The 288,358-nt window shown below is 40.8% G+C and overlaps 13 protein-coding genes across 16 annotated transcripts; 7 read left to right on the top strand and 6 right to left on the bottom strand.

Moving 5' to 3' along the window:
• Nucleotides 1-47,687: 47,687 nt before the first annotated feature.
• Nucleotides 47,688-58,291, bottom strand: arrdc2 (arrestin domain containing 2). 3 transcript variants are annotated; one of them, XM_069680252.1, is made up of 8 exons: nucleotides 58,225-58,291; nucleotides 57,183-57,437; nucleotides 50,621-50,838; nucleotides 50,425-50,527; nucleotides 50,076-50,332; nucleotides 49,817-49,979; nucleotides 49,195-49,355; nucleotides 47,688-49,070 (listed from the first exon to the last, which is right to left on the bottom strand). In XM_069680252.1, the coding sequence occupies exons 2-8, from the start codon at nucleotides 57,433-57,435 to the stop codon at nucleotides 49,017-49,019; spliced, it is 1,209 nt and encodes a 402-aa protein (XP_069536353.1). In that variant the 5' UTR covers nucleotides 57,436-57,437; nucleotides 58,225-58,291; the 3' UTR covers nucleotides 47,688-49,016. The 3 variants fall into 3 exon arrangements, with proteins under 3 accessions (XP_069536353.1, XP_069536352.1, XP_069536354.1); XM_069680251.1 differs by lacking the exons at nucleotides 57,183-57,437; nucleotides 58,225-58,291 and adding an exon at nucleotides 52,426-52,806; XM_069680253.1 differs by lacking the exons at nucleotides 57,183-57,437; nucleotides 58,225-58,291 and adding an exon at nucleotides 52,426-52,806 and having other exon boundaries at nucleotides 50,621-50,886.
• Nucleotides 58,292-62,502: 4,211 nt separating this feature from the next.
• On the top strand, nucleotides 62,503-64,421 carry uba52 (ubiquitin A-52 residue ribosomal protein fusion product 1). The gene is made up of 5 exons (XM_069679516.1): nucleotides 62,503-62,562; nucleotides 63,016-63,127; nucleotides 63,534-63,620; nucleotides 63,891-63,993; nucleotides 64,269-64,421. Exons 2-5 carry the CDS (start codon nucleotides 63,025-63,027, stop codon nucleotides 64,360-64,362), a joined length of 387 nt encoding a protein of 128 aa, XP_069535617.1. The 5' UTR covers nucleotides 62,503-62,562; nucleotides 63,016-63,024; the 3' UTR covers nucleotides 64,363-64,421.
• A 1,009-nt stretch (nucleotides 64,422-65,430) lies between these two features.
• LOC138607822 (homer protein homolog 3-like) lies at nucleotides 65,431-118,166 on the bottom strand. Its single transcript, XM_069680475.1, has 11 exons — nucleotides 117,834-118,166; nucleotides 114,754-114,799; nucleotides 99,271-99,427; nucleotides 96,859-96,990; nucleotides 96,396-96,503; nucleotides 90,596-90,604; nucleotides 86,965-87,101; nucleotides 81,236-81,392; nucleotides 72,630-72,740; nucleotides 71,489-71,569; nucleotides 65,431-68,862 (listed from the first exon to the last, which is right to left on the bottom strand). Exons 2-11 carry the CDS (start codon nucleotides 114,774-114,776, stop codon nucleotides 68,677-68,679), a joined length of 1,101 nt encoding a protein of 366 aa, XP_069536576.1. The 5' UTR covers nucleotides 114,777-114,799; nucleotides 117,834-118,166; the 3' UTR covers nucleotides 65,431-68,676.
• Nucleotides 118,167-122,886: 4,720 nt separating this feature from the next.
• ddx49 (DEAD (Asp-Glu-Ala-Asp) box polypeptide 49) lies at nucleotides 122,887-129,862 on the top strand. Its single transcript, XM_069679415.1, has 13 exons — nucleotides 122,887-123,115; nucleotides 123,753-123,876; nucleotides 124,029-124,114; nucleotides 124,325-124,446; nucleotides 124,727-124,914; nucleotides 126,327-126,467; nucleotides 126,645-126,720; nucleotides 127,090-127,166; nucleotides 127,320-127,417; nucleotides 127,511-127,585; nucleotides 128,912-129,000; nucleotides 129,171-129,242; nucleotides 129,585-129,862. Exons 1-13 carry the CDS (start codon nucleotides 123,001-123,003, stop codon nucleotides 129,759-129,761), a joined length of 1,440 nt encoding a protein of 479 aa, XP_069535516.1. The 5' UTR covers nucleotides 122,887-123,000; the 3' UTR covers nucleotides 129,762-129,862.
• A 25-nt stretch (nucleotides 129,863-129,887) lies between these two features.
• On the bottom strand, nucleotides 129,888-144,687 carry LOC138606938 (regulator of nonsense transcripts 1-like). Its single transcript, XM_069679416.1, has 24 exons — nucleotides 144,312-144,687; nucleotides 143,770-143,912; nucleotides 143,442-143,531; nucleotides 142,878-143,045; nucleotides 141,849-142,029; nucleotides 141,494-141,655; nucleotides 140,701-140,788; nucleotides 140,304-140,402; nucleotides 139,994-140,102; nucleotides 139,595-139,754; nucleotides 139,164-139,282; nucleotides 138,881-139,045; nucleotides 138,136-138,250; nucleotides 137,648-137,791; nucleotides 137,329-137,542; nucleotides 137,112-137,229; nucleotides 136,142-136,298; nucleotides 135,747-135,889; nucleotides 135,417-135,591; nucleotides 134,819-134,900; nucleotides 134,502-134,666; nucleotides 134,144-134,364; nucleotides 133,704-133,826; nucleotides 129,888-132,715 (listed from the first exon to the last, which is right to left on the bottom strand). The coding sequence occupies exons 1-23, from the start codon at nucleotides 144,480-144,482 to the stop codon at nucleotides 133,707-133,709; spliced, it is 3,309 nt and encodes a 1,102-aa protein (XP_069535517.1). The 5' UTR covers nucleotides 144,483-144,687; the 3' UTR covers nucleotides 129,888-132,715; nucleotides 133,704-133,706.
• An 867-nt stretch (nucleotides 144,688-145,554) lies between these two features.
• Nucleotides 145,555-153,380, bottom strand: LOC138607298 (pyroglutamyl-peptidase 1-like). The gene is made up of 5 exons (XM_069679880.1): nucleotides 153,253-153,380; nucleotides 151,582-151,634; nucleotides 150,432-150,548; nucleotides 150,040-150,272; nucleotides 145,555-148,518 (listed from the first exon to the last, which is right to left on the bottom strand). The coding sequence occupies exons 1-5, from the start codon at nucleotides 153,284-153,286 to the stop codon at nucleotides 148,323-148,325; spliced, it is 633 nt and encodes a 210-aa protein (XP_069535981.1). The 5' UTR covers nucleotides 153,287-153,380; the 3' UTR covers nucleotides 145,555-148,322.
• Nucleotides 153,381-154,018: 638 nt separating this feature from the next.
• lsm4 (LSM4 homolog, U6 small nuclear RNA and mRNA degradation associated) lies at nucleotides 154,019-157,654 on the top strand. The gene is made up of 5 exons (XM_069680388.1): nucleotides 154,019-154,125; nucleotides 154,708-154,749; nucleotides 155,027-155,125; nucleotides 155,714-155,894; nucleotides 156,798-157,654. The coding sequence occupies exons 1-5, from the start codon at nucleotides 154,123-154,125 to the stop codon at nucleotides 156,932-156,934; spliced, it is 462 nt and encodes a 153-aa protein (XP_069536489.1). The 5' UTR covers nucleotides 154,019-154,122; the 3' UTR covers nucleotides 156,935-157,654.
• Nucleotides 157,655-158,654: 1,000 nt separating this feature from the next.
• Nucleotides 158,655-199,737, bottom strand: LOC138607746 (E3 ubiquitin-protein ligase rnf213-alpha-like). The gene is made up of 67 exons (XM_069680389.1): nucleotides 199,719-199,737; nucleotides 199,048-199,154; nucleotides 198,624-198,742; nucleotides 196,342-198,129; nucleotides 195,679-195,875; nucleotides 195,278-195,415; nucleotides 194,889-195,094; nucleotides 193,235-193,503; nucleotides 192,845-193,092; nucleotides 191,701-191,907; nucleotides 191,126-191,315; nucleotides 190,906-190,961; nucleotides 190,623-190,782; nucleotides 190,282-190,416; nucleotides 190,031-190,129; nucleotides 189,825-189,947; nucleotides 189,240-189,429; nucleotides 188,864-189,037; nucleotides 188,083-188,235; nucleotides 185,834-186,447; nucleotides 185,430-185,589; nucleotides 185,120-185,337; nucleotides 184,419-184,556; nucleotides 184,169-184,324; nucleotides 182,768-184,040; nucleotides 181,932-182,116; nucleotides 181,638-181,793; nucleotides 177,886-181,473; nucleotides 177,476-177,606; nucleotides 177,148-177,243; nucleotides 176,924-177,039; nucleotides 176,731-176,844; nucleotides 176,587-176,636; nucleotides 175,288-175,438; nucleotides 175,035-175,170; nucleotides 174,590-174,775; nucleotides 174,263-174,387; nucleotides 173,972-174,132; nucleotides 173,321-173,524; nucleotides 172,669-172,856; nucleotides 172,111-172,231; nucleotides 171,744-171,844; nucleotides 171,451-171,630; nucleotides 171,127-171,272; nucleotides 170,685-170,784; nucleotides 170,348-170,462; nucleotides 169,199-169,406; nucleotides 168,921-169,111; nucleotides 168,567-168,689; nucleotides 168,106-168,216; nucleotides 167,188-167,430; nucleotides 166,752-166,839; nucleotides 166,427-166,461; nucleotides 166,205-166,308; nucleotides 165,543-165,687; nucleotides 165,186-165,360; nucleotides 164,779-164,867; nucleotides 164,287-164,538; nucleotides 163,619-163,748; nucleotides 163,090-163,167; nucleotides 162,486-162,666; nucleotides 162,021-162,225; nucleotides 161,555-161,632; nucleotides 161,154-161,351; nucleotides 159,459-159,548; nucleotides 159,062-159,240; nucleotides 158,655-158,974 (listed from the first exon to the last, which is right to left on the bottom strand). The coding sequence occupies exons 2-67, from the start codon at nucleotides 199,145-199,147 to the stop codon at nucleotides 158,818-158,820; spliced, it is 16,521 nt and encodes a 5,506-aa protein (XP_069536490.1). The 5' UTR covers nucleotides 199,148-199,154; nucleotides 199,719-199,737; the 3' UTR covers nucleotides 158,655-158,817.
• A 12,324-nt stretch (nucleotides 199,738-212,061) lies between these two features.
• Nucleotides 212,062-214,166, top strand: jund (JunD proto-oncogene, AP-1 transcription factor subunit). The gene has a single exon (XM_069679642.1). It carries the CDS (start codon nucleotides 212,257-212,259, stop codon nucleotides 213,076-213,078), a length of 822 nt encoding a protein of 273 aa, XP_069535743.1. The 5' UTR covers nucleotides 212,062-212,256; the 3' UTR covers nucleotides 213,079-214,166.
• A 1,279-nt stretch (nucleotides 214,167-215,445) lies between these two features.
• Nucleotides 215,446-236,581, bottom strand: rab3ab (RAB3A, member RAS oncogene family, b). Its single transcript, XM_069679511.1, has 5 exons — nucleotides 236,522-236,581; nucleotides 225,028-225,252; nucleotides 220,128-220,246; nucleotides 218,847-218,971; nucleotides 215,446-218,649 (listed from the first exon to the last, which is right to left on the bottom strand). The coding sequence occupies exons 2-5, from the start codon at nucleotides 225,250-225,252 to the stop codon at nucleotides 218,459-218,461; spliced, it is 660 nt and encodes a 219-aa protein (XP_069535612.1). The 5' UTR covers nucleotides 236,522-236,581; the 3' UTR covers nucleotides 215,446-218,458.
• Nucleotides 236,582-239,096: 2,515 nt separating this feature from the next.
• LOC138607458 (mpv17-like protein 2) lies at nucleotides 239,097-244,905 on the top strand. 2 transcript variants are annotated; one of them, XM_069680070.1, is made up of 6 exons: nucleotides 239,097-239,189; nucleotides 240,715-240,935; nucleotides 241,691-241,852; nucleotides 242,178-242,254; nucleotides 242,822-242,950; nucleotides 243,541-244,905. In XM_069680070.1, the coding sequence occupies exons 2-6, from the start codon at nucleotides 240,746-240,748 to the stop codon at nucleotides 243,637-243,639; spliced, it is 657 nt and encodes a 218-aa protein (XP_069536171.1). In that variant the 5' UTR covers nucleotides 239,097-239,189; nucleotides 240,715-240,745; the 3' UTR covers nucleotides 243,640-244,905. The 2 variants fall into 2 exon arrangements, with proteins under 2 accessions (XP_069536171.1, XP_069536172.1); XM_069680071.1 differs by lacking the exon at nucleotides 239,097-239,189 and adding an exon at nucleotides 239,196-239,330.
• A 1,287-nt stretch (nucleotides 244,906-246,192) lies between these two features.
• On the top strand, nucleotides 246,193-251,076 carry LOC138607869 (mpv17-like protein 2). The gene is made up of 5 exons (XM_069680524.1): nucleotides 246,193-246,382; nucleotides 246,793-246,954; nucleotides 247,292-247,368; nucleotides 250,679-250,807; nucleotides 250,966-251,076. The coding sequence occupies exons 1-5, from the start codon at nucleotides 246,193-246,195 to the stop codon at nucleotides 251,074-251,076; spliced, it is 669 nt and encodes a 222-aa protein (XP_069536625.1).
• Nucleotides 251,077-253,442: 2,366 nt separating this feature from the next.
• Nucleotides 253,443-260,908, top strand: cist1 (colon, intestine and stomach enriched 1). Its single transcript, XM_069680321.1, has 5 exons — nucleotides 253,443-253,521; nucleotides 256,400-256,669; nucleotides 256,766-256,942; nucleotides 257,625-257,788; nucleotides 260,128-260,908. The coding sequence occupies exons 1-5, from the start codon at nucleotides 253,461-253,463 to the stop codon at nucleotides 260,170-260,172; spliced, it is 717 nt and encodes a 238-aa protein (XP_069536422.1). The 5' UTR covers nucleotides 253,443-253,460; the 3' UTR covers nucleotides 260,173-260,908.
• The last annotated feature ends 27,450 nt before the right edge of the window (nucleotides 260,909-288,358 follow it).

Here is a 288,358-nt window from a genome sequence, read left to right on the forward strand (position 1 = left end):
ATTTTGTCCAATTGCCGCAACTTTTCCACAAATTTGACTGATCACCCAATTTCTCCCACGCAGGTCATCATGTACGTCACCAAACACTTCTTTGTTATTCGAAACATTAACCCCCTTAGATGTCAATATCTTTAGAAAGCTGCATGCTAAAGACTTAATCGTGTGTGTGTGCGTGTGTGTGTGCGTGTGTGCGTGTGTGTGTGTGTGTCAAACAGCTGCCGACGCTAACAGTGAACGTGTAATGTTCAAAACATCGCAACTTACATCACAAACCTTCTTTATCAGCTCCTCATTACACATCTTAAAGACCAGTCAGATAACATGCCTGCATCTGTTATCAGCTAAGGCTGTTTACACACAGTGATCTGCTTATATCTCTTTATTACAGGGGACAGTGTCTTGACTTGTTTGTGTTCTATTTTAACACATCACGGCTGTAACTTGCAGACATTGCTATTCAAGCGTCGCCAGCATCGTCAGAGTAACAGTTCCTCCCAGTCTGCCTGTGGGTGCAGAATTAAAATAGCCAGGTGTGATGACTCTTCTTAAAGCTGTTTTTGTGTTGTGACAGGAAGCGCTTGAGGATGCCACCTGACTGTCTCTGGGTTGGTGTGGCCTTTCGCTCAGACAGACGGCGGCCGGTGAGTCACCTTGAAGCACCTTGTGTGTCATTATAGTCGATACCTGTGTTTGGCCTCATGAGACTTAAATATTCTTTACTCGTGCTTTGGACAGACAAATAGATTTAATTATGCATGGCCGTGCCAAAGAAGAATTTAAGTGTTGGTCTGGTAGACGTGTAACTGCAGAGGGGTGTAGTTCAACAGGTGGAGCAATGCTGCCAGGTTCAGATGTTTTCATGAGGTTTTTGTATTGTTATCTAGATGATGTAACCCACACGTTTGCTATTAATTACTCTTGCTATTATAGACTGTTCAAATCCCTGCTGTGCAGTCCAACATTTAAGACTTCTACAACAGATCTCGACCAACTTAGAAGACTTGAAAAGTTGCCCATAGAAGCAGTTCAAGCAATGGTCTCATCTTCTGTCCAATCAGCTCTTATAAACACATTTTTTTTTACATAGTTTAATACTTAGCACAGTGTATTGCTGCTACTCTGCCCCACAATAAATGTAACGCTGAACTTCCCCACCTCGATGCCTTCTGAATAAGCATTGTTCTATCATTTATTCATTGAGATGGTGTATTACTTCAAGCTCTTAGTTTGTGTCAGAATTACTCAGCTTTGTCTCTAGAGCCTCCTCGGAGCAGAAAAACGCTGCTGTTGTCTTAAGTGGCTAAAAACGTGCTGTGAGCAGTTTTGTTTTAACAGGGGAAGACACTATCACGCTGGGGTTTAAATTAAGGATGCACCGAGACCGCCCATGACTATGTAAGTTAGTTTGCCTTAATGTTTATGTGACACTCTGTTAGCTTCAGTTTGGCCGTGAGTGGACATGTTAGTGTTGTCTGTGAGGACTAAGCCTTTATCTGAAAAGTGCTTCTTCTCCGCCAACATGCTTAACTAACAGGAGGCTAACGTCAAGATGCAGAGTGGTATTCAGCTGCAGTACTCGACGTAGTTTTATGAGTACGAGTACTTAAGCTCCAATACGCCCGATACCCGATACTGGTATCGGTATCGGTGCATCCCTAGTTTAAATACAAAGACATCCACACAAGGAGTAAGAGTTTAAGGTTTTTCTTATTGTTACTTCTGTTGGACGTTTGTCCTTCATTTTGCTGAATGATGTACAGTATGTGCAGAGTTTGACACTAAAGGGTTGTGTTTGGCATTATTTAGCTCTTAAATCTGAGTTCAGAATGAAAGACAAATAATAATTGGAGGTCCTTTTATAAGACATGGAGATTGATGAGATAATCAGATTCTGTTTTGGCTCAGAGAATCTGTCTGCTTTCTCACACAGATTGTAAACAAGCCTTCATTAGTAAGCCAAGCTATAGGATGTCTCCCTGTCACCAGAGCTGCCTGTTTTGTGCTCCGGACTTTGGCAGCTGATCATAAAAATACCAGCCTGAAAAGGACCTTCTGGAGAGGTTGCTGTAGTTCATTTTGTTTGTCTGGACCAGGGCAAGAAAGTCAGTCCTTGTTGCATCTTGGTTCTGCTTCAGTTTGTGTTTACAATGAATGTTTACAGACAAACCACAAGGAGTTACTGATGGAGACAGACTTGGCCATTGTCAGCGTGCATAAGAACAGATCAGGACCTCATGGGAAAACATCCTAAGTGTCCCAAAGGGCTCACTAAAACATGATGTCATTAATAATGACAAACAAGTAGAGACAGGACATCCGGGAGTCTTGTATTGATGCTTTTACACAACACCCGTCTTTGTTGGGTTGCTTGGTCCACACCAGAGTTTGATTGGCAGCTTTTACATCTTGCAAATTGGACTGTTTCTCTTTTTGATGATACAATATGTCTAAATGATGTGTGTTTTTCTCGTCTCCTTTTTTTAATCTCAGCACTCAACCTTCCCTCAATAACTGACCAACAAATAGGAGAAACTTCTGGAATGGCTTTCAGGAAGTGAGCAGATCTTAAATCTTAAAATGCTCTTTAAAACTCACTGTTCTGAAAACAGGATGTACAAAAGTACATTCAACTTTGGTTTCAACAGCCTTTCATCTCAGCTGGCTGCTGTTTGTGCGTCACATCGCTCTGCTGACAGTCTGTAATCGGTCTGGCTGGCAGCCCTGAGGAGGAAACAGTGTTCAGCCTCGCAGTGTTTACATCTGCAGCCTCCTCCGTGTGAACAGACCCTGCAGCTCAGGGTGAAAGAGAAAGAGTGCGGTTTGGCTGAAAAGTCCCATCCATCTCTGTTTGGAACAGCTGACGGTATAAAACAGACACAGCTTCCTTCCTGTTTCACCTCGAAACAAACTTTAAAAAACACCAATAATTTTAAAGCTTTGTTGGAGTAAAGAGCACACGAGGGACTATCTACCTCTTGTGCACATAAACCTCGCATATGATTCTGTCATCTCTCCATCTGCAAAGACATTCTGACCTTTGACCTTAGCAGTTGCTAACTTTGAATACAAATCAAAAGATTCTAAAAATGTGCAAATCCACATTCAAACCATCACAAGATGATCAATTACTTAGTGGAATCATGGCACAGCAAGTTAAGCCAAACATCTGTTTAAAGAAAATATTGATAAAAAGGAAAAGTGTGGAAAAGAAAGCCTAAATCAAAGAAGAAAAACAGGAACGGCGATCAGACGAGCGGAGTAAACTAGAGGAAAGAAGGAGAAGCGAGAGAAGAGAAGGGGACGGAGACAGGAACCGGTCTGAACCAGCGTAGGCTGACTCTCTGGGCTATATACCCCTCCTCACTTCCCGTCCTCCTCCTCCTGCTCCTCATCTTTCCTCTGACTCAGACTGCCTGAACTTTTTCTTTTAGCGCTCCGTCATGCGCTTGTTGTCACCAGGAACAATTTGGATACACATTCCCCAGAAGTGTAAGAGGAGCCGCAGCAGAGAGAGGGCAGCGGTGGTGATGTGGGGATGATCCGGGACTTAAAGTGACGGGCAGGTGTTCCCCCGGACGTTACATAAGGAATGAGGAGGTGTCCTGGAGGAGGCAGATTGGGTGTATTAATTATCAGTGAGACATGCTTGGCATTAGTGAACATCCACACATACTTCTGTTGGGACAGCGTGTTTCCACGCGACCATGGGCGTGATCATGGGGGAACTATTTGTGGCCATAAGTTGTAGATCTATATGTGGGTACTCTGAAGATGAGAGAGAAAGTGTATCTTCTTTCAGTCCTACTGCTTCACATAAGTTATAACTGTCTTTACCTTTTCGTCACATGTAATGATTTGGGGGCCTTGCCTCAAATATTTTACCGTCCCTCCAGGGTTTCTTTCGCCAGCTTCTTTTGAGATTGTCGCAACTTAAAATCCGGCAGCTCAATTAAAAAGTTGGGATGTTTTTAAGCATTTTTTTTCTCAATTAAATTGCTGGAGCATATGAATACTGCTGTTGTTAAAGCCGCTTTCCCACTGGTCAAAAAACCTGCTAACATCCGGCTTTTTTGTTTAGTGGGAAAGGTTACAATCGGCATTCAGACCCGGGTCAAATAACTCTGCAGTAGACCCGGGTAATTATCGCCTCGGCTCCGATCAGCAATGATGGGAACACAATACCCGGGTCGACACGCTAATCTCCGCCCCCTTTCCAGTGCGATGCTATGCTCCGTCGGTGACCTCTGCGACTTCTTGTTATCTCAGCGACAAATCCCGCCCATCTCCGTCCAAGCAGCGCTCCAACATCGTTGACCGAGTTTGATAAACAGACTGAATGAGTAATAGATACAATAAAGACCTAACCACCGTAACATCTAAACTGTTTACTAACCCTGTCTCTTGCACGTTTGTGACGTCAGACGGTAACGCAGCAGAAAAGAGACCGTCAGGAGGATACTTCACTGGCAATAGGAAAAGAGACAATCGGCATTTATTAGCGGGTCTTCCCAGGTCTGAAAAACCCACGTCAACGCTCTAATTTTGGCAGGAAAGGGGTCTATGAGTTACATTTATGGTGTGTGATAAGAGACAGGCGGATTAGTATCTTACTGCACTCTTTGAGATCAGCACTGACACACACATGAGTAAGCCTCTGGTTGGAGGAAAGTTTGGAACACGGCCTCGATTTGTAGAAGAACACAACAAGTTTTTTATTTATCAATATGGATTTCCTGTATAGAGCCTCTGGAATGATTTAAAGATGCTTGGACAGGTGGTGATGATGAGAATAAGGTGAGGTTGATGGAGTTAAAAAGAGGGTAAATATGGTGGTATCAGGAAAAAATTGATGTAAACATGCTGTTTTAGTTATTAAAAAAAAGTGGTGATTCGCCCTTTTTACATTGCGATTCTGCCACCGCGCCGTAACGTAGCTCCACTGTAATGGCGCCTTTGCCATTTTACTTTGGACGAAGCAACGCTGGCGTAAAGCTGCCCCAGTGTGCGTTTTTACAAAAAAAAAGTGTGATATGTAAACAAACACACACTTCACATACACACACACGCCACTGTTCCGCCCTGCCAGCTCCGACGTTTACACTCATAATGTTTCGCCCCACCATTCCGCCTCCGTGCAATGACGAGGCGCAACAGGCGTAATAATCCCGTATAAAACTGGCAGCGTAAAAGTAGGGATGGATCTGGACTGAATCATGTGAGGAACATGGAAAGGACTGGTTGTAACAGCACAGCCGGGAGGGGTTTGTGACGACTGCTCGGGCCTCGTGGTTGTGCTGCCGTTTGGTGTTAGGTTCCAGGTGGGTGCGGTTATAAAACCTGATAAACAAGGGGCAGCGAGGTCAGCAGCAGCGGTGTCTCCGTCTCCGCAACGAACTCTGATATCGGTAACACAGCTCATGAGAACTGGAACTATTCCTGGACTCAGTCAGCTGCCAAGTCCTAAACTTACCGTCCTGGACCTGCTAATGCTGGCTGCTGTCTGCGCTGGAGATCACATCGATTCTATTAATATACAAAATGTTCCCAGTAATGTTTGCTCATCAGAACAAACATGGAGTCAGTGAACAGCACAGCTAATTTACAGCACTTTGCATCACTTTCCATTTTCAGGGTCGTGGTCAGACTGATGCTGTGAAGTTTGATCCATCTATGATATTTGCCTTCTACTAGCCAGTGTCGCCCATTTCAGATATGATTACATCTTTAACATTTTTGTTATTCCTTTCAGGCCTCTTTATGGGGTTGTTATTGGGCAAACATTTCCATAATAACCTTTCAGCATTCATCTGAAGTGGTCTGAGAGCTCGTCTTATTCAGCTCTGTTTCGGGCTTTAGAGAATCTCTTCCACGGAGGGCGACTTTGCCTGATGCCAGTTTGTTTCAGAGACAAGGCGTACCTGTCGGCTGTTTTCTATAAATGCTGATGCACGCATGCTCGTCGCTATTTCTGAGTCCATGATGGAAAATGCTGCAGAAATAGTTTGTTATCCAGCCAACAACCCCCAAAAAGGAAGACATATCAAAGAGAGTTTAACAAACAAACACAATAAAAATGTGTCATAGGCCTCTATGTCTCTGAGTTCAGTTTCAGAGATGGAGAGGTGACTGCATTAGTGCCCGTGCATGTGCCAGTTTGCTCATCTTTGGGGCTGACCAACAGAGAGGGGAAAGCTGCAGAGGGTCATGTCCGGTGAGTCCTTCAATGGGTCTCAAGATAAATGTAGGTGTTGTGAGATGATCGGTGGTGTAGGACAGAAGTAAAGCACGTGTACACACCTCTCTGATCTTTGCTCTTGTGGTGGAATGGATGATTTTCCCTCTTTGGGGCTCACACATGACAAGGGGCCCCCAATAGATCCTGTTTGTGGGTCCCAGCCCGGCAGAATGAACGCCCTTATTGGATGGCTGAGGATGGGGAGGAGGGCAGTGCTGGAGGCCAGATTTCTGACCTTTGACCTCACCCCATAACTCTGCCAGGAGCCTGACTGCATGCAGAGCAATCGTAGATCCACTGCAGAGTGAGATAGTATCTGCTGTGTGCTGACTCACAGGTTTTATAACGCGTGACTAAAGAGAGCTGAATGCAGCTGGAGCGGATCAGAGCTGCTGTACTTTCACAACAACACCACAGAACTTCTCCTTTCTGCTTCTTGCACATTCCAGTGTGTACACTTACAAAACATAAAGGTGCTATTTATAGTATCAATACGTCCAGCAATGAGTTTAATTCTTAGTGGTTCCTTTTTTTAAAATAAACTAAAGAAACAAAAGGTGCTTTTGCTGGTTTGAGGAGGAATTTCCCATAAGCTCTCTGTCCCTCATTCTCCTCCCTGAAGAGGAGGAATATTTCCTGGTTGGTTTTATCACGGACCTTGCCCTTAGCATCCCATGGATATGTAAGGGTGGATACCACGCTCGGCGATGTCTCCCCACTCATTCCAGTTAAATTAGCCAATGTAGAAAAGGTTTGTCAGGCTTCTGCGTTGTTTGGCCCAAAGAGCACTTCAGGACTTTCTGCTGGGAAGCTGCACACTTGAATGACCTGAGCACATTTTACTGATTGTGCTTGGGTTCATTTTATGTAAGCTGATGGACCACATTTTGATTCTATAAAGACTCTTATTTTAGATCATCTGTGATGCTGTGGGAAGTTGTTTACTGCTGGTTCGGTCTGTTAAACCTTCAGGACGGAGGGCGGATGTTCGTATGACAGTCTTGTTTATTCATCAAAATCCATCCATCCATTATCTATACCGCTGATCCTGTTCAGGGTCGAGAGGGGTCTGGAGCCAAACCCAGCTGTCATTGGGGGAGAGGCGGGGAAACAGCCTGGACTGATCTGCAGTCAATCACAGGGCTGACACATGGAGACAGACAACCTTTCATGCACTCATTCAAATATTATAGAACATGCGCTTCAACTGGTAGCGGCAAAGTCTCTGAATTTCTCTGAATTTTTACTTTATTTTTGTTGTATTTGTATCATGTTTTGTCAACTACTGATGTATATTTCTGTGGGGAGAAGAGTTTGTTCAAGAGAAGAGCTTCTTTCATTGAAACGGAGCAAATCTGGAGGATACCACCCTGTTCCAGCTGAGATGGAGAGGTGTGTTGCCGTGGTGGTGCAGAGGTGAAGGCTTGGAAATGGAGATGTAAGCCCTTTCTGTCATCAGTCATCATGGGAGGTGTTAACTCTCTGCCCAACAAAGGTGATGAGCTGGAGATATTGGTGAAGGCTCAGAAAGTATACTGTGAGTGCAGTTTTGTGTGTTTTGCTGAAACCTGGTTGAATCAAAACATCTCAGACTCCAGCGTGGATCGACCTGGCTTCACTCTCATACGGAGATGCTAAAGCTAGTGGCACGAGAGAAGGAGGGGGCTGTCTTTATTTGTGAACCAGAGATGGTGGAAGGAGAAGATGTGTTGTCCAGATATTGAATTATTGGCTGTTGGTATGCGACCATAGTATGTACCAAAAGAATTCAGTCATATCATAACAGTACTGGTGTACATCCCACCCAAGGCAACTGCTGAAGTTCTCCATGAAATAGTTACCAGGATACAGACTGAACATCCTGAGGCACTTTTAATAATATCAGGAGACTTCAATCGTCTGAAGAAGGTTGAGGACATTCTAAACAACACGGATCATCCACTTCATAACACCTTGATGGACCAAAGAAACAACGGTGGTGGACGCCTCCTCTCTCTTCGCTGCAGGACAGAGAGATATAGAAGATCTTTTGTACCCACAGCCATCAGACTTTTTAATTCTCCAGTAAATGGTAGATGAGATGCCAGACAAGTGAATTTTGGGGATCAATAAAGCTATTGATATTGTTACCTACGGGCAGTTAAGAGTCACCAATGAACCTAACGAGCATGTTTTTGGACTGTGGGAGGAGGCCGGAGTACCTGGAGAGAACCAACGCATGCACGGGGAGAACATGCAAACTCCGCACGGAAAGGCCCACTGTGTCCAAACTGGGGTTCGAAAGAGGAAGCTTCTGACTGTGAGGTTAGGTTTCTTAAAAACGTATTTGAAACAGCTCATGACGCTTGCAGTAAAGGTGAAAACTGCTGAGGGATGTGAAACTCTGTTCTGTGAAGCTCAGACAGCAACAGAAGAAACCCTAAATTTGTTTTAATGGCTAAGAAGTGCGCAGAGTTTAGCTGATAAACAGTGGTTAAAAAAAGCCCACAGGCGGAAATCCTGAATGAGTGTCTTGTCTCCAAATCCAAATTATGCCCTCCTACTTTATTGGACGAAACATGAGATGCAATCCAAGTAAAGCAAAAGTTTTCCCTCTGCCACGGCTGAAATCAGTTCCACCTGGACAGAGGCGAGGCCGTACCGCTCAGTATTTCCATTGCATAACTCTGCGATTTATTGATACCTCTGGAGATGTAAAGATCTTGCTTAATGCACAGCTGTTTTCTTTCCAGTGAATGTTCTGATCCATCTCCTGGGAGCACATCTTAATGCACGCTATATTTTATATCTGTTTTCAGCTGCCAGCTTCTAAATAAACCGAGAGGCCTTCAAAATGGTATCAGGTAATGCAGCAGAAAGAAGCTAAAGCACTCTCTAGCTTTCACTTTCAAGATGAGAAACATGTTTTTTACTGATTGAGGACATTGATAAACAGTTTAAGCCGGCAACTTCTTGCCAAAATCTCGCTGAAGGACGTGCCTGTAAACAACCACACAGAAAGCCACATTACAGATGCTCTGTCTGTATTTCAATGGAGTCTTCAGGTGCAACACTTCCTGCACCTGGTTATTGTTGGCCAGGATCATAGTGTATCTCCGAAAGTGCCGCTGCATGTGCATCTTTACTCTACAGTAAAAGTGTCCAAACACAGCCGTCACTCTGCTGCTGCTGCTGCTGCTGTGGGTGTTTGAGTTAAACAGCTGTGCGAGTGACCCTTCTCTCAGTCTGTGCAACTCAGCGCAACACGTGTGCATGCATTTATTTCAGATTATTTACGTTGAGTCTTACAGAAGCGTCTGTGAGTAATACTTATATAAGATGATCTACTTGTCTTATTCTACTGATAATCGACTATATGCATCTGTTGTACCCTCTTACATGTGAAGAGGTCTGGTGATGTGTCCTTAAAGAAGTTCCAAATTTAGAGATCATGGTTGTTCAGTCCCTCCAGGATTTCACGGTATTTTCTGATTGTTGCAGCTTAAAATGCATGATATGGCAAGTGCTTTTTAAAAAAAGTTGCAATGCAAGTTGCAGTGTTATCTCTGTTTAACACATTACACATCCACTGTGAGTGCTCAGTAATAGAGCCTCTGGTTGGTGGAAAGTTAAGAACACCTCTGATTGGTCAATAGTCCCAACAGAAGGCGTCTGGAAGTGGATAACAGCTAACAGTTTTCAACACGTTAACATGGATAAATAATCACAAGAAGACATCGAGTGATGGATTTATTATTATGGATTCACTGTAGTCTACTTATAGACGCTGTAGTTTGAGACTTTAGGTAGCTCATGAAAGTTAGAGGATCACACCGAGGCCCTCAGCTGACTGTTTCACAGCAATGCAGCGTTCCAAACATAATAAAGAAACAGTTACAGATTTCCTCCGATGTTTAAACAAGTGACCGACCTCAGGGAATCAATACTTTGAATATGAAAGAAGTGAGGTTGGTGACGTAAATGACTTCATGCGCACGGTAAAATCGGACGATTGGTCAAATTTGAAGAAATGTTGTGGCAATTGGCCAAAATTGCAAGGTTGAGAAAAAGTTGCGGCAATCTGTTATAATTTGCGTGAATTTGCAGGAATGCAACATCAGAACTTCCCGGAAGGGCCGATTGTTTTCATTTTGCTTATCTATGCAAACTGTGTGTGCAGGTTTAGCAATACTCTGCTGTAACTCTTGACTCATTAGAAGTCACAATCATTTATCTTTCACTTCTTCTTTATTATGTGCATGAAGTCAAAAAGAGGAAGTTCATAAGAAATCACCACATGGTGACAATAAAGACAAGGGCACGTGTTGTTGTGCACACGAGAGCTGTCTCGATGTGCCCCTGTCGCACATGTGTGTGATGCATAAATTCACATGATACGCCTGTGTGTATCTCGGCCTTTATTCCTCGCGCAGTGAGGGTGATGTCTGCTGCATGCATTCTCAACATGCAGATATCTCCCCGGCATGTGAGCAGATGCCCCAGCTCAGGCCCTCAGTGCTGTAAAGGGCAGTCGAGGCGCTAAACGCCCCCCGCCCCCGCCCCCCAACTTGCCTCCCCACCCCAAATCCACCCGCCTCTTCGCTAACCTCGCTGTGGGGCCGGGCCAGCAAGAAGCAGCACAAACCGGCGTGAGCCAGTGCTGAGAGCTACATCACCCCCGCCTCCTCCTTCCTCTGACTTCTTCCTCCCATATGTGCATACACACACACACACACTCACTCACAGAGATATCAGGATCAGTGTACTTATGAGGGCCTGCTGTCTGTGTACACTGTGATATCTGAGCCTCAACCAGTGTTTGAAAGTACCTCTAGTTATTCTGCCCTCTTAATAACTTCAAAGAAATATAACATATTACATTTAATAACTTTTTGATTACTGTTAAACAGATTTTATGGGCAATAAAGCTGAAAAGTCCTTGATTCATAAACAAGCTTTACACTGTACACTAATCGAAAATCAGTAACTTAGCTTATAAAATCTTGTTAAGTTTCCAGCACGTTGAGGCGATTTTGTCCTACGACATGTCCATCTGCCTCGACATAATATGCCAGTCTCATACATACCAGACCCAGATTGCCTAAAACAATGCACATTAATAGCTATAGATAAGCTATTCTACTCTTGATATTTTTGCACTAAACTTTGTCTGACAGCTTCACTGATCCTTGTTGTCTGGAAACATGCCAAAAAAAGCCATTCCTGCATGGAGACAAGATGCAAAGCAACAAAATCAATGGTTTCATACCTTATATAAACTTTTATTGAAAGCATGTATGACAATCTAACCGCTCTGTAAACGAGACATCTTGATTTGTAACTGTCTTCATTAAGAACTGTAACTCATTACGATGACGCAGTTACGTGTAACTAGTTACTGCCAAACATTGCTCTAAACCTAAAATCATTCCCTGTCCAAGGATGGATCGAATCAGATAATTAACATGGTTATACACAGCATTTTAAAGACACACTAGCTCTCACCACTTCATGCATTCATAGCCGGGATCTAAATCCTGATTCTTACCTTTTCAATCATTTTAAAGAAAGTCTTTTTGCTATAATTCCCTTTTATAGAGCTTTAGATTGTCTGTCACAACCTCAGGTCATAAAGATGTTCTCACTCTGGAGGTCTAACACTCAAATTAGTACTCATAAACACAGAAAAACAACCAGTCACACACACACACACACTTGGTAGCTCAAACTATCTTTAGCCGCACACGGATACAGTCAGAGAAAGTAGGATGTGTAGCTGTTTGTGAGCCGGCCTTTGAAACAGGATGAGAACATCTGATCCCACTTGGTTTCTCTGTTTAGACTAAGAAGATGATCCACCAATGCAGAGTTATGTTTCCCTCCTGTAAATGGAACATCTTTAGAGGTGTTTGCTGGTGTTGTGTCAAGGACAGACGTTTAAAAGGTCTTTTTTTGGATCGAGCACAATGGTGTCTCTTAATTGCAGTGTGAGAAAGCGTTTCTCTGAGAGCGGACATAAAGCTCAGCCAGATTCAGTCCGACTTTACGAGGCCTTTTCCTGTCGTTGGGGAGCTGTGAGGTATGTTGCCGAGCCAAGTTCCCTCTCGTTCAAGGACACTTTTACCTTGACTCATTTTCTGGCCTTTTAAAGGGAAAAAGTGAGAAACACCCTCACAATAGCGCGGATTCTGACACACTGTAAAACTACATGCAGACTTTTACGGTATTTGCTTAAGTTAGCATGTTTCAGCATGTGTGCCTTTCCGACTTTCTCTCTCCTCTCAGTTTCTGTCTCTTAACCACACCGGCTGAGGCAGATGGCTGTCCACCTTTGACTCCGGTTCTGCTCGAGGTTTCTGCTGTCACCAAGTGCTTTTACCTGGTGGAACTGTTGGTTCACTGTAAATAAGTAAGGGATAATGCACAGTGAGCGGGTTGTTTTAGCAGAATGGAACTCAGACAGGGTGAGCAGGTCTTGTGTCATTAAGTTAAAAAATCATTTATTTGTGGGGCGCTGGTTTTGCTCAGGGGTTAAATCGCATGTACAGAGGCTACAGTCCTCTATGCAGGGGCCCCAGGTTCGACTCCCACCATCGGCCCCTTGCCGTGTGTCATCCCCACTCTCTCCTACCCTACACACTATCTGACACTATCCGCTGTCCTCTCTATCAAAAAAGGACAAAAATGAAAATGATTTTATTAATTTAAAAATGATTTACTTTCCGTTTTCTGTTTAAAAATAGTCCGTTACACTCACAGTTAGTGCTGTGTCCATAGCAACGGTTAACTAGCTCATTGTAAGAAGGCTAAAATTAACCTAGTTAACTGTTTTTTACTCATTAAAATGAGCTAAACTAGGTTTTCTCACTTACATTAAATGGAAACATTTCCACTGAAGTAGGACTACTGAAATCAGCGCAGCACCTGTCTGTTGACATTTTCTTTTCCATTCACGGTCTTTAAACACCACCGTATCGTCTACTGTGTTCCGTTTATTCTTTTTTTTTTCTCTGTAAACAAGCCGATGAAAAATGTACCGGACTTCTTTTGGCAGATTGATATGATTACAGTTAGTCCTCCAGATTCTGTGATGAGAGCCGCCTCCCTAGCAACGGTCTGTTCTTCATAGCAACAGTCTGCTGTAGAGAAATAGAAGACCTCGGTATGCCGTTATAAGCCAATCAGAAGTATTTAATACAGCACAGAGTTGCTATATAAATAAAAAATGATTGACTGAATTTCTGCCTGAAACAATAAAACAAAAGGAAATCACCTCAAAAAGTTGATCGGCTCATCCCATTAAATGAGAACATAGGCTGCAGGTTTACTTGTGGTCACATGACCCACACATTTTCTATATATTATGAGTATTTGAGCGTGAATTAACTCTCTGGTTTGTCTTGGCACTAATTTCACTTTTGATTTTCACCATTTTCCAAAGGTAAAACTTTTGCATAATAAATTCAAACAAATGCTTTTTGACAAATAACATTTGCATTACACAAGCAGACCAAAGACAAAAAAAACACATAAGTGCAATCACTCTCTTCAAAGTCAACATTAACGTGTCGAGACATAAAGAAAAACGCTGGGCCCGAGGTCAGCATGCTTTCATGAACAGTGCAGGAGTGTGTACATACAGTGTAAAGGCAGCCCGGGTGTGTTCAGTCATATATCAAAGCTGAACTCTCACGTGCTCAGAGCGGAGCAACACAGGAAATACAGGAAACACTCTCCTCGCACCATTGAGGACGTGCATCACAGCAGGTCTGTGCGTGAGGGTGGGGGTGCATTGGCCGCAGGGTGCTCGCGTGTGCGTCTGATTTTATCTCCACCTGCATAAAAACACAGTCAGCAGGTTGTTTTGAGAGAACTTTAGACATAGACTTTTAGTAAAATGACAGTGATGAATGCATGAATGTTTTAATTGTTCTTTAAACTGAGACATCCCGGAACAATAGGCCAGGAAGAAACAGTAATGTACTCATAGAACAGACTTTCACCTTTGCCACCAGTGAAGCGCTCCATCAGCCCTCTTTCCAGAAAGGATATTTATAGCGCTTTGGAACAGAAGCCCTTCAGACAAATAGAGACTGCAGAGTTAGCCCTGCTGACCAGTCACCCTGTGACCTCTCACCCAGAGGCTGGATGTCCCGGAGTTTCCCCTCGGCAAGGCCATAAACAAATCTGCCCCCTCACCTGGATTCACCTCCCACAAACAGAGAGTGAAGGAAATGTGGTTCCACTGGTGTGAGACAGGCTGCCAATCTTTGGAACAATGCTTGTTTGTACTTCATCACAGAACTGCATTATTAACTTTGCACTGTGGCTCAGAGGTAGCAGTGTTACATTTAACTCAAATCTCAGCCCCGCACTTTTCTGCATAAATCTGCACATCGCATGTTTTCTGCATGTTTACCAAAAGACCTGCATGTTCTCGTCAACATAAACTACAAACTGCCTCAAATGTTCTGTGACAAACATCAACATGGCCGCCCACAGCTACTTTACAATAAGGATTGTTTAACTGCAAAGGATGATTTCCAGCTTTGACATTACTATCTAATATAAAGAGTTCACTCAGTTTGTGTGTTTTTGTCTACTGTGACTCCCCACAAAAGCAGGTCTGCACTTATATACTGCTGACGCTTCTCATAAGAAAGGCGGAAAATAAACATTTTGTCCTAAGGCTGTCTTCATCGTGCATTTATTGTGAATTTAAACAAAACCGCCTACTGTTTGGATTGCTCAACCACCACTCACCAAGTACAATAAACACAGGAAATTGTCTTGTGTGAATCTTGAATATATTTACAACTGACAGGGAAATAAACATACTAAGAGCCATGGCACAGAGATAGCATAACTTCATATTAGCAGACCATACAGGGCTTCCTCTGGAAGGGGCTCCTGCTGCATGCCAGAGAGGGGTACAGTGGGTTCGGGACTCCTAGACTGAGTAAACTGTACATCTGAGGAGTTGACTAATTGATCCAGAATGTGTGCTGTTTTTCCCTCCGTCCTATAACCCACTTTTGAATAAAGTGATCAAATTTTATTGCCACTCTCCCGCTGTTGGTTCCTAGAATAATTAATGGCCAATAAACACAAATGAAAAACTGGTTTTAGAATTGTACACATCCTGAAAACAAAATGCATTGTGGTTAAATTTGCCACACTGTGTTATTGTCATAAACCTTTCCAAGAGCCGATAAAGACCTAAGTAGGCCAATTGTCAGTCAAACAGCCAAACGCTCACGCCTGAAACATACTTGTTTTTCTAGGCGTGTTCAGTCTCATCAGGCCATTTAAACTTGGCCTGCGGTCTGCCGTTTAAAGAGACATGTGATGTCACGACTGATACATTTGCTTGACAACAGGATAGCACAGCCAGTCAGAGCGATGGGCGGGGCCTGATGTTCTCCAGCTATCTGTGACCTCAGACATACACACACACACACACACACAGTTTTTAGTTTCACTTCCTCTTTGTTGTTGAGGCTGCAGCGGAAAGTGAATTTGTGCAGTGTTTTTGCAGAGTTTGCAGCTCTGAACATGTCAGTAAGCTAGTTTATTCAAACAAAGAATGTCCACAGCGAGTTTTTAGGAGCATAATAAGACTAATATGTGATACACAAAGACAACAACAACACTAAACAATACAAATAAAAGAGTATTATTAATAAGTTGAGCTGATTTGCACAGTTTGCAAAAACTTTACAGCGTGCACTGACAGCAGCATAAAGAGAAAACATGCACAATATGCACATTTGCATTTTAAGAGTGAAAGTAGAGTGTGATGCATGAAAGCGTGAAAGCAGCGTGCACACGATGTGAAACAGCTGCTTTTTAAAACGATGCAAACAGAAAATGTCTTTGATATTAATTAAATATGTTCCAGTCACTTTGGAATGTGGACAACACTATTACAGGCGGTCTGCAGTACAGGGGTCAAAGGTCAGAGCTGTTGCTAACTGCTGCAGGCAAGTGTCATTTGAAAGCAATTTTGATTTGTTGTTACAGGGTTTTAGAAGAACTCCTGCAGGGAAGGTTTACTAATCTGTGCACATTCAACACACACACACACACCTGCTTCTGGACTTTCTTAATGTATTTATATTTCTTTAATAGTTTTTGTTAACTTTGTATTGCTTTTTATTCCCACTTTCTGCAGCCTGAACAACAATATACCTCCTTAAAGGAGTACAGAAACAGAGCGGTCAAAACAAGCAAAAACATGCAGAAAGGCCGGCCACACACACATACACACAAACACTGGCGCAGAGTGAGGCACGCACATCCTCCATATGTTATTACACTTAAATGTCTGGAGCCTCAACACAGCTGGTGCTGCACAGAGGAAGCCTGTGTGTGTGTGTGTGTGTGTGTGTGTGTGTGTCTGTGTGGTATTCAGCAGAGCAGTTGTTCCTCTGTCTACTGTATATCTAAGTGTGTTCTACTGTGCACGTGTTTTACTTGTTTATTTGTGACCTGTTCATGCACACGTTTGCATTCAAAGTAATGCAATACAATTTGCGTCTGAGCGATTGTTTTATGTTTTACGTCTGTGTGTGAAATCCAGACTGTTAGTCTTAAGTGCACTCATTGCCCTGCGTCTCATCAGCTCCCGTTCAGTGCCAGTCATGTGCCAGAAGTGTGCAACTCGAGTTAATGCTTAGCTTAGCAGAAGTGTAGTCTAAGTGTAGGCCCTCTGGCCAAACAAGTATGTGACTAACGTCAGTGGAAACTAGTGTTAACATCAGCTGAGCATTTGATTCATGAGGGGGCCTTCGTGTGATTTTATTAGCTGAAGTTAGCTTGTTTGCTAACGCAGGCAAATTACCAGCACTCTAAAGTAGAAAAACACAGTCTTGAGTCGTTAACCTTGGCTTATTCATCCACATTCCTATGATGATATGCATAGTTAAACAGTGAGTTAGCTGCCATGGTTAAGTGTCAGCTAACATTACAAAGCAAAAAACATGCAGCATAGCTCGTAGTGTAGCTTGTTACAGCCAGCCGGCTAAGCTTAGCTTGCTAGCCTTGTTCTAATGAAGTTGGAGGAGTACATTTTCTGAAAACTGCACTTGGTACTTACAACTGATCACATTTCAGACATTTTAAGTGGTCATATAAGAATGAAAATACAAAATTTAACTTGTTGCAAGAGGTTGAAATTAAGTTCTAAATAGTGGTTTTAACAGAGAAAAACAAGTGAAAGTTTCAACATATATTAATGCCCATCACATATGCTTAACCTCATAATGTTCCCAGTATAGTTTCCATTGTCATAACAGGAGGTTGCGTAGTGTTAACAAAAAAATGGAAGTCTAATATGTTGAAATAAATCTGTTTTTATTTATAAGAGGAGATCTTAGTCAATACAGAAGTTTAGAGCAAAGGATTCTGGGTCTTTTTTATCTGTTTAATGGTGGTAAATGCATTCCTGATCACCTCAGATGCCTGCTGTGTTTACTCTGGCTTTTTATGTTATTTTTTCCTTACCATGTATTACTTATGTTGTGCTTTGCAGGGCTCACACACAGACAGCTTTGTTTACCTGATGTTCTCTCAGCTAATCCACCTGTCAGATCTCAACTGTCGGGTACGCTGTGTCCTCACTGCAGGTCACCAGTTTGTCTGTTTGTCTTCATTCCCCTATCCAGCCAAGAGTCAGTCTGTTTTTTCTGTTTGGTTGCAGGTTTTCAGTTAGTGATTTCACATCAGATATGGACCACAGTAGTGCTTCTGTGCCAGAGGTATTCCTGTGTCTCACTGGGTTCAGGTACAGTGAGTGCATCACCAGTAGTTCTTTCATCACAAACAGACAGATGCATGAGATAAGATCTTTGTTTTTTAAGTCATCACAATTAAGAGTATTAAGTCTTGCTAGGTAACCATATAACTTTAAACCTTATGTCAAACAATCACTCTTTACCTAGTTCTGTTTAATCCTTCCCTCTGTCTCTCTTTCTAAATCTCCCTTTTCTTCTTCTATCTCTCTGTCATCTGTACATCACCATTCTGCTTTGTGTTAAGGTATTGCGTGACTTGTTACATAATCCCTCGCAGTTGTTTTGCAAAGGCCTGTGCATTGTAAGTGAAGCTGTATGTTTGACCGTGGTTCAGTGTCAGTGTAATGCAGGACAGATGCAAAGCTACACAGCTTAATGAAACTCTGACCCTGCAGATTTAGCATGAATGTTATTTTGAAAATAATTTACTGTCAGCGTTGTGTAACAAACCTTACAGTTACAGAACACATTGTGTTTTCTATTCACATGATGCAAAATAATTTAGTAAATCTAAAGTTGTTTTTGAAGAACAGCGAAAGATCAATGTTTCTGAACACAGAAAAAAGCCTATAGAAACTTAAGTCACAAAACACAATATGCTAACCTATAGTATTAATCTCAAATATATTTATTTAAATAAATGTCTGTTAAGTCTCTATCTATCGCCAAATGAGGTAACACAATGGTGATTGAGCCTATGGCCCGCTGATGAAAGCCTTTGCATTTGCAGTATTACAGACTGGGTGTCTGTGGCGACTTTCGCTCAAAAAATGACAAGCGGCGCCCAGTTAGAGACGCAGTTTCCATCACCGGGCAGTGGTTGGTCTGCCAGAGAGGGTAGGTGGAGCTAATGCAACGTAAAGTGGCTGTTTTTCCGGTCTCTGCAAGCGTTGTGAGTAAACAGTAATCTACTATGGCGGAATGAAAAAAGGCTAAAGATCGATGACTACAGATACAACTTTAAAAATAAGTGAAAATCCAAAGAAACATGTTTTTTTGGGCCTTTATGTCTTTATTAAGTGAGTGGACAGTCGATAGTGTCGGAAACAGTGGAAGAGAGAGTGTGGATGAGATGCGGGAAAGGACTGAGGGCGGGAGTCGCACACATAGAGGACTGTGGCCTCTGTATATGGACCGCACAATATATATGTGGGGCGCTGAGCTTAACCAGCGCTCTACATATAGTTCTTTAAACACTCAGAAAAGTTATGGTCTAAGGTAGAAGCAAAAGAAAATGTGGTACACATAGCAGCCTGTCGCAACACAGCCTAAGAGGTTGGTTCTAACAAAAGTCCCGCCTCTGACCGGGCAGATAGCGAATCATAGTTTTGTATTATGGGGTGGTCAATCAGATTTCAGAGGGGGGCCCATGCCACCCTAGGCCACCACCTTGAGTTGCTCCTGAAATCAATTTAGTAATATCCATCCATCGAGCCCAGCTGTCATTGGACGAGAGGCGGGGTACAGCCTGGACTGATCGCCAGTCAATCACAGGGCTAATTTATAAGTTAATTCTAGGAGACAGCGTTGTAGCTGCTACATACGTATAGCTCAGCTGTAAAAGCGTTGTCAAGTGTACTCACTGGTCCTCAGAGGAAAAAGTACATTGTAATAATTAAAATGTTCCCTGAGGTGGATTAATTTAAAAGCAGAACTGAAGTTAAAAAGAGGTTAAAAGAATTCAATTGAATTTGGGAACTTCACCGTCAGCCGTTGAAATTCTTAAGTCTGTGTTTCCTTTGACAGGATTACCAGTCTTTAAAACGTCAACTTCTATTGGTTGTTTTCACAGTGATCTGTGTTTATGTGACCTGGACGGGGGATTAAATCAGCTGGGGGACCTTATGACTCTCCAGCTGGGCTTTTGACTGCAGGAGCACAGAGGAGGAGGAGGAGGAGGATGAGGTTTCCCATGGGGTTCTGCTGGATGAATGTCAGAGGGGAACATCAGGGGTTGAATCTGTTTTCCCACTTCTGTTTCCCCAAAAGATTCCCCCGCTGAGTTTCTTCTTTCCAGAGGCAGAGACACGATTCAGACTGTGAGGGAGACAAACTGTGACAGCTGTACAAGCCCCTGCTGCAAACACAGCACTGCTGTGAGTTCATCCAAAGCACTCATAATACAGCTTACTCTCATTACAGAGTCACATAAATGCTATTTAAACTATATAAAATGTTGCTTTACCTTCCTTTTATTTAACAGATGATAGCTAGCAGGACAACACACCAAACCACCCTCAGTCCATGTGATGCAACATGACGGTAACATGACTAAATTAAAGGGGAAGTCCAATCAACACATGTTGCTTTAGAGTGATGTAATCCGAACATTGGACGTGAAACCTGTTCCGGAGATGTTGGGAAAACCCTTCCCAAACTGCCTCTGTGATGCTGATCTCACATCGATGGCATGTGGTGATGCTTTAGTCACAGGTTTGTACCTCACAACAAACAAAAGACAAGGTGAGAGAAAATCAGGTTAAATGTGACAAAAAGTCCTGATAATGTTTGTCATGTCGGAAAAGCCTCCCTACAATCTTGATTTAGATATAGAAATAATGTCCCGTTCTGTGGTACAAGAAAAAAAGTTCCATTAAAGACCAGCTCCAGTCATATTTTAAGACATATAAAAAGCTATTAGTAGTAGTAACACGAACGTTAGTAATCAGTAGTTAATTAGCAAAAATGACAATGACGGGCAGTTACAGCTGACTCACGCATCTCCGAAGTGGTTGCCACCTCACCCTTCAAGCACCACCACGATCACATAGAGAAGCGGGCAGCAAACATAGCAGAGATCCACGCCCTTTGGTAGTCGAAGATCTCAGTATTTTTAAGTGAGCGGAAAAAGTTCCCCAGAGGTCCTTAATGTCAGATCAGGCTACACGATGTAATGTGCCGACCCTGAAAGACCTGGGTCATCTGTAGGAAAACAGGAGCACCTTAATTCAGCTTTGTGATATACATAAACATATGACGTTGGTGCGGTGATGTGCAACAGTAAATTAACTCCCTGGAACCTTAAATAACCTTAAACATCACGCCCAGCTCAGAGATGACAGCTTATGATTGATGGGGTCCCCTGTGTGTAGTCCCCAAACAGAGTCATGACCGAGTGAATGCTCTTACCTGATCTGACACAGTGACCAACTCCAAAGACAAAACATTGAGTAGCAACGGCCCATCATGCCCCATTTCCCATCATGCATTGTGCCTGACTAAGAGCCTAGTTTGCTGTTCTTGATCCAAACATGACAATGTAATGTATTTTGGCTTAAGAACATTGTGATTGGTGTTTTTTTAATTATGCTCTGATATTTTTAGATTATTAATTTGTTAGTTACAGCCATAGTTGAATTATATCAAAACGTTGGACACAAAAGAAGAAAAGTTCTTATCTTGCGGCAAATTGTCCACCGTTGTTGGCAGAGGTGGATTAAAGTGGTCAGAGGCCCCTGGGCTACACTTTCACGCATTCTTTCATTTTGAAAGTTTGCAGGGGGAGGGTGGGGTCTACCCAGTTAAAGTAAAATGGGAATACTTAATAAGAGGGGAAATAGTGTTTTTCAGACAAAGGGGGGCCCAGATTTTATGTAATTTAAAGTTTTAATTTGGTGTGGTGAAGAAAATTCGGAGCCCCTGTGTGATGGGGCCCCTGGGCTTCAGCCCAGTCAATCCCGTGCATTCATCCACAGCAGGTTGTAGGACCAAAGTGTTGCAGTATATGTCGTAAGAAACATTCTCTCTTTTGCTAAATGTTGACTCAGAGGACTAATCTTGGGGGGGAAATGTCACTGTCCTTTTTCCAAAAAGTTTACTGTCATGAGAAGAGCGAGAAAAACAAACTGACTTGACTCTGGGTACAAATTAAGTCAGCGCAGAAGAATGTGTTTTTCACTGTTTGACTGGCAGCTGACAGACTGTCAAACCGGTTTGAAAGCTTAAAACATCTAAACATGACGAGACATCCAGACCCAAATGTGTCAGCCTCCCCCCTCCCATCCACTGCACGCCTCCACCGTGACCCAGCGATCCACCTCATGTTTTTCTGAAAGACGACTCCAACACCTGGGCTTTAAAAGCCGACACTTGGCAGAGAGAAGAGGAAAAACAAACCCGACAGGTTTCAGCTTTCTATGAACAACAAACAGGGGGGAGAGGGAGGAGAGAAAAGCATGGAGGAGTAGATGGAGAGACGCAGAGACGTGAGGATGAGGGCTGTTTTGTTGGCCTTCGACACGGGACCAGCAGGACTTCCTCTGAAGTAGCAGTTTGCTGTGAGCCTGTGGGAGGTGTAATGTGGTGGAGGGTCGGAAAAGGGGGAAGAAGGTGGTGCTGCAGGCCCGTAGGGTGGTGGTTATGAGGGCGGAGGGAGTTTGTCCTCTGTTTCACCTCCTCTTTCGTTAGCAAACAGGCTATAATTCCACAAAGTCACATCCACGCTCCAAAAGTCTGAGCATGTGTTAGTCGAGGAATCTGCTCCTCAGCACGTTCCAAAGGAAAAACTCTAAGGGGAAACTCAATGACGCTAAAATGTGGATAAAAAATAACTTTCCACAATTGTGTACAAATATTATAGAGCTACATTTGTTCGTACGCCTCTTTCTGATTTCCTCTGTACAAACTTGTTTTTGTCTGCATATAAAATGCAGCTGGTACTCTCACGCTCTCAAGCCAAACAGACTTTTTAACCAGAGCCAGACAGGATTTCTTTTGAAAGATAAAAACAACCTCATGTACTGTTTCCCAGTGTGAAGTTTCTGCACCGAGTATTCGAAAACAACCCCGCTCGCCTGCACAAAGCTCCGACTCTTATTACCTCTCCAGGGAGATGAGCTGAACAAAAACATCACACTCCTCCAGTCGTGACATCACAGACAGTTGTTGTTACTCTCTCTGCACTGACATTACATGTGGATGAAGAGATAGAGAAGAAAGAATCCACAGCTGTAACCCTAGTAGTACACAGTATATTAATCAGAAGCGCTGTTCCAACAACATTAAGCCTGCATCCATGCTAGCTGCTCTGAGAGGCTGTACAGAGGTGCTTTGAGCTAAATGCTAACATGCTGCAGCCTGTTCTCATTCCCAATGCATCAAATACGGCAGCTTGGTCACTCATCCTGTGCTTAAATCTATGTTGTTTCACATACCCCTCTACTATAACATTTGTTGTCCCTCCAGGGTGATGTTTTAATGCGAAGTTGAACTCAGGTGATGTCATACAAAGAGCAGGAAAACTCTGCATCGGTGGTCAGGGTCGTTGGATGGGTCAAACACAGGACTTCATTTCCCGCGTAAAGCCAGTAGTCATCGTTGATTTTTTAACTTCAGTTAGGTAATGTATGTAAATTAAGTTTGAGTATGTAACTTACACAATGCAATTTATTTTAACCAAAACCATATTTAGCAAGATGAGATGGTGCCGATCATACCTGCCAAACACGAATGTGTTAACATTCTAGGAGTGTACAGGTATGTACGTTAGCTTTTGGCTCAAAGCACCATTGTGCCTATTTAAAGCCTAAAAACAACACAAAAAGGTCATGAGGATACATTGTCTTGAAACAATGTCAGTGAATGCAAAATTTTATGCCAATGCATCTAGTACATGTTATAATATTACAAAGGATGAGTAACAACTTTGACTTGTTGATAGCACCAAAAACAATGTCCGTTGGTTTAATGAAACAAGGAGAATTCACACTTAGGGGGACTGTCAATATCTGTACCAAATTTCGTGAAAGATGATTGTCATGAGATTTACTCAAAAACACAAAAGGCAACCTCATGGTGACACCAGAGGAAAACTCAGAGTCATGATGCTGCATCCTCAGGGGACCATGAATATCTCAAATGTCAGGGTACGCAATAGTTTTTGTCATATTTCATTTTAGAAATTACGATCACTCGTTCCACACTATATCTACATTAGTTGTGTTAAATAGCTACCTTTAAAGAGCAGCTCCAGTCATGCTTTAAGACTTATAAAATGCTCTGCTTGAAATAATAAATTGTGTCTGATATGTTTTTTTGCAAAATTCGTGTAATTACCTCGTAAAAATCCTCCCATAGCATCTCCTCCTTCTTCCTCATCAAAAATTCCTCAATCTGCATAGTCCCCGCCCACTATGTACTATGTTACTCCTTTTTGTAAATGATAGCCAAAAACAAAACAGGTCTTTGCCATCGTTCAATGGCGACTTGTTGAAACGTAGCTAGCTTGAAATGTAGTAATTAGTAGTAGTAACGTTAACGTTAGTAGTCAGTAGTGAGTTTGCAAAAATGACGATGGCAGTTACAGCTGGCTCGTGTATTGCCGAAGTGGTTGCCATAGGTTACACATAACGATATGCATAGCGTCACCCCGTCCATCAACGGGATTGGCTACTTAGGTTTGTGACGTCTCAAACCTGCCAACCTATAAACGTGTTGTTCAGCCTGTCCTTGGTACACTGCAGTTTAAAAGCAGACAGGCCCAGCCATGGAGATGACTGCTGATGTTGTCCCTGATATGTCTTGTAGCGCATGAAGAACACCACATGGAGATGTTTACAAGGTTAAACACTTGATTTTCACTGGAGGGGCCTTTTAAATCATCATTCTGATTAGCAAACACACTCGTACATCAGTGATCATGATCAAAGCTGGGGTTAAAAGGAAGAGGTATTTTACAGCTGATTGTTTAAGGCAGCAAACTTGAAGACATACAGATTTAATATGAGCGAGTCATTACAGTAATTTTCCACTTGACTGATTTACCTCACCTGGTTAATGTATAATGATCTGATCTGTAAGGGGAGGGCAAAGTTTTCTCCAACATCTGATCGTCTGTTCATCTTGATTACTTTGGATAAGTAAAAAGTGTCTTCAAGCACTAATATCTTGTTTTACTGTAAAAATAGAGGTTTATTTTCCTCTGCAGAACATCAGCTAAACACCTAACATGAAAATGAAGTCCACCCGGATACAGAGGTCTAAGTGCTTCAGTGAACTGACACTAAACACGCCGGGTTGTGTTTACACTCACATCAGTCAGGCCAACCTAACAATAGCAAAGCTTATCTCAGTCAGATTTAAAGAGATAACTTGTGTATACATGTGCAGTCCAGTGCAAGATTTAAATTTAGATCAGGGAAACATTTCTTTTATTAGTACTGGGGCTGCGTGATCTTTTCCACACATGGCCTTTTTTCAGCTCATGATGCCTTACATGACACCAATCTCAAAACACACCTTGTATTTATCTTATCTACACAACCAGCATTGAGAGAAGTAAATACTTTTACTTTCACTTTTCAAAAGCATGACGAGTTTCAATGGATGCTATTTCAAATCAATATTTGTAGAATGATTACAATCCCCAGAAAAAGACAACTTAAATATTTGCTTCAATTTTGCTCTCTGTGTTCTCAGCCTGTCTTGAAAGTCGTTGATGTAACACTCTCTTGGGGATGAATGCTAATCTTCAGGGCAGCCATTACTGACAACTGTCCAATCATGAAGGTTAATGAGTATGAAAGGTCCTCTTAATTCAAAACCTTAAACCCTTGATAGAAAAGATAAATCTGTACATGTTCAAGCTTCTCATTGTACTTGTATTCATCTTTAAATGAAGCCTGGTACTCCCAGCTTCCCATATACAGCCTATTTTCCCTCCAACATTACTGCTAAATGTAAGCAGACATAACACGTTACATAATTCCGATCTTAAAGACCCAGAGGACGTCTATGCTATGTGGAGAATCATCTGGGATCCATTTTTGACCACTAAATCTAAGGAGTCTGCACAAGCATCACAAGAGCCGTGTTATTGGATTCATCTGTCTCCATGCCCTGTTGTTTTGATGAATCGAACTTTGAGCAGAGATCCCAAAATATCATATGTAATATTTAAAAAATAAATCTCCACACACACCTGAGGGAAACTGGCTCTTTAGAGGTTAAATGCTCCTTTAAATGTGTTAGCTAGTTGCTATCTTTGGCTACCTGCTGTTTGGTGCGGGACAGCTAGCTTGAATTCGGTTATCAGAGCTGAAAGAAAGATTGATTACTGGTCCGCGCAGCTAGACAGAGAAAATAAGAGTAAAATGTTCTTTCATGTATTACATAGTCATTTTATCCGATGGTAATAATAACAATAGTAAGAATCTACATGCTAACGGCTCTGTGAGGCTGTATGTAGGCATAATGCTTTGAGCTAAAAGCATGTGCAAGGTAAGTATCCGTACAGTGCTAGCATGTTCACATACTCGTGTCTGGCAAGTATGATGGGCAGAATCTTGTTCTAATTGGCAATGAAAAAAGTTCATCTGAGACTGATGGAAGGTCAGTAGCTTTGCATGTATTTCATCATAAGGAAAAAAATTACAATTACATTTGCCTTGCTAGATTAAATGACAGAATTACCTGTTAGTAGTTTGAGGATTCATCATCTAGGAACCTCAAAAGTCTGTACAAAGTTGCATGCCAATCTGTAAACTATTTTTAGTCTGAACTGATCAACCAACGGAGTAATATTGCTTTAAGCTAAATGCTAATGTAAGTTTCTGTACAGTGCTAGCAGTGAATACATTTAATCTGAGGCTGATGGGAAGTCTGTAGTTTTTTAGGTACTTGTTGAAAAAGCATCCTGGAACCACAAATGTGTGTACAAAATGTCCTGTCAATCCATCAAACTTTGAGGATATTTTAGTCTTAACTGACCAGCCAAGTAAATAACCCTGCCAACACTAAACCATGCTGCTAATCTGGCTCAAAACATTGATTAGCAGGACGCTCAGCTAGCCAGCCTGATAGAGCACGGAGCATCAAGACTGAGTTCTTATCACAGTGGACTCGGTTTGACTTCTTCATTTGAGCGGATGTGGTGAGTACCAAAGCGTGTTTGCTTCCTCCCGTCAACAGACGAGGTGGTTAAAGAGCAGAACAAAATGTGCTGCAAGCAAGACTTTAATCCTCCTGAACTCACATGTTGACTGGTGATGAGAGTCAGAGTCAGGTCACAGCATGCACGCTTTTTGTCCACCCAAGGACTAAAAATAGAGTCTGTGGTTGGAAATGAAAAACATGAAGACATGTTTGACTTCAGGACATGCCAGTGATACAGGGGCCTTTTAAATCCCCCACCTTCACTTTCTTTATCTCGTGTTGTGTTCCGTCTACCTCCACAGGCTGTTTAGATTTCACACAGCAGCCGCCTTTATTACTCCGCACAGCTTTGTTCATAACCCGCCTGCCTGCCTGCCACAAGTTGAAAAGCACCTAAAATACTGTACGCACAAAAAAATTCAGAAAGGTCAGGCTTCATGGATTCCTGTTCCTTTACAATAATACAGTTACATCACAGCAACATTAACCCAATAAGGGCAGTAAACGGTGACCATAACAGGTTTTTTATATGCCATATAAACTGCAGTCCAACTTTTAAATGATGCAGCTTTGACCTTTGCATCCATAAAACCTCAGGGGATTTCATGAAGCACCTACAACTGTGCTCTGCAATCAACACTATAGATGGATAATAGATTATTACGACACTAAAGGGTAAGAGCGGTGTGCTAAAAAAGAAACGTTTTATTTATCATGGTCAGAGCCTATACTTCAGTGGCAAACAAGGGCGAACATGCTGCTACAGCCAAAACCACTTTTAAAGGTCAAAAAAATATGCAAATACTCAGAACATTTTCGACAGGAGAGTGAGAGAGAGATCTCAGCCTACTGATTATCAGACAACAAAACGATAGATGCTGCCAGAGCTGAGTGTTACCAAAGGCCAGGCCTTACTGACAACTGTGAAAAAACGGTGGACCCTCCACGAGAGCGCACAAACAGAGCGGAAGCACGCAGGGAGAATGCGTAGGGTTGTCGGCCAGCAGTTCATTAAGAGTGTTTTTTGATTGTTTTGACTAGAAATGTGATTAAAGCTTTTGCTTCTCCCAAAATGTATTTGCTCTAGCTGTAATTTTGGTAATTGCATTCAAATATGTAACATTAGGACAGGAGGAGGTCAGGAAAACTTTAACACCTTTAAGTTAAAATGTCTCATAAAAAATGTCAGGTCAGAGAATCTAACCTAATTGGCCTTTTAAGTTAGTTTAAGTTTAAATTAAAAAAAAAACATATTTCATGAGTTTTTCACACAGAAACTGGCCTGAACAGACTATATCCACAGCTCTAAACACGTCTGTGCAGATTTTCCTGTTCACATAGATGTGAGTCACATAGCAGGACAACACACACAGAAGATGGAGAAGCTTTCAGCAGAGTGCGAAGAAAGCTTCAATAAAACAGCTTGTGTCAGCAGTGTGAACCTGGCGACGTGTCTACACTGAACATACCACAGCTTCCCTGCCAACCTTGAAGGTGACCCACTAAACTTGGCTGAACTGACATGCACGTGGGGGCTCATGTAGGCCAGTGGAAAACTGCACGTGTGGATGGACGTAAATACTTTGTCATGAGTCAGGGATGCAACAACCCCACCGCTCAATACGCCAAACACAGCCTTTTCCCAGGAAGCAAACACACTGCAGAAATAGATAGTTTAACCAGTCAAATACAGCCAAGTAAAGTATCACCTCAACTGATTCATTACAAGGCACATAACTGGAAAGGTAATGGCTTTATCTCAAATTCTATGCAACTTATTGAGTTTGATTTGTTTTAAGAAGCTTGAGTTGTCACAAACTCCCTCTAGCAGATGGTATAAAGGTACAGTGCGGTCAATTTACATGTATAAATCTCGATGTATGGTCAATCTGTGGCCGAATTGTAACATAACCAAATGAAATAGTCCTTCCTGATCTTTCATGGTTTCTTATGACAGAAGAACGTTGTTGGGAAAATCCAAAGGTTATGATGTTTATGTGCTCCGAATGCCTTGCTACCTTACAGCGCCAACCGTGTGCAACACTAGCTAACATTAGCTCAGAAATGCTAATGTCATCTAATTAGGCACACATGACAACAACACAAAAAAGCAACACAAGCAAATGTGAATGTGTCTGATGGAGGAGGAACACCAAGTCAATTTTTGGAGGTGTATTAGATTGTTTTTTTTAGCTAATGTTAGCTTGCACTCAAATGCTAAACTTTAACCATGGACAACAGGGGAAGAAATCTTGGGATTTATTCTTCGTAAAGCAACTTTTTCATGCTAAAAAATCAATTTGCCTCCTAGTGTGAAAGAACAAAGACAACTAACATGAATCTGTTACTTTTAAAAAAAAATTTTACTCAAATGTAAGGAGCAAATAATTACGATGTTTAAAATGTTGGGGGGTAAAGTGTCCACCACATCAAAGGATGGTGAAGCTCTCGTCTCAATTTTACATCATAGGTAGAGCATGACTTTGTGAACTGTAGCATTACTGATAGTAATTCAACATTAATTAAGAGAATTAAGTGTGGTTGTTCGGCACTGGTGGTGAGTTAAAAGATGATGGTTGTGAAAATCGCTCAGGAGGCGGAAATCTATTGGATTAAACCATTGTCGGGGGGAGGGAACGCCTGCCAGGCAAACACAAAATAATGCTCTGAATGAAAGGGAGCAGTTTAACCAATGTTATATACACTGATGACACAATTGCAGCTATGTTAAACCTGCTTAATTTCCCCCCTTTTATGAAAGAATTGAGGCCTGCACACTGTGTCTAACTAGTCACAGGTGACCTGACTAAGCCTGATGACTGCTGGCTGCAGGAAATGCAGGGAATCTGGGCCAGGTGAACTTTTCAGGTTTGTGCCGCAGACATAACGAGCTGGTCTTCATTTCTCTTTGACTTGGCTGTATAGGCCTCCTAATAAATTTGACCTGACAACTTTCCAGTTATGAACGTGCTTCTCTGAAATTTAGGTCACCGCTGCTGTAAATAAGCTTTCTGTGGGAAAGGACACAGTGAGGAGACACAGGGGAAGGACAGGAGCAACATGTGGGATTAAAACTGAGTAGAAAGCAGAGATCATCACACTTGAGGCAAATACATTTTTTTACCCTTATTTTGGCCGAAAGCCGTTAAGCAATGTGTATCTAAAATAACAGTATATTTATCTTTTGATGAACTGGTCGCTTTAAGGCAACTTACTCAGGGCCTTAAATGTGATCTTGACAGCAGCCTGTGGAACTGTAGACAACTGAAAGTTTTTAACCAGACACGAGATCCAAAACCTTCTAAAATTAGCTGTGGCTTAAAAAGCATGTAAAGTACTCTGTGCGTTAGGATCATGTGGAGGAGTCATGACTAGATGAGGTTGACAAAGCAGTTGACACAGCAAGTGTGTGTTAAAAAAAGTAGGTCAAATTAGCCGCGACATTTCCGACAAGTTTAACATTCTCTCAATTTGCATTGTTCTGTACTAACTCTTACTGTTTGTATCCATGCATGTGTCTGTTTGTACCCACAATAATGGCAAAATGAAGTTCACTATGGGTACACGGATGGTGTATCATAACAGTCAAAAGTCGAGGGTTAAAGCTGCATTCGTGTCATCCTCAATGGTCACCATCTTGGCTACGTAACGTAGAAGGATGACACGTTGTAGACACAAGCCCCTTTTATACTGCCAGTTCAAAGTGGGATTATTACGCCTCTTTTACATTTCGTCTTCTTTGTAGAATGCACGGAGGCTGAATGGTGGGTCGTTCCACCTCTGAGGTAGTAAGAGAAGCGAAACAGTGTCAGTGTAAACAGTGGAGCTGGCAGGGCTGCACAGCGTGTGTGTGTGTATGCAAAGCACCTTGTGCACGTTTTGCTTCCACAGTTATCTTAAACAATAAATTGGCTATTAAGAACAAAATAGTTTTTTGTACCAGGTTGTACACATGTTTACTTCCACTGTAAAAATGGCCATTTTCCCATCTGCTGTAATGTTATTTCTTGAGCCTCAAGTGGCCACTCAATGAACTGCAGTTCTTTGCACTTCCAATTTGGCTTCATTTTTCAACACCGGAGGTTGCTGCTTGGGCTTAACGCCGGCGCGGCTTGGTCCAGTGTTAAATGACAAAGGCATCATGACAGCGGAGCTTCGTTACGGCGCTACAGATTACAGCATAATTCCCACAATTTGTGAGTCAGGGCCTCACATAAACACAAATAAAAGTTGCATAACTGTCATTTCTAATAATTTTTAATAAAACTAAATTGAGGGGCAGCACCTCCGAGTGTGAGGCAATGGTTCTCTGCCGGAAAATGATGGATTGCCCCCTCCGGGTGTGAAGTGAGTCTTTGCCTCAAGCGAAGGAGTTCAAGTATCTCAGGGTCTTGGATCATGAGCTTGACAGATGGGTTGGTGCAGCTTCAGCAGTAATTCAGGTGTTGTACTGGACCATTGTGGTGAAGAGGGAGCTTTGGGTAGTGATACAAGCGGCCGAAATGAGTTTCCTCCAAGGGAGAAAAAGATAGGGTAAGGAGCTCAGACATCTGCCTTCTGTCAGCCTTCTGTAGTCCAACTGTAGTATGAGTGCTCATGAGCAAGGCAGTTAACCCGGGTCTTTGGTGCACAAAGTAAACACGTTTCATTCCTCTTGTAGGTTAATGGGTAACATGAACTACAGCTTCAGATTCACATTGGTCATGTCATCATATCATGTCAGATAATTATCATTTGATACATTTAAACATGAACTTAGTGAGCGATTTAAGATTAAGGCACGTGCACTCTTCATGTAGAGTATTTTTAACTCCCGCTTAATCACTGTTTTTATGGGACAAGTAAGAGACACAACACTAAATGTCATTCTCTCGCTCCTCTTTTCTCAAATCTCCAAACTTGACCTTGGCCCATGTTTGTCTCTTCATCTAAATCTCACTGACAGTCACAACAGCTCTGTTTACACGGGGGCTCTTCCCTCCGTTAGTCTTTGTTTTTCTTAGCAAAGAAGCCTGACGTCAGAACCCAGGATAGCACTTCCTCCCGGGGGGACGACCACAAGAGGACGGGCTGTGAGAAGTGAACATCATTAAAAACACACAGGATAGTTTCTGTGTGCTCTCTGTCACATGTGTTATATAACCTATAGAACTGCACTGATCACAAAGTAGAGTTTAGCATAAATTGGCCCTGGTGGGATCCATGCTGAGAAAAATAGTCCCCATATTTAGCAGCATTTAGACAAACTGTAATGTAGCCTATACTTGTAAGCATATATAAGGACATTTTAAGTGTTCCTTATTGTACAGTATCTATCAATTATTAAAATAAATATTATTACAGTGTCATTTATTATCAGTGTATATGCCTGCCTGCACTTTTACTGTAGGTTCACACAGGAGGAGTTATAGATGTCCTTTGCTAATAGCTTGTAAGCATGTTTATCTGATCATTTCAGCCTCTACTGGTTGAACAAGGAAGTAGAGTCTTAAATCAATTGTTCCACAGCGAATAGCATGCAACATGAAGGCGCCAGTGAATACTCAATTAAGTCAGTTTCCCATTGTGGCCACAAAAATAGATGTTTATAGGTCAGCAGCTCAAACTGTGTCCTCTTGTTGTAAACCAAACCATCAAACCTTCTTGTCTTTCCTTAAACTACAGCTGCATGAAAGCTGTTTAATAAAGCATGAATAATCTGAAGTCTATATTCTTAATCTTGTATTCCTCCGAGGAGAAGAAACAGAGCTAATGAGCTAGCTGTTGACCTTTGGAGATGGATTTCTGGCCTCGCGTAGCAGCCACGGGGTCGGATCATGACAAAGGGATTTACGGCGAGAAGATCAGAAGAGCCCGTGTTTACATTGTCCCCCGCAAAGTTTCCAGGTGAGTGGTTACGACTTTCAGTTCAACAAAAGCAGAGGGACACACACAAGCACAGGGCAGGATCAGTAAAGACAAGGATGGAGCACAGACGAAGACATGAGTCAGTCGAGCTCTGAAATAGATCCTGAATCTTCCCTCTTCTTCTGAGACAGGTATTTACGTCATTTGTCTAATGTACATACACCGCCTCATCACTATACATCCTGTGTGTCTTTCACTTGCTTCCAAAACAAACTGAAGCACAATCCAGAGGAATATCTTAACAGTAATAGACGTACCACTTTTAGCCACAGAGGGCGCCAAAATCTACAAAAATGAAACTCTCAAAACAGCTGTAAGGGACGTCTTGATTTGTCCAAACACCAAACACTTTCTTGACATATGATCTTAAAATTGGAGTTGGTCTGCAAAGTTTTATAAAAAAGTCAAACCAGGATGCTGTTTGATGTTTTTGCCATAGTGTTTGATACTGCAAGTGCAGAGTGGCAAACATACATGTGTCAAATCTATAGGGGTGTTATTGACATCAGTTATTGACATCAGGACTAAATCAGGCTGCAAATTAAATGTCTCATTTGCCATGTAATAACGTTTTTCAGAGGAGGTTTTGTAGGCTTATGTAATATACCATGAATGAATGGGCTTTTAACAATAAAACCACAATTACAAACATTTGAGCGAGTAAACACTGAACAAAGGCAAGTCCGTCTTTTCCACTTGCAAAGTGATTAAAATTTAATTCCCTTTCCCTCTCCATCAGCTCTAGTTGACTGCAGGCAGGGCAGCTTTACATCGATCCCTGATGTCTCAACCAACCACAGTCCATCGTCTCTCCCTGTGGTGAGCTACACCTCCCCTCAGCAGATCACATCACTCCAAACAAGGAGCCTCTCACGGCGGGGCAACAACAAGTCCTACACCGGCCGACATGATCAAATTACGCTCACAATACCGTACATACTTACATTTCAGGCATCTCGCTGACACCTTTATTCGGACCGTTTGGCAGTGTGTGCAGGGGTACAGTAAGCTCTGTTTCCTACAGTAAATCAGCCCCGCAGGAAACCAGACGCAGGGAGGTCAAGGGTCAGAGAGAAAGAGTGGCAATCCAAAGGTGATTCTGAGAATAAATGTAAAACGTAAAACCAGGTAGTAAAAGTAAACATTAGCTAACATCTGTCTACTAGAGAGGATGTACAATATCATACGGCATGTCATACTCAGCGTCATTCAAAGTGTTTTACAGAAGACAAAATACAAGAAATGAAAAGAAATAATCGAAATGGTCAAAGGTCAAAAGGTCACATGATATTTACTGCAGCCCTCGATCAATTATTCTTTATGTTTACTTATGTAAAAGCAGTAATAACAAACCTAAAGTAGTTAAAGTAAGTACAAGTAAAAGCCCTTCATTCCTTTTTTTAGTTGAAGTAAAAGTACAGAAATGTTAAGTACAGAGTTATATAATGTTAAGTAGTTTCATCTTTAACAAGGCACCTTATTTTATAAATGTATATGTTCTGTATGTATAATCCTAATATTAAACTACTACTAGCTACTGACTGTAGCTGTTAAAGCATTGGAGTAAAAACCACAGTATTTCTCTTTCAAATGTTTAGTAAGACTAAAAGGTAACATAAAATAAAAGCACAAGTACCCGCAGGTTCTTCATAGGTACTGTATTAGATTAAATGTACTCAATTACCTCTCCTTACTGCACAAGAAGGAAAGAAAACATAGTTATAATTAGTTACCACCCTCTCACAAGAACAGAGCAGGTTTGCCCTTATAAAAAGCAGCAGTATTAACATCTTAACGATGCCTGCCTACGTGAGGCTGTAATTGTTCACACTCCTGCAAATAAACACAGATAGCTGATAACTTTTAACGGGATGTTTCTTCACAAACCGTTAAAAGTTGTTAGGCTCATGAGGCTTTTAGAGGAAGTTCAACCAGGATGACGGTTATCATTCTGTTGTATTCTATTATCGCATGCTCAGTGATTGTTCACAGGCTCTCCTTGCATCCAAAGTCCATTTCAGCTTGAGAAGTTTTAAAGGAAAGGTAGCCAGATGTAAACTGAAACTGTATTTGCCTACTATAATTGTTCCTCCTGTTCATACTGGCCAATAAGAGATAACGTCAAACATATTTTCAATGTGAGTTACGGCTGGAAAAATCCTCAGTTCTCCCTCTGTGATAAAACATGTTTAACTCAGGTTATTTCAAGGCTTCAGTCGTCTGTGGTGAATTTCTTCTTCCTGTCATGAGTGCACAGCAGATCAACGACGACACACTGTTGGTTTGGGGGACACATAAAGAGAATGAGGGACTAAAACATCAGTAGCTTTCTTAAATACTCCTTTAAATGTACTTTTCACAAAACAAGTATCATGGATTTTTACCCCATGATTAATCGTGTGAACCAAACCTTAAACCAGGAGTACCAGGCCGTCTGTTTACTGCTCCTTATCTCTGACTGGCATGCTATTTAAAGGACTCTGTACCTATCTGATCAACAGTGCCAATGCCAAAGTCTACGTCAAATAAAGCTGCTGTTTTTCTCTTTCACTTGTTTGTTATTCTTCATTTTAATTTTACATCAGGAAAAAGTTTGCGAGTAAAATTAGCTCCCCTGTTGTTTCTGTAGTTGCAATTCTAATAAATGCAAAGAGGAAAAGTGAAACAACTAACAGAGGGCGGTTGCAAAATGTTGGGCAACCACATGGGAGATTTTTTACTTCCATTTTTACAGAAGAAATGTTTTACTTTCTGTTGCATGCTAGTTTTCAACCTTATCTTGCATTAATTGTTTGTTTAGTTCCCTAAGCTTTTTCTCCTTATATAACATATCTGCTATAAGATCCTAGTTCAGTTTATGCATACTTCTGGCTCATTGCCTCGAGCTCATGCCAGTCTTTCCACGTTCTCTGCTGATGGCTCTGAGCACAGCTGCTTCATTACTGCAGAGAAGGAGTCTGCACACACATGGTCCCAATTGTTCGTGCACATTTATCTCTAATGCATCAACAGAAATCTTGCACGCTGCACGTGTTTGGGATGTTTTTGGGAGTTAAAATGCACTTAGATTGTGACAGCGATTATGTCTCACAGCTGTGCGTGAAGAGGAGGAGAACTTGAACAAGCTGGTGCAGGTAAACTGCTGAATCATGAAGTCAGAGACTCGGTTTTAAAACAGAATCACAATAAGTCAGCGCAGCAGCTGGCACGGACAGATACAGGCTGGAGTAATCATAATAATTGGGCTAATTTTCAGTTATTAAACTCACTCCACATGACTGTGATGACACATCCAGTCCGTGCCGTGTAAAAACAAACACCTCTCCTCCTAGAGAAGGGAGTTCAGCTTGATACCGACGTGTAAATCTGATTAAGTTATTTGCAGAGTGTTTGGTAACAGAAGCTTTGACACTTGGCTTTTGCAGGATTAGAAATACTTTTTAGTTAAGGAGCGAAGATCCTTCTGCTACTACTAGTTGGAGTTTATCTCAGGAAGTCTCCTCCTTCTATACATTTCTGCAGGATGCAGGATATCTGACACCCAACTGCCAAGCCCCCTTTTTCTGCTTTAAGAGTATTTACATCTGACTTGTTTTGCGTTCAGGGGACATTGTGTTCTTTTGGCCCTGAAAAGTAAGACGATTGGGAAATACGTCCAAGTCAAAACTTACTCGTCTCATCAGCTTAACCCCACCATTGTTTTTGTCCTCTGCAGCTCTGAGAGAGCTACAGTATGTGCTAATCTCGCGCTCCTTCCAAGAAAAATACATTCCTGAACGCAGCTTTCATGTTTGTCACATTATGAAGGAGAGAGTTTCTCCTTGCAGACCTGGCAGACAGCCAGCTCTCCCCGCCGAACAGCCCGGCCACGTGCACGTCGCATGGGAGGGGAAATAGCTTGCATATGGCTTCTACGCATTTAACACAGGAGGAATATATTCACACTGTCTGGCAAATGCGCGGAGTGTTTGAACAGGTAACCACAGTCTGAGCCCACTGGAGCTACAACTGGTTCATTCAGGCCTCTGAAACGGCCGGCTAATAAAGATTGAATTTTTATTAGTTTGATAATGGAGTAAGAAAAAACTTGCACATTATCTGGAGAATGTTTTGTCCCTCAGCTAATAATATTTTACTTTGCTTATCAAGTGTTGATGTTTTGGAGATACATGTCTCACAGGAGTGAAATGTTTTACTGAAGTCAATCAATTCTTTTTAATATAGCGCCAAATCACAACAAAAATGTCCTAATGAAACATATGAAGCAGGTGTGGAGTGTGCTCTCTGTTAGAGACACACAACATTCATCCACAAAGTGGCAAAAAAAAATGTCCTAAAAGGCAGAAACTTCGAGCAGAACAAGATTCATCGGTGGACGACCATCTGCCACGACCAGCTGGGCCGAGAATGTCGTATAGAGAAAGAGACACAAAGAGGGGCACATTCATACTTGTCATAATTTATTCTTGTTTAGTCTTGTATTATATTTATTTCATTGTTCAGGAATCATTCCCTGTTTTGTTGTGATGTTCTTCTTCCTGCCTTTGTGTGTTTTCCCGCCTTTTTGATTATGTGCCCCGTCCTGATTGAGTTCACCTGCTCCTTGATTGTCTCACCTGTTCCTGATTACCCTCACCTCCCCAGTGTATTTAGTCATCAGTTGTGTCTCAATTCAGGGGCTGCAGCCTTCAAAGAACGCGGGCTAAGAAGGATGACTCATTCGTAGTCTGCGTAGACCGCTAAGGCTGAACTGAAATTAGATGGTCTGGTCTACGGAGGACTTCCTGTTTGCGTCACCAGTTGTTCCTGCCTCCTGACGACTAGCAACAGATAGCTAGCGTGCTAACTAGGTAACACAACTAACGTCACGTAACTTAACCTTCTATTTTAAAGATAATTTCAAAGCCCCTTTCGTTTTTCACCGTCACTAGCTATTTGACTGAGTTGAAACCAAAAACGTTGACATTTAAAAGTGTATTCCTTGTCCGCCATCTCGTTTGAATGGGCACGCAATGATTCTTGGGATATGTCCATCGGATGCATCCTTTGTGGCCCGGAAAAAGGAGGACGCATCTGAAGAAGCCTTCGAAGTGGGACAGCCTTTGATGCACCGCTGTGACGCAATCGGCCTTCAAAGCTTTTGTCTTCCCATCTCTGTTCGTCTTTTGTCAAACCAAGTCACCCGTGTTTCCTCCAGTAGACTTAGTTAAGATTGACTAATTATGTCTGGAAATTAAACCTAAAGGGGAAAAGGCCTAATTCATCATCTTTTGAACTTTGACATCTTCACACCAGAACTAAATTACATTTTACTCAATGTGTGCCTTCAGAAATGGAGAAGCGGTTCTGTTTACTGTCAGAGCAGTGTAGACAGAGTTTAAAATAAACAGTCTGGATAAGTTGCAAATGGCTGGTAAACAAAGAAACCATATCTTCTCTAAATGTGTTGTTGATTTAAGGGATTTAGCCTCTGAAATCATCACCGTTGTTTTATGTGTGACAAAATCAAGCTGTGGCTTGCGGTGACGCCACCTCAAGAAACTGAAGATGGATTTATTTGTTAAAATTCATCACATCATGCATTTTGGGCCCAATGTGGAGCCTCCATTGTGCTGAGGAAGATTCACAAACAAAGAGCGCCATTGGGCCTGAGACAAAGAGAGACAGATCATAAGCAACACAAAGACACAAGTAGATTTTGTAGAACCCTAAATTACAAATGTGGGAGGAGCAGACATGAACAAAAGCGGCTCTTTTTGTGTGTTCTTTGGGGATGTTGTTTGTCCCCTCACGGTATTTTTCCCCCTTCCAGAATACTCTGGGGAGCGGCTTGGCGTGCTGCTCTCCGCTGCCTGCTCCGTGACCCCTCTGAAGTTACACTGATTTCCATGAAGTCTTGAGAAGGGAGGGGAGCTGCAAGCCGATCCCCCTCTCCCTTTAGAGTCAACAAGGTGTTGATCTGAACCAGCGCAGACGTCCTGATGTCACGGCGCGTACGTCCAGGCTTGTGGGTGTCATGTTTCAGAAAGACTCACTTCTTTGGTTGGATCATCTGCTTGATGTTGACGTCAAAGGGTTAATCTATGACACACAGTAAGTTCACCACTGAACACAGAGCAGAGAAAGTTTCCAAAGAGTTAGCTTATGGGATGGATATAGGATTCATCCCCTCATCAAAAAACAACTGCATTTCTTTATGAACAATGAACTTTAGAGATGAGTCAGAATCAGTGGAAGAGGAGGCTCTATTTGTTGGCCTTGTTAGTGCCATGTATATGAATATAGTCACATCAGTATTTATGTCTGTCCATGCATTACCATGAATGTAGCACAGACATTCATGTCCCCCCTCAGGATTAATTGTAATCAGCCCCATTGCTTTTGCTGCTAATTACTTGAACATGCTAACATGCTTAGCTAAGGTGGTGAACATGCTAAACACTCTTCCTTTGTTAAAAATAGTTGAACTTAACTTCAGTACAAGTCCTTACGATCCAGTATAACAACATTGGGACATATTACTTTGTCATAACATAATGCTTGAATTTCGACCCTCTTGCACATAAATCTCATTCCATCAGAGCTAGCAAGTTTATGCTACATATCTTGTGCTGTGCAGAGGATTGTGGGTCAGAATAGCCACACAAAAAAAGCATATCCAGTCATATTGAATCTTTTTCGATTATACTAAACAGTATGGAAGTTATTTGAATTATGGTTATACCTGCTTAGCTTTGGTTAGCATTTTTTATTGTTAGCATGTTAGCAGTATGCGTTTAGCACTTAGCTCGAAGCTCTGCTGTGCTTTAGTGCAGCTTTACAAAGTCACCAACATAGCTGTGGACTCAGTCTTGTTGTTTTATGTTTAAGAATGTAACCAGCCATCCTTTGAACATTGAATGTGGCTTACAACTAAAGAGAACAGTTTCCACTCTTCTCCATCACTTGTTGGTTTTCTCTTTCGCTTTAGGTTAGCGTGCCTGCTAAGTTTTTACATTTGAAACCTCCTTTGTTTTCACAGCGTTGTATATTATTATGACCCATGACAGGAAAAACACAAGACACACAAAGACAGAACAGAGACTGAAGTCAACAACTTGTCGGCTCTAAAGACAAAACAAACTGTATTTGGCCATGAATGAATCTGCACACTCATCCCTGTCCCCGCATTCACCTCCAACACATAATTAAGCCTTATGATGTCTTCGAAAACAACCAGCTGATATGTTCTCCCGTTCAGATGCCTCAGCGTTTGCTGGAAAAGTATTTGGTGCTTGTTTTGGTTTGTCTGCCACAGTTCCCTCCTCTCTCGCTGTGATCTGTTTGGTATGTAAGCCGATACTGATTTTAAATGTGGGACGGAGAAATAAATCACAACGACATACCTCCTTCCGGCAACCTTGACAAGTTGTCTCAGTTCACTTGGGCCTGATTGTGGAAATTTATATTCTGGCTCCAAAAGTGAGTCAATCCTACGCCAAATAAACACGTGTACAGCCTTGTACGACATTGGTTTTGGTCTTTAACGCGTATTAACCCATTCATGGAAACCTAGATTCTTTATTTAACTAACTAACTAACTTGTTTCAATTATATCAACACTAAAAGTTATGTATATTTAGGGGGGGTTGCCACTGTGAGTTAGTTTGGTGCCACAAAATAACAGCAAAAATCTGTTTGTTTCACAGGCTTGACAGTGTTACCAAATTATTTTTATAAATTATTTTTTCCAACATATGTAAATCTCATATTTTCTGTCAATCAGACGTATAGGATCACCAAGTGGAAGGTTCATGGCACAATAACACAGAAAATTGACTACATCAGTCAGGTCAAGAACTGATTGTGCTTATTTTGCGCTTATTGGTAAAGACAGTTCAGTCTGACTCATTCCTCACTGATGTCCCCTTTTCACTATAAATGGCGACATCAAGGATTAAACCTGATGACAGACTTTGGGAAGTCAAGGAAAATGCTGACTCCAACATTAAAGGGTGACTTGTATAAGGGAAGCGGGAATTCATTTTCACACCCCAAAAACAGGAACATAGTTTGACGTCTTTGGCATTGACCGCATTAGAGTCCCTGTCATGTAATGCCCGGAAACTTCTTCATTCATGTGAAACAAACACAAGTTGCTCATGTGTATGAGTCACCTGATTGCGTCCATAGAGCCACATCAGCAAATATGTTAGAAAAAATATTATTACTTAAAAGTAAAATCACATAAAGTCATTAAACTTTCATCCTCACCAGGAAGCTGTCGGCCTTATGTCTGAAACTAAATATGCTGTCATTACATCCTGAACATTTAGCATACAATATGTTTGTAGCGTTGTGGCAACAGTCCAAGGAAGATCCTGTTTCCACATGACAATACCACCATGCACACAGCAAATATCTATAAAGAAATGGCTCTATTTGTCTGAGTGGAAGAACTTAACTGGCCTGCACAGAGCGCTGAATTTAACCGTAACACCTTTAAGATTAGCCTCACTGGGGACTTACCTCACCATGTGCAGAGGCTGAATAGGAGCGAACTGTTGTCCAGAGACCAGTTTATTCTGTTAAATCATGGACCCAACATCCCTTATAGTATTATATTTACCCATATTTAATTGTTTAACAGTGATTGTGTTCTGAACACATTGGAGAGATTGTGGGAACATAAAAATCACACCTGAAACATCACATAGTTTTTCTTCAGTACACACGACAGAAGCAGTTACATACACTTGGGACACACTACTTAACATGAAATTACGCCTGGCACTTTTGCCATGAGTCTGTAACCTATCTGCGGGTCAATCAATTTGATACATTTTCCGCTGCAGAGGATTGTGGGTAAAAATAGCCAAAAAGCATGCTGCTAAACATACAGCAAGATATGATCGGATGACATCCTGGTATTTTTGGCACACTGCATTTGACAGACATGTACTGGGACATACTAAACCCTTTCTTGCATAATATAACTATAGTATGAAAATAAGAATGCACCCTTATTTCCATGAATACTATCCCAGAGCATGCTGGGAGTTTCCTAAAAAAAAAAAAAAAACTTATCACACTCTGAATCTGAAAACAGTGTGCAGTGTTTTGCTCCGGTTTCTTGTCGGCACCAGATGTTTTCCTGCAACGGAGTGCAACATGCTTTGAGGTATTTCTCCTCTTGTTTGGTGCGTGTGTCAGAGACTTCACCTAATCAGCAGTGACATTGACATATACCCCGCTGTATTTAAATAGCTACTTAGTGTTCAAGGACACTTTATCATGGCACACTTTTATGAGCTGCATTAAAAGTATTAAAAAAACTTTTTGTTTTCTAGAATCACTGATTGATTCAAGTTATCATATAAACCCAAATGTTCCTGACACACTGGAAACACACGTGCAAACACTCACATTCAGTGGCTTGTTTGTTTTTCGAATCTTTGCCATGCAACCACCTTGTAATCGATCTGCCTACAAAAAACGTAATCAGTACACCGTCACAGGACTAGTTCTAACTTGTCCAAAATGTTGTGCAAAGGAAACACTCTGTCCCTGTTTGGCTCATGTGATTATGTTAACCTAATTTAGCTCCGAACAGAGACTTCAGAGGAAATTGACACTGATAGTCAAAGACAGTTTTTGTCCAGACGAGGTTTGTCTGCATATTCTTGAGGCGGAGATACAAACAGGATGTACAACATTTCTTGGAACAAAAGTGAGACCAAGTTGCCCTCCAAAGTTTCCCAGGTTTAGCCGTTATTGAAGAAGACAGAGTTAAAGCAGTTACATGTTTGGATTTTGAAAACTGTCTCTACTGTTGTCACTCAGTTTTTGGCCTTTAATTGTCGCCTGTGTTGTACGAAAGAAAATGAAAGAGTTATGGGTTTATATTTTTATTTTAAGGTGAAAGGTCCCCGTCTCTGTTCTTCTGTTTAGCTGTAAATTTTATCCTCTTCTTAATCAGGTCAAGAAAACAGATGTGCTACAGGCTCGTTGTATATTTCCACCTTGAATCTGGGCCACAAAACAACCAGAGGCAACACTGGAGGTATGCAGGTTACAATGTGTGACTATCGGGACTGAGGGAGGAGTTTCCTTCCAAAATAAGTTTCTGAAAAGCATGAGTGTTGCTGGAGGATGTACTTAGATTGTTTACTTAAGTGCAAGTAATATTCCACTCTGTGTAAATACCCGATCACAATTAAAAGTCCTGCATTGGAGCCCTTCTTTAACTATCTTATACTGTAATATACAGCAACTTTGATTGAAGTTATTGTGAATTAATCTTCTTCAAGTATTTATTGATTAACTACTTTATTGTTTGCTGTTTAAAACTTTTGATGATATTGAGACTTAAATCAGTTCCCTAAAACCCAAAGTGAGATCTTCACAGAGCTTCTAAAATAACCTTATTGAAATAACTACATAACACAAGCAGCAAAAACTCTCATTTTTTATCATTCTTGCCTTTTTTTAATGAAATAGACTCAAGCTATTAATATAATTGTTAATGAAGTCCATTTATTTCCATCTTCCATCGTCCTTCTGAAATGTAGTGCAGTTAAGGATAAAGTTGCGGGAAAGTACAAGTACCTTTAATTTGTACTTAAGTGCTGAGTGACATGTCACCAAGTCTGAATGTAGAAGATGAGTGAAGCCTCTGACTGACAGATTATAGCTGCATAATTATATTAAAGGAAACGTCCTGATCCTCAAATGACTATGCTGTGATTGCAGCGGCACATTTAAGGATACAAGAGATTAAAGCCTACTTAAAGGGAGTTTGCGGTTTGCTTTTGTGGTTCACGTCAACAGTAACTTAACACTGTAGCATATTATATTAGATGGAGAACTTTGATACAGAAATGAGCAGGTCTTTCTAAGATGTACTTAATTTAGTGACACAGGTTAGACACACCTCCAGGATGACAACACATGATGACACCACCGGGGCATCACAAGGTCTGTGCTAAAACCTCAGATACTCAGATACACAGCTATAGAAATATAAAAGTAAGGATACAACAAGGCAAGATAAATGTATTCATATTAGACATTTCATACCCAAAGGCAACTAAAGGTGCTTTACGGAGTACGCAGGCCCAAGAACCACAAGAGATTTTCAGCAATAAAAGCAGCAAACAGGCAAACATATAGAGTAAACACAATAACAACAAACAAATTGATTTCAAATTAAATTAAACAAGAACAAACAATGGGTGGCCCGGTGGTGTGGTGGTTAGCACTGTCGCCTCACAGCTAAGGAGGTCCGTGGTTCAAATCCCAGTTTCTAGGGGGCCTCTCTGTGAGGTGAGTGTGCGCGTACACTGTCTTCCCGCAGGTGTACTCTGCCTCTGGCCCCAATGACAGCTGGGATAGGCTCCAGCTCCCCTGCGACCCTGATCAGGATTAGCTGTATAGCTGATGGATGGATGGACAGACGGACACGATAACACAGAAGTAAACCCGCTATCTGAGCTATAATTCAACCCACCTGTCTGGACGGGCAGGTTCGACAACAGCCGAAAGCAAAGTTACAAGACACTTAAAAGGTTAAATGAGTCATTCCGGTTAACTCAGATCACCAGTTTAAGCATCATAGAACAAACAATGAGGATTACAGGAACATTGTGGATGTTGCAGCATGGGAAAGTTACAAAACGTCACCTCAGTCCCTTTGTAGGAACTGAAGGTCACTGTGAGGTCACTGTGGTGAATAGCAGAACAACCCCAGGGTGTCAGACGTCCTTAGAGTCTGAGGAAATTTATGCAACTTTGGCTCACATTTATCAACAAAAAGAACGTTAAATCTATTAAAAAACCACTGACAGTTTAATCTAGTGTATGAAAATGAAGGTTAAACACCTTTCTGGAGTAAACAACTGAACTGAATCCTTAAAAAACCTTAATAAAGCTTTCACTGTTCCTTCTTGTCCATGTTTAACTGTTTTCGGGGTTCAACCAGTTCTTTTAGGGTTTGTTTAAGTAGTTTAATGTAAAGAGGAAAGTTAAGGTGAAGTTCAGAACGTTAAAGGAACACCACGTTTAGCTTCGTGTATTACGTGATGTTTTTCTGCTCTGTTGTTTACCACAAAAGTCAACACATTACATCATATTTTTAAGGACAAGGTGAACTTGTTTTCTGCTGTATTAGTTTTAATAACTGTCCATATCCATGTCTGCTGAAGCCATGTACGTTGGTATTAATAGTCTGAAATCTGAACTACCTGTACGTGTCAGGCAATAATGAAAATATAAATAACAGTAAACTAAGACTATAATTTGTGAAAGTGTTGATTTAATTAACATTTAAAAGATGAGATGCCTCCCTCCTTTGTCGCATGTCGTCCCCTCTCTCTCCCTGTTTCCACCATCCACTGTCCTCTCTCTCAATAAAGGCATAAAAAGGCCAAAAAATCTTAAAAACAAACAAACAGATTTTGTCTTTTTATTTCTACACGGTGAGAAGCTTGGACAGCTGGACAGACTGAGTACTTTATAATCGTCACACTGATACATGACCTCTTGAGTATGTGCGGCCATGACTGACCTCCGAGCGTCCTGTGGTGAGATGACAGAAGAAAGCCTGCCATCAATGAGGTTTAATTCTCTCGTTTGTTTTAATAAAGATGAATGCTGCTGGCTCAAATGTTTCATCTTATTACTGACTTTTCTATGGTGCATCTCTTAATTTATTCTTGGGTTCATAAAAGTGCCAGTTTGCCTGAATTGAAATGAGTGCACTGTTAACGTCTTTATGTATGTTTAACGTTTCATCTCAACGTTTTGTTGTGTTTTTGTCCTCTTTCAAACAAAGTATAAGTCTAGAAATCTACACATTAAAGAAACTGGAACCACATTACGTCTGCTGTATCGTGTTGATTCAACTGATTAAATTATCAACTTATCTATGACCTGATTCATCGTTTTAGCATTACTTCAGATAAAATATAACCAAACATTTAAAAGCAAATTGGCCTGCCATCCCGACAGAATCAACACAACACAGATAAGAAGGAAGTTCTTTTCTGTTGTTGTGAAACTCTCGTCCTTCCTCTCACAGCACTGAACAGCTCTGTTTTCAGCTTTGAGACCGTTCAGTGAAAAAAACCCTTCAGCTTGGCCTTCAGCAACTGTTGTTATGTGTTTACATGTGACCAAAAATATCTTGGATCCTCGCTGAATATTCATGTAAACAAAGTGTTCAAGAGGACACCGGTGAGATCCACTCATCAGCTGGACTCAGTGTGACGGATCATTGAGTGGTGAGAAGAGAGTTTTTAACCCTTCAGATCCCCTGACGAACTTTTCTGGGATCTCAGGATGTACAATTCAAAATGTCATCGGACTCCACCCAAATCCTAAACATTTGATTGTACGTCTATGAGACGCTCGCAGTGTTTACATCATTTATAATGGACCACAGTAGAGCCATACCTCCCTATTCAGCAAGTGTGGCCGACTTTAAGGGCAAAGAGGGAGTGTAAGAAACATTTTTATCATTTGTTGGTTTAACATTATATGTGAGATTTTAAGTTGCTTATGAATATAAAATCATAAGGATTCATAGCTTTTATGCGGAAACCCTAAGCGGACATGCATCCATGCATTTTAATTACTCCGTTTTCCTGTGATAACAAGTTATTTCTGGTCATTTTCTCAAGATCTCGACTTAATGATCTTGTTATCTCGATAACAACGCTTCACCACTGTAACGTCAGATGATCATACCTCGTATCCCCAGAGTTGCAAAAGGACAAAACAAACATAGAAACAGGCTTAGCTTAGCTAATTAGCGTGGACAATGGCAGCATGGCATGTCGGGGTCTGTAATGTCACAGTGACCAGCCTGTTGTTTTGTTTTGTGGATCACCAGGAAATGATCCTGTTATCACGAGAAAACCAGCTTTGTTTTCCCGAGAAAACAACCGGAAATTACTCGTTATCACAGGAAACAGGGTTATTAAAATGTCCACTTGGGGCTTCCATAGTTTTGCACAGTTTTCAGGAGAACTACTTTTTGTACAAAATTGAAAATATACAAGAAATGTCTTTAAAATATCACTAAAGTAGTTGAAATGATTCAGTCTTTTAGGAAAATGAAACACCCCTGTCTTTGTTGAAAAAGGTCTTAAAGGTCACTTCAGTCACACAAATACATAAAGAGATACCTGTTGGTGAATGTTACAGGATTCGTCCTTATTTTAACCTTGTTGAGTCTGAGTATATTGAACTTAAAAGTCACTTACAGTTTAATCTAGTGTGTGAAAATGAAGGTTAAAGACCTTTTTGGAGTAAACAACTGAACTGAATCCTTAAAAAACTTCCTTCCTAATCCTTAATAAAGCTTTCACTGTTCCTTCTTGTAAGTTCCTTTGGGGTTTGTTTAAGTAGTTTAATGTAAAGAGGAAAGTTAAGGTGAAGTTCAGAACATTTAAGGAACACCATGTTTAGCTTCGTGCATCACTGGATGTCTTTCTGCTCTGTTGTTTACCACCAAACTCAACATGCTTGACGCTTTAAGAGGATTTATTGTTAATTTACTGTCTTTTTTGATAGCCTAGAATGCATTTGTTATCGCAGAAATACACAATAAAAATATTCTTTATTGTATTTTGACATAATTGGGTTCTGACCTAGACAAGGAGCAATAACAGCACCAAGAACATTTGGATCATGTAGGTGACAATATCAGAAATGTGACTTCAGGTTGTAATTATTGCTTGGATCCACTGACTGTTAAGCCTCGCTCTTGGCAGTGATGTAGCTCTGACTCACACTGTTACACATGATGTGCCAATCCACTGGCACGCAACATGCTAAACACACACTCTCTGCTATTTCCCTAACAAAGTGTGTGTGAGAACTGAATGAAAGGCTGAAGACAAACTTCATTTTGAGCTTTTTTTTATTAGAAAAATCAATTACAAAACTTTGGTAAGATTGTGAATCAACAGTAACATTCGTATAAAAATACATTCTGTTTTTTTCAGTGCGTGACACCGAAGTGGCACAGCTGACCCTGAAGACGTCTTTCACGCTCCTAACAGTTTTTCTTTTTGGAAGTTGAGGAGTAAAACATGATCCTCGAGTCAGTTTTTGGAATGTTCCTCGCACACACACACACATTTCAGTGGCATCTCCAGCTTGAGGCTCGATTTGAACGGCACAGCTCCGAGGCATCTGGCTCCCATCAAAAGCTTCGACCTCTTCTCTTCCTCCTCTCCTCCTCCTCCTCCTCCTTTTGTTTAGCAGCTGGGAGAGCTAATCTATGAGCCTCGTGCAGCTTTATAAACAAACTCATCCTATTTAATCACCGCGTTAAAGTAAACAACCACAGCTATGTGACATTTAAGTGCGTTAAGCTTTCCATTAACAACACTTCTCTTGGAATTCCTCCTCTTACAGCTGAAGTGTTTTTGTTCTTTCTGAATACATTCAGGTCTGTTCGACTGAGAGAAACTTCCTGAAACTCTCCTCCATCTTCGACGGCAGATAATTAAGGCATACGTATTTTTCCCTTTTACATATTTTGACCTACATGCATTGAAATACATCTGCTGACTTGACTTGTCCACCTTCAGATACAGTATGTGCTTAAGTAACAGTAAGAAGTATCACAGGCACACTGCTGCACAGTCACACGATGCATAGCAATGGAAGTTGTTAAAGTCCGCTGTGCTGTCAGGACGAGGAGAGCTGGAAGCTGAAGATAATAATTGCACTTTAAACGCCACTCAAAGCTGACAATGTGCTTCGTAAACACGTGTCAACTCATCAAGAGCGCTTTTTTCAAACATCTGAACACCAGGTGCAACTCCAACTCTCCACCTGACAAATATAAAGTGATCCCTCCCCCGATATGTCCCAAAATCTCAAACATCGCTTCACATGAGGGGATTGTTGATTGGGAGGTATTTGTAGCTCGCTCCACCGGGAGCCGAAGATCACTTGGGGAGGACAGGAACTGATGTGGAGGGGTTGCTTTCCTCGCAACAGAACAGGAAAGCGTCCACTTTCCTTTATTAACTTAAAAACAAAGTGGCAGCTCCTCCACTGAGAATCCAGTTCCTGTGAGCTCCGTCTCCTGACCTCTCCGCGGCGCTCTAGTCCCTCTCCTCGACTCTTGGTGGGACCAGTCACCATTTATCAGAGAGAAGTAATCCAGGAGTGAACAAATCTCTTGATTCGTTTCGTTAATTCATGTCGCTTGACGCTCAGGCGGGGCTCATGGTTCAACACGTCATGCAGCGGGGTCTCATGTTTATGGGCTGAGGGTTGGGGTCAATCTGTGGGCAGGAAAGAGAGATATAAGATTTATGACAAGGAAACAAACTTTTCCATCTTTCAAAATAAAAGACTAAATAAATAGTGGGAGTGGGAGGGTGTCAGGTTCAACATTTGATGACTCACCTCGCAGTACACCGGCGGGGGTCTGAAGCGAAACTCCTGGACGAAAGCCATGAGGGGGCGCTCAAGGATCCCGCTCAGGTCTTCGGCGGGTCGTGGGACCACGGCGTTGTTGCGCTGCACGGCCTCCTCCTCCGTCACCACGGAGCTGTAATCTGGAGGAGCTGCAGGGAAACAGGCAAGATTAGTGCACTGGTCTGACTCAACAGAACAAAACAGGTCCAAACACCGAGCCGCTGAGTCATCAGTTAAAACTCTTAAAACCCCCACGTAACATTTACTGCCTTTTGCACTAACAAACACTGATCTGATCCAACATGAAACTTTTGTTTTGAACATGTTTGCAGCTGAGGGAACAGGCCCACTAACTAACAGAGGTAAAGGACAAAGTAAAAAAACAAACTCTTTGGCCTAAAAGCCTCTGGAGCTGCTTTATAAATGCTCTGCTCAAATAAATCACGCTCACTTCACTCTTTAGTTCAAGATTTCAAAACAACACTGGCTTTGGTTTATAAAAATAATCAGAACAATAATGAGTCTGTGCTGCTTTGCACACTCAGGGTGTCATGTGTTCTCATCTACACAGCCTGAGCACTGAAAGTCGGCAGTATTAAATGACACTTACGCTCAGGCTGCTCGGGGATGGCCATGCGCAGCCACTCCAGGTTGACGCTGTACTGGCTGCTGACGCTGGAGGTCCTGCTGCCAAACGGGTGGAGGGGGATGGTGCCGATGACGAGCGGCAGTTCCAGACACAGCTTGGATGTCCCGGGAACATCGACACAAACCTGGTCAGAGGAAAGAATAGGAATATTTAGTAACATCATTAAAAAAAAAAAAAAACAGCCATCATGAAATAGGGAGCACATCATGACTGAGCTCACCTTGAGCATGTACTCCACTTTGATGATGCGGCACTGCAGGATGGAGGGGCCCACGGGTGGGATCTTGATGGCGCGACCGTGCCACGTCTCCCTGGTTCTGGCTCCCACGATATCACCGCACAGCGTTCCCACCACCGAGCGCTTCTGCTTCATGGTGCCGCGGGCGATGAACGTCTGCGTCTGCGTGATGTAGGCTTTGGGAACGACTGATCTGGAGGTAGAGTTGTCGAACTCGGCAAAGACAGGAATCACCTCACCTGCAGAGAGGGAGAGCATGTTAGAAATCAAACATACTTCGAAATCAGCCTTTGCTTTTTTAAGAGGAGGTGTTTTTAGGGTCGACACTCACCTGGTGTGTAGCCTTTGCGGTCAATCTTTGCAGTTACAGACACCTGTCCAAAGTTGCGGTACCAGGCTCGTGCCATCTTGTCCTTTGTTCCAGCCTGTGGTGCCTGGGAATGATGAAAACAAATAATAAGCACAGTTCCCTAAACATTATGCAGTGCGTAAAGATAATTATGAAATGTGGGGGCTGAGATGCTCACCAGTAAGGCAGGTGTGTTGATGTCGATGGGCTCGATGACAGTAAACTCCTTCTTGATCTTCTTGACGGTGGCCCACGGCCTGTGGAGCTTCACTTTCACCCAGTAACGGATGCTGCCGTGTTTCCCCTCGAAGGAGGTGACCAGCGTCTCCTCTGGGAGCTGGAAGCTGAATGGATACTCATGTCTGCCGGCAGGAAGGACGGTCATTTCACCGTTATCTGAGGAGAGGAGGAAGAAGGAGTTCAGGACAGGGAGTGTAACTTCACCTGAAAGATGACTAGTTTGTGTATCAGGAAGTGACGCATAAAGTAATAAATCAATCAATGCAGCATAATGACACAATAAAAGTTTCTTTATCTTTACTGTGAATGAGTTTCTTCTTTGGTTTAAGGTGATTCATGAACAACAAGAAAAGCCAGCAAATAAACTTTGTCTGAAGAAGGAAAAGAAGTTCTTTTAAACTCTGCTCAACTCATGCAAACTTTAAAAACAATCAAACATCAGCGTTCTTTAGCAATCCTTAGAAATAAAGTTTTTAGTGTGCGAGAAAGAACAGATCTTTTAAGCAAGACTCTTGCTGAAATAGAAATCTCTCTGTCTGAGTGCAGTCACATGGCCGCTGTGCTTGCTCAGAGGGGCGGTTCCTGCTCCATTGTGCTGACTGAGAACATGTTTTCTTCAACAACGTCTCGACTGCTCTGCCTTTTTTTTCTCTCCCTCCCTGGCTGCACAGATCCAGGAACACGTGTTTGTGTTTAACAGCCTCGATGTGTTGTGTTCCCTTTGTTAGCTGGAAGCTCCGACTTGATTTCAATAACAAAACTGTCACTGTCAAATCCTCTTAATGGGTCAAAGCGGGCTGTTTTTTGTGCACGCCAGCAAAAAACTTTCTAACATCAAACATTACTTTAAATTTTATACTTCCTAAAACTTTTTGCAAACTTGTTTTTGTAAAACACCAAATAAAGCAGTGAGACTGAACACTGCAGGAGAACAATAACTTGTCGAAGCTCTGGCTGTGGATTTCCTGTCTGCACTTTAAACCAAAACAACTCAGTGCCCAATGAATGAAGACAGAAATCAGAGGCTCTCCCTCAGAGCTCAGGAGAAAAACAACTCCTCGAAGCAGCCAGTGCTGCTTCTTTCAACAGATGTTTTCACAATGAGAAAGAAGTGCAAGGGCAGTTGTTGCAGCTTGTTTCCCCTCTTACTTTTTACACTTTCATACAGATTATAATAAACAACAAAACTTCTCTACTGTAGAGATAATAAACCGTCCACAAAAACTTCTACTGCCAATGAATGACTGGATCTCTGAGAGCTGCTTTGGTGCATTTACTGCATGTAGCTTTTACTGTTTTCCAAGAAGTGTCCAACAAAAACAAAAAAGAATCACATCAACTTAAATGTGACTTTTGTCTCATTCACAGGAATGATCCTATCAACTTTGCATCTATCTTAAAGTATCAAGAAGATTATAAATCAAGTCATAGGAACATGTCCCAGATGTGAGAAGAAAAGCAAAAACCACCAACAATTTGACATAGGAATTAATAAAACCAGGAAAAGCAAGTTTAATTCGCGTACTAAATGTTGAAAACAACACTATACTCAATCTGTAGACAAACAACTAACCCTGCTCAAATAAACCACTTTCGCTATTGTTTCCTTGCCATGGCATCTACTCAATGACTTGATCTTGTTTTGCTCTTTCGATCCTCAGCTTGCAGACAGTTTGATAAGTTTTCAGACAGCCTGCCTCCTCCATGCTCTCCCCCATCACCGAGCCTGCAGAGCGGACTAACCTGCCTGCAGCAGCACCTCTCTCCGGTTCAGGTATTCCACTTCGTCGCTGTAGTTCTGGGTGTATGCGGTGCTGGAGCCGGCGGACCGGGACTCGGTCCAGTGCACTTTAGCGAACCCTTCGGCGTGGAGCTTCAGGGACTCCACCTTACTCTCCCCGGACAAGTCCAGCACCACCCGACCGGACACCACGTCCCCGCTGCTGAACACTGGAGGACTGTCCACGTCCGGAGAGTCGAAGACGATGTCAAACTTTTTCAACTTGTCGAAAATCATTTCTGCAGGATGCGTAAGTCCTCTTAAAAGTTAGAGACTTCTTTGCTCTTGTTCCGTAGTCCTTTAAGTCGACCGGAGAGCGTCTTCAGATGTCTTTTGTTCCTTGTTTAAAGCTCAGACTGCTGATTACTTTCGACTTGCAGCCCTATTTTGAGGCTGTGGAGGTGGGCGGGCCGTGATATTATTATGTAAGGCTCAGGAGAGGGTTGAAGGCGGATGCTGCCTTCAGGTGCTCCTACTTAGCACCGACTTATCAGTACTAAAGTTGTAAATAAGACATTTGGCTACTTTATTCGGCCAAACTTCTCAGTAAAGTTGCAAAGAGTGAGCAGTACAGTTTTCAGGTCTACTTATAACACTGCAGCAGCTGTTTGTGATGAGAAATACACTTTCACACAGAGAATGGGATGTGAAATCAGATGCAGCATTATTTGTATAATTTTACACAAAGGACACATTTTTCATCCACCAAAAAGTATTTTTTTGCTGTATTTTCTGATCCACTTTCAACTGTCACTTTATCTGTGTATTTAAATGGTATACTCTTCACACCTATACTCTTAAACACCTACAAAAACATGTCTGGGCAAAGCCTTGAACCGAAACCACCTCAAGAGGCCATGATTACCAACACAAAACCGTCATAAAGTGTTCACAAAGGTTTATGACGGCCCACATTTCTAAGAGTCACATCTTGACAACTTGTGTATCATGTAGAATCCCCACTTTTAACTGAAATTTACAACTTATTTGGGTTACTCATGTGCAATCCTCTTACGGTACCCATATTTCCAGGCTGAACTTGAAAGCAGCTTAAAAAACATGCAGACTGGGTGTGGAGGCAGCAGTGAGGAAAACAGGCCCTGGTGATGATTGATGGTTACAGGTTCTTAGAAGAAAACAGGCTTACTGGGCATACCTCCCTCTGATAGAGATCCGCCCAGCGCAGCTCGGAGAAAAATAGTTTCACTCTTGACCAAAGTTGTTTACTCCACTTCTCCCATGTCGCTTTGAACATACTGTTACTGTACACGGCATGCCCACAGCACACATGGAAAACACACAGCTATGCAGCCAAGCATGCAACTTATGAAAAACAAATTTACTACATTCAATATAAAGTGATAACGCACAGAAATCACAGGGAAACTACAATTGTGCAACAATGTTAACCTGCATGAATCAAAGCACTCGTGCAGCCTCTTCTGAACTTACTGAATTCACTTCCAACATATGCAAACAAAGCAGAATCTGAACAGGGTTGATTTTCCTTCTGTCGCAAACTCTTTTGCAATCAATAATCTCAGCAAACACTGCTTCATCTCTCGACTGGCTTATGGTTTTCATTCAATTTAAAGACCTCGGACAAAACTCAAGTCTGTTCTGAGAAAAACAAAGTTGTTTACTCCTTTGTTCCCTGGGATCATTTCTAAGCTCTGCAGTGCCCCCGACTGGCGATGCGCAGGTAGTGTGCATAGCAGCCGGACTGACAGGATGCTTTCACACACACAGCCTGAACATGGCTGGAGAGGTTTGTGAAGCTGGGAAAAAAAGTTGTAAGACACTATTTAGGTAGTGCTCACTGAATAAAAGAGCATTATTAGGCCTCTGCAGGGGCTCGCCAACTCTGAGTATCCCCTCTTCAGCTTGTTCAAAAGCACAAAGTACAATGAGGATTTCCTTTGTGACACTTTGTCACAAATAAGGTCCTAACTAGCAGCAGAACTCAGCCATATTTTGGAGGTCAGTGGTCCACTTTGTCATTTTCTGCTTTAAGTGCGTTCAGGAAGCTCCATCCTGGGTTGAAATAAAGCCTAATACGCCACCTGCTGGTGAGCAGAAGTAGCAGCTTGGCTCTTGTTCTTGAGTCCCCTGCTTGGTTCTGATAAGAGGAAAAAGTCATTCCCTGCACAGAGCCGTGGGCCTGATAACCGCTCCTTGCTGTGCAGATGACTCAGTATGATCAGCCTAATCGTGTCTGCAAACACGTTTACTCTGCCGCGGACTAAAGTAAACCTATTTATCCACGTGAGTTTCTCTTTGTTTACCCAACAGCTGCTGAGTGCACAACACAGTAGAGCAAATATTTACATGAAAGCCCTGTATACTTTGGAGCAAAGAGGAGCTTCAGCGTAAGTAAGTGTACTTCTGCAGTGGTGTTTGCAAGAGAAACACAAAACTGGAGCGACTCCAAAAACACCAACTGAACTCTCCACTAAACAACAAACTGACCCTCAGATACACGCCTGCTTTTAAAGGGAAAACAATCTGTCACAAAAAAAGACATGTTTATGGAAAAGTGGAAGAGAAATTAGCTGGAAATGAGACCATGTTGCAAAATGAATGGAGAGCAGCAGCAGGCTGTGTGGTGGAGGAGAAGGGCAGGGCCAAGAGGGGTCCACGTGGTGTTTTCTTCGTTGTCAGAGCGACAGAGGCTGCATTTTTTAAACAGCCCCCTCCCCTACCTCCCTTCCTCCTTCCTTTCGTTCTCCTCTGTCTTTCATTTTCTCCTTTTTTATTGACTTAAGTGAACAGAACCAAACACAAAATCCTCTTCTTTACTTTTTCTTTCTTTTTCTTTCTTTACTCATAGCATGCACAAGCGTACAAAAGTAGACCACGTCAATTAAAATGAATCTGTTCCTGTGGGAGTTTGGGGTGTTTATATGTGTATATGAGAAGGTTGAAGCTCTGCAAAAACAGTTAGCACTGTTGTTTCCAGGACAGATTCTGCAGATAGCACTGGACCGCACAGGATTTTGATCTTACAGATATTTCAAGGTCAAACAACCCTGAACAGGCAGCAGCTCTGCCAAATTTCTAACTCCTATTCTTTAATACAGAAACATATTTCTAAAATGAGTTTTGATTGTTTTCAAATAGTTTCATTTGACTCGGTTCTTTTATTATCTTATGGTATTTAACCAAAAATATAAAATATGAAACAGCAGTTGGATAAGAAGCATTTGAACGCACCGTGACAAGTTCAGAGTTCAACAGTTTTGTTTGAGTCTTGATTGTGAATCACTTCTGGTGTGTAGCAGTTTTCTAAACACTTACCACATTAACAGCCTATTTAATTATGTCAAAGAGCATGAAGAAACAAGCTGATTATAAGGTTGATAAACTGTTAAGTGCATGTAATTTATATTCACAATGAAAAGCTTTTTGTAGATAATTAATAAAATGTTTACTTTTTCAGTTAGTCTCTGTAGGTCAGTTAAAGCTCTGATAATAGACGGCAAATTACATTTTAAATAATTTGTACTGTATGACACACAAATAACTGATGGACATCTTTTGGTTGCAGCCCATTAGTAGAGCATCTCAGTTAATGGTTGATGTGTTCCTTTTTTGTATTCAGAGTTTAAATGTGGGCGGGATATTAACATACAAAACCGGCCTCTTGCCCCATAGTTAACCTTAAGCGGATACATGATGCAGCAAACGACGAGGGAGTGACAGACTGTTTGATTGAATGATTTTGCACATTTGCAACAAATTCTGCTGTTATTTAAGACTTTACAGATGGACCAGTGCAGAGAGTCAAACCAAATTAACCGTTTACAGAACATCTAATGAAACATTAACCTCTGTCTACAGTTCATTTACTCGGCTACGATGGCCTATATTCTCTGCCTGTCTGGTTTTAAGATGCCTGGTTCCATCCACAGCGGGGGAATTTCACACTTTACAGTGTTACATCCTCTATAACGTAGCAGTAAACCTCTCAGTGTTTATTTGGATTCTGCACTAATGGATTTCTGTATAATGTTAGTATTGCGTTATCTGGCAGATGTATCTAGGAGCCGGTGTCGGCTTCTCTCCTAGGTTTCCATGCAACACATTTGGCCCAGGTGGCTTCATTCTGCAAACTGCAGCAACTACAAGACACAGAGACTACCAGCTGGCATATGGCACATCAGCATTCTTACGCCTCATTATTCAGACTAGTAAGAGACATTTTTCATCCACCAGCACAGTACATGCTGGAATATACAGTTACTATGTATACCACAGCGGAACTACAAATGATGGATGATATCTTACAAGAAAATCACACTGAGAGCACAAAAGAAAATACAAAAACTACAACAAAACAGGCGCAAATTATATATTTTCCAGGAGGCATTGTTCTGTGTATTCTTAGTTAGGTCAGATTTTATTTATAGCCACCTTTGGACAACTGCAACCCCAGTTTGATCCACGCAAATAAACTCTTTGACCAGTCCTGTTTGGCTACAAAAAGGCACCTATTTAGCTTAAGTATAATGTAAGAGGTCAATGTTGAAAAAGCACAGGATTTTATCATCCTGTTTATTTGCAAGTTTCAAACAACAAAATTCTGAAAATGGAAAATGGTATAATTACAATGTTAGAAGCAACCTTTTGCAGCTTTACTTGGATTGGTGATTATACAGTCTGAAACACAATATTCATTTTCACACTGCATAATAACTATCCATGGGATTACCCCACTGACCTCGGATCAGATGCTGCCTCTTCCTGAAGTACGTGATCTTGGAGGTGTAGTCATTGTAGACAGAGTTCATGCCGCGGTTCTCCAGCCAGTGTGCTGTGGCCACCCCTCTGCCCTGCACCTTCATGGAATGCACCCTGGTGTCCCTCCGGAGCTCCAGGACCACCAGGCCAGACACCACCTCCCCTCTGGTGAATGCTGCATCCGCCGCACCATCCATCTCAAGCGTAAAAGACTTGATGGAGCTCAACGTCATCCCTGAGTGCAGATGGAAAAAACTGTAAATAAAAACACACATTTTGACAAGGCTGAAGGAAAATCGCCTCCAAAATACCCAGGATGCACAGTTATTTCAGATGTATGTCTTCAACTGGGTTTTAGGTGCTCCAGCCATCCGCAGGCATATATCATTTCAGTATCTAGGGCTCCTGTGGACATCAGTGCCCCTTAAAACAAGCACATTACCCATGACTTCCTGATTTTACATTTTAAATTATAGTAAGCAATGTTTATGGACTACTTTTAAATGTATACTTTACATTAAACAGAGTTTAACGTTTTCTTCTCATTTTCTTTGAAAGAACAAATCACCAATTATGGATCAATAAAGTACATCTATCCATCCATCAATCCATCTATCTAAGATCAAAATTTTAGGGTGGGGTTGGGTGGTTCCATTCCCACCCACAGCTTTGAAAGTATTTGAAATAACACCATACACACACCCTTTCATTTCATCGATACACATAAGATGTGAACATATTTAGTGTAAAATAAGCTAATAAGCAAATAAATTAAATTCTACTTTCAACAATGTGTAAATAATGTATAATAGCAGTGCTATGATTCGTTGAAATAGCTGCTTTAAAACAATGCTGGCTGATTATTATCTAGTAGCGTATTACGCCAAATTTACCGTTATTCGACTGGTGTCTAAATTATCGTGAGTTTGAAAGCGGTTGTCAGCCAATCAGGATTGAGAACCGAGACTACGTTTAATGTACAGTTGATAACGTTGAGCTGACGTTAAAAGTCTCAAACTCACCGGTAGGACAGGAGCAACGTAGCGTACCTCTGAAAAACAAAGTTTACAGTTGAGGGGCCGAACTCAGTGTTTACTCCGACTAGATGCTCAATGGAAGCCCAGCCTTTTAAACCGTGGCAAGTTTCAACGCCCAGAAACAGGACAGCTCTCTGTTTTACACCAATGATAACTGGCACGTGCGAGTCACGCCCGCCCACTAAAACAGAGTAGGAGGAGGAGGGGGACAGCGCGTCGACTGACTGTTCATCAAGTGACAGAAAATAACGAGGGGACTTTCCGGCTTGGACTTTCGGACCTATATTTTGTGTAGCTTTAGCTTACCGTATTTTAACTTTACGATTCGGTTATCGTTTACATGTAATTCTGTGTGGAAGAAGAAACTCAGGAACCACGCCACTGGGGAAGGAGGTCCGTTATGACGATTAAAATGCCTAAAATTAACAGTTGACTCGAATTTGTTGTTGAATTTAGGCTCTTATTTTGAAGGAATTGTGCCTTTCTCCGTTAAAAACGGGCAGTATGTTACTTCTTACTTATCTTCATTCGTTCATTATTCTTATCTTAAATATGCAGTACAGAAAGTACAGAAAATACAAGTATAATGAGATAATTGCCCACTACACAGACTAATATATGCGTATGCGCTAAGTAATGCAGAATTCATGTGAAAAGAAAAAAAGAATTAGTGAAGTAAGGTTTAAAATTGTAATGTAGGCTGATGTAAAATACATTTTAGAAAGGAATTTTGAGTCACCTCAGTAAAAATGTGGGTTTTTAAGACCTGAGACTGTGCCTTTGTAAGAGTCCCTCACATGATTACCATATCACATGTTGATTGAAACATTTAAAAAATTGCATGATCACATCACTGCGGCCATTGTCTATTTGAAAATTTCAGGAGTTTACAAAAAATCCCATGTGATGAATAAATCTAATCACTGAAAAATTCAATTAGATACTTCGTGTTTGGCCTTTCTTAATTTATTTCACGTTTTTGACCCTGATTTCCCTTCAAGTTTGGAGAGAATGAAATATAATCAAGTTAACAATTTCTTGGTACAAACTGCCGGCAAAAACAAACTAGAGCAGTCCAGTGGATTCTTGGGTTGTATATTGCGTTAAATGTTCTTGCAGCTGTTACCTTTGGACTTGAACCTGGACTTGTGGGGCAGCTAACATTCCAGCTCATACCTGGCCTACTGCCTTTTTGTCAGGTTGATGAACTCCAGATTCTGTATATTTACATCTGCTTTACTGCCAACTTTTTTTTAATCAGCTGAGCCTGCATCTCAGGGTCAAGGCTGTGTTATTGCTACAACATACACTGTTTTTATAGAGTTTTGTGGTCAATCATGCTTGAAGGAGTGGATGACAATCTTTCTGCATAACAGACGCTAACCTCCTTCTTAGCAGTTAGCGTTGAAAGTGTAAACAGGGTGGAAGTAGGACAGTTAAACACAAGGCTGCTTACAGTCTTGGCCTAAATATGACAGATGAGGCTAAGGTTCGTTTTTAAACTGCCTGTCCGACTAAAGTTTGATCTGCACACTGATTCAACATTTCACACTCTGACGACTCCTGTTCTGATCAGAGTTGTTCAGGAGTTCAACAAGTTTACGTATCATTTTCTATCACACACAAAGAAATTCTATGTGTTTGCAATATTTGGACATTTTCATGATGTCACATTGTATTTGAATTTAAAGGAACTGTGAGGTGTTTTACCGACTACTAGCTAGAAGTTTGACTTTCCAGATGTTTGCATTTCAGTTTGCTAGAATGAAAATGTTGCAAAATCCTGAGAGGACAATGACACAGAAAACCCTCACTGAGCTTGTAGTTAGAAAAGGCTGCTCTGGATGTGGTTGACCTTCAGCTTTTAGAGTACTGTCTTAGATTGTGCTTCAAACGCTCTCTCACTTCAGCAGGACGGTATCAAAAACACAGATAAGGCTTTGATTATATCTGTTTGAGGACAAACTCAACACTGAATAAACTGAGCTTCCAAAGCTCGACAAATAATAATTTTGAAGTTTAACATGTAAGACCTCTTTGTAATTATTATTTTTGAGATTTTTGGATCAATCTCATGTCAGTCTTTTCACCTAAGAAAACCTTCTAAAACCCTAGCCCAAAACACACAGTGAAACCAGTTGTCCAACACATCTTGACATCTCTTTGTATTTGTGTTACCTGAATCAAATGGAGGGAGTTACCCCAGCGAAGCAGAACAGCTGCGGGCTGAACGACGCAGAGTAGGTCGTCACTGTTTTTACAATCTTCACAAGATCACCTATCGTCCTTTGAGGAGGAGCAAGGATGAGAAAAGACATCATGACAACAGGCTTGTTCACGGCCTACTGCTGATAACACATACATAAAGGAAAGCTTCATAAAAAGGTCATTACTCCATCACTCTTGTGTTGAACTGACATTTGCCAATGCTGGTGCTACAGGTCGTCATGTTTTAGAATGCACTTAAATGATTATACAGTACTCCAGTCACTCCTAGTTTATTTTTTAGATAGATTGGCAGACCAGTTGTTCCTTAATCCCCCTCCTAATTGACTTTGTCTAGTTAGTGTGTTAGTTCACACTGTTGATACACTTTGATTTTTGCAGATTTAGGTGCAGTTTTTAGGCTTAGAACTGTTGATTTTTTAAATAATTATCTAACCTTGGTGTACTCAGAAAACTGTTAAGATTCAACATTATATCTGAGATGTGAGATTAAATGACTTCCCGCAAAGCAGAGGGGACATTAAGGGTTTTCTTAGAATCTCTATGTTTCTTTGTTCTTTCTTTGTTCTAGCTTTAAAACATTGCCAGTAGGAATCAACATGTAAGTGTTGCCAAAACTTTCGCTTGAGTTTGCAGGTTTTACTTTTAAGCCATGTACTGTTTGGTTTGAATGATAGCTAATGACCAACAAGTCATCTTTTCACAGACTGAGCAGCTCTGTCCCAGACTCACTGCAAGGCGTGAACTCCTCTTTCATATAGGGGAATCCCTCTTTTTCAAGAAAAATGTCAAACTCTATTAAACATTACACCCTGCGTTCTCAAAGATGAACCATCGCACGGATTCCTTCTCTGTTAAGAGGCCTGTGAGGCAGACAGTCTTTGAAATATTTACCCAACTCTCAAGAGTTAATTCCTAGCTGTATTTGATGAATGTTCACATCAATCATACATGGCTAAGCACTATATTCAATGTCTGATATGTATTCATCATTTTAGTCAGACAATGTAGAAGAAGAATCACAGTAAAATAAAGAATACTGTCACTGACCATGGTGTTTTACTGTGGCTTTTATGACAAAGAGAACTATTGTTTAGGGTGGGTGCTTTGAGGAGTTTTTCCACTCTCTGGATCCTCTTGATGGCTGGTGGTTGTCGGATTGGTTTGGGCAGAAATAGCTGGGACTGGGTGGACTGGGAGGAAGATTACCTACCCAGGGACTGTTTGCATGTTCAAGTTGATTTAAAGGGAGTAATCTGTGGAAATGGATAACACACGTAGGACACCATTGTCTCTGTCACATACTCCTTGGTGTGTTTGAAGTCCCACCTGGGCTGGAATAAGATTAATAGCGTTTTCCTTATGTATAGGAACCTTCTAAAGATTTGAACTGGACATGCTTCCCCTCTTTTCAAGATTCTTATTTATTTATTAGTTAATGCATAACATAATATCAAGGTTCACCTTATGGAATGCATGCATAGAAAATGAACGAACATATTGAATGTTACCAAATTTGAATGTGAATTCATTCTTTCGGTGTCCTCAAAATCACTTGCGTTAATACAACAGCAGGTGTCAGTCAAGTTTAATTTTGAAGCAGTCCTGTTCAGCACAGAAACTTATTGTACTGTGTCTTTAACACACCAGTGTTAAAGTGAAATCACACGATGTCGTGTCTGTCGCCCTCCTCGGTCTATTTTAGTGGAATGCAATTTTAACAATTAAAGAAAACGTATAGAAATGTGATTTTTTTTAGCTTCAACCTTAGAGACTGTTTATATCTATGGAACATCACTGAACTGTCTGATCATTATTATTGATTTGTCATAACCTGCCTGGGCACAAGTTTTCTAACTGTAATTTACAGCCGCTCTCCATATTAGAAATGTTTTAACATAAATCGGAGCTGAATAAGCGACAACATGTTTCTAAACAAGTTTAAGTTATATAATGAGTGTCCTTTTCAAAAAGAAAATTTACCTAATAACGTTCATAATGGGATTTTTTCCCCAAGGAAACCCGGTAGACGGAAATGACGTATATGAGCGTCAGCCTCTTCCGCTCTCTTTTCGTTGAGGCTCAGCTAGCGGCCGGGTGGGTACACGTTTTGTCCAGGACATTTCAACGATTTTTATTGTGAAATTATGCAGTTGGGAGCGATTAAAACATAACATCATAATTGTGTTTCGTTAGATGTCGTATATTAAGCATCACTGGATCCGGAACAAAGCAGAAAATAAAGTATAATGAGTTTTAGCAGCACGCTAACGCTACGCATGTGGCGAGGCCCGGCAGTCCACTCTGTTGCTAACATGAACTTAGCTCACATTCTTAACTGCTGATCCGAAAGCCAGCAAAATACTACCCGATAGACTTAATGTTTTTAAGACGGTCAGGTTATACCATTTCGTCTTCGTATTGAAGTTGTATGACAGGTCTGTTCGTCGGTGACGTGTTTTCAAAGATGTCAGTTCTCGTGTGTTGAGCTAGTTAGCAAAAGCTAAATAAAGGTATAAACTTTGAGTTAACACCAGTTTTCTCTCTCAGCCTGCAAACATGCAGATCTTCGTGAAGACGTTGACGGGGAAGACCATCACCCTTGAGGTTGAGCCCAGCGACACTATCGAAAATGTCAAGGCAAAGATCCAGGACAAGGAAGGTAAGCCGTCACATTTATCTCAGTGATGGACGTCCTGACAGTTTGTTGGCCCCAATTTTCGCTGTGACTCCACATTAAACTGTTAGACTATTTACTTTCCGTTTACAGTACTTTTACCAGCTTCAGTTTCTTTTCAAGTTAATTGAAGCTATTTTGTCTAAAAGTAAGTCAGTGTATGTGGACTAATGGGGGCCTGATCCCCCCTCTGTTAAAACCAATTTTATTTCGTGAAATGATCTTGATATGTGATTTTTAAGACGGAAACATTAAGCTGGTAGGCATATTACTAAAAAATGTTTTACCAATCAAACGTCATCGGCATCCTTGCCTCTTGTACGTCATTGACATGTTTTGTTCATGCCTAATAGTCAATGCAGTTTGTTTGAAAGTGTTTTTCTGTTTGCAGGAATTCCTCCTGATCAGCAGCGTCTGATCTTCGCTGGCAAACAGCTGGAGGATGGACGCACACTGTCCGACTACAATATCCAGAAAGGTAAGTTAATTTGAAGAGGGTATACTTGCTGATTGTTTTGGTAGCCACAGTAAACACACATTATAAGTGAAGTGTGTTCAAAAAGCACATTTGATTTTCCATTTTGTTGGTGGGGTGGAACTTTTGTTTGCGTCATAAGAACACAACTTCAAACTTTTACAATGTACCTGGCTATTGGAAAATATTTAAGTAGAAAAGGTTGTCTATTGTGGTGTTTGTGGATGTGACTGAACTTGAGATTGACAAGAAGGTGTTTTAACTTCCCAACAGAATCCACTCTTCATCTGGTTCTGCGTCTGCGTGGTGGCATCATTGAGCCTTCTCTCAGACAGCTGGCCCAGAAATACAACTGCGACAAGATGATCTGCCGCAAGTAAGTTCCAAAAATTAATTGTAGCCAACAGTTTTAATAATTAATTGTATGCAGTACTGTGAAGTGGGAGATTAAACATGAGACTAGAACTAGAACTCTATAACTTTTTTTTCCTTTTAGCCTTGAGCCTCAATGTTATTCTCAATGTTATTTCTTTCCCTCAAATGATAAATTCCTAAAATGTAAACCTCCTGGTATACCTGTACAGTTTCAGAACTTTAATGTCGGTTCAGTTGAGTTTCTTTAAAGCTGACACCTGATCACTTGTTTTGCAGGTGCTATGCCCGTCTGCACCCCCGTGCTGTCAACTGCCGCAAGAAGAAGTGTGGACACACCAACAACCTTCGCCCCAAGAAGAAGCTGAAGTAGACATTTAACGGAATCGGCTCTCTATGCCATTTTGTGTTAAAATAAATGTAAGAAAATGATGCTGCTTGTCTGACTTTTATTATTCAGTGTCGGGTTAAAAATTTTTGGCTTACCATGTATCGTGTGCAATACACGTGAGGCAGGGTGTTTTTTCTAATTGCAAGAGAAACTACAAAGACCGATAGAGTTGGCACAATCAGCCCGAGTTACTGTTTGTCAAAAGATCCAAGATCTTTGTTTGGCAAGTAGAGCAAGTCAAGGGGTCTTTTCTCAGAGTTATCCAGGTAATTCAGTAAACCTGCTGCTTGAAACTGGCACTGACTGAAACGAAACATTGGGCCAATGCCAAAACCTACCAGCACAGTGCCGGTTTGCACAGGTTGGCTGCAGTTTCCACCTTGAATTTGGCACACAAAGCTGTCATTTTTGTCCGCCTGAATTAACAAGATGGTGCTGCAGAAACAAAATGCAGCATGTCTCGAATGTATGGTTTACTATGCAAACTGAAATAAGACATGGCTGCTCGTGCCTGAAGGTAAATGCAAAAACACTACACTGCCTCTGCCAACACTAAAAAGCTATGAGACTGTTTTTCACAGCATTTTTAACACCCATGCTGTTTAACAGCTAATAAATTTCAATACATTTCCTGCCACCTCATGCAAATCAGCTGACATGGGGAATAACATTAAGAAATTGAAAAAAGACCGGGTGGAAGTGTAAGATGCACAATGTAGTGATGAGTTAAACAATCCTGCGTTTCTTGCCCTCCCACAAAAAACACGAGTGACTTTGCATGACGTATTTTTAATGTTAAACCGTTCTGTACAAATATAAGGAATTCATCTCACATGGTCATATCCCATACGAACACCTGCTCTCAAATTCAGTGGTTCTTGTGAAACAACAAAAATCTGGGCCTTGAAATGACAAACGCCAACTTCAATGAAACTAACCTGAACTTACTGAAGTGTTTGAGGTATTTTGACTCACTGGAAGGTCAAATGTTTTCCACACTGAGCAAAGAGCAGTTCAACTTAAGTAAAAATAAAGTTGATGGAGATGAACTTCAGCATCATACAAAAACTGTTTATTCCAGTTGACAATGTTGCATCTTTGGTTCTGCATTCTCTCATGGCCTGCAACAGATGTTTTCAAGAGGCTGCTTTCCAGTGTATTTAGGAGGAATCCACCTACAGATGTTCAAACACATGACCGTTACTGCTGTTTATTGTGGTGTTTGATTTATGGAGTGAACGCCTTTCACACTGCCTACTATTTAAGCTTCCACTTAAGATTTCCTACATATCCCAGGATGCATTCTCATAGACCCTACAATATATTCAAAACACATTCACACATATAATAACGAAATAATAAAGACTGTTTGTCATTGCAGCCGCAAAGATTTATAATGATGCACCAAACAACAAATTAGCAAAAGTGTCGTTTTCATCACCAGCGATTTCCAAATATATAAGATGGATTTCTAATTGAATCTGTAATTGATTCACACTAATACTAAAGCTCTTATTCACATTCTATTATAAAGTAAAACACAACTGATCATAAGGTGTACCTTAAACACATGCACGTGTTGTTACACCTTCTCAAATACAATAATTCAGTACCTAATTGATCCTAAATAGAGAAAAATGGTGGCCAACAAAGAAAAGTCTCTCTGCCCCCATTCCTGTGCTTAGAGGAACTACTCTCAATGTATGTACACAGTATTATTGTGCATTAATGATACTCTTGAATAAGGCTGCTGTGAAGCAAAGTGTTTCTGACATCAACCGTGAGAAGCTCGCGCAGAGCTTTGCGTTTCCTTCATGCTTGATAAAAAAGCTGGTTGCAATCCGTCATAATCTGATGAATCCATGAAAAAAAAAAACATCTGTGGTTTAAGTGGATGAAAGCAGGCTTTACAGAGCTCGTTACCTACAAATTACTTGTATTAAGTATAAACAGGCATCTATGCTATTGTTTTATTGCTAATTGCTAATAGCAGCTGATGCTCCTCGATCGTATAGTTTCTAGTCAAACTGATGAAATGTCAACAATAAACCTCTTAATATGCTCATTAGCAACATGATGCGGTAACAATTAAACTAATACGACTGTTCGAGACTCTTTGAACTGCAGATGTGATATAAGTTCGCACTGAAATCTAACTCAAGCTATAATAAAAGTTTGAGTTTTAAAGACACCTTACAAAGTAATAATGCTAATTGCTAAAGCTAATGTAACAAAGGGATTCTAGTATATTATTTCATTAACAGATTTCATTATGAAATCTTTTAAGTCTCATTTTGACATGTTACCGCATCATCAGCTGCAAAAGACTGCACCTCATTGTTTTCCTATATTGCTGTCATATGAAGAAATCAATAACTCAGGGGGGAGAAGTGATGATCGATAGATTGTGCATCAGAAGTTCACATACAAAGCTGACAGACAAGTCAATTTAGTACCTACTTACTAGAACTACTGCAGTTGTGCTTTTTAACTCAAGCAGTCTCAGGTTTCACACTATCACACACACACACACACAGCTTCACATTTCTTGGCAGGTTCGGGGCTCCTGCAGAGCTCATGCAGTGCTCTCTTTGTGATCTATGCTCTGCAGCTCCACTGAGCCTCTCTTTAAGGTTATTATTACTATTATGGTAAAATGGTAGTGTAAGCAAAGCTGAAAAGAAGCACGGAAAGTGGAACTGCATCATTTTGTGAACACAGACAAATGTAAACAAACTAAAACTTGGCACAAACATTATCGTGTGTAGTCTGAGCATCAGGGAGGGAAAGCATCGTCACTGTCTGCGGGCCTTCACGTGCTGATCTACCTGTCAATGTGGCATTTAGCAGCATTTTGGCCATTAGCCATCGTTGCTTTCCCTCCCTGACTGCGCGTGTGACCCATCGATGAACATGAATAATAGAATAAGTGGTGAGAAAGAGCAGTCCTTGTAAAACATGAAAAAAACAAAACGGTCGTACGCTGGCGATCCTCAGAGGACAGAACGTGAGCAGGTTGTTGCATCTCTGAGTTTGTTGATGTTCAGGCCGCTGTGAGGCCAGTCCAGGCTGCTGATGGTGAACTGGAGCATACTTTTATTCAGGGTCTTTGACTCCATGTGTCCATGTGACCAAACTTCTTCTGGGTGCATCTCCACAGTGTTGAAGGAAGAACACCAACATAAACTCAAGGTTGTTACCGTGTAAAAGCAGACATTTTACCTTTAAATGTTTGGAATATTCCTCAGATGTCTTGCTCGCAGTGGCTTCTGAGATCTATAACATTATGAGGAAACACATTATTATTAATTTTACACCTCAGGCTATTAGTTTATGTGTCCAAGCCAAACTGCATCATTTTTAAAGTGTTAGCTGTCCATTAAACTTTATTTTCCCCTTCCTGCTGCTACAGGTCTGCAGTGTTACTGTCTGAGCCCTGACGCAGTTGAATGATTGAGACCTCCAGCTCTGCAGGAAGCAGAGCACCTCCGGCTTCTATCCAAGTTTTACAGCTACTTTTCCCTTGTAAATCAATAAGAGCCTATGCTAATAAAAGTGTATTGTATTAAGAGAGGAAACAAACCAAGAAACAAGTAGGAAATCTTCTGCTACCTGTTGGAAATGTCTACCTTTGCAGAATAACAAGCTTACAATTTGTTGTGGTGCAAATCCTATATTAAAGGTTCTTTGTGTTTTATTTCAAATTATTAAATACATTTCTGTTTTTTTCAAACATCATAAAATAACCATAAACAAGTGTGACCATCACTGAAAAGACTGACAGCTTGCAGCAGCCCCTTCTCTGCTTTTTGCATCGAAAACCATCAGGTCAGATTTAGACAGAGTAATTGCTATGGCACCAAAAAGAGGAGGAGGGCGCTGTTGTAACAGAGAAATGGGTCTTAATAATGGCTGCTTGTGAAAAGGGTGAAAAACTGGCGAAAAAAATCTTTCACCCTCATTAGGATTAGAAGGTCTCAAGGACGTGCAGCTGCTGGAAACTATGATATGGAAAAACAATAAGCAGAAGCTGAATAAACCATACTGTGCACTGTTTGAGATAATCATACCAAGGTTGCGGTTTTAATGTAACAATGTTTTATTCTGCAGACAGCACCTTTGAGAGGTTACCTGTTATTTACCAGCACTGACCCTTAAAAAGAACAGACCCGTGAAGGTAAACACCTGTATGTTCTCCTCTGTATTGCTTTGATTTGTGATCTGCTCAAACACCAGGACAACACGAGTGCACCCGCGGCTGACTGTGGAGATGCAGCCCAAGTGTAGCTGCTGCGGCTACTTGTCGATGAGTTTTGCCAGGCTCTGTTTCAGGTCCTTCAGGTCGCAGATTTTGACGTCCAGAACCTCGATGATTCGTCTGACCTCTCCCTCCGCCTGCTCCCTCTCGCCCCGGCTGGAGGCCAGCGTCTTCTCAGCGCTCTCAACCTGATCCTCCAACTCGGTGTTTCGTCTCTCCAGATCCTGCAGACATATTCACCAATGTTAACACAATTGTTTCATGTGGATGTATTTCAAGATATTTTCTGCATGTTTGGTTATACACATTGTTTATATATTAGTATTAGCACCCTGTGAAAGTAATGCATCTTGCTTAAAGTGCCCTTCTGCATGTTCAACCAAAAACCAGTTGAGCTTCACTTAAAGGCCTGAAAATCCTTCATTCCTTTGCAGCTGCTGAGTGCAGTAAAATTGAGTAAATATGTCCTTTCAGTCTAATTTGCTTCAAACCAGGTTCCCAATTTAGTTTTGACAAAGTGCCAAATTTTGGCAAAAATACAAGACAAGGGCTAAAACCTACATGGTTGTTCCCAGCTGCACCAATCAAACTTGTTGTATGTTTAAGCCATGAAAACAAGAAGTGATGCAGCTTTTGTGCTCTCTGTTGATTTGCACATAGTAGAAACAAAGTGCTTGTACGATGTTATATTAGCTGTGCTTTTTTTGTAGATTTTGCAGCATAGCTGGCAGTAATACTGACAACATGCATATCAAGCATGTCTGCTAAACACTGGCATAGTCCAGTAAAATAAACAAAAACTCGTCGGCTTTACTGTTTGCTTCTACGCTTTTTAGTGCTAGCTGTGTTGTATATGTTTAATGCAGCTATTGATTACCTGTGACTAACATTAGCTCAGCTGGTGATTAGCCCTGGCTGGTTTGGGACTAGTGCACACTACAAAGGGTGTGTAATTAAAAGGTCAAATCTCAGGCGTAGAAGGTCAAGTGTACACAGTGTGATGAGGTCTAAATATGTTGTATCCTTTATTTCACACATTGTGCGCCTTATGTAATGTTATGACAGGGGTCAGTGTGGGCCAGATAATGGGGTCTTGTGGGCAGGATCTGGCCCGCAGGCCGCCTAATGAGGTTAACTGCTTTAAACGGTTTATACTGCAAATTCAAATGTGGTGCTTTATGAGGTTATTGAGTATGCTGAATGCACCAATGAATAGATTATGGAATAACCACAAGGACAGCAAAGGTCACATATGAATATACATAATTCACGAACCAATATGCAGCAGGTATAACGTCCTGCATTAATGTTGGAAAATCAGTACAATTTGTTTTCTCCTTGAAGTCCTCAGATCACCTGCGCTGGTTCTCTGCTGCAGGCCTGAGCTGTGCTCTGACTTCTATAGTTACAGTACCAGAGCTTTGATGCTCTATTTGTCAAGTGTGTGACTCGGCCTGCTTTGGAGAACATCAGTAAACAGCATATAAACTGGTCAGCACTCTGTTTAAGACCTGTGTTTTTTTACTGTAAGGAAGCTATAATACGATGAGAAAAAGTACAAAAAAAATAAGTGTAATGTGGTTTAGACAACAAAAACAGACGCATCAGTAATATCAGAATCAGTAATATTTGTGTTCTTGAGACCTTTGTTTTCAGCAGTTATGTTAGGTAGGATAATATAAAGGAAAAAAAATTGTATAAAGTATTAATTATAAATAAGTAAGAATCAAATATACATTTTTTGGCCTTTAATGCCTTTATTCAGAGGGATAAGACCCAAACTCACACCGGTGCAGGATCGCTCCCAAGCTAGTTGAATTTGGACAATATTTTTTAGTTATCATCTCAAATATTGTTTTTAAATAAATGTCTGTTAAGTCACTTTCTATTGCTGAATGAGGTAACACAATGGTGGTCCAGTCTTTGGCACTTTGATGAAAGCTCTAGCGTTTGCGGTTATATGAAATTGTTCTCGGTGGTGACATTCCTGGAAAAAAAATTACAAGTCTCCCACAACAGACTCGGTCAGAAACCCACAATTTTGTCAAATTGCATGCTGTTAACATCAATGTAAACTCATTGTTTTGTGAATGTTTGAATTACAGAAGGATCTCTGTGATACAAGAAGACAAATGTTGGTTTTAAAGGACTATTTCAGCGAAGAAAGTCTCAACTCTTTCATCCACCCATTGCACACCGAACAGATGCCGTTCAAAACTCCTTCATGTTGTGCAGCAATCTGTGAGAATAGGCTGCAAGATAGTAGATATCCCTCGTCTTGCTCATTTGTTGTTCAGTTTAGCCCTTTTTACACTGCGGTTCTGCCTCAGCGCCATAACAAAGCTGCACTGTCATGCAGCCTTTGCCATTTTATATTGGACCAAGCAACGCCGGTGTAAAGCCGCCCCAGTGTGTGTTTTGACAGCGTACGCAAGTTGAAACAAACAGCGCGTGCTTCAAATACACACACACCGCTGTTCCACCCTGCCGGCTCTGCTGTTTACACTGACAACGTTTCGCCTCTGTCTCGCCTCTGTTACTACCTCCGATGCCGGCTCAGAGCCGGAACGACTTCGCCTCACCAATCCGCCTCCGAGTATTTTACATAAAGACGAAACGTCAGAGGCGTAATAATCCCGCCTTGAACTGAAAGTGTATAAGGGGCTATTGTCTCCTGCTATTTGTTATTGTCTTGTAAATTGCAAAATCATCTAATGCAAAACCTTTAAACTGTGTGTGCAATTTACAGTCTACGTGTACAGTACATTACTTTACCTTAAATACAGATTGGTTGGGTTTTCCAGTTTCACAGAATAGAGAAACAACATCCTCATCCTGTCGTCAGCTTACCTGGAGTCTCTGCATGGCCTCCTCTCTCTCCTTCTCCAGCTCGCCCACATCTGTTTTCTTGCTCTGTAGATTGTGGATTTCCTGAAAACACAATCATGTTTAACTGTCAGAACGTTGTGTTCACACTGTTTCACCGCACATCCACTGTCCCTGTTCATGAGAATATGGAACATTTATATCTTCATTTGCACCAAAACGCTTTATTCGGCCTTAAAAGAAGCTGAGTCATTCAGCAAGAAGTGGGTTAGTGATGAGATTTGGGACACCTTGTTGTTTCTAAGGAGGACAGGGGATTCAGCCCCGTGGGGGACACATACCAGTGTGACGGATTCTGCTGTCAAGAGCGGACATGGTTATGTTAATTAAGAACACCGGAAAGCCGCATTAAAGGAATATTTGACTTTAATCTCCATTCTGTTTGCCAAGGGTGCATTTGATGGGCATTGAGTTGGCACATAAAAGCATAAAATATTCACAAGGTGATGGTTTGGCGTCATTAAAAATTATGCTAAAACATGCTGGGAAACAGTGATGAAGGTGAGTCAGAAAGCACAGATTTCACTTGACGTGTAGGCGGCAGCTCTGGACGTCTGCAGCATTAATTTCCATGTGTTCTCTACGTCTGACCAAACCGATGAATCAACAGGAAAAATGGCCGTAAAGATAAATTAAGGTGTGAGTAGTAAAGAAACGAGAGGGGCATAAATTCAAGCCACAAGAGACGTTCTCTTCTTTCATGTCCTTTTGAATTTTTTAACAGTTTGTTTGGTAATTATCTTTTGGTGGAGACAAAAAAGATCATTGAAGCAGAAAGATCTCATTAAAAGCTTAAAAATTATTCAGAGAACAAATACTCAAACGGGCACTTGAACTTTTTCAGCTCTCCCAGCTTAATACATTTAATAAATAACACTTTTTAATGTAAAAACAAGTGTTTCCTTTTATCTCAGATTTAAATGAATCAGATGGAGATTGAGACTCTGCTCTCACAAAATGAGAGCAAACATATCCAATTAATTACTGGCAATTTCTCAACTGTGTTGCTGTATTAAAGGCTTGCTCTCCCCGCCGAGTTTCCCTACAGAATGGTTAATGGATTTGGACAGTGTGCAGTGCAGCGTGCAGTGAGCTGGTGTCTTGCCTGGTCTTTGGCGCTCAGCAGGGCTTCCAGCTCCTCCAGAGAGCGACTCAGCTCCTCTCTGCCAGTCTGAACAGCAGCAGGATGCCCCAGCTGGGCCTCCAGCTCAGCCACCTGAAACACACACACACACACACAAACACATACACAGTTAATACGTAATAAAAGCGCTACGTAAATAAAATAGCGCTTTTCTTTCTCTGTTCACAACAAAGTTAAAAATAATTTGGAAGTAGTCTAAGTGTATGTTAACATGTATGCTAGCATGTTCACAATGACAATGCTAAAAACGTTATGTTAGCATGTATTACATTTAGAATTTTACCATCTTTGTCAAGCATGTTAGCATACTAACATATGCTAACAAGCACAACATTTAGCTGAGGCTAATGGGTACCATTAGTTTTACTGGTATTATGTGACGGAGAAAAGCATTGCATACATTAAAAATTTGACCTGATGATTAAGTTAGCTTAAGTGATTGTGACAGTTATTACAATTAGTAATAAAACCCTTAATGTAGCGTTGCTCACATAGTCACAGCAGTGTTTTAAGCTAAGGGCTAAAGTAAGTTATACGTACATGTTCACAAATACTCAAAGACTAAAAATATTTAGATTACAATCTTAGTTTAACATGTTAGCATGCTTACATTCGCTAGTTAGCATTACACACAAAAACAGCTGAGGCTTGAGGGAACATCATAACTTTGCCAGTATTTTGTAATAAATAAAAGTATTGGACACATTCAAATTTCAAAATGAGTAAAGTAATAGATAAAAGGATTGCTAAAGTTACCACAATTTATCTTAAAGGGTTCATGGCATCCATCAAATATTTAATACAGTACAGTGCACTAAAACCACAAGCGTCAGCCTTGAGGTGAGAGTAGAGTAAAAGTCAAAGTATGGGGTGGAATTTCAATCCATTCACACAGCACAAGAAACCACCATTGACATCACTTGAGCAACACTGTTATAATGGTTAATAAACCATCATAAGATAATACAAAACAGCATTTACCCACTGTAAAGGCCCTGTCATCCCTGGTTCAGCATCACTGGACCTGAGTTAGCGAGAGGGCTAGCAACTTATCTGTCTTTGGAGCTGAAGAGGAGGATTACTTTATTCTAAAATCAGTCAGTAAAACTCAGTGGGAACTTGAGGGTTTGGGACTGGTGCTTTGGAGCAAGCAGACCGCAGAGTACACAGGTCATATCAAACATGACACGGCACAAAATACTACAATGAAAATAGATATATTAAAAAAACAGAAATGATAAGAAATCAGTCTGCTTTGTCAAATTATTGATAAAAGTCAACAGCAGATTATAAGTATAGAAACCATGAACTGCAACACACAGTGGCCCTCTCACGTTGAAATTAAAATTGATCCTGGACCTACAAATATCCCTACAGAGGTAGGGACATTTCATTATCTAATCTAGTTAGTCATTTGTCTGGAGCTGATCAGTCCAGGTTTCATGGGAATATGTTATTAGTTTTGTTCAGAATTTGCTGACAGACACACTGAATGAAAAAAGGGGTAAATCCATTATAATGAGATGAATGATGCACTGGGATTTCATTTCAGCTGATATCCAGTGAATGACCTTTGAAAATGTGGTGTAATGTGTGGTGTGATTTTCTACACCCAGAAAACAACACATTCACCCTTCACCTCCCATTAAATCATGGAAATCAGCAAATTGGCATTGAAGGGTTGAGGGCAGCAACTCACACATGCTGTTATATAGTTCACACACAGAGAGGCAAACAAATGCATGTTTGCTGTGGATGGAAATGAGGAAAACCAACAGAGGGTCATCGCCTTCCCGCCAACACACATCCTCCTCCTACTCACACACACACACACACAACAGAGTGATTTCCACAGCTGATAGAGGTCAGTGTATTCAGAACTCAGTATCTTTAGCAGCATTCATCGTGCATCACTCTGCTGTTCCATCTCCAAATGAATCAAGGACATTTTCATACACTCTCTCATCTCTCTTTGACTCCAGACAAACACACACACATCTGAGTAAAAAAGCTTTTCCGTCAGTGGTCACAGTCCTGAACTCTCTCGCCTTGGGGCCTTTTTTCCCTTCAGATTGCTGCAGGGATATAACAATCTGACCCACTTCATTAACGGAAAGGCCAAAGAGAGATTGTGAGTGACAGTTTGACTAAAACGGGCAAACTGTTCAGCCTTTGAAGTCTAAACATGCTGTGATTTAAAGTTTGTGATTCATTGCGCAGTTATCCTTCAGGGCTTTGAAGCTCTCGACAGTCGGAGCAAGGCACTAAAGCTGCACCGGTTAGAGGTTCGATTCCCACTGGGCTTTGTTAACAACAAAGGAAGAGCAATATACTAATTGTTGCATGCTCATCAGATTAAGGCGTTAATCAGATTGTGTCTTGAGGGTCTAAACTTTTTATATCATGTTTGTTTTCTAAATATATCGAAATAATTTGTTTATATGTCCTAAAACATGCACATATTCTTTATAAATCTGTCTGTCAAAAGGAGTTATATGTAACCTTACACTTCTTCCTTTCAGGCACATAGATAAAAAGGTTTGCACGAGGCTCTGAGTATTCTGAGCATTCGACTAATTAGATTAAATGGGTCCAATGTGCTTGTGCGCTCAGTGTGTACTTATACTGTAAGCTGCTGCACATGCAACTCGACTTTAGATGTAATCAAAGCTGACAGGTGATGTTTTTATTTACTTTAGTTTTTCATCATTAACAAATAATAACTAGAATCATCTTTATTGTTTTTAACTGAACTTGTATCGTCTGTTTGATCACAAACGTCGATTTAAAGCTTTAAAATGTGGTTTTTGTTGATAGTGATGATAAACTCACTAGTTTTGAGTTTTTGGCTGTTGCTCAGAGAAAACAAACTATTCAATTGTATTGCCTTCTGAAAATTCTTTAGACATCCATACTGCTATATCTATACCACTTATCCTGTTCAGGGTCACAGGGGCGTCCAGCTGTCATTGGGCGAGAGGCAGGGTTACCCCCTGGACTGATCGCCAGTCAATCACAGGGCTGACACATAGAGACAGACAACCTTTCACACTCTTATGGGCAATTTAGAGTCACTAATGAACCTAACGAGCATGTCTTTGGACTGTGGGAGGAAGCCAGAGTACCGGAGGGAACCCACGCATGCACAAGGAGAACATGCAAACTCCACACAGAAAGGCCCCTTACATCTAAACCGGGATTCGAACCATGAATCTTCTAGCTGCTCCAATCCCAGCCGTCATTGGGCGAGAGGCGGGGTACACCCTGGACTGATCACCAGTCAATCACAGGGCAATTTTTTTTTCTATTTCCTGCAATTTATAGACTAAACCAGTGGGTCTGAACTGGTCTAACCTCATTACCCACCATCTCCTTAATTACGAATCACGACCCAAATTTATTTAATTAAAATCTGTGCAGTTTGGACCTGAGATAGAACAAAACATCACAAAACACAACAGTATAATAGTCAGCCAAAATGACAAGCAGACGGCAGAGCATGAAAAGAACATATTGCCTCTACAATTCATTCAATTAGCCGCCTTTTTTCAACAGACAGAAAATGAAAAAGTGCAACATATATGCAACTACTGTCGGCTCATCAAGTTTCAAGAATGTAAATGAAACTGTAGCTGGGATTACCCAATCAGGGGATACACTTCTACTGCATGCACGTCAAAGGATATCCATGTTCTTGGAAAAAAAAGTTTATGCTGCGCTTTTATTTTGAAGCACACATCCGTGACCCACCGAAAGCAGCTCTGCGACCCACTTTTGGGTCCTGACCCACCAGTAAAGAACCATGAGACTAAACCATTACTTCTTTTGAGAGAATAAGCGTCAGATTAACCTATAGTGATATTGATAGCTGCTGATGTGTCCAAGAAATCTGAGATAGAAAGAAGAGGTTTTCTTTCACAGCAACAAAAGAGAATTCAAACAAAGACGTGTGACCTCCGGGGCAGGAATCAGCACAATGCTTGTTGTTGCTCACATTTCAGTTCACCGTGGATATCAGTGTCTGACATGTAAATGTGTGTGTGTGAGGAGAGAGAGCGTTTCCTGCTCCCATGTCAACGCTTTCCTTTCCCTCCCTTTACTATCTCCTCCGCATTTTCACAGGCGATTCTAAAGCAGCTCTTTATAGATTCACACTCGAGACGTCGCACGACATCCAAGCCAAGCATCAGAAAACAGCCGCAGGTTGAAGTTAGGGGGGGGGAATGGGGTCCACATGATCCCAGAGGACTCAACCCCTCCGTGCCCCCTCTGTGTGTGACAGCTTCTGTCCCCAGAGGCTCCACTTCCATGTCTCTGAGCTCAGCGCAGATATACATGAAGAGAGAAGGGCTGTGGTATCTCCCTATGTAAATGATCTCAGGAATGTTTTGATCCTTGACAGTAGATCGACAAAACTATGGTGCATTAATATTTACATGTAAATGTGTCTATAGGAGCAACGAGCTGGATAGGAAACACATTCATAAATAAAAACTTACTCATTTATGACAGCTAGTCAGCTCTATCTTCAGACTTTCAGGTTTGTGGGACAAGACAAGAGTAATTAGAAAAATTGTTTTTGGGAATTTTTCATTATCTTTTTAATTTCATCAAATAATTAACAAGAAAATGAAGTGCTGATTAAATCATGAAAGTCATCATTATGTGCAGCCCTTACTGTTTAAACCTCTGTCATCCCTCCCTTTAACTGTGTTAGAAAGTAACTTGTTATATACGCAGTGATACGTGATTAATGAATGTAATTGTAATCCGTTACAGTTACTAAGAAAATCTAAATAATAATAACAATAATAATAATAAAGACAGCCACAAAATGTTAGCAAAGCAGAAATGGAATGAACAAGTAAACAAATATAAAAAATAAAAAAACACAAACAGACACAAGAAAGAATAAAAAACAGAAAGAGTAGAGGGTGAAATGAGAGGGTTTCTGTGTGTGAATGCCCATCTAGTAATGTGTGGGTGTATTCATGTTGTGGTGAGGCAGGTGAGTCATAATGGGGTTGGGTGAGGGGTTTAGGAGCTCTACTAGGAGCTACACTGCAGTTACAGTAACTTGTTGCTTTGCGTCTTTTCTTTTTGCATCTTTCCCGACAACATGGGTTAGCAGAGCTGTTGGATACATTTGAGTGCCGCACTATTCAGGGTCGGCTTGCTAACCAGGAGCTGTCTTTATGTCTGAAAAGGCTCCATTCATGGGGCAGTGTGCGCTCAAATTTTAAGTGTTTTTTTACATGCTCTCTCATTTTAATTTGCACTGCCTCTCATCTGCCAATCAAATCAATGCATGTTGCTCCTGGCAACCACAGTCTGCGACCAAGTCAAAGGGGACGACTATGTCTCCAGGATTCAGTGCAGGAAATTTAACAGTATTTTCAACCATGACTGTACAGTCTAAACTTATTTATGTGTTTGGGATTTTTCAGCTTTATCGCACAGCTTAAAACATGTGTTACATAATTTATCAACCAGTAATTAAATATAATACTTAAAATAACTTTTTTGAAGTTATTAAAGTAGCAACATTACTGATAAAAAACTGTAACAGGCTAACTAGTAATCTGCAACATATCACATTACACAAGTAACCATCCCATGACTTCCCCTTTTATATATCTGCTTTCATATCGGTGGTAACCTTAAACATTACAATTGTGCTGCTTTGGTGGAGGTACAGTCTGCACTGTATCTTTAGGCGGTCTGTGACGAGAGTTGTGGAGTCTACAAAATGTTTATCTTTGGAATTGACTTTGTTCAGCGTCGGGAAATTTGATTTACATCCAACAATCACAGCTGCCGAAAAAATCCTCAAAACTCAGAAACACAAACAAAGAGGCAAACATACAGCCACGCTGAAACAACGGCTCTGCAGTCAAATCAAATACCCCTGATGTTTGAGTTCTGAATCTACTGTGGAGGAGAGTTTGGGCGTGTTTGTATGCGCCCTATCTCTATCACTGATTTATTATACTCGTGCAATAGATGATGTGTTTAAGGATACCCGACTGTCTGGGCTAGACAGTCTTTTAAATGATCTCTTAACTACATGTGGATTTATAAATATCATTAAACATTCATGTAGTCTTTGCTGTAGTTATCTCCTTTAATGTGCTGCCTGGAGAAGGCCACTTTACAAATCCCTGCAGGGTTTTTAGGCAGTTTTCCGTCACATTCCCTTGTTATTATATTCAGGATCCTTACTCATGCTCTAGGTTTTTTAGTTTCTGGAAGTCTTTTGCTGTTTCACATTTTAAGACATATATATAATGTTACAATGTTGGATGTCCAGACTAAACGTGGGTGAAGTTTAGATCTGTAGGTCAAAGTATGTTGGAGTAATCCCCAGGCTTCTCAGCTCAGTCTGCAGGCTGCTGTGATTGCCAGGTTTCACACTGTTTTTTCTACACACCTCAGCAGGCTTCGGAGAGCTGGCCAATCAGAAGAAAGTGGGCTTGTAGGTGCGGGGTTTAATAATAGCTTAATAAGCTTAATATTATTTACAATATAATTATAATATTATTATATTGATATCAGCAGTCAGACGGGGCTATAAACTCGAGTACATCCTGCACAAAAAGGTCTGAAACCACAACTCTTGTTTTCTGGAAACCTGGAGAATACATTACTTCTTCTGCTTCTTCATGGCGTATAGCGGCACTGTGCTTGGACTCTTTGCCCTACACTCTGCTCCCTGCCTTTTGGTGAGCGAAGAGCAAATTTCTTATCATGTGACGGCAGCTTTATTCTCGTTAAAACCGAGCAGGGGGTCAGAGCCAACCCAGAAACCCAGTAACTAAACCCCAAACTCTTCTGCTTTGCATGAGCACGAACGTGGCTGAAGCAGAGAGTGTGACGAGGGAGAAAACGCCAGCCAACCTCTCTCCTTCTGCTCCTACCATGATTTATCTTCCTCCTATAACTGGGGCAAAGAGGGGGGGGAGGGGGGGGCAGTATAGGGTGTCCTGTCCCAAAAAGAAAAAAAAAAACACATCCCGACCCCCCTTAACACCCCGTTTCTAAACCCTGGAGGCCTGCTCTACTTCAAGCCACCTGGTTGACTTTGCTGCAGTGCGTGCCTGCGTGCGTTCTGTGTGTGCGTGTGTGTGTAACCTTCACCTGGACTCGTAGAGATAAATGAAACCCCAACGTGGGCTAAAAATAAAAAGGCCAGTCTGCTGTCACTGGTGGTAATAGCTCCATTGCAGGCCTGTTGCGGCAGCACTTAATTCTGTCGCACTGAAGACGCCTTGTTAAGCTTGACCAAGGGCACAATTTTCTCTCTGTAAATTAGAGATGAAATGTCTGCGTTCTGGCCCTGCGATTATCACGGGAGGCTGTCAACAGAAATACCCCGAAGAGGGGGAGGAGGGGAGGGCGAGATGAAAAATGCATCTGCAGTTTGGGAGAAACCAAGTCCGTGTGGGGAATTTAGTGCGATAGTTGTAGATGTATGAATAAAGACATTAAGCAGTTTGTATCAGAGCCGTTACATAGTGAAGAAAATCATATGTTGTATTTCTGCTCTGATTTGAGTTCAGTCCAAGCTCACCTGTCACTTTAAACCATATGCAGACACATACAGGTTTGATTTGGCCTAAATTATAACCCTGATCATTTCTTTATAACTGATGTTGCAAGTTAAAGTTAAAACCTTTTGTAAATGATTCTTTGTGTGTCTTTAGATAAGGTTTAAAATATCTAAACTGCACAGAAAATTAGTACAGTGCAGCTGGTGTCGATGGCCTAAATAAAAGAAAAGGATGTAACAATAGAGCTTATAGAGAAACTTGTTTTTGAGAGATTTAGCTGGAGGACAAATTTCATCCTTTGGGAGTTCAGTAACTGATAAGAAGCAAAACATCACATGAAAACACCCAACTCAACTCAAATCCAGGGTAATTGAAACAGCCTTTCCTGTTCTATTTAAGTTGTGTAATTAAGTCATAATTAGTAACTCCTGTTGTCTGTGTTGGCATGTAAAAAAAAATCAATATTAATGCATGTTTACAAGCGTACTGGAACAAATACAGAAAAGCTGCAAGCTGCACAGACAACTACGGGCACTGCTGCCAGGAAGACACTAAAAAGTGGTGAGAATTGCGCTTATATGGCTTGGAAACGCTTCACATACCACAAAAAATATATTTTTGGAACATTTTTTTAACATTATTTTTTTGCCTTTATTTATAGGACAGCTGAAGATAGACAGGAAATGTGGGGAGGAGAGAGTGGGGGATGACATGCACCAAATGACCGACAGACCGGGAGTCAAACCTGCGATCATGGAGCGCCTGCTCTACCACCTGAGCTAAACCAGCGCCCCATTTAGCACATTTTCAACACAGCTAAAGGGTAGCCTTCTTCACTTCCTGCATATCAAACCATTGCAACAACAACCACGTCCAAGCCATCATTATCAGTACTACGAGCATCATTTCTTTACTTGGTTGTGTTGTCTAACTCCACACCCCAGCCTTTACCAGAACATGCACTGTTATTGGCGGCAGGGAAATTATAAAATGATGTGTTCATTCATCCGCCCTCACCTGGTCTCTGAGGCGATCCGTCTCCTCCTGGTACTCCGCGAGCTGTTTCTTCCACTGCTCCACGCTGCCGTTAGCTTCCTGCAGCGCCGCCACCAGCTTGGCGTTACTGTCCTGCAGGGTGAAGAGTTCAGCCTCCAGGTTTATCTCACACATGGACCTGAGGAGAGGGCACAAAAACACACAGAGGTTTAAAGCACTAATAATGTGTGGTTATTTTGCGGCTGCCTAATGCAACCAAAATCAATGCTAATCAGAGCAGTTACAGTTTACCAAAACACTGAGCTGCAAGACGCTAAAACCCTCTAAAGAACAGACATAATGCTGGTTGACAGTTTCTGTCAGAAGTTTTGCTGGAGAGAACGTGCAGAAGAACGAGGTCATGAAGTAAGCTTTTATATTATGCTGCGACAGATGTTTGGAGAGATTTAGTGTGAATTAATTTGATTTTAAGGAGCCATAAACCCATGTATTTTAAAGTTTTCAGAGATCAAACTAGATGAGTCACTGTAATTTCTTTTAACGTATCCTCTGACGTGAAAATGACCCTACATGTGACATTTTCTTCCTTCCTTTCTTTCTATTATAATTGGGTTGAGTGAAGCAGCTTATCACTGAAGCAGCTTCATTTTTCTACAAATTCAACAGTAACATGTTGCATTAAATTTGAACACTGCTGGTGTTGGTGATGGGCTGCAAGGTTATCTCTGTTTACAGAATCTGTAGGCGCGAGACCAGATTTTTGTACGGGAAGAGTTCTGGTTTCCGTTGGTAGTACGTTTGTAGTCTGAGTTGTATTGGCCGAACACGTATTAGCAGGTTTTGGCTGCATACAGGACAAACAGTCTGTGTGGAGAGCAAAAGCAGGCGGAACGCTATCTGCTGAATGTCATCCCATCAGCGGCCATCTAACAACAATTTAGCTTCTTATTAATCTCTATAAACAGACATCTGCATCAAGTTCAGCTAACAATCTAGATTAAAAGTTTCAACTTGAGCGACAAATTCTCTGATCGCTGCGTATCATCAGTGTTTAGATTTCCCGACTTCCCGAATGCCTCAGAAATGAGTGATCCAACTTCCAGGGGCGAATTTCTCTTTGTGATCTGAACACTCGGTCGCTTCTCACATTTCTAATTGGACTGTAAACAATGCAGCGCACGGAAAAGGAAGTCTTGGCTGGAAGTCGCTAACTGCTGGCTACACCGGAAATACAGAGAAGTTGGCATTCACGCCCAGAGGCTGTATCGTAGTCAGACGACAGCCGATGTGTTCGGAGACTGGCTGCAAGGAAACCATACAAATGTTTGTTTGTCACATGCAGGTATCATTTAACTGGAGCAGTTTAATTGGTATCTAGTAACATTACCCAGGTCTATAAGGTACAAGATGTCCAATACGGCTTCAGCTGCGCCCGTCCAGGCTCGATAATTTCACCTTTGTATGACATGAAAATAGTCCCCTTGTGTATTTTGGAAGAAATTTGTCTCATCCGCAGCTCATGCACAGCCCGACTACAGAGCAGCTTCTTTCCTCAGGCTGCGACTCCTAAACTCATCCTCCGAACTTCATAAATAATTGTCTGTTTGTGTTTTGTACTGTGGTTGTAGCTTCAATGGGACTGCATCTTGTATTTTTGTTGCACAACCCTGTTTTTGCAGAATGAGACATAAATAAAGCTCATAACCTGCAACAGAGACCACGGGGTGCTGTAGAAGAAACAGACCAACACTGGTGCTGTGTTCTCCTTTATTAAAACTTGGGAAAGACGGATCAGGTCCTGTGTGCCGGCAAAGGTCAGGTTTTAGTGGGGATATTTAATAAACCAGAGAGCTTTCACATGAGAACGAGGACTTTAGGAATCAGAGTCGTCCCCATGAGGACCAGTCTAACATCTCGGCAAACATAAACCTGCTCACCATAGCAACCGGAGAAAAAAGCCTTCAAAGGCTTATGACGGTCATAAAATAAAATCATTGGGATAATAGGTTGTAAAGCAGCAGAGCATGAGTGTTTTTCTGCTTCTTGGTCTCAGATGGAAGGTTGAGTGATCAATAATGGGACCATAATGACGATAATTATACGCTGCTAAATTCAGACGCACACTCACTCACACTGAACGACCAAAGAGTTTTCACCTGCGCTGTGTCTCCCAGGCAGACTAACCTTCAAGAGGGGTTCAGTCTTTATACAGTGACTCATTTTTGTTCCTCTAGTTAATCAGAGTCGTTACTCTTTGTGAGACGTGAGAATGGGATCTTTCAAGGATTTAACAGAGGAGAAAAGGACACAATGCTACATGGGTGTGCGTTTCTTTCAGGGATGCTCACTTAACCCTGATAGAGAAACTGTATTTACTGACCATTTCAATTTTTAAAGATAGTTTTTGTCTTTATTAGATGTGACAGCTGAAGATTGAGGAGAGAGTGGGGTAGACATGCACTACAGGGCTGCAACTTGGGGTCAAGCTGTGGTCCGATGCGTCAAGGACTTTGCCTCTGTACATTGGGTACCTGCTCTACTGACTGAGCTAACCAGCACCCCGTATTTACTGACTTTTAGTCCCCAAATACCCTCGATCCCACTCCTGATCCAAAATAACCCTTGTAGTTTATATTTTAATGTCTCTACCCTCACACCTGACATCATCAGAGTTCATTTCTGAGGCTCATTGAAGCTCCTTTGTAGCCACAGACAATATTTAAACATTTACAGACAGAGTAGGACTCAATGGTCTCTATTTATGGCATTACCTCAAGGCCAAAGCACTCATCATGAAAAGTAATATGAGCTTAATGCAAAGTAGTGCTCGTTAATTTGTCTCGTCAGTCTGTATTTGTGGAAGCACAAGACTTTACTGCAGCAGAACCCCATTTTAACCTGCAATAATGGATTTTTTGGAAACTTCTGTGTAGCAGAAACATTGACTGTTAGCAAACAGTTGCTTATTTAGACATCCAGCAGTGACAGAGAAACACTATAACATTTTGCACTTGTGTTTCTGGCCAGCTGATGATTAAAAGTTCAATGTTCACGTTTAAGCTTTTTGTTCCAGTTTTGGTCTCCTCCAAATGCTGCAGGAGATATCTGTCCTTTTAGCTGCTGAATGCTCCACTTTGCTCACAAGCTAGTCTCTCTAACTGTGTGTGTGCTGTTCGGTGCTGAGCAGGTAGTGTACAGTGGGGTTTTTAGAGACTAATGATGGCAGTTAGAGTGAACCAAAAGAGTAAAGTGGCAGCTGGACAGCTAATCAATGAGATTGAACTCACTATAACGCTCCTTAAAGCAGAGGGGAGCCGCAGATTTATGTGATAGTAATTTGTGTGTGTAGTGAGCACAGGGGCGGCTGTGACTCAGCGGTAGAGTCGGCCGTCTCTCAATCGGAAGGTTGGGGGTTCGATCCCTGGTCGAAGAGTCCTTGGGCAAGACACTGAACCCCAGGTTGCTCCCGGTGGCATAGCCATCAGATATGAGTGCATAGATCCTGATTGGAAATTGGCACTTTGGTCATTGCAACCAGTGTGTGAATGGGTGAATGTGACATGTAGTGTAAAAGCAGCTTTGAGTGGTCGGAAGTTTAATCTGCAGAGTTTGAGTTAGGGAGGATGTGATGCTACTCTTGGCTGCCGCCACACTTTACTGCCACACAAATATTTGCAATATACATTTTTTGTCATTTCCTTTTTTAGTTGTTTGGTAGTGTGTTATATAGAAGCTCTTATTTCACCCAGCACATGCAGTGTTGGTACCAGTGAACTCACCGGATATATAACAGAATGCGTTGTTTGTGGAATAAATCCTGAAGGCTGTCGCTACAAAAGCCCTTCACTTCATGCGTGGTGTTTTTTTTATTTTCAGTTAGAAGGATATTTAAAACACCTGTGAACAGCTTTCAGGTAATTTGGGTGAAAAGTAGAGTGATGGGCCAGGAGGGAAAGTGATTGTGGATCCAGCGTTTTCCATTTCATGAGGTTTATGAAATATTTCAAATTAAAACTGTCTGGAAAGGATATCTTTGAGCATTTTTGCTTTTTAACCTGAACTAATGGTAATAAAATCTGTATTCTAATGAAGACCTAAATTATGTAAATATTTTGTTCACTAAAATAACACATTTTTAAAGCTGCTGAGCCTTTCCAGATGCATTCACTTGTTTAAACGCTTTGCGGTGTAATGGTTTTTAAGTGTTGTCTCCTCTCCTCCTCTCCTCCTCCATCATGTAGTCCCACTGGGGGTTAGAGCGCAGATTATAAACTTCCTAGAAAACTTTCTAAACTCATAACTGATACAATTCCCTCCAAGTACTCCCACACACACACACACACACACACACACACACACCTGCTGCTCTTACTGTTGCTGTTTTATTCTCGTGCTGGAAGCCAAATATTCTTTCATAAACATCAGAAGCTGTGAGGATGAATTCACACGGAACAATGTCTCTTTCTCTCTGTTCTCTTGTTGATCTCTCTGCACCGTGTTGTCAAATAAATATGCTAAAGATAAAGTTAAGTAAGCTGTCTGATACATGCACTCATGATATATTTACCATAGCATGTAAAAAAATGTTTTTTTATGTACGAAACACTTCATTAAAAGCACATTTCTATTGAGCCAAAAGAGGATGTAGTAAGGTGTAAATACAAGACTAACAAACCCTGACTGAAAACTAAACTGAAAATGTAAAACTACACTAATGTGTAATAAGTAGTACCTTTTGTATGAATGTAAAATACAAGAATCAGTCAAGTCGAGGTGCTTGGAGGAGTGTGTGCAACGTCTTTGTGGAGTGCCCCTTCAAGCTAAGGATAAAAGCTCCGTGTTATAAACAGTGACACGTGAGGCTTCTCCTGAATAATTAGTTCAACCAGAAATGGGCAGTAGTATTTGCCCATTTTCACTTGCTGCTTGACTCCAGGGAGTAAGGATCTTTATGAAATCATCATTTAGGCAAAGAGGAGGAGCCGATTTTATCATCAAAAAGAGACACCGTTTGAGACAACCACAGAGGTTGTTCATTATCCCTGAGGTCACCCTCACATAAAAAGGTAGTCGTTTCTTTTGGCGCTAGTTTCCATTGTTTGAATGTTTTTCAGTGAGCGGACCCAGTAGCACAAAGCAGACACACGCCCTGGGTACAAATCCCATACTATTTCATTTTACTGTAGTGAGAACTGCAGCTGCTCTTACAAAATACATACTTTGCATGCAGTACGCAGACAAGTGGGATATACTTTTTCCTTCATCATAACATTGCTTCTTGAACTTTGACCCTCTTGCAAACACATTAGAAGTTGATCCGTCTGTGCTGTCTTCCTGGCTCAGTGGATGTGATGTACCTTCGGCTGTGCAGAGGATTGTGGCTCAGAATAGCCAAAATAGCAGAATGCATGAATACTGCAAGGTGCAGCTAGATGTACAAACGTAGTAGGACATCCTGGTATTTTTTTGCAAACTGAATTTAAAATACATGGATTGGGACTTAACTTAACTTCTTGTTATGCTGTCTATATGCTGAACCCCTCTCCTGAAGTGGGCAAAGAATACAGAGTGAAAAATAAGTAGGAATACGCCATAAACCTACATATACCCTGAACTGCACCTCTGATAAAAAAAGGGTTTATCATAGTCTGTCTTAAAGGAGTCAAATCTATGAGCTGTATGTCTTAAGACAACATTATGCATTATATACAGTATAATCTTCCTTCTGAAGTAAATAAAAACATCATTACCCTTCTGACAACATCTTCTTCACCCTCTCCTTCTCCACCGTCAGCTCCACTTCAGCGCTCTTGCTGCGAAACAGCTTTTCCTCGCCCGGCCCGTTGACGGTGAGCAGCGGCGGAGAGTGGCGATCCTCCGACAACTCCTGGACGGACGACACAAACAAGACATGAGCTCTGTTATAGTGTTTAAATGAAAAGCTTTGTTAATATGGCACTAGTCTCATCTGTATCTTGATTTTCCTACTCCTTGAAATCAAATGGGACAATACAAATAAAAAAGAGCAGCATCTGAGTAAGTGTTAAAAACCAGCAATAAATGTGTGTTATTGGAGTTGTTCCAATATGCCAACATACTCATACAGAAAGACTGACGATATCAGATGTTTTACAGCTGATACAACATTAAGTACAACTCATTACATGTATTACTGTTTCAATTTCCAGACCCGTCATCAGAAGAAAACAAGACAAGACACAGCAGCAGGTCGGGACAGAGCTCAACCTGTCAGCGTTTGAGATGTCCCATCTGGGCTCCTGTAAACAGGCTCCATGCAGAGCGAGTGTGTGGAGCCCAGCTGCCTCCTCTTCACACTGCCTCACAAATCAGATTGAACCTTGATTTAACAGGAATTTAATGAAGTACAGTTTAATTTCAAGAGTCTGTCTGGCGTTATAAATGTGCACTTTGTGGTGTCCTGCTTAAATATGATGTCTAACAGACATCAGCATATAGGCTCACTATAGGTGCAGGGCCAATCTGTGCAAGACTACAGGTGGAATTCAATGTTTCTTTTGACACCTGATTTAGTCAAAGGTTCAGTCTGCATCTTTTTATTTAAACTAAGTATAGTTTTAACTAAATATGTGTAATCTATTATATGAGAAGACAATCGTGTAAATATAAAGATCTTTAAAGAAAACCTCATCTTATCTAAAGGTCCATGAAGTAGCTGCTCTGTTTATAAAGTATTCATGGACTAGACGTTCAAATTCCCCTTTTCTCATTGAGCCTTTAGGGATTTCTACACATGCTTTCTTACAGCTGTTGTGTATTATGCTTGTGAATAAAAGATACATTTTAAAAGGTAAACTGGGGGCGCTGGTTTAGCTCAGTGGGGAAAGCAGGCGCCCCATTTACAGTGTCACAGTCTGTGATGTAGCAGCCACAGGCTTGACTCCCGTCCTCAACCCCGTGCTACATTTTAAATCTCTGCCATTTCGACATTTTAAGAAATATAAAACGCTCTGCTTGAAATAATTAATTGTGTCTGATAAAATCTTCCCAAAGCATCTCCTCTTTCTCCCTCATTAAAAATTCTGAATCTGCATAGTCCCCGCCCACTATGCAAATTTCCATCCGCCCCCTCCGCTGCGAAAACAAAACACGTCTCTGCCGTCGTTTAGTGGCAACTTGTTGAAACTTAGCTAACTTGAAATGTAGTTATTAGTAGTAGTAACGTTAACGTTAGTAGTCAGTAGTGAGTTTGCAAAAATTACGATGGCGGTTACAGCTGGCTTGCGCATAACCAAAGTGGTTGCCATAGGTTACATATAATGATATGCATAGCGTCAGCCCGTCCATTAACGGGATTGGCTCCTTAGGTTTGTGACGTCTCAAACCTGCCAATCTGAAAACGTGTAGTTCAGCCTGTCCTTGGTACACTGCAGTTTAAAAGCAGACAGGCCCAGCCATGGAGATGACTGCTGATGCTGTCCCTGATATGTCTTGTAGCACATGAAGAACACCACATGGAGATGTTTACAAGGTTAAACTCTTGATTTTCACTGGAGGGCGTCTTTAAGTCGTACTTTAAATAGATCTTCACCATGTGTTTTATTCAAGTACTCAGTTACAGTAGATTAAATTGAGCTTGTAATGAACAAATTCCTAAAATAAACATTCACAGTAATATACAGAGACATGAATGTAAATATATATATATCTTTTCTGTCTGTGTTTGCCCGGAACAACTGATTCATTAGTGATCAATCTGACTGTTTTTGTTCAGACGTCGGCCTGTTTGGAAGCAGAACTACCTCGAATCTTCATAATGTTATTTCAACAGTGAGAAGTGACAGTTGGTTTGAAGAGCTTCTGTCGTTTTGGAGCAGATTACATAAACAAGACAGTTGGTGTGTCACAGCAGCCTTTATCTTGTTTGCAGTCTGGTTATTAAATTATTTTGGAAGCGATTTGGTTGCTGGGAGATTTGTAGGTCGAGTCTTCATACTTGATCTTACTTTATCACTTTAATGATTTTATTGTTTGTTTTGTATCTCTGTGTTGAAGGTCCTGTCTGTCTGGAACTGCATTGTTGCTGTTGTCTAAGCAGGGCTCTCTTGAGAATGAGACCACATGTCTCCATGAGATTACCTGTCAAAATAAAGGCTAAATAAAAATAAAAATACTCATTCATATTTTTGCATGTAAATTGCTATATCTGCATTTTGCCTGAGGAGCAGTTCACAGAATGAAATGCGGGTGAAACAAACTGAATGATGATATAGTAAAAGAAGAATAATTCATCCTCCTCTCATGTCAGACAAAGACTTGAGTATGACATGACAGCCTGCAGATGGCTTCGCTCCAGCCTGGCACAGTCACGTCTAACCAATCTGCTTTCATATTTTCCTGCTCTGCTGCCCAGAAGAGGGTTGAAGCTTATTATCGCACAGTTTTGTGAGCAGTTTGAGGCAGCGGGCTTAAAGTCTGCTCAGTCTCCCTTTTTAAAACGTGAGGATGAATTAGCTCGAGTACGACTCTGTAGCCCCGGCCGCCTCCCGTCTCCTCCTCCTCCTCCTGAGTGGAAACCTTAAACCTGAACTTGTCAACGGCCAAGTGCGTCTCTGAAGCATCACAGCCCTCTGCTCAGTGTAGAAAAATCTTGTATTATTAATTTGAGGGAGCCTGGTTCTGCTCCCCTGAGGACTGTGGTTTATTATCTATAGCTTAGCACTTCACCGTGTCTTCATGGAGGATATTGAAATATAACACACAGCCGACCCATGTGGACGAGCAGCGTGTCCAGAGAGCAGGAAAAAATCAAAGCTAAGATAACTCCGGTCTGACCCCAAAGCCGACGGATCAGGCTGTGCGTATCCCTGAATAATTCATGCTGTGGATCATGTATAAGTCATAAATGGGATTACAAATTTACAGCAGTTTTTTCAGTATGTTGTTCGCTAACAGGCTGAGTGGAAACAAGGCAGGGACACGAGAGCACGAGCCTGCAAACGACAGACAACTAATCAGCCAGAGTTCAAAGGAATCCTCACTTTAAAGGACGAATCTGTGTTTTGTCTGTGCTATGGTTTTTAACGGCATCAATGTGTAGACAGGATTTATCCAATTTTAAAAGTTAAGCTGCACGCTCCGTGTTCTGCGCATTTAAGATAAAATGTTCATGTTAATTTACATTTTGTGTTGCTGTAGCCGTCGCTAACAAAGCTTTTACTCTGTTGTAGCAGATGCCAGCTGTGCTTTGAAGCTAAAGTTGGTCTGAAGTCAACTTTAATCAGACTGCAGATGAATTATTGAGCACGATAGTCCGTGCAGCACGAAGACGCATGAACACGCCAGTCCTTTACACAAAAGAAGATGGTTGTCTTTGTGGTTGGTGTGTGTTTTTTTACGCACCTGGGAGAGCTGAGGGATGGAGATGTCCCATGATGCATCAGGGAAAGGGAGAAGGACGGAGAAAATAAGGAGAGACAGAAAAAGAATAGTTATTAGATCATTTCAATAAAGCGTTAATCACAATTAGATCTTTTTCCTGCAACATTATTGATTCATTTTATGTTTCTGGTTTGTTTGGAGTAACAGAAGAAGAAGAGTCTAATCAGAAGAAGAGGAGCGAGAGGTCAACGTCCCGCCCACACTGTTTGAGTGACAGGTGATCCCAAGGATGGGTGGTGCAGAAACAACAACAGCCGTGAACCCTTCACAACAATGATAGGAGCAGAATTGGTACAAATTTGAACATATTCCATGTTCAACATTAAATAGAATCAAAATACATCCACGTGTACTCTACCTGCAAAATAAACATGTATGTGTGTTTTGTATTTAAAAAACACTCAAACCCCATCGCGGCAGCTTTTCGGGGTCCAGCGCGGAGGCTGATGGAACCCCAGATAGTTGAAATATTAAACGGCCTTCCTGCGAAAGCTTTCATCACAGCGTCTCTGCACCTCTGTTCGTCTTAAGTACATCCACACTGTTTACTTATTTATCCGCGCATCAGTCCACGAGCTCCCTGAGCCTTTATAAAGCTCCTGTTTCGACACTCATCGTTTCATTGAGACCACACACCTGCTTTATTTATTCATCTGTCCACGCAGCGGAGGTGCACGCTAAGGTTTCCCTTGAAACGCCTGTCCACTTAATAACACACACACACACACACACACACACACACACACACACACACACACACACACACACACACACACACACACACACACACACACACACACACACACACACACACTTCTTTGAGCTGGTTTTAAAGCCAAGTCAGTGGTTTAAAATATTGATGACTGGAGTTTCTGTTTGCCTCTCTGTCTGCCTCTGCATAGATACCACGTACAGTGTGTGAGGAGATCACGGAGGAAAATCAAACAAGAGACAGCTGTTACCCGTCTAAACTGCATACGTGCATTTATTTACCTTCACTGTTCGGCTCAGTGGTCACATACATTGAGTTTAAGTGCCACATGTTTCCTTCCAAGTGTGTTTAATTGAAAGCGGATGCTGTTGAACATTATTAACTGTAACTGTAAAACAAACGCTGACTTGCCTGTATCATGTTAGCGAGTTTATCTATTGGTTCGGACTATTTTTCCTCTTCATTGTTCCACTCTACTGACATAAACACTGCCATGGTTAACGGTTCAATCCCCACTGAGATATCAGTACAAAACCTCTTAAATGAATCCACTAAAACAAGAATATATTGGATAATTATCCCCCATTGCACACAATCGTTAATTGTCTTTCTACTTGTCAGTTCTCCAAAGCTCTCTGTACTTCTCTGTTGATCATTCTTCATTTTTATCTCACTGAGCTCCACCATCTCCTCCTCCATCTTATCTCTGAGCTCTGCAAACAAGCCTGAGAGCTGAGGCTTTACTGCATGCTGATCCCCTGCTGCCTTCAGAGGCAGAACGTGTTCTCTGCGCAGCCCGGGGCTGCACAGAAACAGCTCTGCACTGCTGTACACGGTTACTGACCGGGGCTGGAGCTGACCTGCTGAACGTGATGCAAAACCTACTGGTATGCAGGGAGAGTGAAAGAACCCGAAATACTGCAGTTTGCCTCCAGTATTATATAAACCAACGTTTTCTGTAAGTTTATCATGATGTAATGTTTGCACACTCGTCTGTTTGTGCTGCATGTTTGCTCCTACTATAGAATTCTTGAGTTTTTATAGCCAGAAACACACTGCAGGTATTTTGATAAACACTTAAAGTTCTTTACAGCTGTCATATCGTTTCATCCACAGTATAACCAGGTGTTTAAATCTTTAAACAGACATACATCTTGGTTTAAAAGCCCTAATGGAGCTCTTAACTGATAGTATAGCCACTCTGAGGCTGCCATCAATACTTGGCTATAGATCATAACACAATAACCTCTTCTCCTAACGCTCCATAACACCTTTGATTGGGTATTATATCTATATCACACGGGTTCAGACAGTCAGCAGTACAGTGTGTTGTATAAAGTGCAGCAGCCGGTGAGTCAGACGATGTGATTATAAACACCAGAGCAGCTCAGCGTTCATCGCCCGACACAAAATCAATGATCCTGTATTATCTAGAAATCGGTACGTGCTGCTCGCCTGCGTCCGACCCTGCAGCTCTATCCAGGTGCTTTATCGTGTGTGTGTGTGTGCGTGTGTGTGTGTGTGTGTTTGCTGAATGAATGGATTTCTCTGTATGCATGAGCATGCGTCCCGGGATTGTGTGTGTGCGTGTGTGTGTGTGTTCGAGGAGGGGGGCAGTTTTGTTTTTGATTTTTTAAAGGCCTTAACCAACAGACAAGCAGGTCTCTGGTTGCCTAAGAAACAGCTGCCTTGTCACTGACCGTGACCTCTGACCTCTGCATGAGCTGTTCAACTCTGCACTTCACACTTACACACAAGGGCAAAAAATCTGCAGTTAATGTTATATTTCCTCACCACACCAACATATAGAACATTCAGGTCTTTTATGTCCATTTTCTTTTCTCCACATTATTTTTCTCATGTTATTTTATTGTTAAATTGCATTTATATTTATTTCACTATAAAGCACTTAGTAACAATGTGGACAGAAAATGGGGCTTCCTGCAGACCCATGCCATGTGACGGGGTGGCTGTGGCTCAAAGGTAGAGTGAGTTGCCCTCCAATCAGAAGTTTGGTAGATCCCCTGGTACATGACGATGTAACCTTGGGCAAGATACTGATAGGGGGGCGCCAGTTTAGAACAGCAAAAATTGCGCTTCCCATATACAGAGGCTACAGTCCTCTGGCTGCTGCGTGTCATATTACAAAACGTTTTTTTTTTTTATTTAAGCTCTAGAAGTGCAAAGAATGTTGAGTGAGCAAAGTGGCAGCATTTGACTTGTACACTTCATTTAGTGCGTTATCTACCCCAACTTTAAACTATTGAATGCATAAATTAGTTACAATTAAATTAAAGATGGAAGGTATTGAAAGGAAAATAACTGTTGACCTTTGACCTTCTAGTCTCATGTCTGCTTCTGTGCAGCTCAGTCCTGCATCAGTACTCTGAAAAGTGTCCTGTCCTTGTTGAAAACTATATTTAACACACCCTCTGCTGAAGAGTCTGCTCACTTTTTGCGCTAGACTTTTATAAGAGTTGACCTTCTCGGTATCTTTGCTCTGTCGTGAGTCTGTTTACGCTGCCTCACTTTATACACAGACATCAGCTTTTATCTGAGTGTCTCAGAGCGACGCTGCGGTTTGCAGCGTGACCCTGCAGCCTCTCAGACCGGCTGAAGGGCCCTTTGTTAGGATCTCCACACAATGCATTAACACACAGACACACTTTTCATTTTGAATCACTTCAACACGTAATCCTTATACTTGGCAGAATAACTCATAAACAGCAGAGCAGCTCTAAAGCGTTCCAAAAGTTAGCATGTGACTTTGTTTCCTCCATGTTTGTACTTTTGAATGAGTCACAGCCACCCAAACAGGGCGTGTACTACTTAATGCTGTAAATGTCAGAAGGCCTGCCCCAGAAAACATCGCTCTGTGGGATGTCTCTGCAGGGCGGCTTGTTTGGTTAAGAAGAAAAAGCGAGGGACAAAAAGTTTCCACTGCAGACAAACTTTCACTTCTCCGAATGTACCACAGGGTTATCAAGTCCACCAAGAAATCACCACACTGGCAGGATAAAGGCCGGCCATTGTCATTTCAGCGGCAGCCAGATTCCCTCAATTATAGATGATTCAGCCTCCCTCCCCTCCCCTCTCCATTCTCCTGATCCCTCATTCTTCTTTCTTTCTTTCAGTCCGAGCCATTACTGTCCCTCCAAACACCTTCAGCGCCTGCGTCTCTTTTTTCTGCTTCCCCTCTCCATTTGTCATGCATGAAATCTTTTAATGGAGTTAACCAACGGGAGAATAATGGAGCGGCCAGATGGGGATCCATTTAATCCCTCGTGATTCTGTATATGTTTAAAATAGCAACAAAGGGACAGGGTTCATTGGGATATTACTGCTCTGCTATGTCTCTGGGGTTTCACAGACCCTTTAAGGTCACAAGTCTATTTGTTATATCCTGAACCTGCTGTCCATCCTTATCTAAAGACCAGGTCCAGTCATGAAGTCTATTAGACACATGTTGGGAATGATCAGAAGACACTGGCACTGTCAGCTTTTCTGATGTCAGTTATACAGTAGCCTAATACCAGTGGCTTTACATCATTACCAGAAGAGGTAAATAGTGTCTGCACTCAGAGGAAGTGGTACAGTTGGATGTCTTTCAATCGGCAGGTTGGTGGTTCGATCCCCAGCTCCCTCAGTCTACATGTCGGAGTGTCACTGAACACCTAATTGCTCCTGGTGGCCGAGCCAACGGTGTGTGAATGTGACGACTGATTGACAGTTGGGCACTTTAACACTGCAGCAGCCTCTGCCATCAGGGTGTGAATGTGAGTGTGAATGGGTGAATGTGACATGTTGGCTGTGTCCCAATTCAGGGCCTGCATCCTTTGGAGGAAGTACTTGAAGGCTGACAAATGCGTCCTCCGTTTCCCGGGCCACAGGATCCATCGGATGCCTCCATCAGGGCCCAATGTATCCCAAGACTCATTGCGTACCAATTAAAACGAGATGGAGGCCGAAGAATACACTTTTAAATGTCAAAGTTTTTGGTTTCAACTCAATCAAATAGTTAACGATACAAATAATAGGTTAAATTACGCGACGTTAGTTGTGATAGCTAGATAGCCAGCTAGCTACCTGTTGCTAGGTGACAGGAGCCGTGTTTGGTGACGCAAGGGTAAGGGCAGGAACAGCTGGTGACGCAAACAGGAAACCCTCCGTAGACCAGACCGTCTCATTTCAGTTCGGCCTTAGCGGTCACACAGATTACGAATGACTCATCCTCCGTAGACCGCGTCCTTCAAAGTCTGCAGCCCCCGAATTGAGACACAGCTGTCGACACAGCGCCTTCAGGGGTCGCAAGACTAGTAAAGTGCTATATAAGTACAGTCCATTTAGTATTTACACAAATATTTAAAATACATATTTTTCTTACCCCTCGTTACTCTAAGAAAGTTGGCATTACACTTTGTGCAGTTATTTTTGGTTTAAGATACAGATTGTTGACCTGAATTTCTCAACAAGGAGGTAAAAGGTCTGATCATCTTATCTAATAATAAGTCATCTATGTAGTAATGTATTAATGTATCTAAGTATCCTCCTATCTATCTACCTATCCAGCCGATGTTTGTTATTCTCTACCACCAATGAATTCCCCAATATAAGAGAGGTGAATGAGCCGTATTTGTTGTGCTCAAAGCATCTTAAAAGTCATTACATGAAACTCAACAGCAATGTGTCTTTCCAGACACAATGCCAAGATTACTCAGGAAAATCCACATCTCCTCTGTGCACAGTTTTCAGCAGATCGGCAGATGGAAGAGCGTTCATGAGGTTATTTACTGTTATATTGGAAGTAACTAATATATTAGCATAGCAAAAATGCATGTATTACCATGAATGTGTTATTTTTCACTTGATGATTAGGCCTTGGTATTTACAGAGAATGACTGATTCCTCTTGTTGATCCTTTCGTCACATTGTTACAACTAATGCATTTATTTATTCTGAGTACATTTTAGCACACACAGTTTCCATTTGCTCTAATTAGCCAATATAACTTAAACACTGGAACTTTCCAAAAGAAGAGCAGTGCTTTACCTCCGGAGCTGCGATGTTGAGTGCAGGGTTAGCCAGCTCAAACCTCTCCTGAGATTTCTCTCGGGCCAAACGAGCCGCCTCCTTCACCTCCTTAAACTGCTCCGCAAACTGCAGGAGGAGAGAGAGAAGAAGTTACTCTCTGTCTGATGAGAAGACCTGAAAACTCAGCAAACGTACCTACTGTACATACAGCTTACATAGCGCTGCGTGCAGCTTCTTTCATAGCCTACAATAGAGATGTTTTTTTTCCTGTGTATATATAATCAAATTGCAACATGCACGAACCGAATCTCGTTAAAAGATGTGTTAATATGAGTTAAAAATGAAGCTGTGTCCTTCTCTGCTCACATGTCAGTGTTTCCCTTCATCCTCTCGGTGTCAAATATAAATGAATGAAAGATGCTTTGAAGTGTTTTGTTTAAAAGTTGCCCAGGTTTCTGTGTGTGTGTGTGTGCGTGTTCACCTGCTGCAGCTGCTGCTCTGTGGAGAAGCCCAGGCCATACACCGTGTTGGCCCGGCTGTCCGCCCACTGTCCAAACTTCTGGGAGGTTTTGGTGAACGTCATGTTGGGGGTGATGGTGCTGTTGATGATGGCCTGACACCACAGAGGATAGAAGAAGTACTAAATAACATACACTTAAAAGAAGATAAACTACACAAGTAGGATTTTAACATGCTGTATTTAACGTGTACACTAGAGGGGATTATTACTAGAATAAGTCAGGGAGGGAGGAAACATTTTGTATTTGATAAATTCGTTTTTCTGATTATATTTTTGAATTTTTATTAAAAACAAACCCATTAGTTCACTGGCTCTTTTTATTATTTCTTTTTCAGAAGTATTTATTTGTTACCCAAGTTTCATCATAATTCAAATATTTAAGTAAATCCACAACTACATTGTCTTTGCTCACTGTGATACCTGTGGAGTAGCTTAGTATAATTTACACTTAAAAAAACTCCCTATTTTTCCTACCCTGCTGCTCTGTGCAGAAGAAAAAAAACCCGTCCCTACAAGCCTACTTTATTCTGATTGGCCAGCTCTCTGAAGCCTGCTGAGGCTGCACTTTGTGACTTCACAAAGTGCAGCGTGTAGAACAAACTGTGTGAAACCTGGCGTTCACAGCAGCCTGCAGACTGAGCTGAGAAGCCTGGGGATTACTCCAACATACTTTTACCTACAGATTTGAAACTTCACCCACGTTTAGTCTGGACATCCAACATCGTAACATTATATATATATGTCTTAAAATGTGAAACAGCACAATACACCCTCTTTAAAGATTGAGTCCAATTCCACCATAACCTGACTGGGTTCTGTGATTGCATGTACTTAGAGGCATTCATTCATCAATCTACGCAACATGCCTAAAGCGCCCATTTAAAAAGGTCATTTTCAAGGACAGAGATTTTCATGATATGCAGAACCAACATGAAGAACATTAATAACATCTGTCACCTTTAAATGCCAAATTCATTACAGCTCATTGTTACTTTTCATGTGTAGGCACTTGACCAGCAGATATCCTGATTTTACCCAACACTGGCCAAACATTCACAGAGCAGCAGCTCATTACAGAAGACAGGCGTGTGATTATTAGCTGTAATAAAACGTGGCAGCAGTTAGATTATGGACATGTACTGGAGAACTATGCATCCAAATAAAGATTAAATATCCAACAACTGTTCCACAGAAAGAGCTAAGTGAAAAGCTTGTTGTGCTGTGCGATGATCTGTTCAGTAACTTTCTGTGGCGAACGGTCTGATTAGGTGGATTTGTTGCCAAGTGTGGATTTCTTTGGTCTCTTCCCCAAAAGCTTCGAGTCTCAGGGCGCTACATGGGCTCAATTGGCTCATAACTACAAAGTGCAGCATTCTCGTATTCTCTAGTTTGGTGCTAACAAGATCTGCTGTTAGTGTTTGGACTCCCAGGTGCTTTACGTTGTGTTGGATGCTGCACTGCCGATGTGAGTGTGTTATTAATATCCTGCCGACAATTTATGAAACTACAACTAATGCATCCCCCGCCTAGGATAGTCCCAACCAAACAGAAAGTAGATTTATTTCCCTTTCATGTGAAGAAAAATTAAGAGCCTCTTTACCAGTGTAATACGTTTACACTGTGAGGGAAATATTATATAATGACTGCTGAGTGCAACAAGGGACAGCGTGGTACTATACACACGTTTAATAAAGACTTGATTTGATTTTCCTGCAGCCCCACTGAATCTCATGCTGGTTTTATCTGACAGAAATACAATAATCAAGGATAAAAACATGCTTTCTAAACAGACCGCTTAAGAATCGATCAATGCTGGAAAAACACTTTCTAACGTTTCACCTCTTAAAAAACGTAAACCTGCTCTGATTCTTTCATGTGTTTAGGCCTGACAATGATACCAGATAAGAATGTGTGTATGTTCTGTGGCTGCAACATTCAAACAGCTGAACACTGACTTGTGTTTGACCAATTTAAACGCTTGCATTCTACTTCCTCTAACACCAACTTTCTTCCCCACAGAGCCTCTGGCCTGCACATCAACCATCAAAACTGCTGTTTAGTAATGGAGGTCGCTGCCTGTGTCTGATGCATGCAGAGTTTGTGTGTGATCTGCACATATGAATTTATGCATCCATGTGTAGTAAGAATATGTGTGATGGGGGCGCTGTTTAGCTCAGTTGGCAGAGCAGGCGCCCGATGTACAGAGGCTACAGCCCTCGTCGTGCTGATCGCCGGTTCGACTCCCGGTCTGCCGATCATTTGGTGCATGTCATCCCCCACTCTCTACTCCCAACATTTCCTGTCTATCTTCAGCTGTCCTATCTAATAAAGCCAAAGGCCAAAAAAAAAAGAATATGTGTGATGGGCTCTGACCTTTGTCCCGCCCACGCTGATGATGCGGTAGACGCTGCGGCTGGCATCGTAGAAGAAGGACACGGTGACGGCATGTTTGCTGGCCGGCAGCCAGTTGCGTTTGGTGGCCGGGTCGATCTGGAAGACATGAGCTCTGGCACTGAAGATGGGCTGCTCCCTTTAGATCATACAGACGAAAAAAATAACAAAATAACTTCATGTTAGTAGGGATTAAGAGTTACATTAACTCTAGTGTTTGTATTTAGTGAGTTGGATTAGTGTCATGATGGGACCATGTTTAAATCTCTAGAAGAAGTCACTCATCTGTGTGTGTAGTTCAGTGTCAACTCGTGTTTCTCAGCAATATATATTTTGATATATTAGATTTTCATGAGGGGAGTCAATAAAAAAACTTCATACAAACAAGTATCGAAGAACACAAAACATCAAACCACATGTCAATGCACAAACATGCATAAGAAGGTGATATGAACAACATTTCAATCAAAGGAAAAATGTCGTACATGAACATTTGCAGCTTTCCAGGATGGTAAATTAACAACATTTCCTCATTAAGTATATACTAGAAAATGTAATTGCCTGGTTGGCCTCAAATTTTCCCTCAAACCTTATCTGCTGGTGTAGATTAGTTGTACATAAAAGTAATTTCTAGGAGACAGTAGTGCTTCACTTTATCGGGATGCTGGCAGAAGCTTCATTAATGTGTTGTGGTTCAAATTTGGTGCAATAACTTTAGTGGCTGCAGCCAAAATGCTGTGCGTCACTGCCTGAACTGAAAGATGGACAGAAAATGAGTTTAAAGTACTCGTACAAAACAAACAGATATCATATCAAGACCTGACGAAAAAGAAACTAGCTTGGAATTTTCAAGCATTCAAATGCAGCCTACAAAAACAGTCTGAGCCTCTGCAGACTTGAAGACTGAGTAGCGCAAAATTAAATGTTGTGCTCTCTCAATTCTTGGTTCAGTTTATTTGCAGCACTGTATAAATAAACCACCTATAGGTGTTATTTAGATGGTGTCATTTTTCAAAGAGAAGGAAAAAAAACATTTCAGTGATTAAGCTTCATATTGTGCTTTCTGATGAAAAGTCCACCAGGATAAAAATGCATTTGCAGTCATCTTTATGAGATATGAAATACATCGATCAGCCATAACATTATGACCTCCTGGCTTATATTGTGTAGGTCTCCCTTTTGCCACCAAAACAGCCCTGACCCGTCGAGGCATGGACTCCACTGGACCGCTGAAGGTTTGCTGAGGTATCTGGCACCAAGACGTTAGCAGCAGATCCTCTAAGTCCTGTAAGTTGAGAGGTGGGGCCTCCATGGATCAGACTTGTTGGTCCAGCACATCACACAGATGCTTGATTGGATTGAGATCTGGGTAATTTGGAGGCCAAGTCAACACCTTGAACTCGTCGTGTTCCTCAAACCATTCCTGAACCATGTTTTCAGTGTGGCAGGGAGCATTATCATGCTGAAAGAGGCCACCGCTATTAGAGAATACCGTTTCCATGAAGGAAGAGCAAGTACTCTACTTGCTCTGCAACAATGTTTAGGTAGGTGGTACGTGTCAAAGTAACATCCACATGAATGGCAGGTTTCCCAACAGAACATTGCCCAAAGCATCACACCGCCCCCGCCGACTTGCCTTCTTCCCTTAGTGCATCCTGGTGCCATGTCTTCCGTAGGTAAGAGACACACATGCAAGCGGCCATGATGTAAAAGAAACGTGATTCAGCAGACCAGTCCACCTTCTTCCATTGCTCTGTGGTCCAGTTCTGATGCTCACCTGCCCATTGTAGGCGCTTTTAGTGGCGGTCAGGGATCAGCATGGGCACTCTGACCGGCCCCATACACAACAAACTGCGATGCTCTGTGTGTTCTGACAGCTTTCTGTCAGAACCAGCAACAACTGTTTCAGCATTTTGAGCTACAGTAGCTCTTCTGTTGGATTGGCCCACGCAGGACAGCCTTTGATCCCCACGAGCCCTGGCCACCAATGATCCGGTCACTGGTTCAACGGTTTTCCATCCTTGGACCACATTTAGTAGGTACTGACACCTGCAGACCAGGAACACACCACAAGAGCTGCAGTATTGGAGATGCTCTGACCCAGTTGTCTAGCCATCACAATTTGGCCCTTGTCAAAGTCGCTCACATCCTCACACTAGCACATTTTTACTGCTTCCAACTCATCAACTTTGAGGACAAACTTTTCACATGCTGCCTAACATATCCCACCTACTGACAGGTGCCTTTGTAACGAGACAATCAATGTTATTCACTCGACCTGTCAGTGGTCATAATGTTATGGCTGATCTGTGTATTTGTAAATGAGGGTAAAAATGGAAATCTCACAGCCACATTAGAACACTAATCAAAGCCAAAAGGCGAAAACATATGTACGCCTCATTATAATTAGCGGAACATCATTAGCATTTCATTTTGTTCATCTGTTTGACTGGGAATCATCAGCTCTGTTCAGCACTTTGGGGCCACTCTCCCACTCAGTGTTCTCTGACGGTGGGTAAAGCTATAAATAGGGAGAAAATAGCCCCAATTTCCAAATGTGACTGTGTTTTTCAAGGACCTCGGGGTCATTGATGCTCTCCTGATGTAATGAGGCTATCGGGGCAAATGGAGCTGAAGATCCGCTAACCGCTAGCAGTCCAATTAGCTGTCCTGCTCTCTTTGAAGAACTTCACACTCGCTGTGGGGACTTACAGAGGACGGAGGCTCACAGGACAATGAGGGACTGCACAGGCACTCATGCAACATTACACAGCTAATACACTCTGCACAATGTTAATGTATGCAATGAGCCATTCCCCATCGCGGGTCAATTATACACTGGCATTAATGTGTTCTGGGAGGAGGCTCTGTTCTTTCTCTAAGCAAGAGAAATAACCATTTATATAGGTCAGTGCTCGCTATATGAAGCATTGTTCCCGCTGGATTTGGTTGGAAATTCTGTACATTTGCATACAAACAATAGTCGGTATTGTTTCAAGACAGATTACTGGAGGTACAATTGACAATAGAAACAGCAGCACAGCCAAGGAGGTCGAATTAGTCAAGGATTGCAGCTGGAGACACAATAAATATCACTGATGATACAAAATGGGTCTATTGTATCTGAATAACAGAGTCACTGGACGAAAAATATATGTAGAACAAACTATTACAGCATGTCTGTAATTTAGGATAAAATAAAAGATTAAAATCCAGGCACTTTTAAAGTATCTGAAACAAACATTTCTAGACTTGTGAAGCCTTTATTTTCACATCTAAATTGTTCATTTATATGCACTGCAAAAAAAAAAGATAAAAATCCCCAAATACCAACGGCAATCAATGTAAATTGTGTTTTGTTTGATTTACCAGCTGTTCATATTATCTTTGGTAGTATGATTTGATCAAGATCATTTAATGCTTGATGATCTCCAGAGTAAGGAATCGCCTGAAGTATTTTAAGCTTTTTATAGAAACTGAACACAACAAAAAAAAAAAATCATTTATTTATCTGTAATGGAGACGAAGAAAAGACAATAAATCATACATTGTGATCCTTTCTAGAGATAGACCGATATGGTTTTTTCAGGGCCGATACCGATTATTAGTAGTCAAGGAGGCCGATAACCGATATTTAGAGCCGATATTCATTTGCAGTAAAAGTTAAAATATTGGCGTCAAAATTTTGAATAATACAAACTCCAACACTTAACTTTGTTCAAATGCCTTTAAGCATATGTTTAAGAAATGAACTCTTATCGGCCGTCAGATTTATTAAAAAAAAGGGGAAAAAAAGGCCGATGCCGATGTGCGTCAAAATGCCGAATATCGGCGCCGATAATTGGCCCAGCCGATAATCGGTCTATCCCTAATCCTTTCATATCAAATGTTACAAGGTTTACATGAGCTGTTGAGTGGAACAATGGATTATGTTGAAAATCAAGCATCCTCAAAGGTGTAGACTGGAATTTAAACATTAAATCATTAAAATTAGGCTTTATCCAATCTTTGTAACATACTTCGTTCTGAGCCTGTTAATTGGTTTCCTTACGGTTAAGATGTTCTGATTGCAGGAAATCCTTTAAAAAATTATTCTCACCTTCATTACAAGGCAGTTTTTCTTCCTTTGACTCTTTTTCACAGCAGATAATTAAACTTGTCTAACAGGAAATCAAAGACATTCATATTTGCTAAATTCTACTGAAGTTTGTTTTCCAGTTTCCCGCTATTTGTTTTCCCTTCATGGCTCACTAGGACACAGAAATGGAAAAAAGCTTTTACTTACACCTTTGCTTTCGCTCCACGAGGAGCCAAAATGTCTGCCAATAAAAAGATCTGAACTACCCCAACAATTAAACCAATCTGTTCTGTTTAAGGTTAACCTTGTTTTAATTAAAAAGTGTACTTGCAATACAATTGTTGCTATTAGCAGCAAAATATGAGTCCTTGAGTTAAAGTTAAAACATTGCATGTAATATTCCTGCTGCACTGGTGAGTATTTGGACTGTATATCTGGTTTTGTGTTTTCTCCACATGTTTACTGGTTTTTATGACTGAAACCTTAAAATGGCTGGTGTATTTTTGTTGAAAATGTTGCTCAATGTTTTCACAATGAAGTTCCCCGGCTATACAAAGTCTTACCCTAAATGCTTTGAATGGAAACATTTCATTTGTCTTCTGTCGATGTACAACTGTTTTAAGTAACAACACTAAGTAGGCTCATAAAGTTGCAGAACGTTAACTTAAGCCACAAAGTTGTAAAGCTGGAAACAGTTTTATCAGTCCTTCTGTTGTTTAACTCAAAGACTATTTCTACCTGTAACTTCTTCCCAAATATACACGGTTACTCTATAGGGCAACATAATTGTTACCTCCGTTAGCATTAAAGCACTGCATCATACTCAGCTTCAGCACTTACATACATCACCTCTATCGTCTTAACTGCAACTGTTTAAATGCCTGTGAGCAAAGCAGTTCTCGCAACAATTTATCAAGTGAAAATATGTTGTGGCTAACAGTATCGAGACAGTTCATGACCATATTGACCTGCTCAAAACATCAGACATGAATCAAGCAAACTAAAAGCACCATAAAGTACTTAATTTAACCCCATAATACTAATTATCTGGCTGCGTTACTGATAACCAGCACGTTAAAGGCAATAAGCCAATGAGCCAAAAATAAGTCAGATTAAACATCATAGTAAAATAGCTTCTGTCACGATTTCCATTCTATCGTATTCTCATCTTAATGAGAAACCATGACTGAAAGCTCATCAGCTCCGAGCCGTCACAGCGGATCACACAGATATTAATGTCCCGTCATTCATTCAGCCCGTCTCGACGTAGCTCTGTGAAAGCCCGTCAAGCTAATCAGCTCAGACAGGATGCATCACATCGAGGTTTGATGATACGAGCAGATTAAAAGTGGATTAAATTCCTCCTGAGGTTAGGGAGAGCAAACATGGAGCAGCTTGACAGCCACAGAAGCCTGAAGGAGTGCAGTGTCTGGTACTTTACATACACCCCATCTAATTAACATGAAACGTTGTAGCTCTTAATTAAATCAGGTGTTATAAGAGGAAAATCCAGCATGACTGGATAGAAGGAGACGGATGTTTGTAGCTGACAACCTGAGCAGGTGTCAATGAAGAATATAGACAAGTGAAACAACATGTCTGACCACACAGGAAGACCAGATTTATGTCTGATGAAAGTTATGGTCTGGATATGAAACAGATTACTAACTCGTGGCTTATTAACTTAGCATTGTAGCTAAGTTAATTAGCCACGAATACCGATTCCATAATGCTCACTTTAATATAATGTGCCACGCTGAACATTTTATGCAAGTTAAAGGTAATATGTGAAGCAATTTACATTAAACACTTGGTACTGCCAATGTGTGAATGGATTGAAACTTTGGACAAATTGCAGCTAGCTATCATAGTAAACACTCTAGGCATGGGCTAATGTCAGCTAATTCATCCAGACTCCCAGGGTCTATAGGTGGCATGTAATATGGCTAGCTTTCAGTTTGAAAATAACTTTGTTAGCTAACATTAAAAGCAACTAACGACAGAGCCGTGTAGTGCAGGTGAGTTACGGCTAACCGGCTAACCTTAGCTTGTTAACTCACTAACATTTTGGCTAACAAAGTACTGTCTGAGTTGACTGATTTTGCTAGCTTTATGAGCTAAAATAACCATGATACTTACAATTATTATGACCAACTGAAAAACTAATAGCAAAATATAATTGAATAAAAACCTTTATGGTACATTAGCATACCACCCACTCACAATATTTCACTCTGCAAATGTAGGCTAGTTTAGAAAGTGGCATTAAGAGGGAAAAAAACAAAGTGACGTAGCCTTTCATTGCGGTACCTCTAAATTATACACAAGTATATAAATTGTAAATGTACAAGGCCGTGAATCTTTACAGCAGCTATTGTCCCTTTTTCACTGCTTGGTCTCGCTGAGGGATCCCACCTCCTGCTGTGAGCCAGAGGCCCACATCGAGTGAGGGGTCAGCTCGATCAATTATTGTTAATCTATTCTAGGTCAAATACATACATCCGCCTACCATCCCCCCTACATCATATACTGTACATAGTAACTGCAACGCATCCATGCATAAGTGCAGGGAGGACTGTGTTCATATTACAGCTCAGTAAATAAACGGGTCAAAACGTGGCAACATGATTTTTTCCCAAGGTATAAAGAGCTGCTTCACATTGCTTTATTCATTCAAAACAATCTAAGGTGGGGTCTTAAGAGGAGGCTGATAAGGTTTTAATTAAAGGTCAAATATAACTATGGTTGACTATTATAGGAAAGACAATTACCTAAAATCTGCTGATGTGTTAAGATTAAGAACAGCAGCATATTTTATTGTTCACTTTATATTTAAACGGTACCAGGACAACTGAAGTGCTATGAGGGCAATAACAAGTCAACAACTTTCCATTTGTGCCTTATCCTGTATGAAGATGTTTTTCATTAACAAAAGCTGCTGAAGAAAAGCTGCAAATGTTCCTTTTAGTTGATCCATCAGGGGATATGTGGGAGCTATTCTAATTACAGAAACGTATCCCTTACAGAAATGTTACACGTCTGACACGCCCGTCACAAGTGTCTTCGCAAACTATGCTTTTAAAACTGTGGTCATTCTCTCTCTCTCTCAATAAACATTGTTCGACAATGGAATCAAGGCTGTAAGTAATTATTAATTCATTTTCCTTAATACATTGATCCTTGTTTTCTCTCTAAAATATGAGTGAATAGTTTCCTTCTCCAAGGTGGGGTCTTACAGCGCTCGTCTTGTCCAACCAACACTGAAAAACTTGAAGTTGTTGGCAGCATCTTATTGCAGTTATCTTAGAAGATTGCCAGAGAAGATTTAGTTTGGGCAGTAATAAAAACAACTTTTTCATTTAAGTAGAACAGCTAGTACATCCTCCATGTGTGTTTTTTTTTAGGGTCAAAATGAGGAGACGGAAAAAGACAGACAGGAAGAACCTGGGAGCCACAGGAGAGACAGTTCTGCTGGGATCTGGGCCCAAGCAGGCAGGCAGGCTGGCGGGGGAACACGGCTGAATCCTCAAGCGTGGTTCAAACCTCTACGGGCACAAACACTCTTCATGCCTTTCTGGGACATGTTATCTTCCCTGCTGCACGTCTGTGTATTCATGCACCGCACAAGTCTGCAGCAGTGTGAAGCATGCGGCTGTCAACGATGGATCATCTGATGGTTTTGATTTGGAGCCAACCGACGGATTTAAAACTACACTTTCCATCAAAGAGACTTCTGAAGGTTTGCCTGAAGAAAACCTTTATTTGATATTCTGTCATTGTCAGAGGAAAGCAGCTGAGTCTGAGCTGACGGCTGAAGCTGTCTTAAGTCTGCAATCCGTCCTCCACTTTCCCCAACAGAAGCTCTGCAGTGACAACAGATAGAGGAGGAGGCACGCAGGCCCGAGGCCGTCAGCTCCACTCCACACTCATGATAAATTAATTACGGTGAAGCCTTTAGATGAATTTCGAGGTTATGGGTGTACATAAAGGATGAGAGATCAGATGAAATGTCAGAAAGAGCCAAACAGCCCTATTCCTCCTCGTGTAAAAGCTTCTGCTGAGCGTGCAGGCTCTTTATCAGCTCCACGTTCAAACAGATGAAATAATTCTCTCAGGGCCAGGAAAATATTACAACAGTATTTGGCTGCAGCACGAAGCAAAGAGCATTAACAGAGGCTCTTCTGTGATAGCTCCATCTGGACGAGCCGGAAGGCAAACGGTACGAGGGCTGAGTTTTCTACAAGGAGGCTTCAATACACTTCATCAGACCTGTGTGGCTTCATGCTCAGTTTCAAATTACTGCTCGGACATTTCTGACAACATTCATTACCTGCTCTAGAACAGAAATCACCTCTCATAGCGATACAAACTGACGCTGATGCAGGAAAGACCCGCTGAGTTCAACAGAGATAAGTAGTTTGAATCCACATGGAGGGTGACAATGATTAAGCTCTTCTCTTTCCTGCAGTACAGGTACAAATATTTGTCATAAATTATGCTCCTTTCAAGTTAGATAGAAAATATCAGAATTAGGAGATGCGCATACAAATAAAAAACCAACATAGAAAATATGACTGTCACTTAAGCTGGACTGAAGTTACATGTTGTCCTTAGGGCTGCAACATCACGACCTCGAGTGTGATATTGCTTTTATGCAACAGTTATACAAGCGGCAAATAGTAGTAAACAGTAATAATCAACAACAGATTATGTTTTGCTCCACCAATTCAACCAGTTACCCAACTTAACTGAAACTGGACTGTTGTTGCCAAGCAACCCAAACATTCTCCTGCACTCTGTGTCTATGGTTACCACAGATCAGCTGTTTTTTTATCATGTACATTTATCTGTTGTACTTTATCATCAACCAGTGAAATAAGAGTCTGCTGTGTGATTCAGAGGTACCAGTGTGATCAGTGTAGACATACACAGTCTGCTGTGATGTTAATTAACAGTATTCCGAACACGTGGAGTGATACACAGTGAAAAGTCCCAGTGATGTTGTTCTCTATATCACCGCTCATGGAATGCCTCTTCAGATTACTTGGTCAGAACTAACTGTTGTATAATAAACCCTACCAAAAGGAGTCTTCAGCATGTTTGGTTGATTTGCAAATGAACGTTCTGTTAAAGTAATGATTGTTTCATCAACTAATCTTTGCAGGTCTCTGAAAAAGCCTTGCAAAACCCATCTGACCCAGCCATACATCTCTATGTACATCTTATTTTCTAAAGACTGATAGCCCCAATCTGAATGGGACACAAGGACAGTCACAAACATCCAAATTGTCTGATACCACTTAAAGCCACTTGGGAATCACCAATATTGATGATCAGACCCAAAACACAACAGGACTGTGTCTGGCATAATTATACAAAAGCATAGACTGTATAAAAAGATGGACGACATGACAGCTCCCCAAAAAGTGAAGCCAAAACATCTTTTGGCTTTGTTTTTGTACAATGAGAGGAGGTGGACATGTGTCGATCATCTGCATATACAGTCATCGGTGTTGACTAATGGCTGTCCGTCGTTAAAAGTCTGAATCTGATGACGCGTGAGTGTCGAAAGAATCCAGCTCAAATAGCTCCAAATGCACAAGATGGGGCTATTTTGGCTGTACCTTTATACAATGAGAGGAGGTCGAGATGCCTTTATGTATGCGGCCACTGGACAAAACTTAACAAAGGTGCACTGATGAAGACTTGTGAGGTAAGTGCTTGATTTTCATCAGAAGTCTAAATAGGAAGAGCTGGCAATTGACGAATCTAGTAAATAGAGGTGGAGCCAGTCATAACTGAATTAAATAAAGGCTGCTGTCGTGTAAGACGTGGTGTGTGTAAATAGAAATGAGATCACAGTAGCTGAAGCAGAACCAATATTCGACCCAAATCCCTCATCAGACTCTAAACGCAGCAAGGCTCAGATCCCTGTTTAACAAATGAGACAGAGACGTTTGTTTGAGCAGGAAACTTTGAGTCTGACTGAAGTTTAATGAACTGGAGTGTGTATTTTTTTTTGCCTGGTTGAAAGAGGAGAGCCATCAAACACTTGCAGACTTGGACTGACACTTTCAACCCTAAAAACAGTGCAGATTGTTTCTGAGCAACACAAGATGCTGCTGCTCATTTCCCAGTTTTTACCATATTAAGTTTGAATAGCCTATTTGCATTATTCCACACTGATGCCTCAATTTTTGATGAGCTTATAACCAAAAATAAGGAAAATAGCTCTTAGAGAAGTTTCTACATCTATTTTTCATTCAGCGTCTAGTTGCTGCCACACACACGCATACGCACACACACACACACACACACACCATGGTTGTGCTGTCTGAGAGCCGTGTGTCTCCTCCAGTCATCACTTTCTAATCCTCTCTCACTGCTCTCTTCATCTGTCCTCTTAACTCCAGCACCCATTCAGCACCCCGAATCTGTGATCTGTGAAACAGAAGCTGCACCCTTCTGTCTGGCCCCGCAGTCAGACCCGACCAGACGCTTCTGTAGTTGGAAAAAAAACACTCCTTAAACTGCCAATAATAGAGCCTATAAGCTCTGTGGGCTGTTAAAAGCTACAAAACTGGCTGCCAAAAACCCTGTTGGTTGTACTTAAAAGGCAGAGTTCACACTTGAAACAGCAAAACAGAAGGCTGGCAGGAGATGTGATGAAGGAGGAGAAGGCCTGGGGGGTCAGAGCACAAGCAGGAAACATCATCATGTATGAAGGTGTATTTGAATGACCCGATATACAACTGCAATGTGTGCAAGACCCTGAGGTACTCCCGTGAAAAATGGTGTCACATGATTGCACCAAAGTCAATCTCGGATCCCATCGGCTTTAGTGTGACGATATACGAAGCCTCTGGGGACAACAGTGAACATGGCCGGCGTGTAGCCAGCGGTTAGCACTAAACCACTTCCAGTCAAGACTTCCTTTTTCCGCTGGCTGCATTGTTTACAGAAAAATAAACTGTTCTTTATTAATTAACGGGTCTCACCTTTGCCGAAATTTTTTAACATCATGATGCAGATTTGTAAAAAATTTGTCAGGTCTGTCCTCGAGGAGAAGAAAACTACTTTTAAAATGCTCGTTTGTTGAACGGAGGTCGGATGCATTCGAGAAAGTTGGGAAATCTGCACGCTGAATGGCTTTCGTGACACAGTGGGGGGGGGGCTTTTTGTCTTTATTAGATGGGACAGCTGAAGAGAGACAAGAAACGTGGGGAAGAGAGCGTGGGGGACGACATGCACCAAACGATTGGCAGACCGGGAGCCAAACCCGCAACCAGCGCGTCAAGGACTACAGCCTCCGCACATGGGGCACCCACCCAACCAACCAAGCCAAACCAGCGCCCCAGGGTTAAGGGAATTTATCTCAAGTTGAGTTATAGATCTAGAACGGATTGTTAGCTGAACTTGCTGCAGATGTCTGTTTATAGAGATTAATAAGAAGCCAAATCCCCGTCAGATCACGCTGATGGGAGCCGGGATGTCATTACGCCGCATTACGTTCCGTCTGCTTTTGCTCTCTACACGGACTGTTTTTCCTGCATACGCCGCAGCCTGCTGATACGTGATTGGTCAATATTACTTGGACTACAAGCGTAGTACAAACAGAAACCAGAACACTTGTCATCTATAATCCACATCCCTGCATACAGATTCTACATTTCTATGTAGAATCTGTAAATAGAGATTACACCAAAGTACCTAAGAGCAAGTTAAAAGGAAGAGGGGGGAAAAAACGGACTGATTGTGATTGGTGGCTTATCCCCAGAGCCAGAAAAGCATTAAAAAGAATCAACTGGGAAAAAAGACGTGGTGTAAAGTTAACCTGAGGTCAAAAAAGACCCTACAAAACTAGTGAATGTTGCAGCTGAAACATGTGCCATTACACCGATAAGTCAAATGATTCGTAATGGATTTGCAATACTGCACTTAAAAGCTTTTCAAAGATTTGACGTAAGCCCCTTTCACACATGCACTGCACTCCTGAAAATGTTCTGACATTACCTGGGGGGCTGCATGTGAGTACGCAAATGTCTCAATCCTAAATCAAACCAAGTATTTCCAGTTGTGCGAGAACGTCCCACACGCACAATCTCCAGCTGTCTGCTTCATGTGTGAAAGGGCAAGTCCGAACAATGTCGGGACCTGATTGTCTGGAAATTGCCTGGAGATTATGTGTGAACGGGGCTTCAGTCTGTCTGTGACTGCTGAAGGTGCAGGTCAGCTTTGGTTCAACTTTTAAATGTGTTTTTTACAGAGGAAGAGCTCTGCTGATTTTGTCATTACTTACTTTAGAAAGGGATCCCTGCAAAGCCAGTATGGACAAGAGCAGGAGAGGAATGACTGCAACTACCATAAGTCATGTTGACCCATAAGCCTGAAAATAAGAGTTTAATTCAGTCTAACTGAGAGCGTCAGCTGAGTGCTCCAGCAGAGCATCATTTTTCACCATCTGTGCATTTAAACAACACACGACCAGGACTCTGTGTGTCTGACCGCCTCTGGGGACTTCAGTTTTCTCACAGAAAGAAAAAAGGATCTTGGCTTCTCTTTTCTCTTTGTTCCTCTAAAAGCATTTCTCCTTTAAGGGTCTGCTTCCTCTGACCTCGGAGAGAGCGAGCAGCCTCGTGTCCACATTCCTGAGCCAGCGAAAGCGTCTGGCCCAGTCCAGCAACATGACACGCTACAACTACAAACCAAAATAGCACCGTGAGGGGAAATGCTAACTCATACTACCATCTCAACAAGTCAAGACACATCACAACATACAATTTTTGGACTGCAGCAAACAAACGTTATGGTTCTAGTTTTTCTACACGACCACAAGCCTTTAACTTGCAAAGCACTTTCCCAAACGTGAGCTCTGGTTGTGTTCAACGACAGCAGGGCACTTCACGTATCTGAAGGTCAGCTTACCTTGCAGAAGTCTGACTGATGTCTTACTTACTCGCACATTGTAATGGTGAGACAGGGACTTTTCTGTATTCAGAATATGAAGGTCAGTGAGAGACACAGACAAAGAGCTGATCTTTCATCTCGGCCCTCCGGCTGCACTGACTTCATGCCAATAAAACGCAGGGAAATTAAGTGGACAAAAAAAGACTGAGCTGAGATAACTGTTTATTCATGCATTTGCAGATGTCTCCATAACAGCATTAAAGAATTTCTTCCCCCCAGAGAGCAGCTGCTTTCGCCTTGGCCAGTGGGAGGACGCAGACACTAAACAGTTTTAATGGCGTTATGCTTCAGATTAATTGATTATGTTCCCACTGAAATCAAAGTATAGACGTCCTCTGTGCTATAAAAGGAGGCTGCAGGGTGACATTAAGACAGATTTTAACGGTAAATGAGATATCATTCTCTCATGTGGCTCCTCTGTAATTACGGAGACATAATTACTGTGACCTAACTTGCCACAGAAATATGTATCTATATATTGCATCAGAACAGCTGTAACAAGTGGTGGTTGTAATGTGGAGCGAGAGCCAGGAGATGATTAGCTTATTTCAGTGTAGTGCTAACAAGCAGGGGAAATAGCTAGCCTCTGCTGCTTAAGATAAACAATTATAGTTCAAAAATACACCAATGTTTTATCACAAACAGAAGTGTAAAAATTACAGATTGTTATGTGTTATTTGTTTTTCAGCAGACAACAGCTAGCCACATTAGTGTTGTTGTTCCTCAGGGAGTAAATACAGGATTAACTCCCCCAAAAACCACACATTTATGATTTTACATTTCTTTTTGTATAAAAAACACACTAGCAAGACAGATTCTTCAATCAGTCAGACATGCTTGTGTACGTACTGAGGCTGAGCAAGGTATTTTCTCATGTTTTCAGTCAAATTAAGCTAACTAGCTGCTAGCTCTAGCTTCATTTACAGTAGTCTACTGCTATGAGAGTGGTATTCATCTTATATTACACTTGACAAGAAAGCATTTATCCCCCAACATGTTGATATACTCCCTACACAATCGTGGTACTCCTTCATTTGATATGTAACACTGACTTGTTTTAAGGTTTAAGCTTTCACAGCATAAGAGCTGCTGTTAGCTTAAATTTGGGATATTAGCAAGTTGTTTAGCAAGAAAACTGACATTTTCTAACATGTTGGTAGCTGCAGTCAACTTAAATTTGACTCAGTTCAGATATTAGCACATCTCTATATTTGATTCGCACAAAAACAGGCGAGTAAAGATGACAATTTGAGGTTTTTAGTGAAGTGATAAAACTGACATTTTGGCAATGAACTGCAGCCAGATGCTGTGACTTCCTTGGGTCTTGTCTTGCGAGGAAACCACAACCACTCTATATTTTTGTGTGTCATGAAATTAAAGACATGCTATGTTTAACTTTTGGTGCTCTTTTTTTTTTTTTCTTAAATGATGACAAACTAAGCTAGCCTTTCCCCCTTCTTCGTTAGCCTAACTTAAGCTAACTGGCTTTAGCTCTAATGTTACAGTAAATTCACAGAAGCAAGATGAGAAAAGTTGACATCTCTGGCTATAATTTGAGTTTTAAAGCCATCTCCATCTTTTGACTAGCCCATAAAACACAGGTGAACACAGTGTACAAAATACATTTTAGGGCGTACAATGGCTTTGGTTAGCTTGGAAGCTGGAGCTTGGAGTCCTTTCAGATATTGGTACTGTATGTCTTTTTCAGTCCCCTGCGTGTCAGCCGCATTAATTTTCTTCACCATTCTATATATTTCCGAGTTGCAGAATAAAGGTTCGACATGCAAAACATTCCAGCAACATTTAAAATGTGATGCTTAGTTTAAGACTATGAAACCAACAGTGTATGAAGCAGTGAAGCTGTGATGTTACAACTGACGGGAGGACGATATGATGACACCATGTGCTAACAACATCTGCACACCAGTGACAAGGATGAAAACGCAGTCTGTATAACAAGTCTTACAGTTAACAGTACAGTAGGACAGATACTTAGGAGAGGATATACATTATGGGGATAGGATGAGGGTGGATTTTGATCATTGCAATAAATGTTTGATGAAGTCGGGATGGGCGCATTGATCTCCAAATATCAAAAGTACAGATTCTAATGTATTTTTCAAACAAGAGCCAAAAGCATAGATACACATACGCTCTTGTCCAATATTAATGTACTTTTTACTTTTCTACTGTAAGCTCTCTTAAACTGAAATTCTGCTCAGTATGCATCTATATTTGGACAAATAAATACATAAATACTCAAGTCCATGCTAGCATTTAAGCAGCTTTTGCTGTTGGAAGGTATCAATACCAGTCATCTGGTGCTCATTAGTATTTGAGAGGAGATCAAAAGCTTAACATGAGGTATCGCCCATCCCTGCCATGCAGAGCCACAACACAGAGACAACGTGTGTTTGTACCTCTCTCGATGTAGCGGGAACATTTTACAGCTCGCTGACAACTCCTCTGCAGCAGGACAAGAGGGAAGAGCATCCAGGTTACACACAGTGAAAATATTAACTTATAAAGCTTGTCAGCCATTAGTTAATGACGTCACAATGACATTTTTTACACCCCAGATTTGTTCAGCATCAAGTAGCCAACAATCCAGTGATGACAGCAACAGATTTCTTTAACAAAAAACAAACAAAAAATCCCAAATTTCACGTTCAAAGAAACATTAATCAGTTAGGACACCCAAATACATAAAGTCTGCCACAAGAGACACACTGAAAAAATGTTGCCTGAAAATACCAGTCACATTTAAAGTTAAACTGCCTCATTTACACCTGAACATTGTATTAAATGAATGGTCCACGGCTGTTTAATCCAGAGTCCCTTTGCAGCTAATTGTACGCACACCTCTGCTAAGTCATTTTGCACCCCTTCATAATTACACAGTGTTAATATATTGAATGGTGCATTCAGGTGGTCCTCTTCAACTCAAGAAATATGCTGTAGGCTCTTAGTCAGGTATTCCATGAGTTCATTAGTTTCTGATAAGTCCACTACTTAATTGGATGAAAGAAGAAGCCCCAGCAGGTTGTAAAAAGTGAGACATTAACTACACTGAGTTTTTGTCAGCAGCCACTAATCTACATGTTCTGATTGTACAGGAACAGCACGGGTCAGATGACGTGGGTAAGTGCTCTAAGACAAGCGGCACACAGCAAGGGAGCACTTGTGCACCTAACACTCATTTTGTTTATCGACCTGAAGTGGCCGTTTATCAGGACTCCGCTTCTGTCAAAGGGTAGAAGAGCTGCAGGATGTCTCCTTCTGTCAAGACTGGAGCAGGTTCCTGTCTCAGTGTTGGTTTTGGCCCTGCAGATAAAGCCAGATTTTTTTCCAAAGGTCCTTAAAGGTGCGGTGTGCGATTCTGGAGAAATATTGTCAGTATTGTTGATAAGATTGAGGCGATAAAACCTATATTGTATGGACAAATACCAAGATTTACACCAGAGCTAAGGACAGGACGGGTAATATAACTCATGTTACCTGGGTTGTGAGTTAGCAAACTGTCGCTACACCAGCTCCAAACAGCAATACTCCAAACTCTGCGTCCACTTCAGCAGCAAAAGCATATTTTGACAAATTAGAAAGTCAGCTGACAGTCCTCCGAGCCACTTTGTTTGTTTCCCAGGGCTGTGTGCAAATACCAGACACATAAAGAACTACAGCTGGCCGACCAGGAGGAGCTATTTGCTGAATTTGCCAAAAACAAAGATTTGAAATTGTAAACCAAACCTCGGGGCTTTCATGTGGATTTTTGAGTGACTGACCTCTGCTGCGTTAGCTAGGCACCACAGAGGGATGATGCACAGTTGATCTCTGGTCAAAAGCTCTGACAGGGTAAGTGCATCAAACATAAGCCTTTAGAACAGCAGATGTTTGTTTCAGTGCTGCATTCCCCCTCTGACTGCAGATGTTACACAGCAGGTTTCCACTGGTGCTGTTTTGCTGCTGGCATTACTTGAATTGGCAGAGTCGAACTGATGCTTTCTACTGTCTGACCTTATTACTTGCTGATACATCTTGCTCTTTCCCAGCCTCGGTTACAGACCCTCATACAAACTATAGCTAGGTAGGACGGGGGCTGGAAGCCTACACATGGAGAATCTTCTGAGAGCTTTTTTTGGTGCTCTGGGGATGTCACGTTACATTTAACTTGTCTTAAAGTCCCTCAGTCACTGTACCTTTTCATTAAGGAATTAGTCTGGGGATAGTCTCTTCACTCAGAGAACAGAGGTTACAAATGTAACTTCCTGTTAAGCGCCTGTAGTTTCCAATAACCCGTCACACTCTTGCTAATTACTCATCACATCCTGGAATGTACACATCTACTTTTGAACTCTTAGGAAATGTGATTGTACACGTTTTTGAGGACCGCCTGAACGCACCATTAGCCTGTGTTTCTCGTGTGTGAGGAGGAGGAGGAGGAGCAGGTGCAGCCTGGACACACACCTTCATGGACACTGGACAGTTTTCCTGCCATGAAAACATTGCAGACCACATTTTTCACACCTTCATAAGCAGTCTATGCTGAAATTAAAAAGACTATAAGATTATAACAAAGCAGCGTTTGCGAACAATGTAACCTTCTGATCGGGACCTTATACAAAATGTGGAATCACTTTCACTTTGAAAAGGGAATTTGATCGAAACAGCAAAAGTTGATAAATAATTGGCCTCCAAAAATATACCAGTTAGCCCATAACAATGGTGGATTCAGGTTTTCTTAGAGGCAGGGGCACACAACTAAAGGGGCACCAGCTTCATGTGGTGGGGCACCAACACAAAGAAAGTATTTTTTAAATGCAGGGCAGACCCTGAAGTAACCTTTATCAACACTTTACCGAGTTTCCTCAACTTAAGAGTGAGCTTCATCATCCAAATCCAAAGGGGCACTTTTCTTTGTAGCGTTATCAAAACATGGGGCCATTAACCGAGACGATTGCTGCCCCTGATGCCCCCCTTGAGTCCACCGATAAACACAACAGAGTGGGCTTCTTCTTAGGATGCTCCAACATTGTTCTCAGTCAGTCATTTGAGTGGCATATCAATTAAAGTGTCACTACACCGGCCTAAAAGAGAGAGAAAGGCTGACAGCATCGACTCTGGTGATTCGAGGAGGGTTCAGGTGTGTTTGAAACAAGCTGAAGGCTCGCATGAATAATTCAACACACACACACACACACCTGGTCAAACAGGGTCTAGCTTTATGGTCCCAAATAAAATATTTCTCCTTCAGTAATTTTCTTCAGGATTTAAACAGAGACAACATATCAGTGTCACAGGGGGGCTGCTGGAGTTAAATGTGTGGTAGATTGCTCCAAAGGGCTTTTAAAGGGTGAAGAGACAGTTCTGTTTAACCAAGTAAAACTGCCAAAAGCACGGGAAGCAAGAAAGTTAACTTTTAAGCGTTTTACCATTAGAACAAATCACTTCCAGGCAGCAGAAGAAAGCGAACATGCACTGCAAACATAGATCTCTAACTTACCCCATGCTCCGAGGATCTGGATGCTGATTTGGACACTGATTCCAGTCACCACCCCACTTTTACTCCTTTTCTATTCTCGGTTTCCAAACTGATTCACTTCTTCCCTGAAATCCGGGACGTTTCAAGTTACATTTCAGAAGAAGAAAAAAAAAAAAAGACAAATCACTTCCGACTCCAGATTCCACCCGTTTCCCCTCCAACTGTACTCCTCTCCTCTCAAGTCAGTTGTTGTACTCCAGCCTGCCTGCCTTCCTTTGTCCGCGGGTTTCCACGGCGAGCAACACCGCAAATCCGTCGTCCTTGTGCGTAATTACGCACCGTGCACACTTTGGCTCAGCTGTGCGGGTCGGACACACGGGGGAATGTCGATGAAAGTCAGGCTGCAGAGTTCTTTGGGCTCAAACCTGCTCCAGGACTTGTGCTGTGCTCCGCTGCCGCCTCTGTGCCAGATCACACTGGGATCTCACTCAACTCTCTCAGCGGGACTGTGGAGCCTCTTCAGCGCCATCTGAAGGCCATAATGAAAACTAGAAACCCTCCGCCCCTCCTCCCTGTCCCTACTTTGCACTTAAATGTCAGAATGTGAAATGTAATATGTAGAAATGGCCTGCGGCCTGCCTTAAGCGCGTATTCATGAAATGCAGCGTAATAAAAGCTTGAAGCTTCTGCCATTATTGGTGAAAGAACAGAAGCCAAATGATTGTTCAGCAAATATGGACAGTCCTGCACTTGGTCCCACGTTATATCAGATAATATTCTGCATAAAGCTGTTGATATAAAGCGTTATGGTAATCCTATCAAACACTGTAGCCTAATGGACAAGAACACGCGATATCTTGCTATAGGTGGGACAGAGAAAAGCTATAGGACTGGAAATCCCATATGAAGTCTTTCACAAAGCTCAATAAATTCCCTGCAGGAATATTATGCATTAATATAATTATTATTAGGTCGTTTTATATACCCATGATTATGTCATCATGTAGCTGTGTTCATCTAACCGAAAATCACATTATGTTATGAACAGTAAACCTGATTAATACTGCACGAATATGACAGAAGCGCCTTGAAATATTACACGGAGCATCAAACCAAATCTGAGACACAGAAGAACAAGCTCTAACAAAAGTGACATAAACTGAATATGTTCATTTTTAGCCCATAGAGCGCCTGTTTATAAAATGTTTAATGGAGTAATCATGTCTAGAATTAGTCAAATTTATTTTTAAATTCCCCCTTAAGGTTTGAACTAAATCTGACTTGATCTGACATGTTAGAGTCAAAAACATGTAAAAGCATTCAAACACACATGCACGAATTAACTATAGTATTATGAAATGATGTTAGATACTAGGATGAACATGAATCACATTAAATACTGCTTCAATCTCAAAATAAAATCCAAGGAAATATATGGTCACAGTTCTGTTATTTTTGTATGATGCTCAGTCAGTGTGAAAAGAAAAACTTTTATGGAGCTGCTCATTCGTAAAAACAAGACAAAGAAACAAGTAAAGTGGAAGATGTTTCATCCAGTTATTTCCCTTATTAAACTTTCACAGCCTTCACTGCAGAAACGCTCTCAGAAGAGCTGCTCTTTACCTCATTAGTTCATACAGGCCTTGGTTTTGAGTCACCACTAAATCTAAAATAAGCCACTTATTTGTTTGGGTATTGGATGAACATAAGAGAGCGCAGCATCAAATGTAGTGGAAGAGCGATGGGAGTAGCTCCTGTGCACAAACCGTGCTGCTCAGTGGCCTGTTACAGTGCTGCAGCTGACTGCTCGCCTGTGCTGCGGGGAGACAACAGAGAGCATCAGATCTCTGCCTCACATGCAAACAACCTTCGTGTCCATTTAGGGAGACACTTCTCAGCCGGGCCGAGGCGGTTTGCAGCACAGCTGGACGCTGTGGACAGAATTGGTCTGAACCTCCAGGCCTCTGGCTTTTACACACACACCATTAATCTCCTCTGGCAGCCCGGTGTGCACACACAGATTGGACTTCTTGGTGAAGATTTCACTACCTCTCCGGCTGAATCAAACTCACAGAGTCTTCTTTACACTCACCTTTGTTCTGTACAAGAAGCACCTGCATGAGACACAAAGCAAGGAATCATCAAGTCTGAAGAAATAAATCTTAACGTTGAACATTTTCAATAAAGCGTTATTGAACATATTCTGCCCTCAGGGTGGGAAGCTAAAGCTGTTAAAATATGCTGTTAATATGAATATAAGTGCTGTGTTCCAGGTTGTTAGTCGTATAAAGTTTAAGCATCTGGCAAATAGCTGACAAATGTCACTGCTTCTAGATTTATCTGCAGCTAAAAAGAGTTCAAGTATATCATAAGCAGCAGCTAGCATTCAGTGGCTTATTAGCTAATATTACAGTTAGCTAAGAATTGGCTGAAAGCTAATATTACCTGGGTCGTGTTATCCAATATACCAAGAGATACAAGAGACACGCTTTCGCTCATCTAGGAGGTTGGTAACTGACAATTCTGCTCTTTCTGATTTGAGGTACAATGAAGCAGTTTGGTCACAGCAAGGGTGCTTTTGAAGACAGAAAGGTCATCTTGGGTTCAGATTGAAGCTTATTAACTTTGACAGATTTTTACATACATGTGAGACAGTGAATTTTAACAAAAAGCATTGAAAAATCCTCATTTTTGATGAGATTTTGTCAGTGGGACAGTCGTTTTCTTTGTCTTTTTGAAAATGTTGTGGGTGATTTTTCAAAATACAATGGCAGCAAGCCCTTAAATGTTATTTTGTTACTTCTCCATAAGTTCCAGGATACTCCATGCCAAATTTGATACTTGTAAGAGCTTTTATGCACTTGCAGTACCTTCATATGTGCACTGACATCATGTAGCCAAAAGAATCTTTCAAAAAAGTTTTTTTTGGACCCCTGTGACCATATGGCCGCGAGTTGGGAGAGGTCATTATCATCTTGTGATGGCCCAAGGTAAAGGCTAACAGAAAAAAAGGTAGCTAAAAACATCCAGAGGGCTGGGCCTGGTTCCCAGACTAGACTAATGCCTAGCTTATGTCATAGAATCTAGTAATATACTTCTTAGCTAGCATAATGTTAGCAAACAAACATAGCATTAGCTAGAAAGTGGTTGAATGCTAACATGTGCTTGTTGGTCAAATGTGTTGTTTTAACTTGAAATATGTTGCTCTAGATTTTCATTGTTCACTGTCTGTACAGTTGCTCATTAATCAGTAAGCATTGAGATGATAACAGTTGTCACATTACATTTATACATCTTACAACACGGAACACAAACAGTAAGACATTACAGTTGCTTTTCGAGCTTCCCTCCCTGAGAGTGAGACCGTTTTCAAAGGCAAATGGAATAATTAACATGAAGTTGAGACATTATGCTAATTTCCACATGAAAAGTTATTCTGTCCAGATATTTGTAATTATTTCAATCACACTTCCTGGAAGCTGTGCAAAGGGTGACAAAAAGAGAAACTTAGATGTCCATTGCCATACTCTCTCTCTCTGTTTTGCATGTTGTTTGTCTTCTGGGCTTTCATAGCTATCCTACAATCCTCTCAACACTTATTCACCTACTCATAAAAATCAGCTTAATAAAAGTCAAAAGCTACTTGAGGCCCAATTATTCCAGCTCAGTGAGAGGAACAAGTCAGTGCGATCAGCAGGAGAGCGCAGAGAGCCAGTAAAGAATGATTAAGGTGAGAGTTTGGGGTTAAAATCCTTTCAGACCAGCTGGAGAAGACGAGGAGGGCTGTAAACCGTCCACTGCACACATTAACAACCTTCTGATAAATGCTGAATAAAGATCACTGACATTTTCAGGCAAATATAAAAATGTGCAGGGCGTCATTAAGCAGCCATAGCAGAAAATGAATACACACAGTGAATTTATGGCAGGATAAGAAATATCTTTATGTCATTCGTCATATAGGAAAACAAAACAAAACTAAATTTAATTAGAAGGGTGCTGAAGGGAATTAGAAAGTTTGATTTGTCCTAAAACACTGTCTTACCTTGTCACCAAGCTCTGAACAGTGAGATGCTAGGCAGGTAATCTCTATCATATTGCTTTCAACTCATTCAATAGTTCAAAAAATGTCTCTACCAAACAATTTAGCAATAGCCTATGTATCTACTTATAAAGAAAGGAACAAAGTGTCAACTGCTTTCACCTCATATCTTGCCATGTTTTCTGAGCAGATGCATTGCATATATCAACATTGTCTTATTTCACTGCTCATAAAACACCAGCCAGAACAGGTGCATGACATCCACACTGACATTGTGGACACAGTGGAGGAGCAGGGAGCAGGCAATGAGTTGCAAAACAAATTGACAGTGATAAGTGGGTTACCTGTCTTGAGAGCTGAGCTTGTGATGGGTGAATGGGTTAAGAAAAGTTGGGCATGGAGAAGCATTTACTAGTTGAGGCAAGACTGCACACATCTAGAGAACTGTGGAGGTGATGACAGTCTTGTAGATTCAGATGGAGAAACTGGTTTTCATGTGTGCTTTGTTGGAATGTATGGAGATGCAATGCAGAGAGATGAGGGTGGGGTTGCAGTAGGGGCCCACAGCTAGTTTTTGCTGCCAGCACAACAGGTGGGTAAATCTGGAAAGTTTAACTACAAATAAAAGACCATTGATTCTACCATAAAAAACAAGACATACCGGCACACTTTACTAGCTCCTAATGGTTGTATTAAAATACAAATCTTTGTTAAGCAGTTATAAGTTTAGGGTTAAGGCTCATTGATTTATCAATATAGCTAAACAGCCATCATAAATGCCACAAAAGCTGTTTTGAATTTTGGTTTCAATTATATTTTAACGTAACAATCACCCTTACCTGATTAAAAAAGTCAAATCACCAACGGTATTTGTTGGCTATTTTATTTTTCACTTTATTCAAGGTTCGCTTTTAGTGTTGCTACCAATATTTGACCAGCAGAGGGCAGCAACGCGTCGAGTCTGCTGTAACTTGAAGAAGAAGAAGAAGAAGAAGACGTCAGCTTGTTACGTAATCATTCAGCGACGGTTGGGTTACCACACGAGGATGTTTTGCTGTACATTTAAATAGACTATTTTAGTAATTCTTTCGTGAAGTAACATAAACATAACCTGACATCAAGCCTCGGAAACGATAAAAATCAGCCATGGCTGACTTTTCGTCGCTGGGTCTCTCAGACTGGCTGGTAAAACAGTGTAAACAGCTGGGCATCAACAAACCCACTCCTGTCCAGGAAAACTGCATGCCAGCTATACTAGAAGGTAAGACTGTTCTGTTAAATAAAATGATTTAAAACACACCACGAGGCTATGTACCTGTAATGTAATTATATCATTCTGTCCTGTTGAAACAGTAGTCTCGTTACGTAATGCAGAGCTCCATTAAATAATCTATCTAGTTTGTGGAGTGTATTTATCAGCCATAAGAATATAAACACTTAGTAAGCAATCACTATTTTTTGCACAAAATGTTCTTATGCCGATAAACTCTTTGTTAGAATGTAATTGTTACTTTAGGCCAGGCTGTTGCCCCGTTTTCGGAGGTCTTGAAGTAGGCTAATGCTTTCCCACTATCCTGTCTCTAATAATACTAATAAGTGGTTGTCAGATCTTAATTATGAAATATGTCACATTTGGATGCAGCCGAATTTGCTAGAAAGATCTCTTGTAAAGAATGCCATTACCCTTGTGAACTTAAAATTGTTTGAGTTTGTAGATAAGCAATGATAGATACAGTTTTAGATTTTTATCTTGGTGTTTGGCACGGACTACTGGATAAAAACGTCTTGTAATACTTTAGATGAAATCCTCAGAAGTCATTACCAAGGAATGTAAGTCAGTTAAGCAGACCTAAGAGCTGGTGAGTGAGTCTTGTGTATGTGTGTGTTTTTCCTCCCAGGTCGGGACTGTCTGGGCTGTGCAAAGACTGGGAGTGGAAAGACAGCAGCATTTGTGCTGCCGGTGCTGCAGAAACTGTCAGAGGACCCATATGGCATCTTCTGCTTGGTGCTTACTCCTACCAGGTTGGTAATGTGTTGTGTCTGTGTACAGAACCAGATACTCTTATACATTCAAAGAAAAATACCCACATGATGAAACACTAAAAAAAGGTTAAAACAAAAAAACGTATTTCCATATTCCCAAATGATGATGTTGTACATGTGATGTCATGCAGGGAGCTGGCCTATCAGATTGCAGAGCAGTTTCGAGTCCTGGGGAAGCCTCTGGGTGTGAAAGACTGCATCATCGTTGGTGGAATGGGTAAATCTACGAACACGTCTGCAGGCAGCTTTCCTTTCTGTTCGCTCAGCAGCAAGCTGGAAACCTTTAAGTTAACCTCAGCAAATATGGCTCAGGTTTTATTTGTGTTATTTTGAACGATCTCATGCAGCCTCACCTCTTGTCATGTGTTCTGCTGTTATTATGAGCCTCTCCTTTGTGCTGACGGTGGTGCTGTTGTGTTTCTGGCAGACATGGTGGCTCAGGCTCTGGACCTCTCCAACCAACCACATGTGGTCGTAGCAACGCCGGGACGGCTGGCTGACCACATCCGCAGCTCCAACACCTTCAGCATGAGCAGGATCCAGTTTCTGGTGAGTTCAGGAGGGAGCATTAACTGAGACTTGGACCAGGTTTCAACATCTTCTCTCTGCTAAAGCTCTCATATATACATGCATATTTATTTGTTTGGCAATGTTAGGACTCAGTTTAGACCAGGGAGTAATTAGTATTAGTACTGCTTAAAATCTTAGAAAATGAGGACACTCGTAGTGTGAAGGTCAAATAATAATTAAAACACTTAGAACGACTTCATCATCCACTGTTTTGCAGTGACACACTACTACAGTCTGTGATTGTGCCTCTGTGTCTCAGATTATGGACGAGGCCGACCGGCTGTTGGAGCAGGGTTGCACCGACTTCAGCAAAGATCTGGAGACGATCCTCGGGATTCTACCGGCTAAACGGCAAACTCTTCTGTTCAGCGCCACACTGACCGACACCCTGCAGGAGCTGAAGGGCATCGCCATGAACAAACCTCACTTCTGGGAGAGCAAGTCAGAGTGAGTAACCTGCAGGAATATTCAGTCACTCAGGGAGAAGGTAGAAAGTACAGTTTGATCTGTGCCCTGAACTTTGTGTTCAGAGTAATGTTCAGTGTTTTTGTAGGTATCCATTTACTTATTTCAGGTCATTCAATTAAAAGTAAACACTCAGCAACAGATTTGAATGTGCATATAATTTATAAAACAGAAGCACCAGCCTGGTAGTTTGGTTTGCATGTCACCTGATCTGGGGTGTAACTAATCTAATTTCTCGCTCAAATGCATTTGGAAGTAAGTGAGAGTTGTGAAATTACAGCAGCAGAAACTTTAAGAGTGGTTGAATGAGCATTCTGCTGGATTTACTAATGCTCAGACTATTTGTTAGAGTTCAAGTATGTGCTGGGCACGACTACAGACTCATGCAGGTGTAATTAAATGGATGTTGTGGTGTGGAACAGGAGACATTTAAGGTTAGGCATTAGAAATAAAAATGTGGGGAAGAAAGGGAAATGTTTTGAGAATAAAGTAGAAATGGCAAGACTATATTGGGGTAGATGCTAGCTCAGTCTGTAGGGACTTGGCTTGGGAGGGTGGCTGGTTCAAATCCCGGTATGGACAAAGCATGGAAATCGGGACTGGTAGCTGGAGAGGTGCAAATTAATTTCCTGGGTACTGTCGAGGTGCCCTTGAGCAAAGCCCCAACTGTTCAGGAGCATGTCTATGTGCAGCTCCCTCACTCTGACAGCTCTACATACATGCATCTCTTGCATTTGTGGAGAGCTCTTTCATGAGCACCTCTGTGCTTAATGATATTGATGCTATTGATGATGATGACATTGAGGATGTTGTTGATGTTGATTAGGATATTCCTGATGATGATGACGACTATATTGACCTTGTTGATGCTGCTGATGATTATTATACAACAACAACAAAAAACGCTCTGTGCACTGCCTGTCAGCACCAGTGTCGATCGCACCTTGAAGCTGTTTGTTGGCTCTTACTGACTTCCCTCCTGTCTTGATCGTTGCCTTTGTTGTATTAACTCTCAGATGTACGTCGCTTTGGACAAAAGTGTCTGCTAAATCAAATTGTAACAGTGGAATAATAATAACAGAGTGAAATAAATACATTTCCCCTCAAGGATTTATAACTCAAACTTTGGAATTTGATCCCAAAATGCAAAAAAATAACTCAAATCCTACTTTTGTTTTTCGTTTTTTTCTTTGTTATGCCTGGACCTAAACTCTGGTGACAGCAAACTGTGTGCAGACTAAGACTGTATCACTTAATTTGATCATCACAGTAGAGGAAGAAACGTTCAAAACCTCCTCTCACAAACCTCATCTGAAACCTAGGACAGCTGTTCTGTACTACGACCCATGGCTTCTGTAGGACACAGTGAAATGTCACATTATTGTTCCTGGCAGGACCCGAACAGTGGAGGAGCTGGACCAGAGGTTCATCCTCACTCCAGAGAAGGTGAAGGACGCCTACCTGGTCCACCTGATCCAGAAGTTTACTGACGAGCACGACGACTGGTCCATCATGATCTTCACCAACACGTGCAAGTAAGAAACTCAGCCAGAAAGCATCGTGAGCTCTGTAGTGACCCCTGTTGTTCTGCATTATAAATAGCCTACATTTCTTCTATTGTTACGCAAGTGGTGAAAATACTTATTTTATGGTCTTTGAAACATAAACCTGTGAATATGAAAAAGCATAAAATCCTTTTGTTCCTTTCTCAGGAGCTGTCAGATCCTCACCATGATGCTGCGGGAGTTTAACTTCCCAACCATCTCCCTGCACTCCATGATGAAACAGGTGACACTCTTACCAACTTTATTTTGCAGCGAGTGAATTCCCTGCTGAAGGATGCTGTTTAGGGTCATGGGGGAGATGTTTGGGAAAGAGTCTGTATCAGGAGCTGTTATTTAAGTTTGCACATACGCAGAATTTCTTTATGCGAGCCAAAAGTAAGAAAATGGGGACGTGTGCCTTATCAGAAGTCCTCCGAGCTCCTCAACAAGCTTATGTCTGATGTGGAAATCATGTTTGCCTCATTCAACACAAAGACAGAGACATAAACAGTATGAGCACAAAGCCCTTTGTGGTAATATAGAAGCTGTCAGTGAAAGGGATTAAAGCGGATTAAAGCCTGCAGAATGAACGTCGGCTCTTTATCTTCTCCAGAAACAACGATTCGCAAACCTCGCCAAGTTCAAGGCCAGCGTCTTCAAAATCCTCATCGCAACAGACGTGGCTGCGCGGTAAGAAGCTTTGCAGGTGGTCTGTTTGAAGTGAAAAAAACCTTGATTAGCCTTTAACAAAAAAATCTGTCAATTCTTCAGCAACAATTTAAAAGTGTAGCCCGGCAGAGAGCACCTTGTTCTGACATCCGTCCTGTTCTCTCTGCGTCTCAGAGGTTTGGATATTCCGACTGTCCAGGTCGTCATCAACCACAACACGCCCGGCCTTCCAAAGATCTACATCCACAGAGTTGGACGAACAGCCAGAGCAGGTAACCTTTTACAAATTTCTAGCAAACCACTGGCACGTCTCCCATCTTTGACACCCTCTGGATCATAAAACAAATGGTTTTCCTCCTCTGCAGGGAGGAATGGAGTGTCCATCACACTGGTGACTCAGTACGACATCCACCTGCTTCAAGCCATCGAGAAACAGATTCGTAAGTTTCTAAGTCATTAAGAGTCGGTTAAAGTTTCCCTTTGTCTTTAGCGCTCAACTAATTTATGTGACCTGTTAAGTTGTCTGCACTCGTGGTCAAAGCATTAATATGGCTTCATTCTCTGAACCCATCGGGTATCGTCTGACGATATAGCCTCTGGGAGTGATGGCCAACTTTTCAGGCATTCCGGTTTAGCCAGCAATAAACGACTTCCATCCAAGGCTTGACAAGCGATCGTGTGTTCAGATCACAGAAAAAGAAACCGTTTTTCTTGTGATTGGCTTTAATTAACAGGTCTTACCTTTGCTGAAATTTCAACATTATCAACAGATTAGTAAAAAGTAAAAATGAAGCTTTGTCAGGTCTGTCGTCAAGAGGAGAAAACTACTTTTAAATGCTCGTCTGTTGAGCCGAGGTCGGATCGATAATTTCTGATGCATTCAAGGAAGTCTGGAAATCTGAACGCTGAAAGGCTTTCATGACACAGCGTCAGGGAATTTATCTCAAGTTGAATTTTAGCTCTAGAACAGATTGTTAGCTGTTAGCATGCAGATGTCTGTTTATAGAGATTAATAAGAAGCTAAATCGTCGTCAGATGACGCTGATGGGAGCCGGGATGTCATTACGTTCCGCCTGCTTTTGCTCTCCACACGAACTGTTTTTCCTGTATACGCTGCAGCCTGCTGATACGTGATTGGTCAATATTACTCGGACTACAAGCGAATTACAAACGGAAACCAGAACACTTGTCATCTATAATCCACGTCCCCAAATAGAGATTAAGTAAATTTAAACTCTGAATGGCTTTCCCATGCACGCAGATGTCTGTTTATAGACATTAATAAGAAGCTAGATCGTCATCAGATGACTGCTGATCATAGAGGGGATGTCATTACGGCGCATTCTGCTGCCTGCTCTTGCTCTCCACACAGACTGTTTTTCCTGCTTACACTGAAGCCTGCTGATGCGTGATTGGTCAGTACTACTCGGGCTGCAAACCTACTACAAACGGAAACCAGTGGAAACACGTCTTGCACTAAAATCCGGTCTTGCACCTACAGATTCAAAAATTTTTGGACGAATCTGTAAATGGAGATTATTATGGCTGGAGTTTTGCATTGACTGTTGGCTCTAACTCAAAGAGGTCTAATGATCCAAACCTTAGAGACAGCATGATGAACGTTAAAGTCCTGTAAGTGGAGCAAAATTACAACTACATGGCCTCAGTTGCCTTCAAGGAACTCCAAGAAGCTGGAAAAGCTCATTTGCGGTGTGTGTGAAAGTGGGGTGTAACTCCATAAAAACAGATCTGTTGTGTTTCTACAGAGACGAAGCTGAAGGAGTATCCTGTGGTGGAGAAAGAAGTCCTGAAGATCCTCACCCAAGTCAACGTGACCAGACGCGAATGTGAAATAGTACGAAGGCCTTTTTTCTACATTAAATTATTTCACCTTTTGTTAGTTCAGTGCACGACAGTTTTAAGATGTTTAGATGTTGCTGTTCATATTCTTCGGTCTCTTTTTAGACCGTAATTCATCACCTTGGATTTTTCTCTAAAATGACTCGTGCTCTTCTTCCATCGTAGAAACTGGAGTCAACAGATTTTGATGAGAAAAAGGAAATCAACAAGAGGAAACAGCTGATCCTGGAGGGGAAGGTAAGCTTCTACAGGTGGCACATTTTAGCAAAGTAAAGCGTGAACACAAAAGTTCAAAGTCTGTTTATTTTACAGTTCACATAAAGGTCCTGTGATTTCCTACAGATTCAATCTGTGTAGCTGTTTTTCAAAACCTCTTAAAATAAAATGACAATTAAATCTAATTATAAGAACAAGTTCCTGAATGTATTTCTTCACTCTTAAGTCGGACTCCTTTCCACATCATACTACAATGGTATGAGGATTCTTTTTGGATATATTACCTGTCCTGTGTTGAGTTTGGGAAGCTGCTAATGGTTCAAAATGGCTGTTTGTTGTTATGTGATCAACCTGCTGTTTCAGGATCCGGACCTGGAGGCTAAGAGGAAGGCTGAGCTGGAGAAGATCAGGAGCCACAAGAAGCTGTTCAAGCAGAAAATCCAGGAGAGCATTCAGAAACAGAAACGTGGACAGCTGAAGAACAAAATCACGAAGAGGAAACAGATGAAAAAGAAAAAGGCGGCGCAGGCAGCAGAGTGACACCTGCTGGGACCCTTGTGTATATATATATATAAACTCCAAGTTTTTATTACTGTACAATGTGTAATAATTTCATATCTGTGAATAAATGAACTGGATTTCACACCATATAAACAAGAGCTCAAGTCGACAGCCTTTATTGATTCAGTTTAACAAGAAACAACCATGTTGTGATGAAACTTCACTGCAAATAAGACCATTTCAAATTATTTACATCACATCGAGCTGTCTAGTCCGATAACTCTCTGCCTTTTGACAGAGAATCAAAGGTTTGGATGCAAATGTTTAACAACTAGTCTACAGCTGATTCACTTCTTCAATGATCACTGCACATGTTGCAATTCATTGTGGCTCAGAAGATGGAAAAACACCAAAGCAATAATATTACGGCAGCAGGTTCTTAAAGCTATAACATGTTAGGATTTTAGAGGAACGGGGTGATGTTTTCGCACAATGTCAACGAAACAGCTATTTCTAAAGTCAATTAAACATGGCAACATGTACTCACAACATGATTGTCACATGACTGCTGAAATGAGAAGGATAGAAACAGTGAAGTACATTCTTACTGTGGTCAGAAAGCGTCTTCCCTGGAAGAGTTAAAAAACTACAATCCCTCGGACAGTTTGAGGAGAAGATACAAAACTAACGAAGAAAGGAAAAGAGCGTCCACCTCGTCCGTGTAGTCAACAAGTTGCTACAAAAAAAAAACTGATTTTAGTACAACTACACAAAAAGCCTAAATAACACCCAACTAAACAAAACATGACACACAAAGCAGCGAATCGTCCGACAAAAGCAATGTTTGGATCAACTCAAGGTTCACAAAGTTTCCCAGGAAGAGGGTTAAGGATCCATGTAAATCTAAGGAACTCTGCGAGAAATACATAATGCAGGCTGAACAGCTTTGCACAAATCAAAAGTCCACAGAAGGAAAAATAAATTCTACCAGCCTCCGTTTGTTTTACTCCACAGAGAAGGAAGGTGGCTTTTTTCATCCGCCCATCCTTTGAGAACCGACCCAGCTGCTCAGCTCAATGACCTGCCATCACCTGGCCTGATTTAGATAAAAAAATAAAATACAAGAAGTCCTTTTCTGTGGGTGCGTTGAGCCCTCTGGTGTGTGGAAGGTTTTTGTATGCTGGTAGTTTGATTCTAACTACATTCATGCTTGTGCTGCAGCTGTTTATCTGAAGGTGATTGGTTATAGGCACTGATTCACGTTTCCCGTTCACTTTGCATTTATCTGCTTGCCATCATCTGAACACCACTGACGGCAGTTTCGCTGTGACTGACTGAATTTGAGCGTCAAAATAATCGAATCCACACAGCAACCAAAGAGTTTTCAGATTACGATGATTTCTAAAATTATAGTTACGTTTCAGACATATTTCCTTTGTCTTCATTTTCCCACACACACAATCATCTTAAGGTTTGTGTGGCTGGGCAGTTGGGCTAGATTACCTGTGTGAACATCATTCACAAAATACAAATGCTGTGTGAACTTACACTGGGTTTAAACCTACATTAAATGTGTGGTCGTCTATTGGGACTGAACAGTCTTAATGCCACGTCTCCCTCTACACCTTTAACCCTGGCAATGACTTGAACTTGTTTTCCAGATGTGGAAACACTCGTTTACTCCTCTCCCTTAGCCACCTTCCTTTTCCACTCCTTACCTGTGGTGGATTGATTGCCACAACCGCCTGTGAGCCTCAACTACTGTCATCCTTCCTCCCTCGCCTTGTTTGGTTTCTTTCACCTCGAGCAGGGATTTGTGTGATGAGCGTGGACAGTCCACAACCCCCTGAGGAATCAATCTATGCAAAGCATTGGAGCATTTGCCGATCTAAGCGTACACAGAGTGTTTTAAAAAAGACATCTGGTCATGAAGCACAGTGGGACATCAACAACCCCTGCTTTCAAAAGATTAAAATAAGGAAAAGCCTTTGCTGAAACATCAAATGACACTGAGTTGAATAATCAATGCTGGTCATGTTTGATCGTTTCAATGACTTTTTTTTTTTTTTTTTTTGCAATTTTGTGCTCTGTGATAAGAAAGGTATTTCAGAGAAGAAAAAACTGTCCCATGATGATCGCGATATCGTTGGGATTCGCGCGTCATGCCTTGAAAAACAGTCTGAAATCCTCGTGCTGCTCCACCACTGACGTGTGGTCGAAACCACCCCACTAAAGAGCTTGTAACTGAGCCAGTGGTGCTCGAAGCAAACGAAAGGTATTTCAATTCAAGGCTCTTTAATCCCAGACTCAGGCACAGAAACCATGTTTGTATTTCCTCTCCGAGAGGGTGCGTCGACTGCTGCTTCCTTCAGAGGCTGCTGAGGTTTTAAGGGCTCAGTAGAAGATTGTTCTCCTCCCGTAATTAACCAAATTTAAAGGATGCAGGTTGAGCAACCAACCAACATTTAGTAGGGGGATTGTGTGTTGTCTGTTCGATGGCTTCTTTTAATCATGCCCCCTGCAAGTTCTTTAAATTCAGCAGAAGGCTCTGATGTCCATCTGGACATGAGAAAGCTGTGCTTCCTTCCCTGGAGGCTGTGTGTTGACGGGGTTGGCTGGATGATTTTGTTGGGAGTTGAGCCTCGTTTGGATTCCCATGAGACCGGTGAGATCTCCCCTCCTTTCCCCTCAGCAGCTCGACCACACGCTGCCATTTTCTTGACTTCCCTCCTTCACTTTTCACGGACAGCGGTCCCTGCCTCTCGCTTGTTCTCTCGGCCTCTCTCGCCGTCTGCTCGTGCTCTCTTCTTCTTCTACCATCTTATTTCTCTCGCTGGTCATTGGTTTGGTTTCGCTATCCCGTCGCTTTCACTCGGTGGTGCTTCGGTTGTAGCAGAGGAAAACAGGTATCCATTTTATGTTTTTATTATTTCCCAGATTAAAAAGCTGATGAACTAAGCTCAGCTCAAGCCTAGCTCCCTTCATCAAGTGACCTGAAAGACACAAAACAAGTTTGTTCAACATTTTGTCCACAGCATGAAATGTTTCAAGTCAAATGTTTTTGAATCATGTTGGTAAAGTTTGTTTCGTTTTAAATATTGTATACATATTTTAATTTAATTATTTTTGGAGCCTCTCCTTCCTCCTGAAACGAACAAACCGTTTTGCCATTCAAAGGTTAGCTGTTAGCCATGATTGGCTGACACTATTTGGAGTGACCGCGCAGCCCCTCCCCCACGTGGGGCAGCGGCCGCACTGCACCGTCACTCCAAAGTTGTAGAAAACATGGCTGCTCTAGGATCGGTTATTTGGCCTTATATGTACGAGCCAGAACACAAGTGCAGCAACCCGAGAGTTACCAGGAGTTATCGGATGGTAAGTTAGCGACCCGAGGTGAATGATGATTGGTCGATTTCAGCAAAAGCAAGGCTCTATGTAGAAACCTGCAGCTGTTCTGAACGGCCTGTTTCAGAGGCTACTTTTAAAAAAAAATGTTATTCTGGAAAAACACGGAATTATGCAGATTTCACTTTTTCACTGTGAACAATAAGCACCCGAAAAATGTGAAACCCATGAAAATATGAGAATATCCATTCAGAAGATATGGCCCCTTTAATAGTCTGTCCAATCACCTCGAAAACTCTCATAGTACAGGTAAGATGCATCACAGGGCAGTGGCACAAAATCCCACATGATCAACAAACCATCTGAAGTCTTGTTTCTATAGAGCTGAGAAAGCAGGTTGTGCTGCTCAGTGTGACTTTTCAAAAGGTTGAAACGGTTTAAAAACATCTGAACTTTCCATTATTATCAAACGGATAATATATTCCGTTGTAACTACTTTCATACAATTGTGGACCCTGCAAAAAATCATTCAAAGAGAGAGCAACACATTCATTATGAAAAAATAATGACTGCACAACATCCCAAGCTTTAAACGTTGTATATAATAACCACAAACACTGCGTTTCGTGAACTTACACTCTAATACTGTGACAGTCCGGTCACCCCACCATGTTGGTATGCACGTTCACCCTGGTAAGTCGAGTCCTGGGACAGAGCCACATCGATTTGGGACTTGAACTCATCGCCCAGGTAGCTGTCCTGGAAAACACAAGGACAGAGACAAAGTTAGAGACATGCCTTCATCAGTGAGCTCTGTATCATCTCTTAAAGCTCCTCTATTATATTTCATCAATTCGAATTATGAGCTATTCCCCTCAAGGTGAATTCAATTCTAAACATACTGCCTCAAAAGTGTCTGGAAAATAACTGTCAAATATATTATAGGCACAGTACTGTATATTCTCTGCAGTATAAAGTATATGACAAGCAAGATATGATTCATAATGAGACATTCATCTTTATGAATATATTCTAAATATTTGATAAATCTTTTTGAATCGATATCGACGCGTTACCTGGGAAAGCTCTGGCTGGGACAGGCCAGGCTGGCTCATCTGAGAGGGCTGGCTCATGGAGATGTAGCCCTGTGTCAGTGGCCCCTGGGAGAAGGACTGGGAGGCCCCATCCTGGCTGGCCTGGCTGTTTGGTCCATTACCCTGACTTGCACCCTGATTCCCCGATCCACGGAGCCTCTGCCGACCCCCGCGCCCAGGCTTACCCTTCATAGCTCCACGACCTGAATGGAAAAAAAAAAAAAAAAGACGGTCAGAACAAAAGTGATGGGATTCATTTTTACCTCAAACAAACTGGATCAAAGTTTATTCATTCACAGTAAGTAATAGTCCAGTGGATTGTCTCAGTGCTGTGCTGTACCTGCAGCAGGGCCGTTGGTCTGACCCAGATAACTGGGCGGAGGCATTGGCGGCATCACTAGATTGAAGGGTATGGGAAGATTCATGGCTGCCATGTGACCGGGGCCCGCTCCAATCATCCCGATCTGATCGTGAGTTTGAAAGTACATGTTGGACGGACGACCGGCTGAAAGGAAACACACAGAACGAGGCTCATGCATCTTTTTGTAACAAGGAAAAGAAGACCAGGCAAGCGTGTTTTTTGTTGGACAGTAGTGTAGCTTGTGACAATTTTTTTAAGCCATACCACAAGATATTTAATACATATTAAACAAATACCAGTGTTGCTGCGGTCATAGGCGGAGCCAGGGATGAGGGCTTCACGGGCATCATACATCGCAGTGCTCATAAAACGGCCGCCCTGGAAAACATGAAGCAAGATCATTCCCAACAGTTTCACACTTCACAGAATGAGGCCTCCAACTACTGATTCATCTGCCTGTTATATGTCACTATACAGTTTTGTTACACAGTAAACATTTAATTGCCCTGAGCCTAAGTGAATGACTTCATATTGCTTGTTTGGGGCGGTCAAACTCAAACATAATACATGTATTATTGATCAGGAATGAGAGAGCCAGAACATTTTAAATAAAAAAAGTTGCCCGTTAATGAATCTGTCAATCCACTAACCAACCTTTCACCTCTGCACAGACTCAGAATTTAGTTAGGCTATGCGAGAGACGGTGCTTTAAACAGAACTCAAACACGCTTTGATGCCTTTAATGGAATACTGCGGCTGATTAAAGGATGTGGAAAAGTGCCGTAGAGCCAACCCTCCCTCATAAAATGTGGTCAACATAAGTTTATCAGCAGGTCTCATGATGTTTGCCTCCACATCTTAATGAGTGCACATACAGCAGTTGTCTTTACTCACAGGGTTGATGGTGTTGACGAGCTTGCGCGGCTTGCTGAACTGCATGAGGCTCTCCCTCAGATTGTTGAGGGGTCCTTCCACCAGGACTTTCTGCTCCTTGTAGTTGTTTAGCAGGTTGTTCCACAGCGGCTGCTTGGAGAGGGCCTTAGGGTTCCCCACGATGATTACGCCATACCTGCGTTAAAACACACACACACGCAGGTGCTGCTTAAGGATGGGGTGGACATTTTGTACCGAAACCACTTTGTGTTAAAGTCACCATAAAAATTCAAGTAATGTGACATATTTATTCACCGCTATGTCTTAATAAAATCAGAACGAGATTTTTACTTTGCTCTGGTCAGCGCCACGTTGAGACGACGTGGGTCATTCAAGAATCCGATGCCCTGGTGCTCATTGGCGCGGACACACGACAGGATGATGAAGTCCTTCTCTCTGCCCTGGAAGGCGTCTACGCTGGCAATTTCCACTTGCTGTAAAGGGACAGGACAGGAGGATGATTCGGGGGAGATTGCATAGTAAAAACAGTGGACCAGATTTGACCATCACCACAGAGCAAACTCTGAAAACTAAGCTCTACAATAAATCAAGATTTTACTCTATTCTCGGCTCTGGCTCTTTAGTTGCAAAGATTCCCTCAAGACTGCATATTAAATTATTTGACTCTACAAAGCAGCATACTTTTTTATGGTACAGCTGCATCTCTATGTACGTGGGTGGGGTACCTGATAGAGTTTGGTGTGCAGGGAGCCGCTGAACTGCATGTACTGGACCAGATATGAGCGCTGACCCTCGTACGGGGTAATGATGCCGATCTGGTCCGGTTTGGCTCCGGCCTTCAGCAGTCTGGTGGTGATCTTCTCCACATTAGCAGCCTCCGTCCTGAAAACATTAACAGCAGCTTTAGAAAAGTTATACATGTAAACTCATGGTAATCTTAAAATCAAGAGATCAGGAATATTTTACTTCTTTGTTAGAAAAGAAATAAGATCATTTTTGTTTATTATAGAGAAACTGTGTCTAATTAAAGCAAATCTCCTTTCAGTGATCTGTCAATCATGTTGATCATGATTGACAAGGGAAAAGTTCTCTCAAGCATTAAGGTATACCATTTTAGGCCTTGTGTCCACAAAGCGCCTTTTTCTGGCAGAAAAGCACTGGCAGGGCGCTAGGGAGAGCTGGGACGAAGCACTGTATGCTGGTTTTGTTTCTATGACAACAATAAGTTTAACATAATACAGAGCTAAACAACGAGCTTACAAGACGTGGGGCGATAAAAGCACAAAACTTAACAGCAACATTTAGTGTCCGGCTGATCTGCTCCCACAAATGGGCTTTTCTGTCTCTATTGCAATACTGTTTGTTTGTCGTATGCACAGCTCCGTCAGAAACGGGCAAATCAATTTGCTCCTCCATGGTTACCAGAGTGACGATTGGCACCCCATCTGATTGGTTGCCTGAAAAAAGCTGGGGTGACGACCAGCGCCTTTCTTAAGTTGAGATATCTTCAACTTGAAGCGCTCGGAGCGGCCGCACAAAAAAGGCGAAGCGCTCGGCAGCTGGATACGCTCTGTCCTCATTGAAAAAAGAAGCTGGCGCTCAAAAAAAGGCACTATGTGGACACGGGGCCTTAGTTGTGAAGGCTGTAGGGGAACTAGCTAGAAAAAGTTACAAGAGAAAAAAGTGTGACATTACCTGTTCAGGTAGGAGGTTCCAGAGCTGGCAATCTCCTCCTGGCCCTGAGTCACGTAGAAGAACATGGGCTTGTCGGGCTGAGGCCACTGGAAGTCGAAGCCTTTCTTAATGCGATCAGCTGTGGAGAACAAGATGATTTCATTGCAGTTTCTCAACAGGAGTTTGTGGACCTGCTACAGTCACAATTAACACAATCATCATGTGAATTCTGACAAACCTGCAGTGACGCCGTTCTGCAGAGAGCCCTCATAGAAGATGTTGGAGGGGAAGGCACTGAGAGCCGGGTGCATGCGGTACTGCACCTGCAGGCGGATTGGCCGGATCCCTAGGACCACCAAGCGTTCAAACAGGGACTGGGAAAGACCTGCTTTGGCTGCCTTCTTACACATCACCACGGGACCCAGCTGGCAGTGATCGCCTACCAGGATGAGCTGGGAGGAGGGAGATGAGACCGCGTGAGCATTGGGTTGATATGACAAATAATATTGCATCTCAACAGATATAATTGTTATTAAGCTGTGTCCATGTATGTCTACCTGCTTGGCTCCTAGCACCACAGGCACCATGCACTCTGGCTCGGTGGCCTGAGTGCTCTCGTCAATCAGGATGGAGCGGAACTGCATCTTGGCCAGACGTGGGTCACCAGCCCCGACGCAGGTACAACAGATAACGTCAGCGTTCTGGACAAAAAGGAGGAAGGTAATTTAACAGAAGAGGGAGCCAGGGTAGCGTGGTTACACACATGGGGTTCATCAGAACTCTTCAGGTGGTATTAGTTTAATATTTAGTGAGCAAAGATAAAAGCAACAGCGAAAGAAACCAAACAAAGATTAGAGTAAAACTTCAATGAAATGGAAGTGCTATTTTATGGAAATAATGAGCAAAGCCAAAACTACTTGTTGAACGAGCTGTGCCTAAAAGCACTGACACGCCTCTGTGTAAGCTGAAAACCACCAACAGGAAAGCATTAACTGTGTGAGTATCAACACTGATACTGCTGTAACAGTTTGAAACACCTCCTCACCATGAGCAGCTCCCTCTCAGCCGTGCGTTTCAGGGCTCTGTAGCGTTTCTCATCAGCAGACGAAAGCTCTCCAGTCTCATCCTTCAGCTGCTGCAGTTTCTGAAGCTCCGGCATGCTACGAAGAACGAACACACGCAAGGGTGATGTCAGATAACTTTCACTCGAGTTAGGTCTTACTAAGATATCCTCCGTGGAAACTTTGTGCATAACGCAGCGCACATTGTGACACAAGGTCAATCAGGGTTTTAAAGTACCTGAACGGCCTCATTGTGGTAGTCTGCAGCAGTGACTGTAACCGCACAAACGAATTGACTCTCTGTTGCTTTTTTCAATGACAGTATGCACCTGTGCCTTTCACCTCACCCAGCAGCTTTGCCCCACATCCCTCCCTCCGTTCCCCACTCTGATTTAGATGACTGTCTGCCATTTCACAAGATTTTAGTTGCCCCTGTTGTCATAGACATTTGTCATGCCTGACCTCAGATTTTGTTCTCCCATGCACATGTCATCCAGGTGTCATTCAAATATGCCAACAAGTACCAGGCACCCTGACAACAGTGAGTAAGAGGAACTTGGTGGGAATTGAAGTCCAGGCGTCAAGATAAGGAAGGAATTTAAGGTTTAAAATAATAAAGCAACGAGTGCAAAGCTTCTGGTTCTTGGCCATATTTTGGCAAAAGTTTAACTAGTTATGAAGTATCCATAACTTTTCAGTCCAGGGTCAATTTCCCAACATGCCACTAACCTGTCCATGTTGCTGATCTGATTGTGCAGAGCCAGGAAGGACACTGGTGACTCGATGGCCTCCCTGCTCTTGGCACAAAGCCGAACAACCTTCAGTCCGGTCTTGTCAATCTTTTCAGTCAGCTGATCCACGGCAATGTTACTGGGAGCGCACACCAGAACTGGTCTGCAAGCAATCACACAGACACACCACAGAGAGTTAGACCAGGAACAGTTATGGAAAGTGTGTATCATTTACATATCATTTCTTTACTAATCTAAGCATAAAACTGAACGTGTCTTACCCGTTGCCTTGTCGGGACAGGTGGTATACGATAGTGGCAGAGGTGACAGTCTTCCCAGTGCCAGGAGGACCCTGGATCAGACTGAGAGGCCTCTGTAGCACCGTCTTCACAGCGTACACCTGGACAAACAACAAACAAGAGGATTCAGCCCAGTAATGTGTTGAAAATACAGACATGAAACTTTCACTCTGCTAAATCTACTTCTAATGACGACGTGAGGTCCAAACCCCCCATCAAAACATAAACAGATACCATGCTTTTCCCACCTAAATAGAGGCTTTCTCAACTTAAAATAAGTCACATGCTACATTGTTATTCACACCTGTTAAGAATAACAGAGCTATATTGATGTAGGTGATGAATCACATGATTGGAAAACACTTTTTTCTGCAGGGATGTTAACAGGGACTCTGTGTTTAGTGAGGTCTGACCTGTGAGTGATTGAGGTCAGGGAGGCCCTGGGCAGTGAAGCGCTTTGGTAGCTGGCACTTGATGGTGACATCCTCTACCTCGTGGCCCAGCAGTTTGTGATAAATGTATCCAGACACAGAGGTCTCATCCACCGCAAATGTCTTTAGGGCACTCTGCATCCTGCAGCAACACACACACAGGTGTCAGTCATAGACATGTACTTTTATCATGTTGGAGCCGCAGCCCTTAGAAGAAAGTTATGTTGCACCGACATCTTTGTTTTAAAAGTTACACAAAATGACAGACCATAAACAAAGTATGTTCTGCTCTGTGCACTGTAGAGTTATATATCGACTCAGGCCTGTAAAATGAACATTTCCATCACATTAGGAATTTAGGAATAAAAGATTTCAGCCCACCTGTCAAAGGAAGTAGACTTCCACACAAAGTCAACCTGGAAGTTGTGGGGGATTTCAACTGGTGCTCCAACACTGCTCCGCAACTCAATGGCAATTTCATCCCCATAGTCTTTAAAACAGGCAGTTAAGGAAGTCCAGCATTATCATTAAAGTACCTTCAGTGGGTTGGAGTGGTTGGAAAATCAAGTCTGTCTCTTTAAGCTGATCTTTATAGTATAAAGACTTAACGTTACCAAGTAGGATACGTGCCAGTATAAAGGAGGACACTGTAGTGCAATGGATTATTCATATATAAGATTGTAAAGGATACTGTCAGGAACTTTGATGACATGGCCGATGCCTTTCCACAACGGGGCCAGGTCTCCCTTGTACCGCAAAGAGATCTCGTCACCCTGCATCAGCCTCATATCTGGGATTGATACAAGAGCACAAGTTATAAACTGTTCGGTGCTAAAAATGACTTGTTACCAAAAGAATCTAAGGAGGATGGGCAATGTTCATAAACCAAATGATACAGTACCGTGCACGCACAAATTAGCACAAGACCTGACTACAAAAACAGAGGAAGAACAAATCCAAGCACACATGCCACCAAAAGATGCAGGTTCAGGGGAGGTTGCGTGCAATTCTGATGACTGAATGGGAATGGGGAGGGGCTCTATCTGCACCACAGAACCACTGGGACGAAGTAAAGCACTGAGAATTACCACCTGAATCCGTCTTGGGCAGTGTGAAATAGGCAATCCGCTTTTTATTCAGACCCAGGTCCCACCTGACTGTTATATTGTCTTGGGTCTGCAAAAGAAAGAGAAAAAAATCATCTCATAAAAGGGGTCAAAGGTGTAAGGGCTGATCAGACAGAGCGCGTTTGGCAGGCTGTAAAATGTGAGGCGCACCGCACTGCCTTTTTTGTTGAAGCCTATGGTTAAAAAAAAGAGCAGCTCGCTGCACCTTTTTTTTTTTCTACTGTTGTTAAGGCAACCACCGAATCATTCGCTGTCATTAACCTAACCGTTATATTGTAAACTGACAGAAGGCCAGCCTCTCCTTTCATCCTATTGGACAATGAGAAGAACGCCCATGACGTCGGGCGCTTTTCTGCTTTGAGTTGAAGCTTTTTTTAACTCGAGGGGCTCAGAGTGTTTCCTCAAAAGCAGCAAGCAAAAAGCGTCCCTCTCATTGAAGACAATGACAAAAAAGCCGCCCCCAGCTGCTAAAACACGTTCTGTCTGATCGGGCCCTAAGATCACATTTCATTGACACTAGAGATGCCATTGAAGAATTGACCAGAAAAAGCATGATGCTGCAATGATGTCAGAAATGTGTCAAAAAGAGCATCATAGTGTACATGGAGAGATATACTGTATATTGATTACTTTATTCCTGGAGATTATTTCACCGGACAACTACTGTGCATATGAACAACTATGGACATTCAAGGTGGAACAACACCCATCCATGAGTCACAAGGTTTCTGTCTTAGAAGGGAAGTTCAGGTACCTGAGACTCTTTAAGCTTCTTGTCGTAGTCGGCCTCCAGTTTGACCAAAGGGCCAAAGATGTTTTGGTACTGGTAGGCGTCCTCGTAGCGCAGCAGCACATGCTGGGGCTCCTCGTCCACTCCTGGTTTCTCCAGGTCTTCCAAGGTGGCACTAGGGTTGTCCTGAGAGAATCAAAGCAACTGTTATTACAAAGTATGTTACACATCCTGTCACAAGCAGGTAAATACCAATGCCTGTAAGCAGCTGTCATTTAAAAACCTTTAACGTGGCTTTAAAGTTTAATTTGACAAAATGTCACAACGTGACAATTAACATGCAACTCTGGAAAGAGCATCTCCATAGCCAGTCACATACCTTCCACAGCTCCTCCAGCTTGTTGATCTGCTGGGCAGTAATCTGACGGGCACGAAGCTGCTCTTGCTCCGACGGGATCTTCACCAGCCAGGACAGGAAGCAGCGATCCTGGATCAGTGGTTGCCACTGCGAGCTGTCCCAGTTAATGTCCTTCAGGCTGCTTTGGCTAGCACAGGGCTGCCTGCATGGAGAGAATGAAACTTATGTGTGGGTTTATACAGGAAGCAAACTGTTAACACGTTGTTTGACTTCCTTTCTTAAGATTATTTCTCACAGTTCTTTTTGCCACATGTGAACATAGAAAGGGTTAAATTAATGCCACAGAGCAGGAAGCACTAGTTACAGGTCTGTGGACATTAGCAGGGAGTTCCCCAAACACCAGCTGCAGAGTAAATAGCTGACTACTCACTACTGTGCGACAGATCAGTTTAGTCTTTTATTCATGTCGATGTATAAAGAATTTATGCAACATTATGCTAATTTCAGTGACTGGCTGTAGATTTAAACATGTAAGCCACCTGCATCTGTGAAAACCCATTTGACATGAAGGCTGACACCCGAACAACTGATTGGAAATATACCTTATGCTTAACTTCCTGTATGCACAGCAAGGATTTGCATTTAAGCTTTCAGTTCCTACTCCACAGAAGTTTACAATAAGCCTCAATGCTCTTGACAGAACATACTTGAGTCGTTGGCACTGGTTGCAGGATGTACAACCTATATACAGGCTGCCGCCCCACAAGCACTTGATCATCAGAGAAAAGTCTGCTCATGGTCCCAACCCGACTGAACACAGCCAGGAAATCAACCTTTTCCTTTCCCAGCCTGCAGTATTGGAGTGAGCAGCAAGGCATCGGCTACTTAACTTAGAATCTTTATTTTAGTTTTTTTAAAATTTTATTATATGTTCTGTCTTTGTCTGTAACTTTTTTTTCATATTATTTTGCTGCCCGTCTTGACCATGATTCCCTGGCAGGAGACACATTATATTTCAATGGGACTTTCTAGTTAAATAAAACAAATTACCTGCAGAGTAGCACCACCACGGAATCAGCCTTGGCCGGAATGAAGCCCAGGAGGAAGACGTTGCGACAGCCACAGTTATAACACTCCAGCACAGTCTCGCCCAATGGCCCATCTTTATGCAGCGTCACCTCTTTGCATTTGGCCCTCACCAAGTGGTTCACAATGTGACTGGAAAACAAGAGAAAATAGAGATAATAAACAGAAACATCTGTGACATTTGCCCTGCTGTATAAATCTACTAAAAGGCCAGTATAACAACACCTGAGTACTAACACAGAACAGAAAACACAGATCACTTCAGTTCACAAGAATAGGTCTGTAGACACGGCAGCACACAGATAACTCGCATTTCTCACACACATTTAACGTTTTCTATGTGGTAAAAGACTGGCTTATTGTGATAAATGATTAAATAAATCAAACTGAATTAAACACATACAAATTGTTGTAGTTGAATAACACTTAGATTTTAGTATTTGTTGTTGAGCATTGGTCTACATAAGTAGCTTCATGTCCTAATGCTGATATGTAAGGTAATACTGTGAAGATGAGTAGACTGCACACCTGCCAGATGTGTTGCCACGTCCATTACAGAACCACTTCTTGCTGGTGTTGCAGTACACCACACATGCTGGATCGTGGATCCCACAGTAGCTGGAGAAAAGCAACAACAGTGTATCAAAAAGCATCTTTATTACTGTAATATTTAGTCAAACTACTACACAAATACAGTTTTCTAGAGACCACACGCTTACCTAATACATTAATCAATAACGTGGCCATCATTTATAGGATGAGAAAAGTTGTCACTGCTAGTGACGATAATAAACATTACTGTAACGATTTCCATGGTAAGTGACATCCGAACATGGTGTGGCTTCTGTCAACGTACCTGCACGCGTGCACAGGCAGGTCTTTGGTGTAATATGTGTCTTCTTCATCCTCCTCAAAGTTGAGCTCGGCCAACAGCTGGCTGGATTTGGCCACGGAATCATCCAAACCACCATTGTGGAGACCCTCATCAGGACCATTTACCTGCAGCACAACACAAGCTTTGCCAAACAAACTCGATGCTAACGGTTAGCAGCTAGCTGCTAGGGGGCACAGCGCGAAAAAACATGATAATAACGAGTTGACAGATTGACAATGGACTTTATTCTTATCTTTAGTCATTACGGCAAAAAACATGAACTTGGTTTGCTTTGTATAGTTCAAAACACATGTGCTATGAAAAGTCATATTACTTTGGAACTTTAGTACATGGCCGTGCTAGCTAGCAGCGAGCTAGCGGTAACAGCTAGCTAACGTGAAGCTAGGTAAGCTAGATCCAATAATAGCGGGCTAACATGCATCGCTGGGTTGGCTAGCTAACTGCCGCTAACGGCAGTAAACCGCGCTTTATGGTGCCTTCCTGTGAAATTGAAAGCCTCAGACCTGGCTGTCCAGCTGGCTCTGTGTCTGGCCTTGAGTTTGCGTCTGGCTTGGAAGAGTAAAGTCGGTGAAATCGTACTCGGAGCCCTGGGTGTCTGCTCCGAGCAACTCCGCTTCCTCGGTGTCCAGGAAGGTGAGGGTCTGGGAGCTCGGCCCGTACGCCTCCACACTCATCTCGACTCTTAACTTTCGCTTCACTGGGATATTTCCGGTCTTCGTCTAAAGAGGCGACAAAATCCTCACTGTATTTGTTTATTGATAAATAATGAGGAGGCCGTCGCCGAGTGTCTTGATTTGAACCCAAACAAAAATGGAACCGATCAGAACCTCGAGAGCTTCAGCAGGTCCGACGGTGACGAACTTCCATGCGCGGCTCAACGTGTGACGTTCACACGGCAGGCTGTCGACCAAAGACAGATCAACAGAGGAGGGAGTTCTCACTCTGATCTTATTTCCGGGTATCAAAACAGAATCGTGGCCCTCTGCAGGGAATATAGGGAATTACCATACACCGTATAAATACATAAATACCTTCTGAATACTGTTTAACTACTGCAGAGAGCCTGCTCCTTTAAAATAGATCGTTATTTTGAAGAATATTTTACAGATTGCAATTGTATATCTGTTTTGTGCTATTGCAATGTCCAGATGTGCTTACAAGACACATATTAACATAAAAGGGTGTTTTTAATCAAAATACCACAAACTAAAAGACTCAAAAAAAGCAGAGGGCTGGATAGCAGTCATGTGTGGGAGTACTGGCTAGTTTCTGTTTTAAGGCGACTAAAAAAGCTTATGGTCTATGTGTAGACTGATGTGCTGTGTGCACTGTACTTAATGGAAACAGAACAGTTCATAATTAAATTTGGGGGGTCAATGGGAGCTCAACACCAAAATTTCTCCTTTATGTGACACCTGTTGGGGCATATGCTGAAACGGAATAGGCAAAGCAAGACCTTTTAACTATATTTTGGAGTTTTGTTTTGTGCGAAATAACAATAATAATAATAACTTTATTGATCCCCAAAGGGAAATTCACTTGTCTGGCCTCTCATCTTCCAAAAATGAGATAGATGAGATGACCTATCAGACCCATCAGTGATCATAGTTACATGTATGATCTCTGATAGGACTTTTATTCCTCTACCAACTTTGCACTGCAAAAAACGTCATGCGTAACTAGGGAGTAGAGAAAAAATACAGAGTTGTAATAATAGACACAAATACATTCTGTGTATTAATTTAATTACCTTTATTTCAAAGCCTTTCCTTCTACAAAGCCAAGATACGTATTGTAACAGTGCAGAGGAAGACACTTTTTTTCGAAGATTCTCCCCAAAGGGAGAAATCCCCAGAAATTCACAGAGCCATATTGTTATTGTACAACAGCGCACACACCAAGATAAAAAAGTATTTTTGAGGTAGCCACACATCTGACTGGACAGCATCAGTAACATATCTTTGAAGTGACCCGCTGAGCGATTTTAAGGCCTTTTAATAACACTCATAAATAACAACAAGGCACAGGAAAGAATCGGGGTCAGAGGTCACATCATTTGTAAATTTGAAGCTTTCACTTTAGTGAGCAGGCTTTTTTTCGGGGGCAGCTCCTCCACAACCTTTCACTTCCCTTCACTCACAAAGCTGCACAGTAAAATATCAGCTCCTGGAAACTCAGAACTAAAACCTGCCCATCATTTTCCAAAACAGATGTTCAAACCACATAAACAAGACACAGGTTGAAAGACAATTTAAGCATGGTTTCTGCTCTGAGCTCAATGATGCTACTTTGTGGTAAAAACACTAGAATTAAACTGACACACTCTGCTAAAAATAAAAGACAATTTACTCAAATTCACCAGCACCAACTTACATGACTCAAGTGAAAAAGCATAAATGAAAGGCTACTAGAGCTGGGATGTTATGCAAAGTGTTTAGTTTCCTAGCTTGCTATGACAGTTTTCAACAACAGCCACATATGTTTATCAGAACAAATAGTTCTTTCAATACTAAAACGTCTATGGAACCTGCTGCAGTTTGTTTAACAGCTCAGAACAAACCAAAGCTCAGGGACATAAAGCATGTATCACCTATAAAGCACACCTCACATACATTATTATAATCATTTGTGGGGGAAAAAAAGGTTAAAATGGACACGTGCATGTCTGGAAAGCTACATATTTCAAGTTAAAGTGACTGAAAAAAAATTGCGAGCATTCTCATGGATAAAGTCGTTGTCCAAATTCCAGATGAAGTTGAAAAAGAAAAAAAAGTGCTACACAAATAAAAGTCCAGGCCCAACTCTGACTGAACTGCAAGTCCATTTTCATGAAATCACATCCTCAGGTAAAATTAGCAGCTATGCCGGATTCAGTGAAGTGAAAAGCGCAAAGCTTTACTCAAAGAATAACAATTAGGGCGACACAATTGTGAAACAAAAGTTAAGTTAAGATTTTGCTATTCAGGCTTGTAATGTTGCAAACTGTCAAAAGACAGATCTCTACACAGTTTGAGGTTTTTAAAAAGTTGTACAGCCTTGTTAAGTAAGGCTTCGTCAGTCTTTATACACTGATGCCTCAGTACAGTAAAAAGGATTTCACTACCCAAAAAAGTCCAGGGCAGTGATGTCAGTTCCTTCCCACAATCCAGTGAGGAGCTCATTGTATTAAAAGTGATCATTTAAAAGATTTTCATTTAAAATAGCCTTTGCATTTGCAGTATTACAGACTGGCTGTCTGGTGCGACTTTCGTGTCTGCAAGTGTTGCGAGTAATCAGTAATCTACTATGGCTGAACAAACAAAGAAAAGATGGATGACTACAGATACAACTTCAAAAATAAGCGAAAAATCCAAAGAAAAAGAAACAAATTCGACGCTCAGATGAAGGCAAACAGTCTAAAAAGGAAAGTGACCGTCAGCGAGGAAAATGAAGAGTTACAAACGGAGCCAACCGTGGACGTCACACATGCGACACTGTCTGGATATCTGGGAATGGTGCTCCCGCAATTGCCAAAGAGAACGAAACTAATTATAACTTTAAATGAACTTAAGGGAAAAGTATTTGTTCAGTTAGTTCAAAAGACAATGATATCAATCTGTAGCCATAATATAATTCTGCCAACCTAAAACTAAATCACTGTGAAATCACTGAGATCTGTAAAAATAACATTGCACAGCCCGGGGCCAGATCTCAGTGGATGTGGATTTGGGGGTTTTCTGTCAGAATTGGGCCGACAAACTGGGGAAATATGAGCTGGAACCAACCCGTTCCCTGATTTAAATAACCTTTGTAAAAGAAGGCAAATTTACAACTTCTTATAAAGAAAAAGGACGAAAGAAACAATTCAACATCAAGAGTGAAACAGCGAAGTTAGAAGGTAGTTAAATGAAACAGAAAGGAGCAAACACAGTTCACTGCTAAACATTTCTACTTAAGACATAATGTATTGTGTACATTAACCACTTGTACACCTTCAGATGCAAACACCTGTGAAATGAAATCAAATGTGACTGAGGAAAAATCATAACTCGAGTTAAATAATGGGCAGTACATTCAACCGTTGCCCCAAATGTGACTTCTATACCGATTTCAGTAACCCTAACCCTATAAGGTGCATCACTAGGAGACACTTTTGGGTTACAGGTTGTAATATCTGCCACATCACAGACCCTCTGCTTTAAACCAATTACAACTGCACTTTGTTTCTGTGTTTTCTTTGTGAGCAGTATGTTCTCAGAGATCAGAATATTTTATGTTCCTCTAAAGTTGGACAAAATCTTAAGTTTCAACTTATTTTCACACAATCGGGAGACATTTAAACACGACCGTGTCAGGCCTTGTAAAACGTGAAGCAAAAACCTAAGACAAAGAGAAACAAACACTGAAAAGATTATAAACAATGAAGTTTTCATTTTGTCCGAGACAAAAAAAAAAAGAGGTTTGGCTACTTGTGGTTAAGTGCAATTTCTCTTGTTGGTGAAGGCTGGAGAGGCTGGTTGGCATCTGGAGGTCACTTAGTGGAAGTGCTGCTGGCAGTGGATCTTCTCCTCGGCCTGGTCCAGAAGCTCCAGCATCTCCTGGATGATGGCTTTCAGCGCGCGGCCCAGGTCTTCCCCGCTGTAAGGCTTTCCGAGAGGAGGCACATGAACGAAGGCGGAGCGACCGTGGCTCAGGTACAGAGACGTGTAGTAGGTGAAATCACAGAGATACCTGTTAGGGAGGTGAGCACAGCATCGAATGAAAACAGGGCCTGGCTACATTAAATTAACAACACAATACAAGCTTTTCACTGGAAGATTACTAGAGGTTTCCTAGTTAGTTGTCATTATGAATTATGTCCAAGAAGTTTGGTTTTAATTAGTTATTTCATGCTTTAAAAAGGGCTCTAACTTCATGACTGACAGATCTGTAGACAAATACTGCTCTTGCAGCTGATCTGTTCCGGATTAGCAGAGTGACAGACAATGCAACTGAAACAATAACTACGGTCAGAAGTTTCCAATCACTGATATGTAAGCATTGGCTCATTTGTCATCCGCTAAGTAACAAGAAATACAAAGGATAGACAGCCAGCTTCTTACAAACCAGTGTGTGCAGCAGCTGGACAGACAGTTATACAGTCATGATATTGTGTCCAAGGCTTCACCTATACAGAATATTGTTAAAGGCTACCACATTTTACTAATTATGTTTGGTTTGGTTAATAAGACTACATCCTTAATGATGTCAGCATTATTGTCCCCATTCAAAAACACAGATTGTATTATTATCCCCAACCAATGCTTATTATCTTATTTTGATAGGATTTAATAGCAGATGGTTATAAATGCCCTGTGATTGTTAGTGTTAGTACAAATAAATATGTTCATTTAAGATTAAGTATTCACACTAGATGGAAGTATAATTTTAAGCTATTTAACATGTAGATTACTGATTTTATGTGGACATTTGCTTTTTGACTTCAGATCAACTAGCAAAGGTACATCATACCTTAATTTTTTGTTGCACATAAGCCCCTTTTACACCGCCAGTTCGAGGCGGGATTATTACAACTCTGTTACGTTACATCTTCTATGTAGAACGCACAGAGGCGGAATGGTGGGGCGAAGTCGTTCTGCCTCTGAGCTGGTATTGGAGGTAGAAACAGAGGCGTAACAAAGGCGAAACAGCATCTGTGTAAACTGCAGAGCCAGTGTAAAAAAGGCTTTTGTAAAACAGAATAGTGGGGGGAAGGCGTTACGCCCCTGAGCTGGCATCGGAGGTAGTGACAGAGGTGAAACAGCGTCAGTGTAAATAGCAGAACAGCACCACGTGTGTGTATGTGTGTATATGTATGTGAAGCATACACTGTTTGTTTACACCTCGTGCATGTCTGCTTTCACAACGCCGGAGCGCTATGTAAAAATACACTCCAGGGCGGCTTTACTCTGGCGTTGCTTTGTCCAATGAAAAAATGACAAAGCCAGCAAAACATCGGAGCTTCGTTCCACCGCTGTGGCAGAACCACAATAGAAAAAGGCATATAGTTTCCCCTTAGCTGTCTGTCACACTGTCAGGGTAAATTCACCTCACAATGCAAAGAGTAAACACTGTGTACGGCTAATTTGCTTGTTTAAGATAATAACATCGATGTCCTCTCATGTCTCTTTCCCTCAGAAGTTGAAGCATGTGATCCAGAAGTGACAAAAGAAAGGGCAAACTCTATTCAGGAAGAATTAAGTAAATTATTACCTTCCAGCATCTTTAGAGACAGACACAGCTACTCCGAGCCCCGAGGCGGTCACTCTCTTACAGACTGATTCCATGTCAATAACCGAGTCAATACAGTCCGGTCCTCCCACGATGCAACACTGCGAATCAGGACAGAAGCTGCTGTTGTCCAGGCCCTTGTAGCCGTGATTTCTACCACACTTCTCCAGTGTTACGGTGGTGGCCATACCCGAGACTCCAACGTGAACGACCAACTGGCAAAAGAGAAACGATGAATATACAAGTCATTATTACTCAAATATCAGTCCCAAAGAATAAATAAACAATGGCAGCACTGAAGCAGACACAAGTTGCCGTATGGTACCTTCAAAAGTGGAACAATGTGGATGGATCACACAACATTCTCCTCTTACCAGTGGATGATACTGCTTCCATAATGAAGGAACCAAACTCTGGACTGTCTGGTACTCTACAGGAACCTCAGATACGTGCAAGTCCACTTCACTGCCCAGTCCAAGCTTCTTCAGTTCCTGTCAGGACAAACAAGAACATTAATGCTTAAATACTTTTTTACAAATGGTACTGTCCACCTGATAGATGTTTAATGTGGGGCATGTAACAGTGACCATGGTTTAGGAACAGCTTTAGCATGGGGTGTCTGTGGGAAATAAAATCTATGTTAGCACTGTGCCCTGAAAGTGTCCACTGATGCAGATAACGTGATTTTTATGTATGAGCTTACTAGCATTGCTACAGATGAGTTCAGCTAGCAGCCGGACCTTTGAGTTGAAACCATAGTAGATAACCTTTGACATTTGGCAAATTATAGCCTTACATCCTATCCCTTTTCACTGCTCCAACTGTGCGCTAGTTGAGTAAAACTTCTCGTGACTCTCATTGCCTGTTTCCTCTACACTCATGGCCCACAAAATATGTCCTTTCATTGGTCTGTCTATAACAAGAGAAACATTTTTTTTTAAAATAAAACTATATTTTCAATCCAAAATACAATAAATCCAGTTAGAATGGACACATTGATAAACAAATGCAAATAATGCTTAAATGAAACCATTATGAGTAAAGCAAGAAATAAAAGATGCAAATGTACATATTCTAAGTAAGATAAATCTGTGTCAAATTCACGGCCAGTGACCAACACCTCCCCCAATCTCCCTGCAGGACCAGAAGCCCCGGACACTGACCCCCACATGTATTGAAAAGAGGCTTGTTTGACCACGTCTACGACCCCGCCACAAAGCGGCCTTTTGTTTGCCTTTAATATCCTTATCAAGTCCGTCTAGACACCCTGACAACCACCGTCATCCCCCACATGCAGTTTCCCCAGTAGGACACAGAGAGCCTATCGACACGGTGTGAAGCCGGCCGGCAGCTATTAGGGCATCATGTCACTGCCACAAAAACAGGCCCAACATGAGACATTCACTCCGTCACTCCTACGCTTATCTTATTACATATGACTGTTTGAGGAGGATAATTTCTTATTTCATTCATTCTCATTATTGCATGTGTGCATTAAACAGCAAAATAAGCGGTTGAACACACCTGTACTGCTACCCAGCTAGGGTTGACCGTGTGCTCTCCAAATGGCCCGAAACCTGCAAAACATACATATCATTTTGGTGCAGCAACTTACACAATTATCTATTAGTAAAAAACAAACAAATAAATGCAAATACACAGAATTTTGGCAATGCGTATATATGAATGTAGGGAAACACCAAAAAGGCAATGTTCTTTCGTAGCCATTTTTCTCTTGTAATAAAGCATAAATAGTCCCACTGTACCTTCTGTGTTGTACTGGCCTGGATATGAGATCTAAATGGGTTTTTAAATTGTTTGATGTGGAGACAATGTTTGTCTGCAAGATACTTAAACTTTATTGGGATTATTTTTCTGAATATTGCATTTTTAATATTGACTCTCTACAGTAGACAGACATGAATCTTCCATAGAAGATAGACATGCTTTGAGATCTGCAGCATGCTGCTTTTTGTTAAATTACCAAATTAAAATAAATGATTAGCACTAAAAATCCCTTCATGCCACACTTTATATGTGACCTAAAAAAATCACAGCAGCAGCCCGTAGATATTCACTCTTGCGTGGCTTGTTTATGTAGGGATCTATAACTGATCCCCTTCCACCACCCTTCCAAGGGTCAGCAGGTCCCCTGGGGGTTGGGCGGAGGGGGGGTCAGTCTGTCTGACAGGCTGCTGAAAAGGAGCAGAGTGAGGGGCCGGCAGCTGCCAGCCGGCTCGCTATTGTGAAGGTGCTGTTCCCAGGCAATCTTCACATCTTGTATCAGCTGGGACTGCGAGCTCCCGCACCCCTTTGTGTCTGCAAACACCAAGTCAATGCTTCTGTTATCCTGCACGGTGTCAAGACTGTAGTTTTGCACTTATGTTATAATAATGTTATAATATGTTTATTGTTGTATGTAAAGGTGCAACAATGTCTTGTTTTGGTCAAATAAACCCTAACCCTAAATAATATTCAATTATGGATTCACATCACTCTGACTAATTCTAAGAGGTTTTCTTAATTAACAGTTTTACAATAGAGTGTACCAATGTTAAACCAGCTTCTAAGACACAAGACTGGTATGACACAGACGGGAATAACAGTTCAAGGTGCAGACTTTCATTTAATAATGCAAAACAAGTGATTAAATCAGAAATAAAATGTATGAGCCTCCATACAAGAACCACAGTATGATAAAACATTCTTGAACATATTCACCGCCTTATTATTAGTTATTATGTTACTTACTTTAAACCACTTTTATCAAGCTCTATAATTTAACACCATGTCTGAAACTTAAATTTTAAGCAATGCAAAAGAAAAAACTTTAACTATTACTATAGTTTCGCTATTATGATAACAAAAACCTTATGTATGAGATATCTTTGTTTTTATTATTGCATATGAACGTAGGCAACTTTATAGCATAGTAAACAACCACGAGGATAATTTGTACCACCGTGTCAGTGGCCTCTTTTTAAAGAGTACCATTAATGTGTTGTGTTTTTAATACAACTGTAACCAAAACGTTTCCTTCAAGCGACCGTCGCTACAACGGAGTGAAGCAGTTCACAGCCTGACGCCATTAACGTTAGAGCAGCTGTCATCTTCACAACTTTTCCTCCACTTCACCCCGCTGTTAAGTCTGCCAACGAGAGACGACAACAGTAGATAGAAAAAAAGAGGACTGACCCGTAACGACCACCGTCCTCTTACTGTTGTCCATCGCACGTCCTGTTGAAGAGGGTCCGTGGTCTTTTTATCCCGTCTTTCGTCTGAAACAGGACAGTGAAGAGAGTTCAGACCCTCCACGGCCGACGGCTACTTCTGCCAGACACAAATGAAACCTGTCCGCCTAGTTACAGGCTGCGTGAGACGTGACGTGATTACGTCACCAATAATAAGCCAGTTCACTACGGGGGCTCAGAAGTGACATCATAAATGGATAAATAAAGCGTACGACCAATTCAATTTGATCAAATAAATGGCGAAATAAAATAGAATAAAAATGAATAGAAATATGCAAAAGTAAATAGATAATACTATATTTTACTGTATTTCTTTAACCATATGTTCTCATTGATTATTTCTTTTTAGTTTTCCCTTATATTTTTTTTATTGTAATGCTACTATTATTGGTTTGATTTGGGGCTGATGTGACGTTCATATTACAGTAACAGAGTGCACAAACCAGGGGAAGACAATTATTACCCATATTCCTTATAGGCCTCCGTGTGAACAACATATTGAATTACCTTGTTTATGATTAAAAACGAATACAAGAAAAATAAGACATTAAAGGTGCGATAATAAAGTTAATGATAAAATGAAATATACATTTTACAAAAAAAGAGAACAGAAACTTGTAGAAGGGTATCTCCACTGGATCGCAATGAGTGTTTTTGCCTGTGGAGGGCAGTATAATACATCTGTAAGTACGCACCGCGGTGCTGGAAAAATTGTTGGAAGAAGAAGAAGAAGAAGAAGAAGAAGAAGAAGAAGAACATTCTAAGACCGCGTTAGTGAAGTGCTAAACGCAATACAAAACGAAAACGTGTCACAATGGTAAGTATTTAATGGTGGTGTTCGAATAAATCGTTGATAGTTGTCTTTTAGATGTTCAGTTGCACGCCAGCTACTCAACTAATGCTAACTGTGCTAGCTGCGCTTAACACAATGATGCGCGGCATGCTAGCTAGATCAAGTTAGCGTTGGCTGTGGTAGCTTCTTTTAACCACATTAAATTCATTCACAGTAGGCATTAAAATACATCTGCAATAAACCTCTTCATAATGTTCAAGATGTAAAGAAAGCTTATTTAACTTCAAATTGATAATTTGTTTCCTTGTATGTATGAAATAGTTCCTAAATACCTACTGTTAGATGCTGCAAATAATAGCAACCACTTTTGCCTCACTCCCAACAAAGCTACGGTGGCGTTTGTTCAACTTAAACAACACTCTGATAAGGAAACTTAAGGTTCTCCAATGTATCGGGCCATATACAATAGAATTTTATTAAATGTATAATTGGGTTCAGTCATTGCCTTGCTTCAACTGTAGTCCTTGTAGTCAAGTTTACTTGGGTAGCTAAATATTGTTGGTGACAGGTGAATTCCTTGTGACCTGTTTTCCTGTCATTTTGCAGCTTCCCCTCTCTCTGCTGAAGACTGCCCAGAACCATCCTATGGTGAGTAGATATAGAGCTCGCTAATGTTATCACTTTATGGGCTATCATTTGAAATTTTAATGGCTATCCATGTACATACACATCGATCAACAATTTAGACCGTAAACTGTTCAAGGTATCAGAAAATAAAAAGTGCAAAGTTGTTTCCAGGCTGAAATCTGTCCTTTTTTCTGGGGGGCTGGAAAACATACACCCTAGTTTCTGTCATCCATCCTGCATTGGGTCGTCAACACTCGTAATTAGCTGGCTGTTTTTGTCGTTTCCCTTCTTACCTCAGCTGGTGGAGCTGAAGAACGGAGAGACCTACAACGGTCACTTGGTCAGCTGTGACAACTGGATGAACATCAACCTGAGAGAAGTCATCTGCACCTCAAGGGTAAAGCCAGAGATCTGCTCTCACTTTTCTGTTGTTACTAAAACTTTTGATGGATTGCTTCCTGGCGTATGAGAAAAAGTAGACCTCTAGGGTCTTGTGTTAGCATGTAGCTTTAGTTGTTGGGGTCAGTTTTGTCTTTTGCTGTAGATTGATCACAATTTTTCACATTTTTGATATTGGTTTATTTATCTTTTTGTTTGTTTTTTGTTCCAGTTCTTTTGAATTTTTCTTTGTAGTGGTTCCTTTTGTTGCCAGTTTATATCTAAATACAAAAAAAATTAATAACAATCCTGCCATTGGATCAGCTATGACCATCAAATGTTCAGCAATTTTTGATTTATATTGTATCGAATTTAGGGTGCAAGGCCAATGTTTAATGACATGCGACCTTGAACATTTTTTAAGCCTGAAAACAATTACAACCGACAATCTTTCCCATCAAGACGCTACGAAAAAACCCAATACAACAAAGCAGAAACTCCTCTGCAGACTTTAAAGATGGCGACTGAAGCATGTTGGGTACACCCCTTTTACAAAACACTACTACCATCATTCGGTTACACTGACAGCCCCACTCCTCTCTGACAGGATGGAGATAAGTTCTGGAGGATGCCAGAGTGCTACATCAGAGGAAGCACCATCAAGTATCTGCGAATCCCTGATGAGATCATCGACATGGTGAAGGAGGAGGTGGTGTCGAAGGGCCGTGGACGTGGAGGCGCCCAGCAAAACAAACAGCAGGGCAAAGGAAGAGGAGGAGCTGGCCGAGGTGAGTGGAAACGGCCCGTGCTGACACACTGCTGCAACGGACTTTTGTGTGTGCCTGCTCTCATAACATAAACATTTATGCCGTATGCTGGTTGTTTCCAAATTTCTCTGCCAATATGAAGTCTGCACACTATCAGGAGCATCAATCACCCTAATAATAAGTTCTGAAACGTTGACATGTTAAAGCTTTGGGCTATTTTTCCAGATAATGTGGCATGACAAAACAATGGGAAGCATGTCACCACTGAGTTGCCCTACATGTCAGCAGCCTAAATGAGAGATGTTGTCATTTATTGTACACAATATCAAATTTAGCAAAAGACAACATGGTAAAAGGACTGTACTTATGTAGCGCTTTTCTAGACTTTGCGACCACTCAAAGCTGCTTTACACTACAGGTCACATTCAGCCATTCACACACACATTCATACACTGATGGTGGCTGTGCCACCGGCAGCAATTTGGGGTTCAGTGTCTTGCCCAAGGACACTTCGACATGTAGACTGAGGGAACTGGGGATCCTCCAACCTTCCGATTGAAAGACGATCGAATCTTCAAACTGAGCCACAGCCGCCCCAATAGAATCCACGTGGGTACATTTAAATACCCCCTTCTTTTCAAAGGGCTAATTCCCTTTAAAAGTTCCCGTTAACACTATTAGCAGAACTGCAGATTTGTTAACCATCTTCCTTTTAGTGTGCAGACCTGTCAGCTGCTTCTGTGGCACTCAAATCTTCACATACGTCTGAATATGCATCACATGGACACATACAGTCATTACCCTTATTGCTATCAACTATCAAAAAGATGTTGCTGCAAGTTTCAGCTAGATGAATGGAAATCTGTGAGAACAACAGTTATCACAGTTGTGTTTCACTGTCTTGCCCTCTTGTTCTCTGTGCAGGTCTCTTTGGTGGTCGTGGCAGAGGGATGACTGGTCCTGGGCGGGGCCAGCAGCAGCAGCAGCAACAGCAGCAGCAGCAGCAACAACAGCAAGATAAGAAACCAGGCAAACCACAGGGAATGAAGAACCAGCACTGACAGACACATCACACCTTCATCAACACATCCTGTTATTCAGAGAGATTATTCTTTCTGAACATGAAGATAAAATTAACTCTCTGATGCTTGCTTCTGCTGCGGTGCTTGTCAAGATTGACCACTGCAGAAATCACTCTGGGAGAAGTTAAGAGAAGTTGTGCTTTTGCACTTAATTTGTTTTTTTAACACCTAAGTAGGTATTGATTATTTTATTATGACCACATACCAGTTTCGTCATCAGAGCTGAGAGATTCCTTTAGTAACAATTTGTAATGAGTATTATCACAACTTTGCAAGAATGTTTTGTCATAATATCATAAATCATTGTGTAATCCGAGAACAGTTTCCACACTGGAATTAGTTTATTTTATTTTTCGATAGTTTTCTTGCATGGTAAAGTAACTGCTCAGCCCCAACTTCTGTTGCATGAATATTATTTTTAACCTGCCCTTTATTTTGTTGTTTGTGACATCCTGTGGTTTGCAGCCTTTTTTTACAGTGGACCAGTAGGCTGGCACTCAAGAGATGCGGATTCAGTCCCTGAAATTTACACTTTTGTTAAAGAATTTGTAAGAAACACTTTATGATCATTAGGGGAAAAAAGTCTGCAACGGATAAGTCCAACATGTGCTGTGTTGGTAGGGTTTCTTTTTATTTTTGTAACGAAAGAGGATGTTGTAATTTATTTACATGAGAATAAAACACCTTTTGTTAAAGCAGTCATATTTTTTTGAACAGATCTTTTCTAAACATTTAGTCTTCGTCAAATTGACATGAAATACAATATTTTTCTGCTAAACTGAAAGTCCTTTGGAAATTACAATATTGTAATTCTTGATTATGTTCAGATCAGTTTTTCTATTTAAAAATAAAAGTTAAACTGGAACGAGTGCAAAGTGGACAAATTAAAAACAAAGTTGTTCACAATACAACCTCACACATTTCAGGAAAGCCCCACCAGCTCTTTGTCCACATCAAGGAATCACATCTTTAATGGGACTATAATTAGGTTTTGTTATTTTGTATTTGCACAAATCTAACATATTGTCTTTAAAGTTTGGAAAAACGTTAACATGGATACCTGGTATATGGTGGAACTTGATTACCAAATGCTGTTCTGGCTCCTGTATATAAATATGTCTATATAAAGTCAGTGATCAGAATCTCTTTGCACCTAAAACAATAGAAAAAAGTACATATTTGTCAAACTGCAACAGTGGATCATTGGTTTCTTTGTTGGATCAAATTTGAATTAAAAGCAGCTTCAATCAACACACAGTTCACACTGCATTGCTCTTTATTGATTTGTAAACAAATATAATCATTTCCTTTAATCACTTAATCAAAAATACAATTTAGCATTTACTGCTGCAGCCAACAGTCGTGGAAGAATAGAAGCTTTTCAAAATTTTTCATAAAATCAAACCTCAGAACCTATTTGAGAAATTAAAAATGATTGATGATCATTTATACATTTTATGACTTTAAAGACCTAAAAAATACATTCTTATATACCATTTCCTGATTTTTCCTTCACAAATTGAAGGTTTTAGCAAATTGTGCATCCATATCCATGCTTATAAACATCTCTGCGGTCACTCAGTGGTGACATCACACAGATGACTGTGATTTTTACAGGAGCCGACAAGCCCAGACCGACCAAAAAACATATCAGCCAAATTCAAGACAAACAAACAAAACACAGTTCTATATGAAACTGTTGCTTTTAAAGAGCTTTTAATTAACTATTTTAATCTTTAATTTTTCATACATGATCAGCAAAAATCTAAACTACAGAAAAATATTCAAAACAAAAAAAAATCCAACTGGTGGGTTTCTTAAGATTAACCTGATCAACTAAAATCTTCCCAAACACATCCAGCTCATCCCTCCTTCATCAACTCCTGCCTGGCAATGACAATGTGTTTCCAGGTCTCCACAATCTGGGACAGCTGCAGGTTCTCAGGAAACTTGTCCTCCACGTACTGAGGAACCTCCACTTCTTTACGGTCCATGTAGGCAGCCACAGTCTCCTTCACACTGACAGGTGAGGAAAGACAACAATTTTCATTCACTCTCAACTCTGGTTTAATAAGAAAAACACTTCAGCCTGTTCATGAGGTTTACCTCCAGGTTGGTGTGTAATCGTCGATGGCCCTCGGGCGGTCCAGACTCAACAGGAGGAACTCGTGCATCTCAAGCAGCCATTGGTCCACGATTCCCCGGGACAGGAAGCCTTTCAGCTCAATCTTGTCTTCCTCCGTCAGCGGCATCTGGTACTTATCTGGATACCCCGAAAAGGGCTCCTTTTAACATTTAACAGAAACATGGTGTAAGGCAAGTGTTATATAAGAGTTTGTGTTTGAGGTATACAATGATGAAACAACTGTGAATGACTGAAAATATTATCTCACCAACTGATGAGACCCACTAAACAAACACTCAAATAGATGATGCTAATACCAAGGTTTTTTAGTGGTTATTTCCATGTTTACCTTTACCCTCCTACCACAGCAACACTTACCCTATTCAGACGCAGCATGTTTTCAGATTTGAGGGAGGAGAGGAGTTGCCACAGACAAACACAGTGTCTGAGGGTGCATCTGCCCAGGGCCTGAAGAAACAGCACAGCAGAGGTTGTTTTTTTTTTACATCTACTGTATTTCTTCAATATCTGAATTTTGCAAAAATAATTAAAAGGTGTATTTTTGTAAAGCTTTCTTTTATACATAAACATATTTTACGTGTTTATTTATATGATTGGCATGATGATAAATGTCCTTATTTCTATGTAGATGGGGAACTCCTCGGCATGTTGCACATTGCCTGTAGAAGTTGGTAGAGTGATGTATAATGTTTGCTTTCAGAGTCTTGGTATCCATCTGTGGTGATTGATTTTGACCAAGGGACACCGAGGAAGTTGTGCCCATGCTTTTACTTTACTTACAACATAAAAGTAATTATAATATATTGAAGGACGGCATCACAATCTTTCAGACACAGACACTGAAGCAGGCTTGCTTGCTTGCTGTCATCAGTCCTCTTGGTAAAATCGGCCTAAAAGAGATACTCTACCAATGAGCTTACAATATAAGTGCGTTCTGCGTTGATTACGTTGTCGATGTTGCACTGAGTGAAGCTGCTTCATACTCTTTTAAATTACCTGCAAATTGTTTTACACTTGAGCATTTGTCCACAGGCATGACTTGTTGATATCAAAGTCTTGTGCGCTCGTGTAGAGCGTACAAAGCAGGAGAAGGACTCCATTATTAAGTCTATAGAACTAAAACGGCGCGTCATATTGGTGTCCCAGTGTGTGATTTTAGACAGAGTTACGGCCTTGCAGGGGAATAAAGAGGCATGACGTGAAAACAAACAGCATGAGCTTTTACAACACACACTCAGTGCTGTTCCGTCGTGCCGGCTCTCCCATTTACACAAATGCTGTTGCCTCTGTTACCATCTTCGCGTCCGGCTTAACGGCAGAACGACTTCGCCCCACCATACCACCTCCATAACCTTAACACAGACACCGAGGCTCAACAGTCCCGTCTTGAACAGGCTATGTAAAAAGGGCTAATAACAAAAATGAATGAAAGTGGAATGAGAAAACATTTTAGCTTTTGGACCATATGCTGTATAATGAGTTCAAATCTGACAGGCAGGCTGTTCCAAATGCAACCTCACCTCAAAGTCACGCCAGTTCATTACTCACATCATGGATTTCATATTTTAAATGAGACACTGAACTAAACCCAAATGGGTATTTCCAGGACTTGAGAACCAGGCTAATATGGGCAATCTCCCTCCCACTGAGTGCTACGTGTGAAAGGTCAGATAGTCCAGGCACTATTTGCAGTTCATATGTGAAAACAGCTTAAAGGACCAGTTCGCCGATTTTCAGCCTCATTCCTATCATGCTATCATGGGGAGCTAATGTCATTATTGTAGAAAAAAATGCAATTTCGCCCTGTGCCTTTGGAGGACGCTATCCGCTTCTCCAATGGGCCCTGGAAAACCTCCGCCAGACTACATAAAGCACGTCATCTGGCGGAGGCCAGGGAGCTCGCTAAACTACACTTCCTCAATCTAGGACGCCCGCCTCCGATGTCATGTCTCGTTCAAAATCGTCAGGTATGAAATGTAGACTGCAGATTTTTTAGACAATCCACGAAAACTTAGCCATTACTTCAGACACAGAAGCTGCATATGCATTGACCTGCAATATGTGACGATCAATGTTGCCGGCCATCTTCAGGATGTCTTTCAGGTAAGTGACCAGCGGCATCGTGGGGTCACCACCAGTCATTGAGAGGAAACCCAGGACCAGCTCCACGATCTTGAGCGCCTCACACACTTCGCTGTAGGAATCCAGCTCTCTGGACACGCGGTTCCGGGTCAGAGAGGACAGAGGGTCCTGTAGAAACAACAAAGTCTGGATGAAGCCTAAAGCCATAACCTAATGTAAATATGTCCCCTGAGTATTCATATGAACATCATGCTTTTGTTTTTGACTCGGTAGATATCAGTAGTAATATTACAGTTTAATGTTATATGTAGTCAGTAATCATACCTCAGTTGCATATTGGGAAAAATTAAAGTGAGAGTTCAATGAATTACCTGATGCACCTTTCCTGTAACAGCTTTGAAAATGGTTTTATAGTCTCTCTCTTGAGTGTTGACCAGAGTGGGAATTCCCTAAAACAAAGAACAGTGAGTTTATTGAAGCAGGGAAATACAGAAATAAGACTGTACAAACAAGTAAGCAGCTACTGTAATGACAAAAATATGAAGTTACAATTTGCTTTGTGAATTTGTGTTATGAATACCAAAAAGGGTTTTCTAGCAATAAAAAGCACCGATGTGGCATCCCAAAACAAACCAATCAAACAAAATGTCTGCTCTCTGACATGATGCTAGGTGCCTAGAAGTAACTGTAATGCTCTGTGTAGTGCAGAGCAAGATGGAAGACTGAGTCTACTCAATCCAGGAAGCAATAGACTGTATAGGGCTTGTTCTGTTAGTATATGCCCCTTGATGCTCTTGTCATTTGCTTTTACCAAACAACCTGCCTCTTTGGACTTACTATGCGTGTGATCAAAGGTTTTCCCTGCAGGAAGCGGGTTAAGATCTGCTGCTGGATCCTGGGCAGATCATACTGTGATATTGTCTCACGGCCCCGTTCCAAGCTGTACTGACAGTTGGATAAAACCAGAGGAAGCATGTCTTTCTCCACCTCGTAGCGGATCACGTGCTGCTCCGTAAGCTCTGCCAAACTCACTCTGTAACCGCTGCAGACAACCCAGAGAAAAAATATTTTTTATTTCTTGAGTAACATGTCTTCATCCTAAATACAAACTGTCTTTATTCTGCATTTTTTATTGAAGTAATTCAAGACTTATAAAGAACAGAAAACATGTCTCCCCCCCACCCCCACTTACACACACTGAAAGGTAATAGTCAGTATGAACAGGAGGAATAACTATAGCAGACAAAGCTCTGCTCACACGGGCATTTGTTATATTTTTTGTGGCTCCATGTATGTTTTTACCTGCTGTCCTCTCCAGTGTGGCTGTCCACAGCGTTCACCAGCTCATTGTGTAGTGCCACCAGGTAGCTGACCAGCCCTGTGGCACACAGTCCTCGACCCTGTCGCCGCGGCAGGAGGTACTGCAGGTCGCTGTCCAGGTCCAAATCATTGCTACAAAATTCATCTGGGATCTTCATCTCATCTGTAGGTTTGTAAGGACATAAGATGTTCAGTGCTTTTCTAGTCTTCCTTCCTCTTATAGCACTGTATCCGACATGCCATCCATGTAATACTCATTTATACCAACTAACACTGGAGGAGCAAGTGATCAAACCGCCAATCGACAGATAAGTGGACAACCCACTCTTTCTCCTGAGCCCCAGCTGAACAAAATGATTCATTTCTTACAATATAATGATAAATAAGTATGTGTACATCCTTAAGTACTTACTTGGCATGTGGAACAATTGAAGTAAAGCAATAATCTGGTTAAAAAAATGAACTAAACTCAACTTTATTTATATAATAATTCAAACAAAACTGTGTTGATTCCAACACATGCAACCCAAAGAGAGAAAGAAGAAATCCATCCATTCATGAATTAAATTTTGAGGAGAACACTTACTACTGGTCACAGACACTCTGAGCTGGTTCCATGTTTTCAGGAAGGTGTCAATGTGTTTCTCATACCAGGCCTTTATATCTGAAACAAGACATTTGGAAAATATTTACTAGTTTGTATGAAAAAAAAAAAAAAGTTTATAAAATGAATGACATCCTTCATTTTTAGGGACAGATTTTGGCTTGGCCCTCCCCTTTAGTTTAAGTTATATGCCCACAGACGAAAGCCCCTTCATCTGTGGTGCTCTTTTGTATTAAGTGGGTGTGGAGACAGATCACAAGCGGTGTCCATCACCCAGCAGTGGTTGGTCCGTCAGAGAGAGTAGCGAAAAATAAAAACTAAAGCAAATCTAAAAGGAATTGATCTGACATTCAGATGAAGACAAACTGGAGTGCGGCGGAAAAACACTGCTTATACAGAAAGAAACTGAGGTCCTTGCTAATTAAAGAGTTTTTAATAGTAAATTATATGTTAACATTTGGAGAAGACGAGGCTTAGGTCTAGTCATTGCTCACAGATATCACAGCTTTACCTGTTTGCTTCTCGATGAAATCTCTGATGGAGCCCACTATCTGGTCTGATGCGTTCTGGAACTGTCTCACCAAGCGTTTCTGCAGGATAAGGATTTCTGGAAGATGCTTAATTTGCCGAAATTCTCTCTCCTGAAAAAAACAAAACAAAAAAAAACGCAAATCAAGAAGCTGTTAATCAGGCCTCAGTTCCCATAGGCTACAAATGGTCATGGTACATCTGACATTTAAAAACTTCATGACCAAAAGTAATGACAACATTTTTTTTAAGATTGGTTAAACAAAACCATCAATCATCTTTTTAATCACACAGACCATAATAATATCTTTAAAAATTTGCTGGTCATAATTTTTCAACATGTCAGCTATGCAGAATCTGCATGGCCTGACATTTGGTTTAAAGGTTGCATGAAAGAAAATCCCTTTAACGGACCAAAATGCGGAAAGGAGTTTTGTGCGTGTTTAATGTAAATTGTGATTGAAATTTATTCAGCAGTTACATTTTGATGTTTCCCCTAGATCACAGGTCAAAAGGTCAAAACTATAATAATAAACCACCATTTATTAATTAGTATGTACAACTTTCACTATAATCTGGCTGGAGAAAAAGTGTTGAATAACTGAATTCAAAGCTATTTTGTCACACATTAAACATCTCACAGACAGTCACCTTCTGCAGAAACCTCCAGAGAAGAGGCAGCTCCTCCTTTTGGTCCTGCTGCTCCACAATGTGTGTGAGGCTGAGCAATGAGAGCCTCTCTCTGCAGCTCCACACAGCTGAGCTGTGGACTTGAGAGCCCTGCGCTAGCGACGTCAGGAAGGAACAGTCTTCACCAAAAGTCGTCCTCATGATGAAGTTGGCAGAAACCCGGGAGTCGGTTCTGATGCTCCCCTTTGCTTCTTGCAGGAGAGGATCTAGATCCTACACACAAAATATTTGTTGTAGAGAAAGAAGAGTGAAAAATACAATCATATGAATGAGAATATGAAGCAGCTCACTAAATTAAAACATAGGAATTAGATAATTCTAATAAAAGTAGCTTATACTTAGAAGTATTCTCCTTAATAGTATGGGCATTGATGACTTAAACTGCCCATTTTAAAACATCATAAACTTCTTTTCAGGAAAAAATGAAGTATGAAGTATCGTGAATGGTGTTACCCTCAACCGAGGCGTCATTATATCTGCAGCCACAGCAGTCTCCCAGTTGTTTCTGGATGCTTTGGTTCTCAGGTAAGGATCAGTCTCAGCTAGTGAAAGTCGAAAAGAAGGTATTTTGTAAAAATACATCAAGTACTGATTTCTTCTTTACCCTTAAAACATATCTTCTTACAAATAATAAAAACAAAACATTAACAACACTTATCATTTATGTCCTACAGAAATTAGTATCAATAAAGTTAAATTAAGGTTGCTTTTTTATTCTGTTTTTGTCATGACCAGCTTGGCAAAATCTGTACATGTTGAGTGGACTGAAAAAACCCTGAATAATTAAGAATGCCTCCGATGATAGCAAGAACATGCAAGCTTCACATTATTTTACAGTAACTGAGTAGTGGTGGGCTTACAGTGACTGGCCCGCACAAGGTCTTGCAGGGATCTGAGCACCAGATGGATGGTTGTAACGGTGTCGTCAGTGCCTCTTCCCAGTGTCTGTGACAGCTGATCCAGATCCTTTAGTATGTGTAGAGTGAGAAAACTACAAACATCCTCTACAGGTGGCTGAATGATGTTCTGGACAAACTAATGGAGCAGAGAGGGGGGGACAATGTTACAAAAACATTTAAAGAGAGATCATTATCTGTAAAGAACCGTTTTTATGTCGGCTTTCATGGTATTGAGTGCTTCCGTTTTACCAGGCTTGCTCAGAAAGTGCTCCTACACGGTACCTGTGAAAGTAGATACTTAAGATGAAATCTTCTCACCTGGGACTTCTCTGAGGCTCCCAGCAACATGGCCAAATGTGTAACAAGCCTGACCAGAGAGAAGGGAGCCAGAGACATGTTTTTGGTGTCTGGGTCGTTTCTGCACGCAGGGTCCCCAAGGATGTGGCCAGGCCTTGTGTTATCCCTATCATGAGATGTTCGGAGTTAATTTGATGTTTAATTGAACATGAATTACAAAATTTGAGAGGAACTCACAAATGATCATGCTAGGGTTGATTGCCCTAATTAAAGATAATAATTTGAATTTCTTCTATTTATAAAATGCTCTGCTAATATCTAATATAGTTTTGTCATGTTGCAGTAATGTCATAACTACGGTACTCAGATAAATCAATATAATACCGGCAGCTTGGAATAAACTGCACATATATACATTTGAATTTAAATAATCTTTGAATTTGCATTTAGCCAAAACGTGAACAATTGTACAACACAACTGAAAATGCCTCTATGGCCTTGCTTTGATTTTCACACACAAAAGAACTACACTTTATACTTTAGAATGATCCAATGTCATCCCGCTAAAAGTCCTGTTTTAACTGGAATAACTAAGTTTAGGAAAAATAAACTCTTGTGCATAACCGTTACATTAAAGACACAATTAGGTGCATGACTGGAGCTTGTCCATTGATGACACTCACTGCTGCAGCTGAATTTTTTGGAATCCAGGCAAGGCAGAATGATTTTCCCCTCCAACCTCTTGGCCACAATCCGGACATTGGCCTCTCTGCATAGGCAGGCCACACTGTGGTAAAACATAGCACATTTTGCTCAAATGATAGATTTACTGTTTGTTTTAACCACCGCAAAGTCTGTAATAGCTGTGCAAATAAATTAATCGAAATGGTGTAAAAATAGCTCACCTCATCAACAAAGCATGGATGATTGTTTGGACAAACTGTAAAATACAATTATTAAAACAGGTTTAAATCTCCTGACTTGTTTAGACAGAAAAGAAACTAAACTAAGAATTATTAGATGACTCCTTTAGCAAACCCGGAGCAATACAGATTATCCAAAGACTTTCAGGCATCTTTAACAAAGAGTAAAATCCACTTAATGGTCAGAATGAGGAAATGAACTTGTATAACTTGAAAAAAAAAACAAGATGTAAAGTATCAAATAAATCAAGCTGGAAAGAATCATAATTTGTTCATGTGGTTAATGTATACATAAAATAATACTTACCATACCAAGACAGTTCCCCATAGGCTTGTTGTATGGCTGTCTGAGCAACAGCTAACATGTCATCAGGCATTGTCGGTATGAATGCCTCCTGTTAGGTGAAATAAAATGCAAAAGTTAGCATTTAAGTAATATTGAAGTTATCTTCGTGTAATTGAGAATTTAAAGGGTTTTTCTTCCAACTCTTGTAGCGAGTGTCAAGTAAAAGCTTAGCAGATGTTTTCATCCTTCTTCATCTTCCAGCATAACATATTTTAATGTCTCTTTGGGGGTTGAGTTACATGTCAATGTGTAAGACATAAAAAATGTTTTTTCACTCTGTTTTGAAATTAAAATCTACATCCGCTGAAACTTAAAACACTCCTAACACTAGATAGTGGAAGGCACAGCCAGCCATTTGATGCAGAAAGCAGATGAAACCAGGAGAGCTGATGTTTACCTGCATATTTTCAGGAGACAGACCAAGCTGCTTGAGTGGCATCACCAGGGGGTGAGTCCCAGTATGCAGCACAGCTGCCAGATGAATGGTCAGCTCGATGACAATGTTGTCTGTGATAGTATGTTCAGGGTTCATGGTCATGGCTCCCAGCCTGTTTTGAACCAATGCTGAGGCAAAGTTCCTTACTTCTCTTTGATGCAGATACCTTGAGCCATTGATGAGCTCTCCAAATTCTTGGCATCGCTATGGGAAAATATTAAAGACAATGTACAGCGGCAATAAGTAAGACATGTATAACATCAGCTGAATGTTGCTGATCAATTGCATGACTTGGCAAAGTGTTGTAGTTTAAAAAAAAACATTTCTGAACATGAAAAACATATTTTCAGTGAAAGGTTATTTCACTGAGTGATGATACAACAGATATGTTGTAATTTTTGATCTGATGTTATTAATACTTGTTTTTCATACCATCTAATGAAATGTAATTCTTAATCTTAAAGCTTTTACAATTTTAGCAACGAGAATGGCTTTAACTTTCTTAATGTGTAATTAGGGGAGGGATTTGTTAAATATGCAACTTTGATTTATACAAATACAGTAGTTTCTAAACAGAAAACATTTTTTTTGTGAAACTTTGATACCTTTTTAAGTTTATCACATTTAGAACAGTGTGTTTGTCTGGAGAGTAACCGCTCAACTTGTGAAATCTGTTGTATGTTTGCTGTTGCTCCAAATGTCTGAGGCAGTAGTGCTGATGATACTATCAGATGACTTGTAACGCTTTGATTTTGGATTCTGTAACAGGAACCTGCATTTCTTTAGCCGCTTCTCATTTCAATACGTCTTTCCATTAGAGTCTTGATTTCTAATGTATTATTCAGTTTCTAAAGAGATGTATTTTATAACTTTTCATACCTCAGGGGTCGGGTGAACACCTGTATTTGCAGACCTGTACAGAGTTGTAACCTCTCGGAAAAGTGCCAGGAGGATGAACAATGTTCGATTCCTTGGTGGTGCAGTGCATTTCTGAATCAGTGGAAAATAAACAAAAATTAAGTATTGAGAAGCTAATAGTTCAACTGAATGGTCATATGGTGCCACAGAACATTCACATATGTTGGTCAATATTTAAATACAAAACTGATTATAAATCTTAACTGGTTTGTCCTAAACATTCAAAATCCCTGTCATGTCATAAATAATATCAATTGTATTACTGAAAAGAAACTGCAATCATATAAACTACTCTTATTGATTGCAGGTTAGAAATAAAACACTATTCTGTCCCTTGTATCAAAACACAAAGGATCAGACATAAAGAAAGTGCATTAAAGATTTCTCGAAGCAGCAAAAAGGTATCATTCAATTTTAAATACCTCGCAGACTTCTTCTATCTGCTCTACATCACCATCCACTACAGCCTTGGCAACTGCATCCCTCACCGCCTTATATTCCTCTCCATACACAAGATACTGGTCCATCTGGCCTCCATCTTCACTCTGTTCACACCACGAATGGAGTTGGAAGAGCAAAAAACATGCATTATATCAAAATACATGGATATTAATGGGTTTCACGTAGAATGGCCTAACTTTGACTTGTGACTTGATGGTTTGTTGCCATGTTTTGGTGAAAAATGTGTGTTGCTGCTTATGGCCCCACTGCCTGCACCGTGTAATAATGGTAACATTTGTACTTGTTTCTGTTCATTCAATTCATTTCTGGAGTACCTGTTGACGGATCTCTGCAGGAAAAAGCCAGCTAAACTTTGTTTGTTTCACCAGTGTTTGGATGAACTCGACACCCTGCCATTCACTGAGCTTGCGTATCAGGTAAACACGGTACCAATCATTCCCACTGTCCTCACAGAGCTTAATCACCACGTTTAGGAAATCTACTGCTCCATCTGGGACATCATTGTCTGCAACAGCAATGTAGAAAAATAGTCTTAGTTCTTTTTGATTGCTTACCCACACAAACTGTCAATAGTAGTGAAGTTAAATCTCACCAGACAGATTTTCACTGATGAGTTGGGCAGCCAAGAAAAGGCACAGACGCAATCTTGCGATGTATTGCAGATGTTGAATTGACACTGTTTCTGGCACAGAAGTGACGTCAGTCAAAAAGAAGTGCACAAACTGTGTTTCCTCAGTGATAACTGACATCAACTTCTCAGCTTTGTTTCCTTCCTGAGGCATTTTCTCCCACATGGAGTCCTGCAAAGAAACAACGTTAATGGATCAGTCACCAGTCACTTGAACGAAACTTATCAGCAATGAGCAGAAAGTCAAAGAACATTTTTTGGTACATCGTCTACACTCTTTCAGAACCCCTTTAGTCCCATTCAGATACTGTAGTACAGTGGTTGGGAAACAGCAGCCCCTGGGCTAAACCCAGCCCTAAAGCAACAGAATGTTCCTCAAAGTATAAGTTAACTTTTCAGTCAAATCTTGAATCAAAGTGTTTGTTATGTACAAATGATATGAGAAAAATCATGCAATGTAAAAACAAGGCTTAAGTAAGTCATGTACAATCATATCTTAAGCTTTATTCTTAAAATGTACAATGAAGAGTTTTTAACTGGTTATGAAAAAGACTTAATGTAATTATGATGTCTGTATTTTACCTAAAAACCCAGAGAATCAGTTCAAAGATTGACTATATGTATGTAGTTGGTTTATAATGCCCATAACTGCGACCATAGTGTCAGATTCTGACGAAGCGTTTTACAGTATGCAGAGGGAAGTAGACTTGGTTTAGGCGGTTAAAAGGCAGCAGGAGGAGTATAATACACACACATGTACAGGAGAGATAAGGTGTACCGCTTCACCCAAACAGGCCTTCAAAATGAAGGGTGTCCTGTGTGTGTCTTCAATAACTTCTGTAGACATATACAGTATGTCCCTGGTGTACAGTATGAACCTGCAGCAAATCCAACACAAGAATTCCCTTCTCCTTTGCTTATACCATTTGTTTGAGAGGTTTTCAATTTAAAATGACAAAAATCATATGCGAACGCCAACATCTGGCTTTTCTATTATATTTATAACTATACAAATGGTTGACTCTTTGAAAACTTCCTTTGATTTTGTATTGATATATTTCTACACTTCTTAAAATACTAAAACACTTTTATCAATGTTTCAAAGCATTTTACCTCCAAGCAGTTGATGTACAGGGCATAAAGCTCTGCTTTATCCTCCTCATCCACAAATTTGCTGTCTTCAACAGACGACAAATGCTGCTGCAAATATTCCTTGACTTTATCAAAGCTGAAACACAGTAAGGTTGATCACACCAATGGTACAATGCAGAAGAGCTTTGCAAAGTGAAGACGAGTAACTGAGTAGCTTAAATAAGAGATTTTCTCACAATCAGAGCCATCATTGTGATTAGGTAGCTATGCTGTCAAATACATCTGTACTGTTCTGACAGCCTCATTTGAATTCAGGTGTTAAATGTTAAGATTACCGTGTCACATCTAATTTACCTACCTGAATTTCAGCAGCAGCTTGAGGATCACAGATCGCACAACTGGGTTTTTATCAGGGGACTCATCAAAAGGCGACAAATCTTTGGTGTGAGTCTGTTGTTCTGGTTTGAAAGGACTAAATGTTAGTAACAAAAAAGGACAAATAATCTTATTTTATAAAAACCTATGAACATGAAAATGTTATTGTTTTTCAAGTAGGTTGCACAAAAAGAGAGTGGCAACACATTAAATAAGAAATTAAGGGGTAAAATAAATTATTTTAAAAAACTCTTAAACCAATTTAAATGATTAAAAATATTTCCCAATAAGAATTTCTGAACAAATTGGCCCAAGCTGTCACATGCAGTGTCGGTTTATTAGAATAGAAGTTGAAGGAAACAAAGAGGAAACAATAAGATTTCATTTGACGTTACTTTTAGAAGGAGCTTTACACTAAGTGTTACCTGTCTCAACCATCAGGTAGGACAACAGGTGGGTGATGACACCACTGGATGGTGGAGTGTTGTCCTTGAAGCACACAGTGGAGAGCAGATCGATAAAGAAACCGTTGCAACGGCGCCTGAATTCTGCATTTTTCTTAATAGACATCCTGCAGAGTCACAGAAAAATCCAATGCAACAAACAAATGTAAAATCTACAGGGAGGACAAATGATGATAAAAAAGGTATGCCATGACATCCCATAACAGACCCTTAAGGAAGTGAGGTATACCTTTGGGTTTTACAGGTGTGAATTGTAGATAAAATTAAAACAATAAAAAAACTCACCTTATTTCTTCCGAGACATGTGGCTGAAAGTCATCTGGTAACTCCTGTCTGCACATGGGACACGAAGTCTGTCCTGCATCAAGACTAGCCCTGATGCATGTTAAGCAGTAGATATGATGGCATGGCAGTCCTACAGGGTCCTGGGGCTCCCTCATACACACGCCACACTGGAGTCCAAACCTTCAAATTCAAACCAATGTCAAGCAAATTCATTGAATGGGTGGTAGAGGACTTTCTTCACAGTTTCTTTAAAAATAAGTTTAGACAGAACTGTCAAATAAAAAAGCCCTTACCTGAAAATCTGATCACTTGCTCCCTGCTTGCAGGATTTTAGAACTTGAATCACAGCTTCAAAAGTGTTGATTAATTTTACATCTGAATTTCTCTCCAGAACCTAAGAAATAAGTGAAAACCATTGGGTATAAATGTTACATTAGCATTTTTCTTTTTCAGTTCGGTGAACTTCAACAGTCAAATAATAACCTTTCTTTATTTTTAATACAATAAAATGTGGGGTGACAAATGTGCCAACAGCAGGAAGGTCGACATAGGACGGTCTAATGGGTAAAAAACAATAGCGCAGTCTTTGCGTTCCATGTAAGCCACCTTCCTTATGTCTATTTTTCTGTTGAACAAATCAGTCACTAAAAATCGACTTACTCCGCTCAGTTTTTGAATGTGACTCTGGACCATTGCTCTGAGTTGATACTCATCATTACGGAAACCCAGCAGCATGTGTTCCACAAATAGCGAGAGTATGTAGATGCGTTGCCAGCCATTACTAGAAAATATTAGAAATCACAATTTCATTTGTCGTTCAAATATACAGTATGTAGATCCTACTTACTACAAGGCAGCATTTTACAGGGGCAGGATTTTGAGTACACTTGTAAACAGAGATGGTGAGCACTAAATGACAGTTATAACAATAACCTTACACATTAAATATGTGGCCTTTGCAATATGAAATAGCACCATTGCTTATTTTCACAGCAGCTTCATAAAACATTTATTGTATTTCATAAAAATCTACAAACACATAGACGTCTGATAAAGCACTAATTAACTACCCCACAAAAGTTCACACTTAAGGGCAATGTACAGGTTTGAAGTGATTTAATCTGCTTGAGACTGGATCATCCAGACAAAACCCATCCAGCTTTATGTGTTTTTAATTTATGAGTATTTTAATCAAATTCCTTTTCGTTGGCATCTTACCTGACATCATGGAGTCTTTCTTTGCATCTCTGTCCATATTGTTTGGAGTTATGTTGGGAGCAAATCAACTCTAAAGAGGCTTGCAGCCTCTTCACCTGCTTCAGCCACTCCTGGCAGAGAGCATCAGTATCAAGCTTAGGAGACTTTAGACATTCAACGCATGCCTGGGCTGCATGGACATCCAAAACCTACAAGACAGCGAAACAGATTTAAATTGATTCACTAGTTCGCTAAAATATCCTCTGAAAAATCCCAAACCAAAGCTCTTAAAATGAGAGAGGCCAACATTAGGTATTTGTTCATTTAAAGTGTTTACTAGGGTCTCTCTGTATTAAGACCTTTCATTTTAATTATTCCAGCTCTAAGACAATCATGACAATGTGTGTGACAATGCTAGAGATCTACTCTGGTGGATTAACTTTCCAATTTTGCAGAATAAAGCAAAACACAAGCACGATTAACTTTGTTTAGGAGCATGTCAATCGTCAGTTCCAGTATGCAGTATACAGTACTATTGTGCCTTCAATCATTGGATAAGAAACTAAAATAAAATCTGAGCATCACTGGCCTTAAGTTTGTAGGATTGGTGTAGATGTGTTTATTTATTGCAGTCAAAGAAGACTCCTCAGAAAGTGTTAAATTTTGTGTTTACCATCTCTGGACAATGTCTTATGTGCTGATTTCTTCGCAAAGGAGACACAACATCAGGCTGAAGAGCTAACATCCGTGAGAGGTTCTGAAGACGACTTTTGAAGAAGTGGTAGGCGATGTGGATGAGAGGAAGAGAGACCTCATTTTGCTCTCTTTGTCGTCTCCTTACTTCATCAACGCAGCTGGCCATGGCCTGACACATCAGCTGAGGAGTACATACACAAGCAGATGAATAACATGTTATGATAAATAGATGTATCAACAGATAGATATGGGCTAAATATCATAATTTTTACATTTTGAGTAATTGCAATTAAAGGGTTTTTTTGGGTGTTGTTAGCTAAACCATGGCTTAAGTATACTGTATATTCCTGTTAAATATCTTGTTGATTATAATACTTTATTGATTATAACAATGCTTTTCATAATTGTCATTCAATATACATATTGATATGCATCTACTGTATGGGTACAAAGGATAGGAAACATAAAACCGGGCCTGTGCTCTGTTTTTTAGCAGGTGTTAAAAATTATTGTTGCATTGGCTGCACTTGAAAGACCAGAGAGAATCATATACAGAAATTTGTTTCGAAAAGGAGTAGGGGTATTGCAATAAACAGATGCAGTTATTAAGCAGTTTATTATCCCTCACCTGTAATTCTTCATTTGATGCCACTTTGAATGTCATGGAAACAAAGTCCTGTAGGTACCTTTCGAAGAATTCTTTCTTCATTTTTTCATTCACATTTTCAGCCATGTACCTGCCAAGTGGAGTGTTCAAGAACAACTCTAGGATATGACCTGGGGGATGATCTGCAAACCAAAGTCGAGAATGCTATTAGGGTTCAATCCCTATAACAGAAATCTTTCAGTTACAAAGATAGCACCTCAATTCAAGGACAGAAGGTATTTGGATGTGTGATTTATACGGTATGGTAGTTACTTTCATGTCTGGACGTTTGCATCATGAGCCCATCCAGGAAGTCTTTGATCCACCAGCTGAAGGGCATACAGCAGCACATGGTGTTGCCGCCTGTGCAATGGCTTTGTACCATTATGACACTGGAGCTTTAGGAAAGGCAGGATGTGAATAATGGATGAAGACAGAAGAATTGTAAGACTTTTTAAATATTTCCCTTTTAAAACTTTAGTAATCAACATCTGTGGTATATAGTAAAGATTTTTCAGCATTTACAAAGATGTAAACAAATGCAAAGCATTAAATGCTGTAAATGTGTATAGTATGATCACACAATCAAAAGATACTCACTTGCTTTCCACCCTTACATAAGGAACAAGGAGCATGTCTTTGCTCCCAAATATCTCAAGCCATAGGTTTTTGATGTCATCACACTCATTCAGAAGAAGTTCCAAATTGCAATCACGGTCAATGACTGAGACCAAGTTGGCAAGCAGTGGAGTGACAACTGCTTGGATTTTCCTCCACAGCGTGTGTCTGCCAGAAATATTCACATGACGTTCTTAAAATCAACACATCTCATGGCATATGAGACAGGTACAGCATGTCAGCTGAAACCAAATCTTTGTATCATCAGTTTTTTAAAGTTTGCTGCTTTTCAATTAACATTTAAATAAAATTTATTTAAATATGTTGTAAAAAAAAAAAAAAAAGAACATTTTTTGTAAGTAAAGAAAAAAAACTAAGTGTGACAAATACTGATAAGTAAAGTGTTTATTGTTTATGAAAGACCTACAGGAACGTTCCGCCCTCTTGAAGTGCACTGACATTTGATGCCTCGCTAAGAACCCAGCTTTTTGGATTGGGACTGTTGGCCTCATAGTCCTCTAACAGCGAGTGGATACGCTTCCTCACAATGTTTGCAAACACACCTTTAAAAGAAAATTCATTTACAAAAACTTTTTTTCCAGTTAGGTGCATTTCACACAGAGTAGATGTATATAAGCATGGTCTGATTCCACAAAATGAATGACCCTGAATTTTCTAACCTTGTGTCTGACTTTCATCCAGGAGTGTGAGCAGGTTCTCAACTCGCTTTGTGCTGAACTCTCCACTGTCTGCTGCATCTCTGAGCATGCTCACTGCACTCTGTACACAGCTCCTCATCAGATTTGTTATACTCAACAAAACTCCTGAAACCTGTTGAAATATAAGAAAATATTAATAACAGTAGGAGAGCAAATAAAAAAGAAAAATGTCCTAGAAGTGAATCCTTCTTTTAAATAGCCAGCTAGTCTTAGTTAGAGTTACTCAATGAATAAATGGTATGTTACTGAGATAAAGTACCTAATCCAGTAGGTGCTTTGCATCCACCAACTAGTTCCTATATGTTTTTAATCTTGGAATGGGAGCTACATTTGTATTTTACAGCTTGGGCATCAATTTTTAAATCAAAATTAAAATTAAGAAAAATCACTGAAATCATTGCTGTAATATGAAACATCTAATTCAGATTAGTTTAGAGATTATATTAGGATTTTCTTAAATCACTCTTAAAAAAAAAAGCATGAAAAGACCAAGAACTCCAGTTCTCTAAACTGCCTTCTCATGTTTTGTCACATTGGCCAAATTACAATATTTTCTTTAAAAGTCACTGGCCCTTTTTTTCTTTTTGGCTCGTTTGTTTTTTATTTTTTGACCCAAAGTTCCTACTCACTTAATGTAATTAGACAGTCTACAAAGTGTATCTTTAGGATAAATAGGTTTTATTTTTTGTATTTAATCTCTGATTGCGTGGCATCTAAAACTATTTGACATTAATTGTATTTTAGGGGGAGTTTGTTGTTTTCATGTCCTTGTCACCTGCTTCATGGCTGTCAATACGCAGTTTGTCAAAGAGATAAATGTCTACAGTTTTTATTGTCTCCAGTAAATTCATTCCCAAATAATTTTCTGGTTTCAGATGTTAAACTTTCTCAACCTCCTTCCAGAATGGTTATAATACTTTAACACTTAAAAAGTATTTTTGACATGTTAAGATTTATATAATTTATATAATTTCTAATTCTTTTTCACATTTTTCTTTTCCCATACTATCTGCAGCAGTGTACTTATGCTATATTTTATATATATTTAAAAGATTTCCTTTAGCTTTATTTCTATTTTGAGCCAAGTATTGTACTAATTGATTTATTGGCTTGGCCTCCTTCTCACCTATAAATACTTCCAAAAAAATGTTTTTGGTTTAATTCATATTTTGAGGGTATCATTCCAAATGAGTTTATTGTATTTATTGTGAATTGTCTTGTTAATTCAGGTTTTCAATATGGGTGGTAAGTAACACTTACAGTGGAGGCATCATTTTGTGGCACACCAGTGTAGTCTTCTGTTTCCAAGGCTTGAAAAGACAAATAATTAAAATTGAATCTATTAATTTATAATCATATTTGTCAATATGACATTCTTAAGAGAAGATTTTCTGGCTAAATTACCCTCAGGCGGATCTTCAAAAATATCACTTATGCGTAGCTTTTTCAAGGAATGAACATCAGACACAAACTCTTCTGATCTTCTGAGATCATCAATGTGAACAGACCGCCAAGGACCTGAAAAAAAGGGAGCTCAGTAGAACAATTTGCTGACTGAAGCTGTGTGAAGCTGTGTGTGTGGAACAGCAGGACTTACCTCCATGAAAGCCAACATACGAAGTCCCACCCTCGATTCGAGGGAGTTTGGTGACAAAGTACACAAGTGGCTTTGTGTTGTCAGCCCACTTGTTTATTTCGTTGATGCATGAATATCTAACAATTCAAGATATTATGTGCAAGTAAAAGAAAAAGTGAGCTGTTGCCATTATGTTAGAGAAATATGTAATAAAAAATAATTTATTGATAAATCCTCATACTCACCTGGCTGAGGCCAGAATATTCTTCCTGTGGGAGTCTTCAACATAGTCCGTTTGGATAATGAGCACTTTGTCTGCCGGTGTCGAGCCAAGACATTCCCTAATAACAGGGATTATGCATGATTTATATTTGAATAAAGAGTGATCACCTGAGTTTAACTGAAGCCATTCATCTAGTCAGTCTTATAAAAACAATATTATCAGTTTCATAAAATTCCACAGAAGAATCTAAAAGAAAAAGGCACAAGGGTGTGTGCAAAGGCCAACACTACACAAGACTAAAATGAGCCCCTTCAGAGCTGTGACATGCTCCTTATATGCTATTTACTCACCTGATTTTCTTGAGAAAAGAGTACTCTGTGTCAAACTGCTGCAGTGATAGCAGATGAATATGCTCCAGCTTTATCACATTCTGCAGTTTTTGAGTGTCTGCTGCAGTCAGAAGCCTGGAAAATGTTGTAACCTTTAAAAAAGCAAAAGAAATACAAATTATAATGCAATAATGAAATGCGTACCAACACTAAGCGGTCTTAAGATAGCTAGAAATTGTTGAGCAAATTAACAATATGAGTAAAATTCAAAATTCTGGGGGCCAAAACCGATGCCAGTGATAACTGTTGACTTTTTCTCTATTGAACTGTCAATGAAAACTATGTAAATGGTGACAAAAATATGATAATAATTGTTATAGCATTTATTTTTATTTTACCATTGTATTTGATAGTAAAGTAAAAGAAATTACCTCAGTGAAGAAAAAGTGGGACTGCTCCAACTGCTTTTTGTGATAGACAATGTAGTCTCCCAATGAACTGTGCATCTCCTCTTTAACATATTCTTTCATTAAATGTTCTCTTTCCTCATCAGGCAGCCTGGATTTGTCCAAACGGACAACTGAGTCTGGAGTGGCACAGTTGAGGAAAATGGCTTTGGCTTTGTCCAGAATGGTCTGAGCATCTGTTTCACCACTGACATTCTCAGTTACTTGAAGGACCACAGAGGAGCATGTGTCTGAGTGGAAGCCGATGAAGACATCACTTGGAGCATATTGCTTTGTCATGTAGTGTTGACTACTTAAGCAGATAAAATCATCAACCCAGCTCTGTAGTTGTCTGACAATGTCCTTCTGCTCATCTCTGAGAACAGTGTTGATGTCAAGGTAGTGTTTCTCCAATCTGTTAATCAATGGGATTGGGAACTGCTCATACACCACCTCTTTCTCTTCAATGACAATGAGCCTGAAGTTTTTGTGAACTCTACATTTCACACGATGTGTTCCTAATCCAAGATCAACATACTTTTGACCCCCCAGGGTCACATAGTATTGGTTGAGAGCATCATACAGACTTTCGTACAGATTCTGAAGGTTTAGAAGCATAACTGTCTGTCCGGTCTCCATGCAAACCTTGACACGATTTATGGTTCTACAAATCTGTGTGTACTCCTGATCCTTGGGGAAACTGGAGCCAAATATAATCTCTGGATCGATTTTGTGAGAGAAGAATATCTGTTGGAGAATCTGAAGAGCTGCATAGTTTTTTGTGAGGATTAAAAGGTAACGACTCTCGTCAACTTGGCGAGCTGGAGAGATGCTTTGATTGACCAAATCATTGGTGGATATGGAACCATTTGCAAAGTCCTCACTGAGTTCTTCGCTAAAGATGCCCATCACATCCACATCATCTTTTCCACTGAAGTTTCTCAGGACTGCTCCAGTGATTTCATCTGCAGTTGGAGTCTCATTAGTGAGTTTGGTGATAGAAAATATCATCTTTATGAGACTGTAGAAGTCCCGCAGACCAAAAAAACCCCTCCCTTTTTGGCATATGGTCATATATGCTTTTGCAAAAGGCTCAAAGAGGTGCTTGATCCGTGCCAGAACCTCTTTGTCGGACCCGCATATCCCTTTTGCACTTTTGATGAGCTCTTGCTGGTTTGGATCCCCACGTGACACAAATATTCCACGATTCATCTTGGCAGGGTCCAGTGCCCAGTTGGAAATTCCGATGAACCCAACCCTTTTATGAGGTTGTGGTTCATCATCCACACAGCCCTCTTCAAGTAATGGGTGGAGTGTTTTCAGTGGCATTTTGCAGGAATCTTCAGCCAATCCAATCTCATCAAGAACAACCACTGAGATGTATTCATCCAAGTTTTTGTTTTCCTGAAAGCGGGCACATTGTTTGAATGTGCTGATGATTCCTTCAGGAGTTGAATGAGGGCTGCACTGGAAAGACACCAGATGTATCTGTTTTAGCCTCTTGAAGAGTTCAGAATGTGAGGCAGAGCCCTGCATTGCATCAGCAACAAGGGTTTTGGACAGTGATTTGGAGCTCCCTGGTTTCCCAACAATAAACAAGGGAATTCTTAGCTCAACACAGATAACCATCATGAAGAAATTTTCCTTCAAAGCCTCATTTCTTGCTATTGTCTTGCCCATGGGTACACCATTGAGTAGGAGGTCCTGCATAAGTTGGATTTCCTGTAGAACCTTCTGTGGGGAGTAGTCATGAGATAGCCTATGGCTGATAGTTTGCTGATATGGCCTTTTGTCCTCAAGGCAGGCCTGATAGCACACTCCAGTGGCCATCAAGAGTGACCAGATAACTCTGTTACTAGCAGGGGAAGACTTGTATTTGTTTTGTCCCCTCTGACGTTTGTCCCCTCGGTTTTGAAGAAATTCTTGTAGTTCCTTTGCCAGTATTTGGTGATTTTTGTGGAACCACACAAACACGTCCATGCAACGTTCAACATCCCGCAAACTGACAAAGCTGCATTCATCTTTTCTCTCCCTCATGAACTTTTGTGATGATGACAACACCTGAGTTATAATAGGAACATAGCTCTTCTCAAGCGAGTTGGCTTTTGTCTGTCTTTGCACTATTTGTTCTATGTACATCTGCTCTGTTGAGTCATTGAGCTGTCCGAAGTCCCAAACAAGAGGAATCATACTGGGGGGTAACGGATGAACACGATACACAAGCTGGCGGAGAGGAATGGAGCCAAGTCTGTCCTCAGTTTCCTCTGCCCTGACCCTGTATCCCAATCCAGATGCCTCCAGTCTTTCAATCATCTTGTCTGTATGCTTCCTGTAGGGGTTGCAGGCAGCAACAATGTTAAGTCCCGTTTGAGAGCCTAGTTGCTGTCCTTGCACAGTGTTATCACAAATGATCTCTTTGATGCTGCTGATGGCTTCGGTGGTATTTGCCTCATCAAAGAAAAGGACTGAGTCAAATTTGTGACTCTCTTTATTTGATTTTGCAAGAGTTTCTGCTTCCTTCACTTTCTCATATATCATTTCTGATGTAGTTCCTCCATGAACCTTGACCAGTATCATATTTTCTGCTTCTGCTCCACACCTGCTCAATTCACACATGAACTTCACTAGCCTCGTCTTACCACATCCTGTCTCACCCATTATGATGACCGGAATGCCACACCTAAATCTCATATGGATTGCCATCATTTTGAGAATATTATCAGTGGTCAGCTCATATGTTTCATCTGGATCTGTTGGCCACTTGATGCCAAGTACACTGCACAGCTGCTCAATCTTGTCAGCTCGTGGAAGCTGATCGAAGTCCCTATTAAAAGGGACTCTCTGATGTCTTAAGCCAGTGTACAGCTCTTGAGTCATGATGTTTTTCTTTATCACTTTTCTTGTCAATGGATTAATGGCATCCACCCCCTTCTGGTCATTGAGTTCCAGGTGAAATCCAATGAAAGTCATGGACATGTGGTCATCATTAAAAAAGATGTATGGATGCGGCTCAGATTCCCATCTTTTTCGTATGAGGAATGGAGCTAAATCTTTCTCATTAAGGCCACTGATATCGATTTGTTGCCGCCCTGGACTCTGGTCAGTGATGCATAGTGATGGGGTTGCAAAGTCTTTGGACATCAAGATCATGAACTCAACGACAAAGTTTTTGAAACCCTGAAGAGTGTCTCCAACAAACTCAAATTTGCAGAAGACAGAGTTCTCACAGTCTTGCAACTGAAGATTGAGGAACCAGACAAAGTTGCGTAGCTCTGCCCAAGATGGATCTATTATGCCACAGTAGATCAGGAGTATCTGAAGACACTCTGCAGGAGTCCCTTCAATGCCATCATAAGTGAAGTTGTCAAGATTGTTTTTGTTGTGAAAACGTGTGAGGTACTGGTATGGTCTTTGATAAACTTCACTCCTGAAACTTTCATCATCCATAAGGGGGCCGTCTGTCACATTGTCAGCGTTTTCGTCTCTTCTCGTTTCCAAAGCCATAACCTCCTTTGGTGAACGACAAGAAACTTTCGGGAAAATGTCCAAGAATGCAAAGTTTTCCTTTCGCCCCTAAAAATATAAGAACATTAACAAATCTATATTTAAGTTTAGAATCAGCTTTAATTATTTGACAATCAGTGATATAAAAATGTTATATTATACAACAAAAATGCAACAGCAGTTATAGTAATTTCATAAAATGAACAATGCATAAACCGTAAATCTCAACTTACAGATCTGGATTCATGTCTGGGCTGATCATATGTTGATTCCAGTAACTCTATAATGTACAAGTGTTTGTGGTTGCAGCACCACATCCGTCCATCTGAATCCATCAGGTATCGCAAAAATAAAAGCTTGAAAAGGAATTCATTCAAGCCTTTTTGCACCTGGGAATGAGGATTTTCATTATTGGAAAAAGTGTTCATGTTACTGGATTAAGCATACTATGATTTTGTAGATGTAAAACACATTGTGTACAAAAATAATAAAACTTTCATTATCATGGTCATTTGAATATAACTTACCAAGGATGTGATATCAAGGTGAAAGACCTTGAGATCTTTTTGTTTTGGTGTGTCATACAAAGACTGGAGGACCTTGTGTTCATTAACCTCACGCTCAGTAAGTCGGATGCACTTCTTAAACGCAGTTCCTTGTTCAACACTGTCCTCAAGCTTTTCATACAGTCTTTGGACATACAATGACTTGCCTAAAATGGAGAAATAACAATAAATAGTTTGGCTGAATGATGACATAAAAAATAATTATGTAAAATTTGCCACAAATGTATCACTGGTAATCAAGAATTTTTTTCCCACACAAAACAAGGTTGATTTCATGTATCTTATCTTATATGATAAAAACTGTATAATTGATTTTACTCAAAGGCAAGGTGGTATTTAACATTAAAAGTACTTTGAAACATTTATATATTTCAAAACTGTGGACATAGTTTCACACATTGTGCTACAGGTGTCAATGATATTGTGAGACAATGCATAACACAAAACTAGGAAAGCAGGTAGTAAAGGAAGGGTCTAAAGGAAAGCATCTTTCCGTATCACAATTGATCTAATATGTACAGTAAGATCGCACATATTACAGCAAATTTTACTGTGACATATCAATGCTCATAAATAGATTTAAAAAAGCACAAATTCAGACTTGGAATTAAAGACAGACTTGTGTAATAATTGGTAGTCATGGGAATGCATATGAATAATGCATAAAAAAACAAATTGCTATCTATAGTCTAGTAAGTCTCATTGGTGACCTTTCTGCTTAAATTGCCTTGATAACACTTTGACCGAGGGTTAATTAGTGATTTGACATGAAAAGCTACTGTACATGTAAGACTCACCTACTCCTGCACGTTGGGATGCAACAATGCCGACAGAATGGTCACCTTTGAACAGAGCATTCTTGTGGTCTGAGGGCACAGTGTAATGCCTGGACAAGTAGTTTTGGATCCTTTCCAATGGCTCTTGTGGTACAAAGTCTCTTTTAAACTGACTGAATGCAGTAGGAATGTAAGTGTGCTCCCTGTCAGAGCTGCAAAAGATCACGAGCCTAGACTCATGTTTAAACAGGGAACACAGTTTCTGAAAACACTTCTCCATCGCACAGCTTACGTCATAGGTTAGTTGGTCGGCCCAAAGCATTGTATAAATCTTCTGGCCAACGTCACCTGGTGTGAGACATCTCCTCAGGAAAAGCTCGACTTGCTCATGAGATGTTGCAGGGGTACACAAGAGAACCTCATCATAACTTGGCAGAGGCTCATATTCACTAGTCATGTACAAGGAGATACTTGAAGTCAGAACATCATCATGTGGGCAGATTAGGAGATTTGGTTGGTTTGGGAAAAGGCCTTTTGGGAGGCTTCTTCTGAGCGATTTGTCTTTTGACTCTGAAAGCACTGGTTCTTCCCATTCACTTTCATTTTGGTTGTCTGTGGCAGTCATCATTTTTAACAGACGACCTAAACTTCTTATGTCCAAAAGGTCATGGAAAAATATTCCCTCATTATCCATGTAGCCATTCCACAACTCCTCCAGTTCTTTCAAACCAGCAGCCTGGTCTGCTGGGCCATTTGCTGCAAAGTGACTCACATTGGCTGAAGACATATGATTGTCATCTGAGTGACGAAAGTGACTTTTAAAGTGAACATCTTCTTTCATCCTTTTGCGAGGCTCAAATTGGTCATGAAACTTTTTCCATGTGCTCCAGACATCAGATGTTGTGCAGTTTGGTTTAATGAAAGAGAGCATCATCAAAGCTTTGTTCTCTATTTCGACATTCACATTTGTCTGAGTCACAACACTGCACAGGTAGAATATTTGTTCTGTTGTGAAAAAGTTCAAGTAGTAGTAGTCAGATCTCTGTTCATCCATGAAGTTTCGCCAGTCCTCAAGAAACAGCTCCATTTTCTGGGACAGTGCTTTAAGTTCTTCAACTAGGTTTCCGCATACTTGGATGTGGTGAAGGGTCTTGCAAAAGTCGATTTCCATTGTGATACATGGGTCGCTCTGAGTTTTGCAATAAATCTTAGCCTCCCAGCACCTGAAGAGTGGGTTCCCTGCATCATAAAGGTCTACAAAGGCTTTGGCAAGTCTTTGGACACTGTCAAACACCTGAATAAGAACAAGTAAAAGTGAGATTACATACGTCAAAAAAAAAATTCAAACCTTCTTAAAACATTAAATCAGAGGAAAGCCGACCTTAACTACAAATTTCTTATTATAAAATCACTATACAACACCTCAGCAAAGCAATCCACTTCACTCTGATTTTGTTCCCCTCTTCCAGACATGAGCATGAGCTTATTTTGCAACTCTTTCAGGTCCTCATAGCTGCATGTCATATTTTTCTCATGTCCATCCTGAATTTCCAGCATCAGGGAAGTCTCTAAAGCAAGCTATAAAGAGAAATATCAATATGTTCATAGAGTATTACTTAATGGTAAACCTTTCAAATATAAGCATTTATTTCATGTAATCCATTTAGCATACCCTTTTCTTGCTTTGGGCCTTGATGATGTACATTCCTTTCTCATTGATGGATGTAGCCATGGAGAGAGAAGAAAATTCAACCGATCCGTGGCTTTCCCTAACAGTCTTAAACCATTCCAGATAACGTGCTGTATCCCGCTGAAATAATAAATTGGACATAAAAAAAATATCCAAATTTGGTTCTGGCAGTATATAAAACGATCAAGTTTTTATTATCGTTTACTACAAATGACCAGTAATATGAATTGAACACATTCATGGCCATTCATTTATATAATGGAATTGGATAAAATGAGACTTGGCATCCATAGCAAATTTGATAAGTTCCTAAGACCTTTCCAAAAAGATTTGACGATAAACCTAGATTAAATTTTGAAAGCTAAACTAATGGCTGAAACTTGTGGAAGAGGAGAAACTACTTAACAACGAATTCTAAGCAAGCACACAATTTGATCATACTGGAGTGGACCATTGCACACATTACATACATTATATATTTATAAACAATTGAAAAGTTATGCATGTAGCATGTAATGTATATATAATGGATATAGTGAAAAACCAATTCACCAATTTGATAATGAAAATAATCTTTATTTTGACTATCAAATACTTGGGTTCCAACAAATCTTTTATTGTTTGTGGTTTGATTGTTGTAACTATTTAGTTACAATATAGTGGAAGCCAAAAGAAAGACTCACCAACTTCCTTGGTATTTCCTTATCATTTTCTAGAGCCTTCCACAATTTTGAAAGTGATTCCTTGAAAGCATCAAAGTCAGAATCCGGCTTCAGACCATACAACATGGACGAGTAACCCAGGACAGCATCATGAAAACAGGCCACACGATCCACCTCCAGGTCATTTTCTCCAGCATAGATGGATGCCAGGTCAACAAAAACTTTCAGCTCATTGATATCTGCAAATATACATTTTCTTGAGTAAATTTTCTTGAATCATAGTGTTTAATGCTTGGTAAAAAAAAAGATTGATATAAAATATCTAACATACCTTCAAGTTCTTTTTTAACCCACTGGACAAACTCTAGGCTCAGACTAAGTTTCTGAAGACATTCCTTGCGATCATTTGTAATGTCATTCATCCTCTTTTTCACATTTATGAAGGTGTCATCTATGCTGTTCAGGCTGTTTTTCTTGAAGTCTGGTTGATGCTGACAAAAAAAACAAAAAAACAGTATGAAATCATTTACCGTATGTATAAAATTCCATTCCAACCTTTCAAAGTTTTACGACTACAGGAAGTTAATTTTACTTAAAATAAAAATCTCATCTTAATGATACATGACTGTGGGTAAATGTTTTATTGCCATTTCACATTTGGATCTATATAGTTTTAGATACATTTTTAAAAGGGCACATCTGTTCTCCCTAACCATATATTTATTGGAAACATACCATTTGCAGCAATTTCTCCAGTGATTTGAAGTCTCCTTCTGGGCATACTGCATTTCTGATATCCATGATGATTTGGGCAGATTCCATTGCAAGATGAAGATCACGGTACTGCTGAATCTGGTGAATTCTTGGTTTGATCCATTTTCTGTCATCAGATGGATCTGTTCTGCACATGATGCCTAAATCTTTCTGCAAATCCAAATTTCCTTTAAAGTCCTCAAAGATGCTGTCTATTTCCTCCAGTAGCAGTTCCCCACTCTTCAGATCATCATAGAGCACTTTGTACTTGCTGTAGCAGCTCTTGAATATTTTGCTGTAGATCAGGTCGAAGGTGTAGATTTCTTCATTTCCAATGATATGTTCAGTGTCTTCTGTATCAGACAGTTCTCTTGACAGATCTTCTACTTGGTTTGTCCAGCACATTTTGAAGATTACACTGTCTTTAATGACATCCAGTTCTGAAGCCATTTGACGGGTGACATCACAAAGGTTGAAATAAGTGACCTCAATTTTAGGAGAGGTGTGTCGATCAAGAGTGTGAACCTTCATAAATTCATTAAGGTTCATCATCTCAATGTTCTGATGAAGTTTATTGTCCAAACCCTTAAGGTCAACTGTGGATTAAAAAGATGTTATTCAAAATCATGTAGATATACACATCCTTCCAGTTACAACCTGCTCATCTGTACCCCTTTTCTAACCCTCTCACATCCCAAGCCATCTACACTGCTCTCTTTCCCTGTCTCCATCTGTCCACAAGATGTCCTCAGATATCCCCTTCTTTCCTTATCACTGTCTGCCCTACACTTCTACACTGCTGCCTCACAGTCAGCTGACAAACTGTATGTATGATTATATTCAAAATATAGCACAGAGCTAAATCAACCACCTTACTATCAAGTAAGTTGAGTCTATAGCAGGGGTCATCAACTAGATTTGTCCAAGGGCCAGATTTTTCTAAGCAGACACTGTTGGGGCCAGACTTTCAACAAAATAAATAATAAATACATATATACACATATATATACATATATATATATATATATATACATATATATATATACATATACATACATATATACATATATATACACATACATATACATACATATATACATATATATACACATACATATACATATATATATATATATATATATAGGCCCAATTAGCAGGGTTTCCATTAGAAAAAAATCTGTGGTGGTCCACATGTCCTGGAAGGACAAGAACTCCCGTCTACAGTTCACAGGGGCCGAGTGCACCAGCTGGGTGTAAGAAATAGGTCTCATCTCTTACGTTCGACTTAGCAATGACTGACTTCTTGTTGGAATTTATACGGAGTGCAGCAAGCCGAACTGACATCGTCCGTAGCTGTGCCCGGTCTTATGATGCGTGTCCATGTGAACACTCGAAATGCGGTGACTGTTACCAAGCAATGAGGATCCATCCATTATCTATACTGCTTATCCTGTTCAGGGTCGTGGGGGGGGGCTGGAGCCTATCCCAGCTGTCATTGGGCGAAGGGCGGGGTACACCCTGGACTGGTCGCCAGTCAATCACAGGGCTGACACATAGAGACACCCACACCTATAGGCAATTTAGAGTCACCCACACATGCATGAGGAGAACATGCAAACTCAGCACAAAAAGGCCCACCCTACCCGGTTTGAACCAGTGACCTTCTAGCTGTGAGGCAACAGCGCTAACCACTGCACCACCGTGCAGCCGCAGTGAGGATGAGGAAACACAAATAATCAAGCATGCCGTTGTCCAATGTACATTTTTCATATCTCCCTCTGTGTTTTGAAAGGCCCTACTGGCACAAAATCTGAGCTCGAGCAGCACCTGCAGGTGAAGCACCTGCACCGCATTTCTGTCCGACACATGCTGCAGCTGAGGGGAGAGCTCTTTAATTCATTCAAACAGGACTTGGCTGACAAAACGAAACCTGTTGATCAACTTACTGTCCGATCACGGATGACTCTCTCTCGTTTTAATGATCTTAACATCCAATGTGTTGAATTTTTTCATACTAAGTTAAGACTCCACCATATCATTTTTAACATTACAATCAGGAGTCAGTTGCTCTTCAGTGTATGCAAACAAATATACTTCTGCATGAAAAAACCCCAATATTATTTATAATAATGAACTAAATTATAGCATAACATATTAACAGAGACTAGGGTTTACAAATAAGACTTTAACCTTTAGCATTATTTTTTCCCTCAGTGCCCAGTGCTGCCTACCTTTGATATGTTCTGGAAGCTCCTTGCAGATATGTAGAAGACTCTTTACCAGCTCCTTCTCCCTGCGGACAGCTTCTGCTTCATCTTTTCTTTGTTTCAGTAATCTTGACATGTTTTTGCGATCTTTACAACGCTCATCATCACAGAGGACATCTAAAAGAACAAACACTTTGATGAAAACAAATAAGCTTATCTCTAACAAATCTTGGTCACAAGACAAACAAGATGGAAAGCACTGGTTTAAAGGATTAGTTTACTTAATCACAAAACATCCAAATTCACGCTCACATTGATGCCAATAGTTTTGTTAACCCAGCTTTATATCAACCAATAAGGCCTTTAATGGTCCTGCAATTCACTGGTGGTGAATGTTTATTTGTTAGTGATGCTGGAAGCACTGAGGGGCTACATATGAATTTTTTTATGAATGAAAGTTTTTATGAAAAGTTTTAAATCACTTTCACCTTGTAATAAAACAGAAGAACTTAAAAAGGGAACAGCTAACAGTGAGTGGACGATCCAGCATTTACAATGGACGTGATCATTTTTACTCTTTAAATACAATTGAGAAAGTCCATTCTGAATTTTAGGTATATAAACATTTGATGATCAGGATAAACGTAAAATTTCAATATAACTTCAGCGCAAATGCGTTTATACCATAGCCTGTACACAACATATGTGGAGTTAGATGAAGCACATTTTGTAACAAATTTTTTTTTTTAAAAGGATAATAGAAAGTTGAGAAGAAAAAGCAGCAGAAATAGATATTTCTATTCACCTATCTTCAGCAAGTCAGTAAATTCTTGTTCTTTCTGGCAGATTTGGTTTAAAGTTTTCATCTGGATCTCTCCACTGAGGAACTTCTCTGTCACAGACTTAAAAGCTGAACTTGCTAAAGTCATCCTGATTCGTGCTTCATCTGAAAAATTGTCAAGCAGTCGTTCTTGTGCACCTGAAAAAAAGAAAACGTGCAAACATAAACTACAAAACATTTCTTGGTTTACAAGATACAGTATGTACACCAAAAAACTTATGATGAAGTTTTACAATGAGCTAAGCCTAAAACAGCAGCCCAGACAGGCTTTACTTTCTGTCTTCAGTGATTTCATTTTCTGGCACATTAACCACACATAGGTTATGTTGCAAGTATTTACCGGTCATTTGGAAGACAGTTTTTGCCATAGGCCAATTGACAAGGTACTCAAATATCAAGTCCTCCCCTTCAATGCAATGCCCATTTGCATTTCTGGGCCATGTCTTCAGCACAACCACGGACATCAGCTTCCCAAACTTTGTGATATCATGTTTCTCCAACAGATTTGAAACTGCTTGCGAAGATTTATCCTAAAAAGAACAAATCATGAAAAAATAGCCCGACATTTAAATACTCCAAGTAGCACCAGCAGTAGGAAAAAAACGTGAATATCCAGTATTTGTTAAGTGGGTGCATTGGAGGAGCTCAAAATCTTGAAACAAAGAGAATTATGATTTAATGAAAGCTTAAAAGGGAAGGTAGTTCTCAAGATTTTTTACTGCCAAGATGTATGTTTATATTCTACTACTACATGGTCATGTGTCTTTGGGGGTAATTTGTAACAAGCATCTTTATTAAAGCCTTGTAATAGTAATTATAAAATGTTAAAAAATAATGGAGAAACTTAAATGATTCATATCATAATCAAAATTGGTTTATAAGCAGTTAATTAATATTACATACAAATCACATATCAAAATCATACCTGACAAATAACTGCAATAGCCTCCAAAGCACATTTTTCCATTGTGCCGCATAGCAATGGACTTGTCTTGCTCAGTTCTTCCATCTTGTTGGAGTATATTCCAATTTGATCAATTGGTTTTTCCTAGCACACAAGCACAGATATTTAGTGTTCTTCATCAATTGCACATGTAAAGCATGGAAACACAAACACAAATTCTGTCTTACCTTTTTTAGTTTTCCTTCAAAATCCTCCATGAAGGCAGCTCTCCACGATTGTGTGCGTTTGTCATGACTAAAGGACAGTGAGAGTAACTTGTCCCATACCTAGAAATAGAGACATACAATATGTTAATAGATCAGCTATCAATATAGAAGTACTGCATAAAACACCAAATGGGTATCGCAATGGAAAAAATAAATCTAATGTAAATCCACAACAGAAAACCACATACATTAGTGCATTCATTTCAGCTTACCTCGACTTCATGAGGTACAGAAAACTGCACATAAGTCCACGCATTCAGTAGTTTGTTACTGAAGGTATTTCTCCGCCATTCACTCATTGTTTCTAAAGTGTCCCAGAATGATTCTTCAAGAATTCTCTCTGTTGACTGGAATTATGGTTATATGTTACCATGGGTATCTAAACATTTTGAATTTCTTTTACTTTTTTTTTCCTCCATAAAAGGATACACAAAATGAAAGAATGAAGGTGAATAAAGCACAGTTTACAAATTCAGGAATTCTCAGGCCTGACTATGGCTTTATATTGAGACATAAAGGTGATGCCTGTCCATCAGACTGACAGGTGTTTTACCTGGGAATCAGTTTGGCTGCATGCCTTGGCAATAAGGCAGACAAGATCAAGGAAGTAAAGAGGAACATCACGGCGGACTGGATCTGTTGTGTGACGGCAGATAAGGCCAAGAAGGCTTACTGCTGTTTTTAGGCAACACTCTCCATATTTATCATCAAATCTATTGGAAAAAATATTTTGATTACTGCTGAGTCAGCATAGAAGTGGATAGCGATATGATACTGAAATTCATGGACATTACTCGAGTGATAATATATTACAGTGGCAGGTATAGTTTTTCTACCTATTACTGTGAGAGCTCAGTTTGTTGACAAGATGAGATGCCAGTTCTTTCAAATTCTGTAATCAGAATAACCAAACACATGTAACTTAAAGGATGCAGTAGTACAGTAGCAACATTAGTGTTACAGTACCCCTTTCAAATTGTAACATTGTTTTCACATAGTCATTTGCAACATGTTAACATAAAAATATTTTCTTACAGCCACTTTAAGGATACATACCATGTAGATGGAGTGAGTTATTCCAGATCTGACACTGAACTGTAGGCACTGAAGTATGTCTAGGAGATCTACTTGGACAATTTCAGTGAAGTTTTTCAAATCATTCACACTGAGCAGAGACATCCAAGAGTGCACAAGAAGACGATCAATGTTCGTCAGGTATGCGTGCTCTTTCATGATCCGCATTACACTCCTGATTTAAAGTAGAGTTGTTTGGGTGACCAGGTGGTGAGGGAAAAGAGGTGGGAACCAAAAAACAATGTTTTCAAATAAATACCAACATGAAGTTATTTCAATTTTTAAAATGAGAAAAAAAATGGCCCAGAGCAGTGATTCCTTTTGGTCTCTTCTTGTTGTCATTTCCCCCCAAAATGTTGAGCTATCGCTTTAAAAAGTTTAGGAGTATGACATAGGGTACAAATAGCTTAGAATAGGTATGCAAGTAAAATAATGTAAAAACTGTTATTTGAGCCACAACAAGTTTTGAGGAGTTTCTGTTTAAAATCTCTCCAGATATTATTATTAATTATTCTGTATGTATAGCCGACTCTTTGTATGGGAAAACAATTCAATACCTTGAAACAGCATCCCAGTGGATATGTGTTTCTTTACTCTCCCTTAAGCCTGTCCAGGAGTCAAACTGTGGATTGAAGACAGGTGGCACTGGCTCAAAAGGCTTGCTGTCTCCTCTCAGTAGGTGAATCAGAGGGATGACCAAGAACCACTTCTCAATATGTTGTTTTTTAGCATTGCTGCACAGCATCTCAACAGCATCTGCAATTCTATACCAGTGGAGAAGTCACAGTTTAGTTAGACCATATTTATAGCAGGAAAAAATATCAAATCATATTACACACCCTTAGGCTTTGTTTCTAGTCGGTATTATGTTGTTGGAAAATATGTTTTTTTGGGTATGATATGCATTTTAGAGACCTATCGGATACCAAATACACTTTGAATGCTTTTAAGGACCAAGCCATCACTGTTAAATTATGAAAGGTATCTTTTTATAATGTTTTTGAATTGTTAAAACTGTGTTTATAAACCCTCAGCAACTACATTACAGTGCCAAAGAATAGAAAAACACTAAGGTCTCCTCTTAATCCTCCTTATCTAATTTTATGAAACTGTTGTTGGTTGTATAAATTACTGCCAACACAATGGATAGACTCTTTCACAAACAAGGCCAGCTATCTACTTTGCACTTCTTGGAGTTTAGCTCAACATTGTTAGATTTAAAGATGGAAAATAATGACTGATTATTTGACTATTGTTGAAAGGTTATTTTTTTCATAAACACTCCAATACAAGACACACATCGTTAAAAATCCACTCCACTGTGGAGACCAATAAGGTCCATTTATGCCAGCCAGATATGTGGTGACTAAAAGGGGAAATTAGACACTTTTTCTTTTATTATGTATTTATCTGTTATAGTCACATTTTTCTTTTCCTTTTATCTATATAGTTATTTTCTCTGTAAAGTCCTGTTTATGACCAGAGTGACTTTATACCTCTATAAATAAATCGCAGTTGATGCCAAGGTGATTTTTTGGATCAGTTTGAGATAAATTGGCAAGGTCCTCTGACTTAAACTATTATGCTAATTTCCAGCTGACTAAACTTTTAACTTTAAAATACTTTTCTAATAAGTTTTCTGTCACTTTTGCCTTTGTTTACAGCCTTTACCTGAGGGTCCTTTGGTAAAATGTGTAATACCTCTTTTTATCTGATATTGGGCTTGAAAAGTCCTTCCAGAAATAGCGAAAATGGTGTGGAGGCTTATTTTTCAGGCAAAGTAGATCGCAGAGACTTGATAGTTGATTGGTCATGTCGTGTTTCAGATACTTGTTGTAAACGAGCAACCTAACAACTCCTGCATAAAGAGGTGGTAAGAGGCAGTCTTGCTGCTTTCTGGGCTTGGGATTGAGGTTTTCATCCAAAGCACATTTGAGAAGGTTATTCACCTAGAAACAGAAAAGGAGTAATGCAAAAATCAACATGTAATACTTACACCATGATGGTAATTCATGCTGCAAACTGTCATCAATTCAATTTATCTCAGTTTTAGGGGACCATATGCTGTCATAAAAAAAACATGAGATTTACCTTTTCACTATCGTATGTGAATCCCCATGATTGTTCCCGGCCATCATGAAGTACAGGATTGCTGTATGTATCATAGAACTGTTGCAGCTGTAAAAAGAAGTTGTCCACATTTGGTTCTTTCCATGTTGTAAGAAGTTCAAAGATGATGTTCAGCATCACCCTGCCTGCTAGGTCTCTCCCTTTTATCACGTCTTTGGACGAAAACTCCCCACTGAAGAAATTTGTCTTCAGCTCAGGATGGATCACATCATCATACTGGTGCCAATCTCCTTAAAGTCCAACAGCACAAAATTAATTAATAGGAATGCAATAGAAATCAGCATTTCTCTTTGATGCTTTCTACTTTGTTGGAACATTTACAATCAACACACATTTGATAACTCTGTGATACCTCTTTTTTTAACTTGGGCCATTCATGTCAGGATACAGTAAAACAAATGGACAGCAGTGTTCAAAATCGTACGCCAAACAAATGTAGAAATGGATCATTGTGATTGTACTCAAGTCACTTACATCAGCTGATTGGCATCAACTGCTTCACTCATGCTCAACCATTAGTGGTTCATTCATAAGCTGTTTGACTATCAGCTGACTAATAACATCTAATCATATTAACCGCAGTACTAGGGGCGCAAAGGAGTACTCGCTAAATAAATCATAATCGGTTACAAAAAAAATCTAAATGATAATCGTTTTGTAGTCCTATATTTTTTCTACATTTATCCCAGTAAGTTCCCTGTGTCACAACGGCATCAGAATTAAATATCATTTTTAGAAAAACAGCCGGGGATCGACAACAGGCTCTCCATCATCATGATGGTAACTTAAATAAACATAAGATCCTGTCCTGACGGCGTGTCAGGAGTTTTAAAAAGTTATTTATGCTGCTGTGCCTCGTGTGTAAATGTTAAGTTTTGTTTCTGCTCTAAAACAGTCAATACGTTAACAAAAGGATATGGAAACTTAAAATAAAAGGGCCAGGCCTAGACCAGTACTTATTAAAGCTCCTGTGAGGAGTTCTTTGCTGGTTATGAAACGGACTGAGATTAATTCTGATCACTCTATATGAGCTACAAAAGCAAACCATATCATCAGCGACAAGACTGATAATTTGTATATAGTTATTTTTACTTTTGCAGACTGGACCGCATGGGTAAAAAAAAAAAAAAAAAAACAAGTAAAAAAACTACAAAGCGAGTACTCTAGTAATTGTTAAAGCAATGGGGCGAGTAATTGGTTAGAGAAAATGTTGAATTTCTGCATCCCTACGCAGTACACATGATAACAACATGTATAACCTGTAACTTTTCATGCCAATGCTGTTCGCAACTGAAGCCCCATCCAAACTTCTTTATGTAATAAACTTTTGGTATTTTTAGTTCTAAAATTATGAATGCATTTTCCATGGAGAATAGTCATTGCTGCTCATGTTGTCTAAATCTCTCCCTCGAGGACCTAAAATAAACTGGTCTTGTGGACATGCAATTAAGAAAATTGTTTCTAAAAGGACCTTAAAGGCATTTCTGTAATTTTTTCCAATAAAATATATAAACAATAAGATAATACTGGCCAATATACGGCTTACTGATATACAGTATCTGTTAGGCTTGAGTATTTCAACATGACTAAGTGTGAAGTAAAGAATCTAAATTACCTTCAGGTGTTAAAAAGTCTTCTTTGATTCTTAGGCACCTGTTTACATATTGATTTCCATCTTTCTGGTTGATTGTCTCAAACATGGACTTATGTCCATGTTTGTTGCCCTTGTAAATTAAGTATTTGTAGGGTATGCTCTCATGAATCATGTTCTTAGGAATCTTAACTTGAACTTCAACAAGATATCTGTTGTCCCCCAGCTCCCTGTGAAACAAAAAAAATTATTTTAGGAGTGGGAGAGGAAAAGATGCAACAAACTTGTAATTTCATTATGTTTCTAGGACGTAAGGAAAAGTCTGGTTCCTTTTCCTTGGTTAGGTGTAAAATTGACAACAAATGTTGTTTTGTTGTAATTGTGAAAATGATGTTTTTCAAAAGAAGTCATACCCAGAAAAGGACATTTCATGGCCTTTTTCCCATTCTCCAAATATTTTTCCAGACATTAAGAAAATCCTAGCCTTTGGATCCAAATCCTTGGAAGTGACAGCATGGAAGTACACATGTATATAATCGCTGCTTGGTACACTGAGAAAGAAGGTTAGAATGTAAAATGTTAACTGAAATATCTTCTTCAAAGATTATTCATACAACACATTGTTTTTAAGATGATAGCATAAGCATACGTTTAAAAAGTGTAAAATACCAAGAGCTGGACTGAATTTAGCTATCAGATAAGATTTGATATATTTTGTCATCTAAGACCTTTTGTTTGGAACATGATAGGAATAATATTACAGTAGGCCAGTAGTAGTTTAGTAGTAGTATATTTTTAATAGCAAAAAACTTACATTTGTGGTGCCTGAAGTTGAGGGGATGTTTCAAAGGTATTTGCTGCCACTTGGAGGCTCAACTTCTCATCACCCTGACTGGGAGGGCAGGAGGGCCCTGCTGACCTGTTAATATCTGCATCCCTGTTGCCTGGCTGCTGTTCCTGTCTCTCTGCCGGGTGTGTGCTTGTTTTCTCATTTGATTTAGTGTCAACAGTCTGTGAGAAAAGAAAAGGTTAAAGAGTAAACAAAGCCCTGATAGGATGATCAGAATATTACAATAACAAATTTAAAGCATTAAGTTGGTGATGTCCTATAGGAGTTTGATTGTTGCCAGATTGCCATAAAGAATCAGTCCATAATACACTTATGGACTTATATTGACTTTTCTATTAAATTAACTGTACACAGAATATAACTCAATTCAAGCTGTACATGGTAACCAACAATTAGCCATCATTAGCCTTTATCCATAATTGTTGCCATATTAATGTTTTTTCAGATTGTGAAAATTGTACATTATACATTAGCCTCACAATTTTCAATATTAATGTATTCAATATTTCTACTACCACGATTATCATTTCAGATTTCAGCAAAAGTAAAGGGAGTTACAAGTCTCTTTGTTGTAAGCCAATAGTTCAGTCAGTCTGAAGGTTTAAACTGTAATTGACTGATAACTACCTCAGTCCTTTTGGATGTTTTCTTTGTAACTGGACGTGGATCAGCAGAATCTCTGGCTGCTGTGCCTTCTTTCTTTGCAGTTTTCTTGGCAAATGTTTGATTTTCAGAGTTGTTGTGATTTTCCTTATCATCTTGCCTCTCAGAGAGATTTGGTGTCTCATCTTTATCTTTATCTGGCTTATCTTTATCTGACTGCTTTGTCACTGAATCACATTCCTGAGGCCTTTGCTCAGATGTTTCAGAAGCAGCGGAACTAGTTTCTCTAGTTGATGCAGAGTTGGACAACAACACAGAATGAATGTCACCCGGGTCGTCAGCAGGAATTTGCACCTTATCAGGGTTGTCCTCTCTACTTATATCTGGGGCCTCTGTTTGTTGCTCTGTCAGTGTATCTAGGGCAGGTGTAGGGCAGGGCAGGGTCTTAGAAACAGACAGGTTTGATGCTGGAGCTGCCTCACTGTATGGTTGGGAGTCACTTTTAGGAGCTGTAGCAGATAGCCTTTCTTCCTCCTTACAAGTCTCTAAGACTTGTGGCTTTTGGGTAGTAACTGATTTACTGACTGTCTGAATGGGTGATGAGGACAAGGCTCTTTTTTCCAGTGTGGCTGGCACTGGCTTGGCAGTGCTATCCAATGTGTCCTGTGGTGGAGCACCATCTCTGGCTGAATCTAAGTCATCACCATCAGGCCTTCCAGAGAGATTTGGTGTCTCATCTTTATCTTGTTCAGAGGCCGACTTCTTTACCACTGAATCACATTCCTGAGGCGTTTGATCAGATGATTCCGGTAAAGTGGAGCTGGTTTCTTTTGCTGGTTTTTGTGATGATGCACAGTTTGACAGTGTTGCAGAATGAATGTCACCCGGCTCGTCAGCAGGAATTTGTACCTTATCAGGGTTGTCCTCTCTACTTATATCTGGGGCCTCTGTTTGTTGCTCTGTCAGTTTATCTAGGGCAGGTGTAGGGCAGGGCAGGGTCTTAGAAACAGACAGGTTAGATGCTGGAGCTGCCTCACTGTATGGTTGGGAGTCAGTTTTAGGAGCTGTAGCAGATAGCCTTTCTTCCTCCTTACAAGTCTCTAAGACTTGTGGCTTTTGGGTAGTAACTGATTTACTGACTGTCTGAATGGGTGATGAGGACAAGGCTCTTTTTTCCAGTGTGGCTGGCACTGGCTTGGCAGTGCTATCCGATGTGTCCTGTGATGTAGCACCATCTCTGGCTGACTCTAAGTCATCACCATCAGGCCTTCCAGAGAGATTTGGTGTCTCATCTTTTTCTTGTTCAGAGGCCGACTTCTCTACCACTGAATCACATTCCTGAGGCGTTTGATCAAATGATTCCGGTAAAGTGGAGCTGGTTTCTTTTGCTGGTTTTTGTGAAGATGCACAGTTTGACAGTGTTGCAGAATGAATGTCACCCGGCTCGTCAGCAGGAATTTGCACTGAATCATGGATGTCCTTTGTACTACTATCTGGTAGGACTTCTTTGTGGTCACTATCAGGTGTAGGGAGGGTTGGGGTTGTAGAAACACACAGGTTAGATGTAGGGGTGGCTTCACTGCATGGTTGAGAAATACTCTCAAGAACTGTTGCAGACGGCCTCTCTTCCTCTTTACAAGTCTCAGTGACTTGTAGCTTTGCAGAAGTAAATGTCTCTTTACATAAGATTGTCAGAATGGCTGAGGGTGTTGGTCCCTTTTCCTGTGTGACTGGGCTGGCAGTGTCATCTGATCTGTCCTCTGATGTGGTGCCTTCACATGCTGGCTCTACGTAATCATTAGCTGACCGGCCCTAAAAAAAAGTCTAAATAGTTAGTATACATGATATCAACTGCAGATTCATACACCTTTGAGTTTATGTGTTCTCGTTTTTCAGGTCAAAGGTTAATAAAATGGACAACACAGCAATATATGAACCCATTCAGTCAGCTGAAATCTTGCAAGAATGAAAGAGAATCAGTCAATGATTTAGTAAAGGCTGTGTTGTCCTGTTGAAAACCACTCAATTCTACCTTAACAAGAAGTATGACATTCAATGTTTTTGACCTGACTGCATTATATTAAAATGTGTTTTCAGTTTAAATATTAACACATTCCTGAACATTTTCATGACCTTGTTTACTGCCCTATATAATGTGGGTGTGAACTAGCAGGCAGAACAATGTTTCTGTTTCAGCCAGAGGAAGTACATGTAGTGTGCACTTGTAAAAAAGCATTGTATGAATGTTGTAGGTTTCATAGCTTTATACACATTAAATGTGCATGAAACTATTCCTAGCTTTTTACCTTTTTCCGGGCGGTGTTTTCTTGTTCTTCTTTGATATCTTTTGGAACCTGGTCTTGATCCTCCTTTTGGTTTTTCTCCTCGGCAGTGACTGAAGGTTTATGTGCTGACGTGGCCCCATCTGGTAAACAATTAATGTTATGTAACATATGAATTAGATTTAGTCTTTTATGGTAACTGACCATACAGTTAGAATACTTGCCGTCATTAGATTTACAGAGGAGTATTAGGTGTACTATTTCTAATCGCCATTGTAGTTAAACATCGATTAGCAGATATTTTTGACTCAGTCAAATAAAAAAAAATGTAATGTTAATGATACAATGTATTAGTTTATAATCAATCAATACACAAAAATGATGCAATTAACAACAACACCCAATAACCAAAACGTATTCACAAAACATTGTTTGCTTGTTAACTTACCTTGAGCCTTTTTTTGAGTCAAGAGAAATAATTTGAAGCCACATTCAGGACAGAATCTATATGACCTTTCCACTTCACTTCCACAGTCAGGGCAAAACATAATGCACCTGTTTGGACAGATAACATTAGGAATGGGGCAAAACATTTTCATTTAATCTCACCGAGCATACGCTGAATTCATACTTCTTTCAGAAAATGATTTTATCCATGGAATTTAATTGTTCTCCTAAATAATGCAGCATAATAAATATATTATTTTTCCCTATGGAGGCCAATATAACCTGCTGTAACTCTATACTCATTACTCTATTTTAATTTCTTCCTAAGTTGTGTGCATTGTAGCCTTTTAGAATTTAATTCAGACTGGAGTTGACTAATGTTTTACTTCCGTCTTCCTCTCTGTCTGTTTTCCATCTTTTAACAAGAGCACAGCACAGGAAGATATATGAAGACTTAGCACATAATCAATAGGAAGCATAGAGTATAGTCAAGCCTACTTATTTAAGCAAATTCTTTTGTGACAAAAAAGAGAAATAAAACTATATATATTTTCAGTATGATAACCTCATATTTACATTTACTTTTACAGACACAATACATGAATATTCTAAAAAGCATTATTTAATCCATTATTCTCTAACTGGTCAGTAAAATGAGTATGGATTACCTACCTTGTTCTCTCTCGCTTCCTTACATGGCTGATACTGAAAATCTGACCCGAATACTGTCGTTTTATAGCTCACTTAAGTTCATGCCTTCACTTTCACTTTTCACTTACAGTAAAAGGTGTGTCTGCTTGGATTTTTTCTAAATCATATCCTGTTCCCAGAATGCAATGTGACATGCAAATTGTATGTTTTAGGTAAACAACAGTTCAAAACCCAAAGGGATTTCTTTTATGTATGTATGGGACAAAGCAAATCATTACAGCTGAGAAGCTGGAACTAAGGATGGGTCCTCAACCCCTAATCCTGAAATGATTAATCAATAATCAGACTAAGTGACACTGCACTAGCATAAGGATTTACTTTAAGTTGGTGATCATTACAATGGAGTTTTCATACTTAAATCCATACTTGCAGTAAAGAAACTTTGGATTACTTCATATCTTAAAACACTAAATTGTAAGTAAAAACAACTGGTGCAGAAAAGAGGTCATTGTGAATGTCTATGGACTTGAACCTTTAATCCTGCCCCAGAAGCTGCCGGGCCTGCTGATAAAACAGGAGTGATATTTCATTGCCAAAGTCCAGTGACCTCATTTTCAAAAACAGTAGCACTGAGGGGTATTTTGAAAGACAGAGAATATAACAAGCAACATAGTACATCGACTGCATGGCATCTTTATTTGGTACACCTGCACAATCTCTTGCTATTCAGTACAACAGCAATTCCATAAATTCAAATTTCTATCATATCAATCCCATTTATCGTGTGATTAGACACTAACAAAATGCCTCTAGAAATAGCGACTTGAGTCAACCAAAAAGATCAGCTTGCTTGTCTAAAGTCTCTGAAGTCTATTTATTTCAGCTTTGACAAGAAGGCTGGGGGCCACTAATGTTTGACCAAACAGAAACAAAAATGACTGCAAAGCCATTTCCACACAGTCTATCGTTTTTGCTATTCCAGACCTTTCCAGCAGTCGTCACTGGAGAGCTTTAAAGATGAAATCTGAAACATTCATTTGGACAATGGGATGAATGGCAATGATCCACCAGCCAGGAAACTAAAGAAACACCATGATATGGCCTCTGTATTAAAAAGGTACCCAGTGGAGATTTTACCACTGTTAGTTCTGTGGTGCCTTTCCAGATGACCAAGGCTCCCACACTGTCTGTATCTCACACTATGGTATCAGCATACAGAAGGACACTCACATAGCTACACGAGTGTACCAACATTTCATTTTGTCATGTAAAACTCTACGTTATTATTTATAATTTTTATTAATATTTCTTTCTCAAAATATTTATCAATATATTTATTAACTATATTTTTTATCCCCAACAGTGACCAGAACACACTGCCTTACTTTTCCTTAGATTTATGCATGCGACTACTTTTGTGCATTTAATACGAATGTGGTCACAATGCTGTTGCTGAACTGGTGAAAAATATTGATGGATTGCTGCAGCTGTGCTTGTGACATGCTGCTTTTTCTATCAAATTCATTATATTGTTGTTCCTCTCCGTGATGTATATACACTGCATGACAGAATTTTCACTATGCACCAACAATCACAAGGTAAAAACCTTCATCCAGCATTTAGTTTGAATGTTAAGTATCATAGCTTTTAAAACACATCCCGGATATGTCTGGTTAATCTGGGAGAATAAAAATGTAAAATTCACTGTTCTTCAAAGTAAACCAAAACAGGAAGGATAACAAAAAGGTGACTGGGAGAATAAGTGCAGTAAAGAGGAAAACCAGAGGGCGGAATAACCTTTGAAGTTTTATTAAATTCAGCACTAAGGCTTTGCCAAGGCAGCTTAATTGCCATAAGGTTTTTTTTAAGGCACTCAAATAAAACTGCGGGGTAGATATAGTTCATATGGAGGGGAATGTGGTAATATCTTCCTTCAAATATGCATGAATGCATGCATGCATAATATCCAAGATGGCATTTGTGAGGGAGGAAAATAACACTATTTTCCACTGCCTCTGAAGTCAGTGCTCAAGGAGCGTGCTAAATCATATCTCATTGCTAGGCTGAATTGTTGACCGTGATAACAGGCTTGGACTGTGTGTGTGTGCTTGTGTGTGTGTGTGTGTGCTGGGGGTGTGGGTGCTAATCTCAATGCCGGGCTATTCAGTCCTCCTGCTCTTCTTTACCACCCACACATCTCCTCCACACACCACTGCAGTCGCCAGCCAATCGCTACCTCTCTCGCTTTCAATTTCTTTTACCTGCGTCACTCTGCATGTGTCACCATGGTGATCACTGATGCTCCCCCCACACTTGCCTCTTGTCTCTGCCTCTTCCAGTACGAGGATGAAGCCGACTTGTGCCTGATGATGCAGGCAGGCTGCAGACGTCATCACTTCCCTTGGGAAGAGGGCCTATTTTTACCACTGGGCACAAAGTATACTGAGCTGCCCAACATATTTATGGAACCGCATCTAATCCCAGTCTGCCAGGAAAACATCTCTTCCCCTGCACTGCATGCTATGTCCTTTTATCAAACAGAATAATTTTTCATCCAAGGCATATTTTTATCCCTTGAATTGAGATGACTGCACTTGAGAAGGTTTAGAAAAACCTTGTTTAAGTGTCTTTGCTGTTTTTTCTGTGGTACTGTATTAATCACCAAAGGAGGACCCCACACAAATACTCACCTTTCTCAGGAGCATCAGCTGCACAGCTGGCAGAAACCCAGTGTCTTTGTGCAAGAGCATAGAAGCTGAGTAGTTGCTTGTTCCACGGGCAGATAATGATGAAGGAAGTCAGTATGACATTTTTCTGACTGGACAGGAAATTGTTTACTGTTGTAACTCTTGAAGGCAGATCAAACCTGGTGAGGAAAAGAAACAAAGAAAGCCAAATGGATTAGAAGTAAAAATTTAAATCAGTAAAATCTTTACAAAGCTACTGCACACTATTGCATATCAAATATGTTTTGGATACTAATAATGTGATAAAAAAGGAAAAGCATCTACTCTACAAGCTTATATTATGTCTTACACTGGGTGTTTGCAATAGAAATGCTTTGCCTTTTAAGCAAGGCCATATTCAATGTGTTGCCTGACACTGGACTCATATGGCATCAGAAGCTGGTAAATCTGTCAACATCATATCAAATGTAGTCTTTTTCTCTCCTAATAACAGTAACATGGTAGTCTTGACGAGTAATTCTCTGCAGAGTCGGCTTCTAGATGTTACTAGATAATATTTATGTTGACAATAACAACTAATACTATGTTTTGAATAATTGATGTGTAGTTTCTGTGAATATGGCATTAGGCAGGCAAAGATATTCATAGCTTCATAGACACCCAGGCACCTTCTCAAATGGATAGTAAAGATTATTTCAGGGCATCATACAGCCCAAGAAGAGAGGAGCTTAAAATTTTCTGGATTCTCATTCTTAGAAATAACGTTTTTATTGCTCAAATGTCCTTTCCATTCCCCTTCGAAGGGGTACCCTGTTGCTGACAACAGGCAGCATTGTCAATTCTAACTAATGAAATAACACCCGTGACAGAACACAAGGTAGAAATATCCCTTCCCCATTATGTAGAGGCTCCTTTTGACAGCTCTCAGTCAATGACATCCCTGATTATATTATAATGAGAAAAATACCAATAACCCTATTTAAGTACATACATAACATATATTAGTTTGATACTATTTTCTAAATCAAAACAAGGATAAAAGGGGATGAAGAGGAAGAACCACGTCGTGATGGAGCCCTCAGTCTCCTTTGCCAGATTGTAAAACAAACCACTTGAAATATATGTTGATATTTAGCCGAGAGGAAGGTGCACATTCCTCTCTGCCCTTTAAAGGATTGTCTGGTTCATATTATTTTTTCTGTAGTAAAAAGGAAAGTGAAGTTCACTTAATTTTTTCATAATATGTATGTTTTGGTTAGACCTGTTATGAAGGTAGGTTTTGATTAGTATTTTTTTTTTGTAAAAACATGATTCAGTCTCATTGAACAATAGGTGAGGGGTGATTGATTCCACCTGAGGCAACTTGGCAGTGATTACAGTGCTCCAACCTGATTGGTGCAAGGAAGCAGGTAACAGGATATAAAAGGTGAAGGGAAATAGCAGACTGGTTGCTCTGTATTCTTCAACAGGCTGTGAGAAGAGCCAGATTTCCTGTTGTGATTATTATTTTGTGTGTGTGACCAGCCTGAATACATTCTTCTTGCAACTAAGAAGACTGATTCCTGGTTTTCCATCCTTTCCACTCACACTGCCTGCCATCCACAAGTACAACAAACCAGACAAATATAATGTGACTCAATATTTCATACTATAATAGTGATGTCACATATTAACTGAAAGTACTATACCATATGTGTTATACGACATAATTGTCTCATATATATACATGACCACTATTTGTGCGCTGTGATGGGGGTTCTGTTCCTTCCTGTGCTGCTGGGCATGCTTTGGGCTAAATGCCAAGCTGGGCTTTTTCCTCTTTTCCTTTCTTTCCATCCTTTTTATGTCCACAGTTGTGTTTGCTGCCTATTATTCAACCAAAGAGACACGCATAAATATATTTAGCCTTACCACTGGAAAAAGTCTGACAGGGGGCATCAACTACTTTACTACAGTGTAGAAATGCTCGAATACTGGCAACGATAGGACTTACATTACTTAATAATCTAGCTTGGGGTGACCATATTTTTCAAACCTCCAAATAGAGACACTTTGATTTCACCGCAAACCCACATGTATGAGCTCCAACACCATGGAAAGTGGATTTCCCGACCTCCTTGAATGCATCGTCAGATGATCGATCCGACCTCCGTTCAACAAACGAGCACGTTACAAGTAGTTTTCTTCTCCTCTTGAGGACAGACCTGAAAAAACTTAATTTTCACTTTTGACTAATCTGCATCATGATGTTGAAATTTCGGCAAAGGTAAGACCTGTTAATTTAAGTAAATCATAGGAAAAGCGGGCTCTTTTTCTGTAAACAAAGCAGCACGTGGAAAAGGAAGTGTTGACTGGAAGTCCTTTTAACAAAAACAAGGTAGGCCTGGGAATACGTTGAGGCCAAAGTAACTTAAACAGATATATGAAAACATACAATTGGCATGACATTTAGCCTACCTGATGTTATGCAGCAGGTCCTGTCAGTATGATAAGATCGGCAAGCGAAGCAACAGCCGCATACCGATTGATGACAAATGTACAAACAAATGACTATTGAACTTTGGCTGGTGGTGCATTAGTGATGTTTTCTAATGGTTAAAACAGCAACAGCCTTGGCAACGACATTGATTTACATATACACAGACAAATCAGTGTTGTAAGCATGGTGCATCGTTACTATTTCAATTGGTCTAAACCGGGACATATTAGTGTATTAGAGATATTTGTCGGGACTCGGGACACGGAGCTTGAAAACGGGACGGTCCCGATCAATTAGGGACGTACGGTCACCCTACTCTAGCTAGCACATGAATTTATCTCAATTATTATCAATGTTTTGCATAAAGATCATTTGAATCTGAAAAGCAACTAGTTCCATGTCAAATTTATGTTGAACAATAATTACCTCGTATTTGTGATGTTAATTAAGGAAAACTATACTCAAGCAAAGCACAACTATCTCGAAACTTTATTTATGTAGAGCAAAGGTTTCTTACCACTGTTTGGCCTCATAAATACAGACCGGAACGAATATGATAGCTAAAGCTAGCTACCTAACGACTTCAAGGGCTAACGCTAGCGATCAACGGCAACGTCGCACACATTTACGTTAGGCTAAAAGCTAGCTAAAACAACGTCGCACACATTTACGTTAGGCTAAAAGCTAGCTAAAACAACGTCGCACACATTTACGTTAGGCTTAAAGCTAGCTAAAACAACAAGCTGCGCTGAGTAAAGACATTATATACCGTAAAGATAAAGAGGCCTTTAGTTTCGTGTAGTTGTAAACTGGAGGTAACCACCACTTACGCAGCAGCAGTTGGTGTCCTCTTTTGCCGTTAGCACTGCTCCTCCTGCAGGCAACGGTCAGGGTCAACTGACCAGCCGTTTGGGCTACGACTAATTCCTGACTTATCTGTCGAACATATCTACCTCCTATTTAAACAGAACACACCAACTGAAAGCAACTACACTGATACTATAAACAAACTCGTTGAACATCTTAAGAGACATGATAAAGATAATTGGTGTATATCACAAGGCTGCTACAATGCTGAATTCACTGTGTAATATTTTAAAACATTGACTTTAGATATAAGGCTGCTAGTATTTCAATCTTAATGTCCCTCAACCTCACCAGATGTATGATGTTTTGGCCTAAATTGAAAATTGTCAGATTGTAAGAACTTGAAATGATAAACTATGTAAATAAAAAAAATAGACTAGCAAATTCCAAATAGTTGTTTGAATGTGAAGACACGATGCTTTTCTCTTTTTTATACCATTCTAGGTTGAGCATGTTTTTGTTTTGCACTACTAAAATGGCTGTGTAGCAGCTTGACCAGACAGTTGTTTATTTCACAGACAGATAAGACACTACCATGGACTCATCTTTTTCCACCTAAAACAAAGTAGACTACTATGGACCACAGGTTGTCAATTGCCCCTAGTGAATCATCGGTACCTAGTGGAAACCCGCATATACATGGGGAGAACAGGAAAAAAAACTTCTCTTGATGTGACATGGTGGTATCAACCACTCAACCACTGTAATGCAGCAGAGTTGCTGTCAGTATGTGGCAGATAGACCTGTTGTCCTCATTTGCTGCTGAGTTTTCATTTAACTATTAACACCTGCCAAAATATTATATAAATAGCTGATAATGTGGCTATCAAACCCTGTATTCTCCTAAAGCTATAGGTAGCTATTTGTGGTAACATTAAGCATTAAATCAATTACAACCATTTGATGAAGCACATAGTTTAACATACCTGCCACAACTGTCATTATGAAATGCTGAGTCAGTGGAACAATTAGGTTGTAGTTAAAAAATGTTAAGAATAAATATATAAATATTACAAAATAAGTTTATGATATTGTTAAAAAACACATCTAAGCAAGACAAGACAGTAACAGTAATGAGTCTTGAAAAATATGTCTGATAGTTTTGTCAGTTTTTCTCCAACAGCTAAGCATGTGTAGGCCTGTTGAGGTATTGTGGTCGGGTGTGTTAAATCGTCAGAGTGTGTGTGCGTGTGCGTGTGTGTGTGTGTGTGTGTGTGCGTGCGTGCGCGTGGGAAGAAGTGTGTTTTGTGCAAACCAACAATACACACACACTCTGACATACACAGTTTGTGCTTGTGGTTCCCACATCCTCCATGAGGGTGGAACACTTTGATATTACGTCATCAACCCCACTGGAGCACGTTAGTGGGACTCACCCAAGTATGAGTAGTGTACCTCTACTCGTCAGGATTACTATTTTCTTCTTTTAATATTGAACAAACATAATAAAATAAAGCTAAAAATTGAAATTCTAAATTTTTTTACCTCCTTCACAAAACCCTGGCCAGTCGCTTTTTAAAGTGGGTGTGTAATTAAGGCAATATCTGAGACTGATAGAGAATGTTGGTGCCCCAATTTTGATGTTGATGCAGAGGGAGGGAAGACGTTTTTCAACCATGTGACAGGCCCTTTGGTCTGATATTTATCTTATTATAAGATATACAATAACTTCCCGTGACTCTAAAAGTAACACAACTTTGGTTTTTTGACCATTAGCACTGCAACCAAACATTGAGAGGTCAAAGGTCACGGTAAACTATTTACGAATAAAACAATGTATTCCTAGAATGATCATGTGAAATGAGATCTAAAATCTGTTTGATATCTGGTTTATTTTTGAGCAGACATGCCCACACAAACTCACAGACCTGCCACTCCGGCATTGTTGGCAGAATCGTGACTCAACATTAACAGAGTTAACTACTCTGTAAAAATGCCTTGCACAACTGTTTTGACTTCATCCTTGCAAAACCAGCGTTCAACACTTATGAATTTGGATTCATTAGCTCTCAAACCTTTCAGTGGATCCAGAAGGTGGGCTCTTGCTTCTATTATTACTTTCAAAGAACCCTAAACTGTTCTACTCCCCTTCATTAACCACAAAGGTGTACAAACCTCAAATTAACTCAAGTTTGCTCTGGATTGTACAAAACATTCCTGATGTCTTATGGTGTCTTGCACAGCATAGATTGAAGCGCTCCAAGTGATGCCAAGCATTCCTGACAGCTCACCACTCTCTGCCTTGACTTGCAGCATTAACCAAAAGATACTTTAAAAAAGACTGCTGGAGGCTTGAGGTTAATCCCAAGCTAATGCTGACTCGTGTTTGTAAAACATTTACCTCTCATATGACACATTTGTTGCATTATGACACATATTTTAGGAATCCTCATCCCAAAAGAGTTGGTGTCAAACTTTATGGAGCGGAAGGAGTTTGTTCTGCGGCATCCTACGGTTTATTCATCGATCTGGCAACTGGTGACTATTTTTTTAATTCATACAACACATGTTTTTAAAGTCATGTCAAACATGGGTAGCTTTGTGTGAATCAAGTAGATCTGAAACATCCTTTAGATCCTGTTGTATCACTCACCTATAACATTTTGTGGCTTTGTGTGGCTTTAGGGATGGTCCTGTCTGTCAGTTTGTTTAGGCCGAGGGGACACATCCAGGGTAGAAAAATGAAGCTAACAGGAAGTGCATAAAAAACAGTTTGAGTTCCTCAAACGGCCATTTGAGGCTGCCCAACTTTACAACTAAAATAATTTTCAGCCTGGCACTAAAACAGTGAAAAAACAGTTTTTATTTATAGCAAACGTTCCCAATCATGACAACTTCACAGGCTGAATTTTTATATAGCTCAAGTATAATTTATATTAAGTTATACATAAATACGCGTGAGGTTTCTTCGAGTGACAGGTGGGTGCTGCCAGCTATCTGCTAGGTATCATTTTAGCTAATTTGGTTCACTGAACCCACTGCGGTATCCACCCTCTTCTCCTAATATGTTAACTTCTGGCTCCAAAAAACAAATGCAAAACATGAGGCTTCAAAATGATGTTCCGCAAAGCAATGGGGGATGTCACAGAGGTAATGTGCAATTCTTCTACACAGTCTATGGTCGGCACACCTCTGTGGTCCAGTATGAAGTATCTTGACACCTATTGGATGCAATACCATGAAAGTTAGCACAGACATCCGATTTCCTCAGAGGATGACTCTTGATGAGTTGTTGATATGCTGAGGTTTCATCCAGCGCCACAAGCAGGTCAGATTATTTGATTATGCAGTGAAAACTCTCTACATCTTGTTTTGTAGTCATTGAGGCTACAACCAAAGAAAAACATTTTATACATGAAATACTTAATTTTTGTACAGTGAGGAGAGTGAGCAAGATTTCAGCTGTGTTTAATTCTTTGTTAGTGCATATTGCTCACATTTTGCATGGGTGTGTTATACATTTAAATTCAAGAAGTATTAAATAATGTGGTTTTTGTATGTAACATCTTTTTCCAGCTACTGCCTGCCTTTTTTTCTCGACTTCAGGCTCAGCACCCCCACTCTCTCCACACTGATACCCAGACAAAAATATCTCTCCTCTGTTGGTTTACCCCCTCCTCCCACCTTCACTTCCGGCACAGCGTTAGGAGATCTGACATCACAGGGTGCATCATGTGATCCACCCACAAAGCTTTGCAGTGATGGATGGGGTCTACCTGTGACGCACATACCTCCTCTGTGTAACCCTTTACAAGCCAGAACACTGTTTGGTGAGGAAATCAGGACCGTTGTTCCATAATATGTGGCCCCAGATGCTTTTGGATATGTATGAAGACTTTTTTTAGATTCACTGACTAGCTCTTTTTTGCGTCTGTCTATTTATGGACAAAATGCATAAAAAGAATTGCCCTGAGGATTTCCACCTCTATCATGGAAAACATATCCACTTGACCAATACAATGTTGTATCCACAGATACAGTGTTGAGTTTTAAGATAACCACTGATTTAAGAGACCCTGGTGATTGAAGTGAACTGCAGCATCCTGTCTGCTAGCTCTTGCACTCCATAGGCCAGAGTTGGCATCCTCAGCATAGACCAAACAGTGACGTGACATAAAGGACATTCAACTTAATGACCGGCATCACTTCAGTTCAACATATTTTCTTTGGACCACAAATCATTTAGTGTTGGCAAAAATAAACACCTCTAATCGCAAAAGCTTGGTTAGTAATTTGAACTACATTCACTCAAGATAGTAAGTAGAGAGTGAGCAAGCAAGCTAAGGTAGGCACTTTAGCTGTAAGTCAGCAATGCTTTATGGAACTGGTGTTTGCTTTGTAAAAGTAATTTGCAAATGGCAAGCTCGCAAATCTACAAGCTAGATCATCTCTGTAAGCCTGGATGAATTTGTTTACATAATCCTCTCCCTACAGTATTTTGCTAAGTTCGCCGGTCCCTCTAATAAGTGAATGCCCTGCTGATGTGGGAAAAGCGTTGTGCTTTGTATTACACTCTTTACCGTGGTGGGTGGTTGTTGGCGTTAGCTGTTTCCATTTCTAAGCTAACGTAAGCACTGTTCAGCTGTAGAGGAGCTGTCAAGGCAAGGAGCGCACATAAAATGCCACCTCTTTTCCCACATCCTTTACATAGGAATCAGTCCACAGGCAGCTGCGAAAGACAGGAAATGTCTCAGTTTTTATCTACAGTCTGTTACAGTCCGTACTCACACTGGGAATACAGTGCAATTAAAGGTACTATTGGAAGCATTTTTAGATGGGCTACTAAAATTTCACATTGTACCTTTGAAGGGAATGTTGTGATATTTCTAAAACAAAGCTGAATAATTGGGAAATTATATATTAAAAAGGTAAATCAAAATACTGCAATTAACAATAAATACTGATAAGATATTATTTCAAAAATGGAAAATAAAAAAGGAAAATCTGTTACGCATATGGAAACTGTTCTGTGGAAATGGAAATCATGTGATCCAACTCAAAAACAACTAGAAACTGTTAACTGACCAGAGGAAGTGTGGAAATCAGACCAGTTTCGAGTTTAACTTCTCTTAATTCTTATGTGCAGGAACTGTGTTTTGGCTGAGGGGTATAAAAATAAGTAAGCAGCCATGTTCTGTGAAGATATCAACTTTTCTTTTGACTACACAAATCACTGTCAATGTCCAGAATTATGCAATTCATCTGTAATTCCCATTATATCCTGTTATCTAGCAATTGTCATTCTTTAAAAAAACCCAAATAAATAAATAGTTTATAATGTTTACAAATATTTGTACCAACAAGTCAAATTTTACCATGACATCAAACCTCATTGTGACACCTAATTATTTCTACCGTCTATGGTAACACCTCAATGTTTGTAGTTCATAGCTCCTCTCCATGGCAATAGAACAGGTACCAAAGATCATCTATTGAGGAATAATGACTCACTCTGTAGAGAGAGTGGTCATTGTTGGTTATTAAGATAAATATTGACACATAGTACACATCAATAATAACTAACTAGCCTATATAACTATGTATTCATAATAATTCTTGATGATCTAAGTTCATATGTAGCCTCTACCCTGTTTAGAGGCATAACAACTTCATGTTGGTTGTTTGTCTGGGTAAACATTTGAAAAGCATTTTTTTGTTCTTTTGTGTTTATAACTTCAAAAATAGAGGATGTATTTTGTTATTTTAATGCCAAATAGAGTTGACATTTTTTGTAAACTCACTTAAACTATCTGTCAGTCAGTGGTATCAAATTTCCTTTTTTTTTTTTTTAAACTGAGCATTTGTGGACTTCCAGAAAACTCAAGTCATGCATTCCCTAATGCAATATTTGTTATAAAGGCTCTGTTCACCCATGGTAAATCCTAAGAGGTGTTTTTACCCTTTTTTCCTTGTGTTGACATATACATGTATATTGACAGACAAATTCACTCAATATATTTTGTGAATTTTACTTTTATATTTGTTTTTCATGTAAGTTGCAGCTACAGAAATAGATGGAAGCAATATAGATATTTTCCAAATAATATTAAGTTGCTCTAGCCTATATCCATATCCAATACCGAGTTACATAAAATATCAACGGGCATAATATGCAAACACCATATTTTAACTAACTTTGCCCAATTTCATTTATGGGCACTGCCCTCTGTTTTTCGCACTGTAACCGGACACTGAAAAGAGGCGCGGAGTGAGACATCTCTTTTGTCTCCTTCTGTCTTTGCTCTTGTTAAAGTCTGGAAAACGTGATTTCTGCTCAATGCGCGCGCTCCAATGTGACATAATGGAACGTACGAGCCTTGAAAAGCTCGAGGCGGTGCGCGCTGGCATGCAGTACACTCAGACTGAGCTCGTGGGCAGAAGACTGCTAACGGTTTCAGTGAAGTGACAGAAATATTGATTAAACACACGGTATTTGACATCACTCTTTGTTTCTGTGAGGTTATGGACAGGGTTGGGTTCTGACGGTAACCGTACAGTACTACTTGTCATTTTGACCGTGGAAATAATGATGAGGAAGGATATTAATTTGAGCCTGGCTGAAGACTCGGACCTCAAACCGCATCTCCGTGACGCTGAGAGCATCCTCAGCTCCCCGGAGCTGGGACTGCTAAAACTGGCCTCCCCGGAGCTGGAGAGACTAATCATCCAGTCTAACGGAATGGTCACAACGACGCCGACCAGCACCCAGTTCCTCTACCCAAAGACGGTAACGGAGGAGCAGGAGTTCGCCGAGGGATTTGTCAAGGCGCTGGAGGACTTACACAAGCAGAATCAGCTGAGCGGAGCCGGGCAGACGAGCAGCAGCCTGGACCTTGGCGCTGACATCGCCCCGGTCACCGTCCAGCCGGAACTACCGGTGTATACGAACTTGAACAGTTACGGCAGCGGGCCACTGGAAACCACCGTCAACTACTCCACTGACACCGTCCCTTTCCCTCCTCCACCGCCGCATCATTTCGGGGCAGCCCCGCCGCATTCTGATCTCTCTCGGGTCCAGCCGCTGAAGGAGGAGCCTCAGACGGTCCCTGACGTTCAGAGCTTCGGGGAAAGCCCGCCGCTGTCTCCCATCGAAGCTGACTCACAGGATCGCATGAAAGCCGAGAGGAAGAGGCTCAGGAACCGGATTGCAGCCTCCAAGTGTAGGATGCGCAAACTGGAGCGGATTTCCAGGCTGGAGGACAAGGTCAAAACGCTGAAAAGCCAAAACACCAATTTGGCCTCAACGGCGAGCCTGCTCAGGGAGCAAGTGGCCCAGCTGAAAGAGAAAGTCCTCACCCACGTCAACAGCGGCTGCGAGCTGCTGCCACAAGAAGTTCAAGTGCACTAGTCTGGAGAGAAGGCAGACCGGCATATTGTATACTGACCAGCATATAAGCTTAATGGACTTTTGTAAATGTTTTTTCTATGTAGCGTAAGTTAGTCCAGATGTGTGCCGTCCATAGTGGAATGAGTGCCAGGCCCCGTATGCCAAATTGTACACTGATAATGGGCTGTTAAAATGACTTTGAACATCCGCAAAATATATACATACCTGGTTGAACAAGATAGAATAAAAGGGTAAATTAGACTCCTCTGCTTTAATCGGCGAATAGATAATGCAGTCAAATTGCTTTTCTTTTCGTAAAGCAATTTCGTGAATCCACATTGTTCTACAGTCGCCTCCGCCCGGATGGGAGTACGAAACAGTATACATCATTGGGTTTTAGGTAAAGTAGTCGCCAATAAATGTATTACATTTATGCCGAAATGAGGAGTCTTTGTCTTTAACATGTTTCATGTATGAAATCCTGTTCTACCTCGTATATATATTTACTTGTGAATAAGGAAGCGTTAAACTGGAATATTTTAGATGGAATCTGGCTTTGGGTTTTCCTGGTGAGAGAAAGAGGCACTTAATGGGACTATATGCTCAACATATCTTGTTGTTTTTTTTCTTGTAAAAATGTTTACAAACTGGCTGTGTCTATTTACAGTCTCAAACCTGGACCAAACGAATTTACAACATTTCTATATGCAAATCTATGACACAGAAATCCTTAAAATATGAGGATTTGCCTGTCAGAAAAATGCATACACACCTACATTTAATATGTAAAAGATAATCTATATATATCTATTGAGTATTTACCACATATTTCTGTAGGGATCAATTTGCATGTTGTTGACATACTCGAATGTTGCCCACAGCTGGGTGTCAAAGGGTGCAATGTTTATTATTTTAAATCTTTACATACACATATTTATGTATTTTCTACTCTGCTGTGTCTCTATTTAGTGTGTTCTTGTTTAAATGTGAAGAGTCGTAACCTATTTGTTGCACTGACTGTTGCTGTCTCTTCTGGCCTACAGTGATTTGGCTGTATGCTGCTCTGTTCTGAATTAAATGCTGCTCGGCAATAAACACTGTTTCCTCCATTTTGGCAACTTTCATGTTTTTATAATCATAATGGGAAAACACTGTATTTCACTGTAAGTATGTACCACACTGGATTAGATGTTGATGTCTAAATGGTGCTATATAGGCCTACAGGTGTTGCTTCACAGATATTTCACTATAAGTTTTAAGTTTCAGTTTAAAGAAGGTTTTCAGCTGGTTAACTGAATCACTTGTTTTGGCCCTTATTGCACAGCCTTTATATTGACAGGCATTTATTAAGTTACACTAAATAATATAAAGACAGTAATAATTATATTGTGGGTTATATGCCTAACACATAAAAATCAACATATCATGAGGTTATTTATCTGGGATAGCTTAATGTACTGTCATTTCATGAGGAGGATACAATTAATTAGTCTTCTGATGGAGACTAGAATAATGAAGTCAGAGTGTGCATGAATTGTATGTCATTACACTGGTGTCTTTCTCCCTCTGCTGGTGAATTGGGAAATTGCAAAGGATGTTGACGCAACAATGTTTGAGAGGACATTTTGGCGAATATGACAGTATGTTATACACAAACACAATCTGACCTCCTGATTGTCCTTTTACAGTTGGACACCATGTTCCCTTATTTTTGAACGGAGTCAACTTTTTGTGGGACTTCTAGTTTGTCTTCTAGAATCAAATTTTTTACATCCACGAGGAGTATGGCAAAAAAAAAAAAATCATTTTGACAGGCTGAATATATTTTTACATTGTCTAGCAGCAAAAGCTGAAACAGTGCCCCCTAGAGGCTTTTGGGAGAAGAAACATTTAAACATCCATCCATCCATTATCGCTCATTCTGTTCAGGGTCGTGTGGGGGCCGGAGCCTATCCCAGAGGCGGGGTACGCCCTGAACTGACACCCAGTCAGTCACAGGGCCGACACACAGACACAGACAACCTTTCATGCTCACATCCTCACCTACGGCCGATTTCAGAGTCACCAATGAACGAGTCTCTGGACTGCGGGAGGAACCCCTGCATGCACAGGGAGAACATGCAAACTCCACACAGAAAGGCCCACTACATTCGAAACCTGGGATTCGAACCAGGAACCTTCTAGCTTTGAGGTGACAGCTCTAACCACTGCATCACCGTGCAACCCACATTTAAATTAAAGTTTAATTTCACTGCGATTTTACTTTACACCTAAAATGTCTTACTTTGAATAAATGTCAAATTTACAGTCTTTGTCAAACAAGTATGTACGATGCAGCACAAGGTTCTTAGTGTCTATATAAAAAAATCTTCAAAAACAAGAATGAGCTGCTTGTTAGTAACTTTTTATTGTTTTACCACAAAGTACAGATAAAAACATCCACAGCATATTCTCTCGTCTGAATGGCCCAAACTGAGGAGGATTTGTAGAGGCAGTGATACGAGACCAAAATGTTTCTGCGTGCTAGTAGAAGATCTAAAGTCGGCAACCTCTACCAAGCTTGATGGCATTTCTTTTTATACTGTAGTGTGTATTGCTTTATAACAGAGTGACACATTCATTCACAAGCAGGCCTAGAAATGAATGCAGATACAGAACAACATGGCTCTTTTGACAGACTTTTTTTTTTTCCTTGTTTTTGTTTTTTTTTCTGTTGCAAGCCTGAGTCGATACAACACAATCCACACATATGACTCAAAGGTACAGTATTTACAGATCTGCTTTATATAGAGAGGAAGACATTTTAGAAAGGAGAACAGTTTCAAAGTTGGAGATTTTACTGGAAAAGAAACAGTCACAACCAGTCAGAAGTAAAATATGTACGCAGGATCAAAATCGTCTCACAGGCTTGTCATGATCATCACTTCCTGTCTCTTAAGAACAATATTACTTTGATTAGGGGCCTTGTTTTGTCACACTTTAATAGTCAGGGGCTCGTCCGTGGTTTAAGGTTTGAATGCTACACTTGATAGTTAAGTTATGTAACAGTTACTTTCAAAATAAAAGCTTTTCTTATACAGATTTGCTGTGATCATAAAGTCCATGGATTGATCACCATAATGATTTTTATAGTGCTTTGCTCGCTCAGACAACAGGTGCCATCGCCTTTGTCCAACAGCAAGCCTGGAATAACAACAGAATGAAATGATTTCTAAATCCCTTTGTCCCACTAAGCAGCACTTGTTTTATTCTAGTTGTCTAATTTCTAAAACTGGCACTCTGCTCATTCTGGCATCCTCCAGCCTAACAGTGATCAGCTTCAACAGCAGTATTTGGTGAGGTGTTAAGAAGAAAACTCCACAAACCAGTTTGAACTAAATTTAAACTATGGAACAAACACTTTGTGAGAGTTTGGAAGAGGGAGGGTAATGAATTCCCAGAGTGACGTAGACACTAGAACAGATGTTAGCTGGTTCCACAGTGCTGGAACCAGGGACGCCAAAGAACAGCATATTTAATTTAATTCCTGCGTTGATGTAAAACTATTGTTAGAACCTCAGCAGCAACTCAGCCTGTGAACATTTCAGCCTCCTGCTTCTCTGATTGGTCGTCTACACTTAACCTGAAGACGGGGCATTGCAGATCGCACGCAACAGATTCTGTAATACTGATTCTGAAGAAGTCTGACGACGGGCTGTTCGCCACTCAGCAAGCTAACATTAAACCGCTCAGTGACAGGCGAGTAGCTTGACCTTGCATATTCTCCCCGGTTCAGAGATAGAGATCAGCACATACAGTACATGACGTGATCGCTGAACTCAAATGTGCATTCCTAATAATGTTATGAAACGCATGAGGGGCCGAACATTTGAAGTGCAAACTCTCAGATTTGATCCTGAATACCGCAAACAAGACTTAAAACATATCAACGAATGTGTAGCTCAATTAAGTTTGGTGTTGGTGAATCTCCAGACCAAACCTGCATGTCCTAGTGGCCACAGATCTCAGACGTATGCCATGTAACAGCAATGCACCTGGTAACCTTGTTGTCTACTGTACGCCACATGTCAAACCATACTCCCCTGATGTTTCCTCTCACTCTCTTAAACTACCAGATGAAGGCAAAATACGAAAAGAATGATCTAATAAAACAACATTGTTTGCATCCTCCAAACCCATTCCATCACGGTCACACATAAAGATAAATGCTTTGTTGGAGTCTGTAGTCAGATATTATCAGTCGTTATAATCAATAATTTCAACCTCAAAACTCACACACCTGCAGGGTTTTCCCTGCCCAATGTAAAATTCTGTAATATTTACATGTAGCATTGTTAGCAAGCTTTTCAGATCTTCCTAAAATTTGGACTCTACTGTAATATTAGAGCCATTTTTGTGGCCATCTTGTTTTTCATGTGATTGGATTTAGAGGGTGATTTGCTGACTTAAAGGGTCATTCCACTGCTTTTTTTTTCTCAGCAGGAAGTTTCTGACTTTGCGACACAGACCTCTTACATTTCAAACTATCCTTATAGAACGTCATTCCCTTTAAAATTCATTTCCAGATATGCATATCTGTAGATATTATATATTTTTATATATATATATATATATATATTGCACAACATTTATATGTACAGTTGAAATAAATATAATTAAATAAAATGTGTCTCTTAATTTTTTGCTATTTTTTTCTTTACCTAGCTCTATCTTGTTCATATTTTCCCCACCCAGTGTGTAATGAAAAGAACAAATGGGAAACCAGAATACAAAAACTAAACGTAAAAACATAAAAAAAAAAAACCTGTAAAGACACGAGGTGAGACAACAAATGAAACATAGATCATTGTATGTTTGATTCTGGATTCATATAAGAAAAGCAACACATCCAACTTCAGCTGGATCACCCCGCCCACATGAACTCCGCTGTGGCCCTTTTGGACAACATAAAACCGAGGCTGACATCTTTTCTAGACATCGGACTGACGTGAAACAAATTACTGTAAACATTGGAAGGATTTAAATGGCACTCTGAGGACGGACGCCGTCAAATCCTTCTTGTAAAACCACACTGAGGAACAGGGAGACATCTGCAGATTGCCTTCAAGAACCTCGACTATAAAGAGTCTGAAACACTCTGGTTTTATTGAACTAGCTTTGGCATCAAACCCGCACTGATCAGACAAACAGAATTCACTAACATCTCAGAGCATTTCAGACACTTTGAAACCTGGTTCTTGCGCCCCGCAGCCAATGATCCTTACTATGTAACGGAAAGAAGCAGGATAGTGAGTGAGAAGGGTGATGGAGGGTGGACCTGAGGCCCTGGGGTCCAGCTGAAGGAGGAGGACAAGGAGGAAGAAAGAGGGAGGACAAGGGGTTTTTGGGGGAGTAGTCAGCTTTAACATGCACAGTCCTGGTGAGGAGGAGCGGGCTGCTCTGTCAGCTGGGGCCCCTGTTTGGCCCCCGTGACAGCGGGGTCTCCGGCGTCCAGGCTCTCGGACATCTTTTCACAGATGATGTCGACCAGGCGCTCAAAGGTCTGCTTCACGTTGATGTTGTCCTTGGCGCTGGTCTCGAAGAACTCGAAACCTGGAGAGGAAATAGGGTGTGGGAGAAGGTCAGGGAGGTTGCATAAATCGTTTTTAACCACGCTTCCAGCCCGGCTCCACAGTGAATATCTTGATAACTTTTAGACGGACTGGCAGACTGATATTCATGGTGCCAAAAAAGCGTATTTAACATTAAATCATAGAAAGGAATTGTGCACGTGTGCGTTATGAACTCACCGAGGTGTTCGGACAGCTGCCGGCCTCTATCTCCGCTCACCACTCGCTCGTCATCCATGTCGCACTTGTTCCCCACCAGCAGCACCTGAGCGTTGTCCCACGAGTACGTCTTAATCTGAGTCGACCTGAGAAGGTAGTCAGAGAGGAAGACGTTACTTTTCCTTTTCAGTGTGAACAGAGAAATGCTTCCTAGAATTTTTAAAACATACATAACACAAATATGAATTCTAATAATGAAAGCTCCATGCGACTTATTTGACTTGACGGGATTCTGAAGGTAAAGTATACCTTACTGTTTGTATTTTGGCACAGTGTTAGCACTTTGCAAGGAAAATGAACCAACCATGGACAGACAGGAGAAATCTTGATGTTTCATTACGAGCTGTAACATTTTAACATGAGTGAAAATTTGATTCTTTGAGTGTTGTCTCAGTAATTCTGATTCACAAGATTTAGTGTGTTGTTCTATTGTTAAAATGATGCACAGCGCTGGTTTAGCTCGGTTGGTAGAGCAGGCGCGTCATGCACAGAGGCTACAGTCCTCGAATCACTGATCTGCAGATCATTTGGTTCATGTCATCCCCCACTCTCTCCTACGCACATTTCCTGTCTCTCTTCAGCTGGTCTATAAATAAAGCCAAAAAATAACCTTTAAAAAAAAAATATATCGCACAATAGCCGCCATTTATGATGCCCTCATTCTCCTGCTGTCTGCTTGGAGTCCTACTCAGCCATAGCACTACATCTCATGATCAGTGGTGGAAAGTAACTAAGCACTTAAATACAGTTTCAAGATACTTGTACTTGTACTGATATTTCACTACAATTCAGATGCAAATACTGTATTTTTACCTTATTTTTACCTGCAGATTCAGATTAGAAATATAAAATGTAATCAAGAAATAAATGACCATGTTTTATTTTAGGTTAAGAAAAGAAAGTAAAGAAAACTAGCCCGATATCTACCAGCTGGAGTATTTCTTTAAGGACAATCAGAGTAACTTTCCAGCATAGAAATGATACAGTGAGCCAAAGTACACAGAGGATAAAGGATAATGATCCCTGCAGCGTCGGGCTGTGCTGCAGACACAGAGGAAGCTGTAGACCATTAGAACAATACACACTGAAACCTGAGCCGGATCGTCTCCTCCGTTCTTTAATCTACAGTATCTCTACATCTATTTCCAGACTGCTGCTGATTATAGATACCACTTGATCCATCTCACAGGTGAAGCTCTGAGGTGTCACGTTACACCCTTCGGCCTATAGCCAATCACGTACCAGTCCTGGACGGCGTTGAAGGACTCCTCGTTGGTGATGTCATACATGAGGATGAAGCCCATGGCTCCTCGGTAGTAGGCCGTGGTGATGGTGCGGTAACGCTCCTGACCCGCCGTGTCCTGGAGAAGACACACAGAAGAAGTTAGATGGATGTTTTATTTACTCTTTACTCACAGGACGACAGTTTACAGTGACGCCTGACTGATAAGATTATTAATTTGTTTCTGTAACCACACATGAATCTGATTAAGGTTAAATGTATGTAATGTAATGTAACAGCAACTAGTTTTAGCCCAACAATCTGATTACAGACGCTTCTGCTACACTTAGGAGCCAGAAAGTGTTTCACTGTGCTATTTATAACTCTAATATTTTAATTAAGGTTTTAATGAGCTCTAGTTAACGTCTTTTATACCCACAGCACTTTCCATAACACTGTACAGTTGAAAGCAGCTAGCAGCTAATGTTATTTTACCGTAAGTGGAAAGCTTCTCTGTTGTTTGAGAGCTGCTGAGCACTGCAGAAGATACTAAAAGCTTTGGTGCATAACTAAATCTATTTAAGCCAAAATGTTCTGATAAAAATAAAGAATAACCAGCCACTTTGGCAGATAACAAACCATTGATTCAGTGTATGAACTTCATGAATTTGGCTGGAAAAATGCTAGTGCAGAAATAAAAGCCGTATTCAATAGTTATGGAATCCCTTTTTTATACTACACACATTTAAAACACCTGGAGCCAAGTACACAAATCTTTATTACCCACTGAAACTTTAACTGCACAATTAAACAAACAACATAAAACAAAAAAACATTTAACAATACAATAAAAAGTACAAATTTAGGTAATGTCAGAGTGTTTAAGTACTGCTACCCAAAAGTACTCCTGCCTCTCTCTCTCGCCCTCTCTTTCTCACCTTGGCAACAAACCCGGATGAGGCTGAATTTCAGTGCTAAGCTCTAATGAATGCTCAGGGAATTAAAACCCCTTGTATCTGATACCCAACACCCCGAGTCTCTCTCTGAGCTGAGCAGGTCCAACAGCATCGCTCTGTTTACAGTGTGGAGATCAGCAGAGCAAGACTGACATCTGCTGCAAAGTCTGGAGGAAGTAATCACTGCCTCTACTGTAAATAACTAGATTGTAGTCAGGTTTAAAACCATTTAATTAAAGTTAATATAGTTCTTACACAAAATACACAAGTTAGTATCATGGTTCAAGTTAGCTAGCTGAGTTATTTGGCAAGCTAACTGACTGAAGTCACGGTAGTGTAGTCCACTTAATAATGAGTTTCCCATTTTGTAGTAGTGTCCATATGTTTAGTGAGAAATATCATACCTTATATAGTGGAAGTATTTTACAACCAATGGCTAACCATGCACTGAACCATCATGCATTGCGCTGAAAGTAAAATTAGCAATGTCGATCAAATGACCCAGCTAGTGTTAAAAAGTATTTTTTTATTTTACCTATGAACTCACCAGGTAGTCATCTACATTGTCCTCCCGATGACTGAATGAATGATATCGGACAAACCCACTCAGAAAGTGTTTTGCTAGCGATAAAGTTAGCAAGCATGCAAGCTTAGGTTAGCAGGCTAGCTGTGACTTAGCTACGCCGCCTCGATCTTGTGTTGGCTGCTCTTTAACGTTAGCTGATATGTTAATGCTAATGATTTCCAAATGGCAAGCTAGCCAATTTAATGGCCAAATCAGCTCCTGAAGTCCGGATTAATAAATTGATGTTACGCGCTCAAAACAGTATTTTGCTAGCTAGCTAACATTCTTCTGCATTAGCGGGCAAGCTAATGAAACAAACAAAAACAAAGGCACCCTCATGAATCCAAAGTTCTGCCTATGTTGTACCTTGTTTTATCTGGATATCAATCAAATTCACGTTTTGGCCAGACTAGACTGAACTTTTACTTGATGCAACTTTTTGTGCTTTGTGTTTGACTCTGTGTTGTGGGTGCAGATTGTTTTGTAACATGAGAGTCTCAATTCTAAGCTATTGTTAGTGTTGTTTGAGCTGGAGGGAAGCTAAAGAAAGGGGAGGCTCTGTAGTCTGTAGTGCACATTAAACTCAAATTCTAAATCAGTCACATCCCAAATTTGTATACGTTCTATAGGGAATTTGTGGAAGCAAATAAACAATACACACATAACATCACAAGTACAGTCACAAAGAGTGTCCAACTTCCTGTACACGAGTACACTTCCCCTTTCTTTTCCTGGCCTCATCGATGTGTCCTCACCCGATCACACATAATTGCTCTCAGGTCACAAGAATATTCTGTGACACGTATTTTTAGAGTGCTCCAGCTCCATATTGTTGGCTATAATATTCTGTGACTGCAGCTCTTGTCCTTCTCATCCACTCAATGTGCTGCAGGCCTCTCAGGACGAGAGCTCTATACCTGAAATGTAGGTAGCACCAAGTGCTTTTACATAATGAACACAATGGAGTCCTCATCTTTTTGTGCAAACATGAGTCCTGATTACAGTTAAAGCAGTGAAACTTTTAGATGAGCCAACAGCTCGTATATGCAAAATCAAGATGTAACGTCGATAACCACTCTGAAGGTGAGAGCTTGGACATACAGTCTGAATATGGAAGGAAGGTGGAGCTAGGCTTTACAGGTGATAGTGTTTCAGTGCAAGTGGATAAAGACATTTCGGAACTACTACAAGATGCAGAGACGTCTGCATTTTGGATTAAAACAAGCTTTTTACCAATCTGTATCCGGACCTGTCATGTAGATAACTAACGACCACATCTTACCTTTATTTTACACCTGTGTTTTTAATGCTTTGACTGTACTTACTCTTAATAGAGTTAATTAAAATAACACAAAGGCCACTGTTTGAAGTGAGATACATTGTATGACACACATTATTTACATCGATCGATAGGCTTAGCTGCACACTGTGAAATAAGTAATCATACTGTGTGTTGACCATTTTCATTTTCACTCTACTGGAGTCTCAGCTGAGAGAATTGCTGAGGGATGGGGGATGGGTGTGTGCGTGTATGTGTATCTGTGTGTGTGTGTGTGTGTGTGTGTGTGTGTGTGTGTGTTTGCGTGCGCACGTGGACAGGGAAGGGAAAGCATATCTACTCAGATGTGTAGTAATGGGGGAGGGGAGCCCAGCAACCAGTCACCCATTTCTCGTGCTCTGATTGGCTGATTGTTTCTTCCTAACCAGAGGCAAGACCTGGCAAAGGCTGACAACAGACACAGCCCAACACACACACACACAGAATTCTCTGCTCACCATCACAGCTCATTCTGCTGCAGAGCGTGTAGTAAAGGTTGAAAGAACAACGTGATACAGAAACACCAGTTTCCTCAGGGAGCCTGCTGTCTTTACTCTGCTCTATGATGTGTTTACTGTGGAGCCCTCAGGAGCAAACACACATCTGATGAAAGAAAACATCAGAAAACACACCATCCTGTTTGTTCTTATTGCTGCATCAGTGTTACCGGCTGTGTTTTGGTCTCTTTTTATTACTTTTATTGATTCTATTGTATTGGAGTCATCCAAGGGTGCAGAGAGGGCGGCACTGCGTACAAATGTATGTGTGAGTCCTGTGATCTGAGGACAGTTAGCATAATAAAACTCTGAACTGCCACCCTGGAAGTCGAGGTGAAAAGCCTGCCCTCATTTGGAGGATAATTTATGGGAATAAAGGCGCACCCTTTTGGATAAATCTTCCTGTTTGGCAGTCACAGTAGGGTTGCAACTAACAATTGTTTTAATTATTGATAAATCTCCACACACCTGGCCAACTACCGTTTGTCATAATGTCATATTGTCGTTTTCAGAAAGTAACATTAATGTTGAATGCAGCGCTTCCATTTCCAACGTGGGAAAGCTGTGTGCATGTTGCCACTCTCATATACCCCTCTCCCACCAAAATTAGCGTGTTGATGCAGGTTTTTCAGACCCGGGAAGACCCGCAAATAAATGCCGATTGTCTCTGTTCCCATTGCCAGTGGAGTATACTCCCTTTGGTCTCTTTTCTGCTGCGTCATTGCCTGGCATCACGAACGCGTTAGTAAAAAGTGAAGATGTTGCCGTGTTTAGGTCTTTATTGCCGACAAATTTGGAACGATGTTCGAGCGCTGCTTGGACAGAGACGGGCGGGATTTGTAGCTGAGATGACAAGGAGTCGCGGTGATGGAATGGGGGGCGGAGATTAGCGTGTCGACCCGGGTTTTTGTGCTCCCACCAATGCCGATCGAGCTGAGGCGATAATTACCCAGGTCTACTGCAGAGTCATTTGACCCAGGTCTGAATGCCGATTGTAACCTTTCCCACTAAGCAAAAAAGCTGTGTTTTTTTACCATTGGGAAAGGGGCTTAACATGAACTGTGGTTGAAGCCCAAAAGCTTCTTTCACACAGCCTGTTCAAGATGGGGCTGTTATCCCTTACGCCCATCTGTGTAAAAGTGCGGGATGGTGGGGCAAAGTCACTTGCTGCCGGCTCACAGAGGCGTAACAGCTTATGTGTAAACGGGAGAGCCGGCAGAATGGAACATCCCTGTGTGTGTGTGTGTGTATGTGAAGCCATAAAGGCCCATATATACAGTATAATCGTAATTGCCCTGTATGAGATGGCAATGAGAGGATACATAGGAGGTGGTAGGGCCCTACTATACCTCCTAGTCTGTTGAGTAGGATGTTAGCATCTATTGTAAATCTGGATCAATCTTTACTTACTTTAGGGTGCAGCTTAGAGAAGAAAGAAAGCATGGAGGAGGAGGTGGTGTAGCACATAGACTGGTAAAGTCAGCATCATGGGGTTGTGTTGGACGGATGGAGCATGAAACACAGGACCTTCATCTTGTTCTTTCCTTCCAGGAAAGACAACAATACATCCAGACTTATCCTTACCCAGATCTGTAGTTTGATCCTCTTGTCGTTCCTGTAGATGGTCTTCACCTTGAAGTCGATGCCCACCGTACTGACGAAGGCCGGTGTGAAGGAGTCGTCGGCGTAGCGGAACAAGAAGGAGGTTTTGCCCACACTGCTGTTTCCAATGATGAGGATCTTGAACATGTAGTCAAAGTTTTGGTCCGAGGACTCCTTCTGCCCGTAGGTCGCTGTTGCTGAGGCCATCTGTGGACAGAGACGAAGGAGAAAACAAAATACCAATCGAATGATGGCTGTGACCTCAACATGTAGGAGTCAGCAGTACAGGACTTTTTCTTCTTATTGGCCTCCAGGTGCTTTTAGCCGACAGTGAGTCACTCATTTATTTGAGTTTAACAGCATGACAGGATTCCCCACAGTGCTGCCATAAAACATGACAGTTGCTTGACCTGAAATGGATGAAATGTGACTACTCTAAATATTGCTGTTGGATGTTTAATACGGTTTAAAACTTGTGCATAATTTTGCAGATTGAATATAAAGTAGTAAAAGTCATGAATAATGCTGTTGGACGGGTTTAATCCTGTTTGATATGAGCATGGCACTGTTCTAGCTGGAGTGCTGTGCAGGCTGTTGTATTTCTTTATAAAGCACTTATATGTACACTAATATAAACTGTGCTGCACAATTTAACTTGAACTAGAAAGGCTTTGTGGGTCGGATTGTGTTTCATGTGAATGCGTGCAGTTAGCACAGGGTCTGCAACATCTCTGGTGTCGGGGCTTTAAAAATAGACGACAGTGACCTTTTCCTGAAAGTACAAATTTGAATTTTCTGTTTGATCCACACTCTTTCAACGCCCTTTCAAGGGAGATAATAAAAGTTTCAGGGAGAGAGATTTGATTCAGTGCTGAAGTATAATCTGTGGGTAAGGAAGGGAAGGAAGAACCCAGCGTACAGTTAGATATTAATGAGAACAAAGCATCTTATCAGTATAAATCCTGAGCCACAGAGTCACCAGGAAGAGTGTCAAACCCAATGACCTAAAGGGATATACCTGTACTTAAGATAGAGAAATAGATAAATGTAACATAACTCAATAGCTGTCGCCGCACAGCTAGAAAGTTCCTGGTTCGAATCCCAGTTCGTACATAGGGGGCCTTTCTGTGTGGAGTTTGCATGTTCTCCCCGTGCATGTGTGGGTGACTGTGAATGAGAGCGTGACAGGTTGTCTGTCTCTGTGTGTCAGCCCTGTGATTGACAGGCGATCAGTCCAGCTGGGAGGCTCCAGCATCTCCGCGACCCTGAACAGGATATATGCTATAGATGATTGATGGATGGATGAGCAACTGGTAGTCAGTCACATACATGTACTTCTACTAGACAGGCGAATAAGCTTAGGTAAGGGGTAAAGCTAATCTTTTTAAGAGAGAGTATTTTGATAATTGATCAATTGTAATAATAATTTTCAAGCAAAAATGCATAAAATCTGCTTTAAATCTGTTACATTAAAGATAGTACCCTAAATATTTTTGGGTTGTGGGCTGTTGGTTGAATAAAACAACCTATTTGAGAACATCTTCTTGGACTGAGGGAAATTATAACAGTTTTAACTAGATTATATAGGCCTAACTATGATGATTAATCAAGAAAATAGTTGGCAAGATGTGTGGGACTTGCAGATTTAGATGCAGATGCTTGTATGGGTTGCAAAGATGGGTCTGGGGATGGGATGAGCTACTGCAGGAAGGCCTCATGTGGACTCATCTGCACCTGCTGATGAAGGCTTGGACAGAACAGTGTGTTTCCTGGTTGTTAACAAGGAGAGTCTGCCCTCTCTGAATTACGGCCCATCTGCTTTAAGTCAATCTAAAAAAAACCCCCACTTTAATCCTTTAGGAAAACACGTCAGAGATTCTTTTCCATGAAGAAAAAGGTCATTCATTTGTTGCATGTTAAGATGAAGGATGAGATTCGTCCAGCATCAGTTTGACTCAGCATAACAGATGATAGTGATTAACTGCTCCGAGTTTAACTTTGAACGTTTGCTTCATGGTAATTAATCAGAGCAGCATTTTGCGATGGTAAGAGGAAACCCATCGGAGTTTTCTCAATTTGGAGAGAAAGATTGAAGCAAATTGCCCACAATCAGCTCAGGAATTATTTTACGGAACATCAACAGCTCTGTAGCTCTCAAGTATCTACGTAAGAGGGTTATTTTAACAGCTATGACAAAAAAAGTTTCTTTGGAATTAAGGTGACGCAGAGAGAGATGTGAGACCTGAGACGCAGGTAGAGCTGCTGGTGTTGGTGAGGACCTTTTGTTCTGTACAGGTCTGTTTAACGTTCTTCTTCACAGCAGGAGTCTCATGCTTACAGCTGAGGTTACAGTCAAAGAGCATGACACCAGGTAAGTATGGTAACCTTAGATTTAGTGACCTGCACAGTCTACTCATGCAGAGTTACATCAGCTGGAAAGCTAGGTTAGTGATTATGTGTATCAGATGTTCAATGCAGGCCCTACAACAGACACATTGTCCTCTTTTAAGTTCCTAAATCTTTACAGTTGTGTTGAGTAAAATCTTACGATCGATAGAAAGGCGGTCAAAAATATGAGAATGACACCCAATAGGAGCAGTTCTTGGATGGATACACTGACTTCCCAAACCCTCAAATGCATCAAAACTGAACTAGAAATTACAGAAATAGCCGGACACAGTTTGCGACCTAATCCATCGTGGAAAAGGTGTGGATGAAGGAGGTTTCTGAGGTAATTCAGCAAGCAGTTCAGAAGAAGCAATCTGGCAGCTTCTGTAGAAAACTAATCAGCTACATGAGTGAAACTTTCAACATTTACTGGGTTGCAGTTTGCACGTGGTCACAAGAATTCAGGACTAAAAGGATGGAGGAAACCTTCCCGACACAACGCCTTGAGCCCACAGGCCTCGGAGTGGCTGCAGCCCGCTCTATATTTAGAGCGTTATCTCGTCTCAGCTGCAGTGAAAGACGAGAACTCTCAGGGTTTAAAGCACAAACAAAACAACTGCACCCTCCTCAGAGCTCCGGCCGATCGGTTTACACGAAGGAACACGGAGATGCTCAATAAATAATGAAGAAGTCTTCCTCAAGATATTGGTGGTTTTTTAGGCAAGAAGACAAAGCAGGTATTAGATCTGTGAGGTAAAGCAAAAATTAAAAAAAATAAATGTAAGGGTTCAAACAGGAAGTTCATAGAGAAATTAAATGTTTCAATCATTTCTGGAATAATTTGCATAAATACGGATTTTACATGCTCCTGTTTTGAGGTTTTATTCAAACTGCAGCACGGCTGTCGGTTTCTATTTGGTTGATGAGTTCTGCTCAGTCTGTGACGTCGAAAGCTCTTCTCATATCTGCAGCCAGAAACTCCCACGTGTACTTCAAAAGACATCAGGATTTCAAAAAAGGGTCTAAATAAAGAAGAGAGAAAACACATCCTGGAAAATGACCATGGGAATACGGGATTTACTTTGTGACTGTCAGATGTATGAGCATTTCTTTGGCAATAATAAAAACAATTAAACATTATCCTGCTTATTATACGGCTAATCATTTGGTACAAATATTGATTTGGAAATCATTTTATTAATTTAAAAATGATTATATTTCCGTTTCAAAATTTCTGTAAGTAACTCTCACTGTAACTCTGTAGACTTCTTAAAATGAGCTAAGCTAGCTGTTATTACTCACAGTAAATGCAAACATTTCCACGGGAATTAGCGCCGTATCCCGTACTGTGTTCTGTTTACTGTTTACTTCATGTGCCGTCTTCAGTTTAGATTTCTCTGTCGTAGCCTTTTTGCGTCTTTTAACCGCTCTTGCTTTCTCTTCCCTGTTTTCGTCTTTGTTCTCTTTTTCCCTCTGTAAACAGACTGACAACAAATTTACCGGACTTCTTTCGGTGGATTGATACAATTGCAGTTAGGCCTCCAGATTGTGTGATTAGAGCTGCATCCCTAGCAACGGTCTGTTCTTCATAGCAACTGTCTATTATAGAGAAATAGCAGACCTCGGTATGCCGTAATTAACCAATCATAATCAAGTATTTAACAGCTGTGTAATAAAGTCAAGTTAAATAACATTAGGTCTTTGAATACTGTAATAACTGTTTGCAGTATATTATAGTAAATACTGACTGGGAATATATTTGTTCATTTACTTTCCACTGCAGTCTGTGGACGAGCTTGTGCTTGAATTTGATCTATACCTTAGATTGTGACTTTGGATTGAGAAACACCTGAAATAAATATTTTATTCTAAACTCACTTTACAGTTGCATAATTATACCCCATTGTCTTTTGAATGAAACCTTCCCTCTGGTTATGACATGTAAATTATTTTCTAGACTGTTTTAACATACTGTGCAAACAGGAAGTACTATAAGTAGTTTGTCTGTTTTTATTGTTTTGTGTCTATTTTTAGGCAGAGAATTTGAGTATATGAAACAAACACTTTATTCATCCGTCTCTCCACCGAGCCAGAGTTCCTCCACTGTTCGTCTGTGTCGGATGTAAACAACTTCAAATTAACTGTGAGCTCATGCTGAACCTGATTGGCATCCAGTCGAGTCTTTTGGATGAGTGAGTCTGCAGTGAAGTGAGCTGCAGTGTGACTCACCGAGGGAGAGCGTAATCCTCACTAACAACAGGAAATGAGAAGAAACACAGGGTTAAAGGCGAGATCTGTGTGTTTACTACCGCGGAGCCTAACTCAAACATGCGATTATTACTATCGAGAAGTGTGCTGAATTCTGTGAAACGGTAAAGATAGGTGGTTCAGTTTGGCCTCTCTTATCACCTTAAACAAACACAAGAGGGACGATCCATTGATCCAACAGTATTCAAAGGACGACACACCGACAGACCCGCGTTGTGACATAATGCTGTGTATCTGGTGTCAGTGCATGTGGATTCTTACAGCAGGAAAACAGGACAATTATGACATATGTTGTCTCTTATATCAGGTACTATCAGTCCATAAATATCTTTATATCAGCCCAAGGTTCGGCTCCCACCCTCGGCCCTTTGCTGCGTGTCATTCCCCATTCTCTATTCGCCTGTTTCCAACAATTTCCACTGTCCTCTATCAATAACGGCATAAAAGGCCAAAAAAATAATCTTTTAAAAAACAAAACAATACATGAAAATCTCACTTTAGCAATCTGTACCCGTTTATCTGTGCTGCTGGAGCCTATCCCAGCTGTCATTGAGCGAGAGGCGGGGTACACCCTGGACTGATAACCTGTCAATCACAGCGCTGACACACAGAAACAGACAATCATTCATGCTAACGCTCACACCTACAGGCAATTTTAGAGTCACCAATGAATCTAACGAGCATGTCATTGGACTGTGCGCGGAAGCCGGAGTACCCGGAGGGAACCGACGCATGCACAGGGAGAACATGCAAGCTCCACACAGAAAGGCCCACTCCGTCTGACCCGAGATTCGAACCAGGAACCTTCTAGCTGTGAGGCGACAGCACTAACCACTGTCCTCAGTCAAACTAAAGAAAAAACATTCTTTCCTCTTTTGCTATTTTTTTTTCAGCATTCCCACGCAGGTTTATCATGCACAAATTGGCATAAAACCAGGTGTTAGAAACACCCTCATTAAAGCATCTGATCCTTCGCTTGATCAAATAAAAATGACGTAAAAAGGGAGGATTTCAAATACACACTAACATTTCACGACATTAGAAAGTGTTAAGACTTTCGGTCTTGGGTCTTAAAGGCCTTAGACGTCTGATTTGTCATTCATGTGCACACTGACCAAATCTATAAAACCAAAAATGTGCAAACCTGCAGGAAGTGAGCTCACACTTGATCACCGTCGGGGTTCGGGTGTTGGATTTCGTCTCTGGCCAGCCTTATTAAAAATGTATCTCCTCGTGTTACTGTTGCACCAAAGTGTCGACTCAGCTCAGCGGATATTTTGAGCTGAGTCAGCGGTGTTACAGCCACAGCAAATTAGGCTCATTTTAAACTTGGAAATAGAAATTCAAGCCAGGTTCTTTCAGAGTTTGGATCATACTCGTCCTCTGAACTTATTAATGATCCTCCTCCATTACTTCCTGTGGTCTCAATCTTTCCACCTCTGCCTTTTGAACATTTATTTCTCTTTCCTTTTTAACACCTCAGGAATATTTGCTGCATCGATCAAGGGGTCGACCAGAGTTTTGGTTTAACACCTAAAAACAAATCGCTAGCATGCGACTGTTATTAATAGCATTGATAAGAGGAGGTTAAAAATTACCAGGTAAACTAGGAGGTCTGGATCTCGTCCAACACGGTCACACACTGTTGTCGGCTGCTGAGCGTGTCGGTGTGCTGAGATTTTCTGCGTCTCAGAGATTAGCTCGGAGAACAGAGTTGGCTTAACCTTCACTAAACTCTAATTTGATACAGAAGCTTACAGACGGAGGCCGATGTGTTTAATCTGAAAGTAATTAACAAATTCTCATTATGCAAATGTCTCTCGGGCTGCAGGACGCCGCTGCTGCTGCTGCTTCTTCCACTGGGCCTCGATGGTAAACCGCCTTCAGACAAAGCTGCAGGTCAGGAGTGCTGAACTGTGAGAGCCACCTGAACACAGAATTTGCTTGTTAAATGTCAGAAAAAAAAAAAAAGTGGTTATTGCTGTCGCCTCACAGCTAGAAGGTTCCTAGTTCAGACGAAGTGGGCCTTTCTGTTTGGAGTTTGCATGATCTCCCCGCGCATGTGTGGGATCCCTCAGGCTAAGACATGCCTGTTAGGTTCACTGGTGACTCTAAAAGTGCTCGTAGGTGTGAGAGTGAGCATGAATGTCTGTCTCTATGTGTCAGCCCTGTGATTGACTGGCGATCAGTCCAGCCTCTGCCCTCTTGCTGCTTATTCCATAATTCACCAGTGGTTTCAGCTCGATCTGTGTTACAAAAAGAGTATTGGTTTTTCACAGTGGAAAGTTACATTGATAACAATTTGTTGCATGTTAGTAAATGGTTTTCCTCTTGTTTAAGCTGCCACAACACAAGTGAAGTTCACATAAGTTGCTGTTTTCTCTTCGTTGTTAGAAAGGACAGAGAAGATGGAGAGTGTGGTTGAACATGCATCAAAGGGTCACGAGAGAACCCACGGTCGAGGACTCTTTACGTGGGGCGTCTGCTCTACCGACTGAACTAAACCAGCAGCCCTATTATTTCTTTTATTGTCCATTTGTTCGGTATGCCGCATTAAAAGGCCCATCATATTGGCCTTTGAGAATAAAGTCCTCTCCTGTGGTTTGAGTAACAGAAGCCGGACACTGAGACGAGACTGAATGTCAGGAGGGACGAGACAAAGACATTAAAATGGACCCTGACTGGAGCTGCAGAGGAGAACTCGGCTCCTGTGTCATGGAGGAGGAGGGACGGGTTTTTATCAGGGGTGGACTATTTGGGCCTCTGTCGGCAGAGAGCTGATAAATCCACCTCTCTTTGTTACAAATGTTATTTTTAGTTTTTACATGAGGAGACGGGCTCCCTAAATATCTGAGGTCACAGAAGACTAAACAGCGGGGTTTGTATGTAACATAAGTAAAAAGAATTTACAGACATTGAAACAACAACACTTCTGAGATACATAAAGGGAGATCTGTTAGCTGAGAACGCTCTTTGTCATCAAAATGACGCTCAATGTTATTTTTAATCCTAATCCAATCATGACTGAGAGACGTGAGTTTCACCTCTGGACCGGTGACCACATCAACGCTCCTCTAAACCTGTCACCTAAAGCAGATTGACGTCCTACAGGAGCCTGATTGATCCACAGCTGAGTGCTGCTGCGGGCCTGCGAGTCGGGCTCAATTCATCAGGAGGAACCGGCTTCCTGCAGACTGACAGATAATCCACAGCTGATCCAGGATCATCCAAACACCTTCCTGCTTTAAGACAGTTACTGAGACGCCTGCTGAGACGCCTGACAGGCAACAATTTTGTATGTAAGACTTAAACGTGTAACAGAGATTTACTACACTGTATCTACTTTAACGCAAGTTAAATATCTGAATACTTTCAACCTATAGTGGCTTCTTAAAGTTAGATCAACAGCTAGCCTAAATGGCTAAGCTAAGTATCTTTCAGGCACATTTGCACATCTGTTTTTTGTGGCAAATATCAAAAGCAACAACTCAGACTCTTCTTAACAGTGTCTGTTTTTTTGTATTTACAACCAAAAGCACACAAGCGACTACAGCTGACACTTAGGGGGGAGTGTTTATGATCCAAGGGTCCTGTGTTCCCCATTTCTGTCTCTTTCCCGCAGCTTCCTGATGTTACTCTCTTTGAAATCAACAGACTCAAATTTGCAGGAAAGACAGTTTTCTTGGCTTTAGAAAAATGGGCGAAACAGCTTTTTTTTTTACCATTCAACTGCATTTGAAACGTCCATCTCAGCATTTGGAGCAGCAGAGACTGCCCTTACCAATCTCTTACTTTGTTAGTTGTATAAGACCCATGAGAAAGGAGCAACTGAATGCAGCACGCAGCATATCAAAAAGCCAATCGACTGAAACTTGAAATGTAAAAAATGTGTACGTGGTCGAGAGTCAAGAGTAAAGTCAAGAAGCATAAACCTCAGCACCAAGCACATAGGATTTTATATGATCTAACATTAACATCAGCCATACTTCCAATCTACGGTGCATCCTCACACTGCATCATAAGCCTCCCTCTAGTTCTAATGCTTTTACTCTGTATGCACAGCTATGTTCAAAGCCACCTTGAAAAAGCATCATCAATACTTCCTAATCTGGAGGTAAATCCCCAGACTGAACTTGGTGAGATGTAAACGTACTGCAACAGTAAGCAAATGCATCATGCTCCGCTCCTTTAAACAGGCAGTGGTGGCAAGTAATGAAAGACATTTACTTAAGCACTGTGTTTAAGTTCAGTATTGAGATTGACTTTGATATTTTACTCACAAGTTAAGAGCGAATCACAACAGATGATAAACTGTTTTAGATTAAACCGGCAAACAAAGTGTAAGAGTTAATATTAGCTCTGTGTTAGCCAGCTACATTAAAGTACCACGGCATATATACAACAACATAATGTGTTGACATTTAACTGAGGACTTGACTTCTGTGCTTTTACATCACATTCTGAACGCAGCAATTACCTTGTATTCTATTTAACTAAATGGTTAAATGCTTCTTCTTATAATACAAACTCCAACTCCAATCTCAGAACAGAGAGTGTTGAAAAGCTTTTCACAGATCTAAAATGTTGCACCAAATGTGGAAATGTTCACACCCACAATCACAAACAGGACGACAACCAGGACGCTAAATCACAACTTAATAAGCCAACGAGCACGACTCCAAGGAATCCAGTATTTATCCGCTACCCGTTCCTGTCTGTCAGGAGGCCTCTAAAACTCAAATCAGTTTAATTCGTTTGAGCTTTGGGGGTTTTATGTTGTTTAAAAGAGAAGTCAAAAGCCATTTGACCTCTGACCCCTCCAGCAAACTGCTGCTGCTTGCATCTCTCCTCACTGTGCGCTGCTGGTCTCTCTCTATCCCTGAATAAATGTGAGAATTTGGGGGGTTTTGATGCCAAAATGCTAAAAATATTCAGTGTGAACTTGTTTTCTCACCAGGAGGGAAAAGTGGGACACAGAAACTGGACCACTGAAACACAACCTTAAGATAAATCTAATGCCTAGATTTTAAGCATCCAACAGCTCACCTGCCAGATCATGCATCCCTTTACACACAATTAACACACAACCTGGTGCACTGAACAATAACTAACAACGTACTGAAACTGAAGAGAGCTCTCCTGGTGTTGTGCAGCTGCTGCCAGGTTGCCTGAGACGGCATTTTCTCCCCCTTCCCCTCCAATCACGTGCCTCCTTTTCAGGGAAGCGTGGGGATGCAGATGAGAGGAGAGGAGGGGGGTCTAAAAATAGCATCTCTTCTTTCTTTTCTTTTTTCTTTTTCCTCCACAGCAAACAGAAAGCAGATAGGGGAGCGGAGTGGGGAGCATCCAGGACGTGGGAGAGGCTTGTCGGTGCTAAAGAGCGCAGGTGAATCCAGGACGCTTCAGATTAAACAGCCTCCCCACAGCGACTGTTTGTACGTCCATTTATACTGAAATATTTGCCTTTTATTTAACACTTTCTTTTTTAAAATGTCTATTCTTATAATTTTCCAATTTGAGGATTTTTAAATGTTGGCCTTTAATCTGCTAAAAGCTCAAATTTGACGCTTATATTTGAGCACTGAAAGCCGCATGAAGCAACTTTAAACTACCATTCCACAGTGAAATCAGTTTGTATTAAGGTATGAAATGTCTCAATTTAAAAAGTCTGAACTTTTACCCATTTACAGCAACTGTGATTACACAAGAATCCCCCACAGACTCCTAATGGTCCCACCCTGACTAAAATGTAATAAAAGATATCGACCCAACATATGATCCCTGTGCTGGGGCAGAGTTTATCACAGGAAACATGGATGTGAAAAACAGCAGATGCGTCACTCTTGCCTTCAGGTCTGACTGTCAGTGACTTTACCATCAGCAGATGCAGCCTGCAGACTGCCGGCTCTTATTCAGACTCTTCAGTACACATGAAACTTTGCAATATTTGCAGATAAAACTGAAACACCACAATCACAGAATTATAGTCCACTGTTGAATTGCACCCTTATATAATCGTATAATTATAACACCAATCACAAGTATTTCAGTAGTTGAAGGCCTGAATCCTGTATCTTTATCTCATCAACGAAAGTCAATATGAAAGTCAATTTGCAGCCAGTTTCTTTGTCTTTTTTCTTCCATATCAATTTTTTCTTGGATTTGCTGTTGCAGTATGGGGAGCACATACATACAAGCCTATTGAAGGCAAAATATCTGACTGGTTTAAGATTACACGTCCAATCCTCCATATAGCTCAACCTTTACGTATTTAATTTCAATAATCTATAATCATCCAAATGTTAGGACTAATATTGAGTCAGTGGTACTCTGTGGTGACCTTATGTTATTTCATGAGAATAACCATTAAAATATAATTAGAATTAGACTGATAATTGTATGGTACGTGTAAGAAATAATGACTAATTAGAGTCTGATAGCTTGCTCTGGATTTCATTGTGTTAATTTTATTCTATTGTTCCAGCCTCAGACCAATTTTCCTGATTCAGACCATCGGACGGAGAGAAACGCCTTCTCCTGCAGGACGGGCCCAGAGTCAAACCAGAGATCCACCAAACCAACAGCCTTCACATCCATCCACACTGATAACACGAAGAAATATACATTTTGTGCGTCTATGGCGGTTTTCACAATGAAAACAGCTGTTCCAAAGCAAGCATCTTATGTCAGAGGCTCTTTAATTTGAAATCCTTTACTTGATATTTAGACATAAACGCTCATAAACAAATAAAAAATGATATAACACATGTAAATAAAGTATGTGTTTCTCTCAATACATAAATTTAGACAAAAATCCCACCTTTATAGATTTCTATCCGGCTGCTATCCACCGCGTCCAGCACAAGCAGAAACACCACCACTGTGAAGTCAGAAAGGTTGCGCAAAAGAACATCCGGTAACGAATTCCAAAATAAAAGCCGCTAAACACGATCGCGTGCATTTTTTTAACAGTTCAAATTTATTGCGACAATTAAAATGAAATAATATGATGAAAATAATTTTAAAAAAACAATACGTGTTTACAAAAGCGTCACTTCAATTGAAAGTGTTCTTTGTGAGTATACTTACAGCTAATGTGAGCTTGTGTCACATATTCTGTACAAATTGGAAGTCAACAAGGAGGAGAAAAAACAAATGATAAGAGTATTCTGACCCAAAGACGTCGAATTTTCCCCCAAGCACTCCTCTTCCTTGTAAACCCCTGGTGCCTGATGCAACTTGCCCTCAGATAGTTCCGATGAGGACTTAGGTTTGTGTTATGCTATTAGCGGCTAATGGAGCCTCGAGCCACTAGCCTAGAGATAAGGAGGTGGCCACTGACGTTCGGTAAGCTAACTTCTTTTTAATTATACACGCTCGATTTTTTAAACGTGTTTTCAGGCCCAATCGAGGCTAACTCAAGTGGCACCATGTCATCACTTCCTCGACGCGAGCTTTGTAACAGTTTTATTTTGAAAGTAAAATCATTTTCTGGAATATCTGTAACTCCGCCATCTTTACGCAGCCTGAACGTTGACGTTAAATGAATGACAGATGGGCGGGATTTTGGAGACCGTTTAGAAGATTGACAGCCCCTCTGACGAATCCGAATCCGTGCCGTAACAACTGTCCTGAAACGCCCCTCCTCAAATTCTCAACCTTTCATTTATTATTGATGGGCGCTGCTGGGGGGATTAAATTATTGATCATGAGGTCAGCAGTAACCACTACTGCCATTTCCACCAGATCACTGACAGAGGCATTATGATGGTTTATATGGTTGTAAATATATCACTAAAAATACATCAATATTAAGGGAATACTTTAGCTTCTGCTACAATACCGGGTTAAAAATAAACACCAAGTACATTACTTGATAAACACAGTATTGCAGTGGTTGGATGTAAGTAAATTGTTTATGTTATGCTATAGAAGCTTTTCCTCATCTATATTAATCAGAGAGTTACAATTGTATACTTCTTATTTAGTCTGTACACAGAAACATACGAGCTTATAAAATAAGCAAATAGGTTTATAAGAGTATTTTTTACATTAAAGTACTTTTGATTTACATTAAATCTGTTCACAAAAAAGGTGATTTTTATGAGTTGTTTTTTTTAATCAATATTCATAGCAGACCTGTGACTTCATGTATACATAATAGTAATTTTTGATTGTGTTAACTAAAAACGAAAACATGTTACAATTTAAGTATTTTCAGGTTGTCCTTCTTATATTTCCTGCTATGCCATTCCACAACAGTAGGTGTCAGTATGGAGTTGTGATTCCTCTGACGACCTGATCCCATGTTTCATTAATGTTTCAAATACCCAAAGGCTCCGTCTATGTCGTAGGTGTCTCCTTATTTTACAAGGCTGGGTGACAGTGTTTTAAGTAGTTTTGCTAAGGTTAACATAACTTTGGCAATAGAGAAAAGAAAATATCTGAGTGTTGTTTTTTTTCATTACTGACATTAACTTGTCTGGACAGGAGATGGCAGGGGGAGATGACAAAATGACGAAGTGAGAGGGGAGGGAATGAAGTAGGTGGGGGGAGGGACGATGTTCTCCAGCACTGGGATGTTTCAGTTGCCAAAAATATGGTTACATACTAGCAACCTGCAAAGGCAAGCAAAGATGTGTTAGGTGTGCAGGCCAGCATGAGTACGGGAAATGCAGAGAAAGAGCTGGACTTTAACTGTGGAGGAAAGGAGCTGAGCTAATCGAGGGTGCAAAGTCAGCAAGAAAGCTGCACAATAGGCAGAGAGTTAATGTGTCTCAGGGGATTAGATATTCTTCAGTAGGGGACCATAAAACAGTGAGCAACAAAATACCCTGTGGAGGATGTGAAAACTGGGACTTAAGGAACACGGGAAGACATCTTTATAGTAAAAAACATATAGGTGTTAGTGGTATACTGAGCAGTAGCCCTAAGGAGGAGATAAGAATGGGAAATAAATCAAACACTCCACGAAATAGGCAAGCACCATATAATAAACTGAAAACTGTCAACATGTATTAATAGATTGCAACACATTTGACAAAGAAATGTGTTGAGGTACAGCAATGAGAAATCTGCAAGAAAAGATAAGACAGAAAGCTTGCAATCTTCTAAATTGTAACTTTAGACTAACAGGAAGAGAGAATTTCGTTTTGCCCTACCAATTTACTGCTCCACACTCCAGTCCAGTAGGTGGCAAAATACATTAATTGTCATAACTACTTAGAAGAAGAAGAAGAAGAAGAAGAAGAAGAAGAAGAGCGATTGCGTGAGCCGTGGATGAAACGTTATTATAAAGACCGTTATATCAATTCTGTGATCACCTGTACTGACAACTTTACCTCCAGACCAGCAGGTGACGCTCAAACATTCAGTTATTCTCTGTAAAACCGGTCTGGTGTCGAACTTTAGTTTGCTTTAGTCGTTCAGATACTGCTTTCCTTCAGTAATAACAGTTGTTCTCCTCCGTAATTGTGTTAAGGGCTCAGGTAAGGATGTGTCAAAGATTTCTACAACTTTCTCAGCCGTCTCTGGTAATATTTTGCAAAAGCACAGCTAGCATGATGGGGTCATGTTAAGGACGGTAAAGGGAAATCGACTCAACACCGGTTCAGACTCTACTGTCATCGGTATGTAGCATGTGGCTTTTACCGGGAAGCAGAGAGAGCATTGTTGACAGAATACGGCAAAGTATCTAGTTGTCTCAGTTTCTCCGGCAACATCATAGAGGCAGCCGAGCTGTAAATCCTGGTTTTAAAAAAGCTAGGCAGCCGGCTAACTAGCTAACGGCTAGCTACAGTAGCAACGGGTCCTGGAGCTGGTCAGTGAATGTGACATGACCTTTGAACCTTAAATCATTTCATCAGTTTCTGTATGACGTGAGACTGACTGGAAATCACACCAAAAATCTGTATTGATTCAGTCACAGGCGAGATTATTAATACAAATAGTTTTATCACATTCAAGAGAGAGTAAAGATACTTTAACTCTGTACAACAGCTCACCTCTGTCGAGCAGGGAACTCTCATCCTGATGTCTCTGTCTCATTCAAACTGCACTCTGTTCTGCTCCTACTAAAATTTGCACGATTCATTTTACTGCTAAACCTTGCACATGATTCATTTTGAACATGCAGTACGACTTCTTCAGTGTATTTGCACATTAACATCTCTGTACACTAATGGCTTATTAACACCTTGAATCACTGTATCTGCACATTAACATCCTACACACTTTAATTGCACATTTACGACTCTGAGGACTGTATGGCACATTAACACCTCTACCTCCCTGTAATGTTTGTTTACATTGAGTTTAGTTAGATGTAGTTTATGTTTTAGATTGATATAGTTGAGGTTATTATTTATCATTCCTTTATTCTTGTGTTAGGATTATTTTTACCGTGTATTAATTTTCTCCTGTGCTGTATTTGCTTTGATAACCTGCTCCTGTAATGCCACAATTTCACAGTTCGCGATCAAGAAAGTACATCTAGCTATCTATACCATACAATGATCTTCTGTAGTATATTGCCAATCGGTCATAACATTTTTTTTTTTTGTATTGATCATGTAACATGGGTCTTAAAGGGGATGGTAGAAATTGTAAAAGGAAAGAAAAAAGGCTTTAAAAATTCAAATTCTAAAAACCTTTGAATGAATGAAGTGCTTCCTTTGTGCTCTTTCTAAACATTTTCATAAGGATTTAGTATCTTATAACCGTATTAGCAGCTTTAAGTACCCTAAATAATCTTAATCTTTTGAAGTTGTACCTTCTGTTTTATTTTGTTGTGTACTTTAATTATCAAACCTCTGTATTTGTGGTGTTGCCATTTACGACTCTGGCTTTCATTAAATATCTAATAAAGATTCAGCCCTGTTTTATTATTTACACAGCCTCTAGAATGAAGAGCTGTTGATCTTACACATTCAGTAGATCGCCCTGAAGCTTAAAGGGAAGCCTATAATTTGCATAAATTTGTTATTAACAGAAACGGCTGTTTTTCTCCTGCAGATGACAGTACTCTATCTGCAGTCCAATCATCATGCTTCCACGGGGGGGTAAAGAGTTTATGGTCCGGATACGGTTCTTCTGGCGGCCGTTTTTCCAGGGCCGGAACCTGCTGGTCACGAACACGCTAAGTGCAGGAGGCATGCTGGCGCTGGGGGATATCCTGCAGCAGAGCCGGGAGAGCCGCAAGGAGCCAGGCAGAGTCCACAACTGGAAAAGGACAGGTGAGAGAGAGAAAGTAAACTGTAGCCAAGGGGATGTATTTACAGAGGTGCTGGTGGCTCGCTCCACTCAGGACTGAGGACTGGTTTCAGGTTTAGTGAAATATACTGAGCTAGGCATGTAGCTGTATGTGTGCATGTACATGTTTCTGTAAGGATCGCCATTTTCTGCAGTAAGAAATTTGATCTCAATGCAACTGGCCTAAATCTTTTACTTGAATTTGGTCCAAATAATGATTACATTATCTGCAATGGCTGCGTCAGTATCTGGATGGCTCTCTATTGCTGCAAAATGATGTCCTGAGGGATTTATATAGGGTCTTGCTCAGCAGAATTTGAACAAAGCGTGTGACTTGTTGCCAATTAATTTGGTCAAAAGCCTTGCTTTGAACAACAGGATATGGCATGATTTGGCTTTTGTTGAATCCCTTGTATTTTGGTAGTAAGCAGAAGAGAAAAAAGAGAATTTAAAGTCATTAATCTGTGCAGTATAGAACAGCAAATAGTGGACATAACTGTTTTAAAAAAGAATGAATGATGCAACATTCACTGGAAAGTAAGCAATCAGACATTCAAGATATAAAACAAGGTACAAAAATATTATGCAATAAGCAGGACCATTATACAAAATAAGTTTCAAAAAAAGTCACTAGGAGTCAATAAAATATATACATTTTGTTTTGTTTTTCGGAGAAGTTATGTGCATGTGTCTCATTTTCAATGACATTAATGTTAGTTCTGTCTTTTCCCCCCCAAAGGTCACATGTTTCTGGTGGGCTGCTCCCTGGGTCCTATGATGCACTACTGGTATGGCTGGCTGGACAGAGTGTATGTGGGCAATGCTCTGAAAACAGTGGGCAAGAAGGTTCTGGTGGACCAGCTGGTCGCCTCACCAACAATGGCGTTGTGGTATTTTATAGGTGAGAAGAATATTTGATTGTTTTCTCCTCCTGTAGTGCAAACGTACACGTCTCAACGTTTATCAGTGTGTAAGTTCAAATGCAGACACACATAAGACAGAGTGTAAAGAGTCTAAGGTCATACTTAAAGATTTCAATGAGGTAAGAAAAAAAAGGTATGTCAAAGCAGAGGGGAATGGAGTTCAAAGGTCACCTATAAAGAGATAAACTTACTGACTGTAAGTTTAAGACTTTGACACTCCTCCAGTGTCTGACCTTATCTTAAGTTTGTTTTGATGAAGCGTGGAGCTGACGCACATCTGACAGACAACTCTGTTTATTGCAGGTATGGATGTCATGGAGGGACACTCTTTACCCGCGGCATGGGAGGAGTTCAAAGACAAGTTCTGGGAACTTTATAAGGCAAGTACACCTGTCAGATTCTGACCTACAGATCACCCTATAACTCATGACATCAAAGGGTCATTATTCTAATTTGCATTTGTAGCTTTAACTTAAACAAACAGCACTGAGTTCTTTGTGCTTGTGTTATTTGCTGCTCATGTCAAACACAAGGATTCATTCAGCTTTTCAGTTTGAACATCAGTTTAGATAATCTACATTCTACCCATAATTCTTTGTGTTTTAAGACCACATATGTGCAGTTATTTCCTGTCCCGAAAGCTCAAGTCATTGTTGTCTCCTGAACAAATTAAGCAGACAAAACTAGACACCATTTCATTCAAATAACTTAATAATATACTACATAGGATTCAGAAGAAGGTTTTAATGCATCATCCAGGGCACAAACCTAAAGACAGTAAAATTAGGACACGTTTGTTTAGATATCATCATGTTGTTACAACTCTCTTAAACATCATAATCTCTTGAGGATGACTTACATTGTCCTCTCACTTTTTCCTGGAGATGTTTGAGCTGAGTAATCTTTCTTGATTTGTTTATGATAATCTGTGTTGTTCTTCTCAACAGGCGGACTGGTGTGTTTGGCCTGCCGCTCAGATGATCAACTTCTACTTCCTGTCGCCCAAATTCCGCGTCTTGTACATGAACTTTATCACCTTAGGCTGGGACACCTACCTGTCTTACCTCAAACACAGAGTAAGTCAGGCACACAGGTTATCAAAGAGGCATTTAGTTTTGTATCGTCTTGAAGAGAATTTGTAGCGATTATATGACCAGATATAGTTGTTTGCACTGTGGGCCTTCTGTGTGTTTTTGATATGTCGTTTACAATGAAACTCATATAAACAAATAATATCAGACTGAACCGCCATGACTCAGCCACAGAGGAGGAGGTGGTGTCTCTCGTCAGGCTTACGAAAAGCTGGCCAATCAGACAAAAGTGTGCTTCTAGGGAGGCGGGGCCTAAAGAGACAGCGGCTGAAACAGCTTGTTTTAGACAGAGGCTGAAGTGAGGGTCTGCATAGAGGGCCAGTGTGACATAAAACAAGAGTTTTTTCAATTGTAAATCATGCAAAGCTGCTCCAGTGGAGTCACAGATTGAAAATATAGAGCTGGAAATGAGCCTGATGTGTGCCCTTTAAAATGTTTCTGCTACATAGTATATGTCAAAACTCTCCACCAGTTCTCTACTTGTGTTTGCTTTGAGTTTCCTACATGCTCATAGTTAAGAAATAAAGTGATATTGATTACACTGATGTGTGTTTTGGGTTCTGTTGTGTTCACAGGTTGACAGCCCCCCCGCTGCAGTGGTTTCAGACGGCAGTGATGATGACGTACAGCAGGAAGCGCTCCCAGCGTCCAAACCCCTGGAGGAGAAAGCTTAGAGTTCATGCTTAATGGTAAAGCTCAGAGGCAGAAGATGTTGCTGTTTCAATCTCTTCAAACGTATGTTGAACTCAGAGGATTTGTGGATGTTTAGGTTGAAGTGCTGGAACACTTTTCTTTTTAAAGTCTGTAGAGTTTGAATGTCTCTGTGGAGTTTGTTTTATTTATGTCTGACTGATGCACAGTCCCTTCAGGAGCATTCAGGGATTAAAAGCTGTCTCACTGCCGCTCATGCGACTCCATCTGATGGTAGTGGTTAAAACTTAAGGGACCGTTTATTTCAAAAACTTCTAAACATACATCATGTTTTTTTGTGTTGCTGGATCCAAAGATTGCACTGTACAAAATGCTACAGAGTGGCATTCCTTCATTCCTGTGCCAATGTTTGTTTGTGGTTCCACATGAAATAACGATCATCATTGTGAAACAGCTTCACTGATGGCTGCTGTTGTTTTAATAATATATTAACCAGTATAATATTTGCCTTATTATGTAGAGCAGTGTTACGCTTTACATGCCAAATGCTTTGTCTTCAGTCCATCATTTGTACCTGTTAAATAACCGCATGATTGTCGCTCGTATGAAATATGAGATCCTCTATTTTTTCATCATATCAAACTGAATCCTCAGCAACTTTATTCCTGATATATTGAAGATGTGAAGTTATTTTCAACACTAGTGACTGTAAATTTGACCTGATATACTGTGGTTTATATCTTTAGCAGCTAAGATATGTATGATGTCTTTTAGTTATGGCATGTTAGGTGATTAATCGCTTTATTGTGATAATAGAAAAAATAGTCAACATGAAAGAAGCAATATGTATACTGTATATATTTTTTAAGTTCTGTTGACTTGTTCTGTAGTGCTGCTACTGTGCTCATATATAATGTATCCTTAGTGTGCTGCGATGTTTGAGAAGAACTTTAAAAGAATCAGAAGCCATAAAGGTCTTTAACAGTTTTCAATGCTGATGAGTTGTATTTATTTTACTGTTGAATTTCAGTTTCAGGAGAATTTTTAATGACATGAAATTTGCCAAATGATATTAAATATAACAAATGTTGTTTCCAAAGTATGTGATGACCTTCATAGTGCGTTGTCGTTACACTTTCTGTTAGATGAAAAACATATTGTAGTCTTCAGTGTTCTGCTGCGGGAATACAGTTTTGACAAGCATAGAGTGAACAGATTATTGTGTGCTGCATGTGAAGATGACGTTTACTATTAATTCTTTATGAGTTGTTATAAATAACATAATATATGTCCTGGCCTGCAGAAACATATAGGTTGTATCTGCAAAAGTTTTCATGGCAAGCATCAAAAACTATTACTAAACTATTGCTAAACATATTAATGTGTAATTTGTGTTAATTCAGTGTCTGTTTGAAAAGTCCCTACATTTGTGTTTTAATAATAATAATACATTTTATTTGTATAGCGCTTTTCATGGTACTCAAAGTCACTTTACATAATTAAAAACAACTAGAGAAACAGAGGAACTATGAATCGTGTTCGTCAAGCATACAAGAGGTGAAATGACTCAACACAAAAGGACAGGTAAAGGACTCTCTTAGTGCTTTGAAGCAGAAAACTCAAAAACTAAGTCATATGCTTTAATAGGAACAATCTTATTTTATTTTTTACATTTAGATTATGTTTGAGAAGTGTAAGTTGTCTAAGTAACTCAGAATATTTTGTGAAAAAGGATCAGTGCAGATCAAGGATAGAAAAAAGGCTGAACACATGTTTCATAGTTCAAACTTGTGTGACCATTTAAAGCTTTAAACATACTCTGAGAAGCTTTAAACTGGTTATTATATAGACAGAGACCATAGTTGAAGTGTATTTTGATTTTATATGTCCCATCTGTTAACATGGAGGAGGCGGGCTTTATGAGCTATACTGCAGCCAGTCAGCAGGGGGCGATAGAGATGTTTTGGCGTCACTTTTAGGGAGCTGTCACGTCCATCTTTTTAACCAGTCTATTTTGAGGTCCTGTTGTAGAATGGAGTGTGCTTTAAAATGTCCCTCAATGGTAGTGCTGAGATATTTGTACTCCTATTTGTGTTCAGCTTCAAATAGTTTCCCATCAAATACGGCTGCAGGTCTACCTACTCCATGCCTGAAGTGAAGTCCATCTTCACTGGTCTTATTGAGATTCAGCTCCAAGCAGACCTGTCACACCATCACACATGCTTCTGCAGTCATCTGTACACAGGATGAATAGTGAGAGGACATGGCCCTGAGGGGAGCCAGTGGATGTGTGCAGGAGGCCGGAGCGTTCAATGATGCTTTGGGACTGTGAGATGTTTGTTTTATTTTATAGTTTGTGTTTATTTTGAGACCACTTTGTTCGAGGTGTGGCTTCAATGTCTCACACCTCTCATTGGGTAACTTATTCAGCCTTCTTGTAGACTATTCATACATAAGCAGGTGTATGGTAAACATTTCTAAATAACCTTCACGGTCCAAAAGAAAAAAGGTTCTTTTTGCAAAGAAAGCTGTTTTTCTCTGGCAGATGAGAGTGCTCTCACTGAGGACTAAACATCATGCTTCCCCGGGCAGGTAAACAGTTCATGGTGGGGATACGGTTCTCCTGGCAGACGTTATTCAAGAGCAGATACCTTCTAATCACCAACACCGTGAGTGGAGGAGGCCTGCTGGCACTGGGAGACTGTGTGCAGCAGAACTGGGAGAGGCACAAGGAGCCGGGCAGAGCCTACGACTGGAAGAGGACAGGTGAGGGACGGAGCAGAGTGCTGTCTCATTTACTTTTCAGAACAGGGAATGTATAAGAAACAATCATTCCTGCAGTGATAGATCAAACTTTCACTTATAACTGAAACTCTTATTTGAATTCGGCTCGGATGAAGATAAATGATATCTGCAACAGCTGCATCATGATCTGCTCTCAACTTCTGCACAACCTCATTACTGGATTCTTGTTGATTGGAGATGGATTAATATGTTTGGTTTTGTGCAGATAAATGGAACAATACAACACATACAGACAGACATGCTAAAAAAGCCAAGAAAGCTGAATGAAGTCTTTATCTCTAAGTAAAGAATGAAACATGGTCTTTGAAATTAGTGCAATGTGGTAAACGTGTTATGACTGACTCATTGCCATTATTTCTTTCTCATTTAAGGTCGCATGTTTGTGTCCGGCTGCTCCATGGGTCCTCCGATGCACTACTGGTACAGCTGGATAGACAGAAAGTTTGTTGGGAAAGCTCTCAACACAGTCTGCAAGAAGGTTCTGTTGGACCAGATGTTTGCCTCACCTATATTGGCCTTATGGTATTTTATAGGTGAGAAGAATTACAGAGTTTATTGGCAGTAAGCAGCCGGTCTTCTCTCCCCTGGTTCACACATTCACACTTGAACATTAATCAGGGTGTTTGCCCAAATGCAGTTTCTACAGTATATGACACACACATACAGTCAAAGGTCATACTCATTGACATGAATGAGGTAAGACAAAAGACAGCATATGTATAAGAGGTGGATGGAGTTCAAAGGTCATCTGTAAGGAGATAAACTTGAGTGACATTTGTTTTTCTCCTCCAGCCCCCGACCTTATCTAAAGTAGGTGTTTATGAAACGTTGCAATGACGCACATCTGACTGACAACTCTCTTTATTGCAGGTATGGATATCATGGAGGGACACTCTTTATCCGAGGGATGGGAGGAGTTTAAAGAGAAGTTCTGGGAATTTTATATGGCAAGTACACCTGTCTGAGTCTGACCTGAAGATCTGGAGCAGCAGATCAGTGTGCATGTACTCACATTATCATTCACTTCAACCAAAGTTCTTTGTTGTTAATCAGATGAGAGAAGTTGACTTTGTAACTTTAACTTAACTGAGCATGACTGTATTATGTCGGGTTGTGTCGTTTGGTATTCATTTAAAGAACAAGGAGAAAAAGCTGAGCACAGGTCTAGCTCAGCGGTTAAGTCACAAGGCCCATGTACAGAGGTTGTAGTCCTCGATGCCTCGGTTGCAAGAGCAGCAGTTTAAGGAAGGTCCCTCGCAAGCAACATTTTTCATCCCCTCTTGGGGGTCCCTCCACTGTCTTCTTGGTCTACTTGGGGGTCTACTTCCAGTTGAACGTGCCTAGAAAACCTCAAAAGTAGGGCATCCAGGGGCAGGGCTCGACATAAGCACTGGCCCGGTGTCCCGACGGTATGTTTGTAACCCCCCGGGCCAGTAGATTAACTATTTAACTGGCCCGGTGTGCCAGTAGGCTCTACAAGCCCACAATGTAGACAATATAGTAGCCCTCCCGAGATTCACAGTTCTGATGAACGGGACTAATTACTTTCTACGCAGAACCCCGCAGTAATCTCGGTCCGATGTCAGCATCACTGTAGGCTCTTTGGCGACTGCTGTCAACAACACGTTACACGCTACTCGCTGCACTCGCGACAGATCAGCTGTCATTGTAGAACACACTAATTAAACATACATTTGAACAGCGTCAGTAATGGTAGGGACCATACTCAATCAATCTATTACTACTTATTCATGCGGGTGTCAGAGTTGCTGAACCAAGAGTGGTAAAAGAAGCCTCTTTATACCCATATCATTATTTTGGTCTATTTTTATGAGTTTATAATAGTTTCGCAATTGAACACATATTCATTAATAAGAACCCTTACAGAGAAACAAAATTGGACGTTAAAATAATACCAAAAAATTGTGCTCATTGTCGACCCCTGCAGGGGACATCCTGATTACATGCCTTGACTACCTCAACTGGCTCCTTTCTATGCAGAAGAGCAGCAGATCTAGAGCGCATTTCTGACACCTGTTCCCATGATCTCATTCTTTTAGGCCCAACCCAATAAATAAATTGACTTGACTTGACTATTGACAAACCCAAAACTCGTGAGAGATGCAATGTAACTCAGTTGGAATACTGAACTGACTTTTGGCTCAGCCTCCTCTTCATCATAATCTCCAGTACAACACACATCACATTACTGCTGACACCGCACCATCATGCCTGCCATGCTATTAATGATCTTCTACAAACCGAACCTTATTGAGAGTCTGCCTCAAATTAAAAACTTGAATAGAGAAACTGTTCACAGGATCTGTTTGCAAGAGATTTTTAAGCCGTTCTTGTAAACAGACCTTAAGACCGAGGTACAAGAACTCCTTGCGGGAGTAACTTACTCCCAAACCAGATGGAGTGTTCAACCATTTTTCAGCAGGGAATCAAGGCTTCAGACTTCTGGTTCTGACTCTCATCCTGATGGCTTCACACTCAGTTACAAACCACCCCTCCTGGGAAGCACAGTTTGATGAGGCCGTCCGAACCACATCATCTCGCCGCACCTCCTCCTCCTTGAGATCCTGTCCATGATAACCACAATTAAACCTTGGCAGAGGCCAACACCCATTGAAAACATGTTTACTTTGTGCCGACACAGCCCTCAGTTTGGTTATATAAGGACTGGAATATTAAGCCTTCATATTGCTACTCCCGTATTTGAAATTTGGCAATCAGTTGGAGCCTCCTTTCAGCCTGAGATAAACTTTCCTGGGTAGGCTGAGAAGGAAGATACCTTGAAATTGGAGCACATCCCAAGCGACCTGCCTAGTCTGACACCTAACATTAGTGTCCTTGTACTCCATGCGATACAGTAGAGACATGCCAACCAAGATAGCCCCAAAACATCCAGAGCCTTCAGCCCCGCAGGCCGATTCTTATCCACACCTGGCACTGCTGCTGAGGAGCTTCTTGACTACCTTAGAGAAATCTGTTGGGGATATGGGTGAGGCTTCCCATGAGTCTCCAAACTGTGCCTCCTTAACAGAGGATTTGGTGGTCATAAGATCTTTGGATTGCTCTTTTCATCACTCAACAATGGGTCCCCAGAAGGGCCTCAGCAGTTCCCTAAATGTTTGCGTTTACTATGTCCGTCTGGATGCCTCCCCCACCATCTGATTATACTCAACCCACTGGAGGTGATCAGCTGACACTTGGCTGAAATAGCTGCAGATCTGATGATTAAACCATAGAGTCCATTTATCTTTGGCTGAGGGTCTTGGTGTGTCTTGAATCTGGTGTTTATGATGGCTAATCCACGACTAGCACAGAAGTCCATTGACAAAACAGCTTTCAGTTTAAGATCAGGCTTGGCATTTTCCCAATCATTGCCCCCTCCCCTTTCTCATTGATGAAGTCCCAGTCAGATACCACCTTGAGACTCCAAGGGTAACCAGAACTGCTGTTATGTGCTTCCGCAAAAACAACAGCCAACAGAGACTTCCTCTCTACCACTTGAGTCGCAGAGAGGCAACCCTCTTGTTCCTCTGTATGAACTAGAACACAGCAGTGCTCAGCTGGGGGCAGAGTATCCCCACACCTGCCTGTGCAACTCAAGAAAAGGAGAGAGTCCAGACCCTCTCAAGTAATTTGGTAAACCCAAGGTGACTCCAACTATATAGAGTTAGTACGACCAGTCTACAATGCCTATGGTCAGCACACCTAGATCACAGCCTTTGCCCTTTGCCTGTCTTACAAAGAACCGGGTGCTTGCTGGTGAGCTTTCCTTCTGGTTCCAGGGGGAGATGTTTTCTTGTTCTTTGTGAGGTGCTGGCTAACTAATGACCATCCAATCAATCTCTGTTAGCATGTGTACATCCTAAACGGAGATGGTGAACCTAGTATACATTTTAACTTGATCACCATTCAAGCATTGTCATTGTGAGTATGTAATTAGTTGATGTTTGCGTTAAGCTTAAAGTACTGCTTTAGGCTGCGGACTCACAAAGCAGATAGCGTGGTTGTTAAATCTTGAACTTCTTAAAAGGAGCAGCGTCACACTGTGTTTCTTTGTGTTGTTTTGAAATTGTGGTCAGAATAGTCATCTGTGAGCTTTTCGCTCGTGCCCTGTGTTGATTTCCCAGCCTGCTCAGTGTGCAGAGGACACTTCACCCCTCTATTCACAGTTTTTACTATGTTTGTACTAGATAATCTATCCAGGTTTGTTTATGCTAATCAGTTTGTTCTTCACAACAGGCGGACTGGTGTGTTTGGCCTGCCTCTCAGATGATCAGCTTCTACTTCCTGTCACCCAAATTCCGCGTCATGTATGTGAACGTTATCAGCTTAGGATGGGACACCTACATGTCCTACATCAAACACAGAGTGAGTCCACCACACGGGAGATTTACAGTCGTCACATATTTAATGAAGAGAGTGTGTTGTGTGATTGTTTTTAACATTTATATGTCTTATGGACGCTTGGATTAGAGGATGATATGAATTATATATTGTGTGTGTTTCGGTTCCTATCGTGTTCTCAGGATGACAGCCGACCCATTGCGGTGACATCAGACAGCAGTGATGTGGACGTACAGCAGGAAGCGCTCCCAGCGTCCAAACCTCTGGAGGAGAAAAAGCTTCACTGCCAGTGATGCTAAACCTCTGATTGTAGTGGTTTGTTTTTTTAGCACAAGGCTAACTGCTGCTGCTAACACGATGTTCAGCATGGTACCTTAATACAGGTCCCAGTGTTGGGTGGGAAACTCGTCCTTTTGTCTTAGCATCCAAAGATTTAAACTTTTCAAAGTCTCACAGAGGGACATTCCTATTATTTCTACAGCATTCTCATGTTACTGGTTTGACATGATTGCAAAATTATTGATTTGAAGCAGCTTCACTGAACAACCGCTGTATAGACTCTCACTCAATACGAGGACTATTGTATTTCCAAATCATGGAACCTCAAGAGGATACTCGTTAGCATAATGTGTGTATAACTTTAAAAGAACTTTAAAACAAGCATACATCATAGAGACATTCTGAACACTCATGAATTGTTTTTGTTTTACTGTGTTTAAGTTTAGCATCTGTTTAATTCTAACTAACTTAACCCTTCTGTCGTGTTCGGGTCAAATCTGCCCGATTTACAACTTTCATCTATCATAAATCTTGTGTTTTACATCTGAGTGCCTCAAGGTCTGATGATATCTTCCACACTAGGCATTTGGACATATAAAATTGCTGATCACCACTTTCACTGAATTTTGAGTTGTTTAGTCGACTTCGTAACACCTCTGGTGTTCCCAGTCAAAAATGACCCCCAAAGGAAATGAATGGTTATCACTAGATTATGTTCATCCATCGGATGGAACACGTCCCCGTTCACATCCACACATCCCCCCACGCGAACCACACATTTCAGACTGAACTATTTATTAACCAGAGATAGAGGAGGATGAGGATGAAATGGAAGACAATATCGATGGATTTTGGAATACATTTTCAATGTCTATTCTTTGTATATTCACAGCAGTTATTCATGTTAACCACTAATCTGAGACATTGTTTACAGCTTAAAAAGGTATTAGATAAAATTGGGTGATGATTAATTGTTTTTGTGTTAATGTGAGAGCAGTTAAAACAGACCGGGAACGCCAAAGTAAGGAGGGAGAAACGAACACGACAGGAGGGTTAAAACAGACGTGGCAACAAGAGTTTTTAGAGTATGTGATGACTTTTTGTATGTCAATAAATCTAGTTTGATCCCAAACATATGGTAGTCTTTAATTTTCAATTGAAACAACACATTTTGGAGCAGCAGAGAGTAAACACTACAGACTCACAATATTGTGTCTTCTTCATCTTTGTCGGTCAGAATCTTTAAACAAAGGAGCCGTTTTCAGTGTTAAAGCATATAAGAATTCTGATGAGCTTATTTCCTCCATTTGACTTTTAATCTAACTTTTTTTTCTAACTGTTAAATATCGAGGAGAATCCGTTTTTTTGCATTGCATATATAGATAGAGTACTTTCTTTAAACCAGAAGGGAAATTACATTGTTGTAGCAGCTTATAACTTTGAACACTACAATGACAAACATTACTTTCTTACATTACATTAAATAAATGACTTAATACATAATAAATGACTTTCTTACATTATGTTTCATAACTTCAAACATTCAACATTACAATTACGGTGTACATTTTGTTGCTGTCAGTCTTCCTGAGAAATGATAGTTGTATTAATTATAATTATATTATTATAACATAATAGTTATGTTATTATATTAATCTGTTTGTTCTGTTACACCATGGAGGAACGTCATTGTAGCTTTAAATGTGTGTTTGAATTTTTGAATAGCTCTGCTAGCTCTGCTGTTGCAAGACAATGTAATATTTTATTACCTGAAATACTTACAGAAAAAAAGTTCATTTGGATGATACGTATTAGTTCATGTCAACCTTATTGTCATACTTGCGTGCAGCAAAAAGTGCCACTTGATGAGAAGTATTTAAAATGTGCAACACTTTGCAAGGTAAAATACAAGCTGGTAAATGTAAGTGTTGTGCTGCTCAGAGTGCTGAATATAAAACATAAAATGCATTAGGAACTGACTCATAAAAGGACTGTATAGAGTCGATAACAGTATGTTGAACTGAATATAACAGGACTGAACAAAAGTGACGTGTTGAAGTTAAACATCACTTTCGGTGCAGCAGGAAGGAGCTTGAGGGACAGTCAATGAGTGTTTAGAATCGCCAAAGTGAAATAGGACTGACTTAGTAAAACGTGGATCATCATGTTAATGCTCTCAGTGTCAGAAAGCTTCAGCTGTTGCTATAAGCAAATACAGAGCCGTGTTCAAACATTGACTAACCAGCCTGAAGGATTTGATATGCACCAACCCACCGTTTAGAGCACTCCTCCTCAGGCGCTCAACACATCCTGCTGTCAAGGATGTAGCCTGCGTATGTGTATGTGTGTGTGTATCTGAAAGTTGTCGACATGACCGCCAGCCCTTTCCTCTCTCAACATGCCTGCAGCCATGCACCTCACTGTACTGGTGTCCCTGCTCGCAGTGAATCTCTGTGCAGGTAAGTCAACATTTCTTACTTTTTACAGTTAAACTAATGCGATCGTTTGTTTGAGGATCTGCTCCAACGTTGTTTCAGAGTCTTCTAAAGATGCAAAGTTATGCAAATTGGAAGCTTCCTGCAGTGAGGGGGAGGCTGGGCAGTTTGTGTGAGGTAGTGTGATGCAGGGTTTTTTCTCAGTATGCAGGAAATGTTGTATTTAGTACAATTTGAATGCCTAAAACAACAATATCTGAGGTCAGGATGCATTCAAAGTTAGCAAACATGCATCTTTGTATAACACAGAAACCTTTATGTGTAAGTGATATATTCATGTGTTTTTCTGTACGTATATACAAGTCAGCGTGTCAATCAAAATTTTATATTATCCAAATCATTTTAGTGGTAGATAAACTGCTTTTACTAAATCATAGGAGTGAGTTAAGGTAAAAGGGAAGGTCACGTCTGGGTGGAAATGAAAGCAAATATTTAATCAGTGAGCGTGATCCTGAGCTAAACCCACAGCGGTGTCTGCTACTTCTGCAAACACAGCTAACGCACACACACAGACACAATGCCAGCTGAACGCCAGCTGTTTGTGTCTTCACCAGTAAAAACAAATCATTACCTGACAGACTGTTAATGCTGCTTTATTAGGCACAGAGTCAACAGTCCTCAAAGTGAACCTTAAAGTGAACCACGGATCAATGACACAATAAAAAGAGCTTCAAACAATCTCACCTCGAGGTCCATTTGGAAGCTGTTTGACCAAATCAGACAGTATCTTCATCAGCAGGGGGAGATGGTTCAGTTGTTGTGAAAATGTAGATGGTTCCTTTTAATGAGATTTGCTTTTATTTTGGCTTTAAAGTTGAGATATAAAGATCAAACCTGCTCCTGAAACACAACAGTCTCTCCTCAACGTCTTCCTATTTAGCAAAGCATCTGTACTGGAGCTATTTAACGGACTTCAGGTGTTTTTACGGCTTCTGTCAAAACTAAAAACTTCTCCATATGACGTTTTAATTAATGCTTTGATCTGCGTATGTAACATTCATTAAATCTACCACACCCTTTATGTTGCGGTGTGTTTGATTGCTTTACATGGGCTGCTGCTCGGTAGCTTGTGAGCATCAATAAATTCTTATCTTAATACGTTTATTATGATCATTTATTAGTGAATTAGATTTTGCAGTTTTAATATAAATCTGCAAAGTAATTAAAGTTATCATATTAATGTAGGGGAGTAAAAAAATACAACAAACAATTAAATGTGCTGACTTGCTAAACACAGTTAACTATTTTCCATTCTCTTTCATTTATCTATTTTTTGCCTTGTGTATCCTCAGATGACCTCCCTCGTGTATTGCCTGTAAAGGTTTAGTAATGTGAACATCATGAAGGTGCGAGGCAATACTAACAATATTCATCTAATATATAACATATAGATATTTAATAATCACATAATCACATGTTTTGATCCTATTTGGATCTCTGTCAGGTAAAAATGTAAAACTCTCGCAAGTGACGACTGTTTCCATCCATTATCCACACCGCTTATCCTGTTCAGGGTCGCGGGAGTCTGGAGCCTATCCCAGCTGTCATTAGGCGAGAGGCGGCGTCACACCCTGGATTGATCACCAGTCAGTCACTTTCACTTTGACGCTCACACTCGAAAGGCAATTTTAGAGTCACCAATTAACCTAACATGTCTTTGGACTGTGGGAGGAAGCCGGAGTACCCGGAGACAACCCACACATGCACGGGGAGAACATGCAAACTCCACCACAGAAAGGCCCACTTCATCCAAGCTGGGATTCAAGCTATGGACCTTCTAGATGTGAGGCGACAGCTCTAACCCCTGCACCACCGTGCAGCCCCAAGACTGAACAAGACTAGGTCAAAACCTAGTTTGTGGCTGTCCTTATGAGGCCGATGACGTGTTTGAAAGCAGGTGCGCGCTGCAGACGTAGGTGAGGACAGCGGACGAGCAGCGGAGGGGCAGCCCCGCCTGTTCCCCGAACAAAGTATCCAGAGCCGTATAGACAGAGAGTCGCGTCAGTCAGTCAGTCAGTCAGTCAGTCAGTCAGTTAATCAGTCAGTCAGTCACATACAGACCCAGGTGCAGGGCTGACCCCGGCGGTCAGCCAACAAAGAAGTGGAGGCTGGAACTGAAAAATTAGTTTAGGGAACCAGAATTAAAAATCTATCTTGTTGTACATTGATGCATTTTATAAACTTTCTGACAAAATGTTGTTTGATAATATTTTGCTTTCATTTTTTTTTAAACAATTAATGACATAAATGATCCAGCTATCTTGGTTAGGAAATACACACAATTGTGACATGCTAAAAAAAAAGTACTCTGCATTGAACCAAATATTATTTGCAAAAGAGTCTTTGTGGATTTCTGAAAAAAGGTTGAGAACAGCAGCAGGTGTCATTAAATGATCCTTGAGCAGTGATGATAGGAGACCATTTACCAGGTGTGGCCACAGAAACTGAAGGCCTCTGTTTAAACAATAACAAAGTTGCTGTTAAGATTGGCCTACTAAGCTTAAACACCAACTGCAGAAAATGTTAAACCTACTTAACAGTTCAATCAGAAAAGCAATCAGTCTGTCCACAGTTAAGCTTTGCTTCTTTGTCTCACTGCCTCTTTTTTCACCAAGCAGAAAAAGTAGTGATGGGTAACAGGGTTGGTCTCTTACAGTAAAATCTTCAGTGCAGTGTTTCTACCTTTTTTATCATGAAGTCATCCAGGCTTTCTGCACGCTGCAGCCCCATCGCATGCACCTTTTTGTCCTTGTCCACCACTTAAACTTGTTTAAATCCTTAAAAAGTTTTTTTTTTTTTATGCATCTTAAAAAAGTTTTTCATGCTGTTTGTTCCTCTGCAGGCACCACTACTTCCCCTACAACCATGACTACTTCCTCTGCAGCCACGACAACTTCCTCTGCAGCCACGACTACTTCGTCTGCAGCCATGTCCGCTTCCTCGGCAGCCACAACCACTTCCTCTCCAACTAAACAGCCAACAAGTGCTGTAAACCCAACCAGCTCGACTGTGACAAAGAAAGATACCGTCACTTTATCCACTACAAAAAATAACACCACCACGAGGCAGCCTACAACGTCAACAAACCCAACTACAGCTGCGGTCACTGCAGGTAAAGTGTCAACGTCACCAACACCCTCGATTTCACAACAAACGACCAACAACACCAATGAAATACGAAGCAGCTCTCCTCCTCCGACTACAACAGCTCTGACTTCCACACAAACACCCGACAGGACAAAAGTCACACAACCCAGCACTCCTCCTCGGGCTGCAGTGACCAACCAGACGTCCAACACGACAGTTCCCCCTGGAACCACAGTCACATCAGCATCAACAACATCAAACATCACTGCAGCCACAACTACTAACACTACAGGCCCAGGTCAGACTACTGTCAATCTAAGGGGCAAATTATCTACTAAACTAACCAAACAACTCTTAAACAATATGTACAATAGTAAAGAGTGCAAAGGAGAAAATAATGTGTGGCTAATCATATTTAAAGTTCAGGTTAAAGGCAGAATACAAATTAGCTTGGCTTTAGTTTCACTCATAGAAAAAAGGAAAACATTACCATTCAACCTCAACATTAACTTCTCATAACTCAGTAAGATAATAATTAATCTAGTGGACACATACAGGGTCCAAAAGAGTAAAGGTTAAACAAGAAAAACAGTAAATTAACAGGTACTTAGAATGTGGTATCAGCAACCAGTTAGCCTGAGCTAGCTAGCATAGAGGCTAGCTGGTTAGGAGGAAACTAAATTCTCTGAAATCACAAACTAACCAGCTGTATTTAAAAAAAAGTATGGGAGTAAGGGTATGAGGGAAGAATATGAAAGTGGCTAGTTCTACTCATATTTGTTTTGTTACAGATTTGTCAAAATGGCGGATGTAACAATGCCTGCCGCTGGTGTTTGATTATAACACATGCTGCACTGTTTCCCTCTGCTGGCAGTTTTAAAAATCTTTCCTTTCCGACATATTTACACAGAAGCAGAATTCTAGTTTATCCAGTTTGTTGAGTAGTAAGTAAGGTATTTTTTCATATAACTCACCCTCAGGTCCTGTAGGCGAGTGGAATAAAGGGGACTTGGCAGCAAACCCTGGCCTGGTGGCTGTCATCTGCATCTTCTGTATCGTCTTCGTCCTGGCGCTGGTTGTTGCTGCCGTGAAATGTATCGAATCACCGAGGTCCGACTTTGAGAGGCTCGAAGATGTTCCCATGGTGAGTTAGAAAACAGGAAACTGATTTTGTAGTTTGTTTTTTAACCACAGTTTTATTGACTTCTTTATCGTAGCAAATTTTTACCAAACTAAGCACATTTGGATGCGACTGAAATAGATTATTTATTTTAAGCCATGCTAGCTGCTAATGGTCAGTTGGTCAATCCAGGCTGGAAAACCTATTTTTATTTTTTTAGAATTAGAAAGATTGCTGGACAAAATGAAGATATTTGTGGTCCCCAGAGGACACATTTTAATCTCTTCTTGATTTTTCATCTTCAGACATCATCAGGTCAAAACTTCTGTTAGTCAAATTCTCTTGTTTTTCACCAAATACCCACAAATTTAATAATTTAACTTTTAGCTCTAACGAAACCTTTGTGCTGGCTAGCATTGAGCTTAGCAAGTTTATACACCAGTATAGCATAGTCATGTACCTGCTAATCTGTAGAATGCTCGCTATATCATTGTGAGCATGTTAGCATGCTGATGTCAGCATTAGGGTAAAGTACAGGGTAAAGGTGCAACTTAGTACCGCCTCACAGAGCAGTTACATTGGGCATAGAGTTTCAGTCCTGTTTTAAATATGATGCCATTTTCCTAACCATTTGATTGACAAACTCTTGAATGTGTTACAGTTTGACTTGACACATATGCTCTTTAAGTGGGGATGGAAGCAATAAATGTACTTAATGACTCAAAATCAAGAAGATAACACAGTAAACAATGATGTTATGGCCGGAACATATAAAGGCTCTGCTTTCTGTGTGGAAGTTGTGTAGTATTTCCACCAGCAGGGGGCGACAGCGGCCGGTGATAGTTTAGAACATGATTAAAACATGAAAAGAGGTGTGACTCTGGCTGCAGTACAGTGGCTTAATCCACAGGGAATTGAACCATCAACCCTGGCAGTGTATAAGGGCTGGCATTTAAAAAATGTTTTCATCCATCATGCGTCATTTTCTTCCTCTTCCGTCCTCAGCAATGAGCACAAAGTGGTTTGCTGACCTCCTTTTTACACAAACAGGAAGCCTGAGTAGATTCTGACTGTGTGAAAAAGTCTCAGAAAGAGGGTAGCGTGTGTGTGAGCTTGTAACGACTAAGCACTTTCTGCAGAAGAGAAGTCTTATCATCAGCGCTCCATCAGTGCGTCAGCAGAGTCTTTAGATGTCATTTCAGGTGAAAATGTAACCACACTTCGGGTCACCACCATGTGACAGACATGGAGATTTGTGTTCTGAGTTGAAATCAAAACACTTTACAGAATATAACTACTGTCTCCAGCTCTCTGTAAACCTTTATTGACTATTGACACACGACTTAAGCTGCTGTAAAAAGTGTTGGATTAGGACAGTGTGTACGCACATACGCAGCAGCATGAGCCATGCATGGCTGACAACACATGGGTCCAACACAGAAAAACTGCTGATTTTGCAAACTGAGCAGACGATGATGAGCTGATAATGTGCAGGTTTAATAAGTGACAGGACTTCACGCTGTATTCAAAATTTAAGCTTCATACAAAACTGTTATTATTATAAAACGTGCATGTGGAGCAGCATTAAACACACCTTCACACTGCTATCAATTTGAATATTTACGGTGGCCCAGTGGTATAAAACCCATTAACATTTCATAAAATGGAGAAAGTAGAGGCTACAACTAATGTTGGTGATTAATCAAAGACAGTTTAGGGGAAATAAACTGTTTGGTCAGAAATAATCATTTACATATTGACTGGTCCAGTCATTTCTGCTTTTCTCTTCTCACTCTTAAGTAAAAAAGTAATTTCCTGTTTCTGCTTTGAGACTCCAGAAAAATGTTTCCATTTCATTAATCCGACTTAATTTGAGCTCGTTTTCGGGTGTCAATGAAACATTTTTATACAGTCATGTGTTAAAAGCATGCATGCAAACAATAACACGCTTGTCCTCCTAAAAATTACCCCCTCATAATTTTCATCTGTCTGACTTTAAGCTTAAAACTTGTGCACTCACACCGCAGAGACGGTACAAAGCAGAAACTAAATCAGAAAACTATGGTGATCTTTTGTAAAGGTTAAGACAAAGTCATAAATGACTGGCACAGCCAGTACCATAACTCTGAATAAACCTCTTTTATAAGAGGCCTTCTATTAAAACAGAAACCAGAACTTTCTGTATTTTGGAAATATTTGTGTGTCAGCCCTTAGATTAGTTCAGTGCATTATGGGATATCCCCCACCAATTTGAATGAAATAAAGTTGAAAAAGAAAAAAAAACAACTTTATATAGATGTTTGGTTATTATAAATATGTTTTGTTCATTTTAACCCCTTTGCTATTTCCTTTCATCTCTCCAGGGCAAAGTGAATGAGGAGTCTCCGTTCGCCCACTACTCAAAATGACAGAGGAGACTTTATCCGACACCGATGTTCAGGAGGAGTCCGGTCTGATTTATGACTTTGATGTAGTTAGTAAATTCTATAACACCATCAAAGACAAGAAAAAGATAAATCTATTCAGACCTAATTCTTTACATAGCACTTTTGTCAATGACAGTGAAATAAATCGTCATAGCTTTGACCTTTGACCTGCTCAATTGGCTGCTTTTAATTCTGCTGATTTAGCCCCTTCAGCTCAGTCAACTGTTGCACTAACTCTTCTTCTGTGGTTTCCTTTTAGAAGAGCTTTTTTTGATGCACAAATGTAAATGCTTTCAAAATGGGTGACGCACAGTTTGTCGCTTTAAGCACGTACAGTTTATAACTGCACTCTTGCACATAACAAGTGACATAATAAAGAATAACGCACATTATAAGTTTCCATGATGATTTGAGGATAAACGTACTTGCAAATCTGCGATTTAATGAAAGTGTAAGTTATGTTAAATCACAGTTAACTGCATGTACAAATGCTTTTTGGGCTGTTTAATGTATACATAGAACCATAGCTGTAATTGGAATGAACAAGTGTATGTGAAATAATTGTTTTATTGTGTTATTTATTGCCATATATAATATATAAACACTGCCCTCTCTGGTCTGAGACTTGCACTGCAGATTGTGGTTGAATTCCAACAGTTTTAAGATGCAAAAATAAAGTCATTATTTGAGTCTTCACATTGCCCTAAGCGGACATGCATTCATACATTTTATTGACTCAGTTTTCCCACGATAATGAGTAATTTCCGGCTGGTTTCTCGAGATGTTGACTTATTTATCTCGAGAAAACAACTGGAAGTAACTTATGCCCTTTTAGGGCTTCCGTATCACAAACAATGTTGACACGTTATCCTTTACCTAATTGTATCTGCACTGCGAATTTGGTCCCTCAAATAACAACTTAAACACACATAGCATTCTTCCAGTCATGAAATGAATATGCACACAGCTGTTAAACACTTCAGCTGCAGTGAATTGTGTTTATACTCAGGGATCCAAGTAAATCCAAGTTTTTGTAAATGTGGCTGATAATAATAACCACTTACACTTGATTGTCAGAGATTTGAAAGACAAAATTGTGATGTTTACAATAAAATAAATGAATATTCTCATTAAATTTGTCGGATTTTGTATTTTTTCCATTATAACTGCTTGTTAATTCCCAGACAATGGACGACCGCAGCAACGCCAACCTACTGCCTGCTGTCATGTCACCAACACTTGAACACATAAAGTTTGCCCTGACAGATGACTCAGACTCCGGAGATAAAGCCTGTTGTCTGCAGGGTTTGATAGTGAAGATTAACAAAAAAGGTCAGAATGAATGTGTGTCCTGATAAGAGTGTCTGTGAGTCTAACATCACCACAGAGACGCGGCCAGAGAAAACATGAGGGGGGTGAGTTCAGAAGTTGAAAACACACAGGCCTATTATCTATAAATCTGATTAACAGGCATCTGAACAACATCACAAAGTGTTGGAACCCTTACTTTAGATTAATTCTGTAAAAGTTTAGGCATATTGGTTGGATGCAAAACATTTTTTTTACATGAGACCTGAAGAATATGATTTATTTTATATTGTTTTCTGTTTTGTTTTCCTTTTCTCTTTCGTTTTGACATAATTTCATTTGTAATGTGCATAAAATTGGCAAGGTTTTTTAAGAAATAGTTTTTAGAGGGGGGATAGATCGATCGATAGATAGATCGATAGATAGATAAAGTAGTTAAGTTCTGCAGAGTTGTTTACGTCCCAGAACCACACTTCCTTTCACATGATCCGGGGCGTCGACGTCACGGTGACGGCGGGGCACGCAGCGCTGAATGTGGCAGAGTTTGAAGTCTAACTAACTGACAGGTTATCCTACAGCAATAAAAATGGAAAACAGCGATAACTGCAGCAGTATTACGTGACCGACACCTACGACAGGTTCAGCGGAATTTACCTGCAAGTACAAATCCCGCGTGAGAGGACGGCCGAGTGCTGTGGTGAGTGAAAATTGGTCTTTAAAAGTTATCTTCAGACTTCAAAACTGTGGTAGTGCGGCAGCTGTGTTCAGACAGACAGCCGATGTCTCAACATTAACATGTTTTGAATGAAAAAGTTACAGCGGCAGCCAAGGGGCTGACAATTTTCCACCCGGGAAAAGAAACATTTTAAAATCACCGATTTTTTTGTGGGAGTCTTGTACTATCCACGTAGAAAACATAGGGACAAAAAGACTGTCTTCAACCAAAATACTGTATTTAGTGTTTTATCTCAAATAATGTAATTCCTCGTCCTACACTAGTGAAAAAAGTGTGTTTTAAGTTGCTTTAAAGCCTTCTTTTTAAACTTTGCCACAATAAGGCTGTAAAAACACGACTTGTTTCAAGAGTAGTTTGTCATGGTATTATGTATGCATTACTGTAATACTCCCACATGGACTCGCCCTGTTGTTATATTTGTATAATATCCTCAATGTTTATCATAAGATCAGAGCAGCACATGTTCAGTAGTGTCCGGTATCTGTAGTTTCCAATCACAGATGTGTTGTAATGTAATGTCAGCAGCTCTGTGTCTGTGGAACTGTGGGAATAACTCAGCTTCATGAGCAAACCAACATGGAATGTATTTCCCCAAAATATTTATGCAATCCCTGCTGCTGTTTTTATCTCCTTCCTTCCTCCATATCTGCTTCCTTCATTCTGACTCTATATTACACACACACACACATACACACACACACACACACACACACACACACACACACACAAACACACAAACTAAAAGTGTCCCTCTTCCCTTATTTAGTGGAAGAGTGAAAGCTTTAGCTCGAAACTTTAGGAATCCTTCAGTGTCATCACTTTAAAAAGACCACTTAAAGAAACAAAGGCACGGCTGTTCTCTGTGCGTCCATTAGATGGCGTGCTGCTGCACCACTAATCCGCTGCCTGCCACTGCTCTTATCTTATCACCACCCTCTGAAGCTGTTTGATCTGCAAACATTTGCAGAGCCGGGGCCTAAATCTGCTTCTGGCTGTCTGCATGACTCACAGCTAATCTGACAGAGCAATGCCTTTGTCAATTCTTCAGAAACCACTGGTGTCAGGTCTCAAGTTTGTCACAGCGGCGGTATGTTTTTTTTTAGTGTGATCATACTATTCTTGAATTTTGGTTTAGAGGTTTTCCTTTTGCAGAAAGGATGTCCTTTGTCAAAGCTGTTAATGCAGAACGTCTGCAGTTAGAGACTTTTATCGTCAGTTAATCTGTTGATTGTTTTCTTAAAGTAATAATCTTGAAGATTTTCATGTAAATAAATGTCTGTTAAGTCTCTATCTATCGCGGAATGAGGTAACACAATGGTGATTGAGCCTATGGCCCACTGATGAAAGCCTTTGCATTTGCAGTATTACAGACTGGGTGTCTGTGGCGACATTCGCAGAAAAAATCACAAGCAGCGCCCAGTTAGTGACGTGTTTTCCATCAGCCAGCAGTGGTTGGTCTGTCAGAGAGGGTAGGCGGAGCTAAGCGTCTGCTTTTCCGGTCTCTGCAAGTGTTGCGAGCAAACAGTAATCTACTATGGCTGAACAAACAAAGAAAAGATGGATGACTACAGATACAACTTCAAAAATAAGTGAAAATCCAAAGAAAAAGAAACAAATTGGACACTCAGATGAAGGCAAACAGTCTAAAAAGGAAAGCGACCGTCAGCGAGGAAAATCAAGAGATACAACCAGAGCAAACCGTGGATGTCACACATGCAACACTGTCTGGATATCTGGGAAGTGTGCTCCCGCAATTACCGTTTATCACCATAGGTGCCGCCAAAGAGAAGGAATCTGAGATCTTCGAGATTATCACTTTTAAGCACTTGAAACATTTGATTTGGCGAATACAAAAGAACTTAGAACTTATTAATTAACATGCAAATTTTTTAAATCAATCTCACCAAACTGAAGAGTAAAATGAACAAGCTGTGTTTTACTAGGGAGTCGTGTGCCGTGCTTTTTGTTGGAAGCGACGGGTACTTTCAAAAGTTTCTAGTGAGTCAAAGTCAAAGCGGATTTCCCAAAGATATTAGACTTTTTGATATCCTATTAAAAAGGGACCACAGAGGTGAGACATGTCTGTAAACATGTTGATTATTCTTTCAGGTGTGTGAGTTTCTTGAACGTTGCACGAAACTCTTTGTGTGTCTTATCAGCTGATACGTTAACAAGCCTATCTGCTGTGCGTCATCACAAGACACCCTGGGTGTTCGCTTTATGACGGTCAATTGTAGAATTCAAGACAAGGACACGGTGCTGCTGAGAGAGTTAATCATTAGGTAGTTATTCTGCTGAGCCGGGACGCCTCGCACTACACACACCGTCAACTTCTGAGTAATAGCGGCACACGATGTTATCATGCTGCCAGGCAATTTTTATGAAATTGGTCAATTTAGAAACATTGTCACTTTTGAATTCACTGCCACAGCTCTGAAATATTAGTTCTGTGTACACTTTAATGAACAGGGAAGTAACTAACAGGTTCAGCCTCTTGTCAGTTGTTTCTTTGTATCATGCAAGCAAAACGCACAGAAAATATCGTATGTGGATGTTCATATTGACATTATACCTGCAATATTTCACCTCTCAACACGGTTTCAATGTCAGTTGAATATGTCACAGACAGAAACACGACCTAATCCTTTGCCGTTCCCCCTCCTGTTGTCGGCCCTCACAGCCGCTCGCTCCGACTTCTTGCCGGACATTTTAAGAGGACGTCGGCAGGAAAAAGTCGGGGAGAAAAATTCAGCCGTTTGCGTTCACACATGCAGCCCAACCGGACAATGTAAGGACATTTTCAGGAGTGCAGTGCATGTGTGAGAGGGGCTTTAGTGTCGATAGACCAGGCTGGTTGTAGCAGCACTGCAGCTGACAGGCAGCCTGTGTGAACACCACAGGCAGGTGACCCAGGGGTTAAGTGGGCGGACCTTGTAATGCAGCACCGATTAGGAGACTCATTATATCGGAGAGGTTAACAATAAGGGCCTTGAATTGACCTTCCTCACAGAAGACGCACTTGTCATTTCAGAAAAAAAACACACTTGACTAATATCATTAATGACGGCAAATTAGTGGAACAAAAATCTCGTCATCCTTTTAAGTGAATGTCACACTTCAGGTTGTCATGAGTCTGAGAAGTGAAAGACGGCCTTACAGAGACAAAGAGCAGCTCTGCTCTGCGGCTGGCGCTGTCAGAATAACTGCTGGAAACTGATCACAAACGCTCCGTTGTGCAGCGTGTAAGACGGTGTCCGGGCTGACGAGAGAGCCTGAAAGATTTAGAGAGCATCCTTTCTCCTCAGAGGACAATAAATGAAGAGTTGAGGAAAGATTCATATACTGTAACTAGAAAACTCTCAGACAGTCTGCAGTACTATCAACGCTTCATCCGAATCCGATATTACAACAATAAAATCCTTTTTCACAGCACACATTTTGATTTGTCACGGAGTTGCACAGTAGGAGGCGCTTTCCCAGGCGCCTCTGGTTTCCGGAAGTGAAAGTGCGATTCCTTTATTTCCCATTAACAATGTTACGTGACTCACAGTTGGAGGGTTGTCTCAGCTTGGATCGGCATGGAGCTGTTACGGTTGAATCATCGGTCCACAATATTAACATCTGTGTGAGAAAATATGAAGGTGACGGTCCGGGCTAACTTGAACTGTGACGTTTTAAGATGTGCAAAAAGGTCTAATGACTTTTCAATCATTTTTGTATTTAATCAGCAAATATGCCACCAGTTAGTTCACATATTGGACAATGCTTCACACCTCTAGGCTCTTTCTCCATGAAGACAAAGTGCAGTTAAGTCCCTCTTTGTAGCTGAGAGGAATGAGGTGAATATTCTAAGCCAGCCACAAGCATTTAATGTTTTGGCACTTGGTTGTCTAAAGTGGCTCTGATTGTTTGACCTCTGGTGGGTGTGATTTTCAGAGTCTGATGCAATTGTAGCACTAAAAACCCACTAAATTGTTCACCCTGACTTTATGCAGGGCTGCACAGTGGTTCAGTGGTTCAGTACTGTCGCCTTACAGCTAGAAGCTTGCTACTTCGAATCTCGGAAACAGGGTTACCAAACAGTGAAGATGTTACAGTGGTTAGGTCTTTATTGTATCTATTACTCATTCAGTCTGTTATCAAACTCGGTGCCGCCAAATTTGGAACGACGTTCGACCGCTGCTCGGACGTAGACGGGCGGCATTTGTAGCTGAGATGACGAGGAGTCGCATCCCATCATTGCCGATCGGAGCGGAGGCGATTATTACCCGGGTCTTCTGCAGAGTCATTTGACCCGGGTCTGAATGCCGATTGTAACCTTTCCCATTAAGCAAAAAAGCTGGGTGTTGGCAGATTTTTTGACCAGTGGGAAAGCGGTTTGTGTGTCAGCCCTGTGATTGACTGGCAGCCAGTCCAGGGTGTAACCCTGCCTCTCGCCCAATGACAGCTGGGATAGGCTCCACCCTCCGCGACCCTGTAAAATGTCCACATGACGTTTGGGGTGGTGCCTGTGAGCAAGTGACCAGTGCGAAGCCACGAGAGCGGCACGTAACAGGATGATCAAACCCTCAGGATCATTTATACGACGACGATAGCAAGATGAGGAACAATCGCCCACGTTGAGGGGCATGTGTGAAAGAGCAAGTCAGGGGCAGACTGTCCTGAGTGTGAAAAAGGGCCTCTGTCTTCATAGCAGTTGTAGCTGAGACTCATGGGTATTGCAGTATTATTTAGAGTCATCCAAAACTGAAGCATTAAAAACATTATGTCTCAGGCTTATTGAAAAGGTTTCACTGTGCATCAGAATACAGGGAGTAGACAATAATGAGAAACATGAGTCAGATTTTTCATTCGGTTTCAAAAAAACATAAAAACATGGTCATATTTTGAAGATGTGCTCGCCTGTGATGCTGTCAAATACTCTGATGTGCACCTGGACGCTGTCTTTGTGCTCCTTTGTGCTTTTGTTCATTGTTCCTTCCACGACAAAATGTCAAAGAAATCTTTTTACAAGAAAAACATGCAAACAGAAAACTACCTCTTAGAATGTCAGAAAAAGGCAAAAATAGCGCGAGTAAAACCCTGACTGAGAGCAGAGTATGAAACCTTGGATGTACTGTAGCTTTAAGAACAATCCGTGTAAATACAAAACGATGTAGATATTCTATGACTGATGGGCCGTCAAAATGAAGATCGGTCTCCAGCAATGTGAACAGCAGGTCCTGTTTACTGTTGGGTTTGCAGAGCGGCACGCGCAGGCTGCTTTTCCATGGAGACATGCATGTTTGATTGAAGCAGCAGCAGGAGGCTGATGAGCAGTAAACATTTGTATGTTTCTCTGTTCATGTTATAAGGGAAGAAGCAAAATGTCACACTGACTTTAATTAAACCGATAAACCTTCAATATATGTGGAGACTGAAGGCTGCAGCAGCAGCAGCGTGTAGAAGTAAATCCTTTGATTTGAAGCTGGAGCAGGCGAAGATGTAAGACACCTTAATGTAGAGATGATGCCTCAAACTCTGCATGTTAAAGATAGGTATGTTAAGCCTTTGTGCTAATAACATCAGATATATAAAGACACTTTCAGCCTCTTTTTTAATATATACATCTTATTAAATAAATGATAAATCAAGAAATAACCAGTAGATTTCAGCCATTATCTATCCTGCTTATCCTGTTCAGGGTGGTGGGCGGCTGGATCCTATCTCAGCTGTCATTGGACGAGAGGCGGGGCAACACCCTGGACTGAAACTCCACACAGAAAGGCCCACTTTGGGGTTCGAACCAGATATGATACATAAAAATATAAAAGTTAGTTAGTTACGGCCCTAATGTTGTCGAATGAGGATGATAGCAGAGCTCCATGCTGTATTAATGTAAAATCACTGGTATTGATTGATGAATGTCTGATAACTTAATTTATTATACAGTGTTACATTCAAATTGTGAATGGGACATTTTTTTTTTATGTGTGTATGTAATAACATATAATACAACTGAATTGGAGATTGGATTTGGTATTATACCCTAAAGCCGTGGTTCTCAACTTGTGGGTTGGGACCCAAAAGTAGGTCGCGGAGCTGCTTTTGGTGGGTCGCGGATGTGTGCTTGAAAAAAGTTGTGGCCAAAAGTCTATGCTGCGCTTTTATTTTGAAGGACATGGGTATCCTATGACCTGCGTTCAGTAGAAGTGTAGTTTATTCACACTCCATGTAACCACTGATTGGGTAATTGGCTAATTGAATGAATTGTAGAGGAAATATGTTCCTCTTATGCAAACTGCACAGACTTTAATTAAATACATTTAATTGGTTAAAACATGTGGGTCGTGATTCGTCATTAAGGAGGCGGTGATGGGTCCTGAGGCGAGTTGAGAACCACTGGCCTAAAGGGAGGTTTAATAATCCATGCTTTTCATGGACTCCTCGTAGACAAATCTCTGGTGCAGCTCCTTATAGTCGACATAAATAAAGTGTAATGTGTGCAGCAGAGTAGAATAATCTTATAAGAGCTGTGACAGGTTAATATATCAGTGATATAGGAGGTGATTAGTCACGGTAACTCCATCTTTGGCCTTACACTGTCGATACTACCAAGGGGCGGCTGTTGCTTAATGGTGGAGTGGGTTGTCTCCCAATCAGAAGGTTCGTGGCTCGATCCCTGACTGCTACAGTCACATGTCGAACTGTCCTTGGGCAAGACACTGAACCCCAAATGTATCCTGAAGGTAAGAAAGTAGATCCTGATCCTAATTGGTGATTGGCAGAGCAGCCTCTGCCATCGACATGTGAAAGGGTGAATGTGACATGTAGTGTAAAAGCTCTTTGATTGGTCAGAAAACTAGAAAAGCGCTATACAGTATAAGTGCCGTACATTTACCATTTTACAATTTACCAACCATTTTTGAGTCTGATGAAAGATGCTGTTGAATTATGGGAAATGTAGGACTTGTTGTTTGTGGAGCTTGCAGCTTGGTGCATACATACATTAGCGGCTATAAGTCAGGATAACTTGACCTCTGCTGCTTTGACTTTGAGTCTCTCCTCTGTAATGCTGAAACAAGAGAGGGAGAGAAAACAGAGCTAGCAAACATCAGAGAAGAAGAAGATGTCCTGACCCGCTCGGCGTGTCAGCAGCTCTGTCACAAGAACAATCTCATCCAGCCTGCAGCTCTGCACATCACACGTAGAATATCACATCTGCTACAGTCAGCTCACTTGCTGTATGTTAGAAAGAGGATCTGACCCACCATTCTGCCTCCATGACTTTCATACTTTATAAGAATAAGTCTCATCTGGACGTAAGCAGTTCCTGGATTAGATGCCAAAGCCGGGAATAGAAGACATGGTCGGGAAATGAGGAATTGTTTATCCTTCATTGGCTCTCTCTCCTCCCCTGTTTCTGGCACTATCCACCGTCCTCTCTCTCAAGAAAGGCTTAAAAGGCCAAATCTTAAAACATAAGCAAATCAAATGTATTCAGTCGAAACATTCGAGTGTCAACATGAAATATTCTCTGCTGTAAAATGTAAACCTTCCTTATTGTCCTCAATGGAACATCCCGGGCCTGAGTGAACGTTATTTGAACCACTTTGTGCTGATGTCAGGTTGAAAGCACGCCTGCAGTCCATTTCATGATTGCTGTCCGTCATATGAAGCTCTTAAAAATGTCCATGTCTCCTTTTTAATTCGAAGTCCAGACGGCACGGTTGGTCTCCGCAGCCGTCATTAATGCGTAATAATCCTGTTATATTGTGTTAAATGTTTTACAGCCGAATCTTATGAGCTCATGTGGACCGAGCGCTCTGTGTGTGCGTGTGTGACTGAAAAAGAACAAATCAGTTCATCAAAGTGATAAAAGTGCTTCATCGTGTTCTTTCCTGGCTGGATAGAAAATTTGTGGAGCCTTCGCGAGGCCTCCGGCTCACTCATAGATCAGCCTGCCATGACGCAGCACACGGTAATGACAGGTGGTGTTTAGTGAGTCATGTGAGCACTTTAAAGATGATTTTTCTTCTTTATATGCATTAGAGTCTAAAATTCCTGCTTCCAGCGCTACTTATTTTGTGTTTTTGCTCATTTTGTTGGTGAGTCACGACTACGAACGTTTCCAGCCCAAAGAAAAGGTTTGAAGTTTTTCTGGTTTCCAGGAACACGGCTTTTGAATGTCAGAAATCTGCAGTGAAATGATGGATGATTCATTCTTATTTTCTGCTCATTTTGTCTCAGAGGGAGATTTTATGAGGGTGCTTTATTACATGAAATTTGTGGTTATGCCTCTTTAACAAACTGGACGACTCAGAGTGACGAATTTAATCTGAAAACCACCTTCTTTGTTGTTTTTCTGTTTCAGCTGCTGCCCTGCTGCTGCAACAAATAAGCAGAATCAATGTCTCGGTTTGAGGTAATTAAGACACACACACACACAAACACACACACATACACACACACACCTCCTACCTGCCTTATCAAGCCTGTAGTTGATACTCTAATTGATAAGTCCGTCATTGTTTAGCCGTGCGTGCGTCACGTCGTGTCTCTCTGGCAGATGACAGAGTTTGGACTTTGTCCATAAAAGTTTTATCTTTACTTCTGGGCTTTGTTCTCAGCTAATAAAGACACAAGGGACACACACACACACACACTCACACACACACACGATACATGATGTGTTTTATAGCTAGAAGCAGTTCAAAAAAGCGTTTAATTATTCTCCGAGTTTGCTTCAAAGGTGCCGCACAGATTTTCTAAGTGGAATGTAATTGCATTTTCAAGGGTATACTATGTGTTTAATTATAATATTTCTAATAAGTCTTATCATAGAGGGTCCAAACTCCCCCATACACAGGCTAAGAAATGGTCATTACTAAACAGAGGCTGCTATATAAGCCTCTTGATTTTCCTTCATGTTTCAAACTCAAGTATCCGAGGAGCATCGGGAACACCACGAGTTAGAGGGCAGAGTCGATGCTTATTAAAATGTGTTAGATACCATGAAAAAAAAGCACTCTAACTTCAGCGGTTTCCACACAAAGGTATTTCCAAAGCTTTAATATGTAACCCCAAGTGCAAAAAAAAATGTTAATGACCATGCACAACCAGGCACGAGGCTTCCCACCGCCTCGGTCTAGCTGCAGGGCTATTTCAACCATTAGTGCCTGCAAGAAGAAGAACATTTTGCTTCATTAGAGAACTCCCGATAACAGACACAACTTTTTACACTCCGTTTCCCTTTCAATCAGAAATCAGTCAAGGCGATGGGGTTGGCAAATTCAAAGCTCCCGACCCAGACGAGAAGTGCTGCACAATATCCCTCTAAATCTAATCCCTCCATTTTCAAGAAGCTCTGCTCCACTTACATTTCAAAAGGATGCAATAAAGGTTGGAAAAATATGAAATGCCTCCAGAAATTAAAGTTGGTTTTATTCTTGGTTTCAGTTCAACAGTGCAGCATTATTGATCTGTCTCAGCCTTTCTTTATTATCACAGACAAGTTAAGGAACTTAGTTGCAAATGGAACTCCTTCATTTTCGCTCCAGGCCCCGTTTACGTATTTTTGGAGGACTAATACGTTTAAAAAGTTTTGAAATGTCTCCTGATAGCTCCTCGGCTGGCAGCAGCAAATCTGGCAGGAACGACCGCTCAATACTGCAAATGAACGCGATTGAAGTCAACCAATCAAAGTGCTTGTTTTTTCCCCTGGCACATTCACACTGACAGCCTTATGCTCTCTCTCTCTTCCCTCTTGTGAGATTTCGAGCGTGACTTCCTGTCGGGATCCGTTTCATTTCAGGTGTCAGATCACAATCTGAGCCTGGCAACTGTGGCTCAAGAGGTAGAGTGGATCGCCAGCTTATCGAAAGATTTGGCAGTTACATTTCCAGCTCCTCTATACTGCGTGTGGAGGTGTCCTTGGACGAGTTATAAACCCCAAATAGCTCCTGAAGCTGTGCTTTCGGTGACTTTGTGTGAAAATGGAGTAAAGGGAATATAGTGTCAAGTGCTTTGAGTTGTCAGGAGACTAGAAAGAGATTATATGTGGAGTCTGGGGGTGGGACAAAATATCGATATGGCAATATACCGTCGTCCTGACTCGTGTGGTAAAATTGTCAATATATTGCCGCCAAATATTGATATTTTAATTTAGAAATATACGACTGAACAGATTTCCCTGCGATTTTGACTCGCCGTGTCACTACTTCACGACTCCTCGTGGTGGCGCTTATGACATGAATGAGGGTAACATGAACGGAAATTAATAGGCCGAAGAAGAAGTTGACAGCAGGATAAAAGACGAAGAAGAAGACAGCCGGAAGCGTGAATCTGACACCAAATTGTAGTGAATAAATACATGAATCCTGCACTTTAACTTTTTAGGGGCATTTTGTTTGTCTTCTGTTAATCAAATATCGTGAAGTATCATTATATGATTGTCTTACAATATATCAATTATAGCTGTATTGTGATATTATCGTTATCGTGGGTGACGTATCGTATCGTGAGTTACCCTGTGATTCCCACTTCCAGTGCAGTCCTTTTATTATTTATCATTTACAGTCAGCGGCAGAACAAGAACAAAAACTTTTAGTCAACATAGTTTGACCGTCTGAGGCCATCTACCAGAGCTACACCAAAACCTTTTCTACCTTTAAGTCATTTACATCCTAAGATATGTAAATAATAACGGAGAGGTTTCTAACTTTTTAGTGCACTCTTCTAAAAACCGTGTGCTCCTGCCTGTGGAGTTAATCATGGCACAGTCATGCCTGCAGAGAGACATGCAGGGGCTTTAGCGGGAGAGGCTTGATTGCAGTCTGGCTCTATTTCTGGAGCAAGCTAATCATACTGTTTGCACCCCCGGGTGTCATTATACATACAGGTGAATGTTTTCAGCTCTGCATGAGAGGAACAGGCTTCCTCTGGCTGTCACACATCACCAGCACTCAGCGTGATGGTCTATCTGCTTCTCTCACCAGTGTGATGAATTAATATTCATTCTCACAATTAGATAAACAGCGGTGGCTTTGATTGCTCTCATGAGCTCGCGAAGGATCAACGTGTCCTAATGAAAAGCTCTTATCTCTGATTACATCATCACGCTGTCGTGTGTGTAGACACATTAGTTTTTCCTTTTATTTACCAGGACCTCTGATTGTCAAACTACACTGTTAGCTCTTTTGATAACAGACGACATATCCTAAAATATGAAACACTCATCTCGCCTGAACCCCAGCAGTTTGTTTATTGTGAACACAAAAGGCTCGAACGATTTAATTATGAAAGCCACTCTGTGTTTATCTGCAACAAAATAATGATGAAGACCCGCGGAAGATGTGAAGGATGCGTTTAATGACACAAGAGCTCTGATTAACTGTAGTTGAAGGCTTTCGCCACATTTAACCAAACAGGCTAATCAACTGATTTTACAAAAGCCAGAGAGAGAGAGACAGTATCAGCAGAGAAAGAGATTAATAAATCATAATTTTGAGACTGTCCTAACGGGATAAAATAAAGATCAAGAAGCTGCAGCTGAAAAAAACACGTTGCCTGAGACAGATGGTGGATATTCTGCAGGATTGTTACTATTGGGTTGTTTAGCCAAATCGCACACAGAGGCTGTAAATATTAATTAATGAATCCAACCTTATCATACAGATCTCAGTTTTCCTATACCTTTAAGTTTAACTTTAACAGGTATCTGTGTATATGTAACAGTTTCAATAAAAAAGAACCACACCTCCAGTAAATACTTGTTTTATGTACTTACATTATCTCCAATGTTTCCAACAATGGTTGAAGACAAAATAACTGTGACAAGTAGGTCAGGCAAACCAATAAGGTCCTGCTTAGGGTGACCTCTATTTACAGATTCTGCATAAAAATGTACAGGAAGTGTTCTGATGTCCATTTGTAGTACGCTTGTAGTCAGAATAGTATTGACCAATCACGTATCAGCAGGTTATGGTTTCATGCAAAAGCAGGCAGAACCGATGAGTATATATAAAGATGGACAACGCGTCTCCATCTGCTCTCATTGTACAAAATTGAAGCAAAAATAGCCCCCGTGATGGGCGCTGCCATCTTGCGATGGTGATGTCATTTGGAGCCAGAGCTGCGCAGTAGAGATCAACAGGTGGAGCCGCCATAGCCACTTCCGCTTACCAAAACACACACTTAACTTACCGATAAAACAGCAAAGATCCCGCACATCGGCGTGTTTAACAGCAGAACAGCTTCTTGGGTTGGTCTGAAGCAGACGTTCACGGATATGTAAACTTCAACTGTAGTGATTGTTTTAGTTACGTTTCCACTCGCGGATTGTCTTCCACACTGCTCACCCGGAACTGATTGGCTGCAGGAGCCGCATTTGTCAACAGAGCTGTCAATCATCCTTTTTACTGCATCAATTAACTAATTAAAAATAAACCTGTCAGATAAATAAACACATTGGACGTAAATCAGCATGATAAGAACTAACTATAATGACAGAAACCATGTTTGAGAAACAATTATTTGCCTTGCATTTAGATTTTATAGTTTGACTCATGTCCCATCTGTTAACATGGAGGAGGCGGGCTTTATGACCTATACTGCAGCCAGTCAGCAGGGGGCGATAGAGAGGGTTTGGCTTCACTTTTAGAGAGCTGTCATGTCAGCCATCTTTTTATACAGTGCATGGCCTGAACTCAATCTGCCATAATGTCATCTCAGCTCCCATCAGAAGTCATCCATTAATGTTTTAGCTTCTTATGCATCTCTATAAACAGCTCTGCAGCGAGCTCAGCTAACAATTGGTTCAAAAATGTCTAACTTGAGCGACACATTAGCTTAACGCTGTTTTGGGAAAGCCAATCAACACTTAGATTTCCCGACTTCCTGGAATGCAACAAATAAAACAAAGAAGCGTTTTAAAAATTGTCTGTAGGATCCGCTCTCACACAACATTTACACATTGGTCTCTCACAGATTTGGAAATTAGAAATGAAAACAATAAATTGATATTAATATTCCTGGTGAGCGCTGTAATGTCTATCCTCTAACTGTTACAGTATATTGAGCAGTTCATCAGCCCTGAAGGTGAATTAACTTGTAGCTGCGTAGAGATTCATGCTTTGGAACAAGTCCTTCAGTCTTAAAAATTATACGAGAGCTGAAGATTGAACAGGAGAGATCATTTATTATAAGAGGCACACATGCTGTTTTTAACCCACCTGCAAAGAATCAAACACAGGTGCTTTAAGGTTTGAGAAATCCCTTTATTGAGCTGTGATAAGCCATCGCTCATGAGGACCGATGCAGCTGAGGTCTGGGGTTTGATACCCACTGCGTCTCACCACTCTGTGCTGAAAAAAAAATGTGAGTCACAAGCACTGATAGACCGCTGTACTCTGATTAAGGCAGAAGCGTGCTGAGGATCAGTCGTGACAGCTCATTGGTTTACAGAGACAGAGCACACGCCGTCCCATCCGATCACACAGCAGCTTCACTGCCTCCATCTCATTCTCATTCCCCGTGTGTGGCATGTTAGGAGCTCAGTCAGGTGGTAACGCAGCCAGCCGCTTCCTCTCTGACGATGACTGGCTGCAGGAAAAAGTCTCTCTCAAGCTAAAACAACACGGACAGCGGAGCAGTAAGACGCTGATGGAAATGAAGCTAAAGTAGGCTGAAAATGTTATAACTACAAAATGTCAGCTTTGGAGGGGAAATCCATCGGTGTGAGCGCTGACAGTGTGTGGCAATGCAGAAAACTCATTTGAATGCAGTAGTAATTGTATCACTGGCTTTGTTTTGACACGAATATTCAGTCAGTGAGTCAGACAATAAAAAGTAAACCTAATCCAGATCGGGATTTTTATTACCATGGCGTCACCAGTTTGCAAATACATTTTTTTCTTCAACCTCACAGTTCAGTTTCGATTTCGGAGTGTTACGCCCCACGCTAAGGCGGCCCTATGGGGCTAACAACTATCCACGATCGGACCCAGAATCAATAACATGAAACACCTTTAACCACTCAGATACATGGGATTTATTGAAAGACAAATCAAACGACCAAATTAATACCTGAAGTCAACTTAAAATCAACCAAAACACAACGAGACAAAATCCCTGCTGAGTGGCAGAACAAGCAGTCCCCACCGAGAGAGCCTCTGCTCTGATGTCGGTGCTGGTGTCTTAAATACTGATCCACGTCCACGTGCACCTCATTAGCAATCAGATTCACCTGCAGTGGTGAGGACAACAGAAGGGGGGAAGGGACAAACAGAACAGGGAGCACATACAGCCGTAACAATGGGTCATTATCAACGAGCACACCTGCAGGAGCTGTACTCCCAGCGGCGCCTCAGGAAGTCTGTGAGGGTCATCAAGGACTCATCACACCCACACAACAGCCTATTTTCCCTGCTGCCCTCAGGTCGGAGGTATAGGTCCCTCAAAACACACACCAGCAGACTGAGGAACAGCTTTTTACACCTGGCCATAAGACTCCTAAATAAAAAGGCAATACTCTTACTGCAATTTATATTTTGACCCTTGAATGTATATTTTTATATTTCTGCCTTAATTGTATATATGGTGCCTAAGATGTATATATTAAGCTCTACATGTACATTTTTTTATTTGATGTATTCTAGTACTGCTTCTTTTATATTGTAATATATTTTATTTTATTATATTATATGTCTTTTATATTTATTACCCTTTTACATGGAGCATCCAAGCTAAAGAATTTCACACAACTGTACATGTATAACCGGATTGACAATAAACATCTTGAATCTTGAGACCAAAGTGCCTCTGAACGCTACAACCAATCAGAGCTAAAAAATGATTGATGTAGCTGTGGGCTGCTAGGCTAGGAAACTAGTCCCAACAGTAAGTTAACATGGCTGGTAATTCAACATTCACAGACGTTTAGCATGACATGTATTAGTAGGCCAACACTTACCTTTTTATATGTAATGAAAACTACCAATCAGTTTGACGTTTACAAAAAGGCCTTAAAGACTAACAGTCATAGTATTAAACCCGCCCCATATTAGATACAGGGTTTTGATTGGCCTGACCTGAATCAGGTCGGACAGCAATCTGTCTGAACGATTAGAGGTACCAGACACATCTGCCAGAGCAGATCAAATATTAGCTTGCATAATTGTCTGATTCACCGTTGAGATGTTTTTGTGTCGACCCTGAATGACCTTTGTGATTATATGTAACCGTATATATGTAATTATGTGTGATTATATGTAATATACATATTCCTTTAACATATTTAACATTTAATCATTTAACATAATCCCCAAAGAGACAGACTGAAAGTGAAAGTAAAACAAAGTATCCTCTAGAAATCTAAATAAGTTAATTTCCTCTGCTGAGCTACTTGTTAAATTCAGACACATTCTTGTGTGCAAAAATCGTGTGATCTCACTACAGAGTCTGTCCTCTCACTGGGCAGCAGCTCACACACACGCAAACACAAACACACACACACAAAAGGAAGTAATGTTTCCAAAATAAGGGCACTTGCTGGGTGCATTTATAGATGGGTTTGCGTAACCTAGTTTCTCTTGTGGAAGGAATGAGGTGAAATCTCTTTGAGCGCGAGTCTGTTAGAAATGATTTCTTTGGGCAACACCACGACTTATCAGAACATTTCACATCCGAAACTAAGTCGTTAAAGCAGAAGAAAGAAAGGAACAAACAAAGTAACCTGGTGTTACTGAAAAGGACTCTTAGACCAGCATTTTCAAGCTTTTCCTCGTATTACACGGCCTTCATCGGTAGATGGAACTGCAGATGTTCAAACTGTCCATTATTGTGAGCATTTCCTCGTCCATGTGAGGTTAAAAGCAGTATCAACTCAAGGTCCACTTACTCGCTTATCCAACCAGCATGTAAGTATAAGCCCTGCTCAACATAGATACTCACAAGATTTTTTCTAAACTCTACAGAGATTTATTTCATATAAGGAGATGTGTGAAGGTGATGATCTCTTTTTACATTCATTACACAACTAGGCTCTTTCTGTCGCTCAGAGAGCAACATCTATCCATCCATCTATGACATCTTACTTTCACGTTCTTGGCAAGAACATTGGAGAAAGGAGTCAAACAGTGACTGTCCAACGTATTCATCACCAAAAAACTGAGACAGGGAAAGACTAATAAGGACATGAGGTGAAGTGTTAGGAATGAGGAGATGTGAGTAAGGACAGGTTGTCTGAAAATGTGCACCATGGTACCCATTTAATCTGTGTTCCTCTTTGTAAGAGCCTTGTTTTCCTTTAACCTTCAGTTCTGGCTGTTCTAATCAGATATCAACACTTGATATCCAACGTCGTCGTTATACTTCTTTGCGCGCATCACCCGACCCTTTCATACTTCAATTCAAAGTTGTGCTGCTTTAGATCCAGTCCTCAGGTTAAATCCTGTGTTTGTATCGGCTAGGAGAAAACAACCAAAGGTGACACAAGTGCATAAAAACACAGGAAAAAGCACAGCAGACTATCAGGACTATCTGAGATGACGGGTGTGTAGCCCTGGCGGCGGGCCTGTCAGTCATGTTGGGTTTTGACGCCTGATAGCACAAAGAAGGGAAATGAGACTTTGCTTTACAGCTTGCAGGAAGGTGGATCAATATCCATCACGTCTCTCTGAACCAGCAGGTGACGACTCTGTGAACTCTGCTGGAGCACAAATTACACACAAACAGAGGCTCTGAAGTGCCAAAGGCTCGGCCAAAATGGACATGGATTTCTGGGCTAATGTGTTTTCTAGGCTACCTAAATGTCATTCGACACTCTTTAATTGGCAGAAGTCGTCTTTGTTATGTGCCTTTAACACAAAAATACACAGTCACACATTGGGTTCGACGTACTGTCGTCCGTCAACCAGACAAAGCTGCTGCCGCTCCGCCTGATGTCTTTCACTGCTGCAATCTATTACAGTGCCCCAGCGGATGCTAAATGGGTTAGCATGCAGAAAAAAAGCCAATTTAAAGGTCAGACAAACAAAGTAGTTACTAAGTGTCAGATGTGAAAAGTGTTTGTGCTTCTCCTGCAATCCCCTCAGGACAGACACCACATGTCACCAGAGTAATATGTGTAAATTCATTCGTCAGTCGCTGACTTATTTATGAGATACGATGTAATTTAGTTTGTTATGGCAGGGCTAAATTATATACACTATAAATAATATATTCATGCTTCAACAAACAGCAATGTTTTGCAAATATATGGTAATTGTAACTGATTAGATGATATTTCATAATTTCTGTGGGACATTAAAGTCTCATCACTAATGTTTTATTAATGAACTTTTGAGTCATTTGTGTCGTTGTTCGCCCAATTCAAATGATAGAGTGCACACTTGACTTTAAGCGTACATCCATAGTGTATGACACACACTACAAATGATATACAGCATGTTGGGAAATTTATATTTATTGTGTAATGTTGGACAATACGAGTCAATAACTATTCAAGCATTTCTATGAGATTGTGCGTATGGTTTGAGCCAAATGCTAGCATTAGCATATTAAATGCTGACAATGACAATGCTAATAGGCTGTGAAAATGTATTTGTGTACCGAATTTCATGGCAGTCTATCCAGTGTTTGTCAAGACATTTTGCTCCAAACCATATGCCCGCCTTTTGTTGCTTCTAGAGTCGGAAAAATTGGGCCATCACCAAAGTCATTAGGATTTCTCAACCAAGAACGACAAATGTCTGCAGAGAAATATTGTGCTAATCCACCGACAGACATTGTACTCCCCGGAGCAGTGTCACTGCGAGCATTGAATTAAATTGTATCGCATTATACGGAGAAGTATTTCTAATATTCGGCGTACATCACTGGTGTAAATGGGATTGGCAAAGTATTAAAAAATCCTCTCAATGTATTTACCACGCTATTCAACAATACAACAAACAGCACCTTCAGGAATGAACATTAAGTTGAAGCAATACCTCTCTGAAACTGAAAACTTCATGGTTATTGTAGCAACACTGTGAGTGTGTGACTGAGTGTATTATCTGTAATCGCACTGTAATGTGTACTACTCGTACATTTTTAAAGCTGCAGTATAACGCTGAACTTCGGGACGCTCATGTAACTTCTCCCTCTCTCTTTCATTGCAGAGTCGTCGGGAATCCCTGCCCGCGGTCCACCAGGTGGTGCGGCGGCGTTTCTCCGGGCCGCTGCTGCTGCCTCCTCTGTGGAGGAGACACTCCTGTCAGGACCACTCAGTCGACACCCGGAGGCCGTCTGCAGCTCACGGCCTACCGCTGGACCGCCTGGAAGAGCTGTACAGCCAAGCACTGGCCAGTCGTGATGAGCACCGGTCAGTGACACACACTCCTTTCATTCTTTCTTTCTTGCTGTGTTCACATAATAGGAATTAATTGCTTTTGCTGTTGGTTGACTGGTGACTGTTGAAATTTGTCACATTAATATGATCACCAGGTGATAGCCTGGGGTAGGGCTTATGCATTTGGTCTTGAGTGAGTGTGTATCTGCCTGTCCCAAATCTTGCACACCACTGGATAATTAGCTGTGCACACTAAAGGCCTTTAGTGGCTGCAGAGATTCTAAATTGTGGGATCTTTTTAATGTACAGTCAATAGTTATGATCCACTTAAAAGACAGGATGTGCAATGAATCAACCTCTGTTTTTTGCTTTCTTCGCCACCATTTCGACTGTGAGAGGGGCACAATTGGGGGGAAGGTTGGGAGAGGACAGTAGGGGAGGGCACTGAGAGTGCAACAGATCACAGTAAAGGTTTCTGTCGAAGTGTCCAGTCAAGAGTTGACCTTTAGAGAATTACGCTTTAAAAATGCTGCGTGTCGAAGTTCATGCAGTGTATGAAAAGGTTGAATGTGTTTTGTTGTTTCAATTCATCTTTCGAGTTGATGTTGATGTGTGGTTTGGTTTAGATTGGGACATTTGTTGGCTTTTGTCACTGAGGGAAATGATGCGGATATGAGGACAGGCATCATTGTGATAGAAAATAAGTGTACACACACACACACACACACACACACACACACACACACACACACACAATGAAGGATAGGATGTGTTTCATGCTTTCAGGAAAGCCCTCTCCTACTATACTAAATAATGTGTGTCTATGTAAAAGGTGTTTTTATCTCTCCCTATCTGATTGCCATCTTCATTTCTGTCTTTTCTTTCACAGTTTAAAATCTTCGTTCTAAAACGTTTGCAGAAATGAATAATAGAGGGGCGAACAATACCATAATTATATTTTAACTTTCTTTTTTCGGAACAATACCATAATTATATTTTAATTTTCTTTTTTCGTAAAAACAGATTATTAGCCCATATTTTCCCCTGAGGCTGGTTTTGTGGTTTGGTGAAATCCGATCTTCCTTTGCTTTTCTGCCATGCTCATTAAGAGGATTTTCTGTTGAGGGCATGCAGCCACATCTTATCGTGAGTGATATAATAACTCTAGGCTACCCATTAGATTACTTCAGCATATGAAAGTTAAACGTGCTGGGCATAAAAATCACCTAATGATGACCAACTGTTAAAAAAAAATGGACAAAAATTGACCAAGATGAATAAATACTAAACTTAACTTCAATGTATGCCACAGTTTAATTGTTGTTAACTAAAAAGCCGCTCAAATAAAAGGCAAAGTAAATAAATTGTACTATACAAGAAGAGTTGTGCTACTATGGGAAAAGACAATACAAACACCTTGCAGATGACTGCATGTGTGTTGTTGTTTGTGTTGATTTCTGCTGGACAGTGATGATTGGCAGTTGGCAGAGAGAGAAACAGATGGAGTAGGCAGGAGGAAAACTGGCATGGACGAGCACAGTGAAAGGTGAAGATCGCGAGAAAGGGATGAGCAACTAAAGGAGAAACAGACACAGGAGAGATAGAGAGAGAGACAGAGGGAGGGGGAGAGAGCGAGAGAGTTGGTATTAACTGAGAGGCTGAGAGTCGTTTCAGCACTCCGACTCGTGGACAGCAGCAGCGCACCACCATGCCGCGCGCGCCGCTCTCTGTCCGTTAACGGTTTTTGAAGCGCGGGGTTTCCTCCTCAAACTTTCCAGACAGCCCAACGGTTTCCTTTCGACTTCTCATTCAACCGTCAACTTGGTCAAAACTTAGCTTTAAATAATACCACTAAAGTTTAAAAAATAAAAAATGGAGTGTACCACGCTGAGCAGAGAGGGAGCAGGGCTCGCGAAGCCACCAAAGCATCTCTGGCGGCAACCCAGGACTCACATACGGATCAAACAGCGCTTCAACTCGGACAACGAGCGCTACCTGTGCCGCAACCGGACCCTGGAGAAGCTGCGACCCGGGCTGAAGAAACCCCGCATGTCCTGGCCCTCCCCGCTGAAACGGTAACCTCCTTCCCCTCCAAAGTGTGCAAACTAACCACAGGTTAAATCGGCTTTATTGTTTACTTAAACTAAGTTATCGTTCTGAAGATTAATATAGGCTAGCTTACCGACACTATTGCTATATGGAGAGAAAGTCCCAAACTTCGAACTGACAAAGGGGCAATGACTGATGCATGACAGTTTGTTATTCGGCACATATTGATGAATAAGAGACCCCCATTTATATATTATATTTTGAGATAAACCAAAGAGGCATTTATAACGTGTTAATGGCGTAAACAGTTTAAGTTATACTTAATGTGCACCAATCCCCACACAAAAAACCCTAATTTACCACCAAACAAGCTCACATCTATTTGCCCTATTTAGGTGACACAAAGTACACAAAGTGGAGCAATGATTAATGACTCATATAAAATGTAACGTGGTTCATGAATTGCTGCTGGCTGTTGTAATGGAGTGGCAGTATCTGCCACCAAAACCTGATATAAATGGAAGATGAACATCAGGGGGGAAGCGTAAAGTAAGTAAAGCGTAAAGCACTGGTTGTTATGATATTAATTATCTGATAGGCTGAGTCATTAAACTATCAGGGGTCTGATTGCTCTCTGCGTTTGGATTGGGAATCACTTAATTGTCAGTCAAGTTTGTGTTAGTCTCATTTATGACTGCTAGGAAATCTAATAGCTGCCAGGAATGAGAAACCAAAACAGTTCAGATCTTTTCTCAATTTCAATGAAACAAAAAGGGAAGAACTGAACATCTCAGATGGATGGGAATCTTTCGTAAATGGCGTCAACCACTGGTTCACAATTTGGATGCGTTTCTCAGCAAGTGCCTTATTATGGCAACACTCAACACGTTCACAATTTCCGCTTTAATGTTGCTGTAAGTAGCTTCCAAGTATAAAATGTTTTTATCATTAAATATGTAGCTTATATTCTGCATTTGACAGTTATTTTGAATGCCATAATGGAATCAAAGATTTTAAAAGCAAAAAAGAACAGATGCATCCACTAGGAAACTAAAGTTCTGTGTCTGTGTTGGCCCTATTAGCGGACGTTGAACATCATTGAGATGATGGTGGTTCTTGAGGAATTGTTTCCTGGGAGCGTTTCATCACTAGTGTTTTGTCAACATGGCAGAAGATTTTTTTGAGGGCTCAGGCTCACACCTGTTGTTACACAATTCTGCGTAACCTAATGAGGAGAGGAGGACATTATTACAAACACAGTTGAGGGGTTTGATATTGCATTCTTGTAAAATTAGATCGTGCAATTTCCTGCAGTGAACTATTATTGCAAGTTCAGAAAAGCAGTTACAGAATAATTTGTTGTCTCAACTGTTGAACTTGTTCTGATTCCCAACACGTAGCAGAATACAGAGAAGGCTTATTTCACTCGTAGCACTGGTAGGTGTCTTTTTGTGATTGAGTGGGTGTCTCCTGCAGAGGCTGCCTACCTGTTCTTCAGGCCGAGCTTTATGTTGTGCTCCATGCTCTCTGAGGATGATGGAGGAGAGATGTGAGTGATGTTTTGCTATCAGCAAACTGCTCGGCAAACCTCATCAGTCAGGCTGATGAGGAGCTCTGACTCCCTCTGCTTCTTTGTGTCCTGTCTTACTCATTCACATGCACACACTGCCAGGGAAAAGATAGATTAGTTGAGCTTCACCTCGTTTTGTATTAATTTTTAGTATGACAAAGCAGCTTTGCTTTTGGGAATACTGAAAGGAGATTGCGAAAATGATAATAAATGGAATTAATATTTCATTAAATTGACTCATCTTGGTGTTGGTTAAAAAAATGTAACGTGAAAAATCATTTTGCTTGACATTATTACACAGTTTTCTCTTTAGAGATATGTAACCACGGTAGTTTTAACCCAGATTCAGTCTCAATAGAAACTAACACTGCCCATCCTCACACTGCATCATCATGCTCGTGAGTCTATGCTATTGGCAAACACTGACCTGCCACGTATGTACAGTGTGTGTGTGTTATATTCCTGAAATGAATAAAGCTATAGCAGACAATAAAACATATAGGCTGTAGCACAGTTTAACAGGCATGAAAGCCCCTGTCTGTTCATCTGTGCTCTCCAGACACGGCTTGCTGTCAACAAGCGCCTCGCTTTTACCGCTGAGGCTTTTCTCTCACCAGCTGAAGGGCTGTTTTTGTCCCCTGATGCACCGAGAGGTAAATGACTCAAAAAAAAAGAATTGGTTTCACTTAAAGCCGTCTTTCTCACTTGAGATTGTAAAACGGTTTGACACCAGTGAGGTGAACAATAGGCAATATAGTGCGCATTAGTATTAAGACTCTGGCATTAAATTGTTTGGTTTATAAGGATAAATCGGACTATGTTTGCACTTGACATTTTTGGGGTACCTCCTGAAAATGTGTCGTTTACATAGTTGAAACGGACAGTAAACGCCTCGCCAGGATGTTTTTTTTCTTTGTGTTCACCATCCTGCTCTGCAACTGCTTCGACAGACATCTTGATGTGTATAGCACATTCTAGAGAGATTCATCAGCATGTTCTTTTTTTAAATTGGATGAGAGAAGACTAAAACCCTAAACCCGCTTTATTTATTGCTAAGAATTAAAGCTCCTGTGAGGAGTTTTTCACTGGTTATGAAACAGACTGAAATTAATTCTGATTACTCTCTATGAGCTACAAAACAAAGCAGACCATCAGCAACAAGATTGATTATTTCTATATAGTTATTATTCATGCCTGAAACTGCTGGCAGGGGGGTAGGTGTCAAACGAAGCGATTAACTGCACGCTGCCTTTGTTTACATTTTCCAGAGCGATACATATGACTGGTAAAGAAAGCAGGGTAAGATTTTTTGTTAAAAACCACCACTTAAGCATGTACAGGACAAAATTAGCAAAGAGATAAGAGGTACGGCTTTGTCCACAGGGGGCGCCAAAATCAATATTGTGCATCTATTTGACAATATAGGCCAAAAAAAAATACAGAAAATCAATTTCTTCGTATTCTTATATCAAAATCCGATCATTTTTTCTTCCGGTAAAACTAAATTTCACGCGTGCTTACGTAAGTTAGCACCAAACAATTTCAACCAATCAATCTGCAACATTTAGCCGCAGAGCCCCAAGAACGCTCGGTCAGTTAGCTAGCTACTGCGCTGTGGAGAACGTCTGTCTACGCCCACTTCTCAACGATCAAATCAAATCCCTCTAATGATATGTCCCGCCTGCACGTCCTGTTTCACTCGGAAATACATCACGATACGGAAGCTAGATACTCTCGAAATGCTGTTTCAGCTCGACTTTAAATACTGCTGTCATCAGCTGCCCAGATGGGGCCTCCTTTGCTCTCACTGTCAGCGTGCCACCTTGACTTTATCAGTTATTTTCCTGACACTATCTAGAGTTCTGTCGGGGTGAATGTCGTCCGTGTTGACTCCCCAACCTTGAATGATGACGGTGAAAATGCAAACCGGTTGTGAGCTGTAGGTAGGAGTAAGAGAAATGAGTCAACCTCTATAGACGACATCACCACCGGCACTACCGTAATTCTTCACTGAATACTGTTTTTGTCCAAGAATATCTCTGATTGTGTCTCATACCAGATGACTCAGATTTAATACGAAACTCCCTCAATACAGGTGGGAGGACATTTATGTAAGAGCTGGTATAAATCATGAATGGTTGTAAATTCTATATATCATTGCTTCTTAATAATGATACCTGGGTACTGGCGCTGAAGATGGTGGAGACAAACATGGTGCCAGTTAATTTGTTAGAAAGGACATTTTATTTTGTTCCTATGTGGAGAAACAATCTGATACTGTCTCCTTCTTAATTTTCTAATTGCAACAGATAATCTACAAGATAATCCTCACTGTCTTTGGGTTTGAATGTTGGTTCAACAAAACATATGATTTACAGTCGTCTCTTTTGGTAAGTTTCTGACATTATAGAACAATTGTCGTTGCATTGATGGAGAAAATAGTGAGAATAATTGATCATGTACTATACACAATCCTTAGGTCTCAGTAAGATAGGAGGGTAGTTGTTCCATAACATCAGAAATTCAGAGATGTACAAAAGTAACTCATCCTCCGTCATCATACCTGTTACTTCCTGTCAGTTGGATGCTTGTGTGGAGGTGAACATATCTAGGTGTCACTAGATTTGTACACGCTTAGCTCTTGTCTTAAACCTTCTTTTCTTAGATTTTAGCGCAATATACATTTCCACAATGCTCATTTCCACTTCACTTAATCTGTAGTCATTTCTACATGCAAATATGCATAACCTGGGGCACACTGGCAGGTTTAATGCACAAAATGTGCTGGCAAAGACGCCCTGTTGGCTTTGTGAAATGCACACTGGCATGTAAATCGTCCTTTAGGCTCAGGTCTAGTCTCGGATCCCATCGGCTATAGTCGACAATATTGCCTCTGGGGACACCGATGAACATGCCAGGCAGTAAGCGATAATCGACTTTCATCCAAGACTTCCTTTTCCGAGTGCTGCATTGTTACAGAGAGAGAAAACGTTGTCTTGTGATTTACTTGTTATTAACGGGTCTTACTTTTGCCGAACTTTCAACATCATGATGCAGATTTGTAAGAAGTAAAAATTCAAGCTTTGTCAGGTCTGTCCTCGAGAGGAGAAGAAAACTTTTAAAATGCTTGTTTGTTGAACGGAGGTCGGATCGATCTGATGCATTCTAGGAAGTCGGGAAATCTAACCGTTTGTGACACGTTGCAAGGGATTTTATCTCAAGTTAAATTTTAGATCTAGAACAGATTGTTAGATGAAGCAGATGTCTGTTTATAGAGATTAATAAGAAGCTAAATCGTCGTGAGATGACGCTGATGGGAGCCGGGATGTCATTACGGCGGACTAAGTTCTGCTTGCCTTTGCTCTCCTTACGGACGTGATTGGTCAATATTACTCGGACTACCAGTGTAGTTCAAACTGAACACTTCCCGGGAATCCACGTCCCTGCCTACAGATTCTACATTTCTATGTAGAATCTGTAAATAGAGATTAGGCTCAGGTATAATGAAAAGGCTGCTCCAGTATAGATTTTAGGATATTTTAGGTAGACGTTCGCTACCACATTACCGTTGGTGGTTTGGAAAGCGAGTTTTCTCATGCTGTTAGATCATCAGTGTGCTCATGTATTCCAAGTGGCTGCATCCCAGGCTCCCAGTAGTGAGAGAGAAAGTGTAACCTGGATCAGTGGTCAACATGAAACAGGAAAGGCCTTCTTCTAAAACGCTTCTTACTCCGAGACGAGGGGAGGAGGACAGTTTGAGACAAAAAGCTGAATGTTACTGATGTTCGTGAATGTGATCATCTTAACAAAAGACACAAAAGCAGGTCTGGATCGGCAGGTCACTGAGAGAGGATTAGTGAAAGCTAATGCAGTAGTGTTTAATGCAAATACCTAAATGAACTGACCTGGGGATGTCGGTTAATGTGTGGATGTTGCTTTTACCTCGTTGCATTGCATAACAGCCGTCTGACCACTGCAGGGGAGATTATCTCACAGTGAAATGAAATGCTGCTGATGGATTCAGCCTGTTCGGTTCCCCTGTGTTTAACTTTTATTCTTTTATTGAGGGAACGGTTTTATGAAAAGAAACTGTAACATTCCAACAAACATTTTGCTTTTGTAATTAGTCAGGACACTGAAGAATTATAATTCAAGTGGTTCTTTAAGAGATGATTCATAACTCAAATTAAAAAAC

The sequence above is a fragment of the Semicossyphus pulcher genome, unplaced genomic scaffold (genome assembly GCF_022749685.1).
Source record: "Semicossyphus pulcher isolate SPU_LCO1_2020_fin unplaced genomic scaffold, fSemPul1.0.p SCAF_4, whole genome shotgun sequence".
Taxonomy (NCBI): Eukaryota; Metazoa; Chordata; class Actinopteri; order Labriformes; family Labridae; genus Semicossyphus; species Semicossyphus pulcher.

Bases quoted from the DNA above. Each gene is read 5' to 3' on its own strand.
- LOC138606938 (XM_069679416.1), bottom strand. From the start codon at position 144,482: ATGAGTGTGGAGGCGTACGGGCCGAGCTCCCAGACCCTCACCTTCCTG. The intron at 137,543-137,647 runs GTAGACATACAT...CCCTCCTCCCAG, and splicing joins TGGTGCTAGGAGCCAAGCAG to CTCATCCTGGTAGGCGATCA. The intron at 134,667-134,818 runs GTATTTGTTTAA...GTTTCCTTTCAG, and splicing joins CTATGACCGCAGCAACACTG to CCGGTCGTCCGTCCAACATG.
- arrdc2 (XM_069680253.1), bottom strand. From the start codon at position 52,699: ATGATTTTCGACAAGTTGAAAAAGTTTGACATCGTCTTCGACTCTCCG. The intron at 50,887-52,425 runs GTTAGTCCGCTC...GTCATCTTTCAG, and splicing joins AGAGGTGCTGCTGCAGGCAG to GTGAAGTTACACTCCCTGTC. The intron at 50,528-50,620 runs GTGAGCATCTCA...CATCATTCCCAG, and splicing joins TCAACACACCTGCCTTACTG to GCACCACAGGCTGGAACAAA.
- LOC138607298 (XM_069679880.1), bottom strand. From the start codon at position 153,286: ATGGACAACAGTAAGAGGACGGTGGTCGTTACGG. The intron at 150,549-151,581 runs GTGTGTTCAACC...TTGTCCTGACAG, and splicing joins CTAGCTGGGTAGCAGTACAG to GAACTGAAGAAGCTTGGACT. The intron at 148,519-150,039 runs GTAATAATTTAC...CCTCCCTAACAG, and splicing joins GTCTCTAAAGATGCTGGAAG to GTATCTCTGTGATTTCACCT.
- cist1 (XM_069680321.1), top strand. From the start codon at position 253,461: ATGCCTGCAGCCATGCACCTCACTGTACTGGTGTCCCTGCTCGCAGTG. The intron at 253,522-256,399 runs GTAAGTCAACAT...GTTCCTCTGCAG, and splicing joins CGCAGTGAATCTCTGTGCAG to GCACCACTACTTCCCCTACA. The intron at 256,670-256,765 runs GTAAAGTGTCAA...CGACTACAACAG, and splicing joins TACAGCTGCGGTCACTGCAG to CTCTGACTTCCACACAAACA.
- rab3ab (XM_069679511.1), bottom strand. From the start codon at position 225,252: ATGGCCTCAGCAACAGCGACCTACGGGCAGAAGGAGTCCTCGGACCAA. The intron at 218,972-220,127 runs GTACGTGATTGG...CTACCTTCTCAG, and splicing joins TTCAACGCCGTCCAGGACTG to GTCGACTCAGATTAAGACGT. The intron at 218,650-218,846 runs GTGAGTTCATAA...TTTCCTCTCCAG, and splicing joins GCAGCTGTCCGAACACCTCG to GTTTCGAGTTCTTCGAGACC.
- LOC138607458 (XM_069680070.1), top strand. From the start codon at position 240,746: ATGCTTCCACGGGGGGGTAAAGAGTTTATGGTCCGGATACGGTTCTTC. The intron at 241,853-242,177 runs GTGAGAAGAATA...TGTTTATTGCAG, and splicing joins GGCGTTGTGGTATTTTATAG to GTATGGATGTCATGGAGGGA. The intron at 242,951-243,540 runs GTAAGTCAGGCA...TTGTGTTCACAG, and splicing joins TGTCTTACCTCAAACACAGA to GTTGACAGCCCCCCCGCTGC.
- LOC138607869 (XM_069680524.1), top strand. From the start codon at position 246,193: ATGCTTCCCCGGGCAGGTAAACAGTTCATGGTGGGGATACGGTTCTCC. The intron at 246,383-246,792 runs GTGAGGGACGGA...TTCTCATTTAAG, and splicing joins CTACGACTGGAAGAGGACAG to GTCGCATGTTTGTGTCCGGC. The intron at 246,955-247,291 runs GTGAGAAGAATT...TCTTTATTGCAG, and splicing joins GGCCTTATGGTATTTTATAG to GTATGGATATCATGGAGGGA.
- LOC138607746 (XM_069680389.1), bottom strand. From the start codon at position 199,147: ATGTTTTGCCCTGACTGTGGAAGTGAAGTGGAAAGGTCATATAGATTC. The intron at 176,637-176,730 runs GTAATTTAGCCA...TGTCTTTTCAAG, and splicing joins TTTTGAAGATCCGCCTGAGG to CCTTGGAAACAGAAGACTAC. The intron at 163,168-163,618 runs GTAAAGCTGTGA...GTCTTGTTTCAG, and splicing joins TTTCATCGAGAAGCAAACAG to ATATAAAGGCCTGGTATGAG.
- ddx49 (XM_069679415.1), top strand. From the start codon at position 123,001: ATGGCTGACTTTTCGTCGCTGGGTCTCTCAGACTGGCTGGTAAAACAG. The intron at 126,721-127,089 runs GTGACACTCTTA...TATCTTCTCCAG, and splicing joins TGCACTCCATGATGAAACAG to AAACAACGATTCGCAAACCT. The intron at 127,586-128,911 runs GTAAGTTTCTAA...GTGTTTCTACAG, and splicing joins AGCCATCGAGAAACAGATTC to AGACGAAGCTGAAGGAGTAT.
- uba52 (XM_069679516.1), top strand. From the start codon at position 63,025: ATGCAGATCTTCGTGAAGACGTTGACGGGGAAGACCATCACCCTTGAG. The intron at 63,128-63,533 runs GTAAGCCGTCAC...TTCTGTTTGCAG, and splicing joins AAAGATCCAGGACAAGGAAG to GAATTCCTCCTGATCAGCAG. The intron at 63,994-64,268 runs GTAAGTTCCAAA...CTTGTTTTGCAG, and splicing joins GACAAGATGATCTGCCGCAA to GTGCTATGCCCGTCTGCACC.
- jund (XM_069679642.1), top strand. From the start codon at position 212,257: ATGATGAGGAAGGATATTAATTTGAGCCTGGCTGAAGACTCGGACCTC.
- LOC138607822 (XM_069680475.1), bottom strand. From the start codon at position 114,776: ATGTTCCCGCTACATCGAGAGAG. The intron at 96,991-99,270 runs GTCAGAGCCCAT...CTGTGGTGTCAG, and splicing joins TCAGCGTGGGCGGGACAAAG to GCCATCATCAACAGCACCAT. The intron at 71,570-72,629 runs GCAAGACACCAG...TTGTGTTTTCAG, and splicing joins TGCTGAGCGCCAAAGACCAG to GAAATCCACAATCTACAGAG.
- lsm4 (XM_069680388.1), top strand. The intron at 155,126-155,713 runs GTAAAGCCAGAG...CCTCTCTGACAG, and splicing joins AAGTCATCTGCACCTCAAGG to GATGGAGATAAGTTCTGGAG. The intron at 155,895-156,797 runs GTGAGTGGAAAC...TTCTCTGTGCAG, and splicing joins AAGAGGAGGAGCTGGCCGAG to GTCTCTTTGGTGGTCGTGGC.